This window comes from Armigeres subalbatus, chromosome 2 (genome assembly GCF_024139115.2).
Source record: "Armigeres subalbatus isolate Guangzhou_Male chromosome 2, GZ_Asu_2, whole genome shotgun sequence".
Lineage (NCBI taxonomy): Eukaryota > Metazoa > Arthropoda > Insecta > Diptera > Culicidae > Armigeres > Armigeres subalbatus.
Genome location: NC_085140.1, coordinates 17,328,387 through 17,616,744, shown reverse-complemented (window position 1 = coordinate 17,616,744; position 288,358 = coordinate 17,328,387). Strand labels below are relative to the sequence as shown.

General features: G+C 40.9%; 15 protein-coding genes and 2 long non-coding RNA genes across 33 annotated transcripts in view; 7 read left to right on the top strand and 10 right to left on the bottom strand.

The window, feature by feature from the left end:
• Positions 1–33,768, bottom strand: part of LOC134218010 (uncharacterized) — a 378,133-nt gene extending 344,365 nt beyond the window's left edge. Inside the window, exons 1-2 of the mRNA XM_062696885.1 lie at positions 33,439–33,768; positions 31,649–32,396 (exon numbers count right to left, since the gene is read on the bottom strand). The gene's annotated coding sequence lies outside the window, so the exon portion shown is untranslated. The remainder of the gene's footprint in view (positions 1–31,648; positions 32,397–33,438) is intronic.
• Positions 33,769–60,260: 26,492 nt separating this feature from the next.
• Positions 60,261–62,096, top strand: LOC134208847 (uncharacterized). The gene has a single exon (XM_062684793.1). It carries the CDS (start codon positions 60,261–60,263, stop codon positions 62,094–62,096), a length of 1,836 nt encoding a protein of 611 aa, XP_062540777.1.
• Positions 62,097–71,116: 9,020 nt separating this feature from the next.
• LOC134218001 (HEAT repeat-containing protein 6) lies at positions 71,117–75,046 on the bottom strand. The gene is made up of 5 exons (XM_062696880.1): positions 74,841–75,046; positions 73,851–74,718; positions 72,610–73,728; positions 72,366–72,529; positions 71,117–72,303 (listed from the first exon to the last, which is right to left on the bottom strand). The coding sequence occupies exons 1-5, from the start codon at positions 74,991–74,993 to the stop codon at positions 71,260–71,262; spliced, it is 3,348 nt and encodes a 1,115-aa protein (XP_062552864.1). The 5' UTR covers positions 74,994–75,046; the 3' UTR covers positions 71,117–71,259.
• A 12,930-nt stretch (positions 75,047–87,976) lies between these two features.
• Positions 87,977–88,864, bottom strand: LOC134214077 (uncharacterized). Its single transcript, XR_009979638.1, has 3 exons — positions 88,687–88,864; positions 88,511–88,619; positions 87,977–88,448 (listed from the first exon to the last, which is right to left on the bottom strand). It is a non-coding gene; the product is annotated as an uncharacterized LOC134214077 (long non-coding RNA).
• A 1,037-nt stretch (positions 88,865–89,901) lies between these two features.
• Positions 89,902–90,912, top strand: LOC134208846 (uncharacterized). The gene has a single exon (XM_062684792.1). The coding sequence runs from the start codon at positions 89,902–89,904 to the stop codon at positions 90,910–90,912; it is 1,011 nt and encodes a 336-aa protein (XP_062540776.1).
• A 14,581-nt stretch (positions 90,913–105,493) lies between these two features.
• On the top strand, positions 105,494–235,495 carry LOC134217995 (ATP-dependent RNA helicase DDX54). Of its 3 annotated transcripts, none has more exons than XM_062696875.1 (4): positions 105,494–106,540; positions 106,604–107,230; positions 107,376–108,235; positions 235,484–235,495. In XM_062696875.1, the coding sequence occupies exons 1-3, from the start codon at positions 105,647–105,649 to the stop codon at positions 108,228–108,230; spliced, it is 2,376 nt and encodes a 791-aa protein (XP_062552859.1). In that variant the 5' UTR covers positions 105,494–105,646; the 3' UTR covers positions 108,231–108,235; positions 235,484–235,495. The 3 variants fall into 3 exon arrangements, with proteins under 3 accessions (XP_062552859.1, XP_062552860.1, XP_062552858.1); XM_062696876.1 differs by lacking the exon at positions 235,484–235,495 and adding an exon at positions 122,251–122,265; XM_062696874.1 differs by lacking the exon at positions 235,484–235,495 and having other exon boundaries at positions 105,495–106,540; positions 107,376–108,288.
• Positions 115,586–116,071, bottom strand: LOC134208845 (uncharacterized). Its single transcript, XM_062684791.1, has one exon. The coding sequence runs from the start codon at positions 116,069–116,071 to the stop codon at positions 115,586–115,588; it is 486 nt and encodes a 161-aa protein (XP_062540775.1).
• On the top strand, positions 127,802–128,730 carry LOC134217992 (histone H3-like centromeric protein A). The gene has a single exon (XM_062696866.1). The coding sequence runs from the start codon at positions 127,941–127,943 to the stop codon at positions 128,559–128,561; it is 621 nt and encodes a 206-aa protein (XP_062552850.1). The 5' UTR covers positions 127,802–127,940; the 3' UTR covers positions 128,562–128,730.
• Positions 128,879–130,609, top strand: LOC134217991 (uncharacterized). Its single transcript, XM_062696865.1, has 2 exons — positions 128,879–129,234; positions 129,287–130,609. The coding sequence occupies exon 2, from the start codon at positions 129,355–129,357 to the stop codon at positions 130,333–130,335; it is 981 nt and encodes a 326-aa protein (XP_062552849.1). The 5' UTR covers positions 128,879–129,234; positions 129,287–129,354; the 3' UTR covers positions 130,336–130,609.
• LOC134217990 (uncharacterized) lies at positions 130,609–132,217 on the bottom strand. The gene has a single exon (XM_062696864.1). The coding sequence runs from the start codon at positions 132,069–132,071 to the stop codon at positions 130,659–130,661; it is 1,413 nt and encodes a 470-aa protein (XP_062552848.1). The 5' UTR covers positions 132,072–132,217; the 3' UTR covers positions 130,609–130,658.
• On the bottom strand, positions 149,072–159,454 carry LOC134217997 (large ribosomal subunit protein mL48). The gene is made up of 3 exons (XM_062696878.1): positions 159,250–159,454; positions 159,104–159,178; positions 149,072–149,558 (listed from the first exon to the last, which is right to left on the bottom strand). The coding sequence occupies exons 1-3, from the start codon at positions 159,259–159,261 to the stop codon at positions 149,130–149,132; spliced, it is 516 nt and encodes a 171-aa protein (XP_062552862.1). The 5' UTR covers positions 159,262–159,454; the 3' UTR covers positions 149,072–149,129.
• LOC134217999 (uncharacterized) lies at positions 157,052–157,729 on the bottom strand. Its single transcript, XR_009981211.1, has 3 exons — positions 157,368–157,729; positions 157,216–157,308; positions 157,052–157,153 (listed from the first exon to the last, which is right to left on the bottom strand). It is a non-coding gene; the product is annotated as an uncharacterized LOC134217999 (long non-coding RNA).
• On the top strand, positions 158,566–159,097 carry LOC134217998 (histone H3-5-like). Its single transcript, XM_062696879.1, has one exon. It carries the CDS (start codon positions 158,581–158,583, stop codon positions 159,067–159,069), a length of 489 nt encoding a protein of 162 aa, XP_062552863.1. The 5' UTR covers positions 158,566–158,580; the 3' UTR covers positions 159,070–159,097.
• LOC134217996 (RCC1-like G exchanging factor-like protein) lies at positions 159,723–161,492 on the top strand. Its single transcript, XM_062696877.1, has 4 exons — positions 159,723–160,030; positions 160,093–160,848; positions 160,907–161,071; positions 161,135–161,492. The coding sequence occupies exons 1-4, from the start codon at positions 159,922–159,924 to the stop codon at positions 161,470–161,472; spliced, it is 1,368 nt and encodes a 455-aa protein (XP_062552861.1). The 5' UTR covers positions 159,723–159,921; the 3' UTR covers positions 161,473–161,492.
• On the bottom strand, positions 175,562–177,242 carry LOC134214076 (venom serine carboxypeptidase). The gene has a single exon (XM_062693516.1). The coding sequence runs from the start codon at positions 177,100–177,102 to the stop codon at positions 175,639–175,641; it is 1,464 nt and encodes a 487-aa protein (XP_062549500.1). The 5' UTR covers positions 177,103–177,242; the 3' UTR covers positions 175,562–175,638.
• Positions 190,489–243,503, bottom strand: LOC134217993 (AT-rich interactive domain-containing protein 4B). 6 transcript variants are annotated; one of them, XM_062696871.1, is made up of 9 exons: positions 243,282–243,503; positions 242,254–242,681; positions 226,407–227,915; positions 225,634–226,348; positions 212,845–215,626; positions 212,260–212,637; positions 212,056–212,196; positions 192,205–192,348; positions 190,489–192,128 (listed from the first exon to the last, which is right to left on the bottom strand). In XM_062696871.1, the coding sequence occupies exons 1-9, from the start codon at positions 243,285–243,287 to the stop codon at positions 191,944–191,946; spliced, it is 6,288 nt and encodes a 2,095-aa protein (XP_062552855.1). In that variant the 5' UTR covers positions 243,288–243,503; the 3' UTR covers positions 190,489–191,943. The 6 variants fall into 6 exon arrangements, with proteins under 6 accessions (XP_062552855.1, XP_062552856.1, XP_062552851.1 ...); XM_062696872.1 differs by having other exon boundaries at positions 192,205–192,345; XM_062696867.1 differs by having other exon boundaries at positions 212,260–215,626.
• Positions 243,504–251,739: 8,236 nt separating this feature from the next.
• LOC134217986 (novel acetylcholine receptor chaperone) lies at positions 251,740–288,078 on the bottom strand. 10 transcript variants are annotated; one of them, XM_062696862.1, is made up of 5 exons: positions 287,682–288,078; positions 286,677–287,305; positions 255,183–255,321; positions 253,093–253,244; positions 251,740–253,028 (listed from the first exon to the last, which is right to left on the bottom strand). In XM_062696862.1, exons 2-5 carry the CDS (start codon positions 286,842–286,844, stop codon positions 252,963–252,965), a joined length of 525 nt encoding a protein of 174 aa, XP_062552846.1. In that variant the 5' UTR covers positions 286,845–287,305; positions 287,682–288,078; the 3' UTR covers positions 251,740–252,962. The 10 variants fall into 10 exon arrangements, with proteins under 10 accessions (XP_062552846.1, XP_062552837.1, XP_062552838.1 ...); XM_062696853.1 differs by having other exon boundaries at positions 286,677–287,607; positions 287,951–288,078; XM_062696854.1 differs by having other exon boundaries at positions 286,677–287,602; positions 287,951–288,078.
• Positions 288,079–288,358: the final 280 nt, after the last annotated feature.

Below are 288,358 nucleotides of genomic sequence, written 5' to 3'. Positions count from 1 at the left end.
GTGAAATGATAGCCTTTCGGTACAACTTAGTTGTACGAGAAAGGCAAAAAGCAGGCCAAGTTCCAGTTAGTATGAAGTTGAAGAAGAAGTGATACGTTCAATGTAGTGAGAAGTGAGAAGTTAGTAGGGAGAATTATTAAATGAGAAGTGATAATTTAAAGTTGAATATTGATAAATAGATAAATTATTATTCCTTATTCTTTTCTTCTGATTTGTTCCTTTTTCTTTCAATGTTTAATTTCTCACTTTTCATTATTTACACCTTGCTTCTAATTTTCGCTTCTTAATTTTCTCGATTCATTTCTTATTTCTCACTTTTGATGGCTTACTTCATAATTCTAACTTCTCACATCTCACTTTATGCTTCCCATTCTTAATTTCTCACTTATAACTTTCATATGTGAAGTGAGAAATGTCTCATGCGCATGCTTCACTTTTCATTTCATACTTCGTAATTCTTATTACACCAAGGTTTTTTATCGCGATTAGAATTCAATAATTTCTTGGTACACCTGAACTATTACAGCTTTTTGAATTTCTTTGTTTTTTTGTGATTTTTTGTGGAGTTAAATCATTGTTTCGTTGACGCTAAAAACACCAAACCATGTAAAAAACCTGGACCTCACGTCTCATTTCTCACTTAATGCTACTCGTAATTTGGTAATTTTTTTTTCAAGTTTATTCGTCCAAACAGCTATGGGCAAATGTCACTTTTAAATTTCTTATGTGAAGTGAGAAATGCCTCATTCCTCACTTTTTATTGTATACTTTGCAAATCTCACTACTAACTGAACCGGTGCCAGCGAAAGTGGTACATAAACCATTTTTGTCGATTTTGTGTTTTTTACACCAACGGCTTCTATTTGCAAAGATCTAGTCAGGAATAACGAAAAAGTAATTATCGACAAATAAATCTGGAGATACGCACTTTTTAATTTCTGGTATATATCACAATGGCAATTTCGTTGTCAGAAAAAGTGGTACATGTACAGTTCTACCCACTAAAATCAACTCATTGAAAAGAAAATTTTATGACAAATCTGTTTCCGTAATATATTTTTTGTTTGTTTTGAATTTCAGGATAATTTACTGCCGTTTAAATTAATTTTATGAATGTACATGTACCACTTTTACTGGCAACGATTTTCTGTTTGTGTTGCATTTTGTTCCAATTAATAGTGGTACATGTGCATTTTGTTCCAACAAACTTGAAATTTGTCAAGAAACTTCGCATATTCTTCATAACTACTTTTAAGCACATCAGTCATAACATATTGGTACAGTTGAGTTGGAGAAAAATGCAAATTTATTTTCGAAGTTTTTGGAAAAATGCATCCCCTGTAAAATTTACTCTATGTAACATGTACCACTTTCGCTGGCCCCGGTTCAACTTCTCATTTCTGGTGAGTTCATCAAAGGTGAGTAGTGTGATGTGAAATGTCAGATATTCGAAATGAATAGTTAGATGTGAAAAGTGTGAAGTTATAAAAGAGTACTGAAAAATGAGAAGTGATGTGAAATTTTCAAAGTAATAAGTGAATAATAAAAAGAAAGAAGGAAGAAGTGAGAAACGATATGTTTAAAGTAAGTAGTTAAAGGTGAGAATCGAGCAATAAAAAGTAAGTGGTGAGAAGTGAGATGTGATAAATGAGAAGTAAGCAGTGAAGGGTGAATATTCAAAAATAAGAAATGAGAATTTAGGAATGGAAATACTTATTCCTTTCGTATTTTTTCTAGTTCCTTCTTTTTTTCAACTTTTCATTATTCACATCTCTCGTCTGATATTTCTTTTCTATAATTTTCACATCTTACAATTCACTTCTCATTTTCCACTTTTCACTCCTCACTACTCGCATTTCATTTCTCACTTCATACTTCTCTTATTTCACTTTGTACTACTCGTTCTTATTTTGTAACATCTGACTATTTCTTATGTAAAATGAGAAGTGAGAAATGTCTCATTCCTCATTTCTCATTTCATACTTCGAAACTCTCATTGCTCACTTCTCATTACTTACTTTTCGATATTCGCAATCTTAGGACCTTTTTGCGTTTTTCGTAGAAGAAAGTTGTACCGACAGACTATCATTTCATTACGAAAACGAACTTTTTATAATAGTGCAATATAACAATCGACTGAGCTTGATGAACTGAGCAAATGTCTGTCCGTCCGTGTGTGCATGTGTGTGTTAGAGTGGGGCGTCATGGTTATTTTTTTTTTCAAATCAATGGTTTTTTGAAACCATTCTGGATTCCAAACAACGTGCAGAATTTGTGCCCGAATTAAGTTTGTATGAAAACTAGTATTAGAAAACGTATATTTTTGCATTTTTACTTCTAGACGTTTCAGTTCATCGTAAACCAAGTGGCACCTTGCGTTAAAGTATAACCCAAAGAATGTCGAAAATTGCGCAAAAAGGTACGTTCCTGGAACGTACACGAAAAAAGTTACAACGCTTCGAAGATTGATTGTTCAAATCATATGCAAAAATCGTTTATTCTGTCAGCACTGCCGAACTACGAGGACTAATAATTTAACTGAGGTTTATATCAAAATTATTGATCTTATAGGGCTTTGGAGCTAATGGGAGTTGTTCGAAATCATTTCATGAAGTAAAAATTCCGACAAAGAAGGAAGATGGGTTTTGTCCTCTGACAACCATAGGTTGTCCGGTAGTGCTGGCAGAAACATTGATTTCTTGCATATGGTTTGAACAATCATTTTTCGAAGCGTAATAACATTTTTTGTAGACCTTTCAGCTACGTACCTTCTTCGGTAAAGTCTTTTGGCATCTTTCAAACTATATGCTAACTCAATACGTTAGCGTGACTGACGTGATTGACGATGAATTGAAGACCCTGAAGTCGGTGTTGAACTTAATCTATAATTAGAAAACACCTTAATAAAGAATAAAAAAAAGCCCTCAAGAGCAAAAAGTAAAAAAGTGCCTTTTCCCATACTAATTTCCATATAAATTTAAAACGCGATGCGGAAAGCGAGGACGCAACCAATCGAAACCATATGTTGCAAAGTTGACGATTCAGAAAAACCTTGATCTCACTTGATCGGATGAAGTTTGCGTTTTTCCATACAACTGCGCCCCACTCTAGTGTGTCTGTCTGCGGGTGTGTCTGTAAGTGTGTATGTGCAAAAGATAAAAAAATCTAACCAGCTTTTCATATAGTAATCCCTAGATTTTCTCGCAACAAATTGCATCCGATCGGTCATTGCGTTCAAAAGTTATGAAGAAAATGGCCAAACCAAAAAGGTTGGTGTCTTGGGTAAATGCGAGAAAGGCAGGTGGTTTAAGTTGTGTGCTTTAAGTATTCCTCCAAATGGCATTTGGTAAAACGGCATTTGGCTTTGGGACAATTTGTCAGATAACGTTTAGGCGAAAGGACATTTGGTCGAATGGACATGGAAAGGACATGGGAAGTAAGTATAGTGTTGACCCGATTTTATCACTCTTCGATTTTATCTACCCCCGGTTTTATCACGTTTTTGACCCAATTTTGTCACCTCAAAATTTTTTGAAAGTTTTCATCGTTCTTTTTATTATTGTTAACAATACCGTAGACAACAGTAATTTTTATGAAATAACTTTTGAAAAATTAAATAATTTAGAGAGAAATAAATTTGAAATTCGCGTGTCTTTTATTAATTTATTGAGGAATATTTTACATGATTCATATATCGGCACAAACATTTCAAAAAGGAGAAACTGCTTTCGAACTTCTCACATCGCTCGTGAGCTGATTTAAGCCTACCTACCCAAGCAATTCAACACCGCTAATGAAAGCAGCGAATACTCTTCTTTCTATAAATGGCGCTGAATTGCGTGAGTGTACAAAAGCCGTTTCGCCCTTTTGAAATGCGCCAATATTTAAGTTGTTTTGTTATAATTTCTTTAAAATATTTCACCCAATCAAATTCATCTAGATTTCATTTTATCCAGATGACAAACCAACTGAATGACCGTTCGATTAAAACAACTACGTAGGGGTGGTGGGGGTAAATTGGACACCCTACTGCTGCTGATTATCAAGTGGCTATCAAGGATTTGTATTGTTCAATGCAGGTTTGTCGAAGCTTATCTTATTGGTTAACAAAGCCTGTCGATCAAAATATTTTAAACCAAATACATAGGTATTCTTAATAGTATTCAAAATGATACCTGACAGGTATAAACCCTTCGTTTTATCACAGACAAGCAGACGCACAGAGCTTGTTCAAAATGACAGGGCGGGATTTTTTTAAATATTCAATTGCCCATTGCTCAGTGAAGTATTATACCAGGTTCTTTTGGTTTTGGCATGGTTCGATTATTTGAGGGCATGTCAAAAATGCTAGATTTTGTGCCCCTATATTATAAAATGGATGAAATATTGGTCCTTGTCATACTCTTTCATAGAAACTAGAGCTTTTACTGAGTTGATTGATATATGGATATCACAGATCGGATGACAAACATCTGAGATATGGATGTTTCCATGAACGAGGTGCGTTTTATGGAAATATTCGTTCAGGAATGTAGAAATTTTACGAAAATATGTGTGTGGAGCGTAAATGACCAGATCCCCCTTTTCTTCACCCTCTGATTGATGATCCCACTGTCAACCGAACCGATTAAGGTTGAAATTTGAGCTAGTTTGTCTCCATTTCTCTGTCAGAACATTGCTCACTTAACCCCCAGGCGACATGACCAATTTACCCCATAGCTGCATGTTTTTCAAATAACACCTAAACTAAGAAAAACAATTAAAAAACTTCCATCAACCAGTTCCGCTTCATGACAAGCAAAATGAACGATGTGAACGATATTTTGGTTTAGAATTACTAACTCAGAGATTTCATGGCTTAAATGCAACAGTGCCGAAATTATATCAAACCAGCATTTTGCGAAAGCGCGCAGAATTTTGCTAAAATCTAGCTGCTAAATAGATATTTCATGATTTGAAATAGCTCGGAGAGCATGAAATGCTTAATTTATGGTGTATCATGGAAAATAATACGATAAATCTATAAACAGGGGATAAACAAGCCGTTACCCACTTTACCCCGCCTGCAAGGATGTTATCGATCATTTAGTAATCTGCCTTCAATCATTTAGTAGTTTGTCAATAACTCATTCCAGAGCCTAAATTTCAAAATGTGTTGTATGGTGGACTTGTAGTGCAAAGGTTTATCTACTACTCTGCCTAACAGTTCGTTGTTTGAATTCCACTAATAACGGGGCTATAGCGCTAGTAGCAGTAACTTGGACTAAATGATTGCGTATTTTGTTATCATTTAGTATAAGTATAGCAATTAGCACCATTACTCCTTTAATATTGGAATTCGAACATCGACCTGTTAAGGAGAGTTGGAGAAAAACCTTCGCACTAAAAGTCCACTATACAACACATTTTAAAATTAGTCCTCTGGAATGAGTTATTGGCAAACTACTAAATGATCGAACGCAGATTACTAAATGATCGATAACATCCTTGCCCGCCTGTTCACTTTACCCCCGCTACCCCTACCTATAATTTTTTGTCGAAAAGGCTTACAAAATCATTGACAGGCGCTCAGAAATGATTCATAACAAATCACACGTTGTTTCATGGAAATTATTGTTGATAGCGATATTATTTACGAAAAAAAAAAGAATGACTAAAATTTTCAAGAATGTTTGAGTTGACAATATAGGATCCAAACGTGGGTCTCCAGTAGCCTTGCGAGCAAAGGCGTGGGATTGCCAATCCGGAGATGGCGAGTTCGATTCTTGGTCCGGTCTAGGATGTTTTCGGGTTGGAAACATTCTCGACACCCTGGGCATAGTGTATCCATTGTACTTGCCACACAAGATACATACTCATGCAATGACGGGCATAGAAAAGCTTTCAATTAATAACTGAGGAAATGCTAATAGAATACTAAGTTAAAAAGCAGGCCAAGTTCCAGTTGGAATGTAGAGCCATTGAAGAAAAAGAAGAAGGGTCCAAACGTGGTAAAATTGAGAGTAGACAAAATCGGGGAGTGACAAAATTGGCTGAACACTGTAATTAGATAAAAATCAAATTTCGACCAAATGTCCATTCGACTTAATGTCCATTCGGCCAAAGGGCATTTCGATCAAATGACATTCGACGAAACGTCATTCGATAAAATGTCTTTCGACCAAATGGCATAGATTCTATAAATGTGATTAAACAAGTTTCTTTCTTTCAAATGTCCTTTCGGCGAAACGTCATTCGAATAAATGTAACACGATTCTTCATTCTGAAATCTGGTTTCGACTAAATGCTCATTCGACGTAATATCCTTTCGACCAAATGTCATTCGATCAAACGTCGTACATTTTATATGAATTTTGAATTCATTTGCAACTAAATGTCCTTTTTATTAAATGTTTATTCGACGTCCTTTCGACCAAATGGTACAGATTCACGGAATTCGACTCGTGTTTATAATTAGAGAATCCCTGATTAATCCACCTAGCGGGGATGGTGCCTTTCTCGTGCAAAATAGTTTTTTGGCCATTTCTTTTGAGCCCATAGTCCGATTTGCCCAATTTGCAATAGGAAACAATGGTAGAGTATGCTGCGGCGAATGCAACTTGTTGCAAGCAAATCGATTGAGAGTAACTGCCCGAAAAATGAGTGACACTTTTTTACGCGATTATTTCGTAAAAAAGTATGTTCGCCATAACTTCCGATCCCATGGTCCGATCATGACAATTTTCAATAGCAAACAATGGGACACAATTCTGCGTCTAATGCAACTTGCTGCGAGTAAATCGGTTAAGGATAAGTGCCCGAAAAATGAGTAACACTTTTTTACGCGATTATTTCGTAAAAAAAAGTATTTTGACCATAACTTCCAATTCCATGATCCGATCGATCAATAGGAAACAATGGGACACGATTATGCGCCGAATGCAACTTGTTGTGAGTAAATCGATTAAGGATAAGTGCCCGAAAAATGAGTGACACTTATTAGTATTTTGGCCATAACTTCCGATTCCATAGTTCGATCATTCTAATTTTCAATAGGAACTTTACTGCATCGAATGCAATTTGTTGCGAGTAAATCAATTGAGGATAAGTGCCCGAAAAATAAGTGAAACTTTTGCTACATTTTGGTACTTGGTTGCGCACAGATACACACACATACACTCAGACATCACCTCAATTCTGAGTCGATTGGTATATCCAGGGGTGGCATTGTGCATCTCGATTCGAACGTAATTCTATCGAGTCGAACATGTTTGGCATTACGGGTTTCGATTCGATCTCGAAAACGACTCATCGTTCGAGTATGCTTGAGGAGGTACCAGAATAACGAGATGTTTTGGCATTATGGAAACTCGATAGCACACTGAAAAACGACTCAAGTCGAATGAAAAACACTCGTCACCTTTATAGCTTTCGAATGTTGTTCGAGAGTTATTTCTTGCTGAAAGTTTTTAATTATATTTGTTATTATTTCTTAACGGAAAGAGAATAAATGTTTTATTATTGTCTCTTGAGGAAAAGAATGTCTACTTTTATAGTTTCCAGACAATATGCAATCTCTAATTATTCCGAAATCCGCGTAAAACACGGAGCAATAACAATCTAGTTTTAAACAACCAAAACGTTGGTAGCATTTCAAACTAAATTTTTTGTTGTTGTTAAGTCAGAGTTGTTTGATTCAAAGTTCAAAGAATAGGTTGGCACAAACATCGTTTGGTTACTATAACGTTGTTTATGTTTGTTGACAACTAACATTTTAGTTTGTTTCTACCATTATTGAGGTTCAGAAAAATATATTAAGCTCTTTTAGTGGAATGTATTAAACCGTCTAAGACGAATTAAGTACTGTCCATTTAATTCCACCAGTTAATTTTCGTTATCTTTGCAGATACGTATTTCGACCACAACTGTGTGGTCGTCTTCAGTGTCTTGTACTTGTAAGTCGAGTCAAGTACAAGACACTGAAGACGACCACACAGTTGTGGTCGAAATACGTATCTGCAAAGCTAACGAAAATTAACTGGTGGAATTAAATGGACAGTACTTAATTCGTCTTAGACGGATTATTGAGGTTGTTCATTATTGTGTTATTTTTAATATTCTTAACTTCAATATTAGGTTGTTTCAACCAATTTAGCATGTTGACTCAACCAGAGGTTTTGTTTGGTTTGAAGGTAACCTAAAAATGGGTTTCAGATAAACTAAAAGTTTAGTTTGTTTTGTTTTACCAGGAAGACGGAGTACAATAACCAAACTACCAAATTTTCGAATCAAACAACCATAATCATGGTTGTTTTAAACAAATATTTGTTAAACCTATCTAGCAGAGAAATAGCAACCTACAATATTAGTTTGTTTCAACCAGCGTTCACAGTTGATTCAAAGTTAATCATGGGCCGAATACAACCTAAACTTTTGGTTGAAGCAACCTGAAATTTGTTTGTGTTTACCAAAAATTTTTCTCCGTGAACGACTTCAACTAAAATCGGTTTTTTGAAGTTTTCACGTATTTTTTAACGATTTCGATAAATCGCGTGAAAAATATATGAGGTAAATTTGCGTTAAAAAGTGTATATTCCAAAATCTACGTAAAAATAGATTAGTTAAATAAAAAAACGCACATGAGATGACCCAAATGCATTTAACTAAAACACATGGAAACATCAAAGTAATTTATTATTGAATCCTTCTTTAGCTTTAAATTATTTAGCTCAAAATTGGATCTGTGGCATACACTCGATTAAACATAAAACTTATAATTTGTGTCGTAACAATATCTCAATTTACAAAACATGTCGTATCGGCATAATGTTTTAATCGGTTGCAACTGCTCAATAAATAATATTGCTTTTTAAAGTCATTGAGCACAATTTGCTTGTTTATAAATTAACTGCCAATTCATGCCCTGAAGGATGCCTTTCCAACACGCAACATGCTGCACGCAGATGAAATTACTCTTATTCTCTCTGTTTACTCACATTCGCCATGCGCTGAAGGTTGTCTCTCCAGCGGGCGGCATACTAAACACGGAGACAACTATCTCTTATTCTCTCTGTTTACATTTCGTTTGACAGAACATACTCGATTGAACTAGTACAGCACCATTCGAAGTCTTGTACTACGATTGAATGAAGTCGAACGAAATACATAATGCCGCATTTTTTTCGAAACGAGTCCAAAAACTTACGAATCGAGTGATTCGATTCGAGATGCACAATGTCACCCCAGTATTTTGCGCTCGATAATGGCGGCCGAGTGAGTGCCGTTTTGACATTTAGGAGATAGAAAATATTTACACTTTTTAATCGATGTAGGCCTTGAATCATTGAAAAACATTGACACTCACCCGGTATTTATAAACAAACAAATGTCGAAATATTTTCGGTTGTGTGTTGCAAAAGTTTGGAAGTTTTCTCAAGCATTTTTTATATTGATGTATTTTATTTCACTTTCTAGACTATGAAAGCCACAAAATAAGGACAAAAAAGAAATCTGCAACAAGGTACCTTGGTTGTGCGATACCCAGATAGTGTACGGCTGGATTCATTACGCTCGACACATCCCTCTAAACTAAATTTCTTTGCATAAGTCCATTCTCTCCGGTAATACTTCTAGAGTGACTGTTAAGGTATTGCGCTCGCTGCTTTGCGTGCACATCGACGCCACTACTACACCATACCATACTACACCACATGTGTACAAAAGCATACCGACACCAACTCCTCTACAGGGCAGCGGAAGTGTCCGCAGCTGACGGGCAGGTTAACTTACAGGACTAAAGGCATCTTACTACCAACATGTCGCCACCTTTTAAGACATACTTATACTGTGAGAAGCTTACTGACCCTTAGTGACATTGTCATACCTACTATGGACTAACAATAAGCGTGTATCAAGATACTGCAAGTTTGTGAACATTCTTATGCTTAGTGATTCCATGTTGGCCAAGATGGGCAAAGTGGACAATTACATAGAATATAGTTTATAGGTGAGAAAAAACTGGTTAATGTAAAGGGAGTTAGTTTTACTGTATAAGTATCACGGATCACTTCCAGATGTCCGGAGACGAGCCAGCCTCGGGCTGAAAGTCTCCTTAATAAAGACACAAAAAAAAACTTCCAGATGTCTGGTTGCAGGTTTCCTACCTCTTATAAAACATCGATCATAATCATAGTACCTGTTTGGTACCCCCTTATCTTAAAGTTTTCAGATTCCTAGAAATAAAAATAAAATTATGTATTACAAAATATGCATTGAAAAACTACAAGATCTTTGAACAAAATAATAGAAAATGTTTGACATTTGTTTAATTGTAGATACCGGTGAGTGCCAATGTTTTTCAATTATTCAAGGCCTACATTGATTAAAATATGTAAATATTTTCTACCTCTTGAATGTCAAAAAGGCACTCACCGTCCGCCATTATCGAGCGCAAAATACTGGATAACACTATGGGTCTTCGAACCTCCTTTAAATAGTTCAGTATACGAGACAGGCAAAACATTAACTAGCTTTTCATATAGTTAAATACAGGGCTGTTACAAATTGAGCAAATTTCAATCCGCGAAATCCGCGACTAACAAAATGAAATCCGCGACAGCAAAAACAAAACCACGACCAACATGAATAATCGGCAAATTACTTAAAAACACATTTAAATGCGAAACTTCAATACATTTACTTTTAATCTATCGACATGAACGACATATTGAACAATAGAAAAAAAAAACAAAATATTGATCACTGTCATAAGACGAGTTAAGTACAATTCCATTTAATTCCACCACTTCGTATTTCTACCTCAACTGCAACTCTCGTACTTGACTCGACTTATGACAGTGAAAACATTCCACTAAAAAAGAGCTAAATAATTTTCTTAGATTAATGATTTTTATCGGTCATTGCATTACTCCGGGAAAAAATAGCTATAATTTGAAATTGGCTTAAAAAGGTGCAGATTTTTTAAGGTAGGTAGTTCTAAACATTGTGCGATTCTCCAGAGAGATTCGAAAATCCTTCCCAACAAAGCTTGAAAGCTCTCTGACAAAAGGAAGCAGATACGAACAGAAAAGAATATTAGATCAACGGTTTTGCCTTTCTCGTGCAACAAAGTTGTACCGAAAGGCTATCATTTCACTCCAAAATCGAACTTTTTATAGAAGGCTCAGAGACCCATAGTGTTATATACCGATCGACTCAGCTTGACGAACTGAGCAAATGTCTGTCTGTCCGTGTGTATGTGTGTGTGTGTGTGCACATGTGCCATAAAAAACATTAGCCAATTTTTCACATAGTAATTCTTAACCAATTCTCTCGCATCAAGTTGAAATCGACAAAGAACAAAACGTAGTTGATCACTATTGAATTTCATAACGATTGTACATTCCGAAAAATTCTAAATATTCAAATAGTTATGATACATCGTGAAATAAGACATAACATGCTATAAAATTCCTTGTATAATCAACCCATGCAAGCTCTTCTACTCGCTTTAGTACAACACTTGAGTACAACAAATGCAACACAAGCTTAGATAGCATGCAAGTTACGTTCATAACACCATAACGTTTCTGCAGCTTTAAAGCATAATAAAAAAGCTCGAGTAAAACGCACACGCTAATAATACTTTACTTAGAACTTTTGAAAATATACTCACAAATAACTCAGCATTTCAACTAATTTTCCGGGTTGGATTGTTCAATTATATTCGAGAAAGGCACAATCACTGCTAGGTGGATCAATCTGGGTTTTTTGGATAAATTAGACAATATTTAAACGGATGCCAGAGTTGCGAGTAGTTTCCAAAATTGGTTTCTCATGGGGTCCCAACTGCTGTAATGACTTATTGGGCATAATCAAACGAAGAAACGAAATATTTTGGACCACAATTTTCGCAACAACAATTAAGGATACAAAGACTATGGTCTAGGCACAATTCCTCTGGAAACTTTTTGAAAACCTTTGCAAGAATTAAATCGAAAGTTCCCTTATTTAAACCATACGCGATTTCATAAGGAATTCTTCTAAGACGAATTAAGTACTGTCCATTTAATTCCACTAGTTAATTTTCGTTATCTTTGCAGATACGTATTTCGACCACAACTGTGTGGTCGTCTTCAGTGTCTTGTACTTGACTCGACTTGTCGAGTCAAGTACAAGACACTGAAGACGACCACACAGTTGTGGTCGAAATACGTATCTGCAAAGATAACGAAAATTAACTAGTGGAATTAAATGGACAGTACTTAATTCGTCTTAGACGGTTTAATACATTCCACTAAAAGAGCTTAATATATTTTTCCAAGGAATTCTTTTTAAAATTTCTACAGGAATTCTCCAGAAATTTTATGAATTTTAAGAATAAAATAGTTTCTGGTGAAATTCGGAGTAAAGGCCGTAGAAATTTTTCAAGACATTACGGAAAAACTCATGAAAACATTTCCAATGGAATTCCTGAAGGAATTTCCGATACAGCTCGTGAATGAATTTTCAAAGGAACTCCTGAAAGTTTTCAAAGACATTTTTATAGAAATAATAATACAATAATTTGCAAAAGAATTTCTAATTCCTGAAGGAGTACCAAAAGGAATTTTCGAATGAATTTCTTATTGGAATCCCGAAGGAATTCCGAAAAAAAATCTATAAATGTCGTAAAGGAATTTTTGATGGAATCTCCGGGCATTTCTATACTGAAAAAAATTGCAAAGGAATACCTGGAGGAATCTCTTTTAGGATTTCCTGAAATAATTTCCAAAGGTTTCTTCTTCTTCTTCTTATCGGCATTACATCCCCACACTGGGACAGAGCCGCCTCGCAGCTTAGTGTTCATTAAGCACTTCAACAGTTATTAACTGCGAGGTTTCTAAGCCAGGTTACCATTTTTGCATTCGTATATCATGAGGCTAACACGATGATACTTTTATGCCCAGGAAAGTCGAGACAATTTCCAATCCGAAAATTACCTAGACCGGCACCGGGAATCGAACCCTGCCACCCTCAGCATGGTCTTGCTTTGTAGCCGCGCGTTTTACCGCACGGCTAAGGAGGGCCCAAAGGTTATCCCTGAAGAAATATCTGAAAGAAACTTTGAAAGAAATTTGAAAAAAAAATCCCAAAGGATTTCCCAAAAAAAAAACCGAATATATTGCTAAACAAATTTTCGAAGGAGTTCCCAAAAAAATGCGAAGGGTTCCTAAAGAAAATTTTGAAGGAATTTCCAAAGTAGACCCCGAAAGAATTTGAAAAGGAATTTCCGAAGCAATTACTGCAGAAACATTTTAGCAAACAAAGGACTTTCCAAAGAAACTCGTAAAGGAATTCACAAAGGAAATACTGAGGATACTTTGGGAGAATATTCAAAAGAATTCTTGGAGAAATTGAAAAAAATTCGGAAGTTTCTTCAGGAGTGCCATTGTAAATTAATTCAGGAATTCCTCCTAGAATTATTATAATATTTCGGCTGGAATAGAAAAAATGGTCAAATAAATCCGCGATTTTTGCGACCGCATTTTAAAAAATCGCGAAAATCGCGCCTGGAAGAGATAATCCGCGAAAAACGCGTGAATCGCGAAATCCGCGACTGTTGTAACAACCCTGTAAATCTTTAATCGGCAGCTGTAACAAGGTGCGCCCGCAAATGGGTAGCTTTTAATCGCTATTGAATTTGATAAAGATCAGTCATTGCGTTCTTAAATTATGAAGAAGTTGGTGTACAAACAAAACCAAAAAGTCTGTTGTCTTGGCTTAATGCGGGAAAGTCATTCCTACTAGATGAATTGAATTGTTTTTGCTATTCTATTTTGATTGATGAGCTTGTATCGTTGTCTACGTCACGAAATATGTTGACCAGGGTCCCGGAACCCCATACTCTCATCGCCAAATCGGGGACACACTCATGCTACCCTAGAAACAACGCAAACATAATTGCTGGCGCTCCCCTTCTTCTGCAACTTGATAAATTGTAAATCCTTTCCTCATGGAAAACCATCGTACCCTAAAGGAAATAAATCATCGTCCCTGGTCAGCAACAAGCCACCACAACGGGAACAGCTCAAATAGAAGTCCAACAACCATTTCGAAAGCCGGCAGTTCACCACTTGCTCATCCCACTCGAAGTTTCACACAACCTAGAAAAGCACTAAGCAAAGGAGTGCCAGGAACCAGAACAGTGGAAACGTGAACTTTTATTGATTGTCACCGGGGCGAGGACACGGACGGCTATCCCGTGGTCGGAGGCGACGGTGTTCACATATCCCAATACCATGTAGTCCTTTTTCGGCTTGCACAATCTGATAAGCCAAGCGGCAGTGGTCGTCTATCTTCTCTTTCCGGGAGCAGTGCGGTTTTTATTTTATTACCGACCAAACGATAAGAGCGAAATTGAGGCTTGCCAGTCAGTGTCAACCCAGGCGACGAGCAACCGATAGCCCGGCGATAATAATTCTCCAGGATATTTCATTAGGATTATGGTGATTTGCTGCTTTTGCTGTTGATTCTACTGGCAGCAGAGCCTCACCCTTTTTACAGGGTTTATTTTTCGTGCCTTGTCCCGTGGAACTTTGGAGATGGTGGTGAGCTTTGGGGGGAGCATTGTATACTGATACCAACACCAGTAAAGGAAGACATGCTGCGTAGCAGAAACAAACCTAAATCGAATGAAGCTCTCCGAGAGCGACAATATTCTGTAAATGCAAGGATCAAGTGGGAGATGTTTTACTTGTATTGAAATTGCAAGCAGTTTGTATCAATTGTAGAACAGCATCTAGTGGTGAATATGTCAAATTGAAGCAGTGCTACCAGCTTTGAACTAAACCATCGAAAATGTCTGATTTTTAATTGGAAAGCTAATCCATACATGATTTATGCTGATCGGAGACCCACAGTTGAAAGTTACACAAGGCCAAAAAATCAACAGAAGAGTAATCAATATGAAATTCTTCATCACACGGTAACACTATCATAAGATGTAGATTAAAGTTCTCTGCTTCAAACCAACAGCATGTTTTTCAGTCATGACTACATATAATGATAACTTTTAGCTCGGCAATTGCATTTTTATTCTTCCTTAGGTATATCATTACAAGTTTCCCAAGAACAAAAATAATAGGTTTTGTACTCTGGCTAATGCAAACATACATTAAATGAGTGAGTAAATCTGCAGCACAGCGAAACCGTTACACACCTCAACCAATTACCATTTAATAGTTTTTTTTTGCCATTTCTCATGAACGTGCATTTGCCCGCGAGTAAGAATACAAAAGAAACCGCTTTCTATCGCAAATGCAAACCATTTAAATTTTCATCAAATTACCATTGGGAATGGCGAAGCCTAGGCAATACCAGTTGCATCTGCGATTATTATCATTTCATTACTTCGCGTGCGCCCAACAGCCGAACGTCAACGCACCTCCATCTGGTTGCTGGCTGCTGCTGTTGCTGATTTATGCACTTACGACGCCTATCTACGTATGCGATTGTGATTCGTCCTAGTTTTGGCTTTTTTTTCGGAGAAACCTCATTTTCGCATGGAGTATTGCCGGTATGAATAAGAAGCAGAGCAGATGAAAAAATTCAATCATTTTACTTTTAAACAAAACAAACCGCTACCGATGCACGCCTTAATGACTAGCGGGATCTTGGTCTACGAGTAGGTGCCCAACCTCTTTTTTGAAACAAGATTAGATGAGTTCGGTTGCGATTAATTGTACCAAAAAGGGGAAACACGTAGATGTATCTGTTTTATGAGGAAATTAATGGCCTTTGCAAAATATCTCGGCAATATACTGGGTTTAGTAAATCGTCGAATAAGTAATCATATTTTTTTGTGGTCAATGATAATTTTTGTCGAAAAAAAAATGTATTTCAATTATTTTTGTGAGCTTTTTCATTATCTTGTTTTAGGACCGAAATATTCGTGGCCAAAAATTTACAATCATTAAAAAACTGATTTCGCTACTTGCCATCGACAGCCAATTGACTACACGTCAATGGCACTGACGACCACTACGGCACATATAATGCCTAACAATGAGCCAATCATCAAACGTTGAAAACGATTGGCTATCTCGACAGACCATCATCGGTCATCGGTGAAGAGCCGGTTGTGGTTTTGTTCTTTCCAGCCAATCGAAAAGCAATTAATGGAATTGTGTTTGTTTACCAACACGATTTGGGTCGTTCTCGTTCGAGTGCCTTAGCGTTCGTTAATTTATGCAAACAAATGTAAACTTTCCTCTGTAGCTGCAGTGTGTATTGTTTGTGGTAACATGTGAGGTAATAAAAAAAAAATATCAGTTCGCAAAATATTGGTAACATGTCGTCCGGGATATGAAATAAATTATTGAAGTAACAATTTAACCACATCATTAATTGTACTTAATGTATGTTCATACGTTTGAACATTTCTTGTATTTGGGCAATTCTAGTTCCTGTTCTAGGAAAAAAGTAAAATTTGACTTCCAGAAGTGCCAACAGCGAAACCGGAAAAAATCCATACAGAATTAGAAGTCATTTAAAGTTATTTAAATTTCAAACAACATTATGAGCATGAGCATGAGCATGATTGACCGCCCACGGTTGCTACTCCGTTATTGCCAGGTCAGCTGTAGTTACACAGAGAACCAACAGATGAAGTTTGGGACTAACATCATCTTCAATGTGTAAGAACTGGTGACCCAAAAAATAAGCAATACCAGCGCCGGCCGTGTCCGAATGCAGGTCAATTAGGGAATAGGTAGGAAATTGTTGACGTGATACTCGCTTTGATAGAAGCCGATGAGTCATCTGCACTTCCACGAGAGATCACTGGGATTTTGGATATATGGGGTAGGGAGTGTGGCAGGGTTCGTTTTGGTAAACGGTATGCCGTGTATAGCGTGTAGTTTGATCGATGAAAACAATACTATTTTTTTGAAAGGCCGCACAAAGCAGAACAAAATTTCGATGACCGGCCGATCGTTCTATTTACTGAAGAAAACACGTCCGGACGCGATCTCCGATCGTTCTACGTCCAATACACAACACGAACAAATCTGCACTGAAATGATTGTTTCACTTTCCAGTTCACTCGCCCACACAGCAGAATCAGATATTTTATTTAAATTTCAAACAAAATTATAATAAAAAAGATGCACATTTTTGACTAACAAAAACGATGATGATACATTTTTCGATTATTTTGACGATTATTTAACGATTTTAAGAAAATTATTTTGAGCTATTTAGTGGAATGTCTTCACTTGTTACAAGACGAGTTTGTACCTTTCCATTTAATTCCACCACTTGATTGTACAGATACTTATAACGACCCCAACAGTAAGGTCGTCCTCAGTGTCTCGTACTTGACTCGACTTCAGGGCTGGTAGCGATCAATGCTGCTCAAAATAGTGACTTTAGTAACCAACGTTGACGAAAGAAGAGACCAAATAGTGACTTTCGTTTGCAGAAAAAGTGACCAAATGGTGACTTTCAGTTAAGGTCAAGAGACACTCATGACCTCAAAATTCATGTACGATTTGAATCAAGATAAAATTTTGCATGATTCGAATCATCCAAATGACTTCCCTTAGGATTTTTTGTATTTTCGCCTCGATTTTTCGGTCAATGAGTGAAACGAAGCAATTTTGCATGAAAACTCAAGCTCCTTTTAAATTGCCAACGAGTTTACTTGCACGTGAGAACTTGATGAATAAGATTTGGAATACTTTTACTAGTACACTTGTTATTGTAGAAAAATAATCAAAATTAACTTTTATATGGAGTTAACAAGCAGGCAGTGATTTACAAATTTTTACACAGAATTATGTTTTTAATTCAAACAACAATTGTGCAGCAAGTCTATTGTCGGAAACAATGTATTGTATGACTTCGAACTTCTTCGTACAAACTTTGTATGTGAAAATGACTTTTTATGTTTGAAAATTATGTAAATAATTGCTAGATATTAAATTATTTTGACTCACAAAGCTTATAAATCTAAAATAGGGGCCCTCCTTAGCCGTGCGGTAAGACGCGGTAAGACGCGCGGCTACAAAGCAAGACCATGCTGAGGGTAGCTGGGTTCGATTCCCAGTGCCGGTCTTGGCAATTTTCGGATTGGAAATTGTCTCGACTTCCCTGGGCATAAAAGTATCATCGTGTTAGCCTCATGATATACGAATGCAAAAATGGTAACCTGGCTTAGAAACCTTGCAGTTAATAACTGTGGAAGTGTTTAATGAACACAGCTGCGAGGCGGCTCTATCCCAGTGTGGGGATGTAATGCCAATAAGAAGAAGAAGAAGGTCCCTCTGTTGGTTTGAAAAACTTTTTAAAATAGAAAAATGTTGCCATTCAAAAGAATAGACTGTTTCCAGAAATTGCATTGCGAAATCATAAAATATATTGAACAGCAGTTTGAAGTAATTTGAATATATTTTTCGAGATTTAAAGCTCGAAGTAACAAGCAGAGGAAAACTTTCGAATCTCCTCTAAAATAAAATCTGGGTTTTTTTTAATACTTAATCTAGGAATGTTGGTAAACAATAAGTTATAAATGAGTGATTTAAATATGGTAACCATAGCACAGATTCTTGCCGGAGGCCAAAGAATTATTTTTAAACCTAAATAGTTTGTTCAGGCTTCTAAAATTCGTTAAAAAGAAGCTTCAAACGATGGTTCAAATTCAAAATGTCAAATTATTTTAAATTTCACAGTTATTTTATTTGAACTTTCAAAGTTTATGCAATCATCAGATTATATTTTATGAAATCCTCAAGAACTGAGCAGTTCCTCGCTCCCTACTGGTTTCATTGAAACACCAGGAAGTTCATGAAGGATTAAAAAAAAATATTATGAAGATTACAAGTTTTTGGAATATGTTTGGATTCTCGATCACATTCTGCTTACCTCACAGTATAATCATTCATAAATAGTGGCAAATAACTTGTCCATTAAATTGTAATGAAAAAGCTGATAAACGAGATAAAATGCTGGCCAGGTTTTAGTGGAAATTTGAAAGCAAGACGAAGTTAAGAGCGACTTTCGAGCTAACAAGCCTTAGGAGTTCATTTTCTATACATCCAGCAACTTTATCGACGAGTATACAAAGCGTTACATTAGGGTCGGTGTACCAATTGTCGCCATACATAAGAACACCTATTTTTAAAAAAATAAGTAAAAGGCATGTGGGTGGACTTTATATATCAAGCGAAAGGTTTTACTTCCTACTCCTTAGAACAGCTGTGAAAACCACAATAAAATATGTTATTACCCTTAAAGTTGATTAATCCATAATAGCAACACATCCACCAGTTGTGGCAGTATTCTTAATTTTGGTTCCTTATTTGGCAAATCCCATTGCTTTCTTATGGGACTTGCCAAATTGGGACCACTAGTGCGACAACTGGTGCAAAGGACGTTAAAAATTTAGCAAAATCAATTTTTACAATTATGCTTTGCTTGTTTTGGAGGAAATCAAAGGTGTTATCGTGTCATATTAATATGCTTTATCGATATGAACTTGGTTTGCGGTGATTTGATTGGTCATTTGGCATATAAAGCACTAGTGCGACAACTGGACGGCGGCCATTTCCGGATGATGCTACTGATCATATTGATGAATTGCTTTGTGTCTTTGGCCTTCCAATCACCGTTGTATACAATGGAGCTCAGTAGACTAAAAATCCTCTAACAGTTTTCGAAATATTTTCAGGTTCAAAATTATCCACCATGTACTTTACCCACCATGATGATGAGGCCTATTTATGTACCAAGTTACGGCTTAAAACACTTAATCTTGTGGTACAACAAGTTTGAACGAAAAAGTCCCTGAAGTTAAGGAAACAGATTTTCCACCTGAATCCAATGCTGCCTTCTGAGACTCGAATTGTTCCGCATGAGTTAATAAACAGCATATAAAATATCAGGCCGAGTGCAGTAAGCAAGATACATCAGGCTGCTGACAGCTTTCTAGTACGGAATTTGAGTCATCTGTGCCATCTTCCATTAAGGTCTGAGGAAAGGGGTTTCCGTTAAAAAAAAAACAGGTGGTAGCTCACGGTGTGTCTGTGACCATTATTAACGAGAAAAAATGTCCATCCATTCTGAACTCGCCTTTCGAAAGATATAATATCCAGGCGTCTGCTATGAAAATTTCAAAATCTTTCATCTAGGGAATCGAAAGTTATAGCAGTTACAAATTTAATGATTTTTGCGTTCGATATCTCACTAATATGCAACCATATATACCGTGAATTTCCTCCTGATTACATCCAAATAAATTATCATCAAATATGCAATTTGCAACCTCAATCAACTATAACCTAAAACCTATTCTTTGAATAATAGAAAAAAAAATAGCAAAGGATGTTAGAGATAACATTGTACAAATATCGATGGTAAAATAGACAATACAACCAAAATACAGTATTCAGAATTATTGCCCTTCAATCTCCTAATCATACCTAAGTGTGAATATTGTCTATGACAGACAAGTAACTACACTCTGTATGATGATTCTGCTTTTATTAAATATGATAATAGTTGGTAACATAGAATACCGCGCTGAAACAATGTTGTCTTTCATGGGTACTGGGTAGTTAGTAAGAATAGTAACCAACTTTTAAACAACAATGTGCATCATTTGTTGTCAGTTATACAACCATCATCCAGTTCGATTCAAGAAGTGGTACGAAAACGAGTTCCATTTGGAAAAAAAAATGGGAAAGGCTAGATCACCCGCGGAAAACCGCCTATTCCGAGAACGGTAAACGGAAAAAGCATATATGCACCACTTTGGAACGTTTCAACAATTTAACTGATTTGCTGAAAAACGATGCATTTACTTCATAAATTAATGCATTTACTACATAAATTAACACAGGGAATACTAGTATCCGACTAGAAGATGGAAACCATCGCATTTCCATGAAGCCAGGTAAGAAAATGAGAGATTTCAAAAGACTGAAACTATTTAAGAAATATTTCACTGTCATGAGACGATTTTAGTACAATTCCATTTAATTCCACCTAATCATATTACATATCATATTTCGACCTCAACTGTATGGTCGTCTTCAGTGTCTCGTACTTGACTCGACTCAAGTCGAGACACTGAAGACGACCTTGCAAGTCAACAGACTAAAAACTCACGCTCCTCTAATGTGGACGTGTACTATACACATATGGAAGTGTTGGCTTGACAAATGGATTGCGAGTGATTTGACTATGCGTCCAATTTAGGAATCTCGAGCTCATTCAGTAGCCTCTAGGTTGCGAAGGCCGATGGAGGTCCTTCGTAGCTTAGTTGGTTAAAGCACTAGTCTAGCGTACTGTAGGGTCGTGGGTTTGAGTCCTACCGAAGGGAAAGTGGTTACCTCCAATACATTTTCAATTCATTATCTTCCACAAAATGTACATATTCACACATAAGTTTTCATAACATTATAAATTAATTTATGTAGTAAATGCATTTTTTTATGAAGTAAATGCATCGTTTTTCAGCAAATCAGTTAAATTGTTGAAACGTTCCAAAGTGGTGCATATATGCTTTTTCCGTTTACCGTTCTCGGAATAGGCGGTTTTCCTCGGGTGATCTAGCCTTTCCCATTTTTTTTCCAAATGGAACTCGTTTTCGTACCACTGCTTGAATCGAACTGGATGATGGTTGTATAACTGACAACAAATGATGCACATTGTTGTTTAAAAGTTGGTTACTATTCTTACTAACTACCCAGTACCCATGAAAGACAACATTGTTTCAGCGCGGTATTCTATGTTACCAACTATTATCATATTTAATAAAAGCAGAATCATCATACAGAGTGTAGTTAATTGTCTGTCATAGACAATATTCACACTTTGGTATGATTAGGAGATTGAAGTGCAATAATTCTGAATACTGTATTTTGGTTGTATTGTCTATTTTGCCATCGATATTTGTACAATGTTACCCCTAACATCCTTTGCTAATTTTTTTTCTATTATTCAAAGAATAGGTTTTAGGTTATAGTTGATTGAGGTTGCAAATTGCATATTTGATGATAATTTATTTGGATATAATCAGGAGGAAATTCACGGTATATATGGTTGCATATTAGTGAGACATCGAACGCAAAAATCATTAAATTTGTAACTGCTATAACTTTCGATTCCCTAGATGAAAGATTTTGAAATTTTCATAGCAGATGCCTGGATATTATATCTTTCGAAAGGCGAGTTCAGAATGGATGGACATTTTTTTTCGTTAATAATGGTCACAGACACACCGTGAGCTCTTTTTGAGAGAGAAAATTGCACGATTGAGCCCGCCAGAATGAAGTTGTCAGTGTCGCCAAAATTATTTCATCATTGTTCAGTTTACTATTGCTTGAGAATTTGCAGTAAACGGAGAACAACAGGGACTGGCAACAATGGGGAAGACACTTTTCACTCCTGCAGCAGAACGCTGATTTGGGATTATGAAAACATGTGCGTTTTCTGAAACAACGTTGGAAAATATCATAAAAGATTTATTGTACGAAGCAGTGTTGTAAAATGTCATTTGCATTCGTTTGTATAATTTTCCCAGAACTTTTTTCAGAAGGTAGCTATCAATTCATGTTGTATGACGAACTTATAGCGGTTAAATGGGCCTACAACTTTGTCTAACAAGACTTTGCTGTAAATATGTAATCTGGGGCGTGGGAGGCAAAATGTCATTCAAATGACATTATGTCAAATGACACGTGACATTTTGGAGAGTTTTCACTCTCCAGCCTTTGATGTTATACTTAGAGCAATGTACCCTTGGACAAAAATATAACCCTACTCAAGCGTTATGAGTACATTCAAAATTATGGAAGAAATTTTGCTTCTAAAGAAAGTTATGAACAAATTAGTCAAATGACATGCAGATGACATTTTACAAGCCTGGTACGAATGTTACAAATGAGCAGAATTCGAGTAATGAACGAAGTGTTGATGAAGAAAGAATGTGAAATACAAACGACAAATAAGATACTAAGACAAATGCGGCAAATAAGTCAAATAAGACAAATGAATAAATAAGACATATAAGACAAATCAGACAAATAAGACAAACTAAACAAACAAGACAAAAAAGACAAACCAAACAAACCAGACAAAAAAGACAAACTAAACAAACAAGACAAAAAAAAACAAACCAAACAAACCAGACAAATGAGACAAAAAAAACATATTAGACAAATAATTATTTCCTGATATAGCTATTTCCAGGAATAGCTCAAGGAATTCCGTCGGATATTCCTCCACGAATGCCTCCGGATATTCCTCCAAGAGTCCTTCTTATATTCCTCCAGGCATTCTTCCAGATATTCCTCCAATAAATCCTTCGATTATTCCTTCAGATATACCTCCAAGAACGCCTCCAAATATTCCACCAGGAAGTCTTCCAGATATTCCTCCAGCATTCTTGCAGATATTCCTCCAGGATATTCTTCTAGGATTTTGTCCGAATATTCGTCCTAGAACTCTTTCGGATATTTCTCCAGAAATTCCACTAGATTTTCTTCCAGGAATTCGACCGTACGTTCCACCAGGAATTCTTCCGAACATTCCTCCAGGAATTCATTCGGATATTCCTTCTGGAATTCTTCCGGATATTTATCCAAGAAATAAGTCAGATATTCCTCTAGGAGTTCCTCCTGATATTCTCCCAGGAATTCCATAGGATATATCTCCGAATATTCCTCCAGGAATTCCCCAGCATATTCCTCCAGGAATTCTTCCGGAAGAATTCCTAGAGGCATATCCGAAGGAATTCCTGAAGGAATACCGAAAAAAAAATCTGGACGAATTTCCAAAGGAATTCTTGGAGGAACATTCAGAGAAATTCCTGGGGGAATATAAAAAAAATCTAATGTCGAATTCGTTTTTAAACCTGGGTCAGTGCCAACCCGAACCCTGAATAAAAAAACGTTTTCAGTTCCATCTGTCATTGGATATGGTGGTGTGCGTGGCATCGTGTTTGTTTTGATTCGAAACATATGATCGACACCATACCGGACTTTACCAGTGCACTGGCAGTTTGTGGGCCACAACGAATCAGATCATGATAAAAATGATCAAGTACGCGCTCTGATTTTCGCGAATTACGAAATTTACTTTTGGATTGATATATCTACCCCAGATTCTCTGTTCCTTTTCGCTTCTTCAGGAATTCCTCCGCAAGTTCTTGCAGGCATTTACTCGGAGTTTCTTTCCGGAATTTATCCGGATGTTTCTTCAAGTATTCCTTCGGAAATTTCTTCAGGAATCTATTCAGAAGTTCCTCTTCTTCCTGAAGTTACGTTCGGAGCTCGGGAGTTCGTTAGGAAAGTTCCGAAGTTCCTTAAAAATTTCCTTCGGAAGTTCCTTCAGAAAATCTTTGGTACATTCCTTTAGGAATTCCTTTGAAAATTTCTTCATGAATTCCTCCCAAACATACTTCAAAACTTCTTCCGGAAGTTCCTTCGGTAAATCATTTGGAAATTCATTCACGACATCCTACTCAAATTCATTTAGGAATTCCTCCAGAAGTACTGTCAGGAATTCCTTCAGGAAGTTCCTCCTGAATTTCCTCCAGGTAGTTCTCCGGTGGTTCCTCCGAAAGTTCCTCCAGAAATTCCTCTGGAAGTTCCTCCAGAGAATCTTCCGGAAGTTTCTCCAGAGATTCTCCAGAGGTCCTCCAGGAATTGCTCCAGCTATTCCTCCAAGAATTCTTCCGGTGGTTCCTCCAGAAATTCATTCCGGAAGTTCCTCTAGCAGTTCCTCTACCAGTTCCTCCGTAAGTTCCTCCAGGAATATCTCCAGAAGTCCCTTCAAAAATTCCTTCGGAAGTCCCTCCCGAAACTTCTCAGGAAGTCCCTCCAGAAATACCTCCGGAGAAATTCGTGGAGGAGCTTTCGGAGCAATTCCTGGAAGAGCTTCTGAAAGAACATCCGGGAAAATTATTGGAGGAACATCCGAAGGAATTCTTGATGGAATTTCGGGAAAAATTTCCGGAGGAATTTCCGGAGAAATTTCTGGATGGACTTCCGAAGGTACTTCTGAAGGATTTTCCGGAGGAACTTCCGGATCAATACCTGGAAGAATAGCTGGTGGGATTCCTGGATTAGGATGGAGGAATTCCTGGAGGAACTTCGGGAGGAATTCCTGGAGGAACTTCGGGAGGAATTCCTGGAGGAACTTCGGGAGGAATTCCTGGAGGAACTTCCGAAGGAATTCCTGGAGGAACTTCCGAAGGAATTCCTGGAGGAATCCCGAAGGAATTACTGGAGGAACTTCCGAAGGAATTCCTGGAGAAACTTCCGGAGGAATTCCTGGAGGAACTTCCGGAGGAATTCCTGGAGGATTTTCCAGAGGAATTCCTGGAGGATTTTCCAGAGGAATTCCTGGAGGAACTTCCAGAGGAATTCCTGGAGGAACTTTCAGAGAAATTCTTGGAAGAAATTTCGTAAGAACTCTTGGAGGAATTTCCAGATGAACTACTGGAAAAAAAATTATGAAGGAATGCCTGAAATATTCTTGGAAGAATTCGCAATGGAATGCATACAAGACTTCAAGGAGGAATACCTGAAAGAATTATAAGAATTCTTTGAAGAATTTCCGTATGATTTTTTGAAGAACTCTCGCTTAACTTTTCAAAAGGTCCTAAGTAACTTTTTTTTCATGATTTAATTTGAATAGCGCAATCAACAGACCAATATTAAAGCTTTTGATTGCACTACTCAAATTAATTCATGAAAAAAATGTTACTTAGGTCCTTTTGAAAAGTTAAGCGAGAACTATTCAAATAAATAATTAAAGGGGAGTTTTAGAACAAATTGCAATTTGAATTATCGAAGGCTCATAATATTTCCGTTTAAAACAAATCTCGCTTAACTTTTCAAAAGGACCTAAGTAACATTTTTTTCATGAAATAATTTGAATAGCGCAATCAACAGAACAACATAAAAGCTTTTGATTGCAGTACTCAAATTAATTCATGAAAAAAATGTTACTTAGGTCCTTTTGAAAAGTTAAGCGAGAAATTATCCTGGGATTACTGAAAAAAGTCCTAAGGGAATTTAAATATAATGCAAATGTAGACAAATATCATAAAGAATAAAAATTTTCCGTAAAACGGCTTTCGATGCGCATTCTTTATTAAATGCACAAACAGTTTCGTTTTTACTCTGGTTTGTATTTCCCTTTGGCATGTTTATTCCACTCATATGGTTTTGACAGTTGAAGTGCAGTTGTATAGGTGAACCTGGTGCGAAACCGTGAAACAACACAGTGGGAACCCGACAGCTTTGGGGTTGGAACTAGTGCGAACCTAGTTCCAACCTGAGCGAATAAAAAAACACTTTGACAGCACTTAGGTTGGAACTGGTTCCAACCTAGGTTGGAACTTTTTAAAAACGAATTCGACATTAGGAGCATATCAGGAGGAACTTCTGGAGGAATATCTGGATCAATTCTTGGTTGAACATAAGGACGAATTCCTCAAGGAATATACGGAGGAGTTCCTGGTGAAATATCTGGAAGAATTCCTGAAGAAATATTCGGAGAAATATCCGGAGAAACTCTCGGAGAAATATCCAGATTAATTCTTAAACGAATATCCGGAGGAATTGCTGAAGGAACATCCGAAGTAATATTTGGAGGAATATTCGGAGGAAATCCTGGAGGAATGTTCACGAAGAATTCTTGGACTGGATGAAAATCCAGTGAAATTCCTGTAGGAATATCCGAAGAAATATGTGGGGGTATACCCAGACGAATTCGTGAAGGAATTTCCAGACGAATTCCTGTAGGAGTATCCTTAATAATATCCAGAGAAATTCCTGTAGAAATATCAGGACGAATTTCTGGAGAATATTTAGATGAATTACTTGAGGAATTCCCGGAGGCATATTCAGAGACATTCCAAGTGGAACAGGGTGTCTACTCATCTGTAAAAACAAAATTCCCTGATTTTTACATTAATTTCCAGGCAATTACAAACGAGCCATATATAGATTTTAGCAGCAAAATGATCTATTCAAAAAGTTAATATTGCAAAAAATATTTTAATTTAAAGAATATTTTGGTGGCTTCACAAAACAATTTTGTAAATTACTTAATAAATTCCTTCAGAAATTCCTTCGCAAGTTCACCCAGAAATTGCTTCAGCCTTTCAATCGAAATTCCTCCAGATATTCCTTTGAAAATTTCCCATAGATTCCATCGGAAAATCCTCCGGATTTTAAGAATTACTTCAGAACTTCCTTCAGGATTTAATTTGAAAATTTCTTTGCTAAACTTTAAAAAACATCTCAAGGAATTGTATCGGAAATTCCTTTACAGATGCATTTGGCGATTCCTTTACGATTTTTGCCTTTCTCGAATAACAAAGTTGTACCAGAAGGGTATAATTTCACTCCAAAAGCCAAATTTTGATAGGAGGCTCGGAGACCCATTTTTTAGGAATTTCTTTGGAAACTTGGTTAAGAATTCTATCGGAAATCTCTTTTAATTTTATTTCAGCTGTTTTAAGCTGTTTTTAACTTAAGGAAAATTCTTAAAGAAATGTTCCGGAAATATGTTTGGGAATTTCTTCAGGAAATCCTTCAGAACTTCTTACGTAGACTCCTCCAGGAAAAGTGTTGATGCAAAAATATGATATTGCTGGGTCCATGACGTTAGGCATAATACTTTCATCATGTCGTGGGCTGTTTTCGGGGCATTTTATGCTTAACATCCTTTATGCCTAACGTACTCATGCCTATCGTCCTTATACCTGTTCGCGTGACCAACATCTACTTTGGTCTAGTTTGTGACCAACATCTAGTTTGCTTGGACCTAGCAGCCAAGGTACCGGTACTATAAGTGTCAAAAGGCCAAGTTATAGTCTATTCAGATTACGCCATTTATGATCATAAATATCATGATAAACAACAACCTGATGCCATCCCCATACATTCAATTTTATTTCTCCGCTTTAACACGATAATAATTATGATAAATAATCTAATCTGAATAGGCTATTAAGCTTATTGAAGCATATTTTGGCAGAATAATTTCAATGGTTACAGCGCCACTAGCGTTCTATTTTTGTTTTGAATTGCTGTAAAAACCTTCGGATATTTTTTTGAACTTCCTTGGGATTTTTCAGGAACTCATTCAGAAGTATCTTAAGAAAAACTTTAGAGGAGTTTTTCCGGATATTTTGCTTTTAAGAATTCTTTGGAAATATTTCGAGAATACCTTTAGAAACTCCTTTGAAAAATCCATTCGGGAATCCTTCGACTATTCTTTCAAGAATTCCTTTAGCAAAAACCCTTCACAAATCACTATACACTTTTCTTAAAAATCCCTTCAGGTTCCCTTTCGGGTATTTCTTAAAGAAACCATACGAAAAATCGTCCCGAAAATCATTTTGAAATTCCTACGGGAATTTATCTTGGAAATTCCCTCAGAAATAATTTAGAAAATTTACTAATCATTCCTATGGACACTCTTTTAATGATTTCTTTGAATAATTTCTAGGAAAACTGATCCCGAAATTCCTACAGAAGTTTCTCCAGAAATTGCTTTGATAAATTCCAACTAATTTAGTATTTTTTTAATAAATTCCTAAAAAATTGCCGAGGGAATACTCAAAAGAATTTACAAAGCAATCCATAATTGATTTTCCGAATAAATTCCTAGATTTCATAAAGAATAGCTACGGAAATTCTCCAGGAATTCTTTAGAAGATGGAAAAACATTTTTTGCTGAGTAACGATCCATTAACGTTCACTACATTTTCAATAGATTTGATTGGTATATTTATTCAAATACTTTTAAGGATTTTTTCATCTTTTGAGAGAATTTCACTCATGATCAGTGATCACCTGGTATTGAAATTTCCCTGATTATGTCAGAAATTCCCTGATAATTCCAGGTATTTCCCAGGTGAGGAAAAAATCCCTGATAATTCCAGGTTTTTCCAGGTAATAGACACCCTGGGCTCTTGAAATGTACCAACAAACAATTCAAGCCGAATTAGCTAGTATTTGAACTGAAGACGACGATTTTTGGCTATATAAACGCTTCACCCGTCTCCAATGTTTGTTGGGGAGGTTTTCGAAATTCTTGAAAGGAGGCTTTCGAGCCTCTTGAAAGGAGGCTTTCGAGAAGCGTAGAAGAATGTTTGTAGTTCTCTTGCAACGAATCAATTGAGCTTTCCGGAAAAAGCCTTCATGTCTCTCAAATGGAGGCTTCCGTACTTTCAGATTCTAGATTATAGTTCAGAAGCATATTCTTAACATATTATTCAACATTTTGTTTCAATCACGTAGATTGCATTGAAGATTTTTTAAATTTGTTCATTCATCGTTTTGTCCTTTTGATCTTTTGAATAACAGCCCTTTATACACTATGCTGATGATAAAAATCAATTTTTTAAACAAGTGCAGTCTTGGAAGTGTCACATGAAAAGGCCTATTGATTCCAAAATTATAAAACTCACTTTTCTTCGAAGTACCCCCTACGTCCAGCAAAGGGTACATGTACCCCAGATTGAGAACCGCTGAGCTAGACAAGAAACACCCATCGTGGAATGATTCAGTTTAACCGATTAGCTCCTGGTGTAAATCTTAGCACACTAGCATTGTCGATCAATGCTATTGACCATATGCCCCTTTCTACCCATGTCAGTCAAATCAAATCACTGAAAACTTTTACGACAGGAAAAAGCATAAATCTCCGCCGACCATTGGACAACGTGTTGAAGAAAGAAAGTCAATTCATTTGCAAGCAATCTTTCATCAATGTCAAGAAAGTGATCCAATCCGAACTGCTGCTAACCGACTACATCCCAAGCTCGGACCTCATCGTTGCCGGAGACGCCTCGAAAACTGAAATAGGTGCCGTCATCATCTATCGGTTCCTTGACGGCCAAATGAAAGCTGTTGTTCACGCATCGCAGGTGGGTAATTCTGGTCGAAATCTATGTACATAAAAATGAATTTCTGTCTGTCTGAACCTTATAAACTTGGAAACTACTGAACCGATCGGTGTGAAAATTTGTATGCAGAGGTTTTTAGGGCCGGGGAAGGTTTTTAAGATGGTTCGAGACCCCTCCCCGCTTTGGAAAGGGGGGCTCCCATACAAATGAAGCACTAATTTCTTCATAACTCAAGAATTAATCAAACAAATGGAACCAAATCTGGCATGTGGAGGTTTTGAAAGGGAAGATATGATTCTGTGGTGGTTCCATAGGATATATCTCCGAATATTCCTCCAGGAGTTCCCCAGCATATTTCTCCAGGAATTCTCAGAATTCCTAGAGGCATATCCGTAAGAATTCCTGAAGGAATACCAAAAAAAAAAAAATCTTGACGAATTTCCAAAGGAATTCTTGGAGGAACATTCAGAGAAATTCCTGGAGGAATATAAAAAAAAATCTTAGGAGCATATCAGGAGGAGAAATATCCGAAGAAACTCTCGGAGAAATATCCAGGTTAATTCTTAAACGAATATCCGGAGGAATCGCTGGAGGACCATCCGAAGTAATATTTGGAGGAATATTCGGAGGAAATCCTGGAGGAATATTCACGAAGAAACCCTTCCCCCTTCTGGAAAGGGGGGCTCTCATAGAAATGAAACAGAAATTTCTGCATAACTCGAATAAAATAGCCCAGTTAAAAATGAAAAAAGTCTAAAAATCGCGCGTTTCACTTCAAGAAAACTTCACTATTTCATCACAACAGAAAGAAATAATCCATCAAAAACGAAGAGCTGACTCCTTGCGTCCAGATAGAATGGAGAGAGAAGGACTCGCTCTGGTGTTCGCTGTATCCAAATTTCGCCACATGCCACAGGCCCTCAATTCAAGCCCCGAGTTGAGTCAAATTGTTCAAAATTGGAAAAATCTGAAAAACACTTGATTGAAACATCATCAACTTGTATTTAGCTGCTGAGAGACACTAAGTAGATTATTCAAAAAATACAAATTGTTGAATATGGCATTTCAACTGGCCAGTTTATCGAAGGTCTTAAGCGTGGTGAATATTGTTTAACTGACAATCGTTAGAAGAGACCACAAATATTACTTTAATAAAGTATAAAGAAAGTTTTTCTGGCTAAAGATAACGATCTCAGCGATTTTGCATATATTTCTTGCGTTATAGAGTAATATATATATATATATATATATATAGTAATATTTTCTAGAAATTTTCCTATGAATATTTGGTAACACCTTTTCAGAGATTTTGTTGTTGTATCTGCTGGTTTCTCATTTAGGTGCCAATTGCATTGAAATGAAAATCTAATCTACATATATAAAATAAAATCTGTTCAAAACTAGAAAAAAATAATAGGAATTTTATATTTGCTGTGCAAACCATAGATTCCTATGTTTTTATTATAAGAGCTATCCAACTAAGTATGTAATTGTAAACGCATCTTTTTGGTATTCAGTTTAATAAAGCTTTCCCAGGATTTTAAGCTCATATTACTGAACAACTAATAAAGGAGTTCGAATTCGAACAACAAAACCCGGCTCAGACGCTCTTAAGCATTATTACATAAAACTTTGCCACATTCCTCTCGTTTGCCTCGCCACGTATCAACCCACGTTACGTTCAGTGGCAAATTGGAGCCATTTTTTGCTTAAACATTATAATACCCCCCAATAAAAACTTCGTAACGACTTACCTACCTTTTTGAATGATTTCACTCTGCTGTGCCTCTTTCTATCTGCCTGTCCATATGGGCTCCGACAATTTCTTCGGCTTGCTTTTGCACCAGTAGCCGATTTTCCCAGGCCACAACCGCTTCGTCGTCGTCGATAAGAAACTCTTCTCACTGACCGCCAGTAAATCCAACTATACTGTACTAATTATTGTACGAGCTACAGCTGCTTTCCACTACGACGATGATCCAAAAACAGTAATCCGAACAGCTTCGATACACTAAAATCAATCACAAACAGCGGCTTAGTTTTGATTCGATATGTTTGGTATGGATGGAATCTTTCACTTTCGGTTCTTCTATCTCGTCGTCACTTCACATCGTAAATTCGACAATCAAATTCTCCGGGGGTGTAACACTCAACTTTATTTACGGAATTTTTCTTTATGTTTTGCTTTTCTGTTGTCGGTTGGTCGCACTTCGCAGCTACTGCTAAGCTCTTTCACTTTTGTACAATCATTAAACAATTTCATTCACTTCGCTCCGATATGTTTCCTTCTTCCATAAACAACGACAGCGGCGGCGGCAACACAAACACCATCAGCGCACTATTTTCACACCGAAGCAACCACAACCTGGCTGGGTGGAAGTTTGACGTTTTTAACATTCAGAGAATAAATTCACCACCCTACCCAGATGGTGGGTTGTACAATTTTCAACTTCACTCATTTTGATTTATACTCGCGATTGAGTTATTACTACGATTGATTGTTATTCTGAAATATTCAAGATCAAAATAACAAGCTGTTTCACTTTATACTGACATTGTTCTGGTCCAATAGGATTGAGCATTTTTGAAATATATTTGTTTTTATTTTCTCAGCTGATTTCCAAATGATTGTAAAAAAATAGAATGTGTAGAAATAAATATTAAAGGCTTCAAAAACCAAATGTATTCATAATAGTACACACATTTTTACAATAGTTTTTCTATTATTTTAGCTTATTGGCTTGATACCTTTGAAAATTTTAATGTCTGGTAAATTAAAAACTGTTTTGAAAGAATTATTACAACTATAACTAAAATATTATATATTCAAAAAAATCACAGCTTTTGCAAGTAACAGTAATTGTTGTAATGTGTTTATTCATTAATTTCATCAAAAATGATTTAATATCAAACGGCAATAATCAAGTTTTATGAACAACCTAAATATTCTTCAAAAATAATTACACAACAAATTATCTTGAAATCAGTACAAAATGTCGCTTAATCCAACAACGGCAGCTTAAAGATATTTTGATTTATGTTTTAACTAATGTAGTCATTGTTTTGCTATTTTCATTGAATATGGGAGAAATAAGTTCACCATTCATTCAACCCACCACGCATCACACAGTGGAATATGAAGGGTGGGGGGGGGAGTTGTTTCTCTCTAAACAAATACCACCACAAAATGCTGCTACGTTCGACGATGGGGGACTTTCGCAGCAGCAATTTTTTCGATGTTCTCCTTTTGCCTGTTTAGGGGTCTACTTGCACTTGAACATATTGGGGCACTTTGATTTTTGCTATGGAATCATATTCACAGTCACAGTAGGCAACGCTTAGTTCGCGAATCACAACAATTCCCAAGAAACCTAGTCAAAAGTTGCAGCAAATTCACTTTCGAATGCCGATGAGCAGACTATCCTAAATTTTAATTGCAATGTCTGCTGCGTTGTTGAAACTATTTTCACAAACGCGATGCTGCTGCTACTCTCTCGGCTCTAACAGCAAATACAAACACTCCCGTTCGCCTGTACCCGTGTACTCACACACAGCAATCCGAAAGTCGCGTCCGTTCCCTCAAGCATGGGGGAATCAAAATCAATCCTAACCGCTCTAACCAATGCGTTTCACCACACCGCTTTCTCGCTCACTCCTACGCAAACAAAACGGTACGCATGCATCCGCTCGCGGTTGCAACAGAGCTTCTTTTACTTCTTCGCGCGAGAGAAACGCGCGCGCGGTGCGGGGATTGCACCAAAGTCACACAAACACAACCAAAACAAAATGTCAGTTTACACACGGGAGATCGACGCGAAAATGCATCCAGGTTTATTCTGTCCACGAAATACGTCTACCATCGACGAAAGGCTACTACGAACTAAACGAAGCAGAGTGAAACAGTTTCGCTCGCTCCGAAGTCCGAACACGAAAAGGGAGGGGAACGTGCGAGCAGGAATGCCAGGAAATTTGTAACGAACGGATTGAAGAAATTCGACTTCCTGCATTTTTACATTATACATATCAGAGGATCCTATAGGATATCAGTAGAGATCGATTTATTATAAGTTTATCAAAATTGAAGAAGTTGGTAATATGCAGATCTACCTGTGAATTGTGAAAAGAAATAGAAAACCGGTTGAATATAGTATTACTAATACTGAAAGACTGAATTATAATAAGATTTATTTGAACAATATAAAATGTTATAAATTGACGAATGCTGAACATTCCAAAATCCAGCTTCTGAGTTATTGGTTATTGGATTTAAACTGTGATTAGGGTAAAGTGTCCAATAGTGGACCCTCAACCAATAGTGGACCCTCCAGCCATTTTTTCATTATTACAGCACAATGGAAACATTTTGCTATGTAATTCCATCGGGAGAACCTAACTTACAGTCCTATAATTTGATTACATGCATTGGAAATGTTATGGAAAGTAAAATTAGATGATTTTTTACAACTCTATAAAAAATAAACACGAGAGTGTCCATAATAGGAATATTTTGGGGGGTCCATAATAGGGAAGAAGAACGTCCCGAAACGAAACATGAAAATCAAATGAAGTGTCGACTATAGGGAAGCAATTTCCTATTATGGCCCCCCAGGGGGTCTACAATAGGGCGAATTCAGTCCGACTTTAAAATGTTGATTTCGAAGAATAACGTCGAGTATTTGAGTGTTTTATGTATGTATCGTGAAGAGGAGATGCAGAGCTTGATATTAAATATCACGCAAAATTAATATTTTGAAAATTTCCACTTATTATGCCCGGAAGAGCAAAATTTCGCTACTAGGGGGTCCACTATTGGGCATTTTACCCTAAATGATTGGCTAACTATAATAATGTTTGACTTGCGAGATTGTTTTAATTACAATAAACCTGGCATTACTGCCCACGAGTTTCATTAACCGAGGTGGAGAATTATTCGCTCAAAAACTAGCCCATGTGGTAGATTGCAGTTTACACAACCCGGAGAAAAAAATTAACATTTTCATTAGGCCGTTACAACATTTTGTTCTATTGGTCTCCGAAAAGTCGAGGGGGGATAATAAAAAATAAATATTGAAATGAAAAAAAAAAATCAAAAAACACCTCGGATTTGTTAAAGATTGTTTTGAAAATCCTTAATCCCATTAGGCCGTTAACATTTTGTTCTATTGGTCTCCGAAAAGTCGAGGGGGGATAATAAAAAATAAATATTGAAATGAAAAAAAAATCAAAAAACTCCTCGGATTTATTAAAGAGTGTTTTGAAAATTCTTAAAATTATTTGAATTTTATTTTGTAGCCCCCTCAAAATATTATTTTTTGGCAAAAAAATCAGAAGTGTTATGTACAAGACACAACCGCCCAACGTAAACTACACACCAAAAAATTAAGAATATTACAGGTGATGTATTTCAATAAAATGACACAAAACCACATGACATAAACAGAATCGTATATTTTTCAATGTCAGATGATTTAAAATTACATGTCACGGAACCTAAACAGAGCACCCGCTGCAACGCACCTAACGCACAAGCAGTTAATGACTTGATGCAGTGAAATACTTGTTCAGTGCAAATCGTGGAACCAGTTTTACTTCGATCATCCCTCTTTCAAGAAACGTAGATAGCTGAGTGGTCGCGTGCCGGGCTCTCACTCAGCGGACTTATGTTAGATTCTCGTTCTGATCAATCAATTTTTTTGTCAATAAAGTTGTGATGTAAAATTAAAGTACCACCTAATTTTACGTCAAAAATGACGCTCGTATATGTCGGTGTCACAGCACCTAAAATTACATGATTACTTTTAGGTGTGTACATAAGGCAGTTTTGTTCATTGAGGATTGTAGTAGAAAATTCGTTTGATTACTTATGTCACTGATTTCGAACAAAACTAGCGTATCTTAAGATATGAAAATGGTTGGATACGACAATTGTTAAAAAAATTTACTATGAAAACTCAAATTTAGTCCTCAGTGGTAATGATGCCTTTCTTGGATCCGAATTGCCTACATTTGGGTTTTGAAGCATTTGATGAAATATTTTAATAGAAGAAGCCCTAGGGAAGCATTCTCTTTTCCGTTTGCAACATTTACTATTCAGAAACATTCCAATCATAGGCATATCTTGTTTTTCGTGCATCACTAGAAATCATAAAATGTCAATCATGTACCAAAACCCAATTAATTTGGTTGTGGTGCGCGCGGTAGTAAACGTTGCGGACGGGAAAAGATAGCGTGTGTGTTATTACATTCTAACTCCTACTGTCTGGCAGTGTTGGTAAAATCTCAAAATCTCATCGGCGATTCAAACCATGCGTGAGTCAAATCCCATCAGAATTATGACCGAAAGATTTGCTCATGATTTGAATCGCAATTTGCATCACTGCATGATATTTACGTGTTCTTCATTGTTGAATGCATTGAATTGACTATTTTTCGTCTAAAACAAGGGCTAATAATTATATATAAACAAAACATACGTCTCGATTGCGTTTTGACGCTTTTTAGAACGAAGTCATTTTTCGGTGAGTGAGCGAAGCGATGCGATTCTGGCCGAGAAACTCAAGCGCAATGCTTCCCCTACAGAATCGCAGGCGAGTTAGCTCGTGCATGAAATCTCGATGATTCAGATTTGAGTATGATTCTACCAACACTGAGTGTCATTATTGATAAAATATTCGTGCAAACATTTTATTAATATCATTGCAAGACTTTTGAATCAAGGAGCAAGAAGGTGATAGCTCTATTGTATCTCATATAGCCTGTTTCAAGAACGTATGCGTTCCGAAGCTTTTGTCGTGTACAATACGTACCGCATTATTGCACCCACGTAATATAAAAATATCTTAAGTGCATTCACACTTCCTGAATCAAAGTTAAATCCTTCTGATTCAGGCGCGCATTTAATTGGACAACATATTATTAGGCCGATATAATTCTTTTTTAATATGTCTCACCCACATTGTTATTTTGCTTAAAAATAACAACTTGAGGGGAAACAAAAAAAATTTCCGGTAAATTTTGAGAACTTTCAAAACATTCTTTAACAAATCCGAGGAGTTTTTTTTATTTTATTTTTTTTTTCCATTTTATTTATTTGTTTATTTATTCAGACTAAGGCCGAAGTGGCTTGTGTGGTATATAAGAGTCTTCTCCATTCGGCTCGGTCCATGGCTACACGTCGCCAACCACGCAGTCTACGCAGTTTACGCAGTTTTCCATTTTAATATTTATTTTTTACTAGCAGACCCGTCGAACTTTGCTTCGCCTAAAATTGATTTATTCTCTGATTAATTCTCGATTTATGTAGAAATTTTTGGTTCATTTGTATGGGAGCCCCCCTTTCCAGAAGGGGGAGGCGTTGCAAACCACCACAGAAACATGTATTCTGTTCCAAAACCTCCACACGCCAGATTTGTTTTCATTTGCTTGATCTCGAGTTATGATGAAATTGGTGTTTCATTTGTATATGAGCCAGGTTTCAAAGAGGAGAGGGGTCTCTAACCATCTTAAGAACCTTCCCCGGCCCCAAAAACCTCTGCATTCAAATTTTCATGCCGCTTTCCGATTCAGTAGAAGAAGATTACCTCCTCCCCCTTGACTTTGCGGAGACCATAATTTTTAATAAATATGTGTAACGGCCTTATTAGTTTTCAGTTTGCAAAAAAATACATTTTCCAAAGTCGTTTTTTAATATAAATTGATTGCATTACTAGCAAGGGCATTGGCATTGATAACAATTGATCGTCTCATGCCTGCACAAACATGCCCCTATCTGGATCACTTTTTATACACCATGCACTACATAACGCATTTTTGTTACATTTGTTTCGACCGCGGTCACTGGTCCGGCTCCATTGTTCTACTTTTTGTGCGAAACACCGCACAAAAAGGAGAGTCCAAAAGCCAACCGCACTGAACGGCGACGGCCGAAACGAGACTCTTGCGGACAAGAAAAGAGAATGCTGCCAAAATGATCCGATACCCTATTTTAACATTCATAACCCAGAGTTTCAATATAATTGACAAATTGGTAGAGAATTTCCGAATCGATTGATATATAAATCTCAAAAATCCATCGGAAGATAAAGGCGCTATTAAAGTTCAAAATCTTACATGATTTCGTGACGGTCTCGAATTTGGAAATTTTCATTTGTCACCCTGTATCCGAGTCTTCCCCTTAGACGTAGTTTACGTCAAAAACTCGAGAAAGGGGGGGGGGACAAAATAGTTTTTAAATATTTGTATCAGCCTTCTTCTTCTTCTTTATTGGCATTATTCCCACACTGGGACAGAGCCGTCTCGCAGCTTAGTGCTCATTAGGCACTTCCACAGTTATTAACTGCGAGGTTTCTAAGCCAAGTTACCATTTTTGCATTCGTATATCATGAGGCTAACACGATGATACTTTTATGCCCAGGGAAGTCGAGACAATTTCCAATCCGAAAATTCCCTAGACCGGCACCTGGAATCGAACCCAGCCACCCTCAGCATGGTCTTGCTTTGTAGCCGCGCGTCTTACCGCACGGCTAAGGAGGGCCCCGGTATCGGCCTTAACAAATTATAATAGGGAGCGGGACCATTTGGGCAGCACCTCCTATTCCTGTCGGCAGCTCGGTCGGCAGCGTTTATAACTCGACCGCGTTCCAACCAAATGGCTTGATTGTTTGTACATCATTATCGATAGAAACTAACCATGTACTAAAAAAATAGTAATTCGATTGTAATGCGCTCGAGTAATGAACGTTGCTGACGGGAATAGGGGTGCTGCCCAAATGGTTCACAATGTCACAAGTGTGTACAATTCCAGCTATCAGAAGCAAATTTCATACCATTTTCGATCGATCATTCGTCAAAGCATGTCGATCAGTCGTCGATGGAATCGAAAAACCGAATACCGTGTGTGGGATGCATGATAGACGCAGTATATATTATCGTCACAAGGTTAGTTTTAAATACCAAGAGTATTTGAAACTAACCTTGTGACGATAATATATACTGCGTCTATCATGCATCCCACACCGTGGACCCCCGGTAATCTGATAATCCCGTTTTTAATCTGAAAACTTTTTAATTTGAACCCCGTTCAAATTAAAAATGGTTCAAACCAAGGATGTTAACGGTCACTCAGTAATTTGCGTTCGATCATTTAGTAGTTTGTCAATAACACATTCCAGAAGCTGAATTTCAAAATATGTTGTATGGTGGACTTCTAGTGCGAAGGTTTTTCTTCAACTCTGCCTAATGGTTCGTTGTTTGAATTCTACTAGTAACGGAGTTATAGCTATAGCACAGACAAACAGACGTAACAGCTAGAACCATTTGTTTCAAAACCCATCGCCCAGTTATCTTACCACCACCTAACGTGCATGTTGTACAAAACAAAGTTTAGTACAACAATGTCAACAGAAGGCGCTAGTGTGAGATGCCAAATACAAAGGAATACGATGCGCGCGCCCCTGGATGTGAAACTTGCAAGCAGTTGAATATGAAACGACCGTTGAGCTCATGGTCGATGGGAATTTCCTCAGTGTTACGTCTGTTTGTCTGTGGCTATAGGTTCAGTTACTTAGACTAAATGATAACAAAATTCCAATCATTTAGTTTAAGTTACTGCAACTAGCGCTCTAACTCCGTTATTAGTTGAATCACAGAGAACAGACATGGATGCTCGAACAAAATTTCGTTAAAAACGTTTGTAAAGATTTGAATCGAACTTCAGCGCCGCCAACGCAGGCTGCCCGACATAAAAACTAAATATCACTAAGTGATGGCGTTGGCATACACTGCATAAACAGTGTAGTGCTGCCACCTAGGAGTGAGCCTAGGAGCAATTCGAAATGAACACTAGCGCTAAAAAGTAAAACACGGCAAATTTTTACCATATTTATCAGCACACTAGCACCGCGCAACGGGGGCATAACGACATACTTCAAAATGACCAGTACAAACTTTACACAAGCACGCGAATGAAGATGAACGTCTGTTCTCTGTGGTTGAATTCCAATTACGAACCATTAGGCCAAGTGTAGAAAAACCTTCGCACTAGAAGTACACCATACAACATTGTCGTGACTTCATGTATAGGAAGAGCAGAGAAGAGCACGTCTACCTTCCAACACAATCGTTTCAAAACTGACTCATTCCGGCATTCATTGCTCAGAGCATACACATTTAATGAAGATCTACTCTACTCTACTCTAATCTACTCTGTCTCTACAAACATATATTGGAATTCAGCTTCTGGAATGTGTTATTGACAAACTACTAAATGATCGAACGCAAATTACTGAGTGATCGCTAACATCCTTGGTTCAAACGTCATTTACCACGTGGAATCGAGAGAAGAATAATGGAACATCGTGAAATGGAACGCAGAATCAAAACAAACCAGTAAAGAGAGCAGCCAGAAACCAGTTTTTCGGATGCTTATAGAGTAACCAGAAGTTCAAATTAAAAATGAACCCCGTTAATTTGAATGAGGTACCGTTCAAATTATCGGGGGTCCACGGTAGCAGCTTCCTGTTGGATGGATTGAAAGTCTCCTATCATGGAAAATAGATTAATACGACTCTTCGACCGCGTCGCCGCTGAAGCCATTTATCTGGATATCGGACATCGGAATCCCAGAAATCACCATTTTCAAAAATGTAAAAAAAAGGAAAAATAAGGCAAATTGTAAGCGACGCGAAACCAAACACAAATATATTTATATGCAACGTTCGGTTTCCGCCTATAGGCATACGTTTATCGTTATCTATAGCGCCGATGGCAAGTGAGAGGTAGTCAAGAATTGATTGCAAACAGTCCTTTTCAGGACTAAAACTATTTATCCAGGAAGAGATATTGACCGTTGGGAAACAGACTATTCGGCTTAGGTTTTCGAATTTTCTCCGTTTAAACGAAAGTGACCTTCCTTATTCCTTATTTTCAATAATGCGCCTTTTCGAGCACTAACAGCTAAACGAAATTTTCCAGTGGCGCCGACAACGGCTGTTTCTGGCAAGATTATTTGATTTTGTTTCTGTTAGAGATTGGAAATAAAATCGATTTTTTTCCGGGTTTCCGGGCCACCATATTATGCAAAGTAGTTTGATCCGAGATGAATTTTCTTCAACGACAACGACAAAAAGTTGCCCTTCAGTAGTAGAATAACAAGCGCACGTTGGAGGGAGATGATGCAAAAGGTTTGTTTGAATAGATGGCATCAGATGCAGTTAAATAAAATTTCCTCACGAGATTCTGATTTTGTTCAATGGTCTGCAGTAACGCGCCGATGATTACTCCAATCCGTTGGTTTTCCGTTGAAAATATTACCAGCGCCTTCGTGCATGAAATTTTGTTCAAACTGAGTATTAGATAAAAACCCGCAAGTTGCTTGTTTTTGATGTCAGTGCTTGCGATGCATGTACGTGATTGGTTAGTTTACCTATTAATCTTTTTATCAATTATCGACAGCGTCTGTTCTACATATTAGAGGCGGCTGATGATTTGTGTGCCAGCGAGGGACTCTAAGTGAAACTATGCAATCAGCATAAGAGTACGTATAATCATACAAGAGAGTACGGACCGGAACAATTGGCGAAGACCATTGCGACGAAAAGGGACTAGCGATTGGAGTTCGAGGAACTTTAAATCTCTCGACTTCATCGGGAGCACACGCATACTCGCCGATGCACTCAAGGGCTGTGGATTTGGCATCGTAGCGCTGCAGCAGGAAAGCATCAATGTTGCGAACGTTTAGAGGTAATCATACCATCTACCAGAGCTGCGGCAACACACACGAGCTGGGAACTGCTTTCCGAGCTGCTTTCACAGTGGTGGGCTTTATGCAAAGGCGCGTCATCGGGTGGTGGCCGATCAATGAGAGAATGTGCAGGTTGAGGATCAAAGGCATACCTATCCGCGTTTCTCTTATTCAGGCCTCTAGCCAGAATACCTGTTAAACTGATGCAGTGCTGCTAGTTTATCTTTTTTTATTACTGCAAAAAATCGAAAACGTACTCTTACCCCACGCGCACTCTTGCCCCACTCTACTCTACAGGCTGCGCTAGAAAAACGATCGGAATAGACATGAGTGAGAAAGTTCTGATTACGCGTTTGGGTAATAAGAATTACCAATCGTGGAAGATTAAAATAGAAATGCTTCTGATCAGTGTCAACTTGTGGCATACGGTTAACGAGAAGAAACCGGAGCCCGTGACTGCAGCATGGTCGAAAGAAGATCAGAAGGCGAGGGCAATGATTATTCTGAATGTGGAAGATAATCAGTTGCCGTTGGTGAGAGACGCCAAATCGGCGGTCGAAATGTGGAAAAAGCTTAAAAAGTACCACGAAAAGGCTACAGTTACGTCGCGAGTGTCGCTTTTGAAGAAGCTCTGTAGCCTAAACTACGAAGAAGGTGCGGATATGGAGGAGCAGCTGTTCAAAATCGAAGAGCTGTTCGATAGGCTGTCGTGTGCCGGGCAGAAAATTGAGTGTTCGCTACAGGTAGCGATGATTTACCGGAGTCTGCTGGAATCGTACGACGGACTGGTGAAGGCATTGGAGAGCCGGCCAGATGCCGATCAGACGATTGAGTTTATGAAGCAGCGGCTGTTGGACGAATACCACTGACGAATGGAGAAACGAGGGGTTTCTGGTGAGTGCGATGACCGAGCGCTGAAAGTGCAGAATAGAGGTAGACAGCGAATAATAAAGCGGATATGCTACCAGTGCCGGAAACCGGGACACATCCGTGTGAAATGCCCAGTGCTGCAGAAGATGAACGAGCCGGAAGCGAAAACGGCAGCGAAGAGGGACCCCCGAATATGTTTCGGCGTGGGAGGAAACCGGCAGCAGAAGAGCTGGTATGTGGATAGTGGCTGCTCGAGCCACATGACCAGCAACCTGAAATTTTTCAGCGAGATGGACGAAAGCGCAAAGCTGGATGTGACCTTGGCGAATGGGTCCACCGTGCAATCCGCCGGAATAGAGAAAGGTCTGTTGAAGTGCACCGATGGTAACGGAAAAGTAAATGAAGTGATCGTGAAAGTTGTGCTGTATGTTCCGGAACTGGATAGTGGGCTAATTTCGGTCCGGAAGCTAGCACAAAACGGACTAAATGTGAACTTTGTGAAGTCTAGATGCGAAATTGTAAGCAAGAAGAAAGTGGAAGCTGTTGCCCAACTTTGTGGTGGATTGTATGCTGTGAGAGCCGCAGGAAGCTCCAGAAATCCAGGAAGCGGGCGTTCTCTTGAGGAGGAGCGCAGAAAAGAAGAAAACTTTTACGACTGTGTGGACGAAGATCAATACCGATGCTAAGTGCCGGATGAATCAAGAAGACAACGATGCGGTGAAGAAGACGAAGCAGGAGGAGATGGTGTAGGAGAAGTGCTGAACCGACTGTGTGCCCAAGTAAAACTCTGTACAGTGAACGTTCGCTAATTGGGTTTTTTCTACTTGGGGCGCTTTTTAGTTGGGGTTTGCTAATTGGGGCGAAACCCAATTAAAAAGCAGCTAAACATCAGAATGTGATGTCAAAAACGCGTTGACGGTTTGGTTCCGTGTTTGGCGGGATCGATATTTTCTGGCGCGTAAAATTTTCCTTTGTTCAATGCAAAAAGTAAACAACATTGACGCTTGTCAAAACACCCCAATTAGCGAACGCCATTCGCTAGTTGGGGTGAGGTCGTGCCCCAATTAGCGAACGATTACTGTATTGACTTTGTGTATGTAAAACTACGTGGACTTTGTGTTAACTGTAAGTGATGATAAATCTCGAGGAGAAGTGTTGAATGTTGGGCCAGTCTAATTTATGTTTGCGATGTTTGTCATCCCTCACCAGCCCTGTGAATGTATGTTGTTGTTGTCTATTGTATGTATGTAAATAGTAAATAAACGACCACCGCGGAGAGCGAATCGCTTGTGTTTTCTCGTCCACTTTAGGCGTCCGAAATACCCCGTCGGGAGTTGTGTCGGTTCCGCTGTGTACCGTGGGAAGCCTCCGTGATAACTTCCCACAAGTACGACAGCTGCCCAAGCCACGACTTCAAAATAATCATAGGAGATTTGATCGCTCAGGTTGGCAAATAGGAGAAGTTTAGACCGACTATTGGAAAGTTCAGCACCCACTGGCTGACAAACGAAAACGGCCTACGACTAATTGATTTCGCTGCTTTCAAGAATGGCCATTTGCAGCACCTAATTCCAACAGATCCCTTCGTATCGGTACACCTGGAGATCACCACTGCAGACAGAATCACAAATCTACAATGTTCTGATTGCTGGACGGCACTTCTCCCACATTATCGATGTCAGGACGTATCGTGACGCTTACATCGTCTCTGAACACTCAGGTGATGGTTAAACTGCGCCCAAAACTATCCGTCATCAACAATGTTCGGTACCGACGGCCGCCGCGGTACGACCTAGAGCGACTGAAGCAACCTGATGCTACCACTGCATACGCGGCAGCGTTGCCGAAAGAGGATGAGCTCGATGGGCCCTCTTGAGGACTGCTGGAATACAGTTACAGCAGCCATTAACGACGCAGCGGAGAACAACGTTGGGTATGTGGGACGAAGTCGGTGGAACGATTGGTTAGACGAAGAATGCATACAGATTCTGGAGGAGAAGGACGCAGCGCGGGCGGTCGCTCTGCAGCAAGGTACCCGACAGAACGTGGAACGTTATAGATGGAAGAGGAGACAGCAGACACGTCTTTTCAGGAGAAGAAACGCCGCCTCAAGAAACACGCAAGTTTATAAGGATAAGGATGGGAGCATCTTGACGGCGCGAACAGCACACATGTTGCACAAAAGTTGCTGTAACACCCATACAACCGAATTTAGTTACATTTCAGTTGCTGCAACTGAGCTGGTCTGGATTGTGCTGCTAGGGGAACGAAGTATGGTGATCGAAAGGTGGAAGCAGGACTACGAGGAACATTTTAATGGCGCTGAGAGTACAGGCACTGAAAGTCAAGGCAACAGAGGAGATTACTACGCTACGGACATGAAATTTGGACACTGCTTGAGGAGGACTTTCAAGCACTCGGAGTATTCAAGAGACGGGTGCACAGGACCATCTTTCGATAGGCAGGGCATGTTTCAAGAATGCCTCACAGCAACTCTGCAAAGATGGTGTTCGCTTCCAATCCGGCAGGTACGAGATGGCTTGGAGCGCAACGAGCGAGGAGAACTGAACAGGTACAGAACTACTTGTCGAGCGTGGGGCGCATTCGAGGATGAAGGGATGCGGCCTCGAACCGTGTGTCGTGGCGTCAAATTGTTGATTCAGTATTATCTGTTTAGATGTAAGTTGAATAAATAAAATGAAATGTTCATTGACTCCTCTCGCTTCGTATTTCTTACTACTCGCTTCTCTCCTATAACTTCTTACTGACGAATTTCGCGCCAACCCTTCTATGGGGCTGGCAGCACCATCTCAGAATCGAATGAAACTTGGTGGGCATAAAGATATGGTATTTCTAAGCCACTCTGCATACTTAGTTTTTCAAAAATTGTCAAGAGTAACATTTGATGAGGGCCTAATTTTTTCATGGATTTTTTTAAATCGATGTAACTCTAAAATGACAAGACCTACAAAAAGTGTTGTATGGCGGACTGTCGTGAAATTCCCAGAAGTTTTTGGAAAAATAACCAAAAAATAAAAAACCGCTTTCCACACTGAAAAAATTACTTTAAAAAATTAAAACCGATATTACAAAAAACCTCATCTCAGAAATCGATGAAATTTTTCTGCAGATAGGTATTTTAATTATCTAACTTTTCTGGGAATAATGTTCCTGTGACATATTTAAGGAAAAAAAGTTTTTCTAACAACAACTTTTTTCATGTCCATATTGAGTGAAAATTTATCAGCGTGTTTTATGCCTACAGCGCCAATTATAGGTTCAGCAGCCTATCATCAACCAACGACACATTTTGGAAGTATAAAAAATTGTTTAGGAAGCAATTTAGCATAATCTAACACAATTGTGGACCAACATTTGAAAAGGGTTTATGTTTTATTTGACTTTTTGTATCGAAGTAACATAAAAACAATTACAAAAAAATAATTACTTTGGAAACGGGCAATGTTGCCGAAACGAAACTGAAGTGATATTTAATTGTAATAGTGGAAAAGAAGATCTTGTTTTTCATTTGGTTTCCGTATTTGGCCAAATGACCCTAAGTCAGGTGCACGGCGACGAAAAATCTCATGAAAACTTCTTCCGAGCAGATGGCTATGCATATCCCAACAGGTATTTTTCATTCATTTCATTTATTTAGTTAACATCTAAACAGATAACACTGAATCAACAATTTGACGCCACAATGCACGGTTCGAGGCCGCATCTCTCCATCCTCGGATACGCCCCACGCTCGCCAAGTCGTTCTGCACCTGGTCTGCCCATCTCGCTCGCTGCGCTCCACGCCGTCTCGTACCTGCCGGATCGGAAGCGAACACCATCTTTGCAGGGTTGCCGTCCGGCATTCTTGCAACATGTCCTGCCCATCGTACCCTTCCGGCTTTAGCTACCTTCTGGATACTGGGTTCGCCGTAGAGTTGGGCGAGCTCATGGTTCATTCTTCGCCGCCACACACCGTCTTCTTGCACACCACCAAAGATGGTCCTAAGCACCCGTCTCTCGAATACTCCGAGTGCTTGCAAGTCCTCCTCGAGCATTGTCCATGTTTCATGTCCGTAGAGGACTACCGGTCTTATTAACGTCTTGTACATGACACATTTGGTGCGGTGGCGAATCTTTTCGACCGCAGTTTCTTCTGGAGCCCGTAGTAGGCCCGACTTCCACAGATGATGCGCCTTCGTATTTCACGACTAACGTTGTTGTCAGCCGTTAGCAAGGATCCGAGGTAGACGAATTCCTCGACCACCTCGAAGGCATCCCCGTCTATCGTAACACTGCTTCCCAGGCGGGCCCTGTCGCGCTCGGTTCCGCCCACAAGCATGTACTTTGTCTTTGACGCATTCACCACCAGTCCAACTTTTGTTGCTTCACGTTTCAGGCGGGTGTACAGTTCTGCCACCTTTGCAAATGTTCGGCCGACAATGTCCATGTCATCCGCGAAGCAAATAAATTGACTGGATCTGTTGAAAATCGTACCCCGGCTGTTACACCCGGCTCTCCGCATGACACCTTCTAGCGCAATGTTGAACAACAGGCACGAAAGTCCATCACCTTGTCTTAGTCCCCGGCGCGATTCGAACGAACTGGAGTGTTCGCCCGAAATCTTCACACAGTTTTGCACACCATCCACCGTTGCTCTGATCAGTCTGGTAAGCTTCCCAGGGAAGCTGTTCTCGTCCATAATTTTCCATAGCTCTACGCGGTCTATACTGTCGTATGCCGCCTTGAAATCAACGAACAGATGGTGCGTTGGGACCTGGTATTCACGGCATTTTTGAAGGATTTGCCGTACAGTAAAGATCTGGTCCGTTGTCGAGCGGCCGTCAACGAAGCCGGCTTGATAACTTCCCACGAACTCGTTCACTAATGGTGACAGACGACGGAAGATGATCTGGGATATCACTTTGTAGGCGGCATTAAGGATGGTGATCGCTCGAAAGTTCTCACACTCCAGTTTGTCGCCTTTCTTGTAGATGGGGCATATAACCCTTCCTTCCACTCCTCCGGTAGCTGTTCGGTTTCCCAGATTCTGACTATCAGTTTGTGCAGGCAAGTGGCCAGCTTTTCCGGGCCCATCTTGATGAGCTCAGCTCCGATACCATCCTTACCAGCTGCTTTATTGGTCTTTAGCTGTTGAATGGCATCCTTAACTTCCCTCAAGGTGGGGGCTGGTTGGCTTCCATCGTCCGCTGAACTGACGTAGTCATCTCCTCCGCTGCCTTGACTTTCACTGCCTGTACTCTCAGCGCCATTCAGATGTTCCTCGTAGTGCTGCTTCCACCTTTCGATCACCACACGTTCGTCCGTCAAGATGCTCCCATCCTTATCCCGGCACATTTCGGCTCGCGGCACGAAGCCTTTGCGGGATGCGTTGAGCTTCTGATAGAACTTGCGTGTATCTTGAGAACGGCATAGCTGTTCCATCTCCTCGCACTCCGCTTCTTCCAGGCGGCGTTTCTTCTCCTGAAAAAGGCGGGTCTGCTGTCTCCGCTTCCGTCTATAACGTTCCACGTTCTGCCGGGTACCTTGCTGCAGCGCAACCGCCCGCGCTGCGTCCTTCTCCTCCAGAATCTGTCTGCACTCTTCGTCGAACCAATCGTTCCGTCGACTTCGACCCATATACCCGACGTTGTTCTCCGCTGCGTCGTTAATGGCTGCTTTAACTGTACTCCAGCAGTCCTCAAGAGGGGCCCCATCGAGCTCACCCTCTTCCGGCAACGCTGCCTCGAGATGCTGCGCGTATGCAGTGGCGACATCAGGTTGCTTCAGTCGCTCTAGGTCGTACCGCGGCGGTCGTCGGTACCGAACATTGTTGATGACGGATAGTTTTGGGCGCAGTTTAACCATCACCAGATAGTGGTCAGAGTCGATGTTAGCGCCACGATATGTCCTGACGTCGATAATGTCGGAGAAGTGCCGTCCATCAATCAGAACGTGGTCGATTTGTGATTCTGTCTGCAGTGGTGATCTCCAGGTGTACCGATACGGGAGGCTGTGTTGGAAGTAGGTGCTACGAATGGCCATATTCTTGGAGGCGGCGAAATCAATTAGTCGTAGGCCGTTTTCGTTCGTCAGCCGGTGAGCGCTGAACTTTCCAATGGTCGGTCTAAACTCCTCCTCTTGGCCAACCTGAGCGTTCAAATCTCCTATGATGATTTTGACGTCGTGTCTTGGGCAGCTGTCGTACTCACGTTCCAGCTGCGCGTAGAATGCGTCCTTATCATCATCAGTGCTTCCGGAGTGTGGGCTATGGACGTTGATTATGCTGAAGTTGAAGAACCGGCCTTTGATCCTCAACCTGCACATTCTTTCATTGATCGGCCACCACCCGATCACGCGCCTTTGCATATCGCCCATCAGGCCTGGTAGCGGGTCACTTTTTAGTGACTTGGTCACTTTTTTCGGGCAAGTCACTAAAAAGTCTCTTTTTTCGACCTCAAGTCACTAAAGTCACTTTTTCTCGCAAAAAGTCACTATTTTCAACTATTTTGAAACTATTGACTATTTTTGAATGAAGCTTTATGTATAAGTCGGATGATGCTTTGTTCACAGCGCAAATGAAATTACGGATCTTGGAAAAATGATCGCTCTGAAACTTCGCCAGCCATTTTACTCGATGCTCTTATTGGCATTTCACCAGTAGCTAATTGACCTTTCCAGTCAACATTTTTTATTTGCTCAATCGATTCTTTATTTTATTTAAAGTCAACATTCCCAAAGAACCCATATTTTTTGACGCCCCTAAGTATTTTTAAAATTTAAAACAAAATATTAAAAAAGTGTTGTTTTTCAAGATTGGGCTAACATCCGCCGGATTTTGGACGAATGAAATTTTCAGACTGGTTCACTCGTGCAGCATTTTTTCAACTTTTGTTTTCGATTTTTAAAATAGTTAGACGCTTAGAGAAAGAGATTGAGACAATCAAACGAGATGTAATTTTTGACGGGAAAGGATATAGATATTATATAAAGGGAATAAAGTCTCCCTAATTTTGAAGATTGCATGCGCTAAGATACATCGAAAATGAGAAAAGTAGTTCAAGTCTGCCCAGTCTCCCCTATCAATTGCACTATTGGCGGTTCAGATTAATCTTCAATTTTAGATATTCTTCCTGGTGCATCAGGGAAACCAATAGTTGATTAAAGGCTTGTTATTTAGTGCATACCTAAAACAAACATGCTTATCAGTTTTGTTATAACAGAAAATTACAAAACTTGTGCTTAAAATCATAGGGGTGTAACTGCATTAATCCATTGCTGTTCGTCGATGTTTTCTTTTTATCATTGTAGCGAATTGCCGAAGATTTAATGGTTTGGTGTGATAAAGGATGATTGTATCTTGCACCAGACGCAACAATCACGGTTGTAACTGTTGAGTTATTAACGAAGCTATGATTCTCAGCGCGTGATATTTTGTTAAAATAAAAATATTTATTTTCAAATCGAAATAATGATATTTGCATCTATGATACTGCAATCGAATACTGATACTGATACTGCAATCGAATACTGATACTGATACTGCAATCGAATTAAAAAGGCGATACATTAAATATGTAAGGGACCCCCAAATTAATTTTATTGTAAGAACATGTGAAAATAGAAGCCGTTTTTCCCTCCCAACATCCACTTCGCTCAATATTTTGAAATTTTTCAAAATAAATTGTGATGATAATTTATACATTTAAAATAGCATAAATGTAAAAGATTCCAATCGTGTTTTTTTTTAGATTTTGTTAGATTCGTTATATTTTGATAACTTTTGAATTTGAAGACGAGCACGACGGTTCTGCATTATAAGCAGGAGGTTGAGCTTTCAATCCCAGGTTCGTTGTAACTGAATTTTCATAATTTTTGTTTCGTTTTCTACCAAAACGATCCGTACCGTACTGATGTTCCTTTCGCACTAAAAATTCCAAAAACTTCCGCTGCACCTATAGCAAATCTGCATTTTTCTTAAGTAGGTCCCCAAGAGCCTCCAAGTTGGGGGCGATCCGGCGTTCCCCGATTGCCAGCTCCTCCGTCCAACGTTACATTTTGACTTCGTGATGACTCCGTGTAGAGTTGGTCCCAAGTAGCTTCCAGTTGGGGGCGACCTAGCGTCCCCGGATTTGCAGTTTTCTCGTATAATCCAAGTCGATAGTCACGTCGTTTCCAAATGTTCTTTTTCGTTAATCGATAATGACATTAGGATAATGCGTTAAGTGGTAATAAACCAATCGACAAAAAGATATCCATCTTTTGTGGAGCAATGGTGGTGAACCGTTAATCAGTTTTGGCTCAAAAATTCGGCCAATGATGGGTTGTTTCGGCTGAGTCGTCGGCATTAAGCCGACCGATGAATGAAGGTCCTGTTGTGGTTGCCATTTTCTTGGAGTGTTTCCGTTTATGGCTGAGATATGGTTTTGTCCTATAGTTGTGCATACCAGTTCAAGTAGTTCAGGTAGTGATAGTCCAGTTGTCCACCGGCGCACAGTTGCCGGGATTGCCGATGATGGGCTGCTTCAGCTAAGTAGTCAGAAGTAAGCCGACCAACAGAGGAAGAACCTGTTGTAGTTTTGATCGAATGGTAGGTCAACCAGTTGATGTTGATCCGCTGTTTCCGTTTTTAGGTCTCGTGTCCAATAGAGCAAAGGAAGGCGTATCGCTCCCAGGACAGCCGGGAGGGATCCCCATTCCGGTCCCAATAGCTTCCGGTTGGGGGCGTCCCGGCAATCCCGGGGCCGTCATCCTCCTGAGCTGTCCGTTAAAATCGATAGAAGGAAATTCTGGCAGTAGGCATACCAGTATGGCAGTCCCGTCCTGGTGACCTATTTTTGGAGTGTTGCCATTCGTGGTTGAAGGAAAGTTTTGTGTTCTGTTTCTGTAGACCAGTTCAAGTAGGTCTGACTGGTCATCATAGCTAGCGGAACTGTAGAGTGATAATCGAGTTGTCCACAAGCACCAATTTGCTGGGATTGTGGATTAGGCATTCACCCTGGCTTAATTTCCATATAACGAGTTAGCTGTTATTAGTCGTCTTTTTGGGCTGTTGGAAATATCGACGGTTTGAAATTAACTGTGAGCGAATCAAGGAAGAGTTTTCTGTCTATTATGGTGCAAGGATAGTGAGCCACTGAATAGTTTCTGGACCAGTATTACTTGCGATGATTGGCTGATTTCAGCTGAGTAGTCGGCAGTGAGCCGACCGACGAAGAAAGAGTCTATTGTGGTTCCAATCTAAACGTTGGTGGAAGGCCAACCAGTTGATGTTCATTCACTGTTCTCGTTTTTGGAGCTCATGTCCAATGGAACCAAGGAAGGCGTATCGCTCCCAGGGTAGCCGAGAGGGATCCCCATTCCGGTTCCAACAGCTTCCGGTTGGGGCGTCCCGGCAATCCCAGGGCCGTTACCCTCCTAGGCTTTCCGTTTAATTTGATAGAAGGAAATTCTGGGTGTTCTACACACTTAAAATAAATCGCCGAATTCGGTAAAATTTTACCGAAATCTCAACAGCAGAACTGTTGAATAATTTTACTGATTTTCAGTGATTTTGACAGATGAACAATGGAAAAAATTACAAAAAATCTGTAAAACAATTATTACCGAACAGATCTGCTGTTGAGATTTCGGTAAAATTTACCGAATACTGTAAAATTAGTTAAGTGTGTAGGTGTTCTAGGTTCTAGGTGTTCAGCTAATCCAGTGACCGTAATTTTCACACATTCTCACTGGAGGAGAATGTTCATTCAAGCAGTTTTTTGCCTAGAAATCATTTTTCGGAAAAAAAAACAGGTCTTACGAGTGATAGATAACCACGTTTCGGTCACTTCAAGTGGCGCAAACATTTGATTGCTCGCAGGACTACTCATAGTTTTGAGTTTGAGTTTTGAATGATATTTAGTAAAATTTCCGTGGGATAAAAAAAATGGGCAAAAGTTAGCGTGCACGATTTTCGATTCTCTTTTGAGTTCGTTATGAGAGAGTAGTGAGTAAAAGATCCGCCACAAATTACGAAAAAAAATTACCTCGACCCTAAAACGTTAAATTTCGTCTCATCAAAATTGCAACTGAAACTGAAAGTCACTATTTGGTCACTTTTTCTGCAACTGAAAGTCACTATTTGGTCCCTTTTTTCGTCAGCTTTGGTCACTAAAGTCACTATTTTGAGCGGCATTGGTCGCTACCAGCCCTGCTATGAAAGCTGTTCCCAGCTCGTGTGTGTTGCCGCAGCTCTGGTAGATGGTATGATTACCTCTAAACGTTCGCACCATTGATCCCTTCCAACAAACCTCCTGCAGCGCTACGATGCCGAATCCACGGTCCTTGAGCACATCGGCGAGTATGCGTGTGCTCCCGATGAAGTTGAGAGATTTGCAGTTCCACGAACCGAGTTTCCAATCGCTAGTCCCTTTTCGTCGCAGTGGTCTTCGCCGATGGTTCCGGTCCGTACTCTCTTGTTGATTGTTCGTTGCTTATGATTTTTAAAGGCTGGCTTGCAGGGCCTGACACCAAACCCCCTAAATTTCCGGATGACCATTCCTCCTTATTTCCGGTGGACCATGGTGCACAGTTTCACTTAGAGTCCCTCGCTGGCACTCGGACGATGATCAGCCGCCCCTAACATGGAGAACAGACGCTGTTGTGAGCCGATCCTGACATGGAGAACAGACGCTCAATAAGATTTGCACCTCCGGAGAGGAGCAAACCCCCCCTTCCCTGTCAGCATACGACCATAGTTCCCACCGGGGTTGGTTACCCGATCTTCCCTAAGGTTGCTCGTATCCCGGCCAGCACCGCGGGGAGGTAGGGATAGGAGTTGCTGGGTAAGAGGCTAAGGACCGCGAGATGGGGTCTATTTTATTCCTTCAGGTACGCGAAGTACCAATGGTACGCTTTACCCAGCATTTGCCGTGCCCCCAACAGGTATTTACTTTCCAGTATTCCGTAATTGATATTAGTTATGCAGGGTTCCGGGTAGTATTTCCGGGAGGGTTTCATTCCCGGCACAAGCTCAGAAAACATAAAAATATTATTTTGGCAAAACTCCTCCGTAATCGTGTGTGCTCACTCGGGAATTTGCGATGCAGTTTGTTGAAATTGAACTCGAAAATGCAATTGTGGCTTTAGTGGGATGTTCCGAAACGCAATAAGGGAATACCTGTTGATTCCCTTTTTCTAGTAAGCTAGAAAAAATGGATGTCACATCCTAGAAGCAGCTGACCATAGTAAAATATACGTCACACTCAATACATCTAGCTTCGTTAGGCCCTTCAATGGTAGATTTCGTATGTAGACTTTGGATAGGTCGTTGATGTTAATTGCGTCAATTTAGTTATATTCTCCTGCAGATTAATCGTAGATAGAGGTGCGCCAATTAACCACCAGAAGCTTCACCGTCTATCTGCGGTCATGCTTTGTTTCCACGTGATTGACCACGTAGAAAATGTCTCAAGGCCACGACCAAAACGATTAGGATAACCTTGGAAGCAGCAAAACCTTCAACCTTCACTCATTCTCACCAGCTACGGAAATAGATGATCCCTCAAATATTATAGCCCTGCCATGATTTGTGATGATGATGGTGGCATAAGCTTCCGATTCTGGTCATCCGTTCACATATAAATGTATTCAGAAACCACGCGATATAGAATTGGAAACAGACAAGGGGAAGCGTCATTAGTCAAATCTTGGCACCATAAATAACGTGCTGCCTCTTCGGTGCCTCGCCTTTATGCTTGGTTCCATATGCTGGGTCGAATTTCGGGCACGCATTATTTTCTGTCCCCTTGCCTTTATTTGAACAACTGACACCCCGCACGTGTCCCGTCATCGTCGAATCGCTCCCTTGTAGGCTGCATTTTCAATTTCATTCGATTAGGATATTTCGGCATGTTTTAGAGGAAATTGAAGTACGGCGGCAACCGGAGTAAAATCTGTTGCTTCCATTTGTTTTCTTCTTATTTCTGGGGCCCCTATAAAAACGTAATCATATTATTTCATTTATCAAGGTTTTCGTACGTTTGTTCACACGTCTCCAGTCAAGTGTAGCACGAGTATTCCAAGTTTTCGTTGCATTTGGACCGATCGTTGATGAGGTACACTCCGCCCGTTCTACAGATTGTCTGAGGGATACGGGATCGATATGGGAGCATTCTCGCAGTTGTTTTCGGAATAAGGGGAAACCCAGAAGTCAATTATTCATTTTAGTAATTATTGAGTACCCACATAAGTCTATAAAAAAATACAATTTCTTTTCGAGAATTCAATATAAATAGATCACAATCAACGCTCACATAGTATCAATTATATACGTTAAATACAATTCATATAGGTTTACAGAGGCGCATCCACGTTTTAAGTAATGGGTAGGTCAAATAGCGGAAATGCTGATTTGGGAAACAGTTCCTGTGTTGAGAAATCGGTGCACATTTTACATATAATAAATTCTAAATATAAAAATATCTGGATTTCCAGACTTTTGGCATCATAACTGTCCGTCTCGTAGTTGCTAGTTGCTCTTTTAATGGAAATGATGTTCGAGAAAATGGATGGAGAAAAACAAATAGATGGGACGGTACTGCAAGACCGTTCACTGAAAACCCGCTCTCAATACGCATTAAAAACCCTGATTGATCCACCAAGCGGTGTTGGTGCCTTTCTCGTGCAAAAAAATACTAAACAATATAAGTGAGTAGTGTTTAGCGTGTTTTGTTCATAAAAAATAGTATTTTGGCCATAACTTCCGATTCCATAGTCCAATCAGGCCATTTTTCAATAGCAAACAATGGGACAGGATTCCCCATCGAATGAAACTTGTTACGAGCAATTCGGTCAATGCTAAGTTCCTAAATTGAAATAAAACAATTTATTTTCAAACAAATTGCCAACCATCAGCAAACGCGTAGTTTTAGGTGCCATTAGTTCGCGTGTTAGACATAATTGTATCGAAAGTGATTGTGTTCAAATTGCAAATTCCAAAGAAAAGAAAAATCAAAGGAATTACTTCTCAAGGTGCGTTTTGAACTACAGTCGACTCTTTACATCTCGATGTTCCGTATCTCGATATCTCTTTCTATGTCGATGGTTTGTTTGGGCCTTCTAAATACATCTCGATAACCTCCATATCTCGATGTCTCTCCACCTCGATGTGTTCTGGTCATATTTTGTTCGGAGTTATCTCTCCCTATATGTCTATATAGACAAACTTCTAGGCTGCTAGACCATCTGGGGACAAAAATAAACTCATCAAAAACAAGAAGAGACATTTGTTTTGTTGTCAATTTTCATAGCAACGCGCTTTTTTCGATCTAGTTCTCCAGGTGTACCGATACGGAAGGCTGTGTTGGAAGTAGGTTTTGCGAATGGCCATATTTCATTCGTCAGCCGGTGGGCGCTGAACTTTCCAATAGACTGTCTAAACTCCTTCTCTTGTTCCACCTGAGCATTCAAATCTTCTATTTGATGATTTTGGCGTCAAAATCAACGAACGGTTATCATCAGTAGTGGTACTCGACCAATCAAGATAATCTTGAATTACCTTTGCACGATATGCCACTCCGGGAGATTAGAAAGAAAAAAATTGATGTTTGGAGTTTACGGAAGGAAAGTGCTGGCGGACGGTACGTGGAGGAGGCGAATAAGCCACGAGTTGCATGAGCTGCTGGGAGAACCATCCATCGTCGAAAATCAGACGACTGCGGTGGGCCGGGCACGTAGCCAGAATGTCGGACAGTAACCCGGTCAAAATGGTTCTCGACAACGATCCGAGGGCACGAGAAGGCGAGGTGCGCAGCGGGCAAGGTGGATTGATCAGGTGGAAGATGACTTGCGGACCCTTCGTAGACTGCGTGATTGGTGACGTGTAGCCATGGACTGAGCTGAATGGAGAAGACTCTTATAAACCGCACAGGCCACTTCGGCCTTAGTCTGAATAAATAATAATAATATTTGATGTTTGTTGCAGATAATTTTTTCAACCTCTGTTCGAGAGTGGACTGTATTTGAAAAACTCGACATAGGCGGACCGATGGTACTCTTCGGAAAAACCAACCACGAAGTTCGGATACGGGATAAAAGAAGTCCTTTTCTTAGTTTAAAAACAATATATTTACACTTATTACATTGCCTTGTGGCAACGGATGGCTCGAACATCCTCCCCCACGGGTTCTTTGCGTTCGTTGTCCAGTATAGGTAGCGGAGCCAGCTTGTGGATCGGACGCTTCAGAAGACCAGCTTTAGTTCGAACGTCCACCGTACGGACCAATCCATCCGTTTGTAGTGTAGTTCCAGTGTAGTTTGCCTCGACCTTACCCAACTTCCATTGTTGTGGCGGTAAGTTATAATTTTTGCCTTTCTCGTACAACAAAGTTGTACCAGAAGGCTATAATTTCACTTCAAAAGCCAAATTTTGATAGGAGGCTCGGAGACCCATAGTGTTATATACCAATCGACTCCGCTCGAAAAACTGAGCAAATGTCCGTCTGTGTATGTGTGTAGCCCCGGGATTTTTTTTTGTTAAACACGTTTCATATAGAAGCACTTGACCGATTCGAGTGCAACTAGTTTCATTCGACGGAGAAACTTTCCTAGTTGGACTATTGTTTTAGTTTACTAATGACTCATGTGGTTTGAATAATATTTCTTTTGACGTAAACTACGTCTAAGGGGAAGACTCTGATACAGGGTGACAAATGAAAATTTCCAAATTCGAGACCGTCACGAAATCATGTAAGATTTTGAACTTTAATAGCGCTTTTATCTTCCGATGGATTTTTGAGATTTATATATCAATCGACTCGAAAATTCTCTACCAATTTGTCAATTATATTGAAACTTTGGGTTATGAACGTTAAAATAGGGTATCGGATCATTTTGGCAGCACCCTCTTTTCTTGTCCGCAAGAGTCTCGTGTCGGCAGTCGCCGTTCAGTGCGGTTGGCTTTTGGACTCTGCTTTTTGTGCGGTGTTTCGCACAAAAAGTAGAACAATGGAGCCCACGGTCGAAACAAATGTAACGAAAATGCGTAATGGTAGTGCATGGTGTATAAAAAGTGATGCAAATAGGGGCATGTTTGTGCAGTCATGAGAAAACTGAAAACTAATAAGGCCGTTACACATATTTATTAAAAATTATGCTCTCCGCAAAGTCAAGGTGGAGGGGGTAATTTTCTTCTTCTTCTACTGAATCAAGCGGCGTGAAAATTTAAATGCAGAGGTTTTTGGGGCCGAAGGTTCTTAAGATGGTTCGAGACCCGTCTCCTCTTTGAAACCTGGCTCTATACAATAAAACACCAATTTCATCATAACTCGAGATCAAGCAAATGGAACCAAATCTGGCGTGTGGAGGTTTTGGAAGGGAAGATATGTTTCTGTGATGGTTTGCAACACCTCCCCCTTCTGGAAAGAGGGGTTCCCATACAAATGAACCAAAAATTTCTGCATAGCTCGAGAACTAATCAGAGAATAAATCAATTTTAGGCGAAACAAAGTTCATCGGGTCTGCTAGTCTATATAATAAAAATCAAATGGTCTGTGTTCGTATCCGCATAATTCGAAAACGGCTGGACGGATTTTCCTCATTCCTTCAGGAGATATGTTTGTTATCCTTTCCGACGGGTTTATAGGGTATTCTCTCATGTGAAAACCAAGAGTAATGCTAAGAAAATTGTGAAAAACTAAAACTTGATTTTGTATGGGAATCTTTGCATGGGCAGTTGAAAACGCACATTTTCGCCTACTATGCAGGACAACGTCTGCCGGGTCAACTAGTCTTCTTCTTCTCTCTGTATAATAAAAATGAGTTGGTCTGTGTTCGTATCCGCATAACGCGAAAACGGCTGAATGGATTTTCTTCATTCCTTCTGCAGATATGTTCATTATAGTTTCCGACGGGTTTATATAATATTTCCTCATGCGAAAATCATAAAAAAGTTTAGTATATAGAAATTTCGCATGGGCAGTTCACAACGCGCATTTTCGCCTTCTATGCAGGACAACGTCTGCCGGATCGACTAGTAAAAAATAAATATTAAAATGGAAAAAAAAAAATAAACTCCTCGGATTTGTTAAAGAATGTTTTGAAAGTTCTCAAAATTTACCGGAAATTTCTTTTGTTGCCCTTCAAATTGTTATTTTTGAGCAAAACAATCCGAAGGTGGTGGGGGGGGGGGTGGGTGGTAGACATATTTAAAAAAATATTTATATCGGCCTATAATAATATTTTGTCCAATTAAATGCGCGCCTGAATTAGAAGGATTTAACTTTGATTCCGGAAGTGTGAATGCACTTAAGATATTTTTATAATACGTGGGTGCAATCATGCGGTACTTATTGTACACGACAAAAGCTTCGGAACGCATATGTTCTTGAAACGGGCTAGGGTGGGTGTACCAATTGTCGCCATACATAAGAACAACTATTTTTAAAAAAATAAGTAAAAGGCATGTGTGTGGACTTTATATATCAAGCGAAAGGTTTTACTTCCTGCTCCTTAGAACAGCTGTGAAAACTACAATAAAATTTGTTATAATCATCAAAATTGATTAATCCATAATAGGAACGCATGCACCAGTTGTGGCACTATTCTTAATTTTGGTTCCTTATTTGGCAAATCCCATTGTTTTCTTATGGGACTGGCCAAATAGGGACCACTAGTGCGACAACTGGTGCAAAGGACGTCAAAATTAAGCAAAATCAATTTTTACAATTATGCTTTGCTTGTTTTGGAGGAGATCAAAGGTTTTATCGTATCATATGAATATGCTTTATCGATATGAACTTGGTTTGCGGTGATTTGATTGGCCATTTGGCATATAAAGCACTAGTGCGACAACTGGTGCTATAGCCACAACTGGTACATCTAGCCTATATGAGTTACAATAGAGCTATCACCTTCTTGCTCCCTGATTCAGAAGTCTTGCAATAATACTAATAAAATGGTTGCACGAATATTTTATCCATAGTGACACAGACAATGGGAGTTAGATTGTAATAACACAGACACCCTCTTTTCCCGTCCGCAACGTTTACTACTCGCCCGCATCACAACCAAATTAATTGGGCTTTGGAATATGATTGACATTTTATGATTTCTAGTGATGCATGAAAAACAAGATATGTTTATGATTGGAATGTTTCTGAATAATAAATGTTGCAAACGGAAAAGAGGATGCTCCCCTAGGGCTAATCCGTAAGATTTCATCAAATGCTTCAAAACCCAAATGTAGGGCAATTCGAATCTAAGAAAGGCATTATTACCACTGAGGAATACATTTGGGTTTTTATAGTAAATTTTTAAACAATTTTCATATCTTAAGATACGCTAGTTTTTTTTTTGAAACCAGTGACATAAGTAATCAAATACTTGATGGCACTACAATCCTCAATGAACAAAACTGCCTTACGTAGTTTACGTTGGTCGGTTGTGTCTTGTACATAACCCTTCTGATTTTTTTTATACCATGTGTATTAGTGAGACTTCTATTTTGCAACACAATACCTTATGAACTAGCAATACATGAATAAGATATGGCGTCCCCATGTTATTTCCTCAACGGTAATCCCTTTCCGACATTGTTTGCATTTTTCATGCATGAGAAAAGAATCGAGAAGGTGATGCTAGATTGTTTTCGTATTTTCAGTCGTTGTCGCTTCAATAGTCTTTAATTGCTTTTTTTTGTTATAAACTGTCAATGCACCATCGAAAACAAAGATAAAACGATAAACTTAACGATTAAACTAATATTTAAAAAAATCTCAGGCGATGGAGACTTTCAGACCGGTCAAACCATTTGATACAAAAGTAGACCAATCTCAGCTAGCAACGGAGTGGAGGAAGTGGAAGCGCAGTCTAGAGTACTACTTGGCAGCAAGTGGGAATACTGGCCAGTGTGAGAAGAGGAACCAGCTGCTGCATCTTGGGGGACCGGACTTGCAGGACATTTTTGATAACTTGCCCGGGGTTCATGATGTTCCGCACGTTACCCCGGATCCGCCCTTCTATGATGTAGCCATCCAACAACTTGACTCTCATTTCCAACCATGCAGACGCCGAACGTATGAAAGACACGTATTCCGGCAAATTTCACAACTTCATGGAGAACGTTTTGGAGATTTTGTGATGAGATTACGCGTTCAGGCTAGTCGGTGCGATTTTGATCAAGAAGGTGGCTCAGTAATGGAGAGCATGATTATTGATCAGATTGCCGAGAAATGCCTATCGTCGGCTCTTCGCAAGAAAATTCTGGAGAAGGATAGAACGCTTGAAGAAGTAGTGGCTATTGGAAAAACTATCGAGGATGTCGAGCATCAGTGTAAGGAAATGGTGCAAAGAGATATCGAAGAAAAATCCGCAGTCGTCGTGAACAAGGTTCATCAACATATCGCTCATCCATCGAAGAACCTCTTCTCGAACAACCGCTATCATCAGCCACAAGCGAATCTTCGTAGGCAAAATTTTCAAAACCAATCGCGATTCAGGTTCGAAGCCAAAAGAAATTGGTCGGCTCCGGGGAGTCAGTTCAGCGTAACATCAGCTGGAGGACGTCAACCAAACAACGACAGTAGAATTTGTTTTGGTTGTGGGCGACGTGGCCATCTTAAAAACAGTCCTTCCTGCATCGCTCGGGAAGCGCAATGCTTGAAATGCAGAGCTGTCGGTCATTTTGCAAAATGGTGCACAAAAAGGTCAAGCGATGATTCCGCTCAGGATACTCCACCTTCTAAGCGCATCAAGACAGTTATGGAAAACGAGGAAAATCAGAAAATGTACGGAAATCAGGAAGCTCGCACGGAAAAGGAACAAGATATCTTTTTCGTAATGGGTGGAAATGTATTCCGATTCAAAGTTGGAGGCATTGAGACTGTCATGACGATTGATTCTGGTGCCGCAGCAAATATTATCGACCTCAAAACATGGCAAATGTTACAGCGATGCGGAGCAAAAGTGGAATTCAACCCGAAAGTCGATCGGTCTTTTAAGGCTTATGGTTCTTCAAACCCTATTGGAATGCTAGGAATGTTTGTAGCTGAAATCGAGGCTGCTGGCAATAAGGTTGAAGCGACATTTTACATAGCAAGTCACGGAATGCAAAGCCTTCTGGGGGATGAAACAGCAAAGATGCTAAAGGTGCTGAAGATCGGGTATAATGTGGGGTCGGTCCAAGAAACTTCGGCCGCTTTTCCGAAGATTAAAGGAGTCATCGTGGAGATCCCGATCAACCCAGATGTTAGGCCAGTACAACAACCGTATCGCCGGGCTCCATTTGCATTGGAGGACAAAATTGGAGAGAAACTTCAATATTTGATGCATCAGTACATTATAGAGAGAGTACAGCAACCATCGGCATGGGTTTCCCCAATTGTACCAGTGGTAAAGGACAATGGTGACATTCGTCTGTGTATCGACATGCGCAGAGCTAATCAAGCTGTTATTAGGGAGACACACCCATTGCCAATAATCGAGGAACTATTCGGGGGAATAAACGGTGCGGTTCTATTTTCGAAGCTGGATATAAAGGAAGCTTATCATCAAGTGGAAATTTCCGAACGCTCAAGAGACATCACAACCTTTATAACAAAACAGGGATTATTCAGGTAAACGCGGTAAAGTGTTGATCTAATTCAGTTGAATACAATAAACAAACCTAATTCAATAATGTATTGTGAGTTTTATTGAGAGTTTTTACAAATTTCTGACAGATATAAAAGGCTGATGTTCGGAATAAGCTGCGCTCCGGAATTGTTTCAAAAGGTGATGGAGTCAGTGATTGCTGGGTTAGATGGCGTGGTCGTCTACTTGGATGACATAATGATTTGGGGGCGGACTCCTGAAGAACATAATCGTAGATTGAAGGCACTCTTAGCCCGTCTCCAAGAATATGGAATTCTACTGAAAAAGGAGAAATGTGTTTATGGTGTTCCCATACTTGAATTTTTGGGTCACGAGTTGTCCAGTTCAGGTATCCGGCCAACAGAAAGTAAGATCTCGGCCATAAAGTCATTTCGCCTCCCACGAAACGTATCAGAGCTGCGCAGCTACCTCGGGTTGATCACATATGTTGGCAGATTTCTACCATCATTGGCAAATACAACAGAACCTCTTCGAAACTTGCTTCGTACTGGAGAAAAATTTGATTGGCAATCAAAACATACTCATGCTTTTGAGGAAATCAAGATGGCCGTAAGTGGATCGAATTTTCTCGGTTATTATGAGCCCAAGGACCTATGTATTGTAATAGCCGATGCGAGTCCCAGTGGGCTAGGTGCTGTTTTGCTCCAGCAGGACGCAGAAGGAAAGCGGAGGATCATATCATTTGCAAGCAAGTCTTTAACAGAGATTGAAAGAAGGTATTTTCAAACTGAGAGGGAAGCGTTGTCGCTGATCTGGGCCGTCGATAGGTTTCAGTTATACTTACTAGGAAAAAAATTTAAACTGATAACTGATTGCAAACCACTAATATTTCTATTCAAAGAGCGATCCAAGCCCTGTGCCAGAATAGAACGCTGGGTATTGCGTCTACAGACATACAACTTTGAAGTGGTATACGAACCAGGAACGAACAATTTAGCCGATGCGCTTTCCCGATTGTCTGTGACTAACCCGGTGGCTTACAGACCTTCGGATGAAGATTGTATACTGCAGTTGACCTTATGTGGATTTCCTTGTGCCGTATCAGTTGAAGAAGTCCAGACAGAGACCGAAAAAGATCCAAATCTACAAGCCGTTCAACAAAGTTTAGAAACAGGGATTTGGAATGAAATGTCTAAGGAATTTAAACCTTTCAGCTCAGAGTTGTGTCGTGTTCAAAACTTACTGCTAAGAGGAGATAGGCTAGTCATTCCGGAATCACTAAGATCTCGAATATTGGAAATTGCTCACGAATCCCACCCTGGAATGGTTGTCATGAAGAGAAGACTCCGTCAGAAGGTATGGTGGCCACAGATGGATAAGAAAGTTGAGGCATTCGTAAAAAAATGTAAGAATTGTACATTAGTATCAACACCAAACCCTCCGGAGCCGTTGAACAGGACCAAATTGCCAGAAAATGCTTGGGCTGATCTTGCCGTCGATTTCGTTGGGCCACTTCCGTCCGGGCATAACCTCTTGGTGATTATTGACTATTTTAGTCGTTTCACAGAGGTCATCATTATGAAGCAAATTACAGCACAATTGACAGTGAAGGCACTGCATGAGACATTTTGCCGTTTCGGAATGCCCGAGTCTATGAAAACTGATAACGGTCCCCAATTCGTTAGCAGTGAACTCCAGAATTTTTGTCAACAGTTCGGCATTCAACATAGAAGAACAACGCCTTATTGGCCTCAGGCTAATGGTGAGGTGGAGAGGATCAACCGATGCATTGTTAAACGATTGAAAATCAGTCAAACTAATAGCTCGGATTGGCAATGGGATCTTAGGACTTTCATACTTATGCATAATTCAACTCCGCACTCTACTACTGGCGTAGCACCATCAGTATTGCTGTTCGGAAGGAGAATGAAAGATAAGCTGCCTGGCTTGTTGATAAGAGGATCAAACATCCTGGAGGAGATTCGGGATCGGGATCATCTGAAGAAGATAAGAGGTGCAGAGTATGCGGACTATCGACGCAGTGCAAAACCATCTGAGATAAGTCAAGGTGATGTAGTAGTCACAAAACGGATACAAAAAGAAAACAAGCTCTCAACGATGTATGACCCTGAAGAGTACACCGTTGTGGACAGAAACGGTCCAGATATTAAGTTGAAGTCGAAGGAAAGTGGGAAGATAATTCATCGTAATGTTTCTCACTTAAAAAAGCTTTTTTCAGGTACAATGGATTCCGATAACAATATTGATGAAGCAGATGTTACAGAGCCCAAGTCCTGGTGTTAGGTGGGACGCTAAACAGCCCTGACACGACGGCCCTCCGACGAGACAGGAGGTTTGCGCAGGCCCAATAAGCCGCCTAGAAAACCAATCATTACGAACAATATAAGAGATAATGCGACTCGATATAATCGGCAAAGACCTAGGCGACGAATACAGGATCACGATTGGAAGCTTGGAACATGGAATTGCAAGTCGCTAGGTTTCGCAGGTTGCGACAGGATGATCTACGATGAATTACATCCCCGCAACTTCGACGTCGTGGCGCTGCAGGAGATTTGCTGGACAGGACAGAAAGTGTGGAAAAGCGGGCATCGAGCGGCTACCTTCTACCAAAGCTGTGGCACCACCAACGAGCTGGGAACCGGCTTCATAGTGCTGGGTAAGATGCGCCAACGCGTGATTGGGTGGCAGCCAATCAACGCAAGGATGTGCAAGCTGAGGATTAAAGGCCGTTTCTTCAACTATAGCATCATCAACGTGCACTGCCCACACGAAGGGAGACCCGACGACGAGAAAGAAGCGTTCTACGCACAGCTGGAGCAGACATACGATGGATGCCCACTGCGGGACGTTAAAATCATCATCGGTGACATGAACGCACAGGTAGGAAGGGAGGAAATGTATAGACCGGTCATCGGACCGGATAGTCTGCACACCGTATCGAATGACAACGGCCAACGATGCATAAACTTCGCAGCCTCCCGCGGAATGGTAGTCCGAAGCACCTTCTTTCCTCGCAAAAATATCCACAAGGCCACATGGAGATCACCTAACCAAGAAACGGAAAACCAAATCGATCACGTTCTAATCGACGGTAAATTCTTCTCCGACATCACGAATGTCCGCACTTACCGCAGTGCGAATATTGAATCCGACCACTACCTCGTTGCAGTATGCCTGCGCTCAAAACTCTCGACGGTGTACAACACGCGTCGAAGTCGGACGCCGCGGCTTAACATTGGGCGGCTACAAGACGGTAGACTAGCCCAAGAATACGCGCAGCAGCTGGAAGTGGCACTTCCAACGGAAGAGCAGCTAGGCGCAGCGTCTCTTGAAGATGGCTGGAGAGATATTCGATCCGCCATTGGTAGCACCGCAACCGCTGCACTAGGCACGATGCCCCCGGATCAGAGAAACAACTGGTATGACGGCGAATGTGAGCAGTTAGTTGAAGAGAAGAATGCAGCATGGGCGAGATTGCTGCAACACCGCACGAGGGCGAACGAGGCACGATATAAACAGGCGCGGAACAGACAAAACTCGATTTTCCGGAGGAAAAAGCGCCAGCAGGAAGATCGAGACCGTGAAGAAACGGAGCAACTGTACCGCGCTAATAACACACGAAAGTTCTATGAGAAGTTAAACCGTTCACGTAAGGGCCACGTGCCACAGCCTGATATGTGTAAGGACATAAACGGGAACCTTCTTACGAACGAGCGTGAGGTGATCCAAAGGTGGCGGCAGCACTACGAAGAGCACCTGAATGGCGATGTGGCAGACGAAGATGGCGGTATGGTGATGGACCTGGGAGAACGCGCGCAGGACATAATTCTACCGGCTCCGGATCTCCAGGAAAGCGCTGCACTGGGTCATTACCAAGATTTGGGAGGAGGAAGTTTTGCCGCAGGAGTGGATGGAAGGTGTCGTGTGTCCCATCTACAAAAAGGGCGATAAGCTGGATTGTAGCAACTACCGCGCAATCACATTGCTGAACGCCGCCTACAAGGTACTCTCCCAAAATTTATGCCGTCGACTAGCACCAATTGCAAGGGAGTTCGTGGGGCAGTACCAGGCGGGTTTTATGGGCGAACGCTCCACCACGGACCATGTGTTCGCCATTCGCCAAGTACTGCAGAAATGCCGCGAATACAACGTGCCCACACATCATCTATTCATCGACTTCAAAGCCGCATATGATACAATCGATCGGGACCAGCTATGGCAGCTAATGCACGAACACTGTTTTCCGGATAAACTGACACGATTGATCAAAGCGACGATGGATCGGGTGATGTGCGTAGTTCGAGTTTCAGGGGCATTCTCGAGTCCCTTCGAAACCCGCAGAGGGTTACGGCAAGGTGATGGTCTTTCGTGTTTGCTATTCATCATCGCTTTGGAAGGGATAATACGAAGAGCAGGGATTAACACGAGTGGTACAATTTTCAATAAGTCCGTCCAGCTATTTGGTTTCGCCGACGACATAGATATTATGGCACGTAACTTTGAGAAGATGGAGGAAGCCTACATCAGACTGAAGAGGGAAGCTAAGCGGATCGGACTAGTCATCAACACGTCGAAGACGAAGTACATGATAGGCAGAGGTTCAAGAGAAGACAATGTGAGCCACCCACCGCGAGTTTGCATCGGTGGTGACGAAATCGAGGTGGTAGAAGAATTTGTGTACTTGGGCTCACTGGTGACTGCCGAAAATGACACCAGCAGAGAAATTCGGAGACGCATAGTGGCTGGAAATCGTACGTACTTTGGACTCCGCAAGACGCTCCGATCGAATAGAGTTCGCCGCCGTACCAAACTGACAATCTACAAAACGCTAATTAGACCGGTAGTCCTCTACGGACACGAGACCTGGACGATGCTCGTGGAGGACCAACGCGCACTTGGAGTTTTCGAAAGGAAAGTGCTGCGTACCATCTATGGTGGGGTGCAGATGGCGGACGGTACGTGGAGGAGGCGAATGAACCACGAATTGCATCAGCTGTTGGGAGAACCATCCATCGTTCACACCGCGAAAATCGGACGACTGCGATGGGCCGGGCACGTAGCCAGAATGTCGGACAGTAACCCGGTGAAAATGGTTCTCGACAACGATCCAACGGGCACAAGAAGGCGAGGTGCGCAGCGGGCAAGGTGGATCGATCAGGTGGTGATGACTTGCGGACCCTCCGTAGACTGCGTGGTTGGCGACGTGTAGCCATGGACCGAGCCGAATGGAGAAGACTCTTATATACCGCACAGGCCACTTCGGCCTTAGTCTGAATAAATAATAAATAAGATGTTACAGAGGGCGTCGAAGAACCAACACAAATCAATCCGAACCTAACATCAACAAATGAAAATGAAGCTGTCACAGAAAACATCAGGTATAGAGATCTCTCGAAAACCAGACTAGATGAGGGAGTAACCTCAGGGGTAACGTCTCGAGCTAAAAGAGAAGTTAGGCAACCATTGTACTTTAAGGATTATAAGATTGGCACAATCAATTAATTTTGAGGAAGGGAGAGATGTAGTATCGGTCCCACCATTTCTATTACATTTGTTTTGTATAAATAATAATATACCTGAGTAGAGATACACTTTGACATCCTTACATGGGTGCCGAGATACATATGTCCCTAATGAATAAAGAACATTGTCTTTTGATCTACCAACGCGACTAGACGTGTTTAGTTGGATATCCGAAACGACGCGATTCTACAAGCCTGAAATCCATGTCGATTTCTAATCAGTCTGATAGATGTCCGGATAAACTTGACAAATATTTGTCATTATGACAAACAGTGTACTGAGGACTTAACAATGTTCATTTGGCTGAGATTCTGACAGCTCTCAATGCTCGATTGGCTCAAGATGGCAGCTTTCGCATATCTCTGAATGGTGAATAGGATCCCTAGTTCGAACAACTTCACACACGTTCAAACAAAGCAGCAACCGAAGCGTTTTCTTGGGGCGGAGTCAATGTTCGTCAAACTGCTTGACTGGTGTGTACGCTGCATGAGAAACTAGCGGAAACAATCGAATTTGATAACAATACAGATCAAGTCTGGTTTGTGAAGAAAGGGATAATGGGATATACGGATCACTATAGTAAAATGAGAGAGGACGGGGAAAAGAAGCAGCAAGCGCAATCGACGAGTCAGTGACGGGATCTTTTAGTTACGGTAGGGTCGATAGATCGATCCCCACCAAAGAAAATCTCACGCAGAAATACGTCTGATACTTCTTCAAAATAATTTATTCAAATTATTTGTAAAGTTTTCGGCGCCGTAGTTTTTTTTACTAAACAATTGAGCCGGTGCCAGCGAAAGTGGTACATGTCGCATTGAGTAAATTTTACAGGCGACGCATTTTCCCGAAATCATCAAATAAAAAAATGAAATTGAACGAATTTCTGTAACTTAGTTGTTCTAGCATGTTACGAATGATGTGCCTAAGAGTAGCAGAGAGAAATATGTGAGGTTTTTTCACAAATTTTAAGTTTATTGGAACATTATGCACATGTACCACTATTCCCGGAACAAAATGATGATGATGATACTACCATCTATTGTAGCAAGGCACCTGCCGATAGCACTGGCCATATCTGACAAACGATTTGATCATGATTATACTATTGTCGGCGTAGCACCAACTTAGAATTCGGAAGTCGGGACTTCCGAACCGAACTTTCTTCCGAAGTTTTATCTGTCAAACTAATTGATGCGTTGTTTAGCGCATCTTTAGGCGAATCGCAGACAGACGTTCAAGTTCGACTCACTAACTTTTGTAAAAAACATGGCCGTCGGATTGCCAAGTAGCAAGAGATGGCGCCACATGTCAAAACAGCAAACGTTATTTGCTGTTTTGTTTTGATTTTAAATTTCGTCAAAATCTTTTAGTTTCTTGATCGGATCTGCTCGATGGGATTCTTAATAAAAATGCATGAATCACGCACACACGCGCTGTTGAATAATAAATCGAAAATGCCCAGCACGCCAGAGATGGTATTTGTTACTCAGAAGGGGTTATTTAATTTTTAATTTTTAAATTCTTTTCCACGTTCTACTTGACTGGACTACCTATTCGTTGGTTTAGCAAGGAAAAAATCTACGATTTTCGGTCCAGGCACATGTTTTCGAATCACAACGGCAAAAAAACACGCATGTGAAAGGATCTTACAGCGCTAACGCGAAAGTTCCGAAAAGATGGTAACAGCATACACGCAGCTTCACAATTCCTTTACTATATCGTGGCATGAACTGCAAGTAAAGTTATTCGCTTAGCTACATTGTAAAAGTCGATTGTAAAGTCGTTCAGATAAAAATGATTTTTGCGGCCGTGCGGGGAGATCTTTGTTGAGTGTTTCTGTTTTGCTTCCATGCTTCGGTGGGTGGCAAACGCGGGTGAGGTATGGGATATGGCAAAACGTCAGTTTTCATGTAGCAATAAGTTGCATAGGCGGCGCTAGCGTGCTATGCAATTCCAACGTATTTAGATTTGAAAATTTACACAAGAAAATCGAATTCAAATGTATGAGCTTAAACGTCTGTCTGCGGGCGAATCTAGCGCACTATTTCCGAAGTTGTGAAAGTTGCTTGTATCTGGAGAAAAATCCAACTTCGGTATAAAAATCGGTCTAACTTTTATCCGGATAGACAATACTGTTTGTATTTCATCAGACTCCTGTATGAAGGGCCAAAAATGGGTGGGGTGGTTCCATAAGCAGAGACACTTATGCGAATCCACGGGAGGATTATAGAGAATCTCATTAGCACTATTCCCGGAACAAAATGCACCAAAAACCCAAAACCGGAAAAGTGGTATATGTTCATAACCAATTTTTTGCCTTTCTCGTACAACAAAGTTGTACCGAAAGGCTATATGATTGCTTCAAAAAAGAACTTTTGATAGAAGGCCCGGAGACCCATAGTGTTATATACCGATCAACTCAGCTCGACGAACTGAGGTGATGTCTGTATGTGTGTATGTATGTATGTGTGTGTGTGTGTATGTGTACAAATTTTGTAGACACACTTTTTGGAACTTAGCATTTTCCGATTTACTCGCAACAAGTTGCATTCGACGGGGAATGCGGTCCCATTGTTTGCTATTGAAAATTGGCTCGATCGGACATTGCATTTCGGAATTATTGAAAAATCATTGTTTTTTTTCCAAGGGTACCCCTTAGAAAAAAAATTCAAAACCAAAAAAAAAATTTTTTTTTCCGAAAATGATGGCGATGCATTTTAACTAATGCAAAAACATGCAAAATGATCGAAAAAATGTGATCTATTTTCCTAAAGAGCTTTTTTGACCTTTCTAATGTGATTCTTTCAATATTTTTTATAATGCACGAGAAAGGCATCATCACTGCTAGGTGGATTAATCAGGGTTTTTATTACTATGTCTGAAACTTGATTATGCATATGTACAACATGTGATAGATTTAGTTCGGAAAAGGTATTGGAGGGTAACCGCCCCTTCGGTGGGGTTTGATCCCACGACCCCACGACTGGGATCAAACCCCACCGAAGGGGCGGTTACCCTCCAATACCTTTTCCGAACTAAATCTATCACATGTTGTACATATGCATAATCAAGTTTCAGACATAGTAATTAATTTCCACGCCGGGTGGCTTAATACCCGGCATATAGGCAATTAACTTTGAATGTATGTACCAATTTTTTTAAACGAAAGTGAATCATCCTAAAATTGAAAATAGTATAAAAACCTGCTGCAGAAACACCCACATTGCCGATTTTTCATTTATATTACCTGATTTTGAGGGGTAGAGCTGTACATGTATCACTTTTTCTGGCAACGAAATGGCCATTGTGATATATACCAGAAATTAAAATGTGTATAACACCAGTTTTAAATATCCAAAATCTCTTTTCCGTCATTCCATTGCTAGATTATGACAAATAGAAGCTATTTATGTAAAAAACTCAAAATTGACAAATATGGTTTATGTACCATTTTTTCTGGCAACGGTTCTAATTGATAAAATAATAAATAAATGAAATGGTAAAAAAGCGACGTAGATACATATTTATTATATTAATCTCCTGTAATGATATTTTGTTAATTTGAAACATAATGTGAGTCCAAATAAATTATACAACACTGAATAATAGTACAGATGCCTCGTAATAAATCTATTCCGGTGCTTTAATATCCGCACAGCCCATGGCCTTCGTTGCGGAAGCACTTCAAAATCATTTGAACAGCATTTTTTACTTCAGAGCTTTTAGCACTTGCCTGCAATTTGACGTGGGCCTCCATTAACTTTGCCGATTTTTCCGGCAGAATTCTGTTCACTACCCGGTCCCAATTTTGCTGTACCGCATCGAATAGGGGCAGTAGTTCCGCGGCCATTGCCGGTAGATCCTCTTTTGATGCTAGCCGAAGGAAATGCGACAGCGAGAGGCACAACTGTTCCTGCAGGTTATCGCGATGCTTATACTCGTTGTAGTCCACCAAGTTATCCGATTGCTCCAAGGCTTTCAGAAGCGAGCTCCACACCGGCACGAAGTAAATGCCGTAATAGGATCGGGTATCGATTACCGACAACGCAGCCGAAGCGTTGATTCTCACCTTAAAATTGTTCGAATTGATCACGATCTGACAGAGGGCCGGAAAAATCTGTTTCTGCCAATCGATCCTACTCCCTTCGCTGAACATTAAGTCGTTGCGCATCACATTCCCGATCGCGTAGCATGCATTCCACTTGACTTTTACGTTGTTCGAACTAAGAATATTCTGGACTAGTTTTTCTAAGGACTTTTGACATAACTGCATCCATGCCGGTTGTGAGAAATGCTCAACCTTCAACATCCGCAGCATATTCCCAACCGTGCGGACCGAGTTGCAGCGAACCTTGTCGTTATCACCGGCGGCGGCAATTGCTGCTTCCAAGATTTCCTTCATCGTTTCGTCACCGACCTTCTCTGCATTGGGATCACCACCGTTCAGCACCAATGCATCCGTGATGTTACCCAACGACCAACTGGCTTTGACCCGGGCAGCCACATTCGGATCTTTCATAATCCTCAAAATAGCATCGATCGTGTTTTCGATGTAGCAAATATTGTCCCTAAGCGAAGGAAACAGGATGTACACCGAAAGGGCTCGAACCGCTGCCGAGCTAACGCCACAATCCTCATCGAACGTGCACCCGGTTAGCAGCGACACGAGTACGATCTGTCGGTCACGCTGCGTAACAGAATTTAAAATTCAAACATCATTGCTCAAAGAAACTGGTTGAAATTACTCACGGGCAGCTTCTCGAACACGTGCACTCCAAGATTGCCGAGCGCGTCGCAGCAAATACCCCGAAGCGAGGCACTCTGTTGGATGTCCTGAATTTGCTCGGTGACGATTGGCAGCATGGCCACCCAGAAGTCCACCGAAGCATTTAACTCATCCGGATCGATTGTTACTGCAAATGTAAAAGAACGGTTTGACTCATTTTTGGAACACGGTTGCTGTTAAGCAACGTGACACATTCTCGACACTCACCTTTTAGCAGCAGCGACGTATTGATGGCATGCCCGAGCAAATCCAACACGCGTCCCGAGTACAGTTTGATTTCCGGTATGGCATCGTGGAAGGAATTTTCCAAAGCTAAAGCCACCAATGGAAGATAATCGGCTAGGAGCGAGTAGTGCGAAGTCATTGCTGACAGAACCTGGAGGCATTCCATTCTGACGGGCATTACAGCCGATGGCGAAGCCACCTTATGCTGGCTGATGGTCACCCCCAGATTTTCCAAAGCAATCTGCAACAGCCACGATATTTTGGAGGTGTTCGAACAAGATGTTTCGTCTTCGGTTTGCTCTTTGAGTGGAACATTCGGTTCTACATCCTCGTCCGATTGAGCCAACTCCTCCTCCTCATCATCAAACTGAACACTCAGTGCTTCGGTGGTGTTCTTTTTCCTAGTTTCGCTACTCTTGTTGGTAATTTCGGTTTTCGGAATCCCAACAATTCCAGCAATCTCCGGAGTTATTTCGTTGACAGATATGAGAAAGCCCATCACCATCAGCGCCCCGACCTTGATCGTGGGATCTTTGTGCCTGGTCAGTATCCGCACGAATCGAACGAACTTGGTGACGATACCTCGTTTCAACCGATGAAACGGAGTGGCCTGAATGAATACCGTAAGGCATTTCAATATCTGCGTCAGGACGGAATAATCGCTCTCGTCTGCCAGAGCTTGAGTAATCATTTCGTACATCTCGGTGATCATGTTCCCGAGAGCTATTGAAAACGGAGTAAACGAAACAGATGGTTTTTTATTGCTTTCCGCCTGAATGAGAAACGGTTTCGATTTGTAAAGCATGAACGATATCGCTTGAATGGCGGCTATTCTGCATTTGGGCGAAGGATCTTTCAGTACGCAGTTCAAAAGTGACACCGTCGCAGGCGTTCGGCTCTCATCCGCGAATAAGGCGTGCCAATAGCCGAACATGATTTTCTTTTCTACGGTTTGCGCAACCGTGCTCACGAGAGTGAGAGCCGTCAGTCGTAACTTGGACAATTTATGGCGATCGATTTGAGCTCGGGAGGATTCGCTTTCGGAAAAGTCCGAATCGCTGGTGCGGTAAGCAGCGTGCATAGTCGATGTAAATGTTGTAACTGAAAAAGTAAATAATTAAATTGTTGTTCGAAAATTTTAAACATGATATGAAAACCAATATTAACTTTCCTTTGTTCAAGTACAATTTAAAATTCTTCATTTTTATCAAAATTTGACTTACCGTCTAATACGAAACTCTGTTCTGAATATGGTTGCCGACTGTTCTCATCCCATGTGGATCCACACTTTCCAGCAGCTCCCTTTTTGCCATCAACCTTGCCAGCTTTTCCTTTGGCAATTGTTCTGGTCTTCCTCGTTTTCGGAACCTTTCCACCCTTGTTGATGGGAATGTGCTGAGGCTCCGGAACACCTTGCTGCGACACCATAATCTTCTGCACCGTTGGTTGGTTTATTCCTGGAATTCCGTACATCATGTAAGCTTTCGAAACTCCTAGCAATTGTCCGAGATGTTCGCGGAGCCAGTCCTCCTGCTGGATCGAAACCAATCTCAAACTGTTCAAGGCCGATATCATCAAACTATAGAATGATACTTCCGGGAGCCAATCGCTTTTGATCCTGAATGTTAATGAAACAATCGAATCGCCTATTCCAGACAGGTACTTCTCCATAGTGGCGTTTCCCTCGGAAGAAACCAGAAAAGCTTCCACGCACATAATCGTTGCCACGTAGATCTCTCCTGGCGAACTTCTGTCGTAAGCCCTCTCGCGTTCCACCTTTCGGTAATCAGGATCCGCGAGTAAATTTACCAGAACACCATTACTGGAAACAAGGAATTCTGCAAACATGGTCACATGTTCGCCACAGTGTTTGATCAGAATCTGCAACGTTCCCAGAACGTCGCAGATTACCTGATAGAAGCACCGGTCCAAGCACTTCAGCAGCCAGCTTATCTGCACGGTGGCCACATTCGGTGGAACAGTTATCTTCTGTCGACTGATTAGCGTCTTCGTCAGACAGCAAGCCTTCACGATCAATGTGTCCTCATTAGTAGGAATATTCACGAAGGATTCCACCAACCTTATTGGTGCCTGACAACAAATAAAACAACATGAAATAAATGTGATATTCCATTTTGATTTTCGAATTCATCCCACTGTGCAACTTTTGTTTACGACTCACCCAGCTGCTGAATTTTTTTCACGAAACTTACCCTCACATCGGAAATCTGTTGATTTTTATAATCCAATCCATTTAATTCGTTCAGCAGTGTATTCAGCTCGTTCCGGTACTCGTTGGATTGACCGCCGCAGTTGATGAACAGAAATTTCGTCGATAAACTCAAGAACTGCGCTTCCAAATCCATGTTCAGACCTTTTGTTGACAAAACTTTTTGTTTATCGCCGCGGCATCAGCTGATTTTGACTGTTCTCAACAACAACAGGAATCGCACCGCTTATGTCGACAAGGCATAAGTCGAATAATTTGTCGTAGGACTACCCGCATAATTTAAAACCATCTGCAGTATTATTGTGACTATTTACTTGAATTAAAGAATACTGTTAGTATTCGTATAATCGCCTCTTAACAATGTAATTATATGTTGAGCTGAAACCAATATTATACAGCATGTTATATCTACCATAACGTATGCTATTATGTCATGGTACATTGTATCTTCATAATTTCTTATTTTACATTATTTAGGCAGCAAACTATATAAAACCATATATGATTAGTAATTGATATAGCTTTAATATACGGATTGCGGTTTTGGAATAATTTCGTATCATCCTTAGCTGGTTTCGTCATGATGAATTATATCATCTAATGGTAAAAACACAATAAATGTATAAGTTCTGCAGCAAGTGTATGTTTAACTTCAAAAAGAGAGCAAAATTTATTTATCGTGCAGTTGTTGTGGAATTTGTGGAATTTGGAATTTGACCAATTTATCTTTTTGCTAGTGGAAGATAAGGGATACGGTGTGTCGATTCGTTTGTCTTATATCATTCTACAGTTTATATCGAGGGGCGGATCACTATGAAATTTAGCTGAATCCAAAATACGTATTGATAAAAATGCGGCAAAAATATGCCAATTATTGCAGGTTGCAGTGGAATGTCAAAATGCATGCAATATGGCTAGCAAATGTTGAGGAACGCCTGAACATCTTGCAACCAGTGTTGTTGGCAAATAAAATAAAAATGTATTTGATTTTCGCAAAACAATTTTTTTCAGTCTTGGAGGAGTCAAATAAAATCTTTGGTTTTTAGCCACGCTTTATTCCAAGAAATGTTCAATTTTCAAAACAGTAAAATACTTGTTTAAACAAGACAAATTTCACTTCAAAAGCATATTTTTTGATTGTCGTAATTATACAATTAAAATCATTCCTGAAAGTCTGGCATCACTGTTGTTGGCGCGCTTCGAATAAAAAAGCTCGATGAAAACAAACGGACAGCTTTCAGCTGACGTCTAATCGTCCTTCTCTTTCAAGCTCATAGGAAGGATAGGATTTGACACAAAAAAGTTGACAGCTCGCTGCTTGCATTTTGGTCGGAAACTTCTTGCAAGATCTTTGCATTTCGCGTTTTGGAAAAAATTTGCAATAATATAATGCGTTAAAAAATGCACAAATGCTTTTGAAATGCGAATGAAATCTTAATGCGTTCGAAAATGCATCTAAATACGAAGTGCGTAAGTAAATGCTCGTTGGTATAAAATACATAATGCGTTACAAATGCAACAATTCGTTAGAAAATACGTTTTTTCACGAAGTGCGCTTGACTGATTTGACAGATGTAGGCTCCATATTTTGACATTGTTGTTTTGCAGCGGCGATAGTCGTAAACATTAATTTTTGCCACCAATTTCAGGAAAATTAGATGTTTTAAACGGTTTTTCCGTCGCCATTTAACAAAAGGCGCTGAACTTCATTTGTTCCCGGTGGTAGTTGGCAGAGATCGTTCCTAAATATTGCCAAATTTGCTGAAATGCAGAATGCAGATTCCGAAAGAGAAAAGGCTACTTCTTAAACCTTCCTGTTTTGGCTAAATGTTATGTGTTCAGGGGCTATTTGGTGCATTTGAAAAATCCCAGAAATGCTGGTTCTCCGATTGAAATGGCCACTTTTCTATCAAATCTGGATCCTGGATAGCGACTTATGTTTTTGTTTGTTCTTTGTTCTTTTTAGACATTCATGATATAAATTTGTCATCTAAAACGTCCGAGTCATGTTTGTGTTCGAATATGCACCTATTTAAAAGTTATCTATAAGAACTACAATGAGAAAACCTGGAAATCAGTTAAATATTGTGTATCCGGAATAAATTTATACCGCTTTTTATACCGAAGTTGGATTTTTCTGCAGATACAGGCAACTTTCCCAACTTCGGAAGTAGTACGCTGGATTCCCCTAAAGATGCGCTAAACAACGCATCCATTAGTTTGACAGATAAAACTTCGGAAGAAAGTTCGGTTCGGAAGTCCGGACTTCCGAATTCTAAGTTGGTGCTACGCCGACAATAAATGGCCAAACTCTTGGCCCAGAAAAGTGTAATCAACACCAGTGCTGTCCAATGAGCAGGTTAAAGTAGCTCGAATTTTCTCCCATCCTACTCGCTCTTTTTTGTCAATAAATGGAATCAAGCGGAATGGGAATAACTTCGAGATGCTTATTAGATAGGACTACGGTTCATTGATATTGCATGAAATTATTTTTGAACAGCCATATCAACAATTTTATTTTGTCAAACTCGCAACGCAAGTTAACACAAGAAAGAAAATAACGCTTTGTCAATGGACTTGTGGGCTTGTGGGATCAACCGAAATACGATGTTTTGTATATAAAAGCTTGATATGACGAGCTGCGATATTTTACAACGATTTTGAAGGTATTAAAATATTGTTAACATAAAATAGTTTGTTTCTATACACTAATCCAAGTTCGAGTTGAAACTGTTGAATGTTGGACAAGTCTAATGTTATGTGTACGATGTTTATAATCCCTTGCCAGCCCTGTGAATATGTTGTTGTCTATTGTATGTTGATTGTAAATAGAAGTAAATAAACGACCACCGCGGAGAGCGAATCGCTTGTTTTTCTCGTCCACTTTACGCGTCCGAAATACCCCGCCGGGAGTTGTGTCGGTTCCGCTGTTTACCGTGGGAAGCCTCAGTGACAACTTCCCACAGGTTATTGGCCCAGTGATAGTGGAGAAAACGGTGGATTTCGCTGAGAAAATAGACCCGGAGTGTGAAAGTTTGCCCGCGGACGCTACCCTTTGTGCTTGTCGTTCGGCGGGAGCAAATTTGTTCCACTCGTTAGACTGTGCTGCAGTGGGTGGTTAAAGCAGCTGAGAACGTTGTACATGGTTAAAAGTGATTACCGGGAGGTGGTTAGTGTCCGGATTGCCAGCTGTGTTTCGTTCCATCGAAGCTGGATTCGGAAGCAATTAGTGCGGACTGAGAACCATTTTGTGCAACGAGCTGTAACTGTAGCCGGTGGTGATCGAAGACATTGTTGTGTACCGACTTCGTGTGTGTACGGGATTACAGTGTGCGCCATCAGGAAATGAACGATTTCGAAATGGCTGAAAAAGTTTCGATCGCGCGTTTGGGTAATAAGAATTACCAAACGTGGAAAATAAAAATTGAAATGCTTCTGATCAGTGTCGACCTATGGCATACGGTGAATGAGAAGAAACCGGAGCCAGAGACTGCGAGATGGTCGAAAGAAGATCAGAAGGCGAGGGCAATGATTATTCTTAACGTCGAAGATAATCAGTTGCCGTTAGTGAAAGACGCCAAATCGGCGGTCGAAGTGTGGAAGAAACTGAAGAAGTACCACGAAAAGGCTACGGTTACGTCGCGAGTGTCGCTTCTGAAGAAGCTATGTAGTTTAAACTACGAAGAAGGTGCGGATATGGAAGCGCACCTGTTCGCCATCGATGAGCTATTTGATAGGCTATCGTGTGCCGGTCAAAAGATCGAAAGTTCGCTGCAGGTCGCGATGATCTACCGGAGTTTGCCGGAGTCATACGACGGTCTGGTGACGGCGTTGGAGAGCCGGCCAGACGCGGACCAGACGATCGAGTTTGTGAAACAGCGGCTGATGGACGAGTACCACCGACGGATGGAGAAGCGTGCAGGAATGACCCGTGAGTGTGAGGACCGGGCATTGAGTGTACACAGAAGAAGAAGAAGCGAACGTGCGAGGGAACGAATTTGTTACCAATGCCGAAAACCAGGACACATCCGGATGAATTGCCCGATGCTGCGGGAGCCGGAAGCGAAAACGGCAGCGAAGAGGGACCCCCGAATTTGTTTCGGCGTGGGAGGCGATCGGCAGCAGGGGAACTGGTACGTGGATAGTGGCTGTTCGAGCCACATGACCAGTGACCGGGCATTCTTCAGCAAAATCGATGTGAGTGTGAAGCGGGATGTGACGTTGGCGGATGGTTCTACCGTGAAATCTGCCGGAGTAGGCGAAGGCACGCTGAAGTGTATCGATGGCAACGGCGAAGTGAACGAGGTAGTGATGAGAGAGGTGTTATACGTTCCGGGACTGGACAGTGGTTTGATTTCGGTCCGGAAGCTTGCCCAGAAAGGACTGAGTGTGAACTTTAACAAAGCTAAGTGCGAGATAATTAGCCTCGGAAGAAGAGTGGAAGCCGTTGCTGAACTTCGTGGAGGACTATATGCCTTGAGAGTTGCAGAAGAAAAGAAGCGGAATTGGCGTTTGAGTGTGCAAAGCAAAGCTAGCAATGGGCGTTCGCTTGAGGAGGAGCGCCAAGAGGAAGAAACCGATTTTTATGACTGTGTGGATGAATATTGAGGAGAAACCCGATGCTGTGTGCCGGATGAGTCGTGAATAACGAAGACTAAGCGGTGAAGGAGGCGAAGCAGGTGCTGACGACGCAGGGAGAGTACCGAAGACTGAGTGTCCTACTATGTAGAACTTTGTTTGACTTTGTGAGGTAATACTTTGTGGACTTTGTGATATCTGTTAATGATGATAAACCTCGAGGAGGAGTGTTGAATGTTGGACAAGTCTAATGTTATGTGTACGATGTTTATAATCCCTTGCCAGCCCTGTGAATATGTTGTTGTCTATTCTAGAGTGCTTTGAGAATAGGTCGTATGTGCAAAAGAGAGTCTCTCTTTGCCTCCATTCTCTTTCGATTATTACAGATCTATAATAAAGTTTACTTCAAATTTCTTGGCAGATATCTAAAGATTATAGCTTTGTCTAGTGTTCTGAAGTGAAAATGTGGCAAAATATGCAAAACTAGCTTATGTACAAGCGAAAGAGAGCGTGAACGAAGAGAGCCTCTCTTTTGCACATACGACCTATTCTCAAAGCAATCTAGTATTGTATGTTGATTGTAAATAGAAGTAAATAAACGACCACCGCGGAGAGCGAATCGCTTGTTTTTCTCGTCCACTTTACGCGTCCGAAATACCCCGCCGGGAGTTGTGTCGGTTCCGCTGTGTACCGTGGGAAGCCTCAGTGATAACTTCCCACAGAAACCACAACAAATGTACGTCAAATATGGCATGTCAAACCAATAAGAACACTCTTTTAATTAGGAATGCGTTGAAAATTATCCAAATGCGTTCAATAATGCATCAATGCACAGTGAAATGTCTCAATGCGTTCTCAAATGCAACAATGCTTCAATGCAATTTCAATGCACCAAAAATACGCGAATGCGTTCAGCAATACGTATGACTGCTTCGAAAATGCGTGAGTGATCTGCCCCTCGGTTTATATATTGTATTCCATATTGTTTTAAACTAGAAAAAGGATTATAAATGAACCATATCACATACTGTAGAGCGAATAAATTGTACTGGAAAATGCCCTTTTTTATATTGTAATTATACTTAACCGCCTATTACCCATATAATCAATTAGCCAATTATAGCATACCATATTGTGGAGATCATTTATGTTGAGGTTAGTGTATCTTAAGTATGAACAACAATCAGAATGGTATTATAAATGTTATTTATTGTCATAGACGCTCTGGGGAATGGTACAATTATGGTCCATGATTATGCGGGTACGTGGTCTCCTATTCGCGAGGTCGAAGCTAATTTTACTCTTCCTTCCCACACTGAGCTTAAATATTTACTGTGTGGTACTAGCCAAGATGATAGTGAACATTATGAAGTGTGCTGAATATGGCATGTTAAGCATCCATGCATATTTAACCTTAAGGGCATCTTTAGTAGAGTTATAAATTGTATGGGAGTTAGGAAATGTAATTGAAACTGTAAAAATGCCATCTTCAACAGACGTTATAGTTTCAAAAATTCGAACAGTTTCGTCGGGAAATTTATAACTGGAATACTGCTCAGTTGTATTTTTGTACGAATTTGCAACCGAGTTCTATTTCGTTCAAAACAATAGAAGATGACGTCATCAGCTACAAAAAATACTATTTCATCAACATCATAACAGCTTGACATTTGAATTGGTCTCGGAAGATTATGTTTTCGTTTTCCAGTATAAAACATGTACAGCTTATAACCATAGATATAATAATCAAGATGTTGGGGTCAGAGCAAATTAGTACTTATTTTATGGTTCCATGTACTACACTACAAAAATATCAATATTTTTTTACATGTTTTGCTACACATAAAATTTGTAGGAATAATCAGCCATGTATTTTATTTGTTAAGTAATACTCAATAACAATACCTCTTTTCGAAAATATGTGTGAGAACTAATGGTAAAAATCCATAACATCTCACACATAAACTGAATTATTGTCATTGATACTATTGATCTGCATAGAGATATGTATTTCTAAAATACTTACAAAAAAGGAAAGAATGCAAAATGGCGGAATTCTGTAGTTTCCATGCCATCGCGGTTCACAAAGTTTTATAAATCTTTTTTTTTAAGTAATAAAAGTAAAAAAATAAGTCTATTTCTTACATAGATCGTTTTCTAATGTTGCACTTATACGGATAACAACAACAAGATCTTCTTGTATCAAGTTTAGCGAAAAAAAAATAGTGTTTCGATTTACCAACCAAGCTCGTAAAAACTGGATAATAACAGAAATAACAACAGTCTCCCATCACCAAATCCGCTTCCAAATGAGCTTCCATCATCGAGCGGTCCTCTCCGGTCTTCAAACAGTTTCGGAGCAGCAAAACACGCCGGAGAACGCCCGGAAGATCAAGTTCTTACAAAAACTGGACAATAACGGAAATAACAACAGTCTCCCATCACCAAATCCGTTTCCGAACGAGCTGCCATCATCGAGCTGACCTCTCCGGTCTTCAAAATGAATCGTTACGGAGCAGCAATGTTACCGGAGAATGCCAGGAAGATCGAGAACCATATCACCGGTAAGACCAGGAACCGTATCGGGATGCCTTTTGCCCCTCTGGACAGCGTTGGATCTGAAGATTTTTAACAATAGAGCCAAAAAGACTATCATTACGAAGAGCTAGCTGTGTTTGGCGCAGGAGGAAATCGTGCCCATCATTCAACTGCGCTCGCAGTAGATTATTGTTCCGAATGGTCGGTTTGGCGCAAGAGCACGGAATGTTGTGCCGGGAAATGCATTCGGACTTCGCATTTTGTGCAGGTAAAGTTTCTATAGTTATGCAGATAAACAATGACTTCAATAATAAAAATAATCATTCATTTCAGATAAAGTACTGTAACCAGTATCCAGATGTCTACAAATACGACAATACGGCGAAGGCGACAAAGAGGAGTAAAAAGGTCTGGGACAGATAGCTGCTGTTTCCTGCAGTGAAATGCTTCAGCTGATGATTTATCTTTTACAAAGGATTCCTAGTCACGCACCATGCGACAGTCTGTCGCCGACAGATCGGATGAAAAACAATTCCAGCGTTACCGGGTGGAGCTTAGTCGTCTGTCAGCAGATAGTGTGCACTTCGACCATAGGGAAGATGTATTCCTGAACACACGTTGCTGAACACATCCCAACGGAAGCGGATCGATGTTTCACCTTTAATGGCAATGCGCTGTGGCTGGGTGCGATTCTGCCAAAGGATTGCCTCACAATTATTAGATTACCTCCGTCAGCTGTAGGTTTTATATGTAAAGGATGTGAATAATCATTCCACTGGCCGGGTATAAGTGCCAATGTGCGTAATCGTAATAAGTGCCAAAATTCATCGAAATAATAGTGGACAATGATAAACGAATGGCGTTAGTACAGTGATTATATTGAATGTATATATTTTCAAGGCATGTTATATGACTGTTTTATTCTCGGTTTTATCTTTGTTTTTTCAATAAAATTTATAAAAAATCGATTGTTATTTATTTATACTTTTTATCTCCATTAATGCCCTGCAATAAAGTTCATATAAATGCGAATGGTTCCTATTATTATGCATCTCGAGATAAATTAGAATACTGCGGTTTCCTGCTGGTTGCTTCTCATGTAATCGCAACGGTCACTAAACACAACAGAGCCAATGAAAATCTCACCCACCGTATGCACTTGCCATGATAAACACTCTCCATGTACTCAGTGACTCCGGTTGCCTCTCACTAATACAATCGAACGCTGCTGTCATTTCGCGAAAAGCACGTGGTTTTGTTTTGAGCGGGAAAATTCTGCCTATCTTTTTGCACGGCGGCTGTCTTGACGTTTACCTTCGCAGTCGAGCCTGCGAGTGTAAGACCGCCGCAGCATTCTAGAAAAAGATAAGCGCGACAATAAGAATATGAATTGATAATATTATCTTTAATTATACAACACATCTGTTATGGTCAATATATTTTATATGTATCACTAATCAATTTTTCATAACATATACACATAAAATATATTGGCTAAAGGCAATTGCAAAAATCTATATAGCAGACACATATAATATATACACATTTTTTCCTCAGTGTAAGATTTCGGTACCCAGTGAAACAAAGCAACGATTCAATATAAATTTGAACAGTTCTAATTTTCTACTGTTGTCAAGGTTATCATCCTGGCTGTTTATTATTTTCCTGCGGTTTCGGACTGGTCAACAAATGAGATTCAAGGAATTTGATAATTTTGGTTTTCTTCAGCTTTAACACTTTTATTTGTTTCTAGATCAATTCTTACAACTCTTATATATAAAGTGAATGCCCGCATAATCATGGACCATAATTGTACCATTCCCCAGAGCGTCTATGACAATAAATAACATTTATAATACCATTCTGATTGTTGTTCATACTTAAGATACACTAACCTCAACATAAATGATCTCCACAATATGGTATGCTATAATTGGCTAATTGATTATATGGGTAATAGGCGGTTAAGTATAATTACAATATAAAAAAGGGCATTTTCCAGTACAATTTATTCGCTCTACAGTATGTGATATGGTTCATTTATAATCCTTTTTCTAGTTTAAAACAATATGGAATACAATATATAAACTGTAGAATGATATAAGACAAACGAATCGACACACCGTATCCCTTATCTTCCACTAGCAAAAAGATAAATTGGTCATTTTTCCACATAGCAAATAAAAACACAATAATTGTTAGTATGTTACACTTAGATTGTGACAATATATTTATTTTTGTACAAAAAATTGAAGAATGCATATTTTTATCACAATCGTAGTTACTTTTATGATAGTTAGCAATTTTAACAGCGCTTAGTTTTAAGGTTTTAAGTTTCACGAAACAGTCTGTCTCGGTCGTATGGGGATCCAAGAAACTCCTTTATTGCCCTGTAAAAAACAAGCAAAATGATAAATTAGTCATATTTTGCGAATGTTAAAGTTATTTAAAACTGCTTACCAATGTTCGTGTACTAGAATAATAAAATTGGCTTGGATCCAGAAGGCCTCGTCAATCATCTCCATTTTTACACAGGAGCTGTTGGGAACTGTAAAAATGTTAATAATTAACCGCGTGTTTCATTGAATAACGCATAATTTTATTGCTCACCTTTGATTTTCAGCCTGAGAAACGAAGAAAAAACCCGGAAAACCGAAGAAAAAATCAAACAGTCTGATTCAACAAATTCCACAACAACTGCACGATAAATAAATTTTGCTCTCTTTTTGAAGTTAAACATACACTTGCTGCAGAACTTATACATTTATTGTGTTTTTACCATTAGATGATATAATTCATCATGACGAAACCAGCTAAGGATGATACGAAATTATTCCAAAACCGCAATCCGTATATTAAAGCTATATCAATTACTAATCATATATGGTTTTATATAGTTTGCTGCCTAAATAATGTAAAATAAGAAATTATGAAGATACAATGTACCATGACATAATAGCATACGTTATGGTAGATATAACATGCTGTATAATATTGGTTTCAGCTCAACATATAATTACATTGTTAAGAGGCGATTATACGAATAGTAACAGTATTCTTTAATTCAAGTGAATAGTCACAATAATACTGCAGATGGTTTTAAATTATGCGGGATGCGAATCCGGATGTTTTGCTTCCAAATCCCATACGCGGTATCCTTTATGAGCGTATACGACGCAAAACATCTCAAGCTTTGGCACCGAGTTCAACTCCTACGGCACATGGACAAATACACCCTAACCGAAAACATCCGGTTTTCTTAGTTCCCTCGTCGAGGCAGTCGGACTCCTGTTCAATAAATAGGTTGCTATTAGCAAACCTTGACCCCAGAAAATCTTGTCGGCGGAAAAATCCTCCAGAATTGCCTTTGCCTTCTTAGGGCCGATGTCCACCTAGCGGTTTTTTTAAGCTGCGTTATCGCCGCGTCCACGCAAGGTACCCAGCATCAAATGTAGTCGTGCACACGTATACGTGTGGATTACTCTGTTTGATGCTGGGTACCTTGCGTGGACGTGGCGTTAACGCAGCTTAAAAAAACCGCTAGGTGGACATCAACTTAGTCCGCTTCATGCGCTCATTTCGCCCATTCTGTTCCAGCATGAACGGAACCGTCCTTAGGATCTGAATTCCTTTGCATTTGAAGAATCTATTGAACCGCATGCACTGATATTTATCATCGACTGTTTAAACTTTGCCGTGACAAAAGCCTCATACCGGCACACGTATGTGTGAACAAGTTCGAGCGTTGGAGACGATCTACGTTTTTCACGCGACGAGAACGCTTTTGCGAACGGCTTCTCTATGACACAAAGCTCACATACAATAGTATCGTCGGCCACAAAGCAAAAATATACGTTCACATTATACGTGTATACCAGACATATAAGACAAATTCCAACTGTAATTATTCATGCTAGTCCAGTTTCATGTCTTTTCGGATGCTTACGGAGCGTGCATATATGCCCGTTCGATCTGATTGGACATATCAAAGTGGAGCTTTTAGCAGACAAATTCCGACTAGCCAGCCTGAAGAAGACGACTCTAGCGAGGCTAGAACTTTGCGGTGCTTATGTGGCCGCAAAACTGTATCGTACTACCGTTAAGGCTTTGAAGATGGAGTAGATTGAAACTTGGTTTTGATCGGATTCTACCGTTGTCCTGTCATGGCTCAAGCTACCACCGTTCGTTTGGCCAACTTTCGTTGCAAATCGCGTTTCACACATCCAGGATCTACACGTAAAAAAATAACCTTATATGTTATGGCAAAAAACCATTCGAAAATACTTATACTCTTCATTATGCCACCTAATGAATGATCCCATATCAAAAAGCTAATAACATTCATAAGTTAATGAAAAGTATAAGTTTCGGAATGTATGTGACTAATGCGATGTATAAGTTTTTTCTTATACATATCATTAGGCGCCTGTTTTGGCAAAAAAGTATTAGAAATATTAATAATAAATAACATTAATTTTTTTTACGTGTAATGAAGGGACACAGATGGAACTTCGTTAAGGGCGTTGAGAATCCAGCCGACCTTTTCTCAAGAGGAGTGATGCCAAAGGATCTGGTCTTCATAGTCCGTACTAGATGTCTCTACTTGATCAGCACTGGAATACCGCAAAGCTTTTGGAGTACGAGCCACCGTCGGAAAAACTGCAGGAGAAGAAGAAAAACGTTCTAGTTTTAAGGCGGAGCCCCAGTATCCTCATCCGCTGCTTGATCGATACTCCTGCTATTGGAAACTTCTGCGGATCATTGGCTTTTGTTTGAGATTCGTGGTAAGGCATTGGCAAGTCACACATTCTGGAATTGCATTTGTTGCTTCCGAAGCTACCCTTTCCCGATATCCTTACCCCCTGGTCAACTTCCAAAATCCCGTACAACACTCTCTTGCCCCTTCCATGTCACTGGCGTGAACTACTATGAAGCAGTCTACCTCAAGCCTGTACATGGCCGAGCAGCAGCAAATAGGGCGTACATAGCCTTTTACGTGTGCTTCTGCACGAAGACGGTCCACTTCGAACTGGTTGGGGACCTCATAACTTCAGCTTTCCTCGCTGCTCTGCGGCGATTTATTTCACGGCGAAGTCTACGTTCAGAGACCCACTCGGACAATGGGCTCAACTTCAAGGTTGCCAGCAACCATTTTCGGGAGATCTACGATCTTTTGCGCAATTTACATACCGCACCAGAGATTTTGAGATTTTCAACAGAACTGCGCAACGAGGGATCGTTTGGAAATTCATTCCCCCGAGAGCACCCAATTTCGGCAATCTTTGGGAAACGGCCGTGAAATCTGCAAAGACGTCTTTAATTCGAGTGCTGGGTAAACAGAAGTTGTCCTTTGAGGACATGGCCACAGTTTTAGCCCAAGTCGAGGCGGCTATGAACTCGCGACCGCTTACTCCATTCTTGGAGGATCCAGATGAGTTGGCCGTGCTCAAGCCTGGGCATAGTCGTTACTCGCAATACCTGATCCAGATTACACCGATGTACCGTCAATTGGATGCGACACTACCAAGGATTGCAACAGCAAGGATTGCAACAACACTGGAATCAGTGTAGGCGCGATTACATCTCGCAGCTCCGTAACCAAAATCAACGATAGATGCTCATCCTAACTACTCTACAGGACCGTACACATATTACGTAAGCACTTATGGGGGGAGGGGGGGTCGGTCAATATCTTACGCACCATATAAATAAAAAATCTTTTGTATAAAAAAATCTTACATGGGGGGAAGGGGGGTGTAAAACCCCAGAAAAAATGCTTACGTAATAAGTGTACGGCCCCATACCCGCAATCAACACTTCTCCAAGTGGATCAAATGGTGATCCTTAAAGAGGATGGAATTTCTGGTACAGAGTGGCCACTGGCTAGCATCACCGAAGGACCCACAGAGTGGTCAAGGTAGTGAAAGTTCTGCCGTTCGAGAAGTTGCCGACAACATAAACAAAACACAAATAAAACACAATAGTTCATGTAATCATCCACGTTTTTATTTGTCGCTTTTCATAAAATATATTGATCTTGCTAATGGAAAATACTCACTGTACACTTATTTGCAACGCATTTTGCACATAAAAAACACTTCTGCTGACCCGTGGTTAGGTCCGATGATGTAATGAGGTGTGGTGTTTTCACTTCATCTAGCGGACTACTGCTTCCGTAGCTACAATCCCGTGTACAAGTCGCACAGACCCAGTCACTTCCAAGGGGTATAAATGTGCTCCCAAATACATGCGGTGCGTTTCTATCGTTTGGCGTCTGCGACTTTGTCTAGTATAGAAGCGTAAAAAGAACATCGCCTGCAGCGACCCAACGATAGAAATGCGGATTTTCCGGATGCGGATTTTTTTTTCTGTTGCAGATTTTCCTACATCTTTCTTGTTTTGCCTTTCTCGTATTTTTTAAATTATTTTCCATGGGAATGATCGTTCTTCGAACGGCAAAACAATTTAGTTAGAACTGAAAGGAATAAAACATAATTGCTCAGCATTGTACAAAACAAGAAGTTTTATTCATCCTACTTTTGGGAACAAACTCTAACAGAAATATTTTAGTCAGGAGATTATGTAATCCGACCATCCGAAAAGGTGTTATGTTCTTGCACATAGTATAGATATTAATTCCTGGCTCCTGAAATGAGAACCTGATTAAGTTGAATATAAGCAAAAAATAAGCTCATAAGGTAAGCATTCACTACCTTTTTAAATATCAGGACTCGTTTGTTTAAGCAACAAATCTTTTGTTGAAAATAACCACTAATTTAGGTAGAATTACTACCAACGATTTGAACTCCGTGATGCAATGATCCATGCCACAACAAGCTTCTATTTTTGTAGTTTGTTTTTGTTTGAAGAAAAACAACCTACGAAAATGTTGCTATGGCAGCAGTGCTAAAATTATTTCTAAAGGTCGCATCAATAGATTACGTACTGAAGCGACGCTTTCATGTCTGGGTACCGAAGACCGTTTATAGCACGCGAAACTGGAACCACGAAAAATTCACCAGTTTCATATTGATTGTTGTTATAACTGCTACTGAAGATGCATATCTTGTTCTATTTATTTGACAGTTATAAAATGTAAAACTCGGGAAATAAATATAACTATAGCTGTAACATTACTAAAGATGCCCTGACTTTTCCTACACTCAAAAAAATACACACGCGACTATAAAGTGTTTCTCATTTTAATTTGAACCGAACCGGTACCGGAAGCAATGGCAGATCTTCAGCAAGCAATCCTTATAATGGCGGAGCTCCTGCAGAAGCTAGCGAGGAAGCTAGCGCAGCCGACACCAGCACCTAGCAACCCGTAGCAAACAATCGAAGCCTTAGCAACGAACATTAGTGAATTTTCATTCGACCCGGAAAACGGAATAACCTTCGAGAAGTGGTACAGCCGTTACGAGGACCTTTTCGATTCCGACGCCAGAAACCTGTACGACGCCGCTAAGGTCCGACTGATGCTGCTAAAGTTGGATACACCGGCACATACCCGGTATGTCAACTTTATCCTGCCAAAGCTGTCAAAAGACTTGAATTGGATTGTTTAGCAAAGAAAAATATGAGGTTTTTTATAGTTTAACATAAAGAGCATGCTTTTCTGATCTCCAACATATTTTTATTTTGTTTGTAAACCTTTTATTTACATTTTTATACAGCAAACAATAAGCCATTTCAATCGATAGAATGACACTAACATTCATAGAATGACAGTTAGCCCATACAGCATAAGAACAAATTTTTAGTCCCATATAAATTTAAAATGCAAATTAAAAATAGTTCCGGGGCTCCAAAAATTCTGAAAAATTGGGGTTAGGCTAAGTTTTTTATGCAGATTTAGAATATGTAAAAACATATATACCCCTAAACAACCCAATTATTTGAAATTATTGAAAATTTTCGGAGCGCAAATGTCCATATTCAGCAAACGGTACCAGTGTCTGCAGCTAGTGAAAACGGAAGCAGAGGACATAATCAATTACGCTGGCAAAGTCAACCGTGCTTGCGAGGATTTTGACTTCAAAAACATGAAAATTGATCAATTCAAATGCTTGGTGTTTGTCTGTGGTCTCAGAGGTCATGGCTACGCAGACATTAGAGCAAGACTACTCTCCAGAATCGAAAACGAGGTAGCAGGGACACCCGTCACTCTTCAAACCCTGATCGACGACTATCAACGGCTCGTCAATCTTCAAGCGGACACTTCCATGATCGAGCGTCCATCATTCTCGAGATCAACGGTGCACGCACTTCAAGAGAAGAATGACAGAGGAATTCATCGTCAGAAACAGCCATCGAAGCCGGAAAGTAAAACTCCCCGCACCCCTTGTTGGCAATGTGGACAAATGCACTATGTTCGGGATTGTTCATTCGCAAATCACATGTGTAAAGAGTGCAAGCGGGTTGGCCACAAAGAGGGTTATTGCAGCTGCTTTTCCAAGCAAAAATCAGTGAAACCGGAAGAGGGGAAAATGTCATCATTCAAATCCAGCAAATCCACCAGAAAAGCAAAATCCCGAGACGTATATGTTGTGAACCACATCGCTCAACATTCAAACAAGCGAAAGTACGTACCCACATTCATTAATGACGTAGCAACCAAGCTACAATTGGATACACCGAGCGACATCATGGTGATCTCGAAACAAACGTGGAACTATGTACTTGGGAAGACCTGCAATCAAGAAACCAACTATTCAAGCCATGAACGCATCAGGCAAGCCGCTCAAGTTCATGGGCGGATTCCAATGCGAAATATGCATCAACGACAGAAGCACTCCAGAACGCTGTTTTGTAACATCTACTGCCAACCTCAACCTCATGGGCATCGACTGGATAGAAACGTTCGGACTATGGTCAATTCCCATCGACTCGGTCTGCAATCAAATCAAGATGAAGTCGCTCGATCAGCAAGTTCGTGAGTTCCGTGCAAAGCACTCAGAAGTTTTCAGTTAATCTCTAGGATATTGTAAGAAGTTGAAGGTAAAACCTCGTATCTGACATTGGCGTAAATAAGGGTGGCCCGCTGGAGGGGGCTGGCCCCCTCCAGACCTACTTGTGGCCCCCCCAGAAAATTTTGAAAAGTAATTCCAACTTAGTCAGTTTTTATTTCATTTACATATTTCCTACATATTTCTTAATTTTGATTATAAATTCTATAAACATATTTTTTGTTGCGTTATCACATCTATGACCATTTGTTCAGCAAAGCATCGAAATATTTAAGTTGGACTCCCGGAAACATTTTCTCGATTTTTAAACTAAAATCAATGCCGCTCCTAATTCAATTGCTAGCTTAAAATAATAAATTTGTTCTGCATTTGTTTGACTAGTATCCTGGTCGCAGAAACATAAAAACATAATTGTATTGAGATATACATATTTCTGTTCTATTAAATAACCATCCGCTTCAAAAATGACTGAAGCAACTACATCAAAATGAGCACATGTACACAAATCCGGTCAATGAAATTTCGAACGACCATTCTTTCGAAAATCTTCGAGTTAATCGCAAAGTATGCCGCAAAACAGTTGATCAAATTCCTATGGAGCTTTTTGCTCTCGCTATATAATTCTGGCCCAGAAAGATTTAAAATTATAAAACTTAAGAATTTTTGTTACAATGACAGAAAAATCAACAACGCATTCCATTGAAAGTATTAGGACAAAACTTAGGCAACCTTTGCACTCACAACAGAGATTGCATTAAAGAAATATTTTTATAATCCTCAAAAGATCTTGTTCCATTTAATTTTTTGGCGATTTCATAAGGATCATCGGAAAACTCTTTTGTGCCTGATTTAGTTAGAATTTGTTTTTTAGGATAAAAAAAAATAGATTTAGAAACCAGTTCGTATCAGAGAACATTTCTTTTGCAGCATAATTCAGATCGATTTGGTTGCTTCTCAAGTCTCTTTGATTTTTGCAGAGAAATCTCTCACCTATTCAGAAAACCATAATAAAGCCTCTTCCTAACGTCAGTAACTATAAAAACCCTATGTTATTCTGGAATTTGATTTATGACTCATGGAATTTATGACTCATAAAAAACACTTTAGGATTCCAAAATTGTGTTCATCGGTACTTAACTATTTCAGCACATAGCATACATTTTGGAATTACATGAATACTTATATTGATTATGACAAAATTTCGTGGAATTTATTCCACATCTAAAGAGTTTCAAAAATTTCAAGTTTCAAAAAAATCGAGATCTTTATGCATTAAGTAATCATGGAAATGCTTGAAAACTTTCAGAAATATACTCGTATCGAATTTTATTTATAGATAATTCGAAGAAGATTCTTGAATCTTAGATTATACACTTATCCACATTTAGTAACATGGAGAGGACAAGCTGACACAGACACAGCGGTTTGAAGCAATCACAGCATCATTGGAAATCAATTGTATTATTCGCGATTTTTTTATGTTAGTTCTAGGACGAATGAGCGATAAACTTAGTCAAACAATTTCTATTGCAATCCATGCGCACAGTGCTTTAAATCGCCTTTGAAAATTACATCCCACCAGCTGGTGCTATGGCCCCCCCTAGACCGAGACTCTACACCGAAAAAATTCTTTATATTGAATATATTTGTCGCACACATAAATTTTTGCAATTTGGCGACCCAAATATATGCAATTTGTACCCACACATAAATTCAATAACTGCATATTAGAGACCACACATACATTTTATTTGATTATAGATTATATTTGTACTTCGCGTGGAGAGTGGTTATGTGTGCACTAATAAGAATCATGAATTAAATTAATGGATTTTTGCCAATAAAAATGTGTGGAATTTTTGTAGTGTAGTTACGCCTATGGTATCTGACTCTAATTATTTATAGTTCCAGTCCATCCGCTGTGATGAAAGTTTCTCTGAGCTAACTGCGATATCGGTACCGATATGATGAATGTCCCTTTCCGGTTAAGGCAGTAGCAAACCGTCTGAAGTCCGACGGAGAACGTGCCCAATCCAGCTTTCCACGTTCGCCATAATGGCGGCTGCTATAAATAAATCTGACAGTAACTGCTTCCGACGGTTAACTGTTTTCGACGCTGATCTGATTTCGACGGTGCTCGTATCTTAGCAACAATTTTCACACTGTTTATTTGTATTTATCTGAGCAGGAACCGCTTGGAAAAATTGCAGCAAATTCAATTCTTAGTATTTCAATGACTATAAACTAATTTATTATTTGACAAATATATTAACATTTTTATGTTGTAGGTGCAAGAATGGCCATTTGGCAATACGGAGCATCAATATGATTGAACACAACATTCAAATACAAAAAAAAATCAAAAAGAGGTCCCATACTGTTTGCAAAAGTACCAGCGCTTCTGGTTCAGTTTTCAACCATTTGCAACGCAACAAGTTTTAGTTTAGTTTTAGAACTCAGATCCGAGTATTTCTGAAGCAATCGGATTGAAGGCACATCAAATACAAAATCGGAGATTCTAGAACGTTGATGGCAAGTGCAGTTATCCACGTAAGAGAAGTTTGAATTCTTCGGTAATACTTGGATTCAAGTAGCAAAATCTAAACCAGAAAAGTTCATATTAGGCGTGGAGTAATACATAGTAACACTGTGAAATGTGTTTACCATATCTGCACAATTATCTGTTAAATACGACATATATTTGAATTACATATACTATGCCATGCATCTAATTTTATTTATAAAAATAAAAGAATCCGTTGCAACTAAGGAATAAGTTTATTGTTTGGGGCTTTATTCAAATGTGTTGTAATCTGTTTTACTTTCATTTATTTATAATGGATAATTGTTCTCATTTCCAGTAGGTTAAGTTTAGAAAGTATATGAAGGAATCAAAAAGATCACCAGAATTAATTTTAGTCACAGTTCTACATATATTATCTGACATGTGAACTTTTACCAACGTCATTTTGCTATTAACAACGCAGTATTTAGAACATGATTTTGCTTTGTTTTCAAGATTTATGTCTAATTTGTAACCGTTTGTTCCAATGTGTAGCTTGTTAGCTCTTGCATAAGCATCCCAATGTCTCGACCCCCACGCTAGTAAGCACCTAACGCCTAGTCCATTTCGAATCGATTTAGTAGAACATCCCGATCCCAGATTCAAGGTACTTCCGGTAATTTATTTAGCATCAATTCTATGAGCTCCTCCACACTGTTCCCTCCGTGGTTGAGATAGGGCTCATACCCCTGACTAACGGGAGTCCTACTTGCTACTACCGCAAAAGTGCGCGACGATCAGTAAAGGTTTCGGTCTTCAGATTTGTTTAAATTTTTACAAATATATTACATATCAAAAGGCTAGCATAAAATAGGAAAGTAGAAAAAATAGTTATTTCATTGTTTTTCTTTGTATAAATTGTATAGTCGAAGTGAACACAAAAGAAAAAAAAACATTCCGCACCGATAGCCGGTGAAAAAACATAAAAAAGGTAATTGTCTACTTATGCTATTGTTATAATAGAGAATGGTGAAGTATATGGCATGGTAAGAGAGTGACTATTTGGTATTAATCCTATGGGGCAGGTTCGGGTTTGTTTCCGATACTTTTCTTTTTGACCCTTCCTTCGGAAGTGTCTATAATTTCACTTTGTATGCGTTACGCAGGTGTGTTACGTATTAATCTGTCAAGAAATCTAGTGAATTATTAAATAAAATGTATGGTATTTGAAACAAATTCACTTTGACATTGAAAATATAATTATAACAAATGATATGATATGGAATTATGCCTATTTATCTGATTTGTTTCAAAGAAACAAATGATTTTTATTGAGGAACATATAGAAGCATGTACAAAAAAATCTTCTCAGAAAAGCAAAAACGTAAAAATTGAAAGGGATTTCAAAAATTTCTTCAGTGGAAGCTAGATAGCAAATGTGAGCATGTTTTGAGACACTAATAGACCACTTGTATGCATGTATGTGTGCGTATGTGTGCAAATTCTGAAATTTACTACCAGTAAAATTTAGCTCATTTTTAAGGTATTGAACAAGTTTAGTTTTACCAAATTAGGCATCCATAAGGTGAAATATATGTTATTATTGAACGCTATTGAGTTTCACTCAGATCAATGACAAAGCATGAAGTACAGTACGATATCATTCGTTAAGTTGTCACTCAACCCAAGACATCCGCCTTTGGGTAGGCAATTATTTTGTCACTTTCACGGTAAATCGCCGTGGGAAGCTGAGTAGTTTTATCTCGTTTTAAATACTGGAGTCTGGAAAAAATTCCTTATAACTAAGGAAGGGTCAAAATCTCACTGTAGGTGGATTAATCTGGGTTTTTTTTTCGTTGGCCTCGGGTGCAATATCCGGAGGACCCCAGCGACGACGACGACGACCAGCGGACCTTGAAGAAATCTCATACGAAGCACGACGGACGGTCTGAAAGCTGAAATTCGCCGGTGGAAAGCGTAGGAGGTTGCGTGTTGCGCATCCGGGACCTGGTAACCACGTGGACTGGCACTACGCCATTGGTCAAGCCGGACATAACTTTCTTTTTCGGGATTCGAAGCGACGTGAGTGGTGCACTACTATAATCTAGGCTCGGATACGGTCAGTACTCCACGCTCAGCCGCAACACAGCTAGTAGCTGTTCCTCAGGAAGGCAATCCCGCCGTACGGTAATGGCCGCGTTTCGCCTTTGTCCAGCAATCGTCGTCTCCTCGATCTATAGGTAGCCTCACACCTCGGGAATTTGGTCCACGGATTTTTTCCCCATGTATTTTTGCATATGCGATGTTTTCGGGATTTGGGCACGGAAAATCAAAATCCCGGCCCCATTTAAAATGCATGGGGACCAAAATCCGGAGGAAAATTTTCCCGAGGTGTAAGGCAGCCTTATCCCTGAGTGGTGACCGCAACCCAGATCCGTCAGAGTCCCCGCCTCATCCAGCAGCATGAAACATCGAATGATACGCAAGTACCCTTGCAAACCTCGGTCTGTGGTAGTCCACCAAAAACAACCGTTTCTGAATTTTCTTCCTCTGTCGTCAGTGAACTCGGTTGGCTTTCTCCTCCGTGACGTGACACAGCAATAGATGCTCCTACTGAGGTAAGTGCTAGATGGTGCAGTAAATATAGCTGCGCTAATTAGCTTACGACCCAGTGCTTGACAACTTCCTTCCACAAAATTTGTTTTTTTTTTGCTTGACTGGATAAATTGGGCTTCTTATGAATAAGGTAACGTGAAAATCCTCAATTTCAAAATTTCGCACTCGAAGAACATTTTTTCAATTCTTTCCACAGTTTAATACTGAGATTCTTACATTAAGCTTTGGTCTTGAACACCTCAGAACACATTAGAATTTGGATGCTAAAATGCGATGAATTTGATAATGCATATTGCATGGTTATTAACCATCCAGCATTTTATGTGCGGTAATGGCCGCCACAATTTAACTCACTTTTTGGTAGGATGCATTCGATTTGACGTTTGGCTTGTGTCGTATGACACCGCAGCGATCATCATCATCATGAATTCATCATTATGATGATGAAAACTTATCGTTTTTGTGTCATACGACACAAGCCAAACTTCAAACTGTTTACACCCTACCAAAAACTGAGTTGGATTGTGGCGGCCATTAGCGCTCGTAAAATGCTGGATTGGTTATACCCGTGCTGTATTTTTCATGTTTGTAATCTTTGAATTGTAAACTCCACATTTACAGAGGTTTCAAATCTCGCACACGAACTACTTCAACCTTCGGAGAATTACTTCAACCTAAATCCACAGAGAACAGACATGGATGCTCGAACAAAATTTCGTTAAAAACGTGTGTAAAGATTTAAATCGCACCTCAGCGCCGCCAACGCAGGGTGCCCGACATAAAAACTCAATTCCACTAAGTGATGGCGTTGGCATACACTTCATAAACAATGTAGTGCTGCCACCTAGGAGCGAGCCTAGGAGCAATTCGGAATGAACACTAGCGCTAAAAAGTAAAAAACGGCAAATTTTAATTATATTTATCAGCACACTAGCACCGCGCAACGGGGGCATAACGACATACTTTAAAATGACCAGTACAAACTTTTACACAAGCACGCGAATGAAGATGAACGTCTGTTCTCTGTGCTAAAACGAAAATGCATATTATATTATATGTGTGACGTTAGGTAAATTTAGAATTAGTTTAAAACTATCTGAAGCTGGTTACAACAAATCTCCGTTTTCTTTGAGTTTTGCTGTTTTCGATAACAATAAATAAACAATTTAAGAATGGTTGCTGAGATACAACCAGCGTCGATTACAATTCAGCGTCGGAAGCAGTTATTGTCAGATTTATTTATAGCAGCCGCCATTATGGCTAGCGTGGAAAGCTGGATATATATAGGAGATGTTCCAGTTGGTTGGCATCCGCGAATTGACCTAATACAGACCTAAGCGATTTGACCGCCGCGACGGCGACAACTTGTCGCCGCGATTCTATCGTTGGGACGCTGCAAGCAATGTTCTATTTACGCTTCCATACCAATGGCCCTCCTTAGCCGTGCGATAAAACGCGTGGCTACAAAGCAAGACCATTCTGAGGGTGGCTGGGTTCGATTCCCGGTGCCGCTCTAGGCAATTTTCGGATTGGAAATTGTCTCGACTTCCCTGGGCCTAAAAGCGAGGGGCGATCAACTGTATGAATCGGTTGAATTGTAAATACTTGCTTCCAAAAATACTTTGAAAAATACGTGAAAAATACAAAAATTCTTTTTAATACTTCAATTCGAAATAATTCATCAATACGTCGACATTACGTCAATACGACTCTAAATACAATTTTAATACCCGATTATTACGCCGACTCGAAAAAAATACGTCAATACCTCTCAATAAATTTGTTTATTTTGACAGATATGGGATTGTTGTTAAAAAAAATCAGGCGCGCAAATATCTCGCAAAACCATTTAATCTTGGTTTTAATATTTATTGTAGATTCAATCGAAGGACAGATTCAAACGAATTTTCGCTTGGGGTGGTTTCAAACCATACCGCTCCAATCTAGAAAGAAACTTATACAGATCCTACTACAAGCATTCTAATTATTGTAATATTTGTAATACTTCGTAGCACGCGTAATGAACCCTTCTACACGTCCAGATGCCTGGCCGGCATCTGCATCGGAAGCAAAATCAAGTGGGGTGGGTAGACTGTCAAATGGAATCAGAAAAACAGTAATAAACATGCAAGAACATGCCAGGGATCTTCCGTACGCGATACTCGAATGCGAGCGTGACCGAAAAATGTCAATTTCAAAGGCAAAGCTCTCTCATTCTTTTATCGACCGACAATTCGAACATCGATTAGATAGACTCCGCGTTTCTCTTATCAAGGCCTCTAAGATAGACCGGCGATTTCGAATCACCAGGCCCAACGTACAATATTAACGACTCGATTACGGGTATCTGCATCAAGAAGAATGGGCACAACCCAGGGGGGAGGACACTTGAATCTTTTGATTCGGTTTCATTTCCGATTTTTTCTAAATCTTCTCGAATCATTTTAAATCTTTCAAATCTTTCAATTGATCCCGCAATTAAATCCCGCCTACGTTTTTGTTTTAGTGTACATGCAGTACATCTGTCAAAGAACATCAACATGTCCGGAACATCTCCACCGCACCACCTCAACCAGAAAAACAAAGGAATTCTTTCAGGAGTCCTACTATAGGGATTCCTCTAGAAGTTCCAACGGGAATTCCACCAGAAGTTCTACCAGGGATTCCTCTAGACCAGCGGTTCTCAACCTTTTCCTTGATAGGTATTCCTTCGAATTTTTACATTCATTGAGGTACCCCCTATTGTTTTTTGTTGTAAATGAAAATAACCTCATAAGATATATGGAAAACGGACCTGAAAATTTACTCAATATATGGCTCTTCAAAATGTTGTATGAAATCTTCGTTATTCTGTAAAACTTTGCTATTCAAATTAAATTTACACATCAAGCTTTCTATAAAGACTTTGATGACCTTTGGAAGCTTCCGAGCTTCTTCAAAATAAGCTTGAAAGGAGGCTTCCAAGCCTCTCAAAAGGAGGCTTCCAAGCATCTTGAAAGAAGGCTTCCAAGCATCTTGAAAAGAGGCTTCAATACCTCTTGACAGGAGGTTTCCAAGCTTCTTGAAAGAAGGTTTCCGAGCCTCTTGAAAGGAGATTTCCAAACCTTTACAAAGGAGGCTTCCAAGCCAATTGAAAGGAGGCTTCCGAGCCTCTTGAAAGGAGGCTTCCGAGGCTCTTGAAAGGATGCTTCCGAGCCTCTTGAAAGGAGGCTTCCGAGCCTCTTGAAAGGAGGCTTCCGAGCCTCTTGAAAAGAGGCTTCCGAGCCTCTTGAAAGGAGGCTTCCGAGCCTCTTGAAAGGAGGCTTCCGAGCCTCTTGAAAGGAGGCTTCCGAGCCTCTTGAAAGGAGGCTTCCGAGCCTCTTGAAAGGAGGCTTCCGAGCTTCTTGAAAGGAGGCTCCTGAGCCTCTTGAAAGGAGGCTTCTGAGCCTCTTGAAAGGAGGCTCCTGAGCCTCTTGAAAGGAGGCTCCTGAGCCTCTTGAAAGGAGGCTCCTGAGCCTCTTGAAAGGAGGCTCCTGAGCCTCTTGAAAGAGGCTTCCGAGCCTCTTGAAAGGAGGCTTCCGAGCCTCTTGAAAGGAGGCTTCCGAGCCTCTTGAAAGGAGGCTTCCGAGCCTCTTGAAAGGAGGCTTCCGAGCCTCTTGAAAGGAGGCTTCCGAGCCTCTTGAAAGGAGGCTTCCGAACCTCTTGAAAGGAGGCTTCCGAGCTTCTTGAAAGCATATTGAAAGGAGGCTTCCAAGCATCTTGAAAGGAGGCTTCAATACCTCTTGACAGGGGGTTTTCAAGCTTCTTGAAAGAAGGTTTCCGAGCCTCTTGAAAGGAGGTTTCCAAACCTCTTGAAAGGAGGTTTCCAAACCTCTTGAAAGGAGGTTTCCAAACCTCTTAAAAGGAGGTTTCCAAACCTCTACAAAGGAGGCTTCCGAGCCTCTTGAAAGGAGGCTTCCGAGCCTCTTGAAAGGAGGCTTCCGAGCCTCTTGAAAGGAGGCTTCCGAGCCTCTTGAAAGGAGGCTTCGAGGCCTCTTGAGAGGAGGCTTTCGAGCCTCTTGAGAGCAGGCTTCCGAGCCTCTTGAAAGGTGGCTCCCAAGTCTCTTGAAAGGAGGCTTCCAAGCCTCTTGAAAGGAGGCTCCCAAGCCTCTTGAAAGGAGGCTCCCAAGCCTCTTGAAAGGAGGCTACCGAGCATCTTGAAAGGAAGGCTTCGAGCCTCTTGATAGGAAGCTTCTGAGCCTTTGGAAAGGAGGCTTCCGAGTCTCTTGAAAGGAGGCTTCTGAGCCTCTTGAAGGAGGCTTCCGAGCCTCTTGAAAGGAGGCTTGAGCCTCTTGAAAGGAGGCTTCCGAGCCTCTTGAAAGGAGGCTTCCGAGCCTCTTGAAAGGAGGCTTCCGAGCCTCTTGAAAGGAGGCTTCCGAGCCTCTTGAAAGGAGGCTTCCGAGCCTCTTGAAAGGAGGCTTCCGAGCCTCTTGATAGGAGGCTTCCGAGCCTCTTGATAGGAGGCTTCCGAGCCTCTTGAAAGGAGGCTTCCGAGCCTCTTGAAAGGAGGTTTCCAAGCCTCTTGAAAGAAGGCTTCCGAGCATCTTGAAAGGAGGCTTCCGAGCCTCTTGAAAGGAGGCTTCCGAGCCTCTTGAAAGAAGGCTTCCGAGCCTCTTGAAAGGAGGCTTCCGAGCCTTTTGAAAGGAGGCTTCCGAGCCTCTTGAAAGGAGGCTTCCGAGCCTCTTGAAAGGAGGCTTCCGAGCTTACGGGTTATCAACGAAGTTACTGAGCCTTCACGGCTCTCAAATAGAGGTTTTCAGACCTCTTAGTTTTAGATTTAAATCTCTTTAAAAATGTTGTTCTTTTAACCTTTTGTTGCACAGACCATCATACACTATGCAGGTTGTAGTGGGCAGGATTCAATAGGTTTTGATTTGCTGACCGCCATGCATAATACAATACAAAGTTTTGAAATCTATAAATTCATAAATATTAAAACAATATCAATAAGTTTTATTGGAATTGTAATACATCCGCCATCACGCATTTTGGTCCAAGGTACCCCCTGGGGCCGGCAAAAGTACCCCCAGGGGTACATGTACCCCAGGTTGAGAACCGCTGCTCTAGACCAAGGATTTCTCCAGGAGTTCCACCAGGGATTCCTCCAGGAGATTCACCAAGGAATCCTCTAGAAGTTTCATCTGGTATTCCTCCAGGAGTCCTACTAGAGATTTTTCTAGAAGTTCCATCAAGGATTCATCCAGGAGCTCCACCAGGGATTTCTCCAGAATTTACACCTTGGTTTCCTCCAGAAGTTCCACCAAGGATTTCTCCATAAGTTCTACCAGGGATTTCTCCAGGAGTTCCCCCAAGGATTCTCCCAAAAGTTCCACTAGGGATTTCTCCAGAAGTTCCACCAGAGATTCCTCCAGGAGTTCCACCAAGGATTCTTCCTGGAGTTCCACCAGGGATTCAATCAGGAGTTTCACTAAGGAATCTCCAGAAGTTTAACCACACCTCCTACTAGGGGTAGAGATGGGCAAAACAGCTCATTGCAGGGAGCGGATCTGATCCGTTCAGCTCATTGAAAAGAGTCAGCTCCTTGGATCAGCTCTTCAGTTCTTTAGAGCTACATAATTGTTAATATTAATTGTTCAAAAATTTGAAAAATTTATGTCATTCATTAATTTATTCATTCATTCATCATTCATCTATTTACCTCACTTTGAAATTTTTAAAATGTTAAGCTACTGTGAGGTAATAATTTCTAGTGAAAAACCGACAATTTTAAACTAATAACAGACCGTCTAGTTTTGAAGTCTAGGAGAACCATTTAGAACCATCACATTTATTTCTATACAAAAACTAACTCAACATTATTTTCTATTCATAATTCTAAGTTACATTTTGTTGATAACGTTTCTAAAAATGTTAATTTGAATGATTCGGTCCCTAATCTCTGATATGTATATGAACCATATCACGTGTCATAAGTTTTCTCTTCATAACTGGGTGCAGTAAATCAATGCCTTGTTTGCGCGCGCTTCTAACCCTTCTAACCATGCGTAGTTGACATTTTCATACAAGCGAGCCCATTCATCTATATTGGTTCCCGAAATGCGAGAGAAATAAAAACAAGAGAGTAAAAAAATACAGAGCATGGTGCTACAAACAAACCGAGTGCACATGTAGCTGTATGCTGGCGGGAAAACCCGTCACAAGTAAAAGATCCGCTCCGTGCAAGACACAGCTCCCAGTTCGGTTCGTTTGAACCACATGGTTCGCTCGCTAGAATCGGTCGCTACTGATCCGGATCCGTGTCGCACGGATCTGAGCTGGTGGCGCAGCTCTCGCTTCCATGTCACAGCAATTTCGAGCTGGACGACGACATGAGCGGAACTGAGCGTTGTTCGGATCTTCGGATCTTTTGCTTGGTACGGTTCGTTCGCTACCGCACTACTAGGTATCTTTTGTGTGTCCGTTCGTAGCGCCGAGTATGTGGGTATGGGTTAAGAAATAGACGGCAAGCTAGATTATTTTTGCTTGTGTATTTCTTATTCCTCTCTGCAGCAGAAATGATTTCTGTTGCTTGGCTTGATGGTGCTTGAGGTGCAAATAATAAACGATCAGCACGTGCGTGGTACTGGACTGGAATGCTCATACAAGCTCGCTTGTGTTGTGTACCGCAAGCGTGGTATTTTCGTTTGTTCTGTACAAAATACAACAGCGCGCGTACTCGAGTGGGTTTCTCTATGCGCGTGTTTGACAATGATTTCATCAATTTAAAGTGAGCTGCTGAGCTGGGCTTCTTTAAAAAAGATCCATGGCTCATCAGCTCAATGTAAGGAAGCGAATCTCTGGAACAGCTCCTGAGCGGAGCGCCCATCTCTAACTAGGGGTCCTTCTAGAAGTTCCAACGGGAATTCCAACAGGTATTCCTTGAAAAGTTTCACCAAGAATATCTCCATAAGTTACATCAAGGATTTATTTAGGAGTTATACCAGGGTTTCCCTCGAAGTTTCATTAAAGATTCCTCTAGGAGGTTTACTAAGGAATCCTCGAGAAGTTCCACAACCTCGGGCACAACCGACCTGAACAATTTCTTTTGAAATACTCCCAAGTAACCATAAAAGTTTCTTTAAGAGTACGTTTTTCGCTTAAGCAACTCAGTGAAGCTGATTAACCGAAAAACGTAATCAAGAAACTTTTGGTTACTTGGGCTGTAGAGGTTTTTGGGGAACCAATTTCTTCACATTAAAAAAAATCTGTGGGATTCGCTCGCTAACATGCAAATTTGTTGTGCGAACAGAGTTTCAAGACTCAGTAGTCATTTTAACATTTTTCTATAGTACCCCAAGTAACCATGGAGCTATATATGCTTGCAAATAATACAGCCATTAAAGTTGACTTAAAGTGGAAAAAGGCCTTTTTACGATCGAAATAATGCTTCATTACTTTGACATGTTGAAATAAAACAAAAATAATGCATCGCTGCATTCTTGATGCTGAACTAGTGTATCGTTGCTTGACAGTTAATGAATAAATGCATCTTAACATCGTTAAAACTGATCTAATGCAATTTGCATTTAAAGTGCTGATCTGTAGTTAATTACATGCAATAATTAATGCTTGGTGGTTACTTGGGACTCCATTGCAGTTTTGAAGGTCTCCAACACAAGAAACTCCAGGTCCAGATCGTCCTCTTTTGAAACCACATCGTAATGCAAAAGTCGAAATGAAAACCAAAACAAAAATACCTTGAACCTTGCCTTAAACATTACACGAAAAATACAATTTAAGTTCAAAAATACCCGAAAAATACAATTAATGATGAACTTAATACACAAGTTGACAGCCCCTCGCCTAAAAGTATAGCATCGTGTTACCCTCGGTGTTACCCTTATTATATCCAGCTTTCCACGCTCGGTAATGGCGGCTTGTCGATGTGTAAAAATCAATCGGTTACTGTACTTTTTGACACTAGCTGGAGGAAAACTCACTGGCGAAAAGGCCTTTTTTCCCTTCCCCTCATCCAGGAACGCCAGTGGGCTTTCCTCCAGCTAGTGCCAAACAGTACAGTGACCGATTGATTTTTACACACCGACAAGCCGCCATTACCAAGCGTGGAAAGCTGGATATACGAATGCAAAAATGGTAACTTGGCTTAGAAACCTCGCTGTGGAAGTGCTTAAGTGAACACTATAAGCTGCGAGGCGGCTCTGTCCCAGTGTGGGGATGCAATGCCAATAAGAAGAAGAAAAAGAAGAAGAGGAAGAAGAAGAAGAAAAGAAGAAGAAGGCGACTGTCGCGTCTCGTGTGTTTGGGGGAACCTTAAGGGCCGATGCCCACGTAGCGTTTTTTCAACGCTGCGTTACCGCTTTTTCCCGATGCACACATGCGTCCTTTTAACGCCGTGTGCACGCAGCGTTGAAAAGACGCTACGTGGGCATCGGGCCTAAGGGCCGATGTCCACGTAGCGGTTTTTTACGCTGCGTGCACGCCGCGTCCACGCAAGGTACCCAGCATCAAATGGAGCAATGCACACGTGAACGTGTGCCCGACTACATTTGATGCTGGGTACCTTGCGTGGACGCAGCTTGAAAAAACGCTACGTGGGCATCGGCCCTAATTCCACCACTTGACTGTACCTTGACAGATACGCATTTCGATCTCAACAGTAATGCTACGTTTTGACAGGGCAAGTGAATTGAACAACTCAGTTGAATTCAATTGACTTGCCAAAAGTTGAACTTGTTCAACTTTCTTTTCGTTCAAGTTATAGATAGTGGAATATATAGATGAGCGAAGATAAATCCTCTGTCTCCAAACGAACTGTCAAACGTGTCTCCAAACGAGCATGACGTCACGATTTCAATGGAAACGTTAAGGGCTGTGACGTCATATGTGCGTGTGCACGGGCAAAATAATCGACTCAGCCATGCTTTCGCTCATCTATAGATTCTACTATCTATAGTTCAAGTGAATTGAATTAAGGTGTTTACACGTTCAGTTCGCGTTCGATTCAGGCGACTTGCTCAATTCACTTGCCTTGTCTAAACGTAGCATAAAGGCCCCCACGCAATACAGCGGAACGGCGACGGAAATGGCAGATTTGATAGTTGGCCCATATATTTTCTGTCAAATTTTCCGTGGGTAGGCGTATTAGCCTTTAGTCCCCTGATTTTTTATTCGGGAAGTGTTGCTTTTATTTTTTACTGATGCCCTTTTTATCATTTACTATTTATTCGACCTTATTGACAGCACCACTCTCTAGCCGACATTCAATAGACCTGTGCAGCGGTTCATTAAATTCACTCACCCGATGGATTTTGACATTTGAGCGGGTCGTCTTCTCGAACAAAAGTTCATTTTGCGTTCATTATGCGACCCGCTCAAACGTCATAATTTCTTGGGGGAGTTCATTTTGCGTTAGTCTATCAACAACAAAAAACCAAAAAAAAACTGAATGTCAGTTTTACACGTGTTTTTGTTTACCGCTGGCAGCGCAGTTGCGAGCTTCTTCGGCGGTTCGTGATTTTCACGCGGATTTGCTAGGATTTTCTTTATATTGCATTCGTTGGTGATTCGCAAAGAAAAGTGTTTGTTTAGGTGAAATTTACCTTCAAAATGGGTACGGAAGATCCGAACGTTCTTCCTGGATTTTCCATTGAAAATGTCGATTTGGATTTCGACGACGACGACGATGTGCATTCGAAGAAGGGTAAGAAGAAAAAGGGAGGTGGATTTCAGGCCATGGGACTGAGCATGCCGATCCTGAAGGCAATCCTGAAAATGGGATACAAAGTGCCAACTCCAATCCAGCGCAAAACTATTCCGCTGATCATGGAGGGCCGCGATGTGGTTGCCATGGCCAAGACAGGCTCGGGCAAAACCGGATGCTTTTTGATTCCGCTGTTCGAGAAACTAAAGCAACGAGAAATCAAAGCCGGCGCCAGAGCGCTGATATTGACTCCCACGAGAGAGCTGGCTATTCAAACGTACAAATTCATCAAGCAGCTGGGGAAGTTTACGGATTTGAAAACGATTCTAGTGCTTGGCGGCGATTCGATGGATTCGCAGTTTGCGGCCATTCACACGCTGCCGGATGTGATTGTTGCCACGCCAGGCCGATTCCTGCACTTGTGTGTGGAGATGGATCTGAAACTGTCAGCGGTGCAGTACTGCGTGTTTGACGAAGCGGACCGTCTGTTTGAGATGGGTTTCGGTGAACAGCTGACGGAGACCTTGCGAAGGTTACCCGAGGCTAAGCAAATGGTTCTGTTCAGTGCGACGCTGCCGAAGCAGATGGTCGACTTTGCGAAGGCTGGCCTGAGCGATCCTACGCTGATCCGATTGGACGTGGAGTCGAAAATTCCGGAAGCGCTAGATTTGAAATTTGTTTACTGCAGGCCGGACGAACGATATGCCACTCTGTTGCTTTTGCTTCGCGAGGTGATTCCGAAGAGCGCCCAAACCGTGTTGTTTGCCGGAACGCAGCATCACGTTGAATTGATTTCTCTGGTGAGTTGTTGAAGCCGGATAATTTGGAAACAAAGATTGAATTAATAAATTATTTTGTTGTAGATTCTGACACGAGCTGGAATTCCAAATACGTACGTTTTCTCAAGTCTGGACGCATCAGCTCGTAAGATCAATACCGCAAAGTTTATTATGAAGAAAGTAAATGTTTTAGTCGTCACGGATATTGCTGCTCGCGGTTTGGACATCCCCACGCTGGACTACGTGGTCAATGTGCATTTTCCGGGAAAGCCTAAGCTATTCGTCCATCGAGTGGGCCGTTGCGCTCGTGCCGGAAGAAGTGGAACGGCTTACAATATTTTCTCCAACGACGATATCGCCCACATGATAGATCTGCACATGTTTCTTACTCGGCCGTTGGTGTTGAACGATTCTCGCTGTATTGGGATTGTTCCTGCGGATATGGTCGAAGCGGAACACCAACTTGTGCTGGAGTACGTCAAGCATATCGATCTGGCAACGGCGTTCCGGATCAGTAACAATGCCTACAAACAGTACATTGTGACCCGGCCGGCCGCGTCGGCCAGTGCCAATAAGAAGGCCAAGCAGTTTAAAATTGGTGAACTGCAAGTGATGGAAGATTTTGGAAAAGCAATGGAGAAGTTGAATGAAGATAAGAAGGTCAGCAAAAAGAAGAAAAATAAGAAACATAAGGGAGGTGAGAGCGTTCAGGTGAGATGCTTTATTATTTTTTGTTTTCTGTTCCTTTTCTTTTTGTAATCTGTCTTTTATATTAATTTATTCTCAGTTATCTTCTGGTTTTATCATTTCTTTGAAACTTGTTTAGTCGTAATTTATAAAATTTATTTCTTTTTAGAATGTTCAAGCAGCTGTCGACCCTGATGAGTTCCGAAGTAGTTTCCTGAATCAAATGAAAAACTACCGTCCGCAATCTACTATATTTGAGTTAAATCCGAAGAATAACGCGAAGGAGCAGGTAGTGATGGCTGAGAAGCGTAGCAAAGATACCATAAAAATCGAAAAACACAAACAGAAACAGCAGGAAATTGAGCGTGAAGAACAGAAGAAAGCCACTGCCGCTGACGTGCAGGACGTTGACAATGGATATCCAAAAAAGAAAAAGCTGAAATTTATGAAAGACGATGAAAATTTCATCGCATATCAGGCGAAGGATCATGTGGAGGAGGATGGTTACGCAATCAATGGCTTTGCCAAGGAGGCCAACTCCGCCGAACTGTCTGTCATCGGCGACACGGCCGAAGATCAACGATCCCACCAACGGCTGCAAAAGTGGGATCGCAAGAAAAAGAAGATGGTAAATGTGGTCAATCCCAAAGCCGGTAAAATTCGCACGGAACATGGCGTCTGGATTTCGGCATCGTACAAAACCGGTCGGTACGACAAGTGGAAGGAACGCACCAAGGTCGACGAGCAGATTGCTAGCCAACGGCAGGACAGTGATGTCAGCGATGCAGAGGAAGCGGTTTCCGTGCAGAAGACCGACTATCCGCATACCCATTGGGGACGACATAACGCCAAGGTGGACCAGAAGAAGATGCGCGATTTGGGTCTGAAGTCGGCCGACCAGATTGTGAAACAACGGATGCAGAAGGAAACCAAACTTGCCAAGGAGAAGGCAGCTCGGTTGCGGAATTTGGCCCGTAAGAAGAAGTCGCTAGGCAAGAAAAAGGCAAAATCAAAGGGTAAATAGACCAGGTAAGCGTTTCAGATTTATATTCACAGATTTAGATAATATGGTTCATGAAGAATTACCCTGTTTTCAATGCATCCGAATACGCCATTTTGCTATGTAGGTAAGCAATAATCACAATCTCCGCTGCATAATTTATTAACATTCTTCGGATATCACTTATATGCGAGATATTTTGAATTGTTTTGTTTTGAATGAAAAATTGTATCAAATTACTGCTCGAAGGAACATTTCCACTTAACATCTTTTTACCTCTGGGTCAGTAGCAAGACCGTCGCTGACAAAGACAAACTACGAAAGACGGAAACTCGAATAGCAAAATTATTAGTGCTCAAGAGCAAAAATTATTCTATAAGTTTTCCTGCAGTTTTTTTTTGTGATGATTTTATAACAATTGGGCAATAGGGAGGGGGGTTGTCTCAGTGAGCGTTACAACAAACGCATTGGAATCAGATCTGCACAAAAACAAATTCGGAACTCATAAGATGCAATAATATGTTTGATCTTAAGCACCGATGCAATCAGTATTTTCCCACGTATTATTGAAGCTGTAGCTGATCAGGGGCGCGACTTTGAGAGTTGGTATAATCCATTTCTTGAAGGGTATAGATGGCATCCGTTAGCAAGGATCCAAGGTAGACGATTTCCTCGACCACCTCCAAGGTATTCCCGTCTATCGTAACACTGCTTCCCAGGCGGACCCTATCGCTCTCGGTTCCGCCCATAAGCATGTACTTTGTCTTTGACGCATTTACAACCAGCCCAACTTTTGTTGCTTCACGTTTCAGGCAGTACAGTTCTCCTACATTTCCATATCTTTGGCCGACAATGTCCATGTCATTCGCGAAACAATAAATTGACTGGATCTGTTGAAAGTCCCCGGCTGTTACACCCGGCTCTCCGCATGACACCTTCTAGCGCAATGTTGAATATCAGGCACGAAAGTCCATCACCTTGTCTTAGTCCCCGGCGCGATTCGAACGAACTGGAGTGTTCGCCCGAAATCTTCACACAGTTTTGCACGCCATCTACCGATGTTTTGATCAGTCTGGTAAGCTTCCCAGGGAAGTTGTTCTCGTCCATAATTTTCCATAGCTCTACGCGGTCTATACTGTCGTATGCCGCCTTGAAATCAATTAACAGATGGTGCGTTGGGACCTGGTATTCACGGCATTTTTGAAGGATTTGCCGTACAGTAAAGATCTGGTCCGTTGTGGAGCGGCCGTCAACGAAGCCGGCTTGATAACTTCCCAAGAACTCAATCCTAATGGTTATCGCTCGAAGGTTGTCACACTCCAGCTTGTTGACTTTCTTGTAGTTGGGGCATATAACCCCTTCCTTCCACTCCTCCGGTAGCTGTTCAGTTTCCCAGATTCTGACTATCAGTTTGTGCAGGCAAGTGGCCAGCTTTTCCGAACCCATCTTGATGAGCTCAGCTCCGACACCATCCTTACCAGCTGCTTTATTGGTCTTTAGCTGTTGGATGGCATCCTCAAGGTGGGGGCTGGTTGGCTTCCATCGTCCGCTGAACTGACGTAGTCATCTCCTCCGCTGCCTTGATTTTCACTGCCTGTACTCTCCGCGCCATTCAAATGTTCCTCGTAGTGCTGCTCCACCTTTCGATCACCACACGTTCGTCCGTCAAGATGCTCCCATCCTTATCCCGGCACTTTTCGGTTCGCGGCACGAAGCCTTTGCTGGATGCGTTGAGCTTTTGATAGAACTTGTGTGTTTCTTGAGAACAGTACAGCTGGTTTCATCTCCTCGCACTCCGCTTCTTCCAGGCGGTGTTTCTTCTCCTGAAAAAGGCGTGTCTGCTGTCTCCGCTTCCGTCTAGAACGTTCCACGTTCTGTCGGGTACCTTGGTGCAGTGCGACCGCGCGCGCTACGTCCTTCTCCTCCAGAATCTGTCTGCACTCTTCGTCGAACCAATCGTTCCATCTACTTCGCCCCATATATCCGACGTTGTTCTCCACTGCGTCGTTAATGGCTGCTTGGACTGTATTCTAGCAGTCCTCAAGAGGGGCGCCACCCTCTTCCGGCAACGCTGTCTCGAGATACTGCTGGTATGCAGTGGCGACATTAGGTTGCTTCAGTCGATCTAGGTCGTACCGCGGCGGTCGTCGATACCGAACATTGTTGATGACGGATAGTCGGAGAAGTGCCGTCCATCAATCAGAACGTGGTCGATTTGTGATTCTGTCTGCAGTGATGATCTCCAGGTGTACCGATACGGGAGGCTGTGTTGCAAGTAGGTGCGGCGAATGGCCATATTCTTGGAGGCGGCGAAATCAATTAGTCGTAGGTCGTTTTGGTTCGTCAGCCGGTGAGCGCTGAACTTCCCAATAGTCGGTCTAAACTCCTCCTCTTGGTCAACCTGAGCGTTCAAATCTCCTTATGATGATTTTGACGTCGTGGCTTAGGCAGCCGTCGTACTCACGTTCCAGCTGCGCGTAGAATGCGTCCTTATCATCATCAGTGCTTCCGGAGTGTGTGCTATGGACGTTTATTTATGCTGAAGTTGAAGAACCGGCCTTTGATCCTCAACCTGCACATTCTTTTATTGATCGGCCACCACCCGATCACGTGCCGAATCCACGGTCCTTGAGCACATCGGCAAGTATGCGTGTGCTCCTGATAAAGTTGAGAGATTTGCAGTTCCACGAACCGAGTTTCCAATCGCTAGTTCCTTTTCGTTGCGTTGGTCTTCGCCGACGGTTCCGGTCCGTACTCTCTTGTTGATTGTTCGTTGCTTATGTTCTTTTTTAAGGCTGGCTTGCAGGGCCTGACACCAAACCCCCTAAATTTCCGGAGGACCATTCCTCCTTATTCCCGGTGGACCATGGTGCACAGTTTCACTTAGAGTCCCTCGCTGGCACTCGGATGATGATCAGCCGCCCCTAACATGGAGAACAGACGCTCAGTAAGATTTGCACCTCCGGAGCAAACCCCCCCCCCCCCTGTCAGCATACGACCATAGTTCCCACCGGGGTTGGTTACCCGATCTTCCCTAAGGTTGCTCGTATTCCGCCCAGCACCACGGGGAGGTAGGGATAGGGGTAGCTGGGTAAGAGGCTAACCCAAGCAGCACAACTCAAGTGGAACTGGTTGCAGCAACCTAATTGTGACTGAATCTGGTCACATATAAGTTACTGTGATCAATGTGTGACATGTGTGCTACTCGGGAAGGACCGCGATATGGGGTCTATTTTATTCCTTTAGGTACGCGAAGTACCAATGGTACGCTTTACCCAGTCTGCCGTGTTGAATAAGTTTAATAATATCCAGCCCTTTATACACCTGGTACAATTCGTGGTTCATGCGACGCCGCCAGATACCGTTCTCCTGTTTACCGCTGAGTATTGTCCGAGTATTGAGTATCTCCGAACAGCCTCCTTTAACGTCCATGTTTCATGGCCGTATAAAGCCACCGCAAGAATCATAGTATACAGCGCGAGTTTTGTTTTCATTTGCAAGCTATTTGCAGCTGCAATACGCCTTTTCACCTCGCGGATAACATCATTATCGCACGTCACTAATGTTCCAAGATACACAAATTCTTCTACCACTTAAAACTTTTCACCATCCAGCACCATTTCGCTACCACCACCACTAATGAATCCACGTTGATTTCCAGCGACCATATACTTCGTTTTGCTGTAACTGATCGTGAGTCCATAATACTCGCTGTCTCCCGCTTAAAAGGCACAAAAGCCTCTTCCACGGCACGGCGATCAATCCCGATAATATCGATATCGTCCGCAAATCCCAGGAGCATATGCGATTTTGTGATAATGGTACCGCTTCTTTGCACACCAGCTCTCCTAATCGCTCCCTCGACCGCTATATTGAACAGTAGATTCGAGAGTGCATCACCCTGCTTTAATCCATGTAAGGTAACAAATGACGTCAATATTTCATCCGCAATCCGTCCAACGTTATACGAATCAGCCGTATCAGTTTCGCCGGAAACCATGTTCAAGCATAATTTGCCATAATGGTTCCGTTTCACTGAATCGTACGCCGCCTTGAAATCAATAAACAGATTATGTATCATGAAGTTGTACTCCCGAAATTATTCAAGGATTTGTCTCAGGGTAAACATTTGATCCGTCGTTGATCGTCCCTCACGAAAACCTGCTTGGTATTCGTCGACGAAGGACTCTTCAAGCGGTCTCAATCTGTTGAACAGAATACGGGACATAATTTTGTACGCCGAATTAAGGAGGGTTATTCCTCGGTAATTGGCGCACTCCAGTCTGTGCCCTTTCTTAAAGAGAGGGCAAATGAGGCCGTCCAACCAGCTAACAGGCATTTCCTCGTCTTTCCATATTTTCGACATAATATGGTGCAGGACTTCGTAAAGCTGCTCACTGCCATGTTTGAGAATTTCAGCCGGGAGCTGGTCCTTCCCCGCAGCCTTATTGTTTTCAGCTCTTTTTACAGCTTTTTTAATCTCATCTAGTGTAGGTGACTCCACAGCTTGTCCATCGTCGCTAATATTTATTCTGTTCACCGATGCACCGCCACTTCGGTTTTATCTGTCAGCAAATTCCCTTGTTGGTCATTGCACATGACGGGAGAAGGCACTGTCTTTCGCCGCACGCCATTGACAGACTCATAAAACCTCCGCATATCGTTCTACTCCATTTTTTCCTGCGCCTCGCTAATCACTTAGTTCTTCATATTCTTTCTTCTTTCTGCGGTGGGTTCGTTTTTTGGCTGCTCTCGCTTCCTCTCCTTCCGATCTCTATTCGATAGGGTATCCGACACCAACATCCGGCTTCTGGCCACGTTCTTCTCGTCTGTCACTCTCTGACACTCCACATCGAACCAACCCGGCTTGGGTCGCCTCTGTGCAGTGCCTACTGTAATATCGGACACCAAAGGAATAAAACGCGTGTGCATCGATCAACAGTCTCACAAAAAGTAATTTCTTTATTCGTAGTTCTCTAGATATCTTACCAATGCTCACTTGTATTAGTGTATAATATAAACGTGTATCAAAGTGTATGTACTACTCGCAGATAGTGTTCTCTATGGCATTATGCACCCCGTTATAACTATCGGTTGTCGACTCTACATTCCCACTTGTTCTTACTAGTCTTGAACTCTACCAACATCGAAGTCTTGCAGGTAACTTGGTCGTTTCACCTCGCGCTTGGGTCGGTGTTGCTCGGTGGATGATTTTTCCTGTACGATATGTTCTCGATCGTTCTGAGCTTCCATCGATTCGTTTTGATCTCCTACCTTCAAGTTTTCTTCTATGGTTTGAGGTCGTAGTAACGGCTTAAGATGGGATACGTTACGATGAAACGTCCTTCCTGTTTCGGTTGACTCAATCGTAACATCTGATCCGTTTCGCTTCTTGATGACAAATTCTTCAGGTCCGAAATTGCTCGATAATTTGTTTTCCTTCAACGTTCTTCTGGCGACCACTATGTCACCTTCTTTCAGCGAGCTAGGTTCCGCCTGACGACGCTTGTCTGCATATTCTCCTTGTTTCAACTTCCGCTCTTGATCTTTGTCACGAGCCTCTTCTGGCGCCTTCAATCCAATGCCCGGAAGTGATGGTAACTTGTCTCGCAAAACTCTTCCGAACATTAATGCAGAAGGTGCTACTCCAGTTGTTGAATGCGGCGTCGAATTATACTTGAGAAGGTACATTCTCAGGTCCCATTTCCAATCCGACTTCGGATTTTCTTGACTGATCTGCAACCGTTTTTTCAACGCCCTATTAGCTCGCTCAACTTCACCATTGGCCTGAGGCCAATAGGGAGTCGATTTTCGCAAATGAATTCCGAAACCTTTACAGAACTGTGTCAATGCTTCACTGACAAACTGTGGACCATTATCCGACTTCAATGACTCTGGAATACCATATCTGCAAAATGTTTCGTGCAATGCTTGTATTGTAAGTGTCGCCGTTGTTTCTTTCATCACTACTACTTCCACAAATCTGCTGAAATAGTCTACCAGAACTAGCAAATTATGCCCTGACGGTAGAGGTCCCATAAAATCTATTGCAATATGGCACCACGGTTTATCCGGCATCTTTGTCTGTATCAATGGCTCAGGTGGTCCTAGCGAAGACACTATCGTACAATCCTTGCAGCGTTCAATCTCATAGCTGTAGGACTGAAGACGTAGTACCCAGCGTTCGATTCTCATACAGGGCTTGGAGCGTGGGCTGAATAAAAACTGGAGTGGCTTGCAGTCTGTCACCAACTTGAATTTTGTACCTTGCAAATACAGCTTAAAGCGGTCAACGGCCCATACCAACGCGAGCGCTTCGCGTTCGGTCTGAAAGTATTTTCGCTCCAAGTCCGTCAGTGCCTTGCTTGCGTATGAAATTATGCGACGATCCCCTGTCTTATCTTGTTGCAGCAGAACGGCTCCCAAACCTGTTGGACTAGCATCCACCACCAAGATCGTAGTATCTCGAGGACTGAAGAACCCTAAATGTTTGATATCTACCACCGCTCGTTTAATGTCTTCGAAAGCTTTTTGGTGAGATACTGTCCAACTGAATTTCTTATCACCTCGCAGCAAGTTTCTAAGAGGATCTGTTTTAGTTGCCAAGTGTGGAATAAACCTTCCCACATACGTGATGAGGCCGAGGAAACTTCGTAATTCAGAAAGGTTTGCTGGCTCTCGAAATTGCTGTAAGGCCAAAATCCTGCTTTCCACCGGTTTTACTCCAATAGTCGATAATTCATGACCCAAACATTCCAAACGCTCAACATTAAATACACACTTGTCCCAATTTAATAGCACTCCATATTCCTCAAAACGACTCAAAAGAGCATTCAACCTCCGGTCGTGTTCTTCTTGTGAACGCCCCGATACTAAGCAATCATCGAGATACACTACAATCCCTTCCAGCCCTGCCACAATTGTGTCCATCACTTTTTGAAAAAGCTCCGGTGCACAACTGATGCCAAACATCAGACGTTTATACCTGGGAATCAAGAAAGAAAACAACCACATATATTCAATCCTTTATTCTTCAATAAAATGAAAATCAAGAGAAATAAAGAAAATTTCAACCATTTTACCTGAAGAGGCCGTACTTCGTAATGAAGGTTGTAATTACTCGCGATTCCTTTGAAATCTCCAGCTGGTGATATGCTTCTTTCACGTCAAGCTTGAAGAATCTTACTGCCCCCCTCAACACTTCCCAAAAGCTCTTCGATCAGCGGGAGGGGGTGAGTCTCGCGCATAACCGCCTTGTTGGCCCGTCCCATGTCCACACATAATCTTAGCTATCCTGATCGCTTCAAAATAGGCACGACTGGTGACACCCAAGCTGATGGTCCGTTTACGTTCTCAATAATATCTGTTTCAAGTAGATCTTACAGCTTTTTGTGGATATTATCTTCAAGAGCAATGGGAGCGCGGCGGTAGCTTTGCTGAATGGGTTGCACCGACTTATCGATTGGAATCTCAACTAGAATTCCTTTGATTTTTGGAAACGGGATCTGCTTCTGATTGTCCACTCTTGCAATGTTGTAGCCTACTTGTAAAACTTTGAGTTCCTTAGCAGTGGTATCTCCTAGAAGATTGTATTTCCCTTGTTCAACAATGTAGAACTTTGCTTCAGCCGTGTTAGTTCCGGCTTGAATTTCGGCTTGAAACATGCCTTTCATCTTCAATGCCTCTTTAGTAGCGTAACCCATCAGTTTTCTATCAACTTCATTCGAAAAGGATTTAACGGTAATACCCAAGTCCTTGGCTTTAACCCATGTTGCCTCATCGATTATGTTCGCGTCGGCTCCCGAGTCAATGATCATGGGAATTCCGATGCCACCAACGATAAACTCGAAAGTATTCCGTCCCATTGCAAAAAATACCTTTTCCGGCTCATTGTCATCTTCGTTCACACAGCGAATACGTTTATGTGGGGGTGGTCCAGTTATTGAGGGATTTGGATGTGGCCGCTTCAAACATCTGTTAATAAAATGACCCACTTCTCCGCATTTTAGACATTTAGCGTTCTTCGCACGACACATACTGTCGCCTTTCAAGTGTCCTCTACGGCCGCACGCGAAACAGGCTCTATCAAAATTCTTTCTTTGCAAGCCGCGTGACTCACCATACGTAGCCTTGAACGGCATCTTAGAAACTTTCGAAACATTCGACGGCAGTGTAGTATCTGTAATCTGCCGCCCAAGTTCACGTACCTGTTGTTGAACATCTGCCAAAGTTGTACCGAGAGTCAAAATTTCGTCAAGAGTCAAGTCCTTTTCCAAAATCTGTCGCTTCAAATCCGTAGATCTACATCTTTCTACAATCTGTTCTATTATTCTATCATCTGTCTCTCTCATATCATAACGGTCAAACTCGCATCGTTTCGCCTGAATACGGAGGCGAAGAACCAGTGCTGCAAAGTGTCACCGTACAAGTCACGCAAAGCGTGACAATAACAAAATCCAGGTCATGTGTCAAGTACTCAATTGTGATGCTCAATGTGGATCTCACATGCTTGGTGTAACGATCACCATGAAAGTGACATTTTAGCAACTAGCGCTTGGTCACTCACCATGTCTTCACTTCTTCTGCCTGTGATCACCAGCATGAATGATAGGAAAACTTTCCTGATGTTGTGGTTGTCATATCCATGTCATCTTGACTATCGTGATGATCACTTGACCTATGCGGTGTTTGGTTCGAAATCAACGCTCGACAGCAATGGAATAATCCACTTAGCGGAATTAATGGATTTTTGCTGTGATAAAAATGCAAAAGCCAAAATAGAATTTTTGGGAACATTTAAGTGTTCTTATTGTTTATATTGACTTTTTGTGCAATATTTTAAGAGGTGCTATTAAAAGAAAAGTACATACACAGTTTTTCCAAATTTGATCCAGACTATCTTTTGAAAAAGGCTAAATTTTTTTTTATTGATTTTTTCAAATGAATACAATTAAAAAACGACGCATCCCACAAAAAAATGTTATATGGGTGACTATCGCAAAATCAGTCAAAGTTTCTAATAAAGATATCGGAAACAATTCAAATTGAGCCCTACACTGAAAAAAAATCAGTTTCAACAGTTTCAAAATTAAAACTCGATTTGCGAAAAAACGCTTTTTTGATTTGTATGAAATTGTGTCTCAAGATAGGTGATTATGTTCCTACCAACCGTCCATACATCGCAAGCTTGGCACATTTAAGGGAAAAAGTTTTTCTAACAAAAATTTTCTTGTCGGAATTGATTTTTTCTCAGTGTCAAGGAGTGCCAGTGGATTTAACATATACATACATATTTTTAAATATTCCTGTACAGTCAAGCAGAGTACAATATTTAGGTCGTAACTAATCGCAATGGATAAAAATTACACTGAAAATAATTTCGACAAGAAAAAGTTTTTGTTAGAAAACTTTTTTCCTTCAAAGTGCCCAGCTTGCGATGTATGGACGGTTGGTAGGAACATAATCACCTATCTTGAGACACAATTTCATACAAATCAAAAAAGCGTTTTTTCGCAAATCGAGTTTTAATTTTGAAACTGTTGAAACTGATTTTTTCAGTGTAGGGCTCAATTTGAATTGTTTCCGATATCTTTATTAGAAACTTTGACTGATTTTGCGATAGTCACCCATATAACATTTTTTTGTAGGATGCGTCGTTTTTAATTGTATCCATTTGAAAAAATCAATAAAAAATTTGGCCTTTTCAAAAGATAGTCTGGATCAAATTGGTAAAACTTAGTTAGAGCCATTCACAAATACGGCCCATACCAATTTCAGAACCCTCCCATACAAAATACGTCACGAGAGGGTGGGTGGGGCTTTCAGCCCCAGGTCCATTTTAGCGTTATGTAATTTGTGAATGAACCCTTAATTTAACTATTGATTTATCCAATTTATCAATAAACACGACGTCAGTCCAATCAAACGACAACAAAATCAATCAATAACGGTGCTCACCTGCACTTTTGACAGCTGACCGACCTGATGCTCTTTATGGCTCTCAGCTTGTGGTTGTCAATCTGGGTGTCACGCTTACCGAAGGTACTCACGTGTCAGCTTCTACATGTCACGATGCGCTTGCAGTGATTGTCAGTAAAGAACATCGTTTAAAAGCGTGGTGGTTTTTGTTTTCATATCTGATCATCTGGTGATGGTCACGACATTTTGCAAGACTGCGAAGAACGAAATCAGCAAACCTCTCTTCTTGGTTCTGACTGATCTGCCGGAATAAATGGCGCTCGTAATTACGTCTGCGCAAAGGTTCAAAATGCTCATCAAGCTTCTGAATCGCCACATCAAAATACGGAGGATCCGATACTACGTGTGGGACATCATTTACCCCAGGAAGATGTTCGAAAATCTCCTGAACATCAGATCCGACCAGATGTAACATTATTGACCGCTTCTCCCATTGGGACGTAACACCGGTCGCATCAAAATATCGTTCAAGCTCGCGTTTCCACTTCTGCCATTCGATAGGCAGTCTCGATCTGTCTGCCATCATCTCGAACGGTTTTATACGTCGGAATGAATCCATCTTAAAAATTAAAAGACACCAAAAACGGTTGCATAATTTATTCGAACTTCAATACTGTCTCATTATTTGATCGATGAGGATTCGAATACCTATTTAGCAAAGCAGCTTGGGTATATCTTATTAAATCATATCGAAATTTCATTTGATATCCATTCATAGTCCATCATGATTAATCAAAAATAAAGATCAATTATGTATACATTTTTTTTTAATTACTAGCCTACCTTTCTTTTCTCTCGCATAGTCAAATTTGGGGATCCAACGCGGCAATGACTCGAACACATCTGTGAAGATTATCCATTTTGTCATTCACACACATAGTAGCGAATATCCTTACCAGGGAATCAATTTTTCTGAAATGCGCATGCGAAACAAGCGACAAAAGAGAACCAACGACAAAGCTTTGTTTTTCTCGGAGAAAATAATGACAAAGATCCGAAAATTTTTGTCAGCTACAAAAAAGAAGACAATCTTGTTGCTAACTTTCATCCCGTTATTTAGCATTATTTCTAGAGCAAATTTCGGTTTTATGCTATCATAGTTTATGCTTTTATGGAAATATTCGAGAATCCAACAATGATTACAAAATTAGCATCGTATTCTCGGAAATATCAGAGCATGCAAGGCAAATGGTTGGTCATATTGTGTTCGGATTCTAATAAAGGTTTGTCGCTAGGTGCGTTTGTCAGTAACAAACTCTGTTGACGACAAAGGGTATATTGTTAGGCGTTGCTCGAATATTGATTCCCTGATCCTTACACTAAAGCTCGTTCCATTTTTCACAAACACAGCTGCGAATCTCACAATACTATACGAAAACCTCTTCTGTCTTCGTTCCGCACATATTTGCAAATCTCACTATATATACAAAATCATTTTTTTCTCCGCACACAGTTGCGAATGGCAATATTCTATACAAACCTTATGCACACAGTTGCAAAACATTTCAATATTCGGTCGCACACAGTTGCGAGTTTTACTTTTTCTTTTCCATATACAGACACATAGTAACTAGACCCTCTACGCACATAATTGCAAATGCTTTTTCGCCCACATTTGTCCTTTTTATTCTCGCAGGTATAATTACCGTCAGTGACGCCATTTCTCTCAAAAGCAAGTCTTCACCATTATTTTTTTAGCGCACACAGTTGCGAATCTCATAGTTGTACTTGAAAACATTTTTCCTTCGCACCCAGTTGCGAATACCTACATTCTATACGAACCTCGCACACAGTTGCGAAATTCATTATTCTGACGCACACAGTTGCAAATTAAATTTCTTTCCGTTATGGTATTCAATCCCACAGCCACCAAATTTGCACACAGTTACAAATGCGTTTTCCGCACTACTAAACATTCTCCCAAATAAATCACTCCAATTCGATACCATATTTTCATTACTCAACATCGCATTGCGTTTCTTTATAACCACTTCCACCAATTATGGTTATCTACAATTTGTTGCGCACACAGTTGCGGCCCATTTCACCGTTCTGAACCCTTTTTTGCCTTTCTCGTACAACTAAGTTGTACCGAAAGGCTATCATTTCACTCCGAAAACGAACTTTTTATAGAAGCCTCTGAGACCCATAGTATTATAAACCAATCGACTCAGCTCGACGAGCTGAGCACATGTCTGTCTGTCCGTGTGTATGTATGTGTGTGTATGTGTGTGTGTGTGTGTATGTGTGTGTATGTGTGCACAAAAGATAAAAAAAACATTAGACAACTTTTCGTATAGTAATCCTTAACCGATTTTCTCGCAACAAGTTTCATTCGACAGGGGACAAAGCCTTGTTGATCACTATTGAATTTTATAACGATCGGTCATTGCGTTTCAAAGTTATGAATAAAATGGTACATTGGACCATATAAACCCCATATAAGGTTGGTGTCTTAACTAAATGCGAGAAAGGCACCACCAACGCTAGGTGGATTAATCTGGGTTTTTAAATTTTCAGACACGTTTTTTCTTTCGGCTAATTCTATTCAACGCTCCCGGGTATGCACACAATAAATTATTCCAAATGCAAAAAAAAACCCAAGCCACGAGGTAATCGAATTCTCAGCTATCGATTTAAAATGTCGGAATTATTCACTCTTCTCGTTTTTCTATCTTACCTTGCCGACTGCTATCTTCGCTCTCAAGCACTACTGGCTATAAAACTTTCCGTCACCAAATCAGATCACGCACGCGATACTTTCAGCCGATTACGAGTTCCGATCCGCTCGTTGCCAAAATGTAATATCGGACACCAAAGAAATGAAACGCGTGTGCTTCGATCAACAGTCTCACAAAAAGTAACTTCTTTATTCGTAGTTCTCTAGATATCTTACCAATGCTCACTTGTATTAGTGTATAATATAAACGTGTATCAAAGTGTATGTACTACTCGCAGATAGTGTTCTCTATGGCATTATGCACCCCGTTATAACTATCGGTTGTCGACTCTACACCTACCACTTCTCGTGCTGTTGTGCTCACCGCTCCATGTATCGATTACCATAGATCGTTGATGTTGTCGCTAACGTTGATTGCACTTATCCGTTCGTCGAGCTTCTGGCGGTACTCAGCCGATACTCCTTCCGCCGACAATTGCTGAATATTGTAACGCATCGTTCGCTGTGATTATTCGTTCGATACAGTTGACAACCGTGATCGAATTTTACTGACAACGAGGCAGTGATGAGAGTTAATGTTCGGACCTCTGAATGTCCGCACATCGATAACATCCGAGAAATGGCGCCCATCCACCAGAACATGGTCTATCTGGTTGCAAGTTTCACCATATGGGTGTCACCAGGTGTGCTTTCGGATGTTCTTTCGTGCAAAGTAGGTGCTACTGATGGCCATCCCTCTGGGAGCAGCGAAATTTACTAGCCGTAGGCCGTTGTCATTGGTAGCGGAGTGAAGGCTCTCCCTACCGATTATGGGACGGAAAAAGTCCTCTCTACCGACCAGAGCGTTAGCGTCTCCGATAACAATTTTCACACCATGCTTTGGGCACTCTCCATAGGCTTTATCAAAACATTCATAAAACGTGTCCTTCACGTCTTCGGATTTATCGTTTGTCGGTGCGTAAACGTTGATTAGGCTGTAATTGAAGAATTTGCCCCGTATCCTCAACACACAGATTCGTTCGCTAATGGGTTTCCACCGCATCACTCACTTCATCTGCTTGCCCATCACTACGAAACCAACTCCATGCTCTGTTTTTTCGCCGCCGCTGTGATAGATGTTATACTTGAATGCAGTGTTGGTCGTGGGGTCCACGGCTCGGAATTCACGTTCTCCGGATCTGGGCCATCGGACTTCATGAAAAGCGGCCACGTTCACTCCAACCTTCTGCAGTTCGCGAGTCAGAAGGCTCTCTCGTTTAGGTTCATTTAAGGTCCTGTCATTCCAGGTACCGAGTTTCCAATCATAGTCTTTATTTTGTTGCCGGGTCGGTTGCCAAAAATAACGATCTCTTTTTTTTTCTATCTCCATTTTTCGTGGTATTTGAGAGGCTTCAGTAAGCTACTTGACCGGGGTCGCGTTACCTACATCGCGATGATGGGGCTGCCACGTTAGGTATAGCTAACGCGATACAGCATTTCGTTAATCAGCCGCTGGGTACCAAGCAGACGCTGTTTGAGCCAGACCTCTCACTCTAGCTGATGTCAGAAGGACAACAGTGCCCAGGCTGCACTACCAGCTAAGTCCACAATCCTTAGTTGGCGGTCTTTTGTCATCGGACGACCCGTGGAAGCGTGAGATAGGAACTTGTGGGGACCAGAGCTCTGTTGGGCGCTCCTTCCTGATGTCAACCCACCATTTTGCAGCCCAAAATTTGTTCACTACTGACTTTAAAATTAGTTGAAGCTAAAATCTTTCCATAAAAAGATGTTGCTGGTAGTTTATAATTAGAAAGTGCTTTATGTAGACTATAATGAGTCAGAAACTTTCCATCTGGAGTGAATGAAGTAATCTGCTGTGGTGATAAAATAGAAGAAGATGTTGTAGTTGCCTCGACTTACAAAAACTTCCTCCAATAAACTTTAGTGTGCTAAAATCTAACAAATATAATATTCTTAATCATATTAAAAACAAAAACTAAAAATCGATTGATATTTTTAATATCCTGCTTTTTCAACCAAATGTCCTCCTTTTTCGCTCATTTCGAGTATTGCGAGAAGATAGAAAAATTCGAACGAGGGTCCGACGGTCGCCCGTCGGAAAGTTGTACCGCAAAAGTCAAATAACTTGATGCACGGAAAATAATGTTGGTTGATTTTTTCGGTGTGGATGTTGATTAAATCTGGGTGCTGCGGATAGAGCCGCTTTTCTGCGCTCAAGCGAGTAGAGGGATATTTTGAAATCACTCCCATAAACAAAATTATTTTGCAGTTATTTGGCTGTCAAACATTTCCCGCTTTTCGAATTTCTCTTTCCACGCTGCATGAGGGCGCATAAATGCGCTAGACTCTACATGACTTTACGATTGTTTACATACATTCATGCTTCAATCAGCTGGTGAATCTCAACAAATTTCGTAACAAGGGGTCGCGTTACCTACATCGCGATGATGGGGCTGCCACGTTAGGTATAGCTAACGCGATACAGCATTTCGTTAATCAGCCGCTGGGTACCAAGCAGACGCTGTTTGAGCCAGACCTCTCACTCTAGCTGATGTCAGAAGGACAACAGTGCCCAGGCTGCACTACCAGCTAAGTCCACAATCCTTAGTTGGCGGTCTTTTGTCATCGGACGACCCGTGAAAGCGTGAGATAGGAACTTGTGGGGACCAGAGCTCTGTTGGGCGCTCCTTCCTGATGTCAACCCACCATTTTGCAGCCCAAAATTTGTTCACTACTGACTTTAAAATTAGTTGAAGCTAAAAACTTTCCATAAAAAGATGTTGCTGGTAGTTTATAATTAGAAAGTGCTTTATGTAGACTATAATGAGTCAGAAACTTTCCATCTGGAGTGAATGAAGTAATCTGCTGTGGTGATAAAATAGAAGAAGATGTTGTAGTTGCCTCGACTTACAAAAACTTCCTCCAATAAACTTTAGTGTGCTAAAATCTAACAAATATAATATTCTTAATCATATTAAAAACAAAAACTAAAAATCGATTGATATTTTTAATATCCTGCTTTTTCAACCAAATGTCCTCCTTTTTCGCTCATTTCGAGTATTGCGAGAAGATAGAAAAATTCGAACGAGGGTCCGACGGTCGCCCGTCGGAAAGTTGTACCGCAAAAGTCAAATAACTTGATGCACGGAAAATAATGTTGGTTGATTTTTTCGGTGTGGATGTTGATTAAATCTGGGTGCTGCGGATAGAGCCGCTTTTCTGCGCTCAAGCGAGTAGAGGGATATTTTGAAATCAGTCCCATAAACAAAATTATTTTGCAGTTATTTGGCTGTCAAACATTTCCCGCTTTTCGAATTTCTCTTTCCACGCTGCATGAGGGCGCATAAATGCGCTAGACTCTACATGACTTTACGATTGTTTACATACATTCATGCTCCAATCAGCTGGTGAATCTCAACAAATTTCGTAACAAGTGCTTTTTAGTTGCATTCCTACTAATTTTCCACTCAAAATATAATGTGAGAATTTTTGTTACAAAGAATACAAAGTTAATTTTTAGTTTTTCCCCAAATAATAACAATACTTCTCAATATTAGATCAGAAACGAACATAACCACAATCTTCAATGTTTGGCTCCGGCACAATAGAAAATTTTGGCTTCAGTTTGACAACCAAATCGATTCTATCCGCACCACCCAGGATTAAATTATAATTAATTCTAAGAAAATATGTACACCCAAAATAATCTTCCCATCATATTTACGTGAAAAAGAACGTAGTTTTTTTCCACAACACTTTTCACGTAACAAATAAGTGATTCAACGGTGAAGGCACTCAGATTCACTCAATCGGTTGGCACTAGCGTGTCATATAAAGACTACGTGACTGTTTCATACAACATTGACGACAACAACGATCGTCGATTTAGAATTTTTATTTAAGAATTGAGAATCTAAATATAAGTGTAAATGTATGTATTGGGGGCCCTCCTTAGCCGTGCGGTAAGACGCGCGGCTACAAAGCAAAACCATGCTGAGGGTGGCTGGGTTCGATTCCCGGTGCCGGTCTAGGCAATTTTCGGATTGGAAATTGTCTCAACTTCCCTGGGCATAAAAGTATCATCGTGTTAGCCTCATGATATACGAATGCAAAATGGTAATTTGGCTTAGAAACCTCGCAGTTAATAACTGTGGAAGTGCTTAAGTGAACACTAAGCTGCGAGGCGGCTCTGTCCCAGTGTGGGGATGTAATGCCAATAAGAAGAAGTATGTATGAGGTTTTGGTAAACAATTTTGTCGGAGAAATTGTCTCAGGCCGTGTTAGATTTGATGGTAAAATCCCTGGAGCCGGATCATCTTAACCGTGTGACAATAATACGGGATGAGCAGTTGAGGTTCAGGTTAAAGTATACTTAGTATATATAGGAAAGTTTTCCTCAATTATCCGGAGAAATCTCGCTGCAAACAATTTTAAAAGCTCTATTTCAGAATGTACAGGTCTCGTAAGTAAATAGTACATACCTTTAAAAAATCCGGTGTGCCTTGGGAAATCAGGATTTGAGTAAAAATTTTAATGTCCAGCACTGAATTTCTGACTTAGGTTGTAATGAATATTTTTGACAGAACAAACATCAATCTGAGTGAGTTCTCTGCTTATGATCCAGTGATAAGAAATTCACGTAAAAGTTATACTTTATTTAGGTGAATTTTACTGAAATTGATTTAATAATTATGTTACATATCTTACGTTTTACGGGTATCAGGTAAAGTGAGTGGTGTGAGTGAAGTTTAGAGGTTACGTGCATTTTCACGTAACGTTAACGGGTTGATTATTTTGAGTGTAACTTTAAATGAGTGTTACATGCCGCTATATATTTTAAATAAGTTGTATGGTTCTTCCAAGGCATTTCGGAACGTATTTTTGCGATTTTGAAACATTCTAGACTTCTCAAAATTCTTGATATCAAGGAATATCAACACATTTCACACAGTGCATATCATTTGAAGTTTCAGACACTCAGTCTTCTTCTTCTTCTTTGCTCCGCAAAATTAGAAGTTTTCTCTGTTCTCGCAATAAATTGTCCTCCTTTGGGAAAATCGCATATGGTCACCCTACTTGCGATGATGTTTGTAACAAATCAAGACAAAATGTTCAAAACCGATAGGTAGATGAAGGTTTCCGCTACCTGTTGATGGCGTTGGTTTGCGTGGGAGAGCTATCAGATTCGTCAAATCAAGCATAATTTTTCATAAGGACGTATGTAACAAAAGTAAACAAAACGAGGTTTTTAATACAACATGACAATCACACGTGGCTTTATATAATACGCATCGATTTTACTGATTTTAGATCTTAAAATTCTTTAATTCAATTTTTTTACGAATCGACGTATGTAAAAATTTCTATTTTTGAAGTCTCACTGTTACATACGTCGCTTTAACGTATGAAAACTAAGAGCGACCTATGTAACAAAAAAAGCAAAACAAAACAAAACTGCAGTTGCGCCAATCGTGCACTATGGAAAACCGACCAATGTACACCGACGTCTGTGCAGCATACCGGTGTATGTATAATTTAATCATTTTTCACAGTGAATTTGAATGAACTGAGCTATGATGTGAAGCACGCTTATTACGTGTCATGTAATGATGCATGCCAGCGGAAAAAAGTATTGAAAAAAGATTTAGTTTTAAAACAGTTTTAGAAAAAGTTTTGCCAACTTTCTGCAAAGGATTTCTCGAATCCTCATAATTGTTACATACGTCGTTATGAAAAATTATGCTTGAAATCATCGTTTGAATCTTTGTTTATAAAAGCAGATAAGTCGTTTTGAAAATTTTGTCTTAAAATAAGAAAATTAAATCATGTTCATTTATATATTCTGTTTTCTGGGGAACGGTACATGGAAAATAGTATAGAACCCTTTCCACGATCGATTCCATGGCGGCCAATCGGGATGTAAAAATATTGTCAGATTTTCTGGATACGATACACTGCGCGGCGTTTGTAGTGTTCCCAAATGGGTACTTGCACAAAACTTTACGCGGCGAATGACTGTCGAAAAGTAACGGCCGCGCCAAACGATACACCGCAATGCTATTCACCCATAAGAATCAAGTAAACGGGGTGCAGAAAGCGCGGCTGTACCTTTCCTAAAGGGTACGCCGCGTGCAATTTTGAGAAAATTAGGCAATAAATCATTCACTGCCAGTTCTGGCGGTTATCAAAATTTCGTTCCTGGTTGAGGGCTCGGCTGAGGGGAAGGGAGAAAAGAAAGGAAAACTATACCAGTGTCCCCAGAGTGTATGTAATTAAGAGTGGCGTCATGTATTTTTCGTTCCAATTCTGACAGTGTCGCCACTTTAGGGTCTGTCTCATTTGGAGAATTAAACTTAAAAGTGACAGTTCGAAAATTAAAAAATCACCCCGTTATAAGAATGGCTGGTGCTACCCAGCAATTCCAATAGGACATCGATGGAAAATGATTCGATATCTGTCAAAAGTAATCTTGCTCTGAGAGCAGGGTTATTTGATAATTATTGAAATGTCACTTTTAAGTTTAATTTCAGTTTAATTATCCAATTGAGACAGACCCTTAATAACATATCAATAACTATCAATCTGTCACAACTCAAATTGTCGGCCTCGGAGTAAAATTTTAACCACGATGGGAAAATAACCACCGAACTAAAAGTTAAACAAATCGGTGGAATAGTTCACAGCCTGAGTGTCCCATTGATTTTTTCGGTGCGATGGTGCGATAATCCGAGCGTGGAAAGCTGATGGATAATTTATTTAAACAATTCGACGTATGATAAATTTTTATTCGAGAAAAATGCGTTCTGATTTTTGGACACCTGAAAGAACAGTGTGTTGCACGCATACTTTTGTTTTTGATTTTTTTATTTAACTGTGCAAGTTGACGGAAAGTTTTTTTTACAGCGGCTCGATCGTTTCGCTGCTTGTTTATTTTTTTGTCTTCGTATTCTTCGTTGTTCGCTTTCAACGGTTTTTAGCTGCGAAAGTTTTGAGTATCAGATTTTAAGTTTTAATTCAGTTATTAAAATTTATCATTAAATTTTGAGCTTGAACCAGTGAAATATAAGACTGAAACTATGCCTCGCCATATTCGTCCACCTCAGCGATATGTGCCGGGCGGTAAAGTGCATACATTAAGATCCGGAATGGCAGAGTCATCAAAACCAGTACCCAAGCCAGCACCGCCATCGACCAAGACCGCCAAGGCACCAAAATCAGCCCCCAAGCGAGCAGTGCCACAACCACCAACCAAAGCGGCTGAATTACAAAAACCAGCGCCCAAAGCAAAGCAGCAAGAAATCAATGTAGCAGAACATAAGAGACGATCTCGTTCCGAGACACGGACATCCAGCGAACCCAGTGCTCGCACACGACAATCATCCGAAGAACCACAGCGCGTTTACGAAAGCCAAAATATCAAAGTGTTGCGGGATATTCACCATCTGCAGTCCACCACACAGTTGCTGATCCCGAAATTGTCCTTTGCCAGGGTAATCAGAGAGGTACTGATGCAGTACTCGCATCGGGACTTCCGTATCACCGCGGAATGCTTGATGGCTATGCAAGAGGCGGCCGAGATCTACATGGTGCAGGTGTATGAGGATTCGTACCGCTGCTGCTTACACCGGGATCGGGTAACGCTCGGAGTGCAGGACATGAAACTGGCCCTTTATCTGCGGGAACGATGGAACTCGTAGGTTTGTATGCGATGAGGGAACTACTTTACGGAACTAAGTTTAAGATAGTGAGATGGTGTACTTTTTTCTACACTTTACCGGAGTTTTATTTTGCTTCTTATTGTGTGACCAATTTTGACTGCCAATAAATTTTGGAATAACGACGGAGGTCAGTACCGATCTCGGAGTACATTTGCGGTAGATATAAGGGGAAAGAAATTCAATACAATTGCATTGTGGGCGCGTGCGTCCGGTTTCTCTTTTTATCTCGAACTGCATTTTGGTGTGCTTATAGTGATTCTCTAACACAAATTTCCTTAACGTCAGGTTTGCCTGGTTGAAACGCATTATGTATTTATTGTTTTTTTATCAAATATCCTACCGCACAAGGATAACAAATATAAATTTCTAACAAATTTGCAAACTTAATTATCACGTGGTTTGGGCTCTTTAGCAGGTTAACTGTAGAAGCAATAAACATTCAAAATGCTACGTATTTTGAAGCGCATGCTCGGTTTCCCATTTATAAAAGTTCTCCTGCATACTATTTCAATTAAAATTTTGTTCTTACGCTGATACGTTTGTGGATTACTAATTCAGGTTGCGAAATCACGTCATGTCCGATAGTAGTGTCCCGTCGTATCAGATGCAATCAAATAGTACCGACATGGCTGAAACGCCAGGTGATCTGCGGGTCAAATTTCTAGTCAACAGTGAGCTCCTCTCAGATGTTTCGTTTTCAGTAGGTCAAAAGTCTACTCTTATCTACGGGCATCGATTCCCGCTGGCTGCATCCAGCGAAATTTTCTATGAGATGTTTACGACAGGACAGCATGCACCTTCTAGTGCACACGGAGATCCCATATCTGTGCCCGACATCGAACCCGAAACCTTTGTGGAAATGCTGAAGTTTATTTATTACGATAATCCCACAATCAGAGAGGACAACTTGGTCGAACTGTACTATGCGGGTAAGAAGTACAACCTGAGTGGACTGAGAAATCGTTGCCAGCAATTTGTGCGAAAGGAGGAAGCATCGGTGATGAAGATCTTGACCGCCAACGTAAAGCATGGTTTCGAAGAGTTGAATAAGGCTTGTCTGAAGACAATTTGTGCCAATCCGTTGGTGATGTTTAGGAGTTCGGATTTTTTGGAACTGCCACTAGAACTGGTGGAGAAGATCGCCGGACAAAGTAAATTGCGTTGCAACGATGACCAACTGTTGGACTGCCTGAAAAGATGGACAAAGCACCAGATTGAGGTGGCTAATCAACAAGAAGCATTCACGAGACTAGCTGAGATTGTTGAGAGAAGCCGGGAACATAACAGGGACTATGAGTGTAGGAAGTGGCTATTCTTCGGACCGATTTGCTACACTGTCGATCCATGTAAGGGTACGTTCCATGTCACAGCTTTGAAACCACTTGATCTGTACGGAGTTGGAATCTACATTGGCTGCCACGAGAACGAGCTGCCCGTTTCGATGTCCATCGTAGTGATGAGCGGGGACAAGATGATTAGACGGTGGCAAGCCAACATACCCGTTAGAGAAGACATTTACGTATATGACTGCATGTTTGAAAGGGTTTCGCTTCGCGAGAACTCCAAAGTGACGATAGTTTGCGATGGACCACGAAAGACGGATGGTCCACTGAAAAAGTTCACATTCTGGAACAGAGGCTTCACATGGACTGGGGATAATTCGGTGCTGAAGTTGGAAGATGATCGTAATTATGAGCACACAGCCATCGCGTACATTTTGTATCAAACTAAACTTGTCAATGAAACAATTTAGTTTCGTTCGACAAGTAAATGGTCGGTGTTAGCAGAATGGTTTTTTTTTTTACTTTTTTGAGGAAAACGCGCTCCGGTCCATCCATCGTAAATTGGTAGGTCTTCACCTAACTTAAGTGTAGATGGGCGGACGCTGTTGGCCAGGGTGAAGGCTGATAAATTACAATTACAATTACAAATCACAAAAACGCGATCCGGTCCATCCATCGTAAATAAGTCATAGATTGAATTGTGTGATCATCACAAACTTTATAAGTCATCCTCAAGAATAAACTACTTTGCATCTTACATTTATTCCATTTAATAAAATAATACAAATCATATTTAACTCCTATTTTCATCCTCAATTTTCCAAGCGACACGCGCGCTCTCCAGCAACAACTCGCATGTCCGCCCGAGTAGTGGGTCTCCGGTCATCGTTTCCTTCAATGCCGCACACAGTCGCTGAATTGTTTCCTCGCTGAAGGAACTTGCTTTTAAAGTATTGGCAATTATCGTGCTGCTCATTGGTTCAGCCATGAAGTACAAAGTCTCCAAAATCTCACCGAGTGCCGTCTGAATTTCAAACTCGGTGTCGTTTTCATCGTTCTCTTCTTCCATCGCTTGTTGCTGCTGCTGATCCACATTTTGCAAACTCTCTTGCTCCTTTGCCAGAATCGTATAGATCTTGAGCATACTAAGGAATGTACCGGCGTGGAAATGATAGACAATCGCGCTGTAAATACTATTGATGCAAACCAGTATTCTTACGTGTGTTTTGGACAGCGGAATCAGACAACCTTCTGCACTCATCGGTACCAGAACCCGGTAGACGCAATACACAATTTTATCGATCTGGTCCTCGTAGACTTCGTTCGCATTTACAATGAAATTTTCGTGAATTTCCAAAAACTTCTGAATGGTCTTCAGATCTCTGCTGGTTAGAAAGTCTTCTTCAAATTGGTTATCTGCTGTTGTTTCCGGATAAATCTGCTTAAACCCTTCCATCAGTCCATCGATTAAGCATGTTTTTGCAAACATCCTATAGAACTCATTCAGTTGAGCGTAGTCTACTTCTGCTTCCGTAAACCGATTTACCATAGCGTGCACCGTATCCAGCGTATGTTCAACCAACTCTCTGTTTGTCGTGCTGGCCAATATGAACCCCAACTTCTCCGTAATGTCCTCAACCTCACGAATCACCTTAAACCAGAAATATTCTTCGTCGTCCGACCGCTCCAATATCGTCGTTAGAATCCTCATCAGTTGGACCAGTATCAGCGTATCACTCGAAGCCAAAAACCCACACATACTCACCAGCAAGGTTTTGTTCTCGTACAGCACCCGATGCGTCTCCTCCACGCAGCACATATTACCCACGATCCCAAAAAGGATCTCCACCAGTCGGTTATCTTCCGAGGCTTCCGACAGCCCCACAAACAGCTCGATCACATCGTGCTTCAACAGAAACAGAACCACGTCCTTCTCGATGGTCATGTCCCACAAGCTGCACAGATCCTTCTCGAAGTCCTCATCCTCCGCTAGCATACCTTCCAGCTGAGGAAGCTTCAGAATGGTCGTCAGCACAAACCGTTCGCTGTACATTGTGTCACCGATGCGGTCGCCTTGTAACTTGTCCAGAACTTCGTCGTCCTCGATATTTTCCCGTTCCAGGAGGGTTGTCGATTGCGCCGTCTCTACTTCGGTGGACGCTTTCTGATTTTCTGGTATTGTTGCTTCCAAGTTGGGACTTTCCATAACGTTTATGAAAAAACTTTTTCAGAGAAAGAATCTCCTTAGAAATTTCGTTCCGGCTTTGGATTTGGACTGATCGAACACTGCTAAAATGCGTTAGTAAACAAACCAAAATACAACGTTGCCAGTTTTATCAAACAAAATAAAATCAGAGTCTATTATTAGAGTTACGCAAAGAGTGAAGCCAAATCTACACTGACAAAAATCCAATCATATCCATTATGTGTGGCACACATAAATTTTGACTATACACAGCAAAAAAGATTGTAATATTCATCGATGTAATATAGCAGACGTACTGAAAATCAGATGTAAATGCGATTTTCAAATGCACATTTGTGTATATTCGGATGTAATATTACACTGCTTCGAAATTACACAAGCTCAAAATTATAATTTTCTATTACGTTGCTGCAGTGTACTATTCGTATGCCAAAATATTGAATATTACACTGAAACAGATGCACATCAGTTAGTCAATACAAGAAATGTAAAATTACACAGGTTCAATGTTGTGTTACGTTCAAATTGAATACGATATTGTATCTCGGCAACACTGCTCAGTTTGTGATGAAAATTGTAAGTAACGAGGCTGCAGGCCTTAAATTGTAAGTAGTATATTTATTGCTGTGAAAAATAAACAAATATTATCCTAAATTCAATCCGTAAATTATCTTCTAGATGATGGCTAGTGATCGCGATAAGGCCTTGAGTGTGATCGCTATCTGGTCATGCAAGTCGGCGCCGACGAGTACGATATCCCATTCCGGCGCATCTTCCATTGCTCGTCGCTCTTCAACCAATGGCCTAACCGTTCCCTTTACGACTCGAGCTTCAGCAATGTCAACTAATGCTATGCCAACCAGTTCGAAATTATCAAATCCAACAGTTGATGTTCTTCTTCGGACTGGATCGATCGGACCGCTTCCTTCAGGGCTACATGCTAGATCAAACGGACCACTTCCTCCATGACGCCTTTCGCCAATCCAACTTTGTTGCGCAGACCGGAGTGCTCGGCCCGTTAATGCATCTGGTCGTCGACAAGAAACTTCTTGTATTTATTCAAGCTAAACCCGCCTGAAGCAGGTCATGCTCAAACTGGTGGAAATAGCCGACGTTACCAATTGGAGCAGGTTCTCTCGCAGAGGATTGAGCGAATCGTATTGCTGGTGCGAACGGGTACGGACGTTGCAAGCGCTCAAGGGAAAATGTAAGTATGAATAATGGGTGGGTGGATTTATAACGGAGTTTTTTAATTGATTGGTTGGTTTAATCACCGTTACTCAATATGAGTTTTTTAATGCCTCATTCAAACTAGTCGAAAATTAGAATTTCTTAAAATGACTTTTTGGAATGTTTATTTTGTGCTACATTTATATATCTATTGATATATCTATTCGACTGCGTGCCGGAGAATCTATATGCTGTACTGTACTCATTTATTTTTTTCCGGATTACAACAAGAATCTTTTCAGTTCTACGTGAAACCTATCAAGATTCAGACGGGAGACCTTTTGGGACGTCGACAGGAATCCTTCCGGGACTACGGTGGGAATCCTTTTGGGATTTCGACGCAACCACTTCCAAAATTTTGACGGGAATCCTTTCGGGATTCCGAGTGGAATCCTTCCGCGATTCCGACGAGAATTTATCCGGGATTCCGACAGGAATCCTTCCAGGATTCAGACGGGAAGCCTTTCGGAATTCAGGCGGGAAACCTTTCGCGATTCAGACGGGAATCCTTGCTGGATTCTGATGGGAATTTCTTCGAAATTTCGACGGGAATCCTTTCGAGATTCCGACGGGAATCCTTTCGGGATTGCGACAGGAATCCTTTCGAGATTGCGACAGGAATCCTTTCGGGATTGCGACGGGAATCCTTTCGGGATTGCGACAGGAATCCTTTCGAGATTGCGACAGGAATCCTTTCGGGATTGCGACGGGAATCCTTTCGGGATTGCGACAGGAATCCTTTCGAGATTGCGACGGGAATCCTTTCGGGATTTCGACGGGAATCCTTTCGGGATTTCGACGGGAATCCTTTCGGGATTCCGACGGGAATCCTTTCGAGATTCCGACGGGAATCCTTTGGGGATTCCGACGGGAATCCTTTTGGGATTCCGACGAGAATCCTTTCGGGATTCTGACGGGAATTCTTTCGGGATTCCGAAGGAAATTCTTTCGGGATTCCGACGGGAATTCTTTCGGGATGCCGACGGGAATTCTTTCGGGATTCTGACGGGAATTCTTTCGGGATTCCGACGGGAATCCTTTCGGGATTGCGACAGGAATCCTTTCGAGATTGCGATGGGAATCCTTTCGGGATTGCGACAGGAATCCTTTCGGGATTGCGACAGGAATCCTTTCGAGATTGCGACAGGAATCCTTTCGTGATTGCGACGGGCATCCTTTCGGGATTGCGACGGGAATCCTTTCGGGATTGCGACGGGAATCCTTTCGGGATTTCGACTGGAATCCTTTCGGGATTCCGACGGGAATCCTTTCGGGATTTCGACGGGAATCCTTTCGAGATTCCGACGGGAATCCTTTCGAGATTCCGACGGGAATCCTTTGGGGATTCCGACGGGAATCCTTTGGGGATTCCGACGGGAATCCTTTGGGGATTCCGACGGGAATCCTTTTGGGATTCCGACGAGAATCCTTTCGGGATTCTGACGGGAATTCTTTCGGGATTCCGACGGAAATTCTTTCGGGATTCCGACGGAAATCCTTGCTGGATTCTGACGGGAATTCCTTCGAAATTCCGACGCGAATTCTCTCGGGATTGCGGCGGGAATTCTTTCGATATTCCGAGGTGAATCCTTTCGGGATTTCAACGGGAATCCTTTCGGGATTCCGACGGGAATCATTTCGGGATTCCGACGGGAATCTTTTCGGGATTCCGACGGGAATCTTTGCTGGGTTCTGATGGGAATCCTTGCTGGATTCCTTCGAAATTCCGACGGGAATGCTTTCGAAACTCCGACGCGAATTCTTTCGGGATTGCGACGGGAATTCTTTCGGGATTCCAACGGGAATCCTTTCGGGATTCCGACGGGAATCCTTGCTGGATTCTGACGGGAATTCCTTCGAAATTCCGACGGGAATTCTTTCGAAACTCCGACGCGAATTCTTTCGGGATGTTTGTTCACAATAGGTCCCGAATTATTTGAGGATTTCTTCGGGAATCTTTTGAGGATTCACTCGGAAATCTTTAAAAAAAATCCTTCAAGAGTCATTTGGGGTTTCCTTCGGGGACCTTTGAGGATTCTTCCTGGAATCCTTTGAGAATTCCTTCGAGGATTCTATGAGGATTCTTTCGAAAATTCTTCGAAAGTTCCTTCGGGAATCCTTTGGGAATCTTTTGAGGACTTATTCAGAAATACTTTGTGGATTGCTTCGAGTAAGTAAGTAAATTCAGAAATACTTTGTGGATTGCTTCGAGAGTCATTTGAGAATTCCTTCGGGAACCTTTGAGGATTTTTCCTGGAATTCTTTGAGGATTCATTCTAGGATTTTTGAGGATTCCTTCAGAAATACTTTCAGAAAAACCTTCGGGAATCCTCTGAGAATTCATTCGGGAGTCTTTTGAGAATCCTTTCGGGAATCCTTAGAGGATTGCTTCGGAAATAATTTGAAGATCCATTCGGGATCCTTTAAGGATATATTCAGGAAACTTTTTAGGATTTAATCCTTTGTTTTAGGATTCTTTCGAGAATGCCTTCTGGAATCATTTGATGATTCTTTTGAGGATTCCTACAGAAATATTTCGAAGATTCCTTCGGGGGTATTTGAACAATTCCTTCGGAAATACTTTGTTGATTTTTTTCGAGAACACTTTGAAGATTCCTTCGTGAATCATTTGAGCATTCCTTCAGGAATCCTTTGAGCACAGACAAACAGACATAACACATTGAACATTTACTCATCAAATACATCGTCGTTGAAACACAAACGACATCTGTTGATTTTAGTTAGTTGGGCAAATCACGAATCAGAGCAAACGTCAAACTCGAGCAAATCCGATGCGCGCGCCACGAGTGATCGATTGGCCAACTAATGATTATTGGAATCGACCAGAAAAACAGTGAACGTTGGAAATTTGACGAGTGTTATGTCTGTTTGTCTGTGCTTTGAGGGATTTTTTTGAGAGATTCCTTCAAAAATACGTTTAGGATTCCTTCGGGAATCCTTTGAGGATTAATTCGGAAATCTATTGAGAATTCCTTTGAGTCATTTGAGGACTCCTTCGGGAACCTTTGAGGATTCTTCCTGACATCCTTTGAGCATTCCTTCGGGAATCCTTCCTGGACGCCTTCTTCCTTCCTTTAAAGATTTCTAAATGAATCCTTTCAGGACTATACGTTCATCCTTTGAGAATTCTGACTGAAATTGGATTCCTTTGAGAATCTATTGAGGATTCCTTCGAGAATTTCTTTTGGAAATCCTTTGAGAATGCCTTCAGAAATCCTTCGAGTATTCATTCAGAAAATCTGGTGAGGATTCCTTCGGGAATCATTTGAGGAATCCTTCGGGAACATTTGAGGATTCTTCCTGGAATCCTTTAAAATTTCCTTTGGGAATCCTTTGAGGGTTTATTCGGGAATTTTTCGAGGGATCCTTCAGATTTACTTTGAGGATTCCTTCGGGAACATTTAAGGATTCCTTCGAGAATCATTTGAGGATTCCTTCGGGAACCTTTGAGGATTCTTTCTGAAATCCTTTGAGTATTCCTTCGTGAACTACTTTGGGAATCCTTTAAGGATTCTTTCGGGAATTCTTTAAGAATTCCGCCGGGAGTCCTAAGAGGATTTTTTCGAGAATTCTTTAAGGATTTATTCTGGTATCCTTTCAGGATTCCTGCATAACAAACTTTGAGAATACCACAGACAAACAGACATAACACTCGTAAAATTTCCATCGTTCACTGATTTGCTAGTCAATTAAAATAATCATTAGTTGGCCAATCGATCACTCGTGGCGCGCGCATCGTTTTTGCTCGAGTTTGACGTTTGCTCACTATCGCCATTTGGTTCGTGATTTGCCCAACTAACTGAAACCAACAGATGTCGTTAGTGTTTGAACGACGACGAATTTGATGAGTAAATGTTCAATGTGTTATGTCTGTTTGTCTGTGGGAATACTTTCGGGAATCCTTCTTAGATGCCTTCTTCCTTCCTTTAAAGATCTCTTAATGTATCGTTTCAGGACTATACGTTAATCCTTTGAGAATTCTGACTGAAATTCTTTGAGGATTCCGATGAAAATCCTTCGAGGTCTCCTACGGAAAACCTTTAAGAAATTCTATGGGATTCTGTTGAGGGTTCTTTTGGGTATCCTTTGAGGATACTAACGTCGATCCTTTGAGAGTTTCTTTGAGATTTTTTAAGGGAACCCTTGAGCATTACTTCAGGAATCCTTCCTTCATTTGGGAATCCGTAGAAGATTCATTCGGAATCCTTTGACACGGTGGCCACTGAAATTCAATTCCCGGTTTTTCCCGATAAATTTTGTCAAATTTTCCCGGTTTTTATTCAACTTGAAAAAAATCAGGGCTACCCAGGAAACCATTAAGCACTGCAATAAGCCTTATTTATACCATATAACAGCTTTTCAGTGCTTGTAAGTTCTATACATGTTTTTCAAGTGCTTATTGGCAGTATAAACATCAAGCAGAAAAAGAAGCCGTATAAATTTTTCAGAAATTTCAAAGTAAATTCTTCGAAGATTCCAAAGGAAATTGATCGGGGATTTTAGAAAGAATGCTTCAGAACTTCAAAAGAAAATCATTCGGGGCTTCCAAAGAAAATCTTTCGGGGATTACGAAAAAAAATCCTTCGGAGCTTCCAAAGAAAATTTTTCGGGAATCCTTTGGAGAATTTGGAATCCCCAATGTATTTCTTTCGAAATCCCTGAAGTTTCTCCGGCAGCCGCGAAGGATTTCCTTAGAAAATTTTAAAAGGATTCACCGCGAAGGATTCACTTTGGAATCTTTGAAGTATTCTTTTTGGAATCCCCTATAAGGATTTATATTGGAATCACCGAAGGATTCCCTTTGGAATCCGCGGAGGGTTCTCCCTGGAACCATAAAAAATCTCTTTGGAATTCCTGTCCGTTTGAAATCCCCGAAAGATTCCTTTTAAAATCCATGAAGGATTGCCTTTGAAATCCCCGAATGATTGCCTTTGGAATCCCCGAAGAATTTCATTTGAAATCTCCGAAGGATTTCCCCTGGAACCCTTAAAAGAGGATAAATATGAGAATCACCGAAGTATGTCCTTTGAAATCCCCGAAGTATTCCCTTTGGAATCCCTTTGGAAGAATAATTTCATTTGGAATCACCGAAGGATACTCTTTGGAATCCCTGAAGAATTCTGTTAAGAATCCTCGAAGGATTTATTCTGGAGTCACTGGATTCCCTCTGGAAACCCTGAAAATTCCCTTTGGAATCCCTGATGTATTTCTTTTGGAATATTCGAAGGATTAGCTTTGGAATCCTCGAAGTATTCCTATTGGAATCCCCGAATTTTTCCCTTGGAGTCCCCGAAGGAATCATTTTGGAATAACAAAACGATTCCCTCTGGAACCCCTAAAAATTCGCTTTGGAATCCCCGAAGGATTAATTTTGGAGTCGCCGAAGGATTCCCTCTGAAACCCTTAAAAATTCGTTTTGGAATCTCTGAAAGATTTCCTTTGGAATACCTGACGGATTACGTTTGGAATCATTGAAGGATTCCTTTTGGATTCTATCACTGAAGGATTTCTTTTGGAATCCTCAAAGGATTTATTTTGGAATCCCCGATAAATTCCCTTAGAATCCTCGAAGGAATCATTTTGGAATACCCAAAGGATTCCCTTTGGAACCCCTAAAAATTCCTTTTAGAATCCCAGAAGGATTCATTTTGGAGTCACCGAAGGATTCCCCCAGGACCCCCAAAAATTTTCCTTTGGAATCCCTGAAGAATTCTGTTAAGAATCCCCAAAGGATTCATTCTGGAGTCACTGAAGGATTCTGTCTGGAAACCCTGAAAATTCCCTTTGGAATCCCTGAAGGATTTCCTTTGGAATATTCAAAGATTTCGCTTTGGAATCCCTGAAGGATTTCCTTTGGAATCTCTGAAGGATTCTTTTTGGAATCCTCGAAGTATTCCCTTAGAGTCCCCGAAGGAATCATTTTTGAATAACAAAAAGATTCCCTCTGGAACCCCTAAAAATTCGCTTTGGAATCCCCGAATGATTCATTTTGGAGTCACCGAAGGATTCCCTCTGAAACCCCTAAAAATTCGTTTTGGAATCCCTGAAAGATTTCCTTTGGAATCCCTGAAGGATTGAATCATTGAAGGATTCCTTTTGGAATCTCCGAAGAGTCCCCGAAGGAATCATTTTAAAATAACCGAAGGATTCCCTCGAGAACTGCTAAAAATTACCTTTATAATCCCCGAAGGATTCATTTTGGAGTCACCGAAGGATTCCCTCCGGAACTCCTAAGAATTCTTTTTAGAATCACTGAAGGATTTCTTTTGGAATCCCCGAAAAATTCCCTTAGAGTCCCCGAAGGAATCATTTTGGAATACCCAAAGGATTCCCTTTGGAACCCCTTTCGAGGATTTCGCTTTGGAATCCCTGAACAATTCTGTTAAGAATCCCCAAAGGATTAATTCTGGAGTCACTTAAGAATTCCGTCTGGAAACCCTGAAAATTCCCTCTGGAATCCCTAAAGGATTTCCTTTGGAATATTAGAAGGTTTCGCTTTGGAATCCCTGCAGGATTTCCTTTGGAATCTCTGAAGAATTCTTTTTGGAATCCCCGAGGGTGGAGGGTCAACTATTGGTTGGGGGTCCACTATTGGGCACTTTACCCTATTTGCATTCTCTGAATTACTTCACCAAATCAAATAAAAACTAAGAAAACGTAAGCTCTCAAACAAGTACACCTTATCAACTGGGGAAATAGCCCCTACTGGATCCAGATTATGCTATACCAATCCCTTTGTCAGACCTCGACATCCGCATACCAACCCATTTTTATTTTATTTTTTTCAGCGGCTTGAAGCGCCTACGAATGCCCGTAGTCTTCCGTACTGGTTTGTTCAACATCCCTCCCGCAAATGTAATCCAGCAGAGTATGGGCGATCCTTGGTGTGTAGATCGATACTGTATCCTGGTTTTCGGATGATTTATGAAATGCAGCCTGTGAATAAATAATATGTTACCGCCGTTGCATGTGACCTAGTGAAGGCAACGAGATGCCCGTGGCAGATCTGCGTTAAGGTTCCGATACAATAAAAATTACATATCTATGTACATAGATCATAATAAATATATTACATTAGCAAACCCTTAAAAACAAGACTCAAAAATTATTAAATAAACAAACACGAAAAGACTCAATAAAACAAATGCCATGTACGTCGCACTATTTCACGGGGCTTTATTGTACATCGTCTCGATTACGTCGCATAATTTTTGCGTCGGGAAAAAATTACATCGGTTCTGTTTAACAGAGCAAGCTCTCGAGTACATCGAAAGAGTGTAATATCACAACTCTGACGGAATAGTCTATGTGCATCTGTTTCGAATGTAATATTCAACAACTGTTTTTGCTGTGTAGCATTTCCCACATAACGGCTATTTGAATTCGCATAGCATATATGTGGAAACACACATAACCGTTATTAACTAATAACCTTTATGTGGATTTTCCTATAGCGGGTGGTTATTAACGCACACATAAAATTTATTTGTGAATTTCTTTAGATTTTTGCCAATAAAAATGTGTGGATTTTTATTAGTGTACCTATTGAACTGTCAAACCGTCTACCTACACGGAAGCTCTCAAGTACCCATTAATGGGTATTTTCGTACCCATTTTGAAGAAAAGCGGCATAACTCATTAAATGAGTAAACTCGATTTACTCATTAATGAGTATTCCCTCCGAACTTCAAATAATGGGTTATTTTTGCCCTTGAATTTCACTGGCGAAATGGGTAAATTAGCCCCATTTTTTATGTATGTGAATTTGAGGTTATGTTGCATATATAAATTTGTGTAAGCTCAGATTGTTTGATAGGAACACGATCGTAATTGAAAACACCAGAAACAAGTTTATGTAATTTATTATTGTTTTCCGAAACATTTGGAAGCCAATTCAACCGACCAGCTTTTTCGTTATTTGGAAACGATCTCAGCTTCCGCCCGTGTTTTCGCCTTCTCCGTCTGCAAGTAGCATATTTTCCCTCGTAAGAATTGAATTCGATTCGTCGGGCACTAGTTGCAAGAACATGGTTCCTTGCATGGGGTAGTACATATTTATGCACGAATTTTGAACAGAACTACCGAATTACATTGCACTGTAATGAATCAAATAAATCGTATATAAATATCTACTGTTATTGCTATGGATGTGTCTGAAAAAACTTACGTTTTTGGCTCAACAAAATCCTACCACACTGTAATTTTTTTTACATCGTTGGATGTCCAGATTTCCGGCCGGCATTATTTCCGAATTTCATCGACTTTTAACAAATCACTATCCACGTAATTTGATGAAAACTTTTGAATTGCAAACTTCTTTGTAAAAAATGACAGCCGCGCTGAGAAAATATTTCACGGGTAATGTTTACCCATTATCATTGTTGGAAGGGAATGTATATATTGTGGATAATTTACCCATTATATGTTGTCAATAAAAGGCCCATTTTTTGACAACTCCATATTGAATCAAATAATGGGTACTCTAGACCCATTTAATGGGTATATCCAAATGTCCGTGTATCGAGCAAAGTAAACAAATGCTTGTTGGTAAGGCGGAAGTATTGTTATCGCCTAATGATTATTATGGCGAATTAAAACGCATGAATTGAAATGAATTAGATTTGTTCTACAAACAGCTTTAAAAAACTTCAATACACCCCCCAATAAAGTAGCAACAAGAAAATCACGTGTTTGCACTCTGTGGGTGACTTAGTTATCGAATTAAAAAGCTTTAGCAGTGAACACTCCCGTGAAGTCACTTTAAGGGTTGAACAAAAATGAAAGTTGTAAACAGAATAACAAGAAGATCATTCGGAATAAGTGTAAGAAGATCCTCTTTGCGCAACTCTATATAATACACGGTTAGAAAAAAGTACCTAATTTTAGGTACTTTTTTTCTCTTGCATCTCCCTCCCCCTTCCCTTTGTTGTCATAAAATGAAGAGCAAAACCTGAGACGAGACCTGCAAAGACGCTGCTTCTTTTCTCTTGTTTTGACACTTGTTCTTCTTTTCATCACAGTTGACCATCGAGTTTCAACTGTTTACTTGACTGTTTCACCTAAGCCCCAGGTGGACCCTTCTGAGCACAATAAAAGTGTATCCAATTCACGAAATAGTTAATTCATTTTCATAAGGATTTTTATACCGGGAACAAAACACAGGTTTATTACTGATTATTAACAAGCTAAACGGAAGGTTTCGAATACTCGTTAAAGTAAAAAAGTCTTGGTAAAACAAAAATGATGTGGAATATTTTATTTGGGATACCAATACTTTCACTCAAAAAGCTGCTGGTTGCACCTGACAGTTCGTGACAGCAGTTGACTGGCAGCAGCTGAAGTTACATTTTTTCCTCTTTGCAGGTCTCGTCTCAGAGCAAAACCACTCAACAAGGGCAATAAAGTGTGGGAACCCAATGTTGAGTAATCTCATGTTTACAAAAGTTGAGTGAAATTTACCTAACTTTTGGTTAGTTTCTATTTAAAATTAAGTATATTTTGCGTAATATTAAGTGAATTTTACTTAATTCCAAGAAAAAAATACTTAATTTTGGGTTCCCACACTGAACCCCTGATTTGAGTGAAAAGTACCTAATATTAGGTACTTTTCACTCAAATCAGGGGTTCAGTGTGGGAACCCAAAATTAAGTATTTTTTTCTTGGAATTAAGTAAAATTCACTTAATATTACGCAAAATATACTTAATTTTAAATAGAAACTAACCAAAAGTTAGGTAAATTTCACTCAACTTTTGTAAACATGAGATTACTCAACGTTGGGTTCCCACACTTTATTGCCCTTGTTGAGTGGTTTTGCTCTTCATTTTATGACAACAAAGGGAAGGGGGAGGGAGATGCAAGAGAAAAAAAGTACCTAAAATTAGGTACTTTTTTCTAACCGTGTAGACTCTGAATAAAATCTAGAAATAAGCCTTTTCATGTGACAGATCCGAGATCCGACAGAGGCCTCTAGTCACACTAAAAAAAATCTGCACGTTGTTCCAAGGGCCTTTTACTGGCGAACAAAGCTCGTGTACTCTGCATGTTCCCACCACTGCCCGAATAAAAAATATTATAGAAAAACAATACAATGTGTTGTAACATCACTATAAAACACAATAAATTTACAATAAATTTGAATGTAGATGAAATAATAGAAATACATTAGAATGTATTGTTATGAACCATTCATTAAATTGTAAATGAAGTTTTCGCATTAGAACGTACGGGTTGTTAAGCATCGTAACTATACAAAATTTGATATTTTTTCATACATATTTTTTTGTCAAACAATAGAGTGTATCGTAAATGTATTGTTGAAATATCGGAAGAAAACCGTTCAAATTACATTAGGTTGAATTGTATTTTTATAGTAAAACAATACGATATTGGATTTCTTAATTATGACAGCTTTACCGGTCAAAAATGAAGTTTTAAGAAAAATAATGCATATTTGCGGCAATAGGATAAATATTGTTATATTGCTAATATGCAATTTGAACAAAATTTTCAGAAGTTATCAATGATTAAAATTTATGCACTAACATGTTCTAAAAACAATTGGAAGTATTGTTACATTAGAGAACAATGTTAATATATTATATCTACGGTGTTGATACAATATGGGCAACTATCGAGAAACAATTTATCCTATTGTATACCGTAGAGCATATGGTAATTCAATTGTTTACACTGTTGAGCCTATGGTACACTTTTATCCGGGTGATCCCTTCCAACATACACTTTGGAATACATTCATTTCATTTATTTAGTTAACATCTAAACAGATATTCTAAATTCAGTAGAAAATAGAATTATAGCCGCTATCAAAATTGGATTTTTCTCACAATCCATACGTTAAACCTAATTTCGGAAGTGTTGCGCTGTGTAGCACATCACAAAATGAAAACAGCGCACCACTTCCGAAGTTAAGGTGCCGTCAGACGTTGCAAGTAAATCACTCGCAACGAGCATTTTGCTCGCAGAAAGTGACAACTGTCAAAAATTTGCCTGTCTGACTACACTGAAAGTGATTGCATGCAAACAAATTACAACTCGTAAGCAAACGCTCGCTTGCAATGTGTGACTGCTAAGCGTTAAAAATTTTCAACTCGCAGAAACGAAATTGCGCTTGCTAGTGCAGCACTAGCAAATTTTTCGCTCGCAAAAGTGATAACGTTTTCAGGTGGCAGAGTTGCACTGCAAAAATAGGAATGAAATTAGATTTTGTGGCCGAAAAACAAGTTTTTCGTTTTTGTTTATATTTGCATGAGAGTAAATCTGTCATTTGCTTAAAGTAAAAAACTGCTACGTGTGACTGCAATTGCGAGTGCTCTCAGAAATCATTCGCTCGCACGAGTGATTTACTTGCAACGTCTGACGGAGCCTTTAGGTTTAACGTATGGATTGTGAGAAAAATCCAACTTCGTTAGCGGATATAATTCGGGTTTGCACTGAATTGATAATAACACTGAATCAACAATTTGACGCAACAATATTGTCTATCCGGATAAAAGTTAGACCGATTTTTATACCGAAGTTGGATTTTTCTCCAGATACAGGCAACTTTCCCAACTTCGGAAATAGTGCGCTAGATTCGCCTAAAGATGCGCTAAACAACGCATCAATTAGCTTGACAGATAAAACTTCGGAAGAAAGTTCGGTTCGGAAGTCCCGACTTCCGAATTCTAAGTTGGTGCTACGCCGACAATACACGGCTCGAGGCCGCATCTCTCCATCCTCGGATACGCCCCACGCTCGCCAAGTCGTTTTGCACCTGGTCTGCCCATCTCGCTCGCTGCGCTCCACGCCGTCTCGTACCTGCCGGATCGGAAGCGAAAACCATCTTTGCAGGGTTGCTGTCCGGCAATCTTGCAACATGTCCTGCCCACCCGGATAAAAGTGTACCATAGGCTCAACAGTGTAAACAATTGAATTACCATATGCTCTACGGTATACAATAGGATAAATTGTTTCTCGATAGTTGCCCATATTGTATCAACACCGTAGATATAATATATTAACATTGTTCTCTAATGTAACAATACTTCCAATTGTTTTTAGAACATGTTAGTGCATAAATTTTAATCATTGATAACTTCTGAAAATTTTGTTCAAATTGCATATTAGCAATATAACAATATTTATCCTATTGCCGCAAATATGCATTATTTTTCTTAAAACTTCATTTTTGACCGGTAAAGCTGTCATAATTAAGAAATCCAATATCGTATTGTTTTACTATAAAAAACAATTCAACCTAATGTAATTTGAACGGTTTTCTTCGGATATTTCAACAATACATTTACGATACACTCTATTGTTTGACAAAAATATGTATGAAAAAATATCAAATTTTGTATAGTTACGATGCTTAACAACCCGTACGTTCTAATGCGAAAACTTCATTTACAATTTAATGAATGGTTCATAACAATACATTCTAATGTATTTCTATTATTTCATCTACATTCAAATTTATTGTGTTTTATAGTGATGTTACAACACATTGTATTGTTTTTCTATAATATTTTTTATTCGGGCATCGTACCCTTCCGGCTTTAGCTACCTTCTGGATACTGGGTTCGTCGTAGAGTTGGGCGAGCTCATGGTTCATTCTTCGCCGCCACACACCGTCTTCTTGCACACCGCCAAAGATGGTCCTAAGCACCCGTCTCTCGAATACAGTAGACGTTCGATAACTGCAAGTCATTTAACTGCAATGCTTTTTAACTGCAATTCGATAGTTGCAACAGTTTTGCAGTTATCGGACCGCTAAACTTCAAACTGACGTCAGACTCATTGACAGCTGCATTGCGCTGCACATTTAGATGCACTTTTATTGCATCTGACGTCGATTGACAACCGTTTGATGTCTAGAATGCGTTGCAGTTATCGAACGGCATTCGTTAACTGAAAAGTAAACATTTTGCAGTTATCGAACGGCTACTGTACTCCGAGTGTTTGCAAGTCCTCCTCGAGCATTGTCCATGTTTCATGTCCGTAGAGGACAACCGGTCTTATAAGCGTCTTGTACATGACACATTTAGTGCGGTGGCGAATCTTTTTCGACCGCAGTTTCTTCTGGAGTCGTGAAATACGAAGCCACAGATGATGCGCCTTCGTATTTCACGACTAATGTTGTTGTCAGCCGTTAGCAAGGATCCGAGGTAGACGAATTCTTCGACCACCTCGAAGGTACCCTCGTCTATCGTAACACTGCTTCTCAGGCGGGCCCTGTCGCGCTCGGTTCCACCCACAAGCATGTACTTTGTCTTTGACGCATTCACCACCAGTCCAACTTTTGTTGCTTCACGTTTCAGGCGGGTGTACAGTTCTGCCACCTTTGCAAATGTTCGGCCGACAATGTCCATGTCATCCGCGAAGCAAATAAATTGACTGGATCTGTTGAAAATCGTACCCCGGCTGTTACACCCGGCTCTCCGCATGACACCTTCTAGCGCAATGTTGAACAACAGGCACGAAAGTCCATCACCTTGTCTTAGTCCCCGGTGCGATTCGAACGAACTGGAGTGTTCGCCCGAAATCTTCACACAGTTTTGCACACCATCCACCGTTGCTTTCATCAGTCTGGTAAGCTTCCCAGGGAAGATGTTCTCGTCCATAATTTTCCATAGCTCTACGCGGTCTATACTGTCGTATGCCGCCTTGAAATCAACGAACAGATGGTGCGTTGGGACCTGGTATTCACGGCATTTTTGAAGGATTTGCCGTACAGTAAAGATCTGGTCCGTTGTCGAGCGGCCGTCAACGAAGCCTTGATAACTTCCCACGAACTCGTTCACTAATGGTGACAGACGACGGAAGATGATCTGGGATATCACTTTGTAGGCGGCATTAAGGATGGTGATCGCTCGAAAGTTCTCACACTCCAGTTTGTCGCCTTTCTTGTAGATGGGGCATATAACCCCTTCCTTCCACTCCTCCGGTAGCTGTTCGGTTTCCCAGATTCTGACTTTGACTTTGGAATACATTTAAACTAAATAGATTTGAAGTCATACTAAATGGCTATTCGCCTGGTTGACCCCGGCTAAGTTTAACTGCCGACAAAACAAGCTTAGTATAACTTTCACTTATGTGGAAAAAGTATAATATGGAAAGATTTTTGAGATGGATTCTGCATCAGATAATTTTGTTTTTGTTTGGGCTTTGTTAGTTAAAAATTTGTAGAATGAGTTAAATATTGGAATTTTATTGGACATAAAGCATAAAACGACAAAACATGTTCATCTTGTTTGTTAGGGCGGGGGACAGTTACACAGAGTTGTCAGCAGCACGCATACCAGATAATTGGAAGTTGTGCAGCTTTAAACTGCAGAATAATGTTTATTAGCAACAATATGATTATATAAAGATAATATCTACTTACACATTCAGTGTACAGTATACGAATCCACCCTACATCACAACCGCTCTCGTATTAATGATACATCTGTAAGCATTACAAACAATAGTTTTATAAATTCATAGAATACTTCCTACTGGTGTTTCCAAACCGCCTAATTCATTAACCACTCACAAATATGATCTTATTCGATTCAAGTTAATTTACCGCGAATAATAAAACGGATTAATTTTCAGTGAAACAAAGAGCCAAGCCATGTCCATTGGCCTTTGTTACGCTTTTGCCGTCAAACAGCTTCAGTTGATACATTTGCTTTGTCATTCGACTAAAGAACACGTGGACAGCTGACCCGCTGTATATGCCCAGCGGTAACATGTTCTTAAATGTATATACCACGGATGGCGTCAATAAATATTAAATTGCCTAGGAAAGGATCATCTTTTGTTGAATCATCTTTTGTGATGAGATTCTTCCTGAAGGTTTCGAGATTGTTCCTGCCTGTAGTTGGATAAATCACCACGGTCATTATGTTGCCTATAAATAATATTTATTTTAGTTATTGCAGACTTGATTACAGGTTAATTAATATGTTTATCGTAGTCACCTTCCTCTGAGCAAAAGTTCCAAACAACCGCTGGTATCGGGTCAGGAAATAGGGTGACGATGTACATGTCCGATTGATTCCTGTATCTAGGGATTCAGCAAAACTTAAAAGTATATAATTCCAGTTACAACAAATCTTTTTCGGGGGAATATCCCAGGAATTTACTTTTCTATTCAAATTCACACTTTCAAAAACTTAACGTGATTTTTTTTCTGACAGGTAGCTCCTCAATACTAATGGAAATTAATTTTGCAATATTCATGCATAGTATACATTCTAATGCTTCATAGTATAAAGTTTATACTATCGTTCGTTTAAACGTCGTTTATAAATAAAATGATTAAGGGCCAATTTCTTCACCTTCGCTTAACTCTTAAGCGGTGCTTACCCATACGTTTAAACCTGGTTTAAGGCCTAAGCGGAGGTGAAGAAATCGGCCCTAAATCTTATATTATTTTCGTATTTTCTCATTTCTGAGTGTATCTTATGCAACGCTACAATGCCGAAACTATAGAACGACTATGAGTGATCAATTATTCTAAAGTCGCTTAGTATCTAGGAGTCACTCATACGGTACATATTTACTGACAGTATGAAAAGAAGAATGATAGTACTGGGAAACCGGATGATTTCCAATATTGGCTACTTGAGATAAGATACGCTTGATTCGCCTTCACTTTGGATACATGTTCGCTGGTAAATATACGGGCTGGGGTTTTATAAGATCTTCATTCAAGCATGTTCACCATATTCCGGAAATAAAACAAAGACTATCCCTCTAAAAGTTTCTCGACATTGCAAAAGTGTTATCATTTATTCTATCTATGAATAACGTACAATTACTTCTTTTCCCTTGAACCCCCCATTTCGTCTAGCTTTTGCCGCAACTCGAGCAGCTCACGATCGGGCACGTAACGGCCATCGTCCACCTCGTTGGTATGCTCATTTACCGTAAGGTTGACTCCTTCAGGAAGGGCTGCTTGCAACACCCTTAGAAACGTGGGATAGAGTGGGGCCTGAAGGTTGGCGATCTGAACGTTACGTTCATACATTGTGAGCTTGTACTCGCTTTCGATTACCGCCGAGGCTGGTTTGAACTTTTGTACGTTGAGCTTCTGGGGCGGTTGTGCCCAACAGTCGGCAATATCCAAGTCCATTGTGTCGGCTACATTGTGCATGAAGCGTTGATAACTCTCAAGGATCGGATAGTCGTAGCCTTTGATCGTAAAGTTCAGCGTGTTATGCAAAGGGTACTTTGGACGGAGTTTCTGAAAAATGGAGAAATTCGTCATGTAGTTGATTTTGTTTTATATAAATTTATGTAGGTGTGCTCCACGACGGCGGCATGAAAATATTTTATTGCATGTTTTTTGTTTTCTGGATTTAGCTGAAATATGAAAAATATCCCAAATTATAAATAAAATACGCAGGAAGTTCTGCATTTTTTTTCGGAAAATTTCCCAAAAATTCATTGAAGCCCTCGCAAAATTCTCCGGAGTACCTCCGAAAAACTTTTCAGAAGTTTCCTGGTAAATTCTTTAGACTATCCTAGAAGGTTTATCTGTTTTTGACGTAAACTACGTCTAAGGGGAAGACTTGGATACAGGGTGTAAAATGAAAATTTCAAAATTGAGGACCGTCACGAAATCATGTAAGATTTGTAACATTAATAGGTCCTTTATCTTTCAATGGATTTTAAAGATTTATATATCAATTGATTCATAAATTCTCCACCAATTTGCCAGTAAAGTAGAGTGGGCAAGAGTACGCACTTAGCTTTCAATCGATCATGTGGCCCTTATGAAGCAAGCTTCTGCATATCAAATCAGTGTCGATGATTCATATACTCTTCCTTTATGTTGCCCAGTGGAAAAAATATTGAAATTATTGAGATTCGTTTTAGTAGAACTCTTATTGTAAGACAAGTGAAAAACGCACTCTTACCCCACCGGTGGGGTAAAAGTGCGCATCGGCTGGGGTAAGAGTACGCATTTTTCCAATCATGTGCTTCAAGTATATATTAACACAAATAAGAGTTAATAACATTTAATTGATGTTTAATGGACATATATTAGGGAATGTTTAAAGATTACGTAACTCTTAAAGGGGGAGGGGGTCTCAAAAATGTGCACTTTCATACGAAAAATCATTGTTTTTCATAAATACAAAAAACTACAGAGGTAAAAATACATATCAGGTTACGCGTGGCGTATACAAAGGCATTTTCCTTAAAGAAAGTCCACCAATCACGTATCGTAAAATTTGGCTATTTCATAACCCCTCCCCCCCTATCTTACACTATTTGTATGAATCCTCTAAAAATTATATGGATCCTCACACATCTCGCAACCCCTCCCAGCTAAACGTTGCGTAATTTATGAATGTTACTTTTGATTAAATGAAATTATCATTTAGATGAAATTGTGTTTTCGTACTATGTTTAGGTGTACAACAAGTCCTAATACAATTTCATTATTTCGCTTCAGTGCTTTGTTCGCCAAGTCCTTTCTAACACCGAATTACTTCAACTTATCCTAAAAACTTGTGATAATTTCAAATTCTGTCCCTTTTTTCTTAGTTGTGGATCTTTACGCTTTGGAAGAAGTCTTGTTTCGGCCAGAGATACGGGTTTGACATCATAACTTAAAGATTCATATGCGTACTCTTGCCCCACCGGCTCCTGCGTACTTTTACCCCACAGTCCCAAAAGTTATTCAAGTAATGGTTTTGACTTCTTGGAAAACCAACCGGATTGGTGTTCTGTACCATAAAGTACTCTATACAATAGGTTATCGAAATGGTATAATGTTCACCTGATTGAACGTATTTATGGTAATGAAATACTAGTTGCGGAAATCCAATTAATTTTAGAAAAATGATCAAAAAGTTATCTAACTCCATATCTCCTTTGTTGTTTATTCAAATCGTTTACAATTACACATGATAATAGTTGGCCAGAATACCTATCAAACTGATGCAGTGCTGCTAGTTTATCTTTTTTTTATTACTTCAAAAAATCGAAAACGTACTCTTACCCCACGCGCACTCTTGCCCCACTCTACTCTACTATTGAAACTTTTAAGTATCATCGTTAGACTATTGAAAATTTCAGTTTTTTCATGCATCATGTATCCCCTGCACACTTAGCTCATTTTACAGTATTCGGTAAATTTTACCGATATCTCAACCGCTGAACTGTTCGGTAAATTAATTTACAGATTTTTTGTAATTTTTTCCATTGCTCAACTGTCAAAATCACCGAAAATCAGTAAAATAATTTACCGAACAGTTCAGCGGCGGCGACAGTCGGCGATTTATTTTAAGTGTGTATGCAGCGCGTTCCAATCCTTGGTAATTGCCTACTTTTAGGGTATTATCAAGTGTTGAACTGGGGTGTATAAAATGGGGTGGCCCAGCCGCTAGACAGTGGGGTCTCTACTCCCTCACATAATAGGAGATGCTGCTAAAGTTGGGTAATAGTGTCGGTAGAATAGTCCCATCTTTTCTATATAGAGCGGAATAATTGATTCAGTTAGTGTACTATATTTGGCTTTACGTAGTTTACGTCAAGCGGTCGTGTCTTGTATACAACTCCAACATTTTTTTTCTGGCAAATTCCACCGAACTCCAACGTACCTGATTCACTCTCTTAGAGCACCTCCACGGGAGACCTCATCGCTATTCTTAAGGCTCCGTCAGACGTTGCAAGCAAATCACTCGTGCGTGCGAGCGAATGATTTCTGAGAGCACTCGCAATTGCAGTCACACGTAGCAGTTTTTTACTTTAATCAAATGACAGATTTACTCTCATGCAAATATAAACAAAAACGAAAAACTTGTTTCTCGGCCACAAAATCTAATTTCATTCCTATTTTTGCAGAGAACTGAGTAAGCCGTGCTCAAAAATGGATGGAATCAATTTTCGCACGTCAAAAATTTATCGTAAGATAATTTATGTTTTTTGTACTTTCCGTCATCTTGAATTGAAGTGTTCTGAAACAATTGAATTATGAAGAAAAGTAAATAAAAATCGTTTCAAGCTTCTTCAAGAAATGATACAGTGTGGGAAGAATCTCTTTACTCGGATTGCGAAGTTTTTCCATCAACTGCAATTGCGAAGTGGTTCCTCCCAGTTTTACAAGTCGTTAGTAGCAGATTAAGATGAGCGTGATAGTCGATTCAAACTTGGAGTTGGGACGTATATCGTTGGCCACAAAAGGAGCTAAGGTTTGATACGGTATTGATACATCGGTAAGTCCGTTCCTTTATTATTCATACGCGAGTTATCGCTCGGTTTGATTGTCGTTCGTGTATCGACTCCAAAAACAATGTTTTTTTTTTGGCGTTTCAGCAATTTTATATAGGGTACTAAGACATTTCATTAGATTGTCTACCCAAATTTGTGTAAAAGACTACTAGCAGCAAATCAATAGTTGGAGCAGCAGGCACAAAGATTATATAAAATAGCATCTGAGACATTCTATTAACAATGTATTTGATTTCATTCCAGGTTTTATTTGATCTTTATTATTGTTTTTCTGCTATAATTCGCTACCAAAGCTACTTTAAACACATTACATAGTTTATGATAGTTTCTTGTATTCCTTAGATTACTTTATTACTTTCATTATATAGGTACCTACGACCTGATAATCCCAGGATTCGATAATCCATTGAAAGGACGAATGGAAAAATTATTTATTTTTCATAGCTTCTAATTAGGGTAACGGTACCAATAGTGGAGGTATTAGTAGATCCGAAAAAGAAAATATTTTTTAAAAATTGATAATTATGGGAAATTTACTGCTTTAATATCTTAGTCAATAGATAAACTAATAAATTTTCTAACAACAATGACATAGATGTCATTTAACATCAACAATTACCGAATATTGCTTGCACCACTATAGGTGCACTGTTCCTTTAGTGGCAATAAAAATTAATTTTGGTTCCTTTAGTGGCGCTATCCATTGGTTTCTTATGAGACTCGCCACTATTGGTACAGTTGTACCACTATAGGTGCAAGGGAGTAAATTTTGTTAAGGAAAATTATTGTTTTCGATAGTTTTTCAAGCGAAATCTCAAGATAAGTTGCATTCAACAGGATGTTTAAAGCACGACGCATCAACTGAAACCATCGTAAACTGTATAAATATGATAAATCTCATTAAAACCCCACTACTTCCACTATTGGTGCTACCTCCACTAAGGGTACGGTTACCCTATAACATTAATTTATTCAAGAAATAGCTTAGTCAAAAATATGTTTTTTTTATTTGTGATATGTCGGGCCCTCCTTAGCCGTGCGGTAAGACGCGCGGCTACAAAGCAAGACCATGCTGAGAGTGGCTGGGTTCGATTCCCGGTGCCGGTCTAGGCAATTTTCGGATTGGAAATTGTCTCGATTTCCTTGGGCATAAAAGTATCATCGTGCTAGCCTCATGATATACGAATGCAAAAATGGTAACCTGGCTTAGAAACCTCGCAATTAATAACTGTGGAAGTGCTTAATGAACACTAAGCTGCGAGGCGGCTCTGTCCCAGTGTGGGGATGTAATGCCAATAAGAAGAAGAAGATATGTCTCCTTGATTGCTACAATCCAAGAGTTACATTGTATACTATTAATCAAGGATGATATAAATCGTATAAAAATTTCAAAAATCTCTACTTAAATTATCAGCTGGTAAAAACTCGGTAGTTTTCATTCGCAGGAGAATTTAAAACATTTAGCGTTATTTTGAACCCATTTCGCCACATATCATGAAAACGCAACGTCAAAAAGACTAGGACTAGATGTTAAAATTAGGAGGGCATTGATAAGCTATATTTTGAAATGATTTGTGGTGGTTTTTCATATACCCAAGCATTAAAAACAGTATTTACTGTCCCACAGTCATAGAACAGCGAAACACTTTTCGATGGTTCAGCATAGAAGTAAGCTTTTCACCAAAAAGGCAAATAGAACTGGATACTGCAGGTTAGATATCTAAAATCCTCTCACAACTACTCATGTTTTCGATCTGCAGTTCATTAAATAAACACAGCGAGATTAGATAATGAAAATAAATGTATTTTTCTTATTGAATTTCAATTTAATTAAAAAATCCCCTCCTGCGAGCTTGTTATTCATTGGTCACCGATGAGAAAATCATACTTATCATACATGTCTACTATGAAGCAAATTTTACTGAAATTACAACTATAGGTAGTTTAATTTAGATTTTTTTCAGGGGCAACATTATGAGCACCGGTCATAATATGAGCTATGATGCTATTCCGTTTAGTTCCACCCCGTTGTAATCTTTTCGCATGCGTGTTTCGGACTCAGCTGTTTGGCTGACTTCGGTGTCTCGTGTTTGACGGAAAATAAATTCAAGCGGAGGACGACTTTACCGTTGTGATCGGGATTCGTAACTGGGGATTTCAGCGCGGTGGAGTTGAATGGAATGATTATGGACTCGTCTTATGACAGGTGGAGCCATCCCACTAAAAGAGCTTATTTATACTACACATTCAGCGATTAGAAACTTTCTGTTACTGTTGTTTCGTTCTTGTTCCAACTTCCAACACACTTCTACTTGTATGTTAACAGCAATAAATGTTGCTCATGGTTTGGATAATTAATTACAAATGCATTAATGGAATCCATTAAGGGTATAAATGTTTGAAACAAAATCTAAATAAAAACATACTCATAACCCATACACAAAACATGTAAACGACATATAAAATAAAAATCAAAATAAACGTGAGTATTCAAAATATTTCTAGCTGTGTATCTTATTTAACCTCAACTAGAGATTCAATAAGGGTTGCTGATTGACTGAACAATGTGATTGAACAGACGTTATTTTCCCCTTTTCTCGCGTTGAAGAAATAATATTGCGGGCGGTCGACTCAAAACTCAAAACACAATCGATCACTTTGAGCGATTGATTGTTTATTCTCGCGAAGGATGAACAATTAAACATAGTAATGTCAATATTCAAACTATACGAACTAATAAGTAGAATAGAAGTTGCATACCCAAGTAACCATGAAGCTATATAAGCTTGTAAAATATACAGCCCTAAAAGCTGGCTTAAAGTGGAAAAGGGCAATTATAAGACAGAATTAATGGTTCATTACTTTGACATGTTGAAATAAAGCATCAGTAATGTATCGCTGCAATTGTAATGCTGATGTGGAGTATCGTTATCTGACAGTTGATAAATAAATGCAACTTCACATCGTTAAATCTGATTTAATGCAATTAGCATTTAGAATGCCGGTTTATGATTGATATATGTGCAATATTGTAATGCTTGGTGTTACTTGGGTAGGTCACATCACTTTCCATGGTGCATCCCGATCTATGTTTCTGATTACCCTACCCAACCAACAAAACTTCCTTCCCGTGGTAATTGTGGAGATGCAGAGGTATTCTCGGTCTCTAGTAGCAACAATTACTACACACTACAGAGGAGCGTGAGTATTTAGAATGTCTGGCGGCTATACACATTCTAATGTGGACGTGTACAATACACATGTGGAAGTATTGGCTTGAGAAATGCATTGCGAGTGATTTGACTATGCGTCCAATTTGGGAATCTCGAGCTCGTTCAGTAGCCGCTAGGTTGCGAAGGCCGACGGAGGTCCTTCGTAGCTTAGTTGGTTAAAGCACCAGTCTAGCGTATAGACACTATAGGTTCCATAGACGAGCTGAGGCGAAGGCGAGTGTAGCCAAACGAACTGTCAGTTAGTGTAGCCAAACGAGCATGACGTCACGATTGCAATCCAAGCAACGGAGCGTGTGACGTCAAATTCACGTAATGCACTGTGAAAAAGTGGAAAAACACACTTAATCGAAATGACCCAACCGTTCCTGCGCTCGTCTATGGAACCTATAGTGTCTATAGTCTAGCGTACTGTAGGGTCATGGGTTCGAGTCCCATCGAAGGGAAAGTGGTTACCTCCAATACATTTTCCAAATCAATATCTTCCACATAACGTACATATTCACATATGAGTTTTCATAACACAGTCATACATTGCAAACGAGCGTTTGCTAAAGAGTTGTCTTTTGTTTGCATGCAATCACTTTCAGTGTAGTCAGACAGGAAAATTATTGACAGTTGTCACTTTCTGCGAGCAAAATGCTCGTTGCGAGTGATTTGGTTGCAACGTCTGAGGGCACCTTTATAATAGCGCTCCTTCCCGAGTGCTATTTTAGGATAGCGCCCCATCTTCCCACCGGTGGTTTCTATTTTAGGTATAGCGACTTTATAAACATATTGAGTTCTCACCGGGCGTTGCTAAAAATAGTCATCTTCTTCTGCAATGGCTCTACATTCCAACTGGAACTGGGCTAGCTGCTCAACTAAGTATTTTATTAGCATTTCCTTAGTTATTAATTGAACATTTTTCTATGCCCGCTTTTTCATGAGTACACGCACAGAAATATATTGTAGTAACAACAATAATTCAGATCGAATTCAACAATAAATATTGTTAACTCAGGGCTAATAATATTTGTCGTTTGAGTCAATCCATAATATTGTTGTTTCTACAATCAAACCGCTTCATGATTTGAGTCGCATTATTGTAGAATCAACAATATTATTGTTGAAGCAATCATCATTGCATTATAGATTCAATGATATAAACATATCAATTCAACAATATAATATTGTTGAAATAATAATAATCATTTTCTTTTTAATTTTGCTTAATATTTTCCTTCGTTTCAAGGTGAAAATAAATAAAAACAAATGAATGTACTACGGTTTATATTTTATTTCTCAATTACCCTATTATATTCACTTAATACTTATCATTATTATAAAATCTGCTTCCAACCGCAATGCTGAATGAGAGCAAGCTCTGAAAATAAGATATTAGATTGAGAATTAATTATCGTTCGTTGAATATTGCACAAATTTTACCTAAGTTTCCCATATTTCTTGCTCATTTGTTGAAGGTGGAAGCAAGCAAACCCTGCTAACAATGAAAGTTTCACCAGTGCTTGCCATACCGTTCTGCGAATTAGAAAACAATATAGTTTTTAGACAATATAATTTAATTTTATCATACAAACCTATATATAGATATATTAAAGTCTATAACGTCCCGGAATACTCCAGAAATGAATGGTTCCACCTTTTGAATTAGTTTAAGGAAACAGCAAAATACCTAGTTTCACAAAATATATTTTTCATTGTTATGATATTTTTACACATAAAAAAGAACACACTGCTTGACATTTAAGCACTTTTGGAACAAAAAGAAATATTGTTGAAATTAAAATAATATTGTTATTTCTATCAGGTTTTTCAGTAGAAACAACAATAAAATCTTTTTGAATCAACAACCAAGCGATTATTGAATTCAACAATATTTATCTTTAGTTTAATCATACACAATTTCGCTGCGTATAGATATGTATTTTGTGTAACAAGCACAATGGATACACTATGCCCAGGAAGCCCACTCGAAAAAATACTTGACCGAATCGGGAATAGAACTCACCATCTCCGGAAGGCCAACTGGGATTAATCCTATGCTTTTGCTCGCAAAGCTAACTGAAAACCCGCCATAGTACTTAAATATATTATATCAAGCTTTTTTCATTTTTTAAAGTTATTCCTTCTGGATTTCCTTCCTCCTGGATTTTTTTTTGTCTTTTTATTATCGAGACTTTTAACCCTAGGCTGACTCGTCTTATTCCTGGAAATTTAACTCGAAACAATTTTCAAAAGAATCCGGTTAATTCTCTTGCAAAGTTTTTTGAAACCACATAAAAGATTATAGGACAATTCCAATAAAAAATATAAAAGATTCTGGAAGAAACCCTAAAACTATTCTGCAGATTTTTTTTTTTTTTTTGAGTGTGGGGGAACTGCTAAAGATTATTAAAACGTTTATTATTACGTTTTCTTGGGGGCGGAGTCAATGTTTGTCAAACTGTCTGACTGGTGTGTAGTTGTAGCATAAAATGAGTTTACAGATTGAAAACAAAAAAAACACGTTTTGGGGGCTGTTGAACCATAGTGTGACCCGCGAGGCTCTCTTTTAAGTTGCAATACGCTCTTCTCATAATAAATGCTTGAATAAATAATCAACCGCTGGAAAGAAAATACCATTTGTATCGTTTTATTTTTGTGTTGCACGGCCAGCGTGAGGTTAGTACGAATTTGAATTTTGAAGTTTTTTTTTTCGGAATTTTCAGTTTTTAATAATCAGATTTTGGTTTTACAACAATAAGTGCCATCAGTTGAATAATATATAAATGAAAACTTTGTTTTGTTAAAATGCCCCGTCGTTCAAGAGTGCCGCCGTCGCGCAATCCTCACGGTCTTGGAGCACATGAACGATCCGACGAATCATCTTCCGACATCAGCACTGTTGCCGTGTCGCCACAGAATGTCCATCGAAGTCGCAGACGATCAGTATCGGAAAACAGAACCAGCAGTACTCGTTCCTCCGCAAGACCCCAACCCAGACAGAGATCGGTTTCCACAAGAGTGACCAATGCTCTGGCGGAAATCCACCGCTTGCAGCAATCGACTTGTTTGCTGATTCCAAAATTGCCTTTTGCGAGGCTCATTCGAGAAATCATGATGCAGTACACAGGCCGCAATCTACGAATCACCCGGGAGGCATTAATGGCGATTCAGGAGGCGGCGGAAATATATCTTGTTATGCTTTTCGAGGATACCCAAAAATTGGCATTACACCGACAACGGGTGACAATCACAAAGAAGGACATGGACATGGCCCTGTACTTTCGCATTTCATGATTGCACCAAGCATGTTTACAGACTGGGCACTTACCTCCAAGTAATCCGGCTCGTGCATGCTGCTGAAGTGTCGCAGCACTCTTCCGCTAGTGGACAAACGGTGGATCATCTGAAAGAGGTAAAGCGCTGATTCAGTTTCCCAAAATTTTCCGCGTGATTTATATAATAGGTGTTCCTTACCAATCGCAACATCCTGTAGTTGTGTTCAGATATTTCCAATAATTTAAAACTGTTAAATTTGTTCTTTTAATATGTATTTTATTGAGATAAAATGTTCACTTTTGCTGACAGCTGACTGTAGCCTGTCAGTATAAAAACGAGGTTATGTTTATTGTTTATGTAATTATGTCTAAGCACTGTGGTAGCAGCTTTAATAAAATGGCCAAAAATATTTCTCAGGATTTCATCTTATATGTATCACATTTTATAACCTTATATAATGTTAAACGGGATCCAAACATTATTCTTTGGCATAAATCCTCTGCATCTATGTTACACGTCAGATTGCACGCTTTCTTTTGCGTTGTAATTTTGCATAAAACATACACAGCAATAAATACGAATATTTGAATTGTTGAGATGATCGGAGATGGAGATGATTTGGTCACAAATGACCAAAAAAATCTGTATATTTGGCAACCTACCTGCGCCTTGGAATCGATGTAAAGAAACGCGAGAAACGTGACAAACAGCTGATTCAGTTCAGTTCTGTAGTGCTGGAAGAATAAGTTTTGTCCACAATAATTTTGAATATGCAAACCATTGAAGAATTTTTAAATCATATTTAATTAGGAATAAAGAATTTCCTAATTCAATCTACATGCCTAAAAGTACGATAGCTAGTGCTGAACAATGTTGCGGGATATGCGGTCAGGAGTTGTAAGTTGTATTTTAAATAGCCGGCGGTATACTTCTCATGCACGACGATCGGTTCTCCGGCAAGATCAATCCAAAATACCAGGTAAGGGATTTAATGTTCCGCCTTATACTTTTACCTTTCTGATTCCCGTGCTTCCATCCTAGTTCACGAGTACCCAACAGCAAAGCAAACCGACACCCGAGTGTACGTCTGGGGATTTGCCGCGACCGGTGCTCTCGGTGTGCAGACTTCGGTCAGGAAGCAATCCAAAGCGCACACGGCTGTGATAAAACATCCAAGCCGGTTGAACTTTGCCGAAAACCGAGACATAATCGATGTTGCGGCTGGTTATGGTTTCTCAGTGTTTGCGGCGAAATGCCGCGATGGCAAAAGCTTGTGGGGAACGGGAATCAATACCGATTCACAAATCGGATACCACAAACTGGGCGGAGCGCACCGGAAACCGTTCGAACTGCTCATCTACCCGGCACCGATCGACTTCACAGCCGTTGAAGGACATGAGAAGGCGGTGGAAGTGGTTAAGGTGGCCGCCGGAAGAGCCCATACATTAGCATTGCGAAAAGACGGTGTGGTGTATGCCTTTGGGAGCAATGCCTATGGTCAGTGCGGAAGAGAGATCGTGCGGGGTGAAGATTATTTCAACGCCCCGCAGATCAACAGGATTGATGAACTTGGGGGACTTAAGGACGATCCGGTTGTGGATGTTCGCTGTGGCCAGGATCATAGCTTATTCCTCACAGCCTCTGGAAGATTGTATTCTTGCGGATGGAGCGATGACGGTCAAACCGGACAGGGTAGATTCGGCCAGGTGAGCACACCATCACCAATTGAAGGTGATTTGAAAGGAGAGAAAATCTGCAAAGTGGTCGGATCTTCTGATACGGCGTTAGCTTTGAATGGTAAGTTAGACATTAATTTGTATGCACGTGGTGTCTTTTGAGATGTTATAAATTTTAGATAAGGGAGAGGTTTTTGGCTGGGGAAATACTGAATACGGTCAGTTAGTTACGGATTACGAAGAAAATCCGCAAATCAACCTACCAAGGCAATTATCCTTCTTGAGGAATTGTGGAAAAATTGTCGACGTGGCTGCCGGTGGTTCTTACTGTATGGTCCTGAATGGTAGGTATTGACTTTTATCGCACAATCTTATCCTTTTTATGTGAAGAAAATGTTTGTTTTCAGAAAACGGAGACGTCTTCACGTGGGGCTACGGAATTCTTGGATTCGGACCAAATGTTGTTCATCAAGCACAACCAACGCAGATTCCAGCAGCTCTGTTCGGTAGAAATGACTTCAACCCGAATGTCCGAGTGCGGGCAATCACGTCGGGATTGACCCATAGTGGAGCCATCAACGACCAGGACGATCTGTATATGTGGGGTCACAATCGACACGGTTGCCTGGGGTTCGGTCACAAGGAGGATCAGTTCTTTCCTCTGAAGGTGGCTGTGAGCGCACGTGTAATGAAGATCAGCTGTGGAGTCGATCACACGCTGGCTTTGTGTAAGGCGTTCGTTTAATAAATATCTTGTACCTAGTAGATGATCGAATAATGTTTATGATTATTTCTGAACAACCAAAAGTGCTCAAAATTTGAATGATGATTTGAGCCTCAAATTATGCCTCACAAAAACGTGTGGATTGAACAAGAGCTTGTAACAGAATGATTGTTGTCATCTTGGTTGCAAACCCAATTCATGGCTCATACTGGATTACACAACGTGTGGTAGCATCTTATGTGACCGCATATTATGGTAGACCGTTATGTGGTTGATGTTGATGCAGTTTTTGAAGGTCGAATCAAATCAAGAGTAGTCTTCGGATGACCAAACATAACTTCTGTTGGAGATTATCTTTCCAAAACTGGGCTTGATGCAGCGATGCCAGATTGCTTCAACATCAATTCCGTAGATTAACTCAAAAATTTTGGCCAGCCCTATTTCGGCGCACATCCACGATACAAGATAGCAATAAGACCACTAAACTACAACATTTATAGTTACTGGTCTTGTTATATCCTAATTTTCATGAAAATCCAAAAACGAAAAAGATTACTAGGCACGGTGCCCTATACAGATTTCCATACTCGTCATAAAGGCAATTGGCAGTTGCTATACATATTTTTGAAGTAACTGTTTCCAACGCTGAGACTATCATTTCCGCATTTTATTTATAGAACTTTTATTGATTCAACATAGAATCAGTTTAACATTACGGACTTCCTAATTTTCAGGACAACTTCAATTATAAAGCTGATTACTTGGCTCTTTAGTACTAATAGGTTTGAGCATTCTTGAATATCGTCCCTACATGGGAACAATCCCGAGAAAAGTTTTCCTATTTTAACCTTCCGGGACTCGCATGGTCCTGAATCGCTCACGCAGGCCCGCCCCTGTTGTGAACGACAAGCGAGCTTTTTTCGAAGGTGTTGTACTTTTTACAACGGTGCGAGTCCCGGAAGGTTAAAGACGGAAATGCTCCGATGACAATCCGTAACTACGATATAAGCAAGGATAGCGTTGGGCAAAGGTGTATAAGAGTAAGACTGCACAGATAGAAAAAAACTGGATCCTTTCTACTGATTACACCTGTTGGAGTGAATCCAGTTGGGCTATGCAACTGGTAGTTTAGTTTTCTCAAATTTATGCAGATCTCTCTTCAGTATAGGCAGATGATGAAGTTTTCATTACTTAGGAGATCATCTTGACCATTGTAAATTAGTATGTACTGGCGGTACCAGAGTTGTGATAATGTTCGTTCACCAGCAATTTTGACGTAATTAGTTCATTCATAATTTGGCCAGTACAGAAGTTAAACAAAACCCTATTTTGACGCTGAAATTAAGATAGGAGCCAAGAAAATCCCCTAAAATATCGACATAATAATCCATATTTGGTGCAAAAAATCCTCGAAAAAATCTTGGAATATTCATCCTGGTGTTATTTCATATATTTATCCAGAAATGCTTCGGAAAGTCTTCCAGGAAACATTTAAAATAATTCTATATGCAATACTCCCAGGAATTAATTCGGTAAGCCATACACATATTTCTACCTTCAACTTTTTTAAAGGAATTCCTTCGGAATTTAGATATTTCATTAAAAATTATTCCAGGAATTCATTTTAAAATTCCAACATTCATTCATTTAATTAGTTAACATCTAAACAGATAACACTGAATCAACAATTTGACGCCACAATATACGGTTCAAGGCCGCATCTCTCCATCCTCGGATACGCCCCACGCTCGCCAAGTCGTTCTGCACCTGGTCTGCCCATCTCGCTCGCTGCGCTCCACGCCGTCTTGTACCTGCCGGATCGGAAGCGAACACCATCTTTGCAGGGTTGCTGTCCGGCATTCTTGCAACATGCCCTGCCCATCGTACCCTTCCGGCTTTAGCTACCTTCTGGATACTGGGTTCGCCGTAGAGTTGGGCGAGCTCGTGGTTCATTCTTCGCCGCCACACACCGTCTTCTTGCACACCGCCAAAGATGGTCCTAAGCACCCGTCTCTCGAATACTCCGAGTGCTTGCAAGTCCTCCTCGAGCATTGTCCATGTTTCATGTCCGTAGAGGACAACCGGTCTTATAAGCGTCTTGTACATGACACATTTGGTGCGGTGGCGAATCTTTTTCGACCGCAGTTTCTTCTGGAGCCCGTAGTAGGCCCGACTTCCACAGATGATGCGCCTTCGTATTTCTCGACTAACGTTGTTGTCAGCCGTTAGCAAGGATCCGAGGTAGACGAATTCCTCGACCACCTCGAAGGTATCCCCGTCTATCGTAACACTGCTTCCCAGGCGGGCCCTGTCGCGCTCGGTTCCGCCCACAAGCATGTACTTTGTCTTTGACGCATTCACCACCAGTCCAACTTTTGTTGCTTCACGTTTCAGGCGGGTGTACAGTTCTGCCACCTTTGCAAATGTCCGGCCGACAATGTCCATGTCATCCGCGAAGCAAATAAATTGACTGGATCTGTTGAAAATCGTACCCCGGCTGTTACACCCGGCTCTCCGCATGACACCTTCTAGCGCAATGTTGAACAACAGGCACGAAAGTCCATCACCTTGTCTTAGTCCCCGGCGCGATTCGAACGAACTGGAGTGTTCGCCCGAAATCTTCACACAGTTTTGCACACCATCCACCGTTGCTTTGATCAGTCTGGTAAGCTTCCCAGGAATGCTTTTCTCGTCCATAATTTTTCCATAGCTCTAAGAGGTCTATACTGTCGTATGTAGCCTTAAAATCAATGAACAGATGATGCGTTGGGACTTGGTACTCACGGCATTTTGAAGGATTTGCCGTACAGTAAAGATCTGGTCCGTTGTCGAGCGGCCGTCAACGAAGCCGGCTTGATAACTTCCCACGAACTCGTTCACTAATGGTGACAGACGACGGAAGATGATCTGGGATATCACTTTGTAGGCGGCATTAAGGATGGTGATCGCTCGAAAGTTCTCACACTTCAGTTTGTCGCCTTTCTTGTAGATGGGGCATATAACCCCTTCCTTCCACTCCTCTGGTAGCTGTTCGGTTTCCCAGATTCTGACTATCAGTTTGTGCAGGCAAGTGGCCAGCTTTTCCGGGCCCATCTTGATGAGCTCAGCTCCGATACCATCCTTACCAGCTGCTTTATTGGTCTTTAGCTGTTGAATGGCATCCTTAACTTCCCTCAAGGTGGGGGCTGGTTGGCTTCCATCGTCCGCTGAACTGACGTAATCATCTCCTCCGCTGCTTTGACTTTCACTGCCTGTACTCTCAGCGCCATTCAGATGTTCCTCGTAGTGCTGCTTCCACCTTTCGATCACCACACGTTCGTCCGTCAAGATGCTCCCATCCTTATCCCGGCACATTTCGGCTCGCGGCACGAAGCCTTTGCGGGATGCGTTGAGCTTCTGATAGAACTTGCGTGTATCTTGAGAACGGCACAGCTGTTCCATCTCCTCTTCCTCTTCCAACATACTTCTTTTAAAAAAATCTCCGTAAATGAATTAAGAAATTGTTATCGGAAACTCACTAACTTCCAGAAAATTTCTTTGGAAATTTTCTATAGGAAAACCAAATTCCGCAAGGAATTCTTCTGGAAATTCTTTCAGAAATTCTAAGGATTTTTAACGGAAATCTTCCAAAAAGTCCTTATGTAACATTTTCAGAAATTCCTACAGGAATTCGTTAAGAAATAATTTCATTAATTCCCAGAGCAATCGCTGCAGCGAAAATTATATTTTTTCTGAAATGTATCTAGCTGAATTCCCTCCAAATAGAAATGATTTTTTTTAGGAATGGAAAAAAAATTGTTAAGACGAATATCCGAACGAATTACAAAAGGAATTTCTAAAGGATTTTTGTAAAATAAATTCTTAACCTTCCGGGACTCGCATGGTCCTGGATCGGTCACGCAGTTCCGCCTCTGTTGTAAACGACACGCAAGCTTTTTTTCGGAGGTGTTGTACTTTTTACAATGATGCGAGTCCTGGAAGGTTTTTTTTTTTTTTTTTTCGTTTCTTTCTTAAAGAGACTTTCAGCCCGAGGCTGGCTCGTCTCCGAATATCCTGGAAGGTTAAATTTCTTCAAGAATTCTTTGGATATTCAGCTAAGAGTTCTTCTCCAGAGATTTCTTTGGAGAACCCTCACGAAATTACTCCAAAAATAAATCCTGAGTATTCTTGGGAAATTCCTCCAGATATTCATTTGAAAGTCTAATAATTTGGAAATTCTCTTAGAACTTTCTTCAGAACTGCCTCCAGCATATTTATTTTAGAGAACCTTAGGGAGTTTTATATGGATTTCTTAGAATTTTCAGAGGATTTCCCATAGAATCTTCTGGAGAAATTCACAAAGGATATTGAAAGGATGGAAGAATGTTCAATGAAAATTATTTGGAACTCCTGGTGGAGCTCCCGAAAGTATTTCTGAAGGAATTTACAAATGATTTTTAGAAAGATTTTCCAAAGAAAAACCCGAACGGATTTTCTAAAAGTATTCTTAAAGGAATTTCTGAGAAAATTTCTAAAGAAATTTTGGATGAAGTTTCTAAAAGAATTCCGGATGAAATCCTGAAGGAATTTTTGAAATAATTTACGATTAAGGTCTGCCTAGTTTCTCCAGATATTTCTTTGAGAATAACGTCAGGATTTCCTCCAGGAAAATTTCATTTGCTCATCTGTGTGTTCTATATTTATAGCACTAGGTAGTTAGAATTAAATGAGGTAAAAATCATTAATAAATTAAAAATTACAGATACTTCAATTGAAATTAAAAGTGCACTTTAAAAAAAAAATCCGTAGATTTCCGCAGTAATTTTAAAATTTCCGTAGTTTTTAGCACTCAATTCCGTTAATCTACGGACATTTCCGTAGATCTGGCATCGCTGGCTTGGTGTTGTACGATACACTTGGAGAAATGTTTGTAGACCATTGGCTGATGATATGTTTTCCCCATCTGAGAATTTTCGCAGTGAACGTCTGAGAGTGTCCACAAAACGCTCCACCTGTTTATTTGATTGTAGATGATAGGGGGCAGTACGGATGTGAATGACATCGGAATACTCACAGAGCTGTTGCCTGCCTAGGATGTGGTGGGGTTTGACAGTGGGCTCTGTTAAACTTATATAAAAAGCTGCATGTATCCGCCACGGGAGTGACACTTGTATACCTCCCCTACAGTTTGTTTCGTAGCCAACATTGAAAATTCCGCACTGACAGCCATAAGCGTAATCACGGGAAGGAAAGAGATAGGTGCGATCCACACTGACAGTTCCATAAACGAAAAGCAAGCAGATGAAAAGAGACTGCATCCATACTACGAAAACACAACCAAAACATCAGACCCCCGGTATCCGCAAGTAGGCTCCGCCTAAGCGACCGTGTCCCGCTCAAAGCGCACAAGCTCATGCCCTGGTGTCAGATGGGACGCTAAACAGACCTGACGAGACAGGAGGTTTGCGCAGGCCCAATAAGCCGCCTTTAAAAACAACTATTGACGAATTTCGCGCCAACCCTTCTATGGGGCTGGCAGCACCATCTCAGAATCGAATGAAACTTGGTGGGCATAAAGATATGGTATTTCTAAGCCACTCTGCATACTTAGTTTTTCAAAAATTGTCAAGAGTAACATTTGATGAGGGCCTAATTTTTTTTCATGGATTTTTTATAAATCTATGTCTCTAAAATGACAAGACCTACAAAAAGTGTGGTATGGCGGACTGTCGTGAAATTCCCAGAAGTTTTTGGAAAAATATCCAAAAATAAAATACCGATTTCTACACTGAAAAAATTAGTTTTAAAAAGTAAAATCGAGATTACAAAAAACCTCATCTCAGAAATCGATGAAATTGTTTCTTCAGATAGGTATTTTAATTATCTAACTTTTCTGGGAATAATGTTCCTGTGACATATTTAAGGAAAAAAAGTTTTGCTAACAAAAACTTTTTTCATGTCCATATTGAGTGAAAATTTATCAGCGTGTTTTATGCCTACAGCGCCAATTATAGGTTCAGCAGTCTATCATCAACCAACGACACATTTTGGACGTATAAACATTTGTTTGGGAAGCAATTTAGCATAATCTAACATAATTGTGGACCAACATTTGAAAATGGTTTATGTTTTATTTGACTTTTTGTATCGAAGTAACTTAAAAACAATTACAAAAAAATAATGTTGTTTTTCAGCAAAGGCTAACCACTGAACGGTGTAATTTAGAAACCGTTATAAAGCCTGTAGATGATTTTGTATCGTATTTTATTGAAAAAATTGATAACCTTATAACTTATGACATTATTTGCAAACAACAAAACACTTGTACTGTTAGATTTATCTGAAAATTATCCATTCATTATCCAAAATGCTGCTCAAGGTTGGAATAATTCGCAGGCAACAATACATACGAAGTTTACTTTAAAAGAAACGGTTAATTAGAAAACGTTAGCTTTATTAATCAGAAGTAATGACCCATGACACAAAAGCTGTTCACTTATTCATTTCAAAATTAATTGACTTTTTGAAACAGTCGATCGATTTTCAAAAATTACTTTTGTGTCTGGGTGAGCTGCAGCACATTATAAAAATAAAAGGAACTTTGCAAGTCTGTGTAATTTAAATTCAAAACATGGCTTAGAAGCAGAATAGCACTTTTTTACAACATCGCACGGAAAAGGCCCTTGCGAAGCTATTGGTGGCACTCTCAAACGAATGGCAAAACGAGCAACTCTTACCAAAGATTATGGAAATACTATCAAGACTCCTCGGGAGTTGTACGAATGGGCGAATGGGCACGTTTTCAATCAAACAAAAATATCACTATATTACATTTCTGTTATATCACGAATGAGCAATACCGCCATCGAGGGTGGCAATAGGTCTGGGGGTGAGAATGGGTCATCGTTCTCACCGCGAGCATGGAGGGCGTAGAGCAAAATCGTTCAAAAAGGTCTCTTATATTTTTGTCTTCTTGTCCTCAGATACATCCATTCTGCAAGCATTCTAAGTAGTTGAAACAGTGACCCATTCTCAGCCCCATTTGACCCATTGTCACCCCCGACGACAGTACTCAACAAAAGTTTGATGGACTATTCAAAAAAGCAAAAACTATAATTGGCACACAAAAGCCTCATTCTTTTATACCAATCGCTCATAATAAAATCCTGGCTAAAAATATTCCAACTCAGATGAAGACCCAAAAGTTTAACAAATAAAATTGAAGAAAAAATTAAAAAAATGCGAAAATTTATTATTCTTTAAATGTGCGTTTACCGGGTATCCCCCTAATGAAATTACCAACCGAGCTTCATCGCTTGGAATCAAAATGTTTATCTGATTAAAAAAATCGACCTCCAAACGCTCTTTTATGTTTCAGATTTTACAGTTTAGACAAATTTACAATAGTCCATCAAACATCACAATTTTGTAAATCTGGTCATTTGTGTGTAACATTGATATAAGCAATCTAGGAAAATATACGCCCTTTCCAAATGTTGGTCCACATTAATGTTAGATTATGCTAAATTGCTTCCTAAACAATTTTTTATACTTCCACTTATACTATACTGGTTGATGATAGACTGCTGAACCTATAATTGGCGCTGTAGGCATAAAACACGCTGATAAATTTTCACTCAATATGGACATGAAAAAAGTTTTTGTTAGAAAAACTTTTTTTCCTTAAATATGTCACAGGAACATTATTCCCAGAAAAGTTAGATAATTAAAATACCTATCTGCAGAAAAAATTTCATCGATTTCTGAGATGAGGTTTTTTTGTAATATCGATTTTAATTTTTAAAACTAATTTTTTTCGTGTAGAAATCGGTATTTAATTTTTTGGATATTTTTTCAAAAAACTTCTGGGAATTTCACGACAGTCCGCCATACCACACTTTTTTGTAGGTCTTGTCATTTTAGAGTTACATAGATTTATAAAAAATCCATGAAAAAAAATTAGGCCCTCATCAAATGTTACTCTTGACAATTTTTGAAAAACTAAGTATGCAGAGTGGCTTAGAAATACCATATCTTTATGCCCACCAAGTTTCATTCGATTCTGAGATGGTGCTGCCAACCACTGGTCGAGTTGGTGCGAAATTCGTCTATTACGAACGACATAGAAGATAATACGACTCGATACAATCGGCAACGACCTAGGCGACGAATCACGATTGGAAGCTTGGAACATGGAACTGCAAGTCTCTAGGCTCCGCAGGCTGCGTCAGGATAATCTACGATGAATTACATCCCCGCAACTTCGACGTCGTAGTGCTGCAGGAAATCTGCTGGACAGGATAGAAAGTGTGGAAAAGCGGAGCTTCGAGCGGCTACCTTCTACCAAAGCTGTGACACCACCAATGAGCTGGGAACCGGCTTCATAGTGCTGGGAAAGATGCACCAACGTTTGATTGGGTGACAGCCAATCATCGCAAGGATGTGCAAACTGAGGATAAAAGGGCGTTTCTTCAACTATAACATCATCAACGTGCACTACCCACACGAAAGGAGACCCGACTATGAGAAAGAAGCGTTGTACGCACAGCTGGGGCAGAGATACGATGAATGCCCACCGCGGGACGTCAAAATCGTCATCGGCGACATGACCGCTCAAGTAGGAAGGGAGGAAATGTATAGACTGGTCATCGGACCGGATAGTCTGCATACCGTATCGAACGACAACGGTAAAAAATGCATAAACTTTGCAGCCTCCCGCGGAATGGTAGTCCGAAGCACTTTCTTCCCCGCAGGCACAAGGCCACATGGAAATCACCTAATCATGAAACGGAAAACCTAATCGATTACGTTCTAATCGGCTGTAAATACTTCTCGGACATCACGAACCTACGCACTTACCGCAGCGCGAATATTGAATCCGACCACTACCTCGTTGCAGTATGTCTGCGCTCAAAACTCTCGACGGTGTACAACACGCGTCGGAGTCGTCCGCCACGACTAAAAATTGGGCGGCTACAAGACGGTAGACTAGCCCAAGACTACGCGCAGCAACTGGAAGTGGCATTCCCAACGGAACAGCAGCTAGGCGCAGCGTCTCTTGAAGATGGCTGGAGAGATATTCGATCCGCCATTGGAAGCACCACAGCCGCTGCACTAGGCACGGTGCACCCGGATCAGAGAAACGACTGGTATGACGGCGAATGTGAGCAGTTAGTTGAGGAGAAGAATGCAGCATGGGCGAAATTTCTGCAAACGATACAAACGGGCGTGGAACAGACAAAATCGATTTTTCGGAGGAAAAAGCGCCAGCAGGAAGATCGAGACCGGGAAGAGACGGAGCAACTTCTTCTACTTCTTATTGGCATTAGATCCCCACACTGGGACAGAGCCGCCTCGCAGCTTAGTGTTCATTAAGCACTTCCACAGTTATTAACTGCGAGGTTTCTAAGCCAGGTTACCATTTTTGCATTCGTATATCATGAGGCTAGCACGATGATACTTTTATGCCCAGGGAAGTCGAGACAATTTCCAATACGAAAATTGCCTAGAACGGCACCGGGAATCGAACCCAACCACCCTCAGCATGGCCTGCTTTGTAGCCGCGCGTCTTACCGCACGGAGACGGAGCAACTGTACTATGCTAATAACGCACGAAAGTTCTATGAGAAGTTGAACCGTCCACGTAAGGGCCACGGGCTACAGCCCGATATGTGTAAGGACATAATTGGAAACCTTCTCACGAACGAGCGTGAGGTGATCCAAAGGTGACGGTATGGTAATGAACCTAGGAGCACGACTTCCGGCCCCGAACCTCCAGTAAATCCAGGAGGAGATCGACCGGTTGAAAAACAATACAGCCCCTGGAGTTGACCAACTACCAGGAGAGTTGTTTGAACACGGTGGTGAGGCACTGGGTAGAGCGCTGCACTGGGTCATTATCAAGATTTGGGACGATGAGGTTCTGCCGCAGGAGTGGATGGAAGGTATCGTGTGTCCCATCTACAAAAAGGGCGATAATCTGGATTGCAGTAACTACCGCGCAATTACATTGCTGAACGCCACGAATACAACGTGCTCACACTTCATCTATTTATCGACTTCAAAGCCGCACATGATACAATCGATTGGGACCAGCTATGGCAACTAATGAACGAACACGGATTTTCGGATAAACTGGAATCCGATGGATCGGTTGATGTGCGTAGTCCTTCAAAAAGCGCAGAGGGTTACGGCAAGGTGATGCCTGCTATTCAACATCGCTCTGGAGGGAGTAATACGAAGGGTAGGGATTGACACGAGTGGTACGATTTTCACGAAGTCCGCCGAGTTGTTTGGTTTCTCCGACGACATTGATATTATAGCAAGCAACTTTGAGAGGATGGATGAAGCCTACATCATACTGAAGCTAAACGGATTGGACTAGTCAATAACACGTCGAAGACGAAGTACATGATAGGAAGAGGCTCAAGAGAGGACAAGATTGTATTGGTGGTGACGAAATCGAGGTGGTCGAAGAATTCGTGTACTTGAGCTCACTGGTGACCTCCGATAACGATACCAACAAAAAAAATTCCGGAACGCATCATGGCAGGAAATCGTACGTACTTTGGTCTCCGCAAAACGCTCTGATAGAATAGAGTTCGCCGCCGTACCAAACTGACTATCTACAAAACACTTATTAGACCGGTAGTTCTCTATGGACACGAGACCTGGACGATGCTCGTGGAGGACCAACGCGCACTTGGAGTTTTCGAAAGGAAAGTACTATGCTGCGTAGTATCTATGGCAGGGTGCAGTTGAGTGCAGCACCGAGTGCAGGACCGAGTTGAAAGGAGAATACTTTTATTTACTGCGCAGGCCACTTCGATAGTCTGAGACATAAATAAACAAAATAATATTTTTTTTTTTTTTTTTCTTTATTAATGTGTTTTTCAAAAAATAATAAAATGTTTGGCGAACTTTGACTTCGCTCCCGACAGGTCAAACCAAAATCAAACCGCTTTGATTGTTTGCAACCGAGCCGCCAACTGTTAAATGGTTGTCCGAACAGCTTCACACACGGTCAAACAAAGTAGCAACCAAAGCATTTTCTTGGGGGCGGAGTCAATGTTGTTCCAACCAGGGTTCTTATATCTTGGTTCCAACGTGTTTGAGCGTGTGTATGCTAAATAATGAGTAGCTTGAAATAACTCAAAGTTGATCCTCATTCTTTTGATCAAAAAATGGAACCGAGCGGGGTGGGAACTACTTCGAGCTGCTTCAAGCTACTCATTAGACAGCTCTAATCAGAACGTGGTCTATTTGTGATTCTGTCTGCAATGGTGGTCTCCAGGTGTACTGATACGCAAGATGGTGCTGCAAGTAAGGTTACGAATGGTAATATCGTGGCTTGGGGCCTTGGGCAGCTGTCGTACGTCCTTATGTACATGCGTCCTTATTGTAGTGGTAGCAATGAAGTTATTTAATAAAAAATAAGAAATTAAAGTTAAACAAAATTCAGTATTATTTAAATGTTATACATCTTTGGATATCACAAATTCTTGAACATGCGATGTAACCAAGTTATGAAAGCTCACTTCAAGACAAAATTTTCAAAACGACTTATCTGCTTTTGTAAACAATGATTCAAACGAAGATTTGACGAATCTGATAGCTCTCCCACGTAAACCAACACCATCAGCAGGTAGCGGAATCCTTCACCTACCTATTGATGGTGTTGGTTTGCGTGGGAGAGCTATCAGATTCGTCAAATCGTCGTTTGAATCTTTGTTAACAAAAGCAGATAAGTCGTTTTGAAAATTTTGTTTTGAGTTATATTGCAACTAATGAACTTGAAGGCATTAATGGTAAGATATGGCAACAAGGTATGAATGGCACGAATGGAGTGGCATTGGTAGGCAGCGATTAAGCGGGTGGTACCGCCCCTGCTGGTCGAAATGTCGCCGGATGTAGCAGTTCCCGATGACGATCAAGTCAGAGAGCAGATAGAACTGCTCTCTACTTGGATTGTCGTTCGGAGGTAGGGGAAACTGGGGTAATATGCACCTCCGGAGCAAAACGACCCTTTGACGTTTTTGAGAACATTATCGGCAGTTTTTTGAGAGTATTCACAACAGTACATGTAGTTCGGATCTCGAACTATAAACTCAGAAGTAAATTTTCTCGAAAGTATGTCTGAAACACTGTCAAAAATGCCCAGTTTACCCTAGCAGCATTAGCTCCGATGAGGAGCTTTGGTTGGTCTGGTCGCGATACTTATCATCATCAGTGCTTTCGGAGTGTGGGCTGTGGACGTAGATTATATAAAAAAAAACCAGATTAATCCACCTAGCGGTGATGATACCTTTCTCGTGCATCGTAAAATGTACTGAAAAAATCACATAAGAAAGGTCAAAAAAGCACTTTAGGGGGATAGATCGCATATTTTCTATCATTTTGCATGTTTTTGCATTAATTACTATACATTCCCACCATTGTTAAAAAAAGTTTTTGATTTTTTTTTTCCAAGAGGGGACCCTTGGGAAAAAAACAATGATTTTTCAATAATTCCGAAATGCAATGTCCGATCAGGCCAATTTTCAATAGCAAACAATGGGACCGCAATCCCCGTCGAATGCAAATTGTTGCGAGTAAATCGGGTAATGCTAAGTTCCAAAAAGTGTGTCTACAAAATTTGTACACATACACACACACACATACATACATACATACACACAAACATACATCACCTAAATTCGTCGAGCTGAGTCGATTGGTATATAACACTGTGGGTCTCCGAGCCTTCTATCAAAAGTTTGGTTTTGGAGTGATCATATAGCCTTTACGTATACTTAGTATATACGAGAAAGGCAAAACGCTGCTTTTTTTCAATTTCGTTTATTTGATAGGCTCAGATGTCGTAGGGTAAAGTGCCCAATAGTGGACCCCCAATCAATAATGGACCCTTCAGCCATTTTTGCATTATTACAACACAATATAAACATTTTGCTATGAAATTCCATCAGGAGAACCTTCCTTACAGTCCTATGATTTGATTACATGCATTGGAAATGCTGTGCAAAGTAAAATTAGATGATTTTTTACAATTCTATAAAAAATGAACACGAGAGTGGTCATTATAAAAATATTTTGTGGGGTCCATAATAGGGAAGAAGAACGTCCCGAAACGAAACATGAAAATCAAATGAAGTGTCGACTATAGGGAAGCAATTTCCTATTATGGGCCCCCAGGGGGTCTACTACAAGGCGAATTCAGTCAGACTTTAAAATGCTAATTTCAACGAAAAACGTCGTGTATTTGATTGTTTCATGTATTTATCGTGAAGAGGAGATGCAGAACTTGTTATTAAATATCAAGCAGAATTAATTTGTTGAAAATTTCTACTCCTTATGACAGGAAGAGCCAAATTCCGTCCGTCAAAAAACGCGTCGCAATGTTCAGCGGGAAATTTTTCACTTCGCCATACTTCCACAGTACTACAGCTAATTCATGGTCAGGAACCTCAGGGGGTAGATCGTGCACCCGCACATATTGAAAGTAGTCCCCCGCATGAGACATGCATACAGCGGCGTCTCTTCCATCCGCATAATGGAAAAATTAGATCCTCCGAGTTGGAAGTCAATGCATGCAGCAATGCTTCCTCAGTTTTAAACTTGATGAACACGGCTTTCTCTTGCGATATTCTATAAACAGCCTCAATTTGGCCGTAATCCGTCTCCAACATCTTCACAAAATGAACAATTTCGCTCATGTTTGGCTTCTCACTGCCAATCGGGAAAGTAAACTCTATTGTGTTTTTAACCTCACACATCGCGACGACAAAAGCGATCGAAATGATGGCAAAGACAATGTACTGAAAAACCGTGTAACAAATAACTTGTTACTCTGTTGAGAGCTAAAACAGACTGAAAACGCTGTGGTTGATAATAGTGCTGTCCAATGAGCAGCTCGAAGTAGCTCGAAGTTGTTCCTGTCACGCTCATGCCCGTTTGTTGACAAAAAAGAACGAGCAGGACGGGAACAACTTCGAGCTACTTCGAGCTGCTCATTGGACAGCACTAATGTCTAAACGCATCTGATCCGGCTGATACGTGCGGAATTCTTTTTATGATTTAATGAAAACTTTGAACTACGTCATAAATCTTTTAAAATGCAAACTGAAACAAACGCTTTTCTACGAATGTAAATTAAATGTATTTATTTTTCCATCTTCAATATTCACTAAACAATAACAGCATGCTGTTAACTTAACCGTTTCTAGCATAACTTTTACCGTGGGTAAGTCTCATCAGTAGATCAAGGGCCCACTTGGGTTGATCTTTGGGAACCATATGTCCGGCGTTTCGTACCAACACCTCTACCAAGTTGCCAGCTTCTTTCGCATATCCGGCGATTTCACCGTCCACCTTCCATATGTAGCGTGGTGCTTTTTTATATTGATCCCGAGCAGGGAAGTTCAGCTTCTGAACGAAGTTCATAGTCAACGGGTAGGCCACAATAATGTCCAGTTGACCGTTGTAGATAACTACGCGGTACGCGTTCAACAGTTCTTCCAAATATGGCACCACCGACTTCATCACGTCCAGCTTCAGATGTTCCTCGACCTTGTTTTCGCTGTCCAACTCGTGGAAGGTATTGTTTCCAACATGAATTGCTTTCCGAGTCTCCGGTTGCTCCAAGAATTTGACCATGTAATCGTCCTTGGGGTCTGGTTTTGTTTGCAAATAGTTAAAATAGGTCTCGAAGCCAGACACATTCTTGAACAAAGATCCACTGGAATACATATCTCCGTTGATCAGCGCATCAAACGCCTCGAATGCACAATTCAAATCGCCTTTGGAAATACAGTCTCGGCCTTTCTTTTCGTACTCGTGGAATTTGTCACGGGCATTGGAATCAATCAGACCCAGCTGGTAGAGATAGTCTCCGTAGACGAGTTGGTGGAATGGATCACACAACCCATTACCGATTGCCAGTCCCTTTAGATTGATTTTGATCTTCGCGTTGTCATTATTGCGATGGATGGCATGAGATACAGCTGGGACGTATTTTCCTCCATAGGACTCGCCGGTAACGTAAAAATTGCGATTCTGCAATTCGGGAAACAGTTGGAAGAACTGCACCAACGCCTTGTGAAGGTTTTCTCCAACTTGGGTTTCATTCGTGCTGTACCCTTCATCGTGATCGGTGAAGCTGAAACCCGTGCCGACTGGGTTGTCGAAATAGATCACATGATGACTGAGGTGCCACGAATATTTCCTTGCATGCAATTTCAGTTTGTTATCCACCGAAAACGGCCCATTTTCAGTGAACAGGCCATACATCGAAGAAGCACCTGGACCTCCTTGCAGCCAGATAACCACCGGAGCATCTTTGTTCTGATCATTTTGTGCGGCAAAGTACCAGAAGAAAAGATTGGAGTTTAACTTTTCATCCACGGTCAGATATCCCGAGTAGCTGACGATGTCTTCTGGGATGGCTTCGCTGTTCACATGCGACAAATTGCGCCCGGCTTCTGTAGAACCATTTTTAATGAAGGGTGTCAGAAAAAGCGGTTCGCCAACGTCTTCGTCGTTGGTATCGTATTGGGAGCGATACTTTTGCAGATGCTGGTAGCTTGGATAGGGATTGACAAACAGCTTGGCACACGCGATCCCAACGATGCACATAAACACAATTGCCGGGAAAGGCCCGCCTATATGGGCTCTCATCTTTCAATCCACACAACTAACTGTGCTGTGAGAGATAATTCAATTAAATACTTTTTGATGGAATTTAGACGAAGAGTGTAGAAGACACTATGGACACGTCCGTGCGGAGCAAAGTATAGATGAAAACTGATGAAGCAGTCAGTTAGGAGGACATACAACAGACAGAGTTAATTTCTATGTAGGTGATGTAGGTAGAATACATGCAAACATAGGAAGAAATGTGCAAGCAAACGACTTTTTCTATCGTCGTGCTGTTCCGAGACTTTTCTTTGAAAAAAATTACAATGGATTACCTTATAATAGTTGAAAATATGGTGCTTAATGAGATTGATGCAAGTTTGGTTTTGTAGATCTATGGGGGCTTAAGCTTAAGTTAGTTAGCATTGATATCAATTTTCAACATATAACATAATTAATTACTGAAAAAAATTTAAGACAAAAGTGTTATCTGACATATTCATCCTATCATAATGAAATGAGTGGAAGACAAATGAGCTTGTTTCTCATTTCTGAGAAAGATTCCTTGGTGAAATTGGACTTGGTGTTAATTATGAAAAGGCAATCAGAGGCATCTAGGTAAGCTGGATATGCACAACAACGGAAAGCCACCAGAATATCAATCAAAGTAATCGTGGTGCTTCGCCAGCAGTCAAAGACATGTGGTCATTCATGTGATCACGAACTGGAGTGACAGTTCTCCAGCAGACTTCCGTTTGCCTAGAAGCATGATAATCTTCACAATTCCCATAAGCATCCGAGAAGGATTCTCATCAGAGTCCGAGAGGCATCCCATCAGAATCCGAAAAGAATTTGCACTGGAATTTCTGAAAAATTCCTTTTAGTATCATCGAAGTATTCCAACCGGAACCCAGAAGAATTCACAGAATTCGTTGAGGGATACCCTTCATAATCTACGGAGCATTTGCTTCAGAACCTCTCGTTGATTTCCTTCGGAACTCCTCTGAAATCGTCCGAAGATTTGTTTCGGAATCGTTCGGAGATTTTCTTCGGAATTCCTTGACGATTTGATTCAGAATACTTCGACAAATTGTTTCCAAATCCCTCGACGATCGGAATCCCTCTGACGAATTGCACCAGAATCATTAGACGATTCGCTTCGGAATGCATCGGCGGTTTGTTTCGGAATTCCTCGAAGATTTAGTTCGGACTCCCTCGACGAATAGCTTCGGAATCATTCAACGATTTGCTTCGGAATCCTTTGATGATTTGCTTCGGAATCTCTCGAAAATTTGCTCCGGAATCCCGCAGCGATTTGCTTCAACATCCCTGGAGGACTCCCTTCGGAATCGCTGGAGGATTCTTTTCGGCATCCCTGGAGGATTAATTTGAAGTCCCTCGACAATTTGCTTCGGGATTGCTCGTCAGATTGCTTTTGAATCCTTTTTAATCGAATACAGTTAAAGCAGCCAGTAACGACGCAACAGAGAGCAACGTCTGGTATGTGGAACGAAGTAGACGGCACGATTGGTTCGACGAAGCTGTGCTGTTCTTAAGAAACATGCAAGTTTTACCAGAAGCTCAACGCATCCCTCAAAGGGTTCGTGCCGCGAGCCGAGATGTGCAGGGATAAGGATGAGAGCATCTTGACGGATGAACGTTTGGTGATCGAATAGTGGAGGCAGCACTACGAGGAACATTTAAATGGCGCTGAGATTACAGGCAGTGAGAGTCAAGGCAGCGGAAAAGATGACTACATACGTCAGTTCAGCGCTCAACGGATGATGTAAGCCAACCGGACCCCACCTTGAGGGAAGCTAAGAATGCCATCCAACAACTAAAGCCCAAAAAAGCAACTGGTAACAATTGGTTAGTATCGGAGATGAGATCATCAAGATGGGCCTGGAGCTACCGGAGCACCATCCTTAATGCCGCCTATAAACATATTCCGTCGTCTGTCACCAATAGTGAATGAGTTCATAGGAAGTTATTAAACTGGCTTGGTTGACGGCCATTCGTCAACGGGTCAGATCTTTACTCTATGGTAAATCCTTAAAATGTCGTGAATACTAGGTCCTAACGCACCATCTGTTCATCGATTTCAATGCGGTATACGACAGTATAGACCGTGCAGAGCTATGGAAAATTGTGGACGAGACAGCTTCCCTGGAAAGCTTACCAGGTCGAGTATAAGAGTCGGAGTACGACTTTCAACAGATCCAGTCAATTTATTTGTTTCGCGAATCATTGGATATTGTCGGTCGAACATTTGCAACGGTGGCAGAACTGTATACCCGTCTAAACGTGAAGCAACAAAAGTTGGACTGGTGGTGAATGACGGATGATTAGGACTATCTTTGGCGGTGTGCAAGAACACGATGTGCCTCGGCGAAGAATTAATCACCCAGCTCGCCCATCTCTACGGCGAACCCAGTATCCAGAAGGTAGCTAAAGCCGGTAGTACGATGGGACAGCCGAACAGCGACCCTGCAAATATGGTGTTCGCTTTCGACCCGGCAGGTACAAGAAGGCGTGGAGTGCAGCGAACGAGGTGGGCTGACCAGATACAGAACGACTTGGCAAGCGTGGGGCACAATCGAGGATAAAGAGATGTGGCCTTGAACCGTGTTTTGTGACGTCAAATTGTTGATTCAGTATTATCTGTTTATTCGACTCTATCTTTCCCTATGTCGATGGTTTCCTTGGTCCCTTCAATCTACATACATTCTATAACCTCCGTATCTCGATATCTCTCTATCTCGATGTGTTCTAATCATATTTTGATCTGGATTCACTATCCTTATGTCGATATGTTCAAATTTCTAGGCTACAATATCAAACATGTAATCAACAAGAAAGCAAGCTTTCATCTTTCTATTATATTTTTTTTCTTCCTTTCTCCTACTTCTTTCTTTTTTCCTCCTATCTTCTTTCTTGTTCCTTCTTTCATCTTTTTTCTTCCTTTTCCATCTTCCTTCGTTCCTCCTTTTTCTTCTTCAATCTTCCTTGTTCCGCCTTTCATATGTCTTCTTCTTTCTCCCCTGTTCCTTCTACCTAATTTGTACAGATCCAATGCTCCGTGATGGTATCCTTTTTGTTATGAGAACTAGAACTGCAGAAAGGATTCACTTCTGAAGCAAGAAGGTGTCTCCAGTAAGTGTAAGGAATGGGGATGTTCTAGCTATCCGTAACAGGTACAGCAAAACATCACATGGACGCCCTTATTCGCACTAACTACTAAGGGAGTGGAGGAAGGTCGAGAAGAGCCACGCGTTACCAACTAAAGCTTGAACTGAATACCTGGGACTCACACAATATCCGCGACAATAGTAGCAAACAATGTTCTATACGTATTTCGTTTTAAATAATGGTGTGAAATGCATTGCATAATATGGAAGTATGAAACTGGAACATGCTCCCCAATTTAAAATCCCTTTGTTGTCCACCTGGCTCCGAATCTCCAGGAAATCCAGGAGGAGGTCGGCCGGCTGAAAAACAACAAAGCCCCTGGAGTTGACCAACTACCAGGAGAGCTGTTTAAACACGGTGGTGAAGCACTGGCTAGAGCGCTGCACTGGGTGATTACCAGGGTTTGGGAGGATGAGGTTCTGCCGCAGGAGTGGATGGAAGGTGTCGTTTCCCTTCTTCAAAAAGGGCGATAGGCTGGATTGTAGCAACTACCGCGCAATCACATTGCTGAACGCCGCCTACAAGGTACTCTCCCAAATTTTATGCCGCCGACTAACACCAATTGCAAGAGAGTTCGTGGGGCAGTACCAGGCGGGATTTATGGGTGAACGCTCTACCACAGACCAGGTGTTCGCCATACGTCAGGTATTGCAGAAATGCCGCGAATACAACGTGCCCACACATCATCTATTTATCGACTTCAAAGCCGCATATGATACAATCGATCGGGACCAGCTATGGCAGCTAATGCACGAAAGCGGATTTTCGGATAAACTGATACGGTTGATCAAGGCGACGATGGATCGGGTGATGTGCGTAGTTCGAGTTTCAGGGGCATTCTCGAGTCCCTTCGAAACGCGTAGAGTGTTACGACAAGGTGATGGTTTTTCGTGTTTGCTATTCAACATCGCTTTGGAGGGAGTAATACGAAGGGCAGGGATTGACACGAGTGGTACGATTTTCACGAAGTTCGTCCAGTTATTTGGTTTCGCCGACGACATTGATATCATGGCACGTAACTTTGAGAGGATGGAGGAAGCCTACATCAGATTGAAAAGCGAAGCTAATCGGTTTGGACTAGTCATCAACACGTCGAAGACGAAGTACATGATAGGAAGAGGCTCAAGAGAGGTCAATGTAAGCCACCCACCACGAGTTTCTATCGGTGGTGACGAAATCGAGGTGGTTGAAGAATTCGTGTACTTGGGCTCACTGGTGACCGTCGATAACGATTCCAGCGGAGGCGCATAGTGGCTGGAAATCGTACGTACTTTGGACTCCGCAAGACGCTCCGATCGAATAGAGTTCGCCGCCGTACCAAACTGACTATCTACAAAACGCTTATAAGACCGGTAGTTCTCTACGGACACGAGACCTGGACGATGCTCGTGGAGGACCAACGCGCACTGGGAGTTTTTGAAAGGAAAGTGTTGCGTACCATCTATGGTGGGGTGCAGATGGCGGACGGTACGTGGAGGAGGCGAATGAACCACGAGTTGCATCAGCTGTTGGGAGAACCATCCATCGTTCACACTGCGAAAATCGGATGACTGCGGTGGGCCGGGCACGTAGCCAGAATGTCGGACAGTAATCCGGTGAAAATGGTTCTCGACAATGATCCGACGGGAACAAGAAGGCGAGGTGCACAGCGGGCAAGGTGGATCGATCAGGTGGAGGACGATTTGCGGACCCTCCGCAGACTGCGTGGTTGGCGAAGTGCAGCCATGGACCGAGCTGAATGGAGAAGACTTTTATGTGCAGCACAGGCCACTCCGGCCTTAGTCTGATAATAAATAAATAAATTGTTGTCCACCTCCAAAATAGGCATTCGTCAGCGCACGCCAGGGCCACCAGCGCCGTATCTTTGCCATACTGACTTCCTAATATCTGATTCGATCCTTCCGGTTTAAAATAATTGCCTAATAGGTTTTCCGTTGCAGAACTTGAGATGTCCTATGCCATGGCCGCCAAAAACCGTAGAACGGGAAAGAGAATAGAAAATCTACACAAAAGAAGCATCTGACACTGCTGCGGTGATTCATCTGGGCCACCACCGCGTCCAATATTCGTTCGTCGAAAAGCACCCAGCACTCGTTCATGCTGTTTCGCTTCCGGAACGAAAACCAATGATTTCGTAAAGACAGGCTCCTGAAATTCACTGCTCTTCTTTATGTCGCCACCCTCAAAACCTCCAGCACTGCCGTGACAACTACTACAAACAGACGAAGGGAGCACCGATGGGAAATCCGCTATCACCGTTTTTCATGGCGAATCTGGAGAACAACCTACAGGAACAAGGAATACTACCCGAGAAATAGTGGAGATACGTCGATGACATCTTCAGTATCATCAACCGAAAGGATCTACCCAGGATTTTGGTAGCGATAAACAACGTGCATAGGGACATCAAATTCACCTTCGAAGAGAAAAAAGAAGGTAAACTACCTTTCTTGGATCTACTGGTCATCAGGGAAGAAAATACAACATTGATCCTCGAAATTTACAGGAAGCCCACACGGAAACAAATGCATACCCACATGCATGAATAAAAAATTATGAAATCATGAATCAGGTCAGTTCATGAAACCATGATTATAATTCATGATTTCAGGAACATTATTCATGGTACTAGGCAATCCTCATCAGTCGACAGTATGCATAACCGGTTATACTTCGAACACTTCATTCCCAAGAAGTAAGAACGGCTGAGAGGTAGAACGCCGGACTCTCACTCAGTGTTCAAATCCCCTGTTGAATTTTTTTTTATTCTGTCGATCCTAACAACAAAATTGTAACGCATTGGTTGCGTTACGCGAAAATAAATCATGAAATCATGATTTATATTCATAGTGTATTTTCATAGCATGAAAACACGACGGATTCATGGAATCATGAATTATTTTCTCATTTCTGGGAACGGATTTTTTACCCGTGCACGAACACCATGAGAGTCATCCCATACACATCGAACCATTCGTATCAATATAAAATGGCAGCATTTCATCAAAAGATTTTTTAGTTACTAGATAAAGATTGTCGCTGTCGTCGCTGTCCGGAACATTTTTTGCTGGCGAGGATAGGGGAGCTAAATGTCAAAGAAGGAAAATCCATACGATTTGACAGCTTGGTACCCAACATGTTCCGGACAGCAGAACAAAGGGAACCGAAGCGACAATCTTTATCTAGTAACTGAAATATCTTTTATCTCATCACATGATGCAGACGATACTCCTGAGCGAAGAAGGAAAAACAAAGGAACTACAACATTTCTTGGAAACAGCGAAGATCAACGGATACCAGGAGAGGACTATACGAGCGATCATCGACAAGAAGGAAAGGACCCTACGACGAAATGGACTTACAACGCTGACCGATCGATGAGCCGCTAGAAAGAGTTTCGGTCCCATATGATAAACACATCACCAACCAGCTACGCACTCGACTAAGGAAATTCGGCATCGATCTAGCATTCTCCAGTAGAAGCAACCAACTCAAGTCTCTATTGGGTTCAACGAAGGATAAAGTAGAAATGTTAAATAAGGCAGGCGTTTATAAAATAAGTTCTTCCCAATGTGAAAAAAATTATGTACCTAGGCCAAACAAAAAGATCATTAGATGTAAGGCTCAAGGAACATATGGCGGAAGTAAGTAAGGCGAAAAGAGAAAACGATAAGAGATTACATAACGAATTTAGATCTAAGGTAGCAGAGTATGTGTATAAGGAAAATCACCCAATTACGGCATCAAATATTATAATCTTAAGAAATCTCTCTTCCCCATAGAAACTTGATGTAGCTGCGAGTTTGGAAATCTACCGACAGGTATAAACAACGCTGTTGAATAAGGATCAGGGAAACGGCAGCTCTTGGCTCTTCAAGTTTCTACCTAAGCAATAGGGTACTTAGCTGTATAGGTAAATAGGTGGTCTTCGCGCTAGCCAAGGTGACAATAATAATTAGGGTGCGTTGAGATTAATCGAGGGGAAGGAAAGTTGACGCATATCTCCGAACATCCTCCCCGCCTTGAGGCAAATACTCAATCTGGAAGAGGGCACAGCTTCTGTACCGGACGCTTATATTCTGATTTTCCCCGACGAAGCGTAACAGTGCGGACTAAAACACGTTTGTCCGGGTGAACCGCTACTACAGCGCCAACTCCCAAGCAGTGGGCGGTACATTGTCATTTTTAATCAGAACGAGCTGGTCTAGCTTAATGTTATTTTCACGATTCTTCCATTTACCACCAGGCAGGGTGGCGATATACTCATCACGCCACCGATTTCAGAACTTAAATGTAAGTCTCTGTACTTTCTCCCAACAATCTAACTGATTTACTTTCAGATGCGTATCGTCCAGCTCCGGCAACAGATTTAAGGGCTGCCCAACCAAGAAATGCCCAGATGTAAGGGCCTCGAAGCTATCAGCTGAGTTTAAATGGGGTGAGCGGCCTCGAATTAAGACATGCTTCTATTTGGCAAAGAACGGTTGACAGCTTCTCGAACGTTAATTTCTCATTTCCGATCGCAGACCGCAGTAGCCCTTTAGCGCTCTAAGCGGCTTCCCAAATGCCACCTTGATGCGGACTGGATGGTGGAATGAACCTCCAACGAATGCCAAGATTACTAAAGAAAGGCTTAGTTGTCTTGCTATGGGCTTGTGTAGCTTTGTAGATTTCCATCAGTTAACGATCAGCACCGACTAGATTTGTTACGTTGTCGGAACACAATTCATTGCCGTAACCTCGGCGTGCAATCATACGTTTGAATGCGCCGAGAAACGTATCTGCAACTTCCAGATGAACCGCTTTGCTCGAGAGACACACGAAGACGACTATATATCCCTTCGAGTATCGTACGCCACAAGTATTACTGCATCGTACCATAATTGGACCCTCGTAATCAACACCAGCGTGGCTGAAGGGTCGAAATGCAGTCACGTGCGCTGCTGGAAGGCATTTTGCTTTCTGCCGACAACATTTTACATAACTACGAATAACTTGCTTGATCAAATGTTGACAACCTTGAATCCCGTAGGCCTGATTAATCGTTGCTGTCAAAAGCGAAGGGCCAGCGTGACAATTCTGCAGGTGCCACTCTTCAACAATCAGTCGTGAAACGCGATGGGCTTTTGGAAGAATCATTGGATGATTCTTCTCGAAAGAGAACGATGACTGCTGCAAACGCCCTCCGACCCAGATTGTTTCTAGGAATGGGTACAAGCTGCTGATTTTGGATTTTGGAAAGACTTCGTTCTTCGTCGCTAAAGACTTTCTTGGTAGTGTTCATGCTGAGCCAATCTAACAAGCTGCATTCTTGCCTCGCGCAACTCGGATGGTAGTATAAGCCCAGATCGTTTTTCGTAGAGTCGATGATTTGGATCGCATATTGAAGATAAATCGCTTTATGCACGCCAGCTGTCGGCATGCTGCCGCAATAGTCGACCGACAGTTCAAAAAGTGCCTTTCGATCTCGTACGGCACGGCAATGTTGACATTTAGTGTTTGAAAAACGTTGACGTACCTCCAATGTAGTGTCATCGTATTCTACTGATGCGATGTTTTGCTGCCAGATAACGGAATCTTTAGCCAACCACGCAGGTCCCGACCACCACAAATGATGATCGATAAGTTCGACTGGAGATATCCCACGTGATACACAATCGGCTGGATTTTTGTTCGATGCAGCATAATCCTGCGTGGCAGGATTTCTAGTATTGCCGATGTTCTGTTGGTTACGTCGGCCACGTAGGTATTCCATTTACGAGGGTGGCCGGAAAGCCCTATAGTTGAAAAAGCACTTTGAAGCCGGAAGTGTTGTATAAACTTTTCCGACGAGTTTCTCCACACTACTCGTAAGTAGTCTCGATCATCAGGGTGCGTTAATAATTGACGATACATTTTGACTGCGTCAGCCGTAACTACCACCTTGTAGAATCGGAAGTCCATCATTTCATCAAAAAGATCATAAAAGTTGATATTTGGAGGATCGAGTAGCAGGTCGTTTAACGAAATTCCAGAGGTCGTGGCACATGAAGCGTCAAATACGACTCGTAATTTGGTCGTACTGCTATCTTTACAATCCCATGATGCGGCATATAATATGTCGTTTTACAATCGGCTTGGATTTCTGTCTCCGGAATTAGCTTCATGGTGCCCAAATCTTGATACTACTGCATAAAGGCGACATATATTTCCTTGAAACTACTGTCGCTCTCGAATTTGCGTTCCATTGCACGTAGACGTTTGACTGCTGCATTTAACGATTCTCCCAGTTGTTGTTTCGATGTATCCATAGGCAATCTAACGATTAAACGAACATCATCCGAACGTGCGTGTGTCGAGTTGAAGTAATCAACGACCATTTGCTCTTCTTGTGTCCATTGCTTAGCTTGACGTAGCTCTTGATCCTCCCAGAATAATCGCAAGGTGCGGTCGATGTCAAATGCCTGGTGAAGATTTACCATCGAGTGATGTGTGTGCGTACAAAATTACTTCGAGATCCTTCCCGCAACCATCCATCTGAAGATAGAACGCTGTGCTACAGGAATACCATCCGCGTCCTTGACCTGCCCTACTTCGAGTAAAGACAAGAAGACATCCGAGCCAAGTATGATGTCCACCAATCCTGGTTGATTTTTTGAAACGCTGGCACGGAGATGCCGTGAGCTTTCCCATAATATATGCTACTGGCGTTAGTTTGGTTTCCATGTTGAAACGTGATGAAATCATCAATGAGACTACGCCGACTGTAGAACCCGACTACTTCACCACTACCGGTGTCAGAGACTTCAAGAGAAGCATTCTTGCGCCTCAACCCAAGATGCTTGACACATTCCGAAGTGATCAGAGATGCTTGGGAACCACAATCGATCAGAATCCTTACCGCGTGTAGCTTCCCATCACCTCCTCGAATGTTGGCCACCACCGTTGGTAGCAATGCGAATGCAGACGAACCTTGCTGTTTAATAACCGCCTGCGTGACGTTTGTAGAAATCGTGGAGGTATCCAATGCTGGTTCCCGACTTCCTTGAGCTTCCTGCTTTTTCTCCGCAGGCTTGATTTCCTGTTGACAAAGTAGTGTATGGTGCCGCTGGTTGCACTGTGGAGTGCGGCAAACTGATTTTGATTGGAGTCTAATTTCGATTTTGATTGACATCGTTTTGCTGTATGGGATGCACGCAAGCAATTGAACACAATTTTGCGGTGAGTGTCAATTCCCTTCTAACCGATACATCCATGGCTTTGAACTGCTGGCAGTGTAAAGTTGGATGATCCTTATGACACTGTACACACGATTGCAGTGAAGTACTTGTATGAAAGGCTTGAAATTTCTTCTCAGCTACACTGTTTTTCGAAATGCTTTTTTTTTTCTAGAGTTGACCAGTTGTAGTCTTAATAGACTGGTATCTCGGCTGGGCTCTCCATGTGATACACAATACTAGCAGACGACTCAAGCTATGTTGCTCACTAGGTCACTGTGGTATGGGTTCGTATTGTGATTATACCGATACATTTCCCTTCCCGCAGTCTGTCAGTTTAAAAACAAATAATAATAATAATGAAAGCTCATCACGCGCATGAATGTTTTCCGAATAATTAATATGTAAAGTTGATTTAATGTTTTCTTGGAGCCGACATTCAATACCGAATAGTAGTCTATGTTGACAACGGGTAGTACTGATGCCATCTCCAAGTAAAGGCCGTTCTACAGCGATTAACGCAACGGCGCATCTTGACAGTAATTCTGTATTCTCTGTCAAAACGCGTCACCGCGCCCCACCACCGCAGTTGAGCCATAACACTTTGATGTAATGTGATGGGATCATACTAGTGGACTTTGTTTCAACATGGAATAATTTAAATGGTATCGTAAATATACAATAAATTAATTTAAGTACTATTGCAATAAATCGACATATTAATCTGAGAGCTTCCATTATTTTGGCGGTTGATCAAGATTATGGCGTCATATCCTTTACAGTACTGTCTGATATCATAAATTTCAGTAGTCAAATGGTCATGTTCTATTCCGCTCTTCAAAATTCAAGTCTTTAAAATCTGGTCCAAGAGTCAGTTATCAATCGTATGGTAATTACCATTAATGCTTCATTGCGTCTATTTCCTAGCTAAATGAATGAATTTTACGATTATGAAGCATTGATGTATATGAATAACATTATTAAAAATATGTACTACTCGTTGATAGTCATTTCTATTATTGTGAGTTGTATAATTAATGTAAAACACTATACTTGTCTTCTATATTTTAGATCTGTTATTGTCATTGTGTTGTTGTCGGTTGTCTGTCTGTTATGTTTCAACATAAAGGTCTTTTATAACTTTGTCTTATTAGTGTTTTAGTCATTGTTAGATACAGTATGTATAAAACTACAAAAGAATTGTTGAGTATTGCCTTACAAATCCTATGTCCTTCTTCTATCTATCAATATCTGTTTTCTCCTTTTATCAATCTCTTTTTCTCTTTTATAATCTCAACCTCCACTTTTTTCTTCTGTCTCTCTTCTATCTCAGATTTTCAATTTAATATTTTTCTATCCAATAGTACAGTAAACTTCTACCTTGACTGCTCTAAACCATTTCTGAAACAAAAATAAAAAAAATAAATTCTGTTTAATTACTGAATCTAAAATGTTTAGGTATTATTATTTCATTTTGTGATCAATCTATTTTTTAATCCTACGTTTTTTCTTGGCTGATTTCTGGTTTGCTATGACATTACTATTTTGAATTTTTCAACCTGATGTAAATCTTGATAAGTCTAAATACCTGTCATAAGACGAGTTTGAACAATCCCATTGAATTCCACCACTTAATTGTATCCTGACAGATACGTATTTCGACCTCAACAGTAAGGCCGTCTTCAGTGTCTTGTACTTGACTCGACTGACCAAGTCGAGTCAAGTACAAGACACTGAAGACGGCCTTACTGTTGAGGTCGAAATACGTATCTGTCAGGATACAATTAAGTGGTGGAATTCAATGGGATTGTTCAAACTCGTCTTATGACAGGTGAAAACATTCCACTAAAAAGCTCAAAATAATTTTCTTATCAAGTCTAAATAGTTCTCCACTCCCAATTGAAAACATTCTGAAAATTGAATGCCTCTAAAATACAAAGTAGACTTCTCAATTTCAATCTATATTACAACCTATCCTATCCTACCTATGGCCACGCGTTGGCTTCGCTACTTCCAGTTGACGAGAAATTGATTAATTTCCCGACCCCTTGGAGAGTGCTAATGAGCCCTAGCGGATCCTCCATGTAAAGAGCTATACCTGATAAGTATGCCGGGACATACGATCAGGGGCTCAGTCTGCAAAGCAGCCGATCCACTGTGAATCGTTAGAGGCGCACTGAAGTGCTCCAAATGTGATATGATACACAGATGAATATTATCTTCAGTACCGTCAACCCCCGTGACCTTGGCTAGGGAGCTACACTGTTTTTCGAAATGTCGTTCTTTACACTTTCTCCTGGTTTCCTTGAGAACGCTGCACAAGTCTCCAGAGCGTCACAGCGTTTCTGTAAGAACTCGATGAAATCAGCGAACAGCAGATTTTCCTCGCCAATGATCTTCTGCGCCTATAGTGTACGGGTTTCTCGGTCAACTTTTTCGAGCAATACATGGATAAGCCAGGGATCCGGGATCTCGTACTCGTTTCCCAGAGCTTTCAACTGTCGGATGACGTCGTCAGAAGTTGTCACAAGTTTTTTCAGACCAGCTGCGTTGATGACAAGCGGTTGATCGACAAACTCCCGCACAAGAGCAAGCACTGTGTACTTTTTCATGTCATAGTGCGTCGCGAGTATTTCCCATGTCTCCATGTAGTTCGCGTGACTGATCGGAAAGGAACTTACCATTCGCTTTGCTCCACCGGCCAGGTTAGCACGAATGGACCAAGAATTTTTTTTTTGAAAAAAAATTCTATGACTACTCGCCGTTTGTATTGAGAGGATTAATGGCGATTATCTCTCAATGCACACATGTAAAAAGCGGTTCATAAATACATTTGCTAATTAATGCTTGTCATGCAATGTTTTATATTGCTGATTTTGTTTTTCAAAATGCTGAATTGTTAATATGACTGATTGTTGGAAATAAACTTACCATCGAAAGGGCATCAGATGCTGGACACATTGCCGTATGATTTGATTCGGCGATTTTGCATCGAGGAAGTTGTTTCGGATGTCCTAGAAAAATGTGAATAAAAAGACAAAGATTATTTTATTTGCAATATAATTCTTATTTGTTATTTAAATAGCCATCTCTGTGTGTATATGTACTTGTGAGTGTATTTAAATGTGTAATACAGATTATGCTATAGGGTGACATGCGCCCAAGAAGAATTAATTGTTTGCTCACTCGCTTATCGTCAGATTTTTGAGTACGGATTACTCTTTCTGATTTCCAATAAATCGAAAAACCAGGGCACTACATACAACAAGCACAGTGAAATCATATATTATATGATTGGTGGTGGTTAAATGTGAGCATTCATCGGAGGTTTCTTTTTTATTGATGATGTATACCGTTTATTTACATTTAACATTCGTCACCGAACAACATGCTTATCAATAATAGACGCCGGCAGCTGCTGACGGTACGGTTGATTTGCTTTTTATTCCTTTCACGCAAATGACTGTTAGGGTGCTTTGAAAAATCAAGTGCCTTCAAACCTCTTATTTAATTTTGCAAATAAATTTCGTACTAAAAAATGAAGGTGAAACGGATCTGTTACCTGTATTTAGACAGATCAGATGTAACGTACCTATAAACGATAGTTAAAATTTCAAGATTTCAAATAATAAACTGTGGGTTGGTTGTTGGACCACCAGTCCTCCCGTGAGAGCGATGATACGTTTCTATCCGAATTGTTGATATGCTTAAAATCACATCACATTTTCAATGAACAATGGATACCTAATGGATCATCTGACAAATCAATACATCAAAAGTTTAAATCATAAATTAGTATCAAATATGATCAAAACGTTGGAGGAGCGAAGCAATTTCAACTTTTCTTCCCACCCTAACGATTATTAATAGAACATGAATGAAGTCTTTTGTGTTGTATTGAAATTCACAGTTTGTACAACACTATATAAAGAGCCTAAACTAGTTTCTTATGTTTAGCAAATACTAATGGCTAAAATTGCATGACATGTTGGACACTATATTAATAGTTGCTAGAAAGAATCTCAAACCATTTAAACGCGGAACATCAATTGCTCAAGCGTAATAAAAAATCTCCCTAGAAACAATAACAGATCGCAAACAAGTTTGAGTAAAACCTAACTGTAAAGTGCAATATGCCTAATTCGTCTAATTTACAAAGCACACTTTTGCGCTATTCTGAAATGATCGAAACACAGTTTAATCTACCTCTGGCGGAGCACCCCTTTGCGAACAAGCACATTTGGGAAATGGGATTCTAAAAAAAATGTTTTACACTTAATATGACTTACAACCTAATCACGTTCTTGTGTTGATGGCCTCTCGGGTCTTGCTCCACCAGAATCTTAGCCCAAAATCTCATCACACAATTATGATCTGTATACCTACAAATAGTGCCGCACTATAGACTTGTAAAATATTATAAATTAAACGAGTGTAAATAAATTTCATCAGATGTGGCCTATAGTTACAATTCAATCGGGTGCCGTCGGACGACAGCCTAGCTGTTCCCTGCGCCGGCGGCTATTTTGGCCTGTTTCTTGTTTTCGCGTTCGCGTCTGCGGAGCTTCTTCCGTCGACGATCGATGCTTGCCAGTTCGGCCTTTATGGCGTTGTACGTTTTGCGGAGCTCCTGGATCTTCTTTTTCAGGATCGCTATCCTCTGGGTACTGTTGAGCGCGGGATCTGTTGAACAGATGACAAAACAAACATTAGAATCTATAATCTTGGGTGGCTATCATAGTCAACAATACAAACTTACCCAAATTGACGAGGAAATTGTACTGACAGGGTCGACCGGATTTTCCGCTACCGGGTGACGCCGAGCTGGAACCTCCGGCAGCCGACGAAAGGTTGCCCCGGTGGAATGCCATCGAGTCGGAGTTGTCTTCGCTGTCCGTAGCTGCTGGCATCGGCGAAGCGGGAAGCGATGGAATAGTCGAACAGTTGGACATTGAATCGTCCGAAATATCGTCGTCGTGTTCGTCATCGTTTCGGCGAGATGAATTGCGAGGAATCATGTAGATCGATTTGAATCGGCCGGAAGCGGGATAGTGCGAACGGAGATACATGTTAGTTTGTAAGAACTTGGCTAGATATGTTGAATGAGACGTGTTCAGTTGGATATGGATTCATTTGAAACACAAGTTAGTTTATATAGATCGTTAAAGAGGTACGAATCGATGAATTATACCCACAGATGGGCTCAATGATTAACATCAGGCAGTAATAACTGTATTATAGACACATATCTACCCGCAGGTACATTTGCAGAAGATATCTTCGCTTGCAGTGGACACATGAGTACCTCCACAGACAATACAGTTGTCGCACGCTCTTTGCTATTCGACCGTTCCCTCTTTTGTCGATGGACGGTATCGATTTTTATGTTTTCGAAAATAACAGAACTGGGACCGGATTTTATATTAATGGCGATTTGATATTAAACGGCACGTGATCTCAAAGAACTTTAGAAAACGGCGATACCCCGCTTGGCATAATTTGAATGCGATGTCAAATTAAAGGCCGTTTGGCATAACTTGTATGCAGTGTCAAATTGAGGGCCGTTTGGCATAATTCACATAAGTTGTTAAATTAATGGCTATTTGGCATTATTCACATCAGTTAATTATGGCTGTTTGGTATAATTCTATTTTGCGTTTTGTATCATTTGGTGCTATACCATTCCACAGTTGATACTGTGGAACATTTTACCATACCTGTAAAAATGTTGCAAAGAATGGTGATAGTTGTAGACGCCATGATTTGACGGGTTCGTATGATTTCTGGCCATTTCGAGAAGGAATCCACGGCGAGCAAATAGTAGTCACCGTTGATAAGACCGGCGTAGTCTAAACGGACTTGGACCATGGCACAGGTACAGCTGAAGCGGGGAATTTGGCTGTCAAAGCGCATGGCCAGCATGCTCTTACAAAATCGACAATCTCTGTATCAAGTGACGGCCAACATACGAACCATCGGCCCAATGAGCTCGACGAGGCCATGTTTGCGTAAGGGAGACGGAATAACAAGCCTTTCACCGAAGAGGATGCAGTCTTGCATCGTAGACAACGATTCACGACGATTATGGAAACGAAGAAGTTCTCGATCGGCAACACTGACATTATCGGGATCGACTATTCTGCTGCCAACAGCAATAGTACAAATCAAAGGCAAGAACGGAGTGCTTCACGAAGCTCGAGCTCTGATAGATTCGGGATCCCAAGTGTCACTAATTAGCCAAGAATTTGCGACAAAACTGGCTATTCCCCGCAAGAATGCGAGATTCGTGGTCACGGGTCTCTCGCAGCAAGCAGCAGGAACCACAAAGGGTGTAGTTCACCTGCTCATCTCGTCTCGGTTTAGTGAGTCGGTGGTACTTACCGCTGATGCATACGTCCTCGGCCGACTTACAGCGCCCTTGCCGCGTATTTAAGCTAATACTATGTTCGCACTAGAGCCTTGTAACATGTTATTCGGCTATCTTGATGTGCTTTCTTTTGTCGATAATATGAATAACATGTTATTCAGAAAAATATATTAAGCTCTTTTAGTGGAATGTATTAAACCGTCTAAGACGAATTAAGTACTGTCCATTTAATTCCACTAGTTAATTTTCGTTATCTTTGCAGATACGTATTTCGACCACAACTGTGTGGTCGTCTTCAGTGTCTTGTACTCGACTCGACTTGAAGAAAACAATCGCAACTTACACTATTTATACTACGCTAGGTACCTAATCTAATCTTATTTGCCTACTTTATTTACCTATACTGTAAATTACTTTATTGTTTAGGTAGAAACTTGAAGAGCCAAGAGCTGCCATTTCCCTGATCCTTATTCAACAGCGCTGTTTGTACCTGTCGGTGGATTTCCAAACTCTCAGCTACATCGAGTTTCCATGGGGAAGAGACATTTCTTAAGATTTTAATATTTGATGCCGTAATTGGGTGATTTTCCTTATACACATGCTCTGCTCTGCTCTGCATGCTCTGTTATTCAGGCCATAGTGCGAACATAGTATAAGCGACGCTTAACTCAAGGATTTACTTGTCATAAGACGAGTTTGTACAATTCCATTGAATTCCACCACTTAATTGTATCTTGACAGATACGTATTTCGACCTCAACAGTAAGGCCGTCTTCAGTGTCTCGTACTTGACTCGACTTCCTGAAAACTGAACCTGGCAGATCTAATCTTCCGTAGACCTTGGCTGCTGAACGAAACAATCAAGCGGCAGTTTTGCAACTTTCGGTGAATCGTTCTGAGTCTACTCTGGAAGAAGCTGATCCTCGAACGGAATTCTAAACTCACTACTCACGTCTTACGTAAAAACGGAAAAACAACACAATGTCAGCCACAATTGAAACGGATGTTCGAGGGTTCGATTATCTGATTAATCGTCAACGAGTGAACAACGGCTGGGAGAGGTGCAGAGTTGTGGAGGCTACGGATGTGTTGCGCTGTTACAAATGCTGCTATTTTTGCTAAACGACAAAAGTCAGAAAAAAAAGACAGAAAGTCAGCGCGACAACGGATAGATTTTTCGACACAGCAATTAGAGGAATCTGTTCCTAATGTGAACCTTTTTGATTCTGGCCAACATGTCGCAAGGACCATCTGAAAACATTCTTGATCGGGCGCTGGGACGCACACTTGCCTCTAGCCTTATGGAAGGTCCTTATCCGCTCATCACAGTCGAGCCACTGCACCCAGCGACCATCAGTCGTTCCGGCCCTGTGTTTGAGACAGGTGAAGGGACCTTCCAACAACGATTCTCAGGCAAGTACGCGCTCAATTCGTTCAGTTCTTCTTCCGAAAAGATTCCCGATTCCAGCCGTCACGCAGCAATGCTTCATCCAGCCGTAAATCATTTCCATCGGACACCGGGACGCACACTTGCCTCTGGCCTTGTGGAAGGTCCTTATCCGATCAACACAGTCGAGCCACTCCAGCCAGCGATCATCAGCCGTCCCGGCCCTGTGTTTGAGACAGGTGAAGGGACCTTCCAACAATGATTTTCAGGCGAGTACGCGCTCAATTCGTTCAGTCCTTCTCCTGAAAAGATTCCCGATTCCAGCCGTCACGCAGCAATGCTTCACCCAGCTGTAAATCACTTCGATTGGACACCGAGACGCCTTGTGGAAGGTCCGTTTCCGCTCATCACAGTCGAGTCACTCCAGCCAGCGATCATCAGCCGTCCCGGCCCTGTGCTTGAGACAGGTGAAGGGACCTTCCAACAACGTTTCTCAGGCAAGTACGATCTCAATACGACCAGTTCAACTCGTGTAAAAAATCCCGATTCCAGCTAAAATGCCGCAACGCTTCATTTTGCTGAAAATAGTTCCAACGTCATTGCTCGAAATGATGCGCAATTCTTGTGCGTCTACTACCAGAATGTCAGGGGCCTACGCACGAAAACGACGGATTTGTAACTACGATTGTCGGCTTGTGATTACGACATAGTGGTTTTAACCGAAACGTGGCTACGGTCTGATATATGCAATTCAGAACTCTCGTCGGACTACACGATATTTCGTTGTGAACGTAGTGAGTCCACCAGCAACCTTTGTAGAGGTGGGGGTGTGCTAATTGCTGTGAAACATGAACTGAATTGTTTCGAGGTGACCCTCGATGGCTGCATCGAACTCGAGCAAGTCGTATTGTGCGTGAAACTTCCAAATCGATCCGTATATATCTTCGGAATTTACCTGCGTCCAAAATCTGATCCAGCGCTCTACTCCGCCCATTTCTCCGCCGTTCAACGAGTTTCTGACATGTCTTTGGACAACGATATCATTCTACTGCTAGGGGATTACAATCTCCCTTACCTTCAGTGGCGTTTTGACGACGATAATCAACGGCTTGCTTCCCGTAAATGCATCTAGCGAGCAAGAAATTTCTCTAACCGAAACAAACACTTTAATAAAGATTAAAAAAAAATTCTCTAACCGAATCAATCTCCGCCAGCGGTCTGGTGCAAATCAACTCCATTTCGAATCGTAATAGTAGAGTGCTTGATCTTGTGTTCACGAGCTCGTCGGACATCTTAGAAGTTTCTCAGCATGCCTTGCCCCTTCTACCAACAGATGATCATCACCCGCCAGTGCTAATACAAATGGATGTAGCAGTTTCGTACCCGCTCAAACTGAACGCGATCCAGATGCTATAGATTTCGACTTCCGGCGATGCGATTGTCTCTATCTTAATTCTGAGCTTTCTACGATCAACTGGAATTAATATCTCCAGGCGCCTTCTATCGATGGTAATGTTGTCTTGTTCTATGACAAACTGTATGAAGTTTTTCAATTGAAGGTACCTCGTCGCCGAAGTAATAATCACGGTATTAGCAGAAAGCCCTGGTGGAATGCTGAACGTCGTAACCAGCGAAAAAAATTGAGAAAAGCGCGCAAAAGATTCTTCGCCAACAAAACCGACGAGAACAGGAATGCACTCCGACTGGTGGAATCTTCCTATAACGAGCTTCTTGACTCCTGCTACCGTAGACACCTGGACAACTTGCAGTCGAATTTAAAGAACAACCCCTCCATGTTTTGGAAGTTTGTGAAATCTCAGAAGACAAGTAACCAAATTCCGAAGACAGTGAATTACGGTAACGCTATAGCAACTACATCTGACGAGGCTGCAAACCTTTTTGCGGCATTCTTTCAAAGCGTATTCAATGCAACATCTCTGCACCCAGCCCACGCAGCAGGCTTCCAGAACGTCCCAGTCCATGAAATACGCCTTCCACGCTTTCAGTTCTCCCATCGTGAAGTGCTAAAGGCTCTTTGTGACCTTGACGTGTCCAAAGGTGCAGGAGTGGACGGCTTAACGCCCTATCTTCTGAAAAGTTGTGCTGAATCTTTTGTGACTCTACTGCTACTGCTTTTCAATCAATCTATGAAAGACAATACGTTCCCGGAATGAGCATGAGCATGAGCAGGATAACCGTACAATTCGTAGTTGCTACTCCGTGATTGATTAGAACTTGCGAAATTGCACAGGGAACCAATTGAATGGAGCTTGGGTTTAGCTATCATTCTCAATGTGCAAATTTCGGAAATTCAATGCATTTTACTAAATCAATTACGGCGCCGGCCACGTCCTTACGGTCATCAAGGGAAGGAAGGATTATTAGTTCAACTCTCGTTGCTACTAGAGACCGAGTATACCTCTGCATCTCCACGATAGTCTTAGGATGGGATATTGTGTTAGTATGAAGGGATATATTATCTGGATTCACTTTGGTAAGTGATGCGATCTATGGGATAGGAATATATGAATGAGAATTAGAAGTACTAGAGTAATGAGAAAGTATTAAAGTGAATTCTAATGGGATTCATTTTTTTCCAATTAGAATTTGAATGCTATTGGATTCTAATACCACGCACACGTCTCATTACACCATCGCTACCCGCACATCAACCTCACACATTCTTACTTGTATGAGGCCTGCACGAGCATAGCGACCGTATATAGCATTCGTATGCGGGTACAAATGAATACCAATCTATTTTTACATTTTATTTACTGCTACTAAGTAACAGGCAGCTTTTTATAACAATTCTATATTTAGAATCATACTTGCTAGCAATGAGAATTTGATTTGCAAAGAGATTGAGTAATATGATTAACGAAATTATCTAATAGGAAAATTGGAAAGGGCCGGTGATCAAACCCTTAATCTCCTGCTTATGAGGCAGAAGCAGTGACACAAGGCCACCAAGCACCCTCTTGAAAGACAATACGTTCCCGGAATAATGGAAAACTGCAAAAATGATCCCTGTTCACAAATCAGGAAGTAGGCGCAATCTGGATGGTGCGGATAGAATCGATTTGATTGTCAAACTGAAACCAAAACTTTCTATTGTGCCGGAGCCAAACATTGAAAATTGTTCGTTTCTGATCTAATATTGAGAAGTATTGTTATTATTTGGGGAAAAAATAAGACTAAACTTTGTTTGAGTTTTGTGTTCTTTGTAACACATATTCTCACATTATATTTAGAGTGGAAAATTAGTAGGAATGCAACTAAAAAGCACTTGTTGCGAAATTTCTTGAGATTCAGCAGCTGATTGGAGCATGAATGTATGTAAATAATCGTAAAGTCATGTAGAGTCTAGCGCATTTGTGCGCCCTCAGGTAAAGTGGAAACAGAAATTTGAAGAGCGGGAAATGTATGACAGCCAAGTAACTGCAAAATAATTTTGTTTATGGGAGTGATTTCAAAATATCCCTCTACTCGCTTGAGCGCATAAAAGCGGCTCTATCCGCAGCACCCAGGGCGTAATGTTGAAAACTACCGCGGTATATCGATACTATGTTGTCTTGGCAAACTCTTTGAATATATGATCCACAAAGTCATATTATCAGCAACTAAACATGTAATATCAGAACGTCGTTCCACGTCGCACTACTACGACCAACCTGTTATGTTACTCTAACGTGCTGTTCCGTGAAATCGAACAGCGAAATCAGGTGGATTCGATTTACTTCGACTTATCGAAAGCGTTCGACTGCATACCACATCATCATGCCGTCAAATAAGTCGCGACACATGGGCTTCCAGACTGGGTAGCGGACTGAATTTTATCCTATTTGACTGGCAGAAAAGCTTACGTTGAAACAAACTCTTCCCGATCCGAGGCCTTCGACATTCCTTCGGGTGTTCCGCAAGGCAGTGTGCTAGGGCCTTTAATTTTAGTTCTCTACATAAACGACCTAAGCCTTCGAATCTCGTCTGCAAAGCTACTGTTTGCCGACGATCTAAAAAACTTCAGAGTGATCAAATCATTACTAGACTGCGTTGCTCTGCAGACGGACATTGAAGAACTTCTCCGTTGGTGCGATGAAAATGGGATGTGCGTTAACATCAAGAAGTGCAAGGGGTTCACTTTCTGCCGATGCCTATCTTCAACTACTTTCGCCTATACCATCGATGGAATGGAACTGGACCGTGTCGCTTCAATCCGAGACTTGGGAGTCGTAATAGATTCTAGACTGCGTTTCAATGTGCATATTTGTATTATTACTGATAAAGCTTGGGCAGTTCTCGGATTTATTCGTCGTAATGCATCGCAGTTTACAGACATACGGATTGAAGTCACTGTACTGCGTCCTCGTGCGTAGCATTCTTGAGTATGCTGCCCCTGTTTGGGATCCTTACCACACTTCGCAAGTCATTCGTATTGAACGTATTCAAAAATCATTCATCCGTTTTGCACTTCGTCACTCACCGTGGAATGACCCCACAAATTTACCAGACTATCCTGCTCGCTGTCAGCTGGTGGATCTTGAACTTTTGTCAAGAAGACGATTGAAACTAAAAAGATTATTGGTCCATGACATCCTCAAAGGATACATATATTGCTCGGATCTTCTCTCGGAGACCCAACTCATCGCTCCTAGTCGTAGGTTACGGCACGCTTCACTCATCACTGTCCCCATGCACTTGACAAATTATAGGTATAACAGCCCTTTAAGTTCCTGTTTCAGAAATTTCAACGTTGTGTGTGATATGTTTGATTTTAATATTTCTAAGCATTGTTTCAAAACTGGGATTAAGAATGTAGTCTAATTTTTTGTCTGTGCGATACCATCGAAGACGTTTCAATAAATAATAAAGTAAGCCAGGAGGCGGAATGTGATGCTCAAGCAGTTTTTAACCGCAGAGGAGCCAAATGCAGCGGACTTGGCACTCAAGTTTTTGACAACGAGTTTCAAGCAAGGTTTGGAGGTTTCTCGAAAAAGCAGACTGAAGTGTTTGTATCCATTCATCGATGGAAACGGTATTTTGCGAGTTGGTGGCAGGTTTCAAAGCTGAGCTACCTTTTACGGCATGAAGCATCCGATCATCTTACCGAAGCTGTATCGCTACACTGCACTTAGAATCGAGAAGGGTTATCTTGAAAATCTTAACTGCGGCACTAGCTTACTGATTGCATCCTTGAATCAACGCTTCTGGATAATACGGCAGGTGATTGAAAACTGTGTCCGTTGTAACCGTCTCAAGAGACATACAGCAACTCAGCTAATGGGAAACCTTCCATCGGTTCGTACAACAGCAGTAACAAGAGCGTTCACGCACGTTGGTGTGGACTACGCAGGGCCAATCCTGGTCAAATCAAACAACCTTCGTGGAGCAAAAACTAATAAGGGATACATAGCCGTTTTCATATGCCTGTCGTCGAAGCAGCAGGAGATCTTTCAACCAACACGTTTCTCAACGCTTTGAAAAGGTTTGTATCACGGCGTGGCTTGTGCAACGAGATGTGGTCAGACAACGGCACGAACTTTGTCGGTGCTGACAGTCAGCTGAATGCTTATTCTGACATCGAATACAGCAAGAAGTTAAAGGAGGTCTACGAGTTGCTGCAATCAGGATTACACAATGAAGCAATTGGACGATTTCTTGCAAACATGGGTATTGCATGGAACTTTATCACTCCATTCTCGCCGCACAAAGAAGGTATTTGGGAAGCGGCGATGAGAAGTACCAAGAAGCATCTGCGAGCTGCCATTGGCAAGGCATCTCTTACCTTTGAGGAACTGATGACCGTTTTGTGCCAAACCGAGGCTTGCCTCAACTCAAGGCCACTCTGTGCTGTTTCAAAGTCTCCTGATAGCACTGAAGCCTTAACTCTGGGGCACTTCATTATTGGGCAGGCTTTAAATCTGATTCCCGAGCCTGGTGTTCACCATATTCCCGAGAACCGTTTGGACAAGTACCAACAATTGCAAAGACATACAACTGATATCTGGCTTCGTTGGCGTGATCAGTGGTGCCGGGAGTGGGTGGGATAAGTAGGACATGTCCTACGCATGAGCTTTCCTGGGCTGGACAATCAAAGCATTGTCCTACCCATATTATGGAAAGAACATATGAAGTCATTGGTTGACAAGAATTTTTGTGTTGGCGAAAGGTGATTTCAAAGTTAATCAGAGTCTGAACAATAAATAATCATAGAGATTTCTGGGATCCTAAAGAAATACACTACTAATTGTTTATGTTGTGTTATGGTACTTTATGTCTGAAACTATGTTTTTTATTATCATTTAATAATTTGGGTTCCAATAGTTCATTCAATAATTCATTCAAAAGGGAAAATTCCAAAAATGTGTTGTATTGCGGACTTCTATTGTGACGGTCTACCGCTCGGCCTAGCAAATTGCTGTTTTTATTTCGCTAATAAAGGAGTTAAAGCGTTAGTTACAGTATTGTATACTAAATAATAACATAATTTCAATTATTTAATTTAAAATACTACAACTAGTGCTTTAAGCCCATTATAAAATTCAAACAACTAAGTTTTAGGCTAAGATGCACTAAAAATTCACCATACTATATATTTCGGAAAAGTCCAGAATTTCCCGTAACACGGTAGATCACTTTGACGTAGTGTGTTGCGGTGTAAGCCCAACTAACAATTTTGGTGCTAAAAGCTTCAACTTCTAGCCTTTGGCTGTATAATATTTGAATGAAAGCAGCCAATGCTGAATAAAAGAAAAGCCTCTGCAAATAATCCCTTAAACTTCAACTCGACTATTACCCAAATATCTATCAGCTAGTTAGTTTGTGCCGAATATATTTCATCTTTTATCGTTTATGCAGCTTTCATATAGTCATAAAACAGCTCTGTCTGAATTAGCAAAAGCTTAACGGTTAAGAGCTCATGTATGTAATTAAGTTGCTTGTTAGCAACTTCCTACACACTTAAAATAAATCGCAGATTTCTGTGAAATTTCACCGAAATCTCAACAGCAGAACTGTTCGGTAAAAATTTTACAGATTTTTTGGTAGTTTTGACAGTTGAACAAAGGAAAATATCGCAGAAATCGGTGAAATAATTACCGAACAAATCTGCTGTTGAGATTTTGGTGAATTGAAGCAAAATTCACCGAAATCTGTGAAATGATTTAAGTGTGTATATTACGGTGGGTAGCATTCACAATGAAAATGTTTTCGCTGTTGTTATAGCACTAACAATGTAGCGTAATGGCGCTATAAATGAACTAACGAAGCTTTTAGGCAACTTCTGTATCTTTGAAGATTACACAACGTTTAAGTAAACCTTATACTGCTTCTTTTAATAGCTTATCAGTATGGAACGTCAAAACCGCAATGTTTACATTTGATTTTTGTTGCCGGAGCTGTGTATGAACTATTGATTTCTGTAATGCAGCTACAAAGGTATTCACCTGCTCTTATAGCAACTGACAAAGCGCTGTCATTAATGCTAGCAGATAGTGTAAGAAAACAAGCCATTTAGAGGCTATATTGCTGTTGACGGCTACTGTTAAACGATTAGCAGCAGAGTAGCATCTATACAGATCGAGAAAATGTTGCCTAAAAACAATTTCAGCGATTGATGATGCATAAAAGTTAGCGCACAGAACATGCTGACAGATGTTTGAATAATGGTTGAAATAATGCTGAAAGCATACTTTTTAAGCTTATGTGCATGTAGGCCTCTTCCTAACGTTTATACAGCATGAATCTAAAAATTGCGTTAGTAAAACAACCTATAGGGTATGCGAAGAAGCACATCCATAATTTTCTTTGTTATTTACATATGTCAAAATGACGGTGATGACAAAGCAGCGGCCATTGAATCAGGAGATCAGGAGTTCGAATCTAGGTAGCAACAAAATTGACAAAATTGATATTTGAGTTTTCACAAAAAAAAAAAACATTAAATAAACTCCGAAATTTACTCTCCTCTCAAATAATATTTAATCAAAATGAATTCAGTGGCTGCATAAAACTTATTTAACAGATTTAAAAAATCTGAATAAGCGCCATTGAAGCGAATTATATTACTAAATGGTTTAATAAAGACATTAAATGTTAGTTGGGAGATCTACCAAACAGAGCCCTAGCTTAATCCATTTTTCTAGCTAGGGCAATAAGTTGTGGTAATTAAGGATTCATCGTATTTAGTCCCCGCTACCAACAGCAGTCTCAGAAATAAAACATAATTAATGTAACCTTGCAGACAGTTGAAAGACTCGAATTCCTCTTGTTTGAGGCTAGACTGTATACAGCGGAAACAACTTTTCAAGCAATTAGTTAAAAAACCTCGGTACCCGGTCATAGGCTGAACTGACTGCTTGAAAAATCGAGTTAGGGGTTTAAATACGTACTAACTCTTCATGAACTGGTGAAAATGGTAGTGGGAGGAACACACGGAAGTTCTTATTACTGAACAAATTCTCTTGCTTGAAATGGTCTTGTAGACAGAGCTAAATCCCGGGTTTTCATTGTTTACTGGTGATATTCTAGAAGCAAGACAAGGATGTGGCTAGGGCTCCGATGCATGGCCAAAAACAGTATCACTGTTCTGTTTTCTCAAGAAAGGATTGATTTCCTATTGATAAGGGGCGCGCCTTCAATGGGATTGCTCTCTGTGAAGGGTCTAAATAGCGGGACCTTGTCATGGTGCTCTTGAGGAAACAAAACAACAACTGTATCGAAACCGATACTGCATTGCTAATCAATAGTAATGAAGTAATTCGACATGCACTTTAACACTAAGGATACGAGTAACGCTACAATAGATCTAATAACAGGTCGCAGTGGCACACCCGAACAGGAAAAAAATATATATATTTCGGAATGCAGCCGATCCGACAACATACTAAGCCATTGGAATGAGTAATTGGCAAACTACTACATGCTCGAACCGAAAATATTCTTGGTTTTCCCGAGGTGAAAAAAAGTGGTTAAAATCACCAAATCCGATTTTTTTAGATGTGATGTTATTTAGGATCCATAAGTAAGTAAGTAAGTAAGATGTTATTTAGCACGTTTAAATGGAATTGTTGGTTCTACAAACCTCAAAAGATTGAATGAAATCTGAGGAACCACAAACATCCCAAATCCCGCTTGAAATTTGAACCATAGATGATTCTGAGCATCCCAAAAATATTATTTGACAGTCATACGATTTCTTGGCAGATCGCTATGAATCATCAGATCCATAACCATTTCTGGAAATTAATTTAAAAAAATCCAAACAGTTAGTATTAATTTAATTAAACCATTAAAGATTTATACAAATTTCTGTGATCTATGGTTTCTGCTGATACCTTATAAAGATATTCGATAACCATAACGGGCCGGATTTAGCCGGAAGGGGGCCCCGGGGCCGGCGGTATGTAGGGGCCCCAAAATTTACAAAAAATGTTGGTTTTGGTACATAATATTTGTGGGGGCCCGGGGCCACGGCCCTCCCGGCCCTCCCATAAATCCGGCCCTGACCATAAGGATTCCAAGATGTATGTCATGCTTCTTGGAAAATCATAAACCATTTTAAAAAGGGATATTTGTCCACAAAATTGAAGAAATTTTCTCAAATTATGTGAGTATTCTGTCCACAAAGATTTTCTCAAATCCAGATTATTTTTAGAATTGCTTATGGAAATCACGTCTACTAAAACGAATCCTAGTGTTGTACCTTCCAGACTAACCTCCCGTGGGACCTATGAGAAGTCGTAGAGTTCTCTGCGCCATCCTTAGTAAGCTGTCCAACTAACTATTCCTTTCTTGTGGGGCCGTACACTAATTACGTGAGCATATTTTTTGAGTTTTTCAACCCTCCTCTCCCATGTAAGATTTTTCCCATACAAATTAATTTTTATTTATATGGAGGATGGAGCGTAAGAAAATGGCCGGCCTTTCTCTCACCATAAGTTCTTACTTAATTAGTATACGATCCCTCTCCAGCATTCGTAAGAACGTGACCGTGACCAGGGCCGATATCGACTATTGCAAAGTGCCTTTTTCATCTAAGAGATAGCGATTAGTCCCAAATCATTTGTGAACGGTATGAAATAATGCAATTCACAAACAATATTCTAGGCTTGTAACTTGTAACAAATTCGAATTTGTGCGAATCGTCTAGTGCTAATGCTAATATCAGGAATCGTGCCCAAATCGGTATTACCAATTTGTCCTACCCACGACTCTGAACGTGGATGCACCTCTGGGCGTGATGAATACTTGTCAACTCTGCCATCGCGTAATAAGTGAACAAGCTCGCAAGCAAACGTCGAAATAGGGTAGCTGGTGGCGGTGAAAACGACAATCTTCCTCGCGCCCGAGCAGGAGCGACGACCTCGATAACAGAAATTGGTATGAACTAGTCTTGCATAAGAGGTAAAGTACCAAAAAATTATATGCAGAATACTTGAGGCATAACTTGCTTAGGTATTGTTACCGAATGCGTCAACAATGAGACACCCATGCATATAACCCTCAACTAATTAAGAAAACCCAAAAAATTGTGAGACTACGCATGAAGTACCCAAAAAGGCGGAATCCAGCGTACGAACACCAAGAAGTGAGCCGCTGCTACGCACTTAGCCACGTGGTCTTTCGGGCCCATCACGGAACGAACCTCTTCGAGGACGAACACCGTCCATTCGTCCATTTTGGAATACTCATCTCCAGCCCGGCCGCTCGTAAAATCGCCGGAGTAAAGAAACCCCTTTCTCGAGCCGACGGCGGAGCTCCGCATCGGACGGGCACATCCTGTCACCCCAGTGGGAACTAGTTCCGGCGTGAACCCTACGACAGTCCCAGTATCATCGTGGACAGGGCGCAAAGCGACCCGGAGATCCAGCTCTTCCACGGCGTCCTGGCGTCCTTGGGGCGCCACGAAAGCCAAATTTGCAGCCCTTCCCCGGCCGAATCCGACCCCCCCCCTCATGGGGCACCAAGCAACCTGGAGAATCAGGCAATCAGGCATACCTCTACCAACGCCGGAATGGACCAGATCATCGCTTCCCATCATCTCGCCGGCGGATCCGCGCCAAACATCCAAGGTATGAGCTCACATTTGTAAACGGCCGCAACGATTCTTACTAACCCGAACTAACTACTAATTGGTCGGGGTTCAGCCAAAACGCACCAAGCGGCTTTTTGACTGACTTGTGATACTTTGTTCGTACAAGGAAAACGGAAATCGTTTCATATCAATTCAAGCGTACATTTGCAATAGGATATTCTCATTTATTGGATTGAGGGATATCCGATACGATTTGGGATCAATTAAATCTGCTAAACGAAAGTTTGGTCAGAAAAATGGGTAATTTTTCGTTGGCGCTTGGTGCGTTTTGGCTGAACCCCGACCAATTCTAATATAAAAATTAAATGAAATTAAATAAAATGTAACAATTATGTTCCTTCATTTGAACTACTAGTCCTGAACTGCATGGGATTGTCTTGGCTCATTGTGGTTGTCCGCTGCTCCACCTTTGTCTCTGTGTGTCCCCTAATCAGGTTCAAACCGACCCTGAGAAACCCCAACGAGGCGAGCTAGTTTGGGACGTTAGGACGTCCGCTCCACCGTCGAAGGAATTAGGACGTCGTTAGGACGTCGAAGGAATTTGTTTCAGTATTTCAATACCAAACGAATAATAATTGATTATGCATTTGGTATTGAAATTCAATTTAATAACTGCGTTTGTTATGGCTTAAGTATTGTGCATATTAGTTTTTGGTATTATTCCTTTGGTATTTTATTTCTTATGCAGGGCCAGTTCGCAACAGAGTATGGTATCAATAACAGAATTAAGTATTATTCGGCCAATTTCTGCTGCTCGGGTAGCTAGCATTATAGCGGTACATCCTGACAAGGAAAGTGGAGTTCGCACGGTGACGCTTCGCCGTGGCCAGGTAGAGTTCCAGCGTTTAATTAATAAGATCTGCTCTCTGCTTGGTGATTGAGCCAAGTGCCTCCAGGGGCAGGAATATGTTCGATTATATTTTTTTCCTCGACCAGCAAAGAAAAAACCCAAATTTATCCCCAAGTGGTGATTATGCCTTTCTCGATTCGATATGTTGGATTCGAATTAATGTTGTAAATGCTGTGCTAATTGCCTACATCTTGGCGGTTAAAATATTTGATGCAACTCTATCACGCTGCTTATAAATTACTCAATAATTGAGTAATTTTTAAGCAATTATTATGAGAGTAATGGATTGCGTCATGGCTAAATTGATTAATGACTTAAAGTGTGCATGTAAACAGCGTATTTGTTAAAAGAAAAATAGAAATATTATTCAAATCGAATGAGTTATTAGCAAACAAAAACAATAGTGTCCAACTAGGAAAGTCGAATGAAACTAGTTGCACTCGAATCGGTCAAGTCCTTCTATATGAAACGTGTTTAACAATAAAAAATTCCCGGGGCTACACACACACACACACACACACAGTCAGACATGTGCTCAGTTTTTCGAGCTAAGTCGATTGGTATATAACACTATGGGTCTCCGAGCCTTCTATCAAAATTTGGCTTTTGGAGTGAAATTATAGCCTTCTGGTACAACTTTGTTGTACGAGAAAGGCAAAACATAAAAAAATATAACCTCTAGTTTCTTTTATTAAACGTCGTGTTTCGTTAGTAATCGCGCGTCCTTTCTCGATTTTTCCGCAGTATCCGAAACTCATCAACAGTTACCTCCAGGATTTCCATAGCAAATACATCTAGAAATTGCTTCAGCCGTTCAATCGAAAAATCTTTCAGTAATTCCATCGGAAGTTCCTCCAGGTATTTCTTCAAAAATTGTTCTACGGATTTCTTTGAAAAATCCTTCAAAAATGAAATCATTTTTTTTTTCAAATAGGGTAAGTAAGGTACCCCGGGGCAAGTGGGACCTAAAAAAACGCTAGTTCAACAAAATTGTTTACGCATACTAAGAAAACAGGGTATTTCAGGACATTAACCACGAATACATCATTATATGCTTCCGTTGTTGAAGTGTGGACGTGTTGTAAGCCATTTATTCAGTTACAAAAAATATTGGTAGTGACAGAAATAAATTTACCTGTGGGACCCACTTACCCCTTCAAACGGGGCAAGTGGGACCTTTTCTGCTTTATACTGTCGAACGAAACTAATATGAAGAATGTAGATAAAATGTTCATGTAGTTTCTGAGTCGTAGTATATCAGATCATGGATGGAGGTTTATTGCTTGTCAGACTTTGGTTTTTGCAAAAAGAAAGGGTTTACAATGTTAGCAGATGTAAAAAAAAAAGTCGATTCACTGTTTAATTGGCTATTGACTGGCTTTCCATTAGCTATTAGCTTACTTTCTTACCAAATGTGTTAGATGGAAAAGATGAACAAATCTTTGTTCACCATTCGAATGAATGTTTACCTGTTTAGAACACAAATTATTACATAAATTAGAACCTCGAAAGAAACGTTTTTATTCAGGCGATGCGCAGTGTTGTAAATTTGTAATAGAACAAAATGGCCAATTTATGTCCTAAGCACTTTATTTATCTAAAAATCTGATGCGAAGTTTAAAAATAACAAAACACAAGACAAAACCTATTGATCTATTGTAAAATAAATAGATTATTTGCACTGTAAATGGAAAATTTCACATAGTTATAAGCATTGCTCTTTTCCATGAGGGAGATAATTTTCAGAAAGTAAAATACACATTTGGTAAATCAACTGTACACTACTTCTTAACAACGAAAATAAATATATCCACTGCATTTGATTCAGATCCACATGATATATGATTGTCGAAGTTATTTTTAACTAGACAACAATCTAAAACAGGTAAAATGGCTCTATCGAGAATGTTGTTCAAATATGTCCCACTTGCCCCATCTATGTTAAAACTCAAGGGCAAGTGAAAATTGCAGATTCTGGCTTTGATCAAAACTTTTAAATCGTTTTCGATATCACACAATTATTCAATTGCTCAAAATATTCACTTTCCACATCAATGATGAATTTAGAAACGACTATTTTGTTGGAAATCCATTGAATTAAAATAAAAGTAATAGCTTTTGCCTGTAGTTTAAACTCATGATAAAACAATACCATTAGTATGGTGCCGCTAATGGTCTTTATTCCAAATATGTTTGTGTCAGGTGAATTCGTTGATAGTTCTGCTTCATCTTTCTAGAACATAGTTACCATTAAAAACGTTCATGGATTAATCGGCAGCCTTAGTACCCACTTACCCCGTATTTTCACTTGCCCCGGGGTACCTTATACCAAATAACTTTTGTTCTAGCATTTTTTCATAGATGACATTTCTATTCTATTTCTATTGAAATCTTTGAAAAAAGTCGTGGGCGGGAAAGGGTTAAAAAAAACCTCAAAGAAAAAATCATTCGGAAATATCTTTAGGAATTCCGTCTAAAATTATTTTAGAAACTCTATCAAAAAATCCTTCGGAAATTATTTCTGAAATTCTGCCGAGAGTTCCTCCAGATATTCCACTGGAAACTCGTACATCAATTCTATTCCGTTGGCAATTCCGTTCTTTTAGAAAATTCAGAAAAACCTTTTTCCCGAAAATTAATCCAAAATTTCCTCCGGAAATTCCTTCAATAATTCTAGGAAATCCCGAAAAAAAAATCCATAAGGAAATTTAGAAAGAATTCCAGAAGAAATTAAATACAAACTTATATATAAACTTTTCCAGTAATTCTTCAGGAAATTCCTCCAGGAAATCCATCAAATATGCCTTCAAGAATTCCTTCTGAAACTCTTTTAGGAATTCCTTCCAAAGCTTCTCTAGAAGTCTCTAGAAGAATCCTTTTGAAAAGTCTTTCCGTAATTTCTTCAGAAATTCCATAAACATACTACTAGGATTTAAAAAACCCAACTTAATCCACCAAGAAGTGATACTACCTTTCTCGCATTTAGCCAAGACACCAACCTTATATGGTGCTAATATGGTTCTATGTATTTTCTTTATAACTTTTAAACGCATTGTTCGATCGTTATCAAATTCAATAGTGATCAACTGGGCTTTGTCCTCTGTCGAATGAAACTTGTTGCAAAGAAATCGGATCAGGATTACTATATGAAAAGTTGTCTAATGTTTTTCTTAGCTTTTGTGCACACACATACACACATACATACACACGGACAGACAGACATGTGCTCAGCCCATCAAGCGGAGTCGATTGGTATATAACACTATGGGTCTCCGAGGCTTCTATAAAAAGTTCGTTTTCGTAGTGAAATGATAGCCTTTCGGTACAACTTTGTTGCACGAAAAAGGCAAAAAAGAATATCCGTAGGAACTTTTCACTGAAAAGGAAGGAATATCTGATAAAATCTGATGGAATTTTGGAACTCTTGGTAGAAAATCCGAAAGAATGCCGTAAGGTAATTCTAAAGAAATACCTAGATGAGGAAGGAATCATTGGAGAAACTTTCTAAATTATTTCTAGATTTATTTTGAAGATATTTTCGAAGGAGAGCCTGAAGGAATTTTTGAAATAATTCCTAGAGAAAATCCCGAAAGAATTCCCCCTTGTAAGAACTGCGAGCGAGTCGTTTTGAATTCTATACTTTCGCCTCTAATTCTATCATGAATATGTACGTCTAAGTTTGGAAATGATATTAGCATTTCCATATCATTGTAAATCGTTTAACTTCACGTAGAAGTATGTAATACACTCAAATCATTAATTACAGTTGAAAATGTAAATTTTCGCTGCATAGGGAGAATTATTATAAGATTTGAAGTTTATAAAAAAAAGGTTTCAACACAAACTGGGTAAAATACAAATCATTTTTTTTTTTTCAAAACCGCTCTCTATGGGGCAATATGGACATACCTGCACAGAGCAACATATTGGGCACTAATATGCGAATAAGTTCAAATTTCAGTTGCCGGATAAATAACAATATCGTATCACTGCGATCGGAACAGAAAAAATGACCATACACCAATTGAAATGTGCCTGTGCAAACGGTGAGAGTGGCAAATCGGTTCGATCCGCTGATGTGCGGCTTATTAATCTCATTTTCTCTCACTGAGGATACTGGCCGCAAGATTTTCATACGACCAAACTTATGAGAATGTTTCATACGAATTGAACTATGAAAATCGTAGGATCTTTTTTCGATCAATTCTAACTCTTTATTGGGTATCCAACGAGACAGTTTCTCGAAGCGTCGGTGAACGTGTGGTGTGAACGCACGCGTCCTAACCACGACGTCCATGGTTCGAAACCAGGTTACACTTTTTTTGAACAAACTGAAAATATTTCATAAGATTGTCGTATGAAATGCATTCCATTAGAGAATCGTATGAAAATCAATACATTTTCTTGTGGCGAAATTTCAAAAGAGAAACGTATGATGTTCTTACGACCAGTATCCTTAGTGCTGTAATACACTAAATTATTTTAGGAATATCATATTAATCCACATTACGACACTTTTCTCTCCCAAAAGAACGTTTTGGATGGGTGGCCCATACTGCCCCCAATGGTGGCCCATATTGCCCCGTATAGTCGGGAACACACATTAAAAACAACACATTTTCAATAGTGCATTCCAACAATTTCTAAACGCATTTTTCATCATTCATCGACGTTATATGAAAGGTAACACTTTCTAGTATAAGTTATTTCATATTTCTTAAGCTTTTCAGCGCTTTTCGGAACGATTTCCGGTGGCCCATATTGCCCAGACTGATGACTAACGCCTAGGAGGCAGTGAAGTCGATTTTTATTTGAGAGATGTATGTGCATGTACGCAATCAATTAACGAGTTCTTAATGTAGATCGAACTTTTCAAAAGAGGGTGACAATTGAATGTGCTACAACTCTTACCATTGTTACCGCCCATTGCTCGATGACTTCCTCTACTGTAGCTAGTAGAAGCCCCCGCTGTTCTCCTTCGTTTGTTGGTAGGCTCCTCACTGGTTTTCCGCTGTCTCCGCTTCTTGTTCGGGGACGCTTCATGCTCTTGATCTGCATGACAAAACAAGTTAGTAATAAAATTATTTCCTTCAAACTACAACTAATCAAACTTACTTTCGTCCTGGCTAATCGAATCGCGGGGTGAGCTGTTGGGTGTGTCAGTCGGATCGACTGCCGTTGCTTTCCGGCCGGCTACCGGTGTCGTCGCCAGGGGATCCGCCGTCGGTTCCAAATCCATCGGTACTGGCTTCAGATCGGAGGCTACGTTCTGCGGTGGCAGGAACGATGTTACCGTTTCGGCGTACACCTTGGTGGATTCTTTTTGGGCGGCGGCCGACGAGACTCCACAAACCGGAGCCGGTGAACCGGGTATCGTTTCCTCGCATAGAAGCATCGAGAGAGATTCACTATTGTTGGATTGCTGCTGTTTATCGGTTGTCGTCGCAGCAGGTGCATTTATTACCGTCGATGTCGTGGTTTCTGAAAGGGGAGCTGCGAGTGAAGGATTCGGTTGAGTGTGTGATGACTGTTGTTGCTGCTGGAGTAGTTCTTCGCGTCGAAGTCGTTCCAGCTCGTTTTGCGCGAAGGAATCATGATGATCCTTGATTTTAAGGAAACTGTGCGAACCCATGCCGCCACATTTGACAACGGTGTTCAGCTCACTTTGGATTATGGTTTCGAGAATACTTGGCTGCTTACCCTTCTTGGTGTCTATTTGACCGCTGAGACCGTAAAGTGGCGGAATTTCCTCTTTGATGTCATGATGGGGTTCTGCTTTGTAGACAAGCTTTTCTTTGCATGCAACGGCTGCCACCGCTGCGGCTGAAGCCGCTGAGTGTATATCGACATGAGAAAGCATTGTGGGTCTCTCTTCGACTTCCACTTTGATGAGCTTCTCGAAGTCGGTCTGCTGGGTTGGATCGATTGCTTCCGGATCTTCGATCACGAGTCGATGCTCGGAATCATTGCTGTCGGTACTGTCCTCATCGTGGTGGGTGAAACGGGATGATTCCGCCTGAACCAGATTTGATGTTTCCAGCTTTTTGATCGATTCGGTGAGATCCTGGCTCTTGGTACAGGTTGTTGGAGGAAGGATGTCTGAACTACTGGAGAATGTCGGAGGTGCCTTGACAGACAGGATGGGTACCGATGGTTTATGTAGTTCAACTTCCTTTTTGAACGTCAATGTAGGAATTTCGATCTTAGGGGGTTGTGTGTGATGCGATTTTAGGGGAAGTATGGAAGCAAAGGTTGATGGCTCTACCTTCACAGGAGTCGTTATGACCGTCGAAGTACTGCTCACAGGCTCAATGGGAACCAATAAGGGATGTTTATGGTGAACAGTTGGAATGCTGTACTTGGGGAAATCAGATTTGACAGAACTGACATGTACTTGTGTTTGTTGGCCTAATGCCTTCAACACTTTATCGGCAATAGACGGCGGCTTCTCCGTCTTAGGAGTATCGAAATCAAAGTTCATGTCATTGAAATATTTTTTACAATTTTCAAGAGTGGGTTCCTCTTTGATTTTCTCATCCATTTTAGAGGGGCTCTTGACAATTTCACTACCAGGATCGGGTCCAGTAGGAGACATGACTGGAGTAAAAATTCCCTTTGTCACGGCCGACAGCTTTGTAACTTCAGGTTTATGGTCCTCCCCAAGAACAGGTTTATCGTCTCGATGTGAGACACTGGACATGCTTGGAGATTTTCCAAACACATCGAACGAGTGCGATTCTTTCTGCATGGAGAAACCGGCGAAATGGGAAGCGGATTTTTCCGGCGTTACCATTATAGTGCTGAAGGTGGCGGCAGCACCTTCCAATTCATTCAGAAGAAGTTTTTCCTTTTCCAAATCCCGTTCTTTCTCCCGCCTGACTAACTTTAGCTTATCTGTCTCCTTCATTGGCGAGATCTTCTTTGTCTTCTTATCCGCTAAGCCAAGAATCTCTGGTTTTCTTACCAGATTTTTCTTACCAAGAATCTTCTTTTCTTCCGACGGTAGCGTAGATGGAATTGAACTGACGACATCCGCCGGAGGAACCTCCGACACATGCTTCCTCGGAGTTGCTCCACTGCTGGGCGTCGTTTCCGGTTCAAACTCAACATCCTTAAACTCGTAAACGTCGGAAATATTTTTCTCGATCTTCGTCGCCGTAGATTCAAAAATGGATTTAATAGACAGTGCCTCTTTGCTGAGAAGTTTGTTCTGTGCCGGAGTTAGCGTAGATGAGGAGAGCTTCTTTTCCGTTGGAAGCACAGGGTTTGCTCCTCCCAGTTTACCAACGGGAATGACCTTCTCCATACGTTTATCTCCGGTAAGCTTCTTTTCAGCTCTTAGTGCCGCCAGGGTAGTAGTTGAAGAAGCGGGTGTCGTGATCGAGGGATTCGGGTTTGTTGATGTTGAAGGAAGCGAAATGCCCAAGCTTCCAGGAATGGTGGATGAAACAGCTGCCGAAACGGCGATGGCTGTTGTAGCAGCTGCAATGGCCGTTTTGTTGATTACGGTGGCTACAATTTCATCCTGGACGTTGATCATCTTTGTGCTTTTCGATGGGGGCTGAGCGGTAGCGGTTGTTCCAGTAGTAGAGCTGGTGGTTGATATCGGAGGATTGTTTGATCGCTGCGTGGGCGCTGTAGGGTTGGGTTTATCCTCGGGAAGCGTATGTGGCCCTGCTTTGGAGATCACTGGAGGGGGTACTTCTTTAGTCGGTGCAGGCCCCGGGTTAGGACTGGTAGATGGATTAGCGGCAGCATTTGCGGATCCTATGGGGAAGAGCTTGTCACCGTCCGTTTCTCGGATGATGGTACTGACGGCATATTTAACGGCATTGTTCTCTGCATTTGCAATGATGGCCGCTGCCGTTCCGTAAGTTTTTAATGGAGGTTTATGTGAAAGGCCGGATATGCTTCCGCTGGGTGGGTTGACGGGTGGTTTGTCCTTTTCGAAGGTTTTCTCAACGACCTTTTCAATGATCTTGGAGGTGCTGGTGTCAATGGTTTTGATGGATTTAAGCGCCATTCCCACATTAGTGTTGGTGGATATAACCGAAGTGACGGTTGTGGTAGCAAGCGTAGGAGTGGGCGTCGAAACCGTAGGTGGAGGGACTGGAGTTTCTGGAGCCGTATCAGAGTCGACCATTGCAGTTATTGGAGAGCTCGAGAATGCCTTGTTGGAAGATTGTGAGGATTCTTCTTCGCTGAGCGATTCCGATTCGGAGGTTTTCTCTTGCTCCTCTTCCATAGGTTCGTCCAGCTCATCCTTGAGTGGGGTACCATCGGATTTAGAGCTTTCCGGCACAGCATCGTCGTCATGCGGAGGTGTTGAACAGCCATCCGGGATGTTATCTTTAACGTCTGTATCCGTTGCAAGAGTCGTTCCTTGTACTCCGGGTGCATCTGTTGTGGCCGTTGTTGTACTGTCTGATGCTGGTGAAGTTGGAGATTTGAGTTCCTTGAATCCTTTGAGTTCCGAGCGAATCTAAACATGTGAGAGATTTCAAACAAAATAGTGCGGTTGAGAGGAAAAGAAGAGAAAAATGTTGGGATACCCCAGGTTAGTGGTGTTACACGACGATGATCGATGCGTGACGGTGATCGGGGAACAGTGCTGTAGGCGAGGGGGCTTTTTAAAACAGTGCACATTAACCTACAACGGACTGATGACCAAACGTTGTTGAGCGTTGTTTTTGTGATCAACAGAGGCGCAGCAGATATCTACCATTGCTAACTATTTATACGCATGCAAATGAAGCAAATCTACACAACAGGAGTGACACGGTATTGGATTATTGACCTGAGAGTTTGATGTCGCTCAAAGCTACTCGTTTTCCTAAACATATCCGATGTTATACGAAGCATTAAATCTCCGAAAATAATAACCTATGCTTTTTATATCGTTCCCCAAAATGCAATAATAATCCACGATTTTCGTAACAACATTCATAAGAACCATTATTTTTTTGGAAACAAAGACTACATATAAACACAATTTGGCGTCTCGGAAATCCAGAATTGCAATATGATCAGGTCGTCAGAATTGCAATATTGTCAGGTCGACTGGTGGTCTATCTAATATTGTGTGGATTACAACCAACAATTACTCGATGGTTAAAATAATATTAATATATAATGTGGTTGGATCACAAAGATTGCTTTCTACTCATACACTCATCTAAAAAATATAAACAATTTGAATTTATCGAATCAATTTTAGCAAATTTGAAAATCGCTATTTTCGAGAGAGAGAGAGAGACTTCTTCTTCTTCTTATTGGTATTACATCCCCACACTGGGACAGAGCCGCCTCGCAACTGAGTGTCCATTAAGCACTTCCATAGTTATTAACTGCGAGGTTTCTAAGCCAGGTTACCATTTTTGCATTCGTATATCATGAGGCTAATACGATGATACTTTTATGCCCAGGGAAGTCGAGACAATTTCCAATCCGAAAATTGCCTAGACCGGCACCGGGAATCGAACCCAGCCACTTTGTAGCCGCTCGTCTTACCGCACGGCTAAGGAGGGCCCCAAAACTCTATACGGTAAAGAGCATTGACTAACTCCCTGGTCATTAACAGAAATTGTTTAGAAAAAAATGTTGGTCTAGGACAAACTCTACAAAACGACCATTTTCACGGACGTTTCAGATTTGCGGAAAGGCCGTCTAGTAGCCACCTGCGGTCATTGCAGAGTAAGAACTGCGAATTAACTCTAAGACCACCGTCAAAAAAGGCTTTTTGCTTCCAATGAAACCATTCATACATGGACGACAAATAATCCAAGCTAACCAGATGAACATGAAATCCTGCTCGATGCAAAAATGACAGACCCCTCTTGCCACCATAAGTTCTTGTGTAATTAGTGTATGCTCCCTAAGCATAAAGAGATCAAACATGATTTTTACTCTCAACATTTTGTAATAATAGTCAGATACCGCTCAACTTCTGAGACGAGCAGACGTGTTTTCGATTGCGCTCTCCGAACGTCAAGCGATTAATAACGGTGGTTTACTTTTCATCTGTCCGAGCCGCGTCGCGCGCTTTTAGTGTATCGCGATGAGGCGAGAGAACACTTTTCGAATCGATTACTCGCGCTTCCCAGTGAAGCCGTCATTCGAGAAGGTGCATGGCTTTTGCCGCACAGTGCTAGGACTGAAGAAAGAAGACGTAGAGAGACTCCAGTGCCATCGCGGTGAACAATGCGCGATCGTCAAGGTCAAAGACCTGACGCTCGCACTGAAAATCGTGGACGATCACGATGAAAAACATGAAGTGGACATTGTGGGGAAGAAGCACAAGCAGAGTATAACCATCGAAGATGGAAGTGTGGAAGTGAAAGTGCACGATTTGCCGGAAAACATTTCCGAAGAGAAGATAATTGAGTTCCTCAGTGCGTTCGGAGAAGTGATCTCGCTGCGCGAATTAACGTGGGGTGATGGTTTCGAGTTCGGTGGAATCCCGCTCGGCATATGGTCGGCCCGTATGCTTCACGCAGAGAAAATCTACCTTTTTGAACTAAAAAATAAAATTATTGAAATATTTTTTAAACCCAAATATTTTATTTTTAAAATCAAAACTGAAATATATTTAATTCAAAAATTTTCATTGTTGTTTCTACTGCAATCCAGTGTAACTAGTTTGTGGAGAAAATATTTGAAAAAAATACAAATATAATTATTGTGATTTTATTTTCCACACGAAACATACCCAAAAATAAAATAATTGATAATCACAAGACATTTTATATAACATTAAAAATAAATTTTTGATTATAATATTTATTTTTTTTTAATTTAAGAAAAATATTGTTGAAAGCAAAAATTTTTCTTTTTGAATTAAAAATATTTTTTGTACAAGCAAAAAAAATATATTGTAACCATTGTAACCATTTTTATTTTGTGTGCTGTTTTGGAACATTGTAGAAACAACAATATTTTTCGTCTAATCAAATCTGATTTTTTGTTGAATTCAACAAATAAAATTATTAGCCGGGGAACAACAATTATTTTTGTTGTTTTTATACATAATATCATTGAGTTTAAAAAACATTTCTCTGCGTGTTATACAACGAAACATCGAATCGTGGGTCACGATCGATGACCAACAGGCGTACATCGTCTACAAGGGGCAGATTTCCTCTTGCAAATACTGCAAACAGCAGGCCCACACTGGCATTTCTTGTGTGCAAAACGAGCAATTACTGGTCCAAAAGAGCTACGCTAACGTGACGAAGCAAGCTGGACCACGACAACCACCGAAAAACGCAGACGGTGCGAAAACTCCGATCGCTAAACCGGTCGGTCAGCGCTCTGTCGCGAGCTACCGAAGCCGGCGAGTCAGACCGAACCTTCTGGGTCAAAAAATCTACCAGCAAGTCAGCCAGCTGCAGGGACCGCACGAACGGTCCCCCTCCCAGTGGGGGCCCCCACTCACTGTTGCATACACAACAGGCACGCAGCTCTTCATTGCGCCAAGGTGGTATTAGAAAATATTTTCAGATTGATTCGTGATTCGGTCGCAAAGCCGAACAGACGGCAACGAAACGGATGATTCGTCAACATCGACAAGAAGTAGCCGGAGCCGAGGTCGTCCTCTCGGTAAGAAACAACGATGTGACGACGGAGACGACGAGCGGGACGAGAAATAAAAATCATAAATGGCTCTCACGTCCTATAACTTCGTGTCAATAAACATCGGAACCATCACGAACAAAACGAAACTTAACGCACTTAACAAAGTCTTGATATCGTGTGTCTGCAGGAAGTCGAGAACGAACAGCTTTCCTTGCCTGGCTTTGTCGTTTTCGCGAATGTAGACCACACGAGGAGAGGCACAGCTGTTGCGATGAAGGAGCACATTTAGGTCACTCATGTGCAGAAGAGTCTGGATAGCCGATTGATCGCACTGCGAGTGCACGACACGACCATCTGTAACATTTACGCACCCTCCGGCCCTGCGCAGCGAGCGGTCAGAGAAGATTTTTTCAACGGCTCGCTGGCCTACTACCTCCGTCACCACACCGCAAATGTCATCCTCGCTGGTGATTTCAACTGCGTACTGCGTGCATACGACTCGTCCAGCCCGTCCCTCAAAACAGCCATCCAACAACTGCAGCTGCATGACGCGTGGAAAAAGCTGTGTCCGCGAGATCCCGAGTTCACGTACGTCAGTCGCAACGCACAATCCCGACTGGACCGCATGTACGTAAATACTACGAAATAATCTGCAGTCTGCCTTCACCCACGTCTGTAGTTTCACAGACCACAAAGCGCTAACGGTAAGACTATGTCTCCCCCCCCCCCCCTGGCAAATGAGCCTGGACGCGGATTTTGGGCCCTGCGGTCGCATGTTCAGACGGAAGAAAACGTTGCCGAGTTCCATTATAAGTGGCAATATTGGACTCGGCAGCGCAGAAACTAAAGGTCGTGGATGAAATGGTGGCTGTCGTACACTAAGCCCAAAATCTCGATCCGGTTTTCGCGGATTTCCACGATGCGCACCACCGTATCTATGCGCAATTAAGGCTAGCGTACGATGGGTACTTTCAGCATCCCGAAATGTTGACCACCATAAACCGTCTAAAAGGTGAAATGCTGGCGCTACAAAGAAACTTTTCCCATGCGTTCATGCGTATAAACGAAACGCATCTGGCGGAGAGCCAATGTCGATCTTCCAGCTGGGGGAAAGTCGACGCAAAAAAAACAAACATCACGCAGCTGCAAACGTTAAACCAAATGTTAAATGAACCACAAGCAATCGAAGCAAATCTGCTTGCTTTTTTCTCCAGCCTCTACACGGAAGAAACAGCAGATACCAACGAGGACGGGTTTGTTTGCGAACTGGTTATTCGGCCGGACGACCCACTGAACGAGAGATGCACCGAAGAGATCACGACGGCAGAAATATTATCTAATCTGCTATCAAAACAAGCGCAGCAAAACGACCGCCCGGTGCCGATGGGATTCCACGAGAGTTCTACCTCCGCATGCTCAACGTAATCCATCGTGAGTTGAACCTGCCCCATGCCTTCATGGAGGGCATCATCATGCTTGTGAAGAAGAAAGGTGGAGACAACACGGCCCGAGCGTACCGGTCATATCGCTTCTCAACAGCGACTATAAACTTCACCCTTGAATTTTGAAAAACCGACTAGAGCGTGTCATGCAAGCCCATCGTGCTTTGAGCGACGGATAGAAATATTCGAACTCAGAGCACAAATCTTCCAAGCCACACTTGCTTTGGAAAATCGTATCACCAGCCTCCGTCACTACCGACGCGCCGGTAAGCTCATCAGCTTTCATCTCGAGAACGCCTTCGATCGGGTGCGCCATTCATTCCTTTTCGTCACCACGCGGTCGTTCGAGTTCAACGAGGAACCACCTACCCGGCTGCTCGTCAATGGGCGCCTCTCTCGGTCGTTCGAGATTACTCGTTCGGCGAGGCAATGAGACCCACTGTCCATGCATCTCTTTGTTTTATATCTCCACCCTCTCGTATACCGGCTTGAGCAAGTGTGCGGAAGATTTGCTGATCTGGTTGCCTACACCGTCGACATCAGCGTAATTGTGACGTCACCGTGGCAGATCGAGTCGATGAGAGAAGTTTTTCGTCGTTTTGGTCTTGCCACCGGCGCGCAATTCAATTTGCGCAAAACCGTTGCGGTGAATGTGGGGTTTGGCGAAGGAGATATTGTTGACACCGACACCCAGCGGCTACAAAGTACTCATGTAGTCAAAATTCTGGGAATTTCCTTTGCCAACTCAATTCGCCTGATGACCACCTTAAATTGGAACACAATGGTGGGGATGTCCGCACAACAAAATCGCTGCGCAAACTGACCTTACACCAGAAAGTGATCATGCAGAATACGTTCGGCACATCAAAGCTATGGTATATATCGTCTGTGTTGCCACCTCTCGGTATTCACACGGCGAAGATCACTTCAACGATGGGCACTTTTCTGTAGAGATGAATAGCTGCTCGCGTACCTACCGATATTCCAGCTGGCTCGCGATAAGGACCATGAAGGCCTGAGCCTTCAGGTTCCGGCTTTAAAAAGCAAAAGCCTAGCCACGAACAGAGCACTAAACTGGCCACGCGCGTGGCGAAGTATTTCGACAAAGCAGCTCACATCGGCCCAGCGATCAAAACTATACCTTTTAGTCAACGGCAAAATTGAACACGGGTGGCAGACGAAAACTGCACACACTGCGGAAACCATACAGTCAGGGATTGCATAAATCGCTCTTAATAGATAACGAACAACGATAAAAGAGAGGCAAAAACTGTTCCGAATCATAACAAGCCATGATAACAAATTTATCAAACTTGTATACCTACAAGTGCGAAAAAACAGAATCGGATAGGCAGCCCCTACAGAAAAATAGTGATTCTTGCTTTGTTTTTGCTCATTTCGTGTTGGTCACTGCACAGCTGTGTAGAGCAAGTTGAAATGCATTATCAGAGCCAGTGCTCCCCGCAGTTGGAGCTTTCTAAAATAAATTTATCATGGGGTATACTGCCGTCCCAAGCATATCTGTCCCATGTCGATTTTTATCATTTTAGAGTGTTATGCACCAAACGTTCTAACCCAGCCAACAATTCTGTTCATATAACTGATTTGCAATCCAGTTAAGTGGATACTTATCCGGTAAAAAAAGATCATATAAAATGCATAGATTCCACCTATACGTACAAATTTGGAGGCCATATACGTACATGCGGAATAAGTTTTCTTGTTTATATGATTTCATTTTAAGTAAAATGATCCTTTATACAACTTCGATTATAACTATATTTATCGTTTTTTATGACTTCGTATGTATCAATTTATAACTCAACATTGTAACATTAACAACTTAAAAGTACCCACACCTAAAAAATATTTTTGGCTATATGCTTTTTTCAGCAATATAAAGGTAAATTGAACGATTGTGGCAAAAAAATCCACTGATCCATGATGCATTCTTATGATGTTTTTTAAAGTACTCTTCTGCATTCTGCATTTACAAATTACGAAATATCGGACATGCCCAGATTCGATTCAAAGATCTTCGAGATGCCAGTCTTGCAACAATCCTCAGAGCCACATGAACACATACATTGCATTGAACAAAAAATTGCACATCGCATTATAAAGTGTGGATTAGTAACTCAATCTGATTCCATATGACTTCATTTATAATGCTTTTTTACTGCTTCATATATGATTCAAAATAACCTTTATGCAATTTGATTCGGATATTTATTGCATTCTTTATGACTTTTTTCTAATTGGTTCCCAAACTCGCAAGGATTATTGGTTTTTAGCGTGGAACAACTCCGCGCACATTATTGTGCTTTGAATAAGTTTTTCATATATCTACATGACAATTTCTTTTCAACGAAAAACACATCGATCGTAGAATACACCATTCTACTTTATATGTTTGAAGTTAATGATATGATTTAAAATGATTCGATATAACCTCATTTATAACTTTATTTATGTCAGAAGTTAAATAACTTCATCTTGACATCCAATACACTCATATATAATTTCGTCATGAAGATCATAATAAAATCACAAATTCGTATCATATACAATTTAAATTAACTTTATATTGCATTCTTTGTGATTCTAACTCCATTTGGATATTTATATAATTTCAATTTGACATCCTTATACGACTGCTGGTTTGCTGGGAAATTAATGTATATTTCATTGTGAACAAATAAATACATATAGTTTGTTCGAAAACTTGGCGAAAAAATATCGGGTCATTTTGTCCCATTGAAGAATTTCCAAGCATAACTGTCCCATTGAAACAAATTTCATATAACATGTATTAAATTACTTCGAAGAGGCCAATTTTCATTATCAAATCATTAAGAGAAAGAATATGGGTTGTGGTATAGTTTCAATGGGTAAAAAGGTTAATCCATCTAACATCGTTGATGTCTTTCTTGTGCATTATGAAAATTGAAAAGTAATAATTGAAGCATATTAAGATGATTTATATTAAAACTTGAGTGAGAATAGTCTCTCATTTTTATTCGCATTCTATGTATTTATATAGACTTTTTCTTATTTCCTTGTTGGCATTACCATTTTTGCATTCGTATATGATGAGGCTAACACGATAATACTTTTATGCCTAATTGCACCCGAAAATTCCTTTGACCGTGATTCCAACCAAGCCACCTAAGCATCATCGCTTTGTAGTCGTGCTTCTAATCGCATGGCTATAAGGTAGGCCCAATTAATTTACATATATACAATATTTTTGCAATAGCTTCGGAAGTTACTAATCGATTTTCAATAGCAAACAATGGGGCCGAATTTCCCGTCGAGTGCAACTTATTACGAAAAAATGGTCCTTAACATGTGTTTACAAATGTTCACACACGCACCACACACAGGTGAAAATTTCCACTCGACACATCAGATGCTAATCTGAAATAAATTTCATAGGAATCATCAAACACCTTCGCAGTATTGCGGTATTGAGTTACCACGTAATCTGATTTTGATGCTTCTTTCAAAAATCCATCTGCGCTGAAACATAATTCACCTGAAACAGTGGCGTAGCCAGAAAATTGGTCTGGGAGGAGTTTTCCGAAAAAATTTTCTTCGAAAAAATAATTCTTCTAAAAATTTTGTCTCTGGGGGGGGGGGGTCATGTCCAAAACCAACCCCGTGGCTACGCCACTGACCAGAACTTATTTCAGGATTAAATTATGTATAGGAACCAATTCTCACTGTCCTTATACTTATGTAAGATATAATATCTCTGAGGTTTTTAGACACACTCGTCCCCATGTCAGCTTTTTTATACATATTTTTTCTATGGAGCGTGAGCCCCCTCCCCCAAAAGCTTACGTTATTAGTGTACGGCCCTTTACTACAATACGCTTTGAAAAGACCTAAAGCATCTAATTTGAAACAGGTTATTATCCAGACCCAACTAAACTTTTGCTAAGCGTAAATTAATCTGATGATACTCTAGCACTGGGACAAATATGCTTGGAATTATCAATATTGTCTTCAATTTCGCAGCATAAATGTCCCACTGAATAAATTCCACTAAAAAAAAGTGTTTATCCTTTGAAACATACTAAGCCATTAGAAATACACTATTTTCATCGATATACGTTTATTAATCAAAATTTCATGGGGCAATTTAGCTACAAACTAAAAAATATGTTTCCAACTTCAATCGCATTTTTCTCAGTTGCATATTTTTTGACATGGGACAGATATGTTTGACACGGCAGTATAGCCTTCCGAATCAGTTCTCTATCACGACAACTTGCGAAAAAAGTCTCTCGCGGGATGCTACATATAGTATATGTATACCTAAATAGAAAACAATATAAAAAACTGGAAGATTTAACGCCTGCCTGCCATTGTGTATTTGATTGAAAATTTTACTCGGAATAATCTCCAAATTAAATCTGTTTTTACGCGAGGCATAGAGATCTGTCTATCTGTGTGTAATTTAATATTGTGAATAAAAACAATGATAATTGCAGAATTTAAAGGTGACTCATCTTGCCCCGCTGTTTGACCCATCTTGCCCCGGCATGACAAAAAAATAGACTTCTACTTTAATGACTCAAAATAAAATAAAAAGTATTTTTTTTTTTTATTAGCTTTATTAAGGAGACTTGCAGCCCCAGGCTAAATAAAAAGTAGAATTTTTGTTATTTCATACCGCTGGCTTACAGATTGTGAGCTATTCTTATAGATCCACGTTGAAAAGATACATTAAAATGTTTCTATTTTGAGGCATTGAGGGTTCGCCTTAGGTGACCCATCTTGCCCCATCCTACCCTAATATTTAAAACTTTCTCCATCAAAGAAAAAATTGAATCGCTCAGCACAAGAGTACAATGCGGTCTCATTCAACCATGTTTGGCTTTTTTGTATGAAAATCGGCCTGCCACACCACTGGGCAATTATGCTTTTTGGAGAATGGGTTTCTGCTAAATGGAAAACAATAAAAAACGCATTGAAAAAAACTGGAAGATTTAACACCTGCCTGCCATTGTCTATTTGATTGAAAATTTTACTCGGAATAATCTCCAAATTAAATCTGTTTTTACGCGAAGCATAGAGATCGTTATACGATGCAAAGTTTTAAGCTCCCATACCACCTTTGAAATGTCTGTGGAATGAATCTGCGGAGCTTCAGGTAAATTGTGGTAACATATCAATCCATGAAAACTAAGATGAAAGGCACAACTAAAGCAAACAACCAAACATAAACAATATTCTACGAGGCCCCCCTTTCCAAGTAGCACAACCAGCACTGTTCTCTACCCTAACAAACTGAAGAAAAGAAATATTGTTATACAGTAATAGCAAATAAATGTGCAACCCCTCCGCGTGGGACGGAGAAATCTTTCTAGACAAACTAGTAGACAATAGTAGTAGAGTGATAGAAACAGAGCATTAAAGGAAAGAGAGAGGAAGAATGAGTGAGGCGACAAACCCCGAAATTTACTTGGTTCAGATCGTAATCGCGACCCTTGGAGGCTCCGTTGCTAAACTCGTCCGAAATAGCCGCCGCGTCCGAGGACGAGCCCGCTTCGGCCGTTGTACTTACTTTCGTGCTGCTGGAGCTAATGCTGCTGCTCGAGGACGCAGACGACGAAGAGGAATTGGAGGACGCCGTCGACGACGAACTGTTGCTGTTGGTGTTGGCCGGACACTTTTTGATCGGTTCGTCCGAATCGGAATCGCTGGTGTTGTCATCGGTTTGCAACGACAGCGACGAAATGTCCGTATTGTTGGAGGTGCGCCGTCTCGAGGAGGACGCATGCGGATGACCTCCGCGAGTTACCGGGCGCCGACTGCCAGCTGATGCCGGAGATTTATTCCGGCTAGCAGACGTGTTTGGAGTGGACGATCGAGGGGAGCTCGTAGTGGCCGGCGTTGATGGGGCGTTGCTTGTGATGTCACCTTTTGAGTTACCGCGGATTCTTTTGGATGTCTTGGGCGTGGTAGTAACCGGTGTAGATGTTGGAGTAGACGTAGCATTAGCCGGTGGATTTGTATTACCGGCTGACGATCCTGGCGGTCCTCCGGTAGAACTACTGCTACTATCACGAGGTGGGGGAGCATTTTTATTGTTATTACTTTTATCGGATTTGCCCTTTCTAGATTTACTATTTGTAAGGTTCTCTGCAACACGCTCCTTACGAACCCATTCGTCATATCTACAAAGACAGTACAAGTGATCATTGGTGCTATTTATGTTTAAAATAAAACACTTACCTTGTGTTCCACCCGGTGTAGTGCACCAAATAGATGGGACTTCCTTCCTGTATGGCAATCTCGATTACTTTTGCCTCGTAAGTCACCTTCTGCTCGTCATAGTAAACCTTAAGTTTGTCTCCAACATCGATCGGGAAATTTGGAGCGGTTTTACTGTCTGTCGAAGACGAGGACGAGCTGCTGCTCTTACTATCTCCCGACACAGACGACGAAGATGCCCCACTGGACGAGCCTTTGCCACTGTCTTTGTCGTCTTTCTTGGAATCGGTCGAATCTGTTTCCTTCCGCTTGCGACCACGTTTCTCATTTATTTCGTTGGCTTTGGGCGTAGTCACTTTTGGGACAACCTTCTCTTTCTTAACCGATGACGGAGGCTCCTCCTTCTTTACAATCACACTTTCCTTCGGTTTCTCCTTTTCTTTTTCTTTCTCCTTTTCCTTCTCCTTCTCTTTTTCCTTTTCCTCGAACTTATCTACCAAAGCCTTAACCTTTCCAGTACTCGCACCCGATAGTTTACGCTTGGTGACCGGTTTGGTTTCGGTCGTGCTGGATTCACTGGTGTTTCCAGATTCTTCAACTGCCGAACTTGAGGCAGTTTCAGCAGCAGCGACCGCGGCTGCAGCAACGGCAGCAGCAGCTGCAGCCATAGCTGCTTTAGATGTCGAAGGTTTCTCTTTTTCCGTTGTCTTGGGAGATTGCACTGAACTGGCTCGTACCAGGCTGCGACCCTTCGAGCGATTGGTTCGTGGGTGCGGCACCATGGTACAACCCAGTTTACGATTGAATTCTTCGAATGAAAATAAGAATTTCTTGTATGCCTGCTTTACCAGATTGGTAATGCTGACGGTTGCTGGTGAGTATCCCAACCGCAGAGCTATTTGCTTCCATTGATTCTGACTAGTAACACGATTATATCCATTTAGTTTTTGAACTGTGCGGAACAAACGATACAAATTGACATCACGATTGATAATGGATGGAACCTTGTTTAGTGGCGTTCCACGGTCGTCCATGAATTTGTACAACTGTGCAACAAAGTGATCCTTCTCTTCCGTAGGTTCGTCATCCGAACTATCGGTTTCCAACTCTTGCTCCGAATCACTACAACTCCCGGACATACCGAACAGTGCCTCCCGATCCCAGTGCGGTGGTAACGTGTCGTTGTCCATGTAATCTAGGGCGGCCGATACGGCAGCCGCTTCCGATTTGTTGGTGCAATCTCGATTAAAGTCACTAGCTTCCTTCTTAGGAACCGTATAGTAACGACCATCCTTGAACGAGCGTACCAAGTACTCGTCCTTTACGCGGATGCGAACGGTATCCTGGGCAGTCGGTGCCACCACCAGCCCGGGAAACCAGTTTTCCTTGGGATTTTTCTTTTTGTTGTCGGTAGACTCCACGCAAACCACCTTGCCGATGTTCTCCTCCTTGTCACTGTTGTTTGAACGAGAGTTCGAAGCGGGTTCGTCATCTTCATCCGAGCTGTCGTCCTGCAGCAGGTGGCGTGATCTGTGGAAGATGGGTATTAATGTCATTTCGTACTAAGGAAATTTTATCTATGTCCGAGCAGTGGTTAACTTAAGGTGATTATAGAATAAAGCCAGAAATCTGCCATTTTGTAAACCACGTGATTTTTCAATATTTTTTTAAAGCGCACGAGATGAAAGAACCATAACGCGTATGGGGCTGAAATAATGGTAGATCGTTTGCTTAGTTATGCTGAACAATCATAATTTGAGTTTCACCTAAACGCTCCACAGTGCTGTGTCCCTTGGACAAAAATGGAAAAATCGACTCTCGTATTTAGTCGAATCAAGTAAACCATGATATTAACATATGTTTCAATTATGCTGTATGTGCATTAGTATCTTTGTGAGGTCACTGGGACGACCAAAACAACTCGTGTTTGTAAACATTTCTATCGCTGAAAATGGATGATTTATGACCTGTTAGTGAAAAGCATCTTTTTTCATTGCCTAAGTTTTCGAACGGTACCTTTCACGGTGAAAATCGATATGGAAAGCGTAAAATCAAGTAAGATCCAAGTAAATGTGTTTCAGTGGGACATATTTCGATCATTGTGATAAGTAAAGCTTCCAAGTCTTGGGCACGTTATATAGGAAGAAATAATCTACAACTTTAAACAGCTTTAAAAAAAAAAGTACATCAAAACACATCTCTGAAAATCGCACCAGATCTCACTTATAGTTAAGAGAATGGAAGTGATTCCAGCTGCTCTTATTTGCTCTATTAATAGCTGTTAACGATTTTCTAGATGATACTCTTGCGCTCAATAACATGGATATAGACAAACAATAGCTTTCCGTTGATCCGTCCTAACGAAAAGCTCGTGTGTTGAAGTTTCTACCTGATTTATATAATCCAGAAAATTTCTCCGAGGAACTTGAGAAAGATCTAAAGCAGTTTTGCAAAATCTTTTGTTTGAGAATTGATCAAAAATGGTTAAAGAGCTTTCGATCATCCGAGAAATTCGAGAAGCAAAACTCTCTGATTGTTTTTGTTGGTAAATCTTCCTTGCAATCCGAAAATAAATATTGAAGAAATTGCCGAGTCTACATTCAACATCGTGAAGGGTAGACCTCAAAAACCGTTTCAGGAATTTTTGAATAAAACCAAGAAACTACGTGTTGAAGACCTTATCAATAAAAATGAACCTGAGGAGCTAGCATTTGCGGCCACTATATCAAGTAGCTCAAGCGCAAATCATGAAAAGGTAATGACAGCGACACAAGAACTGGCGTTGTACATTGACTTGAGTTTATCCGACAGAAATTACAATTTGCTGCAAAGTACTTTAAACGAGGTGCATGCAAATCTGCTTCCTAGCCTTTACGCGTTGAAAAAAGGAAAGGAAAAAATCATTCCTAAACCGGTTTCTGCGTCTGAAACGTCCGTTGAGGTTAATATGCCAGACCTGATGAATTGTACCTCGCTAAGCATTATGCAGAAATTTTCGGAAGAGAGCTCAAGGACGGTGAAACTTGTATTGAAATAGGTTTTTGTAGGGTGGTCGGTATTGACCATTTTTGACAAATACCGGTATTCGGTATTTTGTGGAGTCAATACCGGTAATACCGGTAGAATACCGGTTTTTGTGAAAAACTCAGGTACTAAAAAAAACTTTTTAATTTTGACTTTTGGATGAAAAACAATATTTGTTGGCAAACAACAGATGTAAAAATCATTGCTTATTAAGCTGGGAAAGCGAAATTAAAGAAGATATTACATACTAAGCGACTTATCTCCCATTCCGCATTGGATTTGGTTGGCATTGTTGAGAGAATGAGAATACTAAGAATGCCCTCTCTGGTTCAACCGAAGTTGGACGAATAGTTCCAAGACCGTCAAAAATCAGTGTCAAATACTTACCCTTAATCCTTTCAGATTCATAGATGTTCTTTAAACGATAAACCAGAAAAAATATCCATAGAGACATGGTCGTTGTCTCAGTTTCAACGATCGCATCGGGAATGATTAGACGCTTCAAGATCCCGTCCGATTGCTTAATCAAAGTAGCTCTGGATGTCTCGAAGAAAAGGCCAAAATCGTTTCTGATTAATTGCTGCGCGTTGTTTTATCTCAATGTCAATGCTTACTTGGGCAAAGTTACTCATGTGCGCATTTAATTATTGTATTTTTTGCACGATGAATCTTTACTGCTTGTAATCGAATATTTGTCCCATCTATGCTGGATTTATTATTTATATGAGACAGATTGCGATTACATGCAGTTGAGCTGATACATTTGAAATACCGAAAATACCGGTATTTTCCGTCTCTAAAACCGGTATTTTCGGTACTCAAAATTGGCCGGTAATACCGGTATTACCGGTTGCGGTACTACCGGTTAGACCACCCTAGTTTTGATGGACGCATAGGACATAGCACCTACAAACGAAAATTTTCGGAGGATGAGAGCTCAGATGAAAGTCTGCTTGTTGCTCTACCACCGACAAACCGACGTGCCTTCCCATATAAAGTTCTTCAAATTTCTTGGCAATTACTCTCCTTTCATTACCTAGCTCCATCTGTGCGATGGTTTACACAACAGCTCTCACAAATGTGCGGGCAAACTTGATCATGCACGCTTTAATTTATTTCACCAGCTTCCACATAATAATCAATATTCGATATTATAAATATCAAGAGTTTTATGATAGGTTTCGTTAGCCAAATGAAAAAACATTCGACTTTCAAAAAAAATGTGTAATGATCCTAAAGACTTAAATATTGACTTAAGCATCAAAAAAGATTTTCTATTTCTTGGTTATTTTTATCTTCATCGCTGTGTAGATTGTTTGAAACGTGCATATAATGTTTACGTCGACCAGCTGGTGGATTGCGCGCATTTTGCTTTTTCTTTTTCTTGACTTTTTCTATCAAATGAATGTTAATGTCAGTAATGACAGAACGAGTTACTACACTCGAAGTAAAACGATTGTAATTTTTTTTTGTCAATTTTGGAATCAGAGAGGCCCGTCGGTTTGTCGGTGGCTCTACTGCCCATGATTTCATAGTTGACGTATCAACCATTCGAAATATCATCAAATTCCCTTCATTCGATGATGATTCCTATTACCACGAGTACGCTGGCTTCTACCCCTCTGTTACTAACTTCAAAATAAGATGATATGATTACATTATCATATCACATATTTTTCGTAAAAATATCCTGGTTCTTTGCGGCATATCGTAAAATCTGGCGATTACGGCATTTATGCAATTATCTGTTCAACATAGGTCAATTGCGCAAATAGTAGTTTTTATCATAAGTAACAATTTTCCCAAAATGATCTCGATTATACGAAGCGTATTATATGTTATGAAATTTGGCGTTTATGCCACTAATGCAATTATCAATTTAACATAGGTCAATAATGCAAATAGTAGAAAAACAAGTTTACAATCATTTTCCCAAAGACACCATTGAGTTGAAACGTGTAGAATGTAAGTTATGAATAGTGAAAAAAATAGAAAAAGCGTCTAGCCTAAAAACGTAAACAACCTGCTGGGTTGTTGGTTGTGACTAGAAGAAAACAGCACAAATCAGGCGATTTTGGACTTAATAGGCTCAAAGAATCATCTAATAAGTACACTATGCTTATCTTTATGTGAAATTGAGGACCATGGGCATTGTAAATTGCAGGTTAGTTGCTAAATTCAATAAATTAAGTGTACTTAGTGCAATCTTTGAGTGTATGAGTAAGGAAGCCACACCCACTCCCATTATTGGACTCGGTAATAAGTGGCCTTAAAATGCCTTCAAATTTCCTTCAAAAATTCTTTTAGGAATTTCATCGAAATTCGCTTTAGGAATTCTTTCAAAAACTCTATTAGGAGTTCGTCTGATTTGCCTTTCTCGTAAACTAAGTGTACGTAAAGGCTATATGTTCACTCCAAAACGAAAGTTTTGATAGAAGGCTCAGAGACCCATTGAATGTTGTCCTCCTGACATCCTCTAGAGTGAGAGGGTGGGACATGGGAGCTTGCCTAGGATGTGGTGGGGTTTGACAGTGGGCTCTGTTGAACTTCTATCCACAAGCAGGCCCTATCAAAGCAACTGTTTTTTTTTTTAACGAAGGTAATGGAAATCTGCAACCAGACACCTGGGGAGACGAACCCAGGTAGTGTGGGGATGGGATCACCACTCCCGACCCACTAAAACCAACTCCTTCTTCTCCAGTCATTCCCCCGGCCCGCAATTAAGCAATACTTCGGGGGCATTGCGCCCCCTCCATGACGTACACAAGTGCACGTATGCGCCTCAACTCTTCGACACTCCCCATGCAACACATTTGCACAAGACACACTGGCACCACATGTGCCCCAACACTCACCTGCCTATGCCGCTTGAATGACTGCAAGAGGACCAATAGGTACCCTGCAGGGGGTACCCCATGCCGCCATCTCACAACATAGACAGTCCACACTCAGTATGGTGTTCACCCCGTCCTGCAACAGGGTGGCACCACTTGTCTACCAAGCCGGAGGCGACCCTAGGTTGGTGGCCTCTATGCCGCTCCTACCTCAGCTACGAGGCAGACCCTTTCATGTCTCCTATTTCTGAGGTGCCGCAGAAGCATCAACCCCCCGACACTCCTGCCAGTCATAGCGAGACTTTCGTGTCCCCTACTTCTGAGGTGCCGCAGAGGTATCTGCCCCCCGACACTCCTGCCTGGCCTAACGAGACTTCACTCTTTTCGTCCCTGACAGCCGGATCACACTACTGCCTAAGCAGCCACTCTGACGATACGTACCATGCGAGTCTGACTTGTGTGCTCGCTCATACATTCAGTCCCAATCGCTTGCACCACTTGTGCACCACTCTCTTGACATTCAGTCACTCACTCAGTGGGGGTTGTAATCAGAGCATAAAATATTCATCTTCATGAAACAATTTCAGTCCGAATTTTTACAAACATCGCATGATTATTCAAAACATAGAATGACATAGTCAGGCGACTACTCCACTAATTCATTCATTCGGCTGGCACTGAATGTGCTTACTATGTGCAGAAAAAACATAATAAGCATTGTTTAAATTGATCTCACCGTTAAAAGTGTCTCGTTGATGAAAATCAAATTCAGTTCTATGTGATAAACTACTTTACTCATTTAAAACTTGTTCAGATTTCAGATAATTTATCAATTTGTAGAGCGTACATAAATATTCAATGACTAATATTCAATCGAATATTGACAGTCCAGAGCCGACTATGAATGTGTCTGGAAGTGAGCTGACAGGTGAAGAGAAGTAAAGGTCACCAAAAAATTTCGATTATTTTACACTCTGGTTGTAATACCCCCATCTCCCATTTTTATCCACTCTGTGCACCTCCTGTGCATCGTTTGGGCGTGGAGCACCCGGAGCGTCACGCGTGCCTAACACTCACCTACCCGGGCTTTGATACGGCCAATAGGTTCCGAGAACGGGTACTTTGCAGGTAGCACCCACCTATTGACATTTCGATGCCCAGATAGTCCTCAGCCAGTGTGGTGGTCTCCCCATCCTGCAACGGGGTGGCACCACTTACCTTACATGTCTCCGATTTCTGAGGTGCCGCAGAAGCATCAACCCCCCGACACTCCTGCCAGACGCAGCGAGACTTTCGTGTCCCCTACTTCTGAGGTGCCGCAGAGGTATCTGCCCCCGACACTCCTGCCAGGCCTCACCAGACTTCAGTCATTCTAACACTACCGACCATGCGTACCATGCGAGACTTACTTGTGTGCTCACCCATACACTCGGTCCCTCACTCTGTGGGGGTATTACGAGTAATACCCCCAACTCCCATTCGCTTGCACAACATGTGCACCACTTGGGGGTGTGTGGGTACCACCCACTGCCACCCGCTTGCCGCCGAAGCAGCCCTCACGCTCTGGAACCTCCACAGGCTCCGTTAACGACCTGGCTAATTGTTTCAGAAATAAAAGAAGTCGACCGCTTTAAGCGGCACACGGTCGCTTGATAGGGTTTGCTTGCGGATATGTGGTTTTTGGGAGGGAATTAACAGAGCCCCCTTTTAACCCCACCACCTCGCAGACAGCTGGGGAGGGGTCGTCAAGCCCTTGGACATGGTCCCTGCTGCCCCCATCAAAGCAACTGTGTGCTGCTCAAAGTGCACTAGCCTAGTCCTGGTGTTGGGTGGGACATTAAACAATTAAATGGAGAGTACTAAACTCGTCTTAGACGGTTGATGTTTTGACGTTAGCTCAGCAAAGTATGCTGGCATACAACTCCCCAGAGAGGCACGACGCATTAGGCTCGGAATCCGGGGACTGAGTGAAGTCCAATGGGACAGTTATTGTTAATTCCGGCAGCGCCGTAGCGTGTGGTTGGCCAGGTTGACCCTCGCCAAGGGCGCCACGTCTTAGGGGTGCGCCGACATCAAGAATGTCGCTATGGAAAATGATCACAAATTATTCTGAAATTCACTGGTTCAAAGTGAATCAGACGATTAATTGCATATTATTCGGCAACTCGGCCGTACGAAAACCATTTTTTTTGTTAAATATCTTGGCTGTGCATATGCACAGCATATGTTTCGAAATGGACAAATTGATATGAAATTTGCGAAAAAGAATCCACGTGTCTTGGAGGGACTCGAACCCTCAACCTCCTACTCTCTAGATAGGCGTGATAACCCCTACACAACAAGACCACTTAAAGGTCACGTTTGCGGAAAAGCCATCAGAATCCGAGTACCAACCTCCACCGCGGTTAGCTCTCTTATTTTGCAAAGGTTGGTACTCGGATTCTGATGGCTTTTCCGCAAACGTGACCTTTAAGTGGTCTTGTTGTGTAGGGGTTATCACGCCTATCTAGAGAGTAGGAGGTTGAGGGTTCGAGTCCCTCCAAGACACGTGGATTCTTTTTCGCAAATTTCATATCAATTTGTCATTTCGAAACATATGCTGTGCATATGCACAGCCAAGATATTTAACAAAAAAGTGAATCAGACGATTTTCTCGGTAATCAACGATTCTGTAATCAACTGTTTCACTAGCATCCGGAGAGCCCTTTTCCGTTAATAACTACGGTATCAGAACGTCGGCTCAGGGGGTACGTTTCCTTCAAATTAAGAGATTTGTGCCATCGCCTTCACTATCTTTTACTTAATTTATTTGACGACGGATTTACGCTAAAGGCAAAACACAGAGTAGACTGTAAAAAGTAGTTTTAGGGATTTTGTGTTAACCTGAAAAAAAACTCATTCTACACAGAACAACTATTTGAGGTCCAAGAACGATATATAGCATTTGATCCAAAAACATTTCCGATACTATTAAACCAGAAACTTGTATGAAAAGACAAAGCGAAGATGCTGAATATTCGATGAGCATTGATAATGTAAGCTTGATTTTTTCTCTGGATTCTAAATTAACTAACTGGTTGAGCTTTAAACGAGGATAAAGTACTTGCCATAAAACGAGTTCGTACAATTTCATTGATTTCTACCACTTGATCAAGTGATGGAACTAATTGGAATTGTACGAACTCGTCTTATGGCAAGTGAAGACATTTCAATAAAAGCTCAAAATAATTTTCTTACGAGGATGAGTATTTGAAATGGCGTCACTCATCTTACAGCATACGGAATGCAATAATCTGCATCAAGAGATTCCTATAATGATGGCGACTGACTTAAGCTCCCCGGTACCGAGGAGTTCGTTTCCTGCTTAGCGCCCATGCACAGGCGGCGCTTATCAAGTGAGAACCAATTAATGAGAGAATAATCATTGCGAGAACACGAGTAACGGTTGCCGAGTTACAGGACAAGAAGAATTTCTACAGTGAACTGGATGCCGTCGTGGATAAAGTTTCGAATGGTGACATTAAGATCTACATAGGCGACTTCAATGCAAAGATCGGCTGCGACAACACCGACTATGAGCGTGTCATAAGACGTCGTGGTCTTGGAGAAATGAGTGAAAAGGTGAGCTGTTGGCAGAATTTTGTGGCAATGACGACATGGTGATTAGAGGAACGCTCTTTCACCATCGACAAGTGCACAAAGTCACGTGGGTCTCTCGTGATGGGCAAACTGAAAATCAAATCGACAACATCTGCATCAACCGAAAATGGAGACGGAGTTTTCTTGATGTCCGGAATAAACGAATTGGCGAGATCCGATCACGCATTGCTCGGATTCAGCGGTGAGAGGAGAGACTCGGACGGCGAATCAACACACGCCGACTAGAAGAAAAAAGGTGAGTGAGTGAATTGAACTTTTTAAATAATGAAGTGAGCAACTGCATCGATAAAGGATTACCCACATGATGGTTTGATGATAGATAGACTAGAATGCGTCAAATATAGTTTTGTTATTCAGGCTAGTCAACAAAATAAATTCCCGGGGTTTTCCCGATTTTCCTGGAAAAATTAAATGTGCCTGATAAGGTTTTGAGCACTTTGGTCTATATTGTGTGTATCTTCAATCTAACTCCCACTGTCTGGCAGTGGTATTATGGAAGAAAGCTGTCTGTAATAAAGTCAGGGAGTTAGAAGGTGTTAGCTTTATCGCAGCTCCAGTGACCCATTTCAGACTGCCTGGTAACTCACGTCCAGTCCGAGGCCACTTTCACTTACAATAAGCCCCGCCTGTTTATGTTACCATTATCAATTGGATAATGGATCCATAAACTAACTTCCGGATTTTTAAATCCAGCGCGCATTGAGTTTTGGAATGATATAAAATACATATTGAAACAATCTCACCAAATTGTTCCAATTCCGGTTCAATGAACTGAGGAAACGATGATCACTTATAGTGCCCACAAACAATTCACTTCACTCTTCCAGATCTATTCTGAGCAATGTATGTATTTTAAGGACATAGTTGGAAGAGTACCACGATGGCAGTCAATATGGCACCGGACCTTCCACGGGTCAACCCCACAACTCCCGCACTCCTCTCCCACTTACATTCGAATGCATCGAACAGCATCGAACAAAAGTATAATATTCAAATTACTAACCTGTTTACAGCATATTTATTCACTTCCCGTAATAATGAACATGTTTCTCCAAAGAGTCCAATGTATTTCGGCTCGAATTATATCATAAATCAGCAGTATCGTGCCAATTTAATAGCCGTTCGCGTTTTGGTGGGGTTATCACTGCACTTCACTTCTTCTCAAAGGGCATTGGAAAAATCAAGTTTCTACTTACTTCTCCGCACATGAGCAGCCCAAAATGTTGATGGAATGCAAATTAAACATTACTTTTTGAAATCAGCCACTCGTTTGAACCGAAAACTAAATATAAACTGCTATTTTTGCCCGAAAAAAAACGATTAAAAACTGACCGCGGAGCGAATGTAAACACCGGCAGCGGCAGCAGCAAACTAATACATAGGGTGGCTCAAAAAATGATTTTGGTCCGCCGCGCTCAGTCGATTATGATTCATAATTTGGGTGTCATCCGATGGTTTGGGTTGATTTGAATAGAGGCTTACCGTTTCAGGTTTGTATGACAGTTGATATGGCGAGGTTGAATTTTACATTATTTTGATTGTGGTACTCCGTCATTGGGCGCTGGCGAAGGGGGAGACCATATGACTGGATGAAATATTCAAGAGCTTTAATTCCATAGACAATGGACATTGAATGGTCGTTTCAATGGTTGGGAGTCGATTTTAATCGAGGTTGCGAATCTTAGGCTTCTCAGAATGCATCAGTGAAACGTGTAATTCAACAAAATAGCCAAAACTTGATTGTGATAGGGGCAGATACTTCATATAAAAAGTGTGATGTTGGGGTGAGCGGTTTGTTTTTGTTTTTTTTTTGTGTTACATATTCAATCGATCTTTCCTGCGGTGCGGTTTTCGTTCAGCGAAGTCTGCGGAATGTTTAAGCTATGTGGGTTCTCTTTTCGCCAGCGTTTGGAGGGGAGTCGCTGTAGCCAGTGTACTGAAGGGTTTAGTTTCACATACTAGTTTTCATACAAACTTGAACCGGCTAGTGTTTGCTAGTTTTCGGTTTTTGGAGGACACTTGGAGCATGGGACGGAATCGAGTGAGCGTGGTGGAACTGGGTCGTTTTTTGAACCACCCTACTAATATTCTTTGTTTTTTATAAATACGACACCAATACTACTACAGTATATGACAGTTTTTATTGTACCAATACTTTCAAAGCTTTGTTTTGGTACTCAACCCACCTTCACCTTAATGCATTTCTGATATTATCACTCAGTCACACATATTGCACCAAGGACATCCCCGTATACAAACTCCTCAAACATTTTCGCGCACTCAATTAAGAAACACACTTCATTAAAGGTCACCAAACGCGTAAATTTTAATTTCAGATCACATAAACTTTTTACTTCTAGTACACATGCAAAATATAGACATCAGCCAAATCTATTTGTTGCGGGAACGAACAAAAACGTGACAGTAAATTCAAAAGCAACCATTCGCGCACATGGCTTGCTGCGATCCCAGCACTTTGGTCTATATTATGTAAAAAATGTATTTAATTTGAACGAAAAGAATAGTTTCATGGTATATAAATTGCACAACATCATTTGTAAGTATTCAGTTATTTGATAATAAGCATTGCGTTCTAACATTCAAACAGACTCATTACTCGCTGCAACAGACTTTGAGTTCTAACTGCTGTTTTGTCCGAAAAGCCGGCTTCCTGTGAAAATTTGATGATTTTGGAGTCTTTAAGTCTCTTGAAATGAGGGTTCCTAGCTTCGTGAAAGGAGTCTTCAAAGCCTCCACAAAGAAAATCCTGATCATTTTGAAGGGAGTCTTCCAAGCCTCTTGAAAGGAAGCTTTCGAGCCTTTTAAAAGAAGACTTCCGAACCTCTTGAAAGCAAGTTTCCAAGCCTCTTTAATGGAGGCTTCCAAGTCACTTAAAAGGACGCTTCTGAGCTTCTTAAAGGAGGCTTCAAAGCCTTTTGAAAGAAGAATTTCAAGTCTTTTGGAGGGACGCATACGAGCTTCTCGAAAGGAGGTTTCCGAGCACCATGAATGAAAGATTCCGAGCCTCTCGAGAATAGGCCTCCGAGCATCTTGAAAGAAGGCTTCCGACGAGCCTCTTGAGAGGAAGTTTCCGAGCCTCTCGAAAGGAGGCTTCCATGCATCTTGAAAGAAGACATCCGAGCTTATTGGAAGGAGACTTCCGAGCCTTTTGAAAGAAGGCTGCCAAGCTTTTTGAAAGGTTGTAACCTGCACACGTCCGACGGCCTCGCGATAGCTGCAAAACAGCTGACAAAGTCGCTGCACGGAATGGAAACAAAAATCTATCTCCATGTAAATCACGTCACACAGAACACAACATACCACAATAGAACAGTCGTCGCAGAAACCCCAGAAGAAAGCCAGATCTCACTCTCTCGATTTAAGAAGGCAGTTGAAAAACCACGTGCCTAGAGCACAGTATCATCTAATAGTAAAGTATAGTAGTGGTTACCAAACGTACCATAATTAGGTACCTGGAACCCTATATCAAGCCAAATGCTCCCCTGAGATAATCTCACGAGTATTCCCGTAGCGAGTGAAAGTGAGGTGTCACAATATTGAAATCGCCTGACCGACATTTAGTGACCGACCAGAAGTTGTGTTGGATTGTGGAACTAAAATAGTAGATGTGGTGCAGTATAATGGGTGTTTCATTGAGCCGTAGGGCAGGTAATAGTTTCCTTGGGATGGTGAACAAAATCCTAATCTGATTCACGTAACAGAAATGGATCCCAATGTTTTGTGCCTGCACCGGGAATATGCAATGATGGAGTAGTGTGGATCCGATTTATCTTTTTATCGAATATCTTTATCGAAATCGATTTAGCTTAGAGTATGGTAAGGGTCGAGTTGAATGTTTGAAGCAAATCCGAAATGGTTCAATAGTGGCAGAAAGTGATTGGCATTCCCTTAACAGGCCTTTCGTTCGCTGCAGAAATTTGTGTGGCGTGATGGATGAGTTGTAATCCAGAGCGATGGCGCACCGGAGTGGCTGGCACGGATAGCTGGCGTCAGCTGGCGGCATTCTGGTTCTTCTGTCCGGACAGACACGATGGATTGCGGTCGCCGAGGGATACACCTTTACACTGACACTCACACAAATTAAACTTTAGGTTAAGGATTAACGTAAGTACTTACTAATATACATTATTAAAAATGCATGTGAAAGTTATGTTTTTATTTTGTTGTAATGATTCCAGTGCCATCTTCGCCTCTTTTCACTTTTGTCTCCGTCTCATGCGGCCCCCCCTCAAGGGGGAGGTGACAAGGTTCAGGAGGTTTTCAGGTCTTTTTCAATAGTTACAATAGTTTCAAAATTACTGAGCTTTACGGAAAAAGCCTTTATACCTATATAATGGAGGCTTACAAACCTTCAGATTCTAGCTTTTAGTCACTCAACTTTTTGTCCTTTTGATCTTTTGCTCCACAGCCCTTCATACACTGTACTTGTTGTAAGGGGCAGAATTCAATTTTGATTTAGGCCGGAACAAATACGAATTCCTTCTTTTGTCATGTTGGTCTTTGCATAACGAAGGGAGTGGTAAATAAAAAATAAATGGAGAACTTGATAAAATCGTAAAGCTCAACAGTTTTCTTAAAGAATTTTCCGGAAAATCTCAATATTTTATTTATTTTTCCAATCAAATTTTTAATTCCCCCTTCAAATAATAAAATAAAGCCACCAAACCGAGGGGGCGGTGACAGAAGAAGAAAATAATATTTGTTCCGGCATTACTGATTGTCATGCATATTATGTACAATACAAAGTTTTGGGATCTAAAATTACACAATCAATAAGTTTTTATTGGAATTGTAATACTCCGCCATTACGCATTTTTGTCCGAGGTACCCCCAGGAGTAAATGTATCCCAGGTTGAGAACCGCTGGCTTAGTGTGTCAAAAATGCTTCAATTGCAGTACTAAACGACAAGCGACAATGATTCGGAAATGCTAATATTATCTTCCAAACTTAGACGTACATGTTCATGATAGAATTACAGGCGAAAGTATAGATTTGAATGTTCCGTTAGGATACGGCAGGCATGAAGAATATTTTATAGAAATCGATTTCAAGGCGAACGGAAGGCAATATTTGTTATGGTATAAATCTCACGACCTTTCTTCTGACAAGCTCTTGTATGAAGAGGGAGGGAAAAGTATCCGTATGGAAGCTTATATCTCTCCACTAGCCAGCAACAAACTTGTTTCTGAGAATAGTTGCATACCATCTTTCTTTTTTCTGCGTTAGCTTTGATAATAGAACGAGTCTATTTACCCGCTTTACTTTTTTTAAATCTTTATCGCTTTAAATCTATTATCGCGATTTTTTATTATCTATAAGTTCATCACGTATTCCCCGCTTTCCCACCACGTTTGGTTACATCATCAAATAGTTTTGATTTGATTGACTCTAAAGTAAATTCGTCATCGGATCTGCTTTCTAGAGCCGTCGTAAGAGTATTGAACGAGTCCAGTAGGCTTCAAAGAACCAATGCAACTTGAAGATTTTGATCTAATGCTTGCCCTGCCTACAGATAATCGCTCAAAGAGATCTTCCATTTCAAAATACATGTCATTCTATATCTTCCCCATCATCATATCGTTTTTCCTATTTTGTTTCAGTAAGGATACTTTTGAAGTCAAAGTTGCCTTCTCGTTATGGCGACGGAGAGCTTCCCATGTATCATTGGCCGTTTTTGTCCCTTTAATGAGAGTTAGTTGGCTCTCCTCGAGTAAAAGGCCAATTGTGGCTCGTGTTTCCTGATCTCCGTTTTCCTATAGTATACTTCCACTATATGGTAATCTACTACTATGGTAATCTACTACTATATATATATACCTATAGTATACTTCTGCACTGCTTCTTGTTCTTGCTAGATTCAGAAGCTACGTTTCAAAATTTTCAGCCAAAAAATGAAACTTTCATATTTTTGTGATCATTTCGAATTTCATGAATATTTTTGCATGCGTTGATGCTAAAGGATTAGTTTTAGAAAAAAAAACCTTGAAAAAATGAATAAATTTGAGGTTTTATACGAATTTTCCGTAAAATCGTTGAATTTTCTTTTCGATTTTTTTAGTTGTGCCAGTATTGCACGAAACCATCGATATGTATCTTCAGGGCTTGCTCTGAATTCAGAACTTACCCATTGTTAATACTACTGCGGTTTAAAGAAGCGATCAATGTCTCGTAATGTCTCTCCCCAAAAGATAGTGAACTAAAACAAGATGTGTTTTATTTACCTTTACACAGCTGCATTTTAACAACAAGGTAATTAGTGTATATACTTTTGTTTCCAAGACTGACTCACCTCAACGTGTAAGTAACCCTAACTACCATTTTAACTCACCTCCTTCCACGTCTGCCACCAATAACCGGATTACCAAAGTGCTCCGGATGGGTCAACGGTAGCTGATCGAGTGTTTCACTTTCGTTGAAATGTCTTCCACTTTTCAAACACAAAGCACTGCGCCGAAGCGTCGTAATGTCACCGTCGTCGAACACAACCGTATACTGGGAACAGTCCTGAATTTTGGTCAACGTCGCTTCCACGTATTCCTTCCGTTCCGGGTGTTTCACCTCTACCGTTGCCCCAACCCGGAGCGCCCCTTTGATCTGGTCGTCGGACACGACTCCGGATCCAAGTCCGGCCTGCTTGTACGCGACGCGACACTTGATGTTGCGCACCACCTTGCGGACCTTGGCCTCGCAAAATGCCCCTTTATATTTGGCGCTTACCTCCGTGCCAACAGTCAAATATGGGGGATCATCTGCTTGCTGGAAGATGTTTGGAGAAGAGAAAATGAACATTATAGATATTAATTGACTAACTCTTGTGAAATAATTAAAAAAAAAATAATTAAGAAAAACTTAAAACAACTATGGAACATATTAATATTGAAGAATTTAAATTTTTGTCGAAATTTTGTTGCATTATGTAAATTTCACCCAAGTAAAAGTCATGAAACTGATAGGCTATCATAGACGAATAAATATATTATTATCTAATATGTATGCTTAAAAGTTAAAAACTGTGAAAACGATAAAAACTTTATTGAAAGTGGAAAACTAAAATCAAAATAGTAAACAATCCATTAGCAGAAGTGGCGATTTTCCTGGTTTGTACAGGAAAAAACTTGTTTACTTTTCAAACATGATAACTTATCTGGAACTAAAACAAAATTTGCATTACATTCATCTCAAAAACGCTTCCAAAACGGGGGCAGAGCGCCTGTTTTGCAAATGCATTTTTCTTCTCAGGCGGGGTGGCGAAGCACAAGCTACGCAGTAGGCCCCAATGTACTGTGCATAGGAAAGCGTCTACGTGCGGGAAGGAAAAATCAAAAGGTCAGACTCCGCCACGGTCCCGTCACTCACCTGCATTTTCTGGAGGAAATAGCGCTCGAAACTGAGATTATCACTAACAATCGCCACGGTTACGGGTTGATGTGGGTTTGCGGTGCACTTTGACGCCCAGTTTGGCCAGATTTTCACAACATTTCCGGTGGAATTTTGGGAAAAACTTCGCTGCTACGCGCTCACTTGTGAATCTTTTCGCTGTTTTCTTTGCGTCTTTGAAATTTTCTGCTGTTTGGCGGACGGACGACGACGTTTATACGCGAACGATGCATACATTCACAGCACGAATGAAAACATTTGGGTCGGATGACACGCACACTTGCAAAGTAATCCCGAGCAAAAATTAAAATTGAAAAATTTGACAGCTGTAAATGCCCAATGAGTGTGATGTAGAAGGATTTGACAGGATTTGACTCGTACTCAACACGGTTAAACTCATCTACCCAAAATGAAGTTCAAACAACTCAAAATTAAGTTTATGGTTGCAAACGATAGTGCATCGGTCAAGAATACTTGTATGTACCGTTGTTATAAAAATTGGGTCCTAAAGCCCTACCTCGTTTATGGTTGCAAACGATAGTGCATCGGTCAAAAATACTTGTACCGTTGTTATAAAAATTCTGGTAAAATTCTAAATCAGTAAAAATAATATGTTTGTGTTTAAGACATTTTAAGGCAAATTTTGGGCTGTGCAACATTTCAGAACGAATGAACCATCAGCCCAAAACGTCAGCCCCATATATTAACTGTCAAAGGTTGAGTCAAGTGCCCTGCGGTGTTCTGCTAGTGCATTTGAATCCGCACGTCAAACAAGACCGAAAATGTCGAGGAAGCATTTTTCATCAATTTTTCAATTTCAAATTAAACAATGTTCTTTTCGATTTTTGAGTCTTAAGAAAAACTGACACGTTTAGAATGATTACCTTCATCGTTTCCTGAAAGAAAATCGAATATCGATTCTTCATTTTAGGACCCAATTCTGGTAAAATTCTAAATCAGTAAAAATAATATTTTTGTGTTTAAGACATTTTAAGGCAAATTTTGGGCTGTGCAACATTTCAGAACGAATGAACCATCAGCCAAAACGTCAGCCCCATATATTAACTGTCAAAGGTTGAGTCAAGTGCCCTGTGGTGTTTTGCTAATGCGTTTGAATCCGTACGTCAAACAAGACCGAAAATGTCGAGGAAGCATTTTTCATTTATTTTTCAATTTCAAATTAAACAATGTTCTTTTCGATTTTTGAGTCTTAAGAAAAACTGACACGTTTAGAATGATTACCTTCATCGTTCCCTGAAAGAAAATCGAATATCGATTCTTCATTTTAGGACCCAATTAACATTAAATTCCTCATACTTTTCAGATAATACTTAATGTGTGAGGCATCGAATCATTTGAGGGGGCAGCAGGGAGTATGTCCAAGGGCTTGACGATCCCTCCCCAGGCCATCTGCGAGTTGTGGCGCCTGGCTAGGATCTGATGGGGTTTGACAGTGGGCCCTGTTAAACCATGTTCTACCAACTAACAAATCAAGCAGCAACCAACCAATTAATCATTCTACCAACCAACAATCAACCAACCAACCAATCAAGCAACCAATCAACTAAATAACCAATCAATCAACCAACAAACAATGAAGCAACCAAACAAGCAACTATCAAGGAACTAACTAATCAACAATTCTACCTACTAACAAATCAAGCAACAACCAAGCAATCAACTAATCAATCAATCGATCAACTAATCAACCAATCAAGAAACCAACAAAACAACTAATCAACCAACCAGCCGACCAACCATTCAATCAAACGGTAAAGCAACCCATCAACCAAATAACCAACCAACTAATCCAGCAATCAGCCATTCAAGTAAGCTACCAATCAATCAAGCAACGAATCAACTAATCAACCAACCAAGCAACCAACAAAACAACATGTCACCTAACCAGCCGACCAACCAATCAAGCAAGCAATCAACCATCCAATCAATTATTCTACCATCTAACAAATCAAGCAGCAATCAATCAAATAACCAACCATTCAAGCAAACTTCCAATCAACCAAGCAATCAAGCAACCCACCATTCAAGCAAGCTACCAATCAACCAAGCAATCATTCAACCAACCAACTAATCAACAATTCAAGCAACCAACAAATCAACATATAAACTAACGAGCCGACCAACCAATCAATCAATCAGTCAAGCAACCAATCAACCAAATTACCAACCAATCAAGTAATCAATAAACAAAAAAGAAACCAATCAATCAACCATTCTTCCAACTAACAAATCAAGCAGCAACCAACTAACCAAATAACCAACGAATCAATCAACTAACTAATCAAACAACCAACCATTCAAGCAAGCTACCAATCAACTTATTAACCAATCAACCAAGCAACCAACAAAACAATTAATCAACTAACCAGCCGACTAACCAATCAAGCAACCAACCAATCAACCAGTTAAGCAACCAACCAACAATTAATGCAAGCTACCAATCAAACAATAAACCAGCGAATCAACCAATTAAGCAACCATAACCATTCTACAAACTAACAAATCAAGCAGCAACCCATAAACCAAATTATTAATCAATCAAACGACCATCCATTCAAGCATGCTACCAATCAACCAACCAAACAACCAATTAGCCATCCAAGCAACCAACAAAACAACTAATCAACTAACCAGCCGACCAACCAATCAATCAACCAGTCAAACAACCAATCAACCAAATAACCAACCAATCAAGCAACCAACCAACTGTGAAGCAACCAACCATTCAACAGTTCTACCAACTAACAAATCAAGCAGCAACCAACCAATTAATCATTCTACCAACCAACAATCAACCAACCAACCAATCAAGCAACCAATCAACTAAATAACCAATCAATCAACCAACAAACAATGAGCAAACAACCAACCAACTATTAAACTGATCCAAAATTATTTATCAGATCGCTCACTGCAGGTAAACTATCAGAATTCTAAATATTTAGGACTTCTGCTAGATCAAAATTAACTTTTAAAAATCACATTGAAGGCCTTCAAGCCAAATGTAACAAATATATTAAGTGGATACTTATAAACAGAAAATCAAAACTTTGTTTAAGAACAAACTTTTGATTTACAAATTTCTAGACCAGCCATGTTGTATGCTGTGCCAATATGGACTAGTTGCTGCAATTCCAGAAAGAAGGCACTTCAGAGGATTGTTCCTCCTCGGACCACCACGATTACCAGATGGTCTTCCTTCAGCCCCTCCTCGGTGAGGTTGTGACATGTTCGTTTCAACAATTCTGTCGAAAAATCGCATGGCGGGATGAGTAGAGCACACCGGTTGCTTCCGTTTCCTTATTGAGTAAGGATATAACGCCGGCCGCTTCTTTCTGCTTCAGGTAGGACACGAGATTACGCAGTGGACGCGTCTGAACGCTGGCATCATCCGACGATGCTACCGATGACGTCGATCCCGGCAGGCCGAGGAAGATTGCGTGCGACGATGACGTCGATATGCGCTACTGCACATCTTCCAACTTGGGTTGATCGAGGCGTAGTCGCTGAGTAATACGAAGGTGGTGTTTACCTTCTTCGTCCTTCATCAGGCTGTCCACTATTTCGTTGTTTCCGTCCGTTAGGTGCAACTTGGCGGGGAATAGTGAACTCTTCAAAATCAGCGCCCCTTGCCAGAATGTGGTAGATTTCCGTGCCACTTCTGGTAACGTTCTTGCATTCGATAACATGCCATTCCTATGAGAAGACGAATCAGCCGGACAGCGTTGCTCGGTGAACGGCCGCGACGATACTCACCGCCTTCCACAAAACCTCCACTGCGCTTTGAGAACGATGGTGTTGTTCCGTTATCAGCAAAATCGATACGAATACGACGATCCGGTGCCCCTAACGGGAATCCACGCATTTCCTTCACAGCAGCCGTAGCAGCATCAATAGAATCGTATACAGAATGTAGGCCTGGGTGTCCCCTTTGTTATATATTCAATCTTTTTGATGGCACCAAAATGGTCGAACTCACGCTCCAACTGAGTAACGAAACGAACAAACAACAAACGAACCGAAACGACGTCACAAGGTGAGGGAGAAAAACAAACAAACTGTCAAAATGTCAAGAGGGGTAAGTCAGCGCTCGTAAAATATTTATGTAATTCGTCACCCACGAGGGGTATTTTCTTCAAAATGAAGAAGAAGACATGGTGCCCGATTTTTTGATGGCTTTGTACCGGACATTTCGGTCTATGTATTCGTCAATGGTTAAACCTCTATAAAAAGCTGCATGAATCCGCAAGTAGGCTCCGCCAAAGCGACCGAGTGCCGCTTAAAGCGCATAAGCCCAAGTCTTGGTGTTAGGTGGGACGCTAAACAGCCCTGACAATCGGCAACGACCTAGGCGACGAATAAAGGATCACGATTGGAAGCTTGGAACATGGAACTGCAAGTTGCTAGGCTTCGCAGGCTGCGACAGGATAATCAACGATGAATTACATCCTCGCAACTTTGATGTCGTAGCGCAGCAGGAAATCTGCTGGACAGGACAAAAAGTGTGGAAAAGCGGGCATCGAGCGGCTACCTTCTATCAAAGCTGTGGCACCGCCAACGAGCTGGGAACCGGCTTCATAGTGCTGGAAAAGATGCGGCAACGCGTGATTGAGTGGCAGCCAATCAACGCAAGGATGTGCAAGCTGAGGATAAAAGGCCGTTTCTTCAACTATAGCATCATCAACGTGCACTGCCCACACGAAGGGAGATCCGACGACGAGAAAGGAGCGTTCTATGCGCAGCTGGAGCAGACATACGATGGATGCTGACTGCGGGATGTCAAAATCGTCATCGGTGACATGAACGCTCAGGTAGGAAGGGAGGAAATGTATAGATCGGTCATCGGACCGGATAGTCTGCTTACCATATCGAATGACAACGGCCAACGATGCATAAACTTTGCAGCCTCCCGCGGAATGGTAGTCCGAAGCACTTTCTTCCCCCGCAAGAATATCCACAAGGCCACATGGAAATCACCTAATCAAGTAACGGAAAACCAAATCGACCACGTTCTAATCGACGGTAAATTCTTCTCTGACATCACGAACGTACGCACTTACCGCAGTGTGAATATTGAATCCGACCACTACCTCGTTGCAGTATGTCTGCGCTCAAAACTCTCGACCGTGATCAACACGCGTCGGAGTCGTCCGCCGCGGCTAAACATTGGGCGGCTACAAGATGGTAGACTAGCCAAAGACTTCGCGCAGCAGCTGAAAGTGGCACTCCCAACGGAAGTGCAGCTAGGCGCAGCATCTCTTGAAGATGGCTGGAGAGATATTCGATCCGCCATTGGAAGCACCGCAACCGCTGCACTAGGCACGGTGGCTCCGGATCAGAGAAATGACTGGTATGACGGCGAATGTGAGCAGTTAGTTGAGGAGAAGAATGCGGCATGGGCGAGATTGCTGCAGCACCGGAGGAAAAAGCGTCAGCAGGAAGATCGAGACCGTGAAGAGACGGAGCAACTGTACCGCGTTAATAACGCACGAAAGTTCTATGAGAAGTTAACCCATTCACGTAAGGGCCATGTGCTACAGCCCGACATGTGTAAGGACATAAACGGGAACCTTCTTACAAACGAGCGTGAGGTGATCCAAAGGAAGCGGCAGCACTACGAAGAGCACCTGAATGGCGATATGGTAGACAACGGTGGCGGTATGGTAATGAACCTAGCACGCGCGCAGGACATACGCCTTCTGGCTCCGAATCTCCATGAAATCCAGAAGGAGGTCGGCCGGCTGAAAGAAACAACAAGGTCCTGGAGTTGACCAACTACCAGGAGAGCTATTTAAACACGGTGGTGAGGCACTGGCTGGCTAGAGCGCTGCACTGGGTAATAACCAAGGTTTGGGAGGATGAGGTTCTGTCGCAGGAGTGGATGGAACGTGTCGTGTGTTCCATCTACAAAATGGGCGATAAGCTGGATTGTAGCAACTACCGCGCAATCACATTGCTGAACGCCGCCTACAAGGTACTCTCCCAAATTTTATGCCGCCCACTAACACCAACTGCAAGAGAGTTCGTGGGGCAGTACCAGGCGGGATCTATGGGTGAACGCTCTACCACAGATCAGGTGTTCGCCAAACGTAAGGTATTGCAGAAATGCCGCGAATACAACGTGATCACACATCATCTATTTATCGACTCCAAAGCCGCATATCGCTCTGGAGGGAGTAATACGAAGGGCAGGGATTGACACTAGTGGTACGGTTTTCACGAAGTCCGCCCAGTTATTTGATTTCACCGACGACATTTATTTTATGGCACGTAACTTTGAGAAGATGGAGGAAGCCTACATCAGACTGAAATGCGAAGCTAAACGGATTGGAATAGTCATCAACAAGTCGAAGACGAAGTACATGATAGGAACAGGCTCAAGAAAGGACAACGTAAGCCTCCCATCACGAGTTTGTATTGGTGGTAACAAAATCGAGGTGGTTGAAGAATTCGTGTACTTGGGCTCCCTTGTGACCGCCGATAACGATACTAGCAGGGAAATTCGGAGACGCATCCTGGAAGGAAATCGTACGTACTTTGGACTCCACAAAACGCTCCGATCAAATAGAGTTCGCCGCCGTACCAAACTGACAATCTACAAAACGCTTATAGATTACCTAGACGATGCTCGTAGAGAACCAACGCGCACTGGGAGTTTTCGAAAGGAAAGTGCTGCGTACCATATATGGTGGGGTGCAGATGGCGGACGATACGTGGAGGAGGCGAATGAACCACGAGTTGCATCAGCTGTTAGGAGAACCATCCATCGTTCAAACCCCGAAAATCGGAAGACTGCGGTGGGCCGGGCACGTAGCCAGAATGTCGAACAGTAATCCGATGAAAATGGTTCTCGACAACGATCCGACGGGAACAAGTAGGCAAGGTGCACAGTGGGCAAGGTAGATCGATCAGGTTGCGGACCCTCCGCAGACTGCGTGGTTGGCGACGTGCGGCTATGGACCAAGCTGAATGGAGAAGACTTTTGTGTACTGCACAGGTTACTCCGGCCTTAGTCTCTTAATAAATAAATGGAGGTAAACTGCACCCACCGTTCCGAGCATTTTGATCAATGTGGTATCCAGTTTTCCGCGAGCGGTAATGGCCGCCAGCTTGCGTGCGGGGTAGTTTCTGATTTGACGTTTGTAGAGGTCAACTGCATCCACCGTTCCGAGCATTTTGATCAATGTGGTATGTAAGAAGGCTTAAACTCACTTCGTCAGCACCTTTTTATGTGCCACATTGGTCAGAGTTAACCTCCACTAACGTAAAATCAGAGACTAAACCGCAGACAAACTGGCAGCCATTACTGCTCGGAACTGGATAGCATTATGACCAATGTAGTATATAAGAAGGTATTGATTGAGTTGATTCACGCCTTTTTATTTACCTCATTGATCAAAATGCTCAAATCAGAGACTAACCCACAGTCAAGTTGGCGGCTATTACCGCTCGCGGAAAACTGGAATGTGAAAAACACAGCGTGCACTACTACTCCTGCTTGTAGTCACGAATAATCTCCCTTGGCTTATAGCTGAGCTCAGCAGGTCGGAAAATTACGACGAGGGTAGCATTTTGGCAACACTTCCGGTTCCATCTATACTGCACACCCGTTTCAAATCACTCAGAGACTGAGTGAAATTGTATTGCCGTGTCTTTTTTTTTCCACGGAAAAGTTACTCAATTTTCGTAAAAAGTGGAACTACTCAAAATTTGACAACAAAAGACACCGGAAGAGTTCTCTTTTCTGTTTTACAGTCACACTAGCCAAGCGTTCATAGCGAGCAACGAGGCTCTTTCGATCATGTGGCAGAGGAACCTCAGACATCATGCACGCGTACAAAAAAGGATGAGATTGAGCAACGACTGCTACGCGCACATAAAATTTAGCGCACGCGAGTCTCACGAAGCTTGTGTACCTCACATTAACATTGGTGAGTCGCATTGAGACATCTCAATGCGATCAGCTCATGCGCTGTTTGCCATGGCAAACCTTTGCAAACAGGAGGATGGTGCGTAAGGTGCGTAAAACAGCTTGGGCGGGAAATTTTCATTCAATAATAATGTCGTCTAAGTAACGCCAACTATGCATTCCTAGCGCATGAGATGAGTCTCATGAGACGTACATTGAGACACGCTCACTCAGTTATTTTATGCGCGCGCTAGCTTCTCTCGTCGCACAGAATCGGTGCTACGTGAGCTTTTGTAGCTCATGGCACACTGTCTTATCCATGTATACACGAGAATTAAGAGACTCTGGAACCTATAAGACCTGCTAGCGTGATTTCACGTTGGCATCTTATTGCATGCAAACATGCAGACAAAGCATTCGCGCGAAATTTAGGTTATTTTCTGTGAATGTTAAGATATAGGAAAATGACCTATTAATTTGCAAAGGTGATATTACATGAAAACACAATTTTTCTATTTCGAAAGTGATTTTACTTTATTTTTGTGACTTTTGTATATAAACTTTTATAGCTTGGGATTTTTTTCCTTTTTATTTCATCGATGATTGCATTGTTTGGGACATCTGTTGGTTAAGGATGCATTTTAAATTAGTTTTAATCCGTTTGTTCCTTTGTTCCTATTGTGTGTTATTATATGTTGCGATACATTTTTAATGTGGTTCATCTCTCTTTTTAAGTGCATTCTTTTCTCTAATTTACGATGTTTACATCATGTGCATTAGTTCTTGTCTTTTTGTTCTTATTTTCGTTTTGTTTACTTGATTAAAATTTGTTTGATAGTAATTTTTACTGTAGAAAATCTTCCATCAACTTTTGCTTTCCAAATAGAAGATGTGTGCAACAATGTTATTTTAATTTGCGTGTAATGCTCCTTTTATTGCTCTCGTAATAAACAATTTACGATCTTACATTGCTATATGAAACAAACGTGTGTGCACAATGTATTTTCACTATTTGTGTATGTGACCCATCTATTGATGTGTGTACGTATTACTATTCAAACAAAAACGCATTTTCGCTGAAGTCTTTTAAGCTTATCTTCAAAACAGATAAGAATGAAACGTTGGGCGCCAAATTGGTCGCCAAGCTTTGTCGGCAAAGAAATTTTACAACTGACTAGAGATTGTTCTCGTGACAAATTCTGCATTTGACTAAAAATGAACACATTTAACTATTAAAACGAAGTTTTGTATTTTCTTTACATAAGTAGCTCCTTCACATGTTCTTTAGCAAATTGTTAGTCTTACGGATAGTATCGTTTTCGTCATTTCCACGACAGATTGAATGTCGACAATGTTTCGATGGAAAAGATGAGTTGGCGTTTCGTATATCATGTTTAGAGATAGGAACGAGAGACAGATATTTTGTTTAGTAAAGGATTGGCAGCAGATTGAGATTCCAGCTCTGCTCTGGTCGCAATAAGTAGGAAAGGAGAATGTCATCGTTATGTCCTTTCGCTGGAGATGTGTCCTATCCCGTTTTAAGGACATTTAGAGTGTGATTGTAGGGGATGGAGACATGAGAAACATCAACCGCGCGATCTCGTTTCGTTTTGCAATTGCTCTGCGTCAGCCAGAGGAATAACCTAAGATCTGTAAGTACGTGCAAGTAACTTTTGTTTTTAAAATGTTTTCTTAATTGATGAGATCATAGATTTCAATCGTTGCGATGTTTAGTCCTGTTTGACACCATTGTTGGTGGTCTTTTCCGCAGCATTTAGAGCCTCTCGTCGGCTCGCCTGTAAATTAAAAAAACAATTAAAATCCATGTCATGACTTCAAAATACTGCCTTATCGGCTTACCTGGTACCATATCACTAGTCGTCCAATTAGCATGAATGTGAATACTAGAGCTGGTCCACAGCGCTCGAACGGATCACTCACCATGTAGTGGGAGTAAACGGCCAGGAACATCAGCATCAACAGGGTCATGTTAGCCGCATTTTTTATTTTATCTGTTGAAAAAGGAAATCTGGTATTTAGCTCTATGAAATTTTTTTTTTTCGGCCGGGTTGAAGTGCTAAGCTTTAATTAGTTTAAAAACCTCGGAGTTGATAAATGTGTCTAATGAACACTAAAATGCGAGAGGAAAGGGTATTTGTTAAGGTTGTATTGCCAACAAAGACATTTCAATTGACATTTCCTGTCAACATTTTTCATTCGTTCAATCAATTCTTCAATTCAGCGATTCCTTTCAAGAGGCTTGAAAGCCTTCTTTCAGGAAGCCTACTTTCGTGAAGCTCGGAAATATCTTTTCAAGTGGTTCGGAAGCCTCCTTTCAAGAGGTTCGGAAGCCTCCTTTCAAGAGGCCTGGAAGCCTCCTTTCAAGAGGCCTGGAAGCCTCCTTTCAAGAGGCCTGGAAGCCTCCTTTCAAGAGGCCTGGAAGCCTCCTTTCAAGAGACCTGGAAGCCTCCTTTCAAGAGGCCTGGAAGCCTCCTTTCAAGAGGCCTGGAAGCCTCCTTTCAAGAGGCCTGGAAGCCTCCTTTCAAGAGGCCTGGAAGCCTCCTTTCAAGAGGCCTGGAAGCCTCCTTTCAAGAGGCCTGGAAGCCTCCTTTCAAGAGGCCTGGAAGCCTCCTTTCAAGAGGCCTGGAAGCCTCCTTTCAAGAGGCCTGGAAGCCTCCTTTCAAGAGGCCTGGAAGCCTCCTTTCAAGAGGCCTGGAAGCCTCCTTTCAAGAGGCCTGGAAGCCTCCTTTCAAGAGGCCTGGAAGCCTCCTTTCAAGAGGCCTGGAAGCCTCCTTTCAAGAGGCCTGGAAGCCTCCTTTCAAGAGGCCTGGAAGCCTCCTTTCAAGAGGCCTGGAAGCCTCCTTTCAAGAGGCCTGGAAGCCTCCTTTCAAGAGGCCTGGAAGCCTCCTTTCAAGAGGCCTGGAAGCCTCCTTTCCAGAGGCCCGGAAGCCTCCTTCCCAGAGGCCCGGAAGCCTCCTTTCCAGAGGCCCAAGCCTCCTTTCAAGAGGCCCGGAAGCCTCCTTTCAAGAGGCCCGGAAGCCTCCTTTCAAGAGGCCCGGAAGCCTCCTTTCAAGAGGCCCGGAGGCCTCCTTTCGAGAAGCTCGGGGGCGTCGCCGCATGAGGAACGGAAGCCTCCTTTCAAGAGGCCCGGAAGCCTCCTTTCAAGAGGCCCGGAAGCCTCCTTTTAAGAGGCCCGGTAGCCTCCTTTCAAGAGGCCCGGAAGCCTCCTTTCCAGAGGCCCGGAAGCCTCCTTTCAAGAGGCCCGGAAGCCTTCTTTCAAGAGGCCCGGAAGCCTCCTTTCAAGAGGCCCGGAAGCCTTCTTTCAAGAGGCCCGGAAGCCTCCTTTCAAGAGGCCCGGAAGCCTCTTTACATTGCCGCCTTGCAGCTTAGTGCTTATTCAGCACTTTCACAGTTATTAACTGCGAGGTTTCTTAGCCAAGTTACCATTTTTGCATTCGTATATCATGAGGCTAATACGATGATACAGGGAAGTCGAGACAATTTCCAAACCGGGAATCGAACCCAGCCACCTTCAGCATGGTCTTGTTTTGTAGCCGCGTGTCTCACTGCACCGCTAAGGATTATTTTGTTTATTAAAAATGGGTTCATGGGAAGTTTAATTTTAAGAAACGATTAAGCGAATAAAAATTGAAGGAAAAGTTGTACTGTAATAAAAAATGCAAAGTTAAAAAAAACAGGTAGTTTATATTGATTGAGTGGAAATGACGCTTTTTCGTACACATTTTGAATAATGAAAAAGACATAAACGAGGGGATTTGGATGCCTTTTTGTTTAACTCCTCGCAGATCGAATAAAGGATTGCGAACTCGTTCATTATAGGCTTATAAAAGAATCCCACTAAGCAAACTTCAAGACTGATTTAATATGAACTGAATTCCAGACACCAAATTTCACGTATCACAACCAATAAGAGTGCGTTGCATACTTACGGTTCGGAATGACCACCATCGCCAAGCCGCACAGCACCTCCAATCCGCCGACCGACCTGCGGTACCACTTGGAGGGTAGCTTGAAATCGAATAACGTTGAGAACGGAAACACTTTGGCATATTTGACGTAATTCTTTCGCTGAAATAGATGGAGAGAATTGAAATCCAAGATTAGTGCAAATGCTTGAACCGGCTTTCGCGTGGTGGATTCAAGGGTGAAGAAAAACAACAAACAGCGTCAGAAGTTTCCATTGAGCCTTTGCAACCACAAGCGCCTCACGGTTCGGGTTAGGATCATGTCTGGTCAATTCACACAATGAAAGGGTTTCGAAGCCATCAATTATTAGCTGCAGTAAAATTGTTAGTTCAACGACAGCCATGTTCCAGTAGGAACGCTGTAAAAGCTGTAGAAGTAAAAGAAGAACGGAATCTGGTTTTGAAAGCCGTCGATCAATCCAATTAGAAGACCATTACTCTTCATGAATCGGGGAGGAAATGTGCAAAAATAGAAAGTGTTTCGATTGAAGCCGATCAGCGTGTGTTCAGCGATCGCGCGTCTCCATCAAACAATGCTAATCATCCTACAGTGGTCGCTAAGTGGAAAATATCTTAAATAATTAGGGAGAATGACAGCTTTGGCAGGTTTTGTTCTATTATTGGCAGGGGGGTTTTTATGACTGATTTTGCTCAAATTTGGCCTAAACATTCTTTGCATATCAAAGAATATTGTGGCCAAATTTCATAAAATTCGGTCGACAAAACCCCCTGCCAATAATAGAACAAAACCTGCCAAAGCCGTCTGTTCCCCTATATTAAAAATAACTAGATTAAATCTCTCTCAGTTTTAGCATTTGGTCATAAATAAAATTCAGGCTGGACAACCTTCAAAAATCAGTTTGATTTTTTCCACTATTCAGTTTCGTTTTCGGTTTTTTTACCATACCATTTTTTTTGGCTTACTTTAGAAATCACGATGCAGTTACAGTCAATATAATATTATCTTTTTCAAAGATTACTGAGATATTATTTTTGATGACAGTTATTTTGATTTTGTTTGCTTCTATTTCCCTTTATGATTTTGATTCATTCTATTATATTCTACTTATTTTTATCTTAACTCTACTTCTTATTATCAGTCTATTTTGATTGTATATTCAACATTGTACTTAATTTGAAGAAAAGTTAAAAGTAAAGTCCAAATTCTGGAATGCAAAAAATCAACCTCTTTCCAAAAATTTCCTAGATAGCCACCATAAGGTGATCACTGATAGTCACAAAGTAGAGCAACATATTTTCATTCACAATCTACGTAAGGTTGATCAGGCAGAGTCATCAAGGCCGGACGGTCGTTACTCCTCCGCGCTCGACACAACAAATCTCGATTAGTCAAGTCAATGGCGGTGCCGTTGAATGATGGGCGATGGACATGACTACGCACAACGTCACGTGTTTTCCCCGAAAACATGCGCGCTTTTTCCGGAATGTTTATTTTTACAATCCACTTGTAGATCGATTTTATGGACTTCTTCAAAATCAAATCACACGTCTCGATCGGTTCCGGACGCTCTTCACAAGCGTCTGGACTGTTTATTAGAATCGCATAAACCACGGTCGATCAGGCAGAATATTTAGTTTGTTTACGTTGCGAGGCATAGATCGCAAGAATAGAGATAATGGGAAAACAAATAAAAATGATGATGAAAAATTGCTCAAATGGACGAATATGAAAATGGTGAGAGAAGGTACCTTGAACCTGTCTCATCGTGAAATTTTGAAACTGGTTCAGTTTTAGTTGCACATTGTAGACACGATGAGGAACGAAAAGAATGCTCTATTAATAGTACATTTAAGTGGAAAAATTCTTCAAGTTCATCAAACGCCGCGAAAGAGGACCATCACTGAGATGTGATGAGCAGATCAAGCCATCAGAAGAGCGATCACTGATACGAAAGCACTTCATATAGGATGCGTAACACACGCGTTACAACCAAAGCCAATTGGCGAATGGAGGTGTATAAATATACAACGCGATTGAGTTGTTTTAGCGGATATGCCGCCATCAGATGTTTCAAGGAGCAGCTGAAATTTTTGTACATTATATCCATTTAGGATTTTCTTCGCTTTGAACAACGTCATTCGATGGAAACGTGACTATTGCCATCTGTTATAGAGTAATGACATAATGAAATTGAAATGGATGTAGGAAAATAAAAGAAAGTGAACTAATATCGACAATGAATGAGCCTAAGAGCAACATAATGTAAGTAAAGGTTAACCGTTACGGTCCGAGCGGTTATCCAAACTGACCTTGAGTCAGAAAAATATATTAAGCTCTTTTAGTGGAATGTATGACCACTCAACTGTGTAGTCGAAATACGTATCTGCAAATTTATCGAAAATAATTGGTGGAATTAAATGGAGAGTACTTAACTCGTCTTAGACGGTTGACCTTGAGTGCAAAACTTGCGATCTACAGCCTCAAAACTAGGCTATCGTTACAAAAAGTTTAGAACCATGTCTATTATATCTTTTGGATGATCAACAAACATCAAAGGGTAATATTAGGACACTCTAATTCAGGGCTGCCCAACGTACGGCCCGCGGGCCGGATGCGGCCCTCAGCTCCATTTTTGTGGCCCGCGGCGCGTAAGAAAAATAAACTCAGATTCGGCCCACCAGCTTTTCTATCCGGCTCGAGGAGCTCATATACCGAACACTGGCGTCTTAGCACCCTAAAACTAAAACTTTTATCGGTTTTCCATACTGAGGATCAAGATTAGAAACGAATTGGAATTTCTGTGGAGAAAATTAAACGATTAAAGCCAAAATGTAAATGGTCAAACGGAGTGTTCGGAATATGAATAAAAACGGTAATTTTTAATCAAAGCTTGAAACGAAATTTTTTTTTTAATAATTTGAAAAGACACAAAATGTTGATGTGGAACATCGTGTTTTTAATAAAGATTGGCACGAATAGTTTACGTCCACGTTGAAAAAAGGAATTTGTTCAGAAAGTTTTGCTAGATTGATGTAACAGTATCTGAATCCAAGCATTCTATGAAATATGATATTTGAAAGGACTCAGAAAGGAAACAAAAGTTGGTAGAGCTTCAAATATAGGGCACTCAATCAATTTAAATTTCCATTCGTTGATTAAATTTTTTTTTATTATAGAAATTATCATAGAAAAAACAAACTTTCTTCACTCAAGCAAATACGAAGTCAGAAAATGCAGTACGGCCCAGTTTTGCTGATTTTAACAAAACGGATAAAACTTTTCCAAGACAGAGAGTTTATTAAGGAAATCATTTCGGTTGTTGTTTACATCGTGTGTCCAAGAGTCAGTTAAGAGTGGCGACACTGTCAGAATGGAACACGGTGAAGAATAAAAGTTCTCGCTGGAGACTTGAAAGCTACGTTACGTGAAAAAACGCCTGCTTCGTATTCTACTCTCTCGCAAACGATGAAAATACTGACGTGAAAAACGTGGCATAGAGGTGAGCCAGCCCAGGGCTGCAAGCCTCCCTAATAAAGATAAAAAAACGTGGCAAAGGTGACTGTATTTATAAGAGGAATTGATGGTCATCTTCGAATGTCAGAGAAATTGGCAGCTTTCCCTATACAGAGAACAGCTAAACGGGAAAACCTGAGGGCTGATACCTGTGAAGGAACTTTTTTTCTGCTTCGAAAACTTAAGGGACCTTACGATTGATGGGGCACCAGCAATCAATGACAGACAATTCTAAGCTTGGAGAAGCAATCACAAAGGCATGGCAATATTTCCGTGCCATAATGCATATTCACCAAAAGAATCGATGTGTGAAAACGATCAATATTCCTCAAGTATTGTTGACGCTTGTTATTAAGACAATCAACTTTATCAACGTTAGGGATCTTAACCACCACCAATCATCGATGATGTTGACGGAAATGACGAATACGGATACTTGCTGTATTATTGCTAAGTTCATTGACTAATCCTGGGTAGGGTAACAATGGTATTTTGGACATCTGAATATATTTTGGACTTTTGGCCAAGCTTTTGGCTATTTTTTTCAATTTTTTTACATCAATATGGTTAAAATGTAATTATAAAAGAGACTAATCAGACACATGATTCCTATTTATTTGAAAGAAGCTAAGCGGAAAACATGCAAAACATAGCCAAAGTCCAAAATATATTCAGATGTCCAAAATACATCATTTCCCTATCATGCTTGAGAGATTTTTGTTCAAAAAGAAAATGGCACTATTTTTACAAAATAAAAGGAAACCACTGCTCAAGCCGAATGATCCTGAATAGATGAGTGACTTATCTTTTCTAGCAGATATCGTCAAACATCTCAATGACGAACATAAAGCACTTTGGCACAGTGGATTGGTAAAATCTGGTACATTTCTCTCATCCTGTTGAAAACAGTTAATGCAAATCTGTTCAATATGGTGGTAAAGTAACGAAAACCCAATTTTTTCAACACCGTTTACCGATGTGAATAATTCACCAGAAATGTGTCAAATGGGTTCCTAATACAACGACGAAAACAAAAAAGATTGTTTGAACGTGTATGGTGGGAGCGTAAAAGTGAACTTTAAAGTTCCGTTAAAGATGCTTGGAACTTTATGTGAACCATAGTGAACCAATTAGTTCGGTTGCTTGGGTCAGTTAGTGAATATGTTTTAGGAGTGATTAAATTAAGGAAACAGTGGGAAAAGATCAAGTGAAAAATCAAGTGCGTGTGTATGTGTTTGCTCCGAACGTTCGGAGTTAGTATGCGTTCGATAAAAATACGAATGCCGGCCCAGGAAAAAAGGCAGTTTTCAGCGTTTTTCCAGCAATTCCTCAGTAATTGTTAATTTAGATAAGTGAAAAATTAATTTGAAAATGTAATGAATATGGAATGATGGAATGATGGTAAGTCGGCAAATAGCCCCAAAATATTGAATTTAGTTCAAAACTTTATTAGTATTAGTGCGGATTCGAATAAAATCATCGTCATTATCGAATTGATTACGGTTTATAGAGCCTAAAGGATGCCATCCAACAGCTAAAGACCAATAAAGCAGCTGGTAAAGATGGTATCGGAGCTGAGCTCATCAAGATGGGCCCGGAAATGCTAGCCACTTGCCTGCACAAACTGATAGTCAGAATCTGAGAAACTAAACAGCTACCGAAGGAGTGGAAGGAAGGGGTTATATGCCCCATCTACAAGAAAGGCGACAAGCTGGAGTGTGAGAACTTTCGAGCAATCATCATCCTTAATGCCGCCTACAAAGTGATATCCCAGATCATCTTCCGACGTCTGTCACCATTAGTAAATGAGTTCGTGGGAAGTTATCGAGCCGGCTTCGTTGACGGCCGCTCGACAAATGACCAGATCTTCACTGTACGGCGGCGGTTCTCAACCTTTTTCTTGAGAGGTATCCCTTCAAACTTTTGCATTAATTGCGGTACCCCCTCTTGAAAGTAGGCTTCCAAGCCTCTAGAAAGAATAATTCCGAGCCCTTTGAATGGAGGCTTCCGAGCCTCGTGGAAGAAGCTTCTGAATCTTTTGAAAGTAGGCTTTCGCAGCTCTTGGTAAGATGCTTCTAAGCCTCTTGTAGAGAGGCTTTTGAGTCTCTTTTGAGTCACTGGAAAGGAGGCTTCCTTTGCATCTTGAAAGGACGCTTTTGAGCTTATTGAAAGAAGAATTTCGAGCTTCTTGAAGGGAGGCTTCCGATTCACTTGAAAGTAGGCTTTCGAGCCTCTTAAAAGGAGCCTTCCTAGCTTTTTGAAATAAAAAAGCTTTCTGCACTCTTAAAACGAGGCTTCCGGGACTTTTAAAAGCAGGCGACCGGGCCTATTGAAAGGAAGCTTTTGAGCCTCTTAAAAGGAGGCTTCCTAGCCTCTTAAAAGGAAGTTTCTGAGCCTCGAAAAAAGGCCGAAAGAAAGCTGCAGAACCTTTTGAATGGAAGCTTGTGAGACTCTTGAAAGGAGCGTTTTGAAAAGAACCTTCCGAGCTTCTTGACAGGAGGCTACCGAGCTTTTTGAAAAAAGGCTTCCGAACCTTTTGAAAGGATCTTTCCAAGCTTTTTGAAAGAAAGCTTTCGACTCTCTTAAAACGAGGCATCCGGGCCTCTTGAAAAGAAGCTTTCAAACTTTTCGAAAGAAGGCTTCTGAACATCTTGAAAGAAGGCATTCGTGCTGCCTTGAAGGGCTTCCTATAAGGCAGAACTGTCCACCCGCCTGACACGTGAAGCAACAAAAGTTGGACTGGTGGTGAATGCGTCAAAGTACATGTTTGTAGGCGGAACCGAGCGCAACAGGGCCCGCCTGGGAAGCGTGTTACGATAGACGGGGATACCTTCGAGGTGATCGAGGAATTCGTCTACCTTGGATCCTTGTTAACGGCTGATAACAATGTTAGTCGTGAAATACAAAGGCGCATCATCTGTGGAAGTGTCATGTACAAGACGCTGATAAGAGCGGTAGTCCTCTACGGACATGAAACATGGACAATGCTCGAGGAGGACTTGCAAGCAGTCGGAGTATTGTTGGTGCATAGGATCATCTTTGGCGGTGTGCAAGAAGACGGTGTGTGGCGGATGGCGCTGGCATTCGTATTTCGCTACAGCCATTTTGGCAATCCTGCCAGTAGAAGCATTATTTTCACACGGCTCATCCCGCGGAACCGAGACAGAGCTTCGACAAACCGCCCACGTGTCCAACATTTCAGTCTCGTCGGCTGCCGGCCCCTTAAGGCCGTGAAAGTGCATTAGGAAGAATCTCAAGCCACCGTCTACGTGTCCAACGCTCCAGAACACTGGCGGCATCCTCGTGGAGCCAAGAGAGCTTCGACAAACCGCCCACGTGTACAAAATTTCAGCCTCGTCGGCTGCCCGTCCCTTGAGGCCGTGAAAGTGTATCAAAGAGAATTTCAAGCCCCCCCCTCTCTACGTGTCCAACGTTGCAGATCACTGGCGGGATCCCTGTGAAGCCGAGAAATATCTTCGACAAATCGCCTATGTGTTCAACGCTGCAGATCGCTGGCTGTGTTCCCCAAGAGGACTGTGAAAAAAAATCTCGAACTAAGCTTCCGCCCACGAAGTGTCCAACGCTACGACCGTGTCGGCTGCCTACCTCGCGGAGCCGGAAAGACGACACAACGAATCATCGAGCCCTCCCTTCCCTCGTGTCCAAGACTACAGCCTCGTTGGTAACCATCCAGAGGATCTGGGGAAGCATAGTCGCCTCAAACTACCAGCCACTGTCAGCCCGGCCAGCAATCCACTCGCGGAGCCGAGGAGAAGCTCCTTCAAACCCCGTTGCAGGTACCGTTGAGTACCCAGGTATGTCAAAACACCTGAGCAGGACAATGTCGACCAACTTTGTAAGGCCGCAACCCTTCCTTTCCTCCCACTAACCAAAAACCCAGGAATATCAAATGGAAAATAAAATATAATTAAAAATGTATCTTTAAATCTTTGGTTCTTTCAAACGCTATCCCTATGTGCATGCAATTGCGTCGAACTCTCGTTGTATTGTCCACCTCTCTTCGCTTTTCCATCGTGTATCCCTTGAGCAGGTACAGGTAAGCCTGAGAACCCCAACGGTGAGCTAGTTTGGGACGTGTGGACGTCCACTGCATAGTTGCATTCAAGTGGTAAATGTGTGAAAAATTAAACATTTGATGGTTTAAAAAAATCACAAGGCAAGGTCGTTTGGATGATGCGGTACACCGGGGCAAGTTGAAATGTGGGGTAAGTTGAAACGGAAGCTGTAATTCAGATAGGAAATTACCGAATGCTCTGATAATGTTTTTCAACAAACTACTCGTCTAAACGTATGTATTGCTGTATTCCCGAAAAATTGCAGCTTTCAAAAGCAATCCATGCCATTGTCTATTTTTTGCCCTTTGCAAAATCCAAACCAACTATTTGGCACGTCAATAAAACAGGTCTCAATACGATGTTTGGAAGAGGTTTTTCATCAAATTTTCACTGTAGGTAATTATTCAATGTTCAATAAGCATAATGATTATGAAAATCGATGAAAGACCCGTTTTAATTTTTGTATTTTTGGTTGTTTGACATTGCTCTGCATGTTCGATGCTGGGTCATTAGGCCGAAGGCCGTAAAGCCGAAGGTCATTAGGCCGAAGGCCATTAGGCCGAACTGGGGAGTGGGAAGAAACAAGAAGGAAAAAGGAAGAAGGAAGAAAGAAGATGGAAGAAGGAAGAAGGAAGAAGGAAGAAAGAAAAAGGAAGAAGGAAGAAAAAATGAAGGAGAAGGAAGAAAGAAGAAGGTAGAAAGTAGAAGGAAGAAGGAAGAAGGAAGAAGGAAGAAGGAAGAAGAAAGAAGGAAGAAGGAAGAAGGAAGAAGGAAGAAGGAAGACGGAAGAAGGAAGAAGGAAGAATGAAGAAGAAGAAGGAAGAAGAAAGAAGGAAGAAAAAAGAAGGAAGAAGGAAGTAGGAAGAAGAAAGAAGGAATAAGGAAGAAGGAAGAAGGAAGAAGGAAGAAGGAAGAAAGAAGAAGGAAGAAGGAAGAAGAAAGAAGGAAGAATGAAGAAGGAAGAAGGAAGAAGGAAGAAGGTAGAATGAAGAAGGAAGAAGGAAGAAGAGAAAAGAAAGAAGGAAGAAGGAAGAAGGAAGAAGAAAGAAGGAAGAAGGAAGAAGGAAGAATGAAGAAGAAGAAGGAAGAAGAAAGAAGGAAGAAGAAGAAAGAAGAAAGAAGAAGGAAGAAGAAAGAAGGAAGAAGAAAGAAGGAAGAAGAAAGAAAGAAGAAAAAAGAAAGAAGAAGGAAGGAGGAAGAAAGAAGAAGGAAGAAGGAAGAATGAAGAAGGAAGAAGGAAGAAGGAAGAAGAAAGAAGAAAGAAGGAAGAAGGAAGAAGAAAGAAGGAAGAAGGAAGAAGAAGGAAAGAAGAAAGAAGAAAGAAGGAAGAAGAAGAAAGAAGAAGGAAGAAGAAGGAAGAAGGAAGAAGAAAGAAGGAAGAAAAAAGAAAGAAGAAGGAAGAAGGAAGTAGGAAGAAGAAAGAAGGAATAAAGAAAAAACAAGAAAGAAGAAAGAAGAAGAAAGTAGAAAGAAGGAAGAAAGAAGAAGGAAGAAGAAAGAAGGAAGAAAAAAGAAAGAAGAAGGAAGAAGGAAGTAGGAGGAAGAAAGAAGGAATAAGGAAGAACGAAGAAAGAAGGAATAAGGAAGAAAGAAGAAAGAAGAAGAAAGAAGAAAGAAGGAAGAAAGAAGAAGGAAGAAGGAAGAAGGAAGAAGGAAGAAGGAAGAAGGAAGAAGAAAGAAGGAAGAAGAAAGAAGGAAGAAGAAAGAAGGAAGAAGAAAGAAGGAAGAAGGAAGAAGGAAGAAGAAAGAAGAAAGAAAAAAGAAGGAAGAAGGAAGACGGAAAGAAGAAGGAAGAAAGTAGATAGAAGAAGAAAGTTAAAAAAAGAAGAAAGTAGGAAGAAGAAAGAAGGAATAAGGAAGAAAGAAGATAGAAGAAGAATGTTAAAAGAAGAAGAAAGTAGAAAAAAGGAAGAAAGAAAAAGGAAAAAGGACGAAGGAAGAAGGAAGAAGAAAGAAGGAAGAAAGGAAGAAGGAAGAAAGAAGAAGGAAGAAGAAGGAAGATACAAGAAGGGAGAAGGAAGAAGGGAGAAGGAAGAAGGGGTAAGGTGAAGAAAGCACTTCTCATTTTTCACTTCTTGCTTCTTTTTGCTAATTCGGCCTAATGACATTCGGCCTAATGACCGTTCGGCCTAATGACCATTCGGCCTAAAGACCTTCGGCCAAATGGCCTTCGGCCTAATGACCGTTCGGCCTAATGACCTTCGGCCAAATGGCCTTCGGCCTAATGGCCTGACACCGCATGTTCAACTCATCGGGGCAAATAGAAATGCGTGGTGCGGGGCAAGTTGAAACAACGATTCAAAACGTCACCCTCGCAATTAAAAGTTTATTTTTCAGAATTCAACATAGTCCGTAAATACATACATTCGAAAAACATAAATTTATAAAAACATGCAAACTTCTGAGCAATAATTTAATAAATTTCCGCCCATTCCGCCATGAATGCAACCCTCCTACAATCTCCACTAGAATGAAACGGGGTCAAGTTTAAACTGCAGTTTTGAGATTCTTAATCTACTGAGCACTGACTCTCAGAAAAATAAAACATAGACTATACAGTTAAACCTCCATGAGTCGATGTTCTATGACTCGATATCGACTAATGGAAGCAAATTATTCCATACTAAAAAATATTTTCTGGGTTACTGTGATGGTCCCTCCAAAGAGCTTTCCAAGAATTTTCTATTCTACATCTCGATATTTCTATGAGTCGATGGTCCCTTCAATATCGACTCATGGAGGTTTGACTGTATAAACATTTCGTTAACTCCACCTTTCACTTCCCTAGCTGCCTATTTCTCCAATCGAAGAGTTTATGAGAGATATGATGGCGGGTTAATTAATGTGCATTTATGAAGAAGCCACAACCGAATTAATCAACTGCCCAATATACCAGTGAACCAAAAAAAGAAACATGAATAGTAATCCGAGTGGTCATAAGCAGTAGCAAATCAATTTGATAAATTCTCAGTGTAGTGCGTTCTCCAGAATTTGGTCTCTGAAAATACGCTTGTGACTTTGTTGTACACTGTCCTTATTTGCATTCCCATGTCATTTTCGCCGACTTGAGTAATTTGCCGTTGAATTTATCAAACTTGTTTTACATGGAGAAATACAAAAAAATCTAATAAATTGAAAAAAATTGGTATCTTTCCAAAAAATTGACATAATATTGTTTATCCGTATGTATTGCTGTGGGACAATTAAATGGACCATACTTAAGTTTATTTTTATGTGTAAAAGAGTACCTATCAAAATCTGGAATCTGATTTTTATGCGAGTAAATATCAAGATGAGACAACAAAAGTGGGATTTGTTTTCAAATTTCTAGAACAAAGCCTTCTTTTTTTCTTAAACAAGAGACAATTTTAGGCTAATTTCTGAAAGAAAATCAAAATCGTCAAAAACTTACATGGGACTCTTATGCGAATCCTAGCAGTATTATAATCACCTTTACAACCTCGTGCTTCTTGAGTCTCAATGAGTACATACGTTTTGTTATTAATACGGCAAAATTAGCTTACGTCTGAATATAACGCAGTGTTTCAACTTGCCCCGATTCACGGGGCAAGTTGAAACGATGCATATAAAAAAATAATTTAAATATAAAAAATATTTATAAAAAAGTTTGTTAATGTTGCTTATTTTTTATGTTTAATATTTGGCCCGAGCTAGCAAACACCGCAAACGGATTTAAAATATATCAAAGTGTTGCGCATAATAATGCGCCCAATTTGAACATTGTACAAATGATAAATTAGTTTGTTACTTGAGGAACCCTAAGCTATCTGAATTACAACTTCATAATTGTGCGCTATTTCTAAGCAGAACAAAAACTGAATTGCGATAGTGAGGAGGTGCGCGCATTGAAAGAAATTACAAATTTCTCACATGCTGCCACCGAATTAGTAAGTAGGAATGTATTTCTTAGATTTGCTTAAGTAATAAATGTTTTATTTAACAGCTTTGTAGCTGACCCTCAGGAACAAATGAGTCTTCCTGTCTGCTGAAAGAATCGGTGATTTATTTATAGCACTTCGAATTTCAACTTTGAAAAAACCGTTTCAACTTGCCCCGGTGTACCTTGTAGAAATTAAAATTCAGTTCAGCATTCCCATTTCGCTCCGGCCATTTTTGGGTCACAGAGGTGGCAACCAATTGGGGAACGGATCATCAATATGCATTGCCCTTCGTGTGGTGACCTGGCGACGAAAGAGAAGCGTTTTATGCACATTGCACAGCTCGACCAGTGTACAACAAGCGTTGAAGTCGGACGCCGAGGCTTAACATTGGGCGGCTACAAGCCAGTAGACTAGCTCAAGGATATGCGCAGCAGCTAGGCGCAGCGTCTCTTGAAGATGGCTGGAGAGATATTCGATCCGCCAATGGTAGCATCGCAACCGCTGCACTTGGCACGGTGCTCCGGATTAGAGAAACGACGGGTATGACGGCGAATGTGAGCAGTTAGTGAAAGAGAAGAATGCAGCATGGGCGAGATTGCTGCAACACCGTACGAGGGCGAACGAGGCACGATAAAAACGGGTGCGGAACAGACAAAACTCGATTTTCCGGAGGAAAAAGCGCCAGCAGGAAGATCGATACCGTGAAGAGACGGAGCAACTGTATCGCGCCAATAACACACGAAAGTTCTATGAGAAGTTGAACCGTTCACGTAAGGGCCACGTGCTACAGCCTGATAGGTGTAAGGACAAAAACGGGAACCTTCTTATAAACAAGCGTGAGGTGATCCAAAGGTGGCGGCAGCACTACGAAGAACACCTAAATGGCGATGTGGTAGACGAGAATGGCGGTATGGTGGTGAACCTGGGAGAACGCGCGCAAGACATAATTTTACCGGCTCCGGATCTCCAGGAAATCCAGGAGGAGATTGGCCAGCTGAAGAACAACAAAGCCCCTGGGGTTGACCAACCACCAGGAGAGCTATTTAAACACGGTGGTGAGGCACTGGCTAGAGCGCTGCACTGGGACATTACCAAGATCTGGGAGAAGGAAGTTTTGCCCTAGGAGTGGATGGAAGGTGTCGTTTGTCTCATCTATAAAAAGGGCGATAAGCTACCGCGAAATCACATTGCAGAACGCCGTCTACAAGATACTCTCCCAAATGTTATGCCTTCGTCTAACACCAATTGCAAGAGAATTCGTGGGGCAGTACCGGGCGGGTTTTTGGGCGAACGCTCCACCACGGACCAGGTGTTCGCCATTCGCCAAGTACTGCAAGAATGCCGCGAATACAACGTGTCCACAGATCGTCTATTCATCGACTTCAAAGCCGCATATGATACAATCGATCGGAACCAGCTATGGCAGTTAATACGGGTAATACGAAGAGCAGGGATTAACACGAGTGGTACAATTTTCAATAAGTCCGTCCAGCTATTTGGATTCATCGACCACATAGATATTATGGCACGTAACTTTGAGAAGATGGAGGGGGAAGCTAAACGGATTGGACTAGTCATCAACACGTCGAAGACGAAGTACATGATAGGAAGAGGTTCAGGAGAAGACACTGTGAGCCACCCACCGCGAGTTTGCATCGGTGGTGACGAAATCGAAGTGGTAGAAGAGTTTGTTTACTTGGGCTCACTGGTGACTGCCGAAAATAATACCATCAGAGAAATTCGGAGACGCATAGTGGCTGGACATCGTACGTACTTTGGACTCCGCAAGGCGCTCCGATCGAATAGAGTTCGCCGCCGTACCAAACTGACAATCTACAAAACCCAGAATAATCCAACTAGCGGTGATGGTGCCTTTCTCGTGTATTATAAAACAAGAAAATGCATAAGAGTAACAAGAAAAGCACATAAGATAGGTCAAAATTGCACTTTAGGGAGATAGATTCAGCTATTTCCATAAATTCACATTTATATGCGTTCATTTGAATGCATTGCAACAGTTTTTGAAAAAAAAAAAATCGATTTTGAGAAAAAATTTCTAAGGGGGGACCCTTGGGAGCTGAATCGATTGGTATATAACACTATGGGTCTCCAAGTCTTCTATCAAAAGTTCGGTTTTGGAGTGATCCTATAGCCTTTACGTATACTTAGTATACGCGAGAGGCAAAACGCTCATTAGACAAACGCGGTGGTCCTCTACGGACACGAGACCAGGACGATGCTCGTAGAGGACCAACGCGCACTTGAAGTTTTCGAAACGAAAGTGCTGCGTACCATCTATGATAGGGTGCAGATGACGGACGGTATGTGGAGGAGGCGAATGAACCACGAGTTGCATGAGCTGCTGGGAGAACCATCCATCGTTCACACCGCGAAAAACGGACGGCTGCGATGGGCCGGGCACGTAGCACGTAGCACGGTTCTCGATAACGATTCGACGGGCACAAGAAGGCGAGGTGCACAGTGGGCAAGGTGGATCGATCAGGTGGAAGATGACTTGCGGACCCTCCGTAGACTGCGTGGTTGGTGAAGTGCAGCCATGGACCGGAGTCGCCGGAGATGATTGTTGCAAAAAATTCTTCCGCAACGATCAAGAGAAGGTTAATATACTCAGATTTTGAAATAAAATGTCAATGTTCTAAAGACACACAAAGTGAAATTCCAAATACCACATACATTACATACAGCCACATACTTCTACGTCACCTTTGCGTACAACCTGATTGGGTTGTACCTTTGAAATTGATTTTCAACTAAATTACATTTTTAGTGAGAATAAGTCTTAAATTTTATATCGTTCTTCAACGGTCACCCTAGTCGGGGAGATGGAAACGATGGACAATACGTAACTTTGGGTGTAGGATAACGAGAGCAATGAGTGGGTAATCTCAAAATTGAGAACATTTGCGCGCAAAAATAAATCTTAGACATAGCAAAGGGACGAAATGCACATGTGAGCCAACGGCCTCGCCTAACAACGGATATATAGTCAAATAGTATGCGGTACATGGCAGCAAATTAATCAACTCATAATAAATTCAAAATTCTAGTTTTTCAGTGAATGTACAGTAATTGAAGCAATGATGCATTATAATAAACACATTTTTTAGTGTATCGCCATCGGGGGTGACAATGGGTCAGGGGGGTGAGAATGGGTCACTGCTCTCACCGGCAGCCTGGAGGTCGTAGAGCAAAAATTTTCAAAAAGGTCTCTTATATTTTAGTCTTCTTGCCCTCAGAGACATTCAATCCATTCCACAAGCATTCTAAGTAGTTGAAACAGTGACCCATTCTCACCCCCATTTGACCCATTGTCACCCCCGACGACGGTATTAAATATCTATTCAATCCATAGGGTTTGCCAGTTTAGATAATTTGTAAATTAAATTATATGATAATTACCAATTTCAAAATAATTTTTACTTGATTTTTTTTTCGTAGAAATATTTTGATAGTTCAGGGCCCTCCTTAACCGTGCGGTAAGATGCGCGGCTACAAAGCAAGATCATGCTAAGGGTGGCTGGGTTCGATTCCCAGTCCGGTCCAGATCATTTTTGGGCATTAAAGCATCATCGTGTTAACCTAATGATATACGAATGCAAAAATGGTAACTTGGCTTAGAAACCTCACAGTTCATAACTATGGAAGTGCTGAGGCGGCATTCCCAGTGGGGGATGTAATGCCAATGAATAGACAGAGACTTTAATATTTCGTGAGCGTTCAAGTGAAAGAATCGGCAATTAGATTCTTAATTCTTCTTCTTTTTATTTCCATAAAATGAAATCTTTTATAAAAAATACACTAATTCTTCTGTTTCTTGACAACTATTGAGGTCGAAATATGTATCTGTAAAGTTACAATCAAGTGATGGAATTAAATGAGATAGTACTATTGTCTTGATTGATAAGTGTCCTGCCGTGTGTATTGTTAGTAAGATTACAAAAAGTACAAAGTTTTGTTTATATAAAAATGAATTTCTGTCTGTCTGAACCTTATGGACTCGGAAACTACTGAACCAATCGGCGTGAACATTTGTATGCTGAGGTTTTTGGGACCGGGGAAGGTTCTTAAGATGGTTCGAGACCCCTCCCCGCTCTAGAAGGAGGGGGGGGGGCTCCCATACAAATGGAATACAAATTTATGCATAACTCGAGAACTAATCAAGCAAATGGAATCAAATTTGGCATGTGGAGGTTTTTCAAGCCAAGAAACGTTTCTATGATGGTTTAGGTAAGACCCCTTTCCGCTCTTGAAGGGTAGCTCCCATACAAATGAAACACAACTTTTTGCATAACTCTGATCAGAGAATAAGTCGATTTTAGGCGAAACGTAGTTCGTCGGGTCTGCTAGTAGAAAAAAAAATTTTTTTTTTATGGAAATATTTTATATTATTATGGAGAGCATATGATATGTGTATCCATTTCAACGATATACATATACATTGTACAGCCAGTCTATTGGGTGTAGGTTTATTAATAAAATTATTATTAATTTATGGGGCATGGGGACGTTCGCTGCTCGCAGAATGGGATCGAAAATAAGTGCAATCGAGCACGTTATGCCCGAGAGGAATGTTCGATTTCAAGATCAAAACATAAGACGTTGCTGGGTGGGCAAAGCGGATACATTTGGTTTGGTCGGCGGTGGATTAGTTTGTTTATTTTTGAAATATGAAACTCTTCACCACTGGTCTGGTAGGATGAGTTATGATAGTACCTGATGAGAGATGTGTTGTAGAGAGAAAGTGATTTTGAACGATTCAAGTTCAAAAACACTTTATTCTACAGCCATGGCAGTGGACCACGTGTCTATTATTTAACGATAAATGTCAGCTTTATTTAGCTCTGTTTCGATACGATTTATAGGTGGGTATTGAGCTTTTATAGTATTATTTTATTTGTGGTTTGTAATGTTCAATACAAATTTACGTATACAGAAGAAAGCCAGTGAGTTTAATCTCTTTAATATATTGCAAAGTCTATTCATACTTGTTCTTCAAATTATCAACGATACATATGCATTTCGGTTCTTTCATTAGATCGTATTCTCATTTACATCGTCTCAATCCCTGGTGGCCTACTCTACTCATCCTTTCTATCAAACACACGTCAACAAAGTCATTCTCAAGACCGTCACGGTTCGTTATGTGTGTAAAATGATCACAAATTAAATCTTTTCACTGTCAACACGACACTCACATTCGTGTCACTGCAACTAAGAGGGACCAGCTGACAGTAATATATTTTTCTACGGCGATATTATCACGCCGGAAATGATAAGCATTATATCATACTTAATTGTTTGTTAATGTATGTACATTTACTTTTGAATTGAGCCTTCAGACACGTCTAAATCTGACTACAAACAATTGCCCTTAATGAAGTTTCACGGCGTACAGCAGTAACGGCTGTATTACGAGTTGAAAACACGTTTTACTAAATATATACTTCAAGTAAAACTAAATGTTTTGCTTTATTGTTTCCATTTACTTAAAAAAAAGCCGTCAAGAACTACAAATGAATGCCTTACGACTTGATAACACTTTGACGCTAGCGAGATAAAATTAGACTCGAAATTGAAAATAGCAAGCCGTGAATTGCTCAGCAGGCTTGCCCGCGGACACGCGATTCTGCCAACGTGGAACTTTTTCGCGTCTAGTCGTCACCGTTTTTGCTTGGCGGGTGATGAATGTACATAACTCCAACAACGGACGAACGAACAATGTTGCGCAATATTGTTGCACTCTTGAAAACTATACCTATAGGTTAGTTGATCTTCTTGGATTCCTTTATTTTCGTGTATCGATCAGGTGATTTTAGTAACATAGGTCTACTACACGGAATCGTATCACGGGAATAAATTTCGGAGGCAACACTTGATTACATACTACGCGAATATATACTTTTTAAGAAAAAACAATTTTATTCCCGATATTGCTACCCTAGTAGCACAGTTCAGATCGATTTGGTTGCAGCATCTCCAATGTGACTGGATTTGGTCGCATATGAGTCCCAGTGACTGTTATGTGACAAGTGTGCTACTCGGGTAGCCACTTTATTAGCACATGTAATTCACTGTGGCTTCTATGTAACTGTGGGTGGTGACTGGTCTGACTGACAATAAAGAGAACAAGGAAGCAGTAAATCGCCAAAAAAATAGATAATGTAGAGCTAAACAATCGTTTCATCTGCCAAGTATAATCTAGATTCTGTAGTATAATTTAAATTCAAATTAATGGTTATTATTATTATCTTTATCAGTGAGGTTTTCGGCCCTGGGCCGGTTCACCTCGCAAAATTATTGGTTGGAATAGTTTCTAATCATAACAATATGCTCTCATTATGTTTTCAAACCTTGCTACCAAGGGCCCTCCTTAGCCGTGCGGTAAGATGCGCGACTACAAAGCAAGACCATGCTGAGAGTGGCTGGGTTCGATTCCCGGTGCCGGTCTAGACAATTTTCGGATTGGAAATTGTCTCGACTTCCCATTAGCATTAGCATTAGCATTGTTACGTTGTAATTCGTAGATTGAATACTAGTGATACTCATGTTTTACTTTTGAGATCCTTATCTAGAATGCTATCAGAAATCAAGAAGAGGAGTGGTCCTTGATTCCAGTCTGTAACAAAAATAACAAAAGCATGAGGATTACTACTCCTGGCCACGCCCATCTTCACCGTAACTTGGGAGAGGAAGGAAGTGTTGATGTAGTACTTACTTAACGAGAGGCCACCGACTTAGCGACACCCCCATAAGTACCACGGAGTTGGATAATGAGGAAGGTATTCGTTGGGTCAGGATTTGCCTGTAGCTGGCAATGTAACCGTGGTAGATCTTACCCCGTAACACACCACGTAAAGGTGTCTACCCAGCATTACGGGTCTCTACCCAGCATTACGGGTCACCCATCATTACGGGTCATTGGAAATTGTCTCGACTTCCCAGGGCATAAAAGTATCATCGTGCTAGCCTCATGATATATGAATGCAGAAATGGTAACTTGGCTTAGAAACCTCGAAGTTAGCAATTCGATCAAAAAATCCAAAAATACACAATTTAGCTCCTAATAACTCAGTCGAAAGCTAAGTAAAAGTTCATTTAATCATCATACGGTTCTATCACAAACGCCCGAATGACACTCGCCCGAATTCCATTCGCCCGAATGACAAACGCCCGAATTCCATTCGCCCGAATAGACCAAACGCCCGAAAAGACCAAACGCCCGAAAAGACCATTCGCCCGAATGGACCGTTCGCCCGAAAAGACCATTCGCCCGAATGGATCATTCGCCCGAATAGACTATATGCCCGAAAAAACTCTTCACCTTACTTGATGAAAAGATTTTTTGTGACTAATAAAAGAAAAAGAATATTTGATTTCCTACTTATCTCATATTTTGTTGTACACGTGTTGTACACAAGACGTACGTCTCTCACATGTATCTAAATATTCGTTTTGTTTATATGTGAAATAATAAGAAAGTTAACAACTTTATGTACTTTCTTTTCATAATATTCAAATAATGACTTGATTTCTTTAAATAAGTCCTTTAAGGTAGCTTCACACCTCGAAATTCGACCCGCAGACTTTTCCCCAGGATACAGAGACCAAAATTCGGCGGAAAACTTACCCGAAATGTAAAGCCCCATTTAACATTGATTATAAATAAAATCTACTCATCACTGTCTTGCAATCCATTCATCCAAAAAAAAGTCAGTTTCAATCGCTCAGCATTGTTGAGAGAATTTGATATTCAAATATGTATTATGTACCACTTATACCGGTCCACAAACATCTTGAAATAAATCAAAACCTGACGGAATAATTAGAGCTGTAGCGAAAAATAACGTTGCAAGGGTATTTATTTAAACCAATCGTCAAAAATAAGAGGAACAAATACGAATTCACCCTTCTTTTCTTCATACATTGTTCTTTCTAAATGTATTGAAAACACGATTTCTTCCCTAAGTATTAAGGTTCAAGCAAAATTCGTTTTAAAGATAACCAAAAACGACTGATACTATATGACAACATTGGACGCAGAACCTTTTTTTGCGATCGACTATCCATGTTTCCTTCAACACATCATTCAGTGTTGTAGGCACAAGCCCTGCTCCACAACAATTTGCTCAAGTATTCACAATTCACGGAACTGTAGGCGAAGGTCAACACCGTCGATTCTTTCCCTTGGTATTAATGCTAAAACACGGGAACGTATGATACAGCCTTTTGTTCATTGATGGAAAGCAATTTATCAGTATACGTTAGAAGGCTGAGATTAATGCTGAGGAACGTGTCTTCCCAAATTCAAGTTTTAAGGATGTTTCTTTCTCCTCAACCAAAGTTTTGTTTTTAGAAAACATCAGCGATTGGGATTACAATTGGCATACGGGAAGAATTACAGAAAAATATATCGAGTCAAGTACAAGACACTGAAGACGACCACACAGTTGTGGTCGAAATACGTATCTGCAAAGATAACGAAAATTAACTGGTGGAATTAAATGGACAGTACTTAATTCGTCTTAGACGGTTTAAGAATTACAGACTTTAACTTGCCTATACAAAGTGTGTTACCTTTGCACTTTTTTCATGTTAAGATATAACAAAGGCATTAAAGGAGGTTCGAAAATCTTGCCCAAAGAAACGTAATTTTTTTTATGAAAGCAAGTATTATGCGAATGGGGTGTACCCGTTAGGTATAATGAACGTTATACATAAATGACCCAAAGAACAGCCCATGAATTATGTCTAACGTACATTATCCCTAACGTTCGTAATGCGTAACCATTATGCCTAACGTAGCGGACTTATATGAATGGTCGCAAATCAACACACAAAAAGACCACTAGAGACCCACTTTTCTTCCCTTCACTATGATCGGTCTATGAAAAAAACCCTAAACAGTATTCCTCGAACTTCCAATAACATTTTAGGATGGCACAATAAGTGGAATTCGCTTTTGAAATGAGGAAGTCCTCCGTTTTATAGCGTTCCAAAACAGTTCCAACTAGAAGAAAGAAATGCGACCACTGATACCCTACGACCAGAAGACATATAGAATGAAAATAGCAGAAAAGAATGAAAAACTAGACAAACGTTCATATATTCCAGGTGATTGGCATATTTTTTCTTTTAATATGATTAGGAAAAATAACATGTTGTTATAGAATCTGGAAGTATTCATAAATATATGACCTATTCGGGCGAATGGTCCATTCGGGCGAGTGGTCTATTCGGGCGAGTGGTTCATTCGGGCGAATGGTCTTTTCGGGCGTTTGGTCTTTTCGGGTGAATGGAATTCGGGCAAATGTTTATACAGTTTTTCAAATTATGTTACATTCGGGCGTTTGTCATTCGGACGAGTGTCATTCGGGCGTTTGTGATAGAATCCATCATACAATGTTCTGTGAAATTGTTCTGTAGCATACCAACTGCCGTTTTTGCAATTCTGAGGTCAATCGAGCAATCAGAACCAATTTCCAGATCGAATGAGTGACGGAGGTGTATTTTCCTATATATTTTGGCTGAAATCCCCATACAAACTTGAAATCAAATGCGCCAGCTTATGCAACAAGCGATTGAGCTGAAATTTTGAGAGATTAATTTTCTCACCCAAAGACACAATCCTGGGAGGTGCCCCGTTCGAGGACATTTTTTTTCTCCCCATACTAAGCTGGGCCAGTCTATTATGCATTGATTTATGAATAACAATATTTATTGTTGATACAACCACAAATAGGATTGAATCAACCATACGCGATAGTTGATTCAACTCTCGTATATATTTGTTTCAACCATGCTTTCCAGTTGTCACTGTCAAATAATGCATCAGAAAACAACAATATTTATGGTTGTTTTTTACATTCGGAAATGCTGCGAAACTACTTTATCGGCAATATGATGACAACAACAAAAGAGGAAAAAGTGACAGAAGCAGAATCGAACTAGTTACATGGGGAATGAGAGTCATCCACCTTACCTCTGCACCGTGCTTACTTCATGTAGACAGGATGATTATTATTAATCAGTTTATACAGTTTTTCCAAATTATGGAATGGTTGTCAAAAGAAAAATATCATTATTGTTTCAATCATACAATGCAAGATTGAAACAACAATAGTGAACAAGTGTTGAACCAACAACATTGAAGATTGAAACAACAATATCCACCTTGTTTGATGCAACAATCGGAATAGTTGTTTCAATCGCGCAAGCTTCTTCTGCGTGTTCTGAGACACCGTCAGACACAAGGGTGACCTGACTGTATGTGATAATTGCCGAGGTATTGTATTGCTTTGCCCAGTTCTCTAAGTTCTATGCAAAGTTATCCTAGCCCGGAGTGCTGCATAATGGGGCTTGTCTGACCCTACCCAGGTCGTAGCTGATGCAAGGATGGAATCTATCACTGTTACTCTGCCGTCATACGCATATTTGTCCCATGTTTTTGACCGTGAACCAAACCACGGACTGCTATGGCATCCGATAATCAATCGACTTCAAATTGGCTGATGACGCTCGCTCAATGGTGTTCCGATATACAGAGTAAGCTCAACGACATTGCCGAGCCTTTTTGCATGACTGGCTTTTTGATTGAGAAAATTATGAGATTATTTATTCAAAAAGGAAGGGGTTCATCGCTTGTGAAGGGATATAATAAGATATTAAAAATGTGCATAGTCGTATGAGTATTCGTACACAATAATAATGATAAAAAAATGAGTTTTCTAGCATATGGAGACGCATGGTACATTTGTGCATTAGTGCATCTACTTCTTGAGGCTAAACTTGTTGGGCAATTTCCAAACAGATCAGCGAATTGAATAAATTCACAAGTATGCTAGAATTTATTTTAATGAAAACCTGATTCCAATTACATACTGGGAAAAACCAGGGAAGAACGTGTCTTTGATTAACATGAGTATGAGAACTACAAATTCAAACCACGGGACTGACATTTGTATACCTCCGCCACAGTTTGTTTCGTAGCCAAAGTAGACTATACCAAACAAACAATTTAAGCTGAATAGGCAAGTTTTTTTCAGTTCAACGAATTGAGGTGATGTCTGTGTGTATGTGTGTGTCTGTGCGCACCCACGTACCAAAATGTAGCAAAAGTGTCACTCATTTTTCGGGAACTTATCCTCAACCGATTTGTTCGCAATACATTGCGTTCGACGCAGATAGACGATGTCCACAGACATCGCAGACAACAAAAACCCATCCGGTAGGCAGGCATGTTCAGCCTCTAGACGGGCTCGGTCATGCAAGTTTATTTGTTTATTTGTTAAAATTTTTCATCTGACCCAAAGTCTTGATGAATGATATAATATTAAATTACAATTACTACAATACTAAATTAACACTGAATTGTACAGCTTCTTCGAAAATCTACTGGACGCTTCACCAAACTCAAACAAGTTTTACACCTGCGTAAACATTCGGAGGCACGCTGTAATTGGCTCGTGATATCCAAATGACGTTCTGCGGAATCTAGGTTGTAGCAGATTCGTGGTACGCGACAGCCTTGGGGGTGTACGGAAATCCAAGAGTGACAGTATATGCGGTGAGTCAATTTCTCCAGTTAGAAGTTTCCCAACAAACAACGCTTGCTGGATCTTCCTTCGTCGTTGTAACGTATCCAGTCCTAGAAGTCTGCACCGATCCGGATACGGAGGAAGATTTGAAGAATCTCGCCAGGGCAAGTTTCGCAGGGCTGAACACCATGAAACCTGGTATGGGGCCCAAACAATCGAAGCTGTTTCCAATATGGGTCGAACCAAGGCACAGTAGAGTGATTTCAGGCAATATGGGTCTGTAAAGTCTTTGGAAATCTTGGCGATAAAACCCAGCTGACGAGTGGCTTTAGAGATAACAGCCGTCCTAAGTCCTTTACTTGTTGTACCCTGGTCAGCGATACTCCGTTAATGCAATAGACGAAAACAATTGGTGATGAAATGCGATGGAACGTTATCACCACGCATTTAGGGACACTAACAATCAGCTTGTTACTTCTGCACCACACGATGAATACATTGAGCAGCGCTTGGAGGCGTTCACAGTTTTCAATTGAACGTACAATAAAAAACAGCTTCAAGTCGTCTGCATATACTAGCTTACAATCACCTCGCAGTAGCAACGTCACGTCGTTGAAGAACAATGTGAACAAGAGGGGACCGAGATTGCTACCTTGCGGGACCCCAGACGTATTAGAAAAAATCGTCGAAAAACAGGAGCCAATTTTCACACGCAATGCTCTGCCAGTTAGATACGAATTCAGCCAGGACAATAGTTGTATGGAGAATCCAAGTCGAGATAATTTTCAAAGAAGTATACGGTGGCCAATTTTATCAAACCCAACAAACAACGACAAGCTACAAATAAGCATCTAGGTTGAATTATTGTTTATTTGTGATCTTTGTAGCTGAATAAAATGGATGCTGAATAATTTGCTAGACAGATTTCAATTCAGCAATTAATATAACTAGTATTCGACATGGCCAATTTATTTGTTCACTACCTTTAATTGGAGTCGAACTTACGTTTTCGTTTTATCACATTTCAGCAAATTGGGGAAGTTTAACAATGTGCTGAACTAATGATTTTTAAAGTTCTTTGTTCGACTATGATGTGATGCTTTGAAAGGGTGGTCGAATTGAGTTTGAATAGTAAGTTAATAAGCAGGCATTTGACATCCTTCTTAACCTTTATCCTTCTTAACCATTGGATTTCACATTTATCTGATCTATCGCACAGTGGGAAAAAACATAATGCTTTTAAGTTTGAGAGAAAATCTGGATTCTATAGATCTGGGAAATTTGATTTATATGGAAAATAATGATTTATTTTCAAGACATGCTTTTTATATTCGTGATTTATTAAGCTGTCGGAGATTATAACGAACAAAACTGCAATAAAGCAATAAAAAAAAATCATGCATTCATGCGGAACTAAATTTACTAAAAGCCGGACATAACGCCGTTGAATAACATCGGAAAATTATTGAATCTTTGATGTGTGGAATCCCAATATTATCGCATGGATGTTGATCTTTATTGCGACGAAATTGGAATAATCTTAGCATTTGACATTCATATCGCAACCGATTATTAAGAGATTCTGAGGTAGGCCGAATATACATTGATTTTATTTTCATAAATTCCGATAAATTCATAAATAGAGGTTGCTAAGCCCGGTGTGAAAATTACGGAAAACCAGGTAACCATTTTATTATCAATGGGGTTCTACTGCAGAACTCGATGAAAACAATAACAAACAAACTTCAACTCAGTCATCCCACCTGGTAAAATTCATCAAATTTGAAGCCCTGTGACTGGAAATGCAGGTTCGTGAACAATTGCACCATCTGGGTTAACTGTTCTGACGGCTATTTGTTATTATTTTCATCGAGTTTGGAATCAGCTGGGCCAGCCGATGTGAGCTGTCAGCAATCTCAATTGGGGACGGATTTTATTTTATCGTTTATCGACATTATTTTTACGTATTTTTCCTAGTGTGCGATGGTTATGACTGGCTGAACAATGGTTGAAATAAAAATCTTGTACAGTTATTAACAAACTGTATTTTGACAGATCGACTTATTGAATAAGAGTCCGATTATGATTCATATTCAGCAATAAGATTATTTATGTTATGCATTGAGTGAATCATATCTAACAAATCAAGGATGGCGCGGATGACAACGTTACCGGCGGATGATCAAATGACAGCAGTTCGAGACCCGATTTAGGAAAATTTTAAAATGATTATATGAAAATAGCAATTACTTCAAAATACGTTCATTGGAGATCTTACTGATGTTACCTTCTATGCGTTATTATTTTGGAAGAATTCACATGTAGCTGAATTGAGGCTTAGTAAAATGCTTATTGAAGGTTTAACGAATCAGTTAATAAAGTTGTTTTTCAAAATGAGATGTTGTAGTTGTATAACTTCGCCAAAATTGTGTGAACAAAGCTTGAACAGAAGTTGTGATAAGAAATAGTACAGACATAATTCAACACAGCGCTGAATTAAATCATCACACTGATGTTAGTTCAACTAGTGAATGTTTGTTGGGAAGGCATCTTTCAGGTCCGTGTAGACGACATCGATCTGCGCTTTATCCTCGATCTATGTTATGCACGTCGATGTAAATTCCATCAAGTTAGTAGAAACTGATCTACCGGGCATAAATCCATGCTGGTCAAAGGAAATGTAATTTCGAGTGCCCTCGAGAATCACACTACTCACTATGATTTCGAATAATTTAGAAGCAGCTGAAAGGTTAGTTATCCCTCGATAATTCTTAACGTTACGACGATCACCCGTTTTGTATACCGGCATCATTACCGATTGTTTCCATACGTAAGGAAATTTTCCTTCGGCGAATGAACGGTTGAAAATGTGGCACAAGGGTTGTGTAAGAGCTCTTATGCAGCGACGAAATATTACGGCTGGAATGCCGTCCGGTCCAGGAGAGTAGGAATTCTTTATCTTTGATGCTGCCACCATGATCATTTCTGGGGTTATCGTAAACGTTTTGAGGTCAACTGCATTCATCGGAACGTTTAGAGCCGCTAACTCAGCTTCTTGTGCAGAGGCTACGTCGGTCGAGAAAACTGATTGAAAATGCTTGGCGAACAACTAACAGGACATTGCAGCTGAACTAGATTCCGTTTCATCTAGAACGGTAAACGGTTGATGGGACAAATTCAGACTTCCTCTTTGAATTTACAAAAATCCTCTAGGGTTTGTTTCTTCTTAAGCTTGACTGAACTCGTAACACATGCGATTTGTACAAAGATGCGTTCAGATGGCGGTATGCATTAGTGGCTCGATGAAAGCAACGTACTGTCTCCGGGGTACGTAAGTTTCAAAGCTTACGTTGCTGTGCATTACGTGTGCGTTTCAGTTCTTTTAATTCACGGGTGCTCCGAGCAGGTGACGCTGCAGGTCGTTTATGCGGTACATTAGAGTGCAGCCACGACACGATTTCTGCACAAAACGTCTCTGCTACAGTGACTATAATAACAGTGTCGTCAAGTGTCAGAATTGGAACAGAATCGTCTGTCAGTTCCATACAAATGCGCGTTCCAAACGAGCAGGAGACCTGTCAAACGTGGCACATGACGTTACTCTTCTTGTAGGACTCTAGTCTCTGCCATTTCGTCCACACTATTCGATGAGAGACTTTGCGTCCACTTAACAGTCAGCAGGTAGTTTTGCAACGCCGTGAAATCAGTTTTACGGAAGTTTAGTGAGACATCCGACGGTACATGTAACGAAACATTGTTAGTTGTTACGGCTGGAATTGAAATTTCAAGCGATGGATGATGAGAGTCCAGTGGAAGCAAAGGAGCAGTGCAGCAATCTACAACAGCAGGGCACTCGAACGAACAGAACCACAAATCCAGTATAAGGCCGAGTAAGTTACGCACAAGATTGGCATGACCGAGATTGAGGTAATCCATTCCGTCCATTAAAGTAGATGATGTAAGGGGCAGTTGCGAAGAATTTACACAATGAATTTCTTCTTCATCCGATGACCAATGCATTCGCGGTTGATTGTAATCGCCGCAAATAAGTAGCGTATCGGTTGGCGACCCCATGTCAATTAACTCCTGAACGGAAGCCAAATGCTTGTTGATTGTATCAACATCTTTGCTTTTATCTGGCGGAATATATACTGCACACATTCGCACAATCCTGCCTTTAAGGGAAGCGAAAACAGAGACCCGTTCCAATCCGCGACCATTGACTGTTACGATGTGAGTGCTGGTATAATAATGAGAAACAGCAATCAACACGCCATCGCTACGAGATTTGCTGCTATTGCGGGGGGATGGATCCATCGATACACATTGAATGCTGTTCCAAATAATTGAAGATCGTTGATGCTGTAGATCAACACAAGCGCTGCTACAACAGTCGGTGCACGAGAAAAAGACTGATGTTGCTTTGCTGTCCGACCCGTACCGAATTCCTGGTAAACATAGCAATTGGGTTGAGGATAAGTCCGGAATAGTGACCATCTGGACTTGCGGGAAGTACCCCATCCAGGAGATAGTGTCATCTCCTGATGATGAGGGTTTTGTTATAGCAAAGGTAGACAGAGTTTACTTTTGTAGCTGCTACTGTCCTCGTAGATGGAGCATAGAGCAGTATACTAGGGTGTTACATAATCTTGTAGCGAGACTAACTGATCTTAAACCATTAGTTGTAGCAGGTGACTTCAACGCGTGGGCAGTGGATTGGGCCTATTGTTTCACTAACGCTAGAAGTCATATCCTGCTAGAGTCTCTAGCGATACTGAACGTAGTACTGCTGAACAAGGGCCAAGCGTCAACGTTCAGAGGAACGAATATGGCGAGTCATGCATTGATGTGACCTTCTGCAGCGTGGGATGGACGGTGGAGCCTGAATGGATGGTTCACGAAGGGTATACGACCATCAGGAAATACGTTTTATGGTTAGCTATACCCCCAACAGAACCACAAGGCGGGTCAGTGAAGCTAATCTAGGATGGCGTACCTCGCAGTTCGACCCAGAACCGCGGGAAGAATCACAACGGTGGGAAAATCGGACTCCAGGCTTTAGTAGTGATGAGTTATCCGATGTCCTAACACGAGCATGTGACGTGACGATGCCCAGGAGGAATATGCCAACCGGCAACCGAAAACCGGTGCACTGGTGGACGAGCACGATAGCTGATCTTCTCAGAATCTGTCTTAGAGTTAAAAGAAGATTGCGACGTGCTAGAACCGAGGCAGACAGGCTACAAAGACGCCGGGTTTCCCTAACAGCGAGCAGGGCTCTGAACTACGAAATCAAATGTAATAAGATAGCCTTTTGAAGTGCTGTGTAGGATGGCCAATAATATTCCATGGGGGATGCACACAGGATAGTGATGGCTAGGACCAACAGCACACCTGCTGAGAAATCCCCGTAGATGCTAGCCAGGATCGTTGAAGGTTTGTTCCCGAAGCATGACTCATCGGACTGGCCCGCTACACCGTACGAGTCAGTGAACGTGGTACCGCTATAGTGACTAACTATGAGCTTATCGCCGTTGCAAGAAAACTCTAGCTAAATAAGGCACCAGGTCCGGATTGTATTCCTATGTTCGGGAGCTGCCTCCAACGTTGCCTGGACGAAGGAAACTTCCCAGATCGTTGGAAACGGCAGCAGCATGGACACAATCCCGAACAACCTCGTCGAGAGAATGTATCGGGCAAAGGTTATATGGAATGCGATGAACAAATTATGTCGAAACTTCAGCGCTGGTGGCGTCTTGAACAAAACCAGCAGCTGCAGTAGAGACTATTGTGATGCAGTGAACACCATGCTCACCCCAACAACAAAAACGTCGCGGGTGGGCTGCGGTGACCTCCCGCGCGGTCTTTGTTGTCAGGGTGCTCGTCTCCTACGCGAGTTTGTGATACAGACCGATAGGTTACTATCATAGCTTGCGATCGACGGGTGGTGAGGCTACAAGCCTTGAAGTCGATGTTGTGTTATAACGTCGAGTGCGTTAGCATAGGCGTGAGCGTTCTCAATAGTCCTCCCCTGATGTATTGCTTAATTGTGGGCCGGGGGATACTGGCTGGCGAAAGAGTTTTGGTTTTAGTGGGTCGGGCGAGCCCATCCCCAGCTAACATCCTCAGGTGTCTGTTTGTAGATTTCCGTTTACCCTCGCTTAGGAAAAAAAAATTCATAGAATTGATTGGAGCAGCGCGAACATGAAAGCACCACACCTCAAATCTTGAGAATTAATGTTCATCACCAACACCAAAAAGACCATTGATGAATTAAGATGATCCTCTCATCATGTCATGCCTTTGCAATTGACCTTTCCCGTCAAAAATGTTTTATTCGCTCGATCGATTTTTTATTTTATTTTAGATCAACTGTTCGGAGGATGGCTTTCTCAGTCTGAAGTATCAAAACGATGGTTTGGTTACGTTTCGGCCGATGGGTTGTGGCCTTTTTCAAGGGTCGTATAGTCTATCGTCCATCGTAAATTATTGTAATAGAACTATACGACCCTTGAAAAAGGCCACAACCCATCGGCCGAAACGTCGGGCAAGTAACTAAACCATCGTTTTGATACTTCAGACTGAGAAAGCCATCCTCCGAACAGTACATCCCATCCAGTCGAAAAACACCCTTCCAATTTTAGATCAACTTTCTCGAAGAACCCATATTTTATTGAAAAATTCACCCATCGGTCACATCGGTTTTACGGTGTTTACGATTTTTTAAATAGTTATAAAAATATGAGTTCTTCGGGGAAGTTGACCTTAAATAAGCGAAAGAATCGACTGAGTTGATTGTCAATTAAGAAAGGTCAAATTAACTCCTAACTTTACTTTCAACTCCTTTACTACTCAACTCCGCCATATCTCAGATGTTTGTCGACCGATCTGTGACATCAATATATAAACCTAAAAAAAACTCTAGTTTCTGTAAAAATATAAAAAAGATCAAAATGGTAGAACAATAAAACTCGGTTGATATTTCACTGAGTTATGGTTATTTGAATTCCCGAGCAGCACAAGTCAGACCAAAATGGTTGCAGCAACTTGATTGTGACTGAATCTGGTCACATTTAAGATGCAGTAACTTGTGTGGAACATGTGTGCTGCTAGGGTTTTTATGAAATTTTGCTTTTCCTGATCATTCTGACCAACACTTATACATGCTATTGGGGGGGGCCAAGTGCGACAGAGCCCGCCTGGAAAGCAGTTTTACGATAGACAGGGATAGTTTCGAAGTGCCCAAGGAATTCATCTACCTTGAATCCTTGTTAATGGCTGGTAATAATGCTAAATAATCGTAAAATACGATGGCGCTTAATCTGTGGAAGTTGGGCTTTCTACGGTCTCTAAAAGAAACTGCGTTCAAAACAGATTCACAACCGCACCTAATATATCATGTACAGAACTCTCATAAGAGCGGTGGTCCACTACGGATATGAGAGGATGGAGAGATGTGGCCTTGAACCGTGTATTGTGGCGTAAATTTGTTGATTCAGTGTTGTCGTGTTAATTAAATAAATGGAAGTGAATATAGTTGAATTACGAAAATTTCTTCTGTATCGGAAAATCATACCTACTTATCAGAAGATCCAATCATACAAATAATACTTTCCTCGGAAAACAGCTTTCTAGCTATATTGGAACATTCCAGTTGTTCAGATTACATCACTTTAAGGATGAATTCTGATCTGAAGAACGACTATCTCTTCCTACTAACAATTGACCTGGCTATAATGTCCGTAGAAACGTAGACGTTTCGTTGGGCACTGACTACAACAACAGATGTTCGACTAGTATTTTTTCCGATATCCGCACCGTTTTTAGCCCAGTTGAGCATCCGGGCCGAAACGTGTGAATAATCCCAAGACCGATCTGATTCCCACTGTATTTCCGCTTGTTCTAGAATTGCAAGAACAAGTTATGTTCGTCCGTTTGATTTGAATCAACACGAATAACTTTTCAGCTGACTTGAACATCCTTAAACACGCTCATGACACGGTATTATGTAAATTAATAATGCATCATGTTTTCGGGGAACGATATGTTACATAATTGAATACGCTAGGCTAGCCTAGACTAAATACATGATATTGCGTTGGATGTATTCATCTACCAAGGCTAGTGAGCATGTTATCGTTAGAGGATTACGACAGCACATTATTATATTGCTTAATCAATCAAAAAGAAACAGTGAAACGACAGAAAATAATTCGTTTAAGTGCCCCACTCTATTCTTCATAGCCCTGTAAACGTATCGTCATTAAGGCATCTATGACTATGAGTATCATTCACATCAACAACGCTAACAAGACGGTGAAAAGTGAATCAACCGCCGAACCTTGAATTACATCCGCCAGAGGCACTGTTTGTGTTTACAACACCATTGTAGCGTCGCGTCGATTGCGCCATCCCCACACCCACACCAAAAAAATCACCGCCGCACTTACCAAATCCCGATGCAGGTCCTTGCTGATGTGAGGCGTGAGTTTCATCAGTCCGATGAAGATGAAGAACAACCCTAGCAGAATCGAGAGGCTTTTGAGCACTATCGACCCCATCCGTTGGGTGTTTGCGGCGCTGGACGTGGCCGAGGATGCTGCGCTACCGGTCGTCATGGCTGCCTTCTTGGGTTGACGAATATGATGATCACGGTGGGTTTATTTTTTTGCTGCTTTTGTTAGACTCGAGCGAGAGTTTTCGGAACACTCAGTGTCACGTACTCGTCGCTGATGGGGGAGAAAAATCACCCAGGTTTGCACACTGTTTGCCTTTATTTTGTGCTACGGCCGATGGTATGTGCCGTCGTGCTGTTTGAATTTTTCGTATTTTTAAACTAAGAATCACAGTAAAATTTCGATTTTCCTTTTTTCACTTTTCGATAACCTTCTTTTTTGGTGTCACGCGTAGATACAATATTTACACACCAAGGGCCATTTCTTCGCTTCCATCCTTTATTCCACCCATTAGACTTCCTGCCGGATCGATTTTTTCTCGCTACTTATTTTTAATTTTCCACCCGCCTGGTTCACGTTTGTCAACAGTCAGATTCACTTGCACTTATTGATGTGAAAATTATCTGCTTATAAAATTAGACACCAAACTATCGAGCCAAGCTGCAGCCACTGAATTACGTGAAGCACGGAAAACTCCTTTGCGCTCTCTGTTTTTCGTTGTCACACTTCGAACTGAATCGATTTTCTCACTAAGTACTGAACTCCACTATACGGGAAAATGAGATACTTTTCCCTTTGCCGAGGGTGGTTCATTCACTGTCGACGCAACGAGGAGAGGCAAATTATCCTGTCTGGCTGGCTGGCTGCAAGCATGGAGCTATACGGAAACATCCTAATTGATTCACCTAGAATTGGTAATGCTTTTCTTGGCGTTGACCAAGACAACAACTATACACTATTTTCGTCGTATCGAATCGTAACTTTTAAAAGGGTACAAACCATGTCGAATTTCAATTTCACTTCGAAGGTTCACAATAAGAAAAACAGCGAAATATACAAAACTATCAATACCAATCGACTATTTGCTCAATTAGTCCAGCCCAAGTCGATTGGTTTTCCATCGAAAGCTCGTTTTCGAAGTGAAATTATAGCCTTTCAATACAACTTAATTGTACATGAAAGACAAAAAGCAGTGGAAATGCCTAATGGCATATCCTTGAGAGGGTTGTTGATTTCTATATTCCATAGTTTTCGGCACATATACACACAAGCACTAAATTTGGATGATATCGGCAGCAGTGGTTCCTTCGCAATTTTTTGCTTTCAAGATATTTATTTTAACTGGCTGTGTACGGTATCGGTCGGCGTGGTCGTGTTTCTCGTTCTGATCTCTACATCACACTGACTGACCGGCGAACGACCGGTGACGAATTTTCCTGCTCTGCTATATGCAAAGCAGCGTTGCACGTAGGAGCAACTGGATAGTATTTATGGCCTAAAATAATAAAATGGAATTATGAGCGGTATTCATCATTTTCACAAAGATTTTTGGGATATGGCAAACGAAAATATCGAATATCTGGGCAATTTTGATTTTCAATCCATGAAGTTCATTTTGACTAAGGGCATAATACAGCAATCGAGCAATAATGTTCATAAATAACTGCAGAGATTTA

What these genes read in the sequence shown, in the direction of transcription:
- LOC134208845 (XM_062684791.1), bottom strand. Translation starts at nt 116,071, where the DNA reads ATGGGACGGAATACTTTCGAGTTTATCGTTGGTGGCATCGGAATTCCC.
- LOC134217992 (XM_062696866.1), top strand. Translation starts at nt 127,941, where the DNA reads ATGCCTCGCCATATTCGTCCACCTCAGCGATATGTGCCGGGCGGTAAA.
- LOC134217991 (XM_062696865.1), top strand. Translation starts at nt 129,355, where the DNA reads ATGTTTACGACAGGACAGCATGCACCTTCTAGTGCACACGGAGATCCC.
- LOC134217996 (XM_062696877.1), top strand. Translation starts at nt 159,922, where the DNA reads ATGTTGCGGGATATGCGGTCAGGAGTTGTAAGTTGTATTTTAAATAGC. An exon ending in AGATCAATCCAAAATACCAG is followed by an intron (nt 160,031 to 160,092) that starts GTAAGGGATTTA and finishes CTTCCATCCTAG; the next exon opens with TTCACGAGTACCCAACAGCA. An exon ending in TACGGCGTTAGCTTTGAATG is followed by an intron (nt 160,849 to 160,906) that starts GTAAGTTAGACA and finishes TATAAATTTTAG; the next exon opens with ATAAGGGAGAGGTTTTTGGC.
- LOC134214076 (XM_062693516.1), bottom strand. Translation starts at nt 177,102, where the DNA reads ATGAGAGCCCATATAGGCGGGCCTTTCCCGGCAATTGTGTTTATGTGC.
- LOC134217998 (XM_062696879.1), top strand. Translation starts at nt 158,581, where the DNA reads ATGCCCCGTCGTTCAAGAGTGCCGCCGTCGCGCAATCCTCACGGTCTT.
- LOC134208846 (XM_062684792.1), top strand. Translation starts at nt 89,902, where the DNA reads ATGTCCATATTCAGCAAACGGTACCAGTGTCTGCAGCTAGTGAAAACG.
- LOC134218001 (XM_062696880.1), bottom strand. Translation starts at nt 74,993, where the DNA reads ATGGATTTGGAAGCGCAGTTCTTGAGTTTATCGACGAAATTTCTGTTC. An exon ending in AACAGATTTCCGATGTGAGG is followed by an intron (nt 74,719 to 74,840) that starts GTAAGTTTCGTG and finishes ATTTGTTGTCAG; the next exon opens with GCACCAATAAGGTTGGTGGA. An exon ending in TACGTCGCTGCTGCTAAAAG is followed by an intron (nt 72,530 to 72,609) that starts GTGAGTGTCGAG and finishes TTACATTTGCAG; the next exon opens with TAACAATCGATCCGGATGAG.
- LOC134217997 (XM_062696878.1), bottom strand. An exon ending in ACGAGCCGGATTACTTGGAG is followed by an intron (nt 149,559 to 159,103) that starts GTAAGTGCCCAG and finishes TCCATTTTTCAG; the next exon opens with AAACTCCGTCCAAAGTACCC.
- LOC134217986 (XM_062696862.1), bottom strand. Translation starts at nt 286,844, where the DNA reads ATGACGACCGGTAGCGCAGCATCCTCGGCCACGTCCAGCGCCGCAAAC. An exon ending in GATGGTGGTCATTCCGAACC is followed by an intron (nt 253,245 to 255,182) that starts GTAAGTATGCAA and finishes CTTTTTCAACAG; the next exon opens with ATAAAATAAAAAATGCGGCT. An exon ending in GACTAGTGATATGGTACCAG is followed by an intron (nt 253,029 to 253,092) that starts GTAAGCCGATAA and finishes TTTAATTTACAG; the next exon opens with GCGAGCCGACGAGAGGCTCT.
- LOC134217990 (XM_062696864.1), bottom strand. Translation starts at nt 132,071, where the DNA reads ATGGAAAGTCCCAACTTGGAAGCAACAATACCAGAAAATCAGAAAGCG.
- LOC134217995 (XM_062696875.1), top strand. Translation starts at nt 105,647, where the DNA reads ATGGGTACGGAAGATCCGAACGTTCTTCCTGGATTTTCCATTGAAAAT. An exon ending in ACGTTGAATTGATTTCTCTG is followed by an intron (nt 106,541 to 106,603) that starts GTGAGTTGTTGA and finishes ATTTTGTTGTAG; the next exon opens with ATTCTGACACGAGCTGGAAT. An exon ending in AGGGAGGTGAGAGCGTTCAG is followed by an intron (nt 107,231 to 107,375) that starts GTGAGATGCTTT and finishes ATTTCTTTTTAG; the next exon opens with AATGTTCAAGCAGCTGTCGA.
- LOC134208847 (XM_062684793.1), top strand. Translation starts at nt 60,261, where the DNA reads ATGGAGACTTTCAGACCGGTCAAACCATTTGATACAAAAGTAGACCAA.
- LOC134217993 (XM_062696867.1), bottom strand. An exon ending in TACACCGGGTGGAACACAAG is followed by an intron (nt 226,349 to 226,406) that starts GTAAGTGTTTTA and finishes CTGTCTTTGTAG; the next exon opens with ATATGACGAATGGGTTCGTA. An exon ending in AGCAATGGGCGGTAACAATG is followed by an intron (nt 192,349 to 212,055) that starts GTAAGAGTTGTA and finishes CGCCGATGCCAG; the next exon opens with CAGCTACGGACAGCGAAGAC.